The sequence below is a fragment of the Pholcus phalangioides genome, unplaced genomic scaffold (assembly GCF_987345545.1).
Source record: "Pholcus phalangioides strain wild (caught in Gottingen) unplaced genomic scaffold, Ppha-v1.0 ptg000007l_1, whole genome shotgun sequence".
Lineage (NCBI taxonomy): Eukaryota > Metazoa > Arthropoda > Arachnida > Araneae > Pholcidae > Pholcus > Pholcus phalangioides.
The window spans coordinates 23,035,711-23,324,068 of record NW_028301600.1 but is presented as its reverse complement, the minus strand read 5'-3'; the positions used below and the strand labels follow the sequence as shown (position 1 = coordinate 23,324,068).

The 288,358-nt window shown below is 35.8% G+C and overlaps 5 protein-coding genes across 8 annotated transcripts in view; 3 read left to right on the top strand and 2 right to left on the bottom strand.

Annotated features, from left to right (window-relative positions):
* Positions 1–640, top strand: part of Arl6IP1 (ADP-ribosylation factor-like 6 interacting protein 1) — a 19,068-nt gene extending 18,428 nt beyond the window's left edge. The window contains exons 5-6 of the mRNA XM_089232864.1: positions 176–260; positions 530–640. Coding sequence (XP_089088990.1) covers positions 176–260; positions 530–633 — 189 coding nt within the window. The 3' untranslated portion in view covers positions 634–640. The remainder of the gene's footprint in view (positions 1–175; positions 261–529) is intronic.
* Positions 641–18,687: 18,047 nt separating this feature from the next.
* On the top strand, positions 18,688–43,490 carry LOC149085078 (ubiquitin-conjugating enzyme E2 S). The gene is made up of 4 exons (XM_089232863.1): positions 18,688–18,957; positions 33,199–33,346; positions 41,034–41,224; positions 42,356–43,490. Exons 1-4 carry the CDS (start codon positions 18,949–18,951, stop codon positions 42,683–42,685), a joined length of 678 nt encoding a protein of 225 aa, XP_089088989.1. The 5' UTR covers positions 18,688–18,948; the 3' UTR covers positions 42,686–43,490.
* Positions 43,491–58,511: 15,021 nt separating this feature from the next.
* LOC149085077 (paired mesoderm homeobox protein 2-like) lies at positions 58,512–84,496 on the bottom strand. 2 transcript variants are annotated; one of them, XM_089232861.1, is made up of 3 exons: positions 83,897–84,496; positions 71,273–71,448; positions 58,512–59,218 (listed from the first exon to the last, which is right to left on the bottom strand). In XM_089232861.1, exons 1-3 carry the CDS (start codon positions 84,057–84,059, stop codon positions 58,826–58,828), a joined length of 732 nt encoding a protein of 243 aa, XP_089088987.1. In that variant the 5' UTR covers positions 84,060–84,496; the 3' UTR covers positions 58,512–58,825. The 2 variants fall into 2 exon arrangements, with proteins under 2 accessions (XP_089088987.1, XP_089088988.1); XM_089232862.1 differs by having other exon boundaries at positions 58,576–59,218; positions 71,273–71,445; positions 83,897–84,477.
* A 26,406-nt stretch (positions 84,497–110,902) lies between these two features.
* Positions 110,903–133,912, top strand: LOC149085076 (uncharacterized). The gene is made up of 3 exons (XM_089232860.1): positions 110,903–111,041; positions 127,262–128,095; positions 133,543–133,912. The coding sequence occupies exons 2-3, from the start codon at positions 127,315–127,317 to the stop codon at positions 133,812–133,814; spliced, it is 1,053 nt and encodes a 350-aa protein (XP_089088986.1). The 5' UTR covers positions 110,903–111,041; positions 127,262–127,314; the 3' UTR covers positions 133,815–133,912.
* A 10,624-nt stretch (positions 133,913–144,536) lies between these two features.
* On the bottom strand, positions 144,537–281,996 carry LOC149085075 (uncharacterized). Of its 3 annotated transcripts, none has more exons than XM_089232858.1 (41): positions 281,535–281,996; positions 230,025–230,098; positions 213,882–213,947; positions 213,611–213,746; positions 210,494–210,710; positions 208,062–208,232; positions 206,891–206,962; positions 206,545–206,613; positions 206,318–206,416; positions 202,185–202,238; positions 200,242–200,295; positions 199,773–199,817; positions 199,648–199,686; positions 197,908–197,967; positions 196,859–196,903; positions 196,005–196,049; positions 192,898–192,951; positions 188,452–188,508; positions 188,115–188,156; positions 187,929–187,982; positions 187,748–187,801; positions 187,597–187,650; positions 186,641–186,694; positions 167,725–167,778; positions 165,991–166,044; positions 165,776–165,829; positions 164,470–164,523; positions 164,104–164,148; positions 163,782–163,835; positions 159,726–159,779; positions 159,321–159,383; positions 156,022–156,093; positions 155,888–155,923; positions 155,493–155,555; positions 154,527–154,559; positions 153,597–153,743; positions 152,536–152,590; positions 151,167–151,268; positions 148,179–148,268; positions 147,582–147,659; positions 144,537–147,003 (listed from the first exon to the last, which is right to left on the bottom strand). In XM_089232858.1, the coding sequence occupies exons 1-41, from the start codon at positions 281,537–281,539 to the stop codon at positions 146,789–146,791; spliced, it is 2,943 nt and encodes a 980-aa protein (XP_089088984.1). In that variant the 5' UTR covers positions 281,540–281,996; the 3' UTR covers positions 144,537–146,788. The 3 variants fall into 3 exon arrangements, with proteins under 3 accessions (XP_089088984.1, XP_089088983.1, XP_089088985.1); XM_089232857.1 differs by lacking the exon at positions 151,167–151,268 and adding an exon at positions 149,734–149,835 and having other exon boundaries at positions 144,538–147,003; XM_089232859.1 differs by lacking the exon at positions 151,167–151,268 and adding an exon at positions 149,734–149,835 and having other exon boundaries at positions 144,538–147,003; positions 281,849–281,996.
* Between the last annotated feature and the right edge of the window lie 6,362 nt (positions 281,997–288,358).

Below are 288,358 nucleotides of genomic sequence, written 5' to 3'. Positions count from 1 at the left end.
CTCTATTTGAAAAAGAGAGGTTTGACTGTATATCCATGTAAAATACTAAGTATTTTGTGTTATAAAATGAAAGTTATTGCTTTGATGTAATTCAGACAAATTTTATTCAGTAAATAGGCCTATTTTTAACTGATATAGTAGCAATTTTTTTCACTGACTTTCTTGCATTTTTCAGTATTTTTCATCTGTGGTGATTTCTTTGCTTTTTGTTGCTTGGATTGGAAATATAGTTGATAATTTATTTTTGATGTACTTGATTGGTAAGTATTGTATTATTTCCCATGCTTATGTATCAGTTTGATTTGAACTGGTTGCGATATAGTACCTTTTTTCAGTTTCACACAATTAAGTTTTTATGTCCCTCCAATATTTTTATTCTGAAGAAATTTAAACGCAAGGAAAAGAAATTCCTGAAGATTTTGATTGTTTTAGTTTATGAACTAAATCCAAATAAAGTGTTTCTTTTGTTTAAAGCGTTTGGTTTTTTCAGCTGCTATGTTTTCATTAAAACTGTCTATATTTTTTACAGTTATTATTGGATCGTTGTCACCTGGCATCATACACCATGGCATTTTCCAAGAGCAAATTGCATCAATTAAATGTATATTTGCACAAAAATTAAAGCATTTGTGAAGACTTATTTTTCTTCTATTTCAATGCTGATGTGTTTAAATGTTTTTCATCTCATGAATTGTGTAGTTAATATTTATTTCAATACTTTTCTTCTCATTTGCACAGTGAGTGTAAAATAAGGATAGTGCATAATTTCTCAACCGTCCACATGTATATTTAATCTTTACCTAAATTTTTGTCATAGGTAAAATCGTAACAATTCCTCTCAATTTCTTTTTAGCAATTAGGTGATTGGGTTGCTTCATATACATTGCTTCATTTTCTATGACTGGGTTTGAAGTTCTATTACTTAATATCTTCTATTGCTTTTTTGTTGATTCATTTATTGTGTGCTAGTTTTTTGTAAAATTTGATTATGGTAGTTGTCATAATAAAAGTGCTGAATATGTAGCATTTTAAATTACAAGAATTCTTAAGTTTTCAAATGTGTCTAGCTGTACTTATTTAAAGCAGAATTATAAGTAAAATCTTACATTGCATAGAACCAAAAGATCCTTCTAACAGTAAACATTCCTTTTTGTTTGTTTTGACTGTGAGATTTTTAATTAGTTGAAACTGAACATATCTTGGCAGGGGGAAAAAAGGAAATAAAAATCAAAGCCATTCAGTAAATTATAAAACAAAAGAGTAATTCAGTAATTTTTGGAAAATTTACCTTAATACATTTAAGTGTGACTGGCATTTGACTCCTAGATAAATTAGGCTACTGTTTTAGATTAAATAACATTTAGTAAAATGATTAATAATTGGCATAGATGTGTCTCTTTAGAAAGCTCTACTGGTCATTTTCCACACACATGGCCCTTTTCAAGGGTTTTGGTCCCTTCAAAGGGGCATCCAGTCAGATGATCATCTTGCATTTCAGTACATCCATAGTGGTTCAGTGGTAAGATGCTCATTTGCCACCATGAAGTTTGCCGTCAAGGTCCACGGGTTCGAATCAAGGAAAGAGCATCGAAAATAAGTTCACCTATCGAGCCTGTGGCAACCACCGATAGATGGTGACGTCATTCAGGGGCGTAGCCAGAAATTTCGTTCGGGGGGGGGACCAAGGTGACAGAACAATGGATTTGGCCATCTTTTCCCCTTTTTTTCGGTCATTTTCTCCCATTTCGGGGGGGGGGGGCCAGACCCCCAAGTCCCCCTCGCTACGCCCTTGATGTCATTTCCCTCCTAACTCCACTGGTTGGAGCTTGCCATATGGCAATATGACCGGAGTTGGTATGCGGTAAAGTAGTACATTTATAGTTTAAAATTTACAAGTGACACATTTTTACAATTTTTTCTGCAATTATTTGTTTTATTTACCTTCGATCTGGTTCCCTCCTAGTTCCTCTGGTTCCCTCCGCTGGGGTTGGGATGCAGAATAATATGCTGTATATAAAATGAACGATAAATTTCAATTGTTTTCTCAAAACTCGTGGCCCCCCTCCTCGAAATCTTGCCAAGGGGTTCGTGGACCCCTAATTTAGAAGCAGAAAACCCCAACATCTCTCTTAGAATACAATCATTCGCTTTGCAACAGCTAATGCTGTGTACCTGGGAGCGGGGGGCACGATTGCCAGCTTCTAGAGTCAAATAATATGGAAAAATTAGTCTGTCACTTGAAATATAGGATAATCCAATGTGCCTACACCAAGGTTTCTCAAACTGCTCCTAGAAAACTGATGGCGCTCCAGCCCGGGACAATTCTTTTCCACAATATCAATTCAGACACATACAAAGCCCACAATGGACAAATTGCCCAACAAGATGGCTGATAAAAGATGCCCATAAAAAATATGGATGTCGATTATATAACCAAATAACAGCAACCCAATATAAAAGCGCATATCGCGAAGAAAAACACTAATACTATATAATACCCTACCCATACAAAAGTCCATCTGGGCCAGTGTGTTAAAGATTATCCTAGGTTACTACTTCTGCCATTCACAGAAATAAACAAAATGGGGGAAACATAGGCTGACCATATTTACTCGAGAAAAATACGTGGAATTGGTGTTAGAAATGTGGGACGTTGGACGTTAGAAATGTGGACCAATTATCACCAAAAGTAAGCAAAGTTGCCAATTCATACTAAAATTACAGAAAAGTCGATCACGGGAAATGAAGAGCACTTCAAACGCAGTGAATTTAAATTTAAAAAAAAGGAATAATGTGTGAAGTATTTTTATTTTTTTAGTCGTAATTATCGCAATGTAATTCTTGAGTTCAATGCCAGATTGCTTAATTAAAAAAATACGAAAATTCTTCTCATTAAAAACGTTGCTGTTTCAGATTTTAATTGGAAAGGAAAGTGGTTTTTTTTTATTGGTGTAGTAGCCCAATCTGTTGCAAATACACGTAAATGACGTTCCCAAGGGTGCACGCACTTGCATCATAATTTCCTAGTTTCGGAACTGGCATAACAAAGAAATTTTGCGCATCGTGATTGGTGGAAGTTAGTGATGATGAATGAATACTTGGTGAAATTCAAATTTGGCGAAGTTGAGCAATGTTATTTTTCTCTCTAACGTTTTATTTTCTCACGTGGTTTCAGGCGGTTTTTCGATTCCCTAAATTTTATTGTTTTATTTTATTAATTTCAAAAAGGCTTTAATTATAGTATTTAATATTAATTACATTTAGAGGTACGTAAATTTCGCAACAAAAATGTTTTAAAATCAGAAATTTCACATTAAAAAAAACCCGGCCATATTACTGGAAAGTTCTTGATTGAAATCGACATTGTAGTACAGTCGAATCCTGTTATAACGAACTTCAAGAGACCCGAGAAATTTCTTCGCAATAACGAAATTTCATTATAAAGGAATTCCAGGTTTTAGCATTGTTCCTATGTAAAGTTGTCTGGGGGATTAGAAAAGTGTTCGTCAAAATGAGATTTTCGCTGTAACAGTATTCGTTAAAACGGGATTCGACTGTAATATCTCTACTTTACCCCTAATTTAACCTTATTATTCAAAAGTTTTTATACTTTTTTCGAAATTCCAAAAAGTTGCATATACTGTCCAGTACACTTATAACATAACCTGCATATAGCATAAACCGTGGATATAACATAGGTAGTAAAATCCTTAGAATTTGGCCCCATTCATACCGGACCAGAATTGAACATTTTCGTCGATTCCTAGCCTTTACAGGCTGTCTTCCAACCTACGAATTGCCTGGGATTGGCATATGAAGGAAAAGACAAGTTGTTCTTGCGTGGTGGTGTAGTGAGTGTATGTGTAGAGAGAAATAGATTTTAATGTCAATCCAAGTGGGTAATTTACAGATCTTTGAATTCAGAGCACTCATCACGAGAAATATTTACTACATTCTGAAGCAACATTTGTCATTAAGGGGGTGAAAATGGTAGCTGATGTGTTACCCAAAAACCCCCACGGATTATGTGACATAATTGAGAGATGCTAATCAGAGATTTATGTTTACAGAGCATGAGTAATTTTTTTTTAAAGTATCGTTCATTCATTCATTAAATAGTACAATAATTATACACTTTTCATGGTTGCACTATATGTGAACACCCCTCAGTAGTCAACCCTCTTATATGGGTTACTAAATTGCACAGACCTTGTAATACTTTACGTATACATTCATAACTATACAAGCAAGACTAATGCTGTTAACATAATTATCAAAAATTGAGTGTAATTTCCAAAAATAACAAAGTTATAATTGCAATATACAACTTTGACTACAATCTACAAATGTCCACAAAATGAAAATAAGTGTATCTTATAAGTTTGCGAAAAGGAATAAATGAGAATATATGCGAATATATAGGATTAATGCTAGATAACCTAGAATTCCTTTAAAACGAAATTTCGTTTTAACGAAGTGATTCCTCCGGTCTCTTGGCATTCGTTATAACGGGGCTCGACTGTATGACATACTGCAAAAACCCTAGAAAAATAGTCAGAAAACAGACACTTTTGTACATTTATTTGGGTGATATTTTGACCGTCTCCTCACAAAAAGACTTTCCAATAATTTAACACATTGCCAGAATACATTTCTGATAGAAATGTAACAGAATACATTGCCAGTTACAGTTCTGATCAACAGATGGCAATAAATAACTTTAACTTCATCGCCATCTTTCGAGGAAAAATGTAACTATTTTAGCAATAAAAGTTTTGACAAATAGGGGCTGTTCAAGTATTACGTCATCATCGGGGGGGGGGTTTCCAATTTGCTGACTTTTGATGACAAGGGGGAGGGGGGGCTTTGGATAATGCTTACGTCATCAACCACCCTTTATGAAAGTATGAGTTAGGATTCAGAGGGGAAGAGCTGATGACGAAATTTTGCTGACAAGGGGGGGGGAAGGGGGTCAGCGTTTTGCTGACAAAGGGGGGGGGGGGTCAAAAATGACTAAACATTTGCTTACGTAATACTTGAACGGCCCCATAATAAAATCCTGTCTTTCTGTGTAAAACTATATCGTCTATGCTTTTTGAATTTTTACTTCTATTATTACATTGTGGTCTTTTTATTGGTGACGATGATGGCAACAATTGTTGCAAATCAACTCGGTCACTTGAAAAGCTATGCTAATGCAAGTGTGTTGGTGACGTATATATCATTATTCATAAACATCAGTGGAGGGTTTTTTGTCTGAATTTTTAAATTGTACACTGCTGTCAACTTCAAAGGGCAAAAACCGTTAACACATAAAACTCAAAAAAATCATTAACATTTGCAAAAATGTCTGCATGTTATTCTATATACACTGAAGAGCCAAAAAAAACTGGTAGACCTGCCTAATATCGTGTAGGGCCCCGGCGAGCACGCAGAAGTGCCGCAACACGACGTGGCGTGGACTCGACTAATGTCTGAAGTAGTGCTGGAGGTAATTGACACCATGAATCCGTAGGAGTGAGAGGGGGTGGAGATCTCTTCTGAACAGCACGTTGCAAGGCATCCCAGACATGTTCAATAATATTCATGTCTGGGGATTTAGGTGGCCAGCGGAAGTGTCTAAAGTCAGAAGAGTGTTCCTGGAGCCACTTTGTAGCAATTCTGGACGTGTGGGGTGTCGCATTGTCCTGCTGAAATTGTCCAAGTCCGTCGGAATGCACAATGGACATGAATGGGTGCAGGTGATCAGACTGGAGGCTTACGTACCTGTCAGAGTCGTATCTAGACGTATCAGGGGTCCCATATCACGCCAACTGCACACGCCCCATACCATCACAGAGCCTCCACCAGCTTGAACAGTCCCCTGTTGACATGTAGGGTCCATGTATTCATTAGGTTGTCTCCATACCCGTACACGTCCATCAGCTCGAAGCAATTGGAACCGAGACTCGTCAGACCAGGCAACGTGTTTCCAGTCCTCAACAGTCCAATGTCGGGCAGTCATCAAGGGTACACGAGTGGGCCTTCGGCTCCGAAAGCCCATATCCATGATGTTTCGTTGAATGGTTCGCACGCTGACACTGGTTGATGGCCCAGCATTGAAGTCTGCAGCAATTTGCGGAAGGGTTGCACGTCTGTCACGTTTAATGATTCTCGTCAGTCGTCGTTGGTCCCGTTCTTGCATGATCTTTTTCCGGCCGCAGCGATGTCGTAGATTTAATTTTTTTACCGGATTCCCGATATTCACGGTACACTCGTGAAATGGTCGTACGTGAAAATCCAAATTTCATCGCTACCGCGGAGATGCTATGTCCCATCTCTAGTGCTCCGACTATAACACCACGTTCAAACTCACTTAAATCTCGATAACCTGCCATTGTAGCAGCAGTAACCGATCTAACAACTACGCCAGACACTTGTGTTATATAGGCGTTGCCGACCGTAGCGCCGTACTCTGATTGGTTCCATATCTCTTTATTTGCATACGCATGCCTGTACCAGTTTTTTTGGCTCTTCAGTTTAGTTATTCATTTTCTAGCACATTTCCCAAACTTTTCAAGAACATCAATCAAAAACTCTATTCATACTATATTATATTTCAATTGCTGCATAAGCTTATTTTGCCCACGACTATATTAATATAATGCATATATGCTATTGCTACGTAAGCTAATTTCAACTCCTCGCTTATAACATACACGTCGGTTGTTACATACATTTCTCGAATCACCTAGGTGCTATGTTATAACCGAACTCGACTGTATTTACATCTAAACACAATGTCAGAGAGGAAAGAAGTGATGCTTGTGGTTCCCCCTTTTAAGCACACACACACGTACTGAGCAAAATTACGAGTTTCCACTTCAAAAAGTGCAAATTGCCAAGATTTCGTGAAAAAGTTGTTCAAAATAAAATTTTAGCATTTATTCATCAAAATTGGCAAATTTCGCATTTATCGTGGTCACTTCGTAAATACGAAATTTACGTATCCCTAATTATATATTGATTATATTATTTTCATAACTAATTTTTGTAGCGTCAACTAAAACCCGCTTAGCGAGTTTCGCCAAAAGCTCCGCCCCTCGTGACGTCTTGCTATCTTTCTTGCTCGTATAACCAATCACCTGCGTGCTAACGCTTCCTGTGTTACTAAGAGAGTAGGGATTGTAATTACGCGACCCGGGTTCGAACCTCACCGTCGCCACAGTGGTAGTCGGCTGAAGTTGGTTTTCTGTGATTCCCAACTTCCAGACACAAATGTGAGTCGATCTCCCCGTTAAAAAGTCTCGCAGCAGACAGCAACAGGCCTACAACGGTATACTATTCAATCATTACACTTTATGCATAGTTAGAAAAATTGATGGCAGTACTACGCATAACAAACATCACGGAAGGTTCACTACACGCGCGCACACATTCCAATATGTACCAATTCGTTCTGCAGAAGAGGTGGTGAATGTCTGGTTTAGTAGTAGCTTTGAGGTATGATTCTAGTGCATGCGTGTTTCCGAGTCAGAGAGTGGGCGTGGTTTACTTTCGCCGGGAGGGTGCTGTACTTTAGTCACAGATGCAGTACTTTCGATCCAGGCTCACGCGCATACGCAATATGAGAGGGGTTACTTTTCTTAAAGGGTGCCTGCGACTGTTACGTGTGGCAACTTATCGCCAAACAACAAGGTTCATTAATGATTTCACTTTTATTTTGTCATGCATGCACACGTGATAATATTACCATGATATATTATTATTTAATATAAATAATAATAAATAATTAATATAAATAATAAATTATATTATATTATTTAATAGTAATATAATATAACATGACATAATAATACACTGCTCAAAACAATTAGGGGAGCAAGCAAAAAAGTGAAGAAAACCGTGCGAAACAGCCACGTATTGGCATACGATAGTCACGCGTATCAGTGTGCAATACAGAAAAAAGACGTAAAAAAATTTGGAATTAAGCTTTAATTCTTTGAAAATATGGAAAAAACATGAAAAGATGATTTAGGGCAACAATTTGGTTACATGTAAACGATAAAAAAAAAGTACTGTTTAGACATGATGCATGAGTTTTAATAGGGCGTGTGGTCTCCTCGAACAGCTAAGACTGCTGTTTGCCATGGATGCGATGAGGATATCGATCAGACTTTGGGGAATACTGTTCCACTCCTCAAGAAGTGCAATCTGCAAGTCTCGGACAGTAACAGGCGGCCTTGGTCGCGCAGCAATGCGTCGTCCGCAAACATGCTCGATTGGATTCAGGTCAGGAGAGCACGCTGGCCATTCCATACACTGTATTGTTTCAGCTTTAAGCAAAATATGCACGTGCTTAGAGCATCAAGAGAAAAGGGGCACCACAAAAAGTTATCGAATTGTTTTTTTGTTTTTTTTTTTGTTAATGTACAATTTTTTTCCCAGCATTATCAACCATTCGGTAGAAAATCCTCATAAGCAGGGCCGTCTTAAGAGCATCATGGGCCCCCGGGCCAAATGATTTTTCTGAGGCCCTACTAGGCACATTTTCGAAAATCTGAACAAGATCTCATTTTTGTGAGGCCCCTTTTCCTCTTGAGGCCCCGGGCCGTGCCCGGGTGGGTCCATGCCTTAAGACGCCACTGCTCATAAGATCATATTGGAAATTAGAGTATCTTAATTCCTCTTTGACAAAAGATGAGAGGCATATGCTATGGCCGCAGCAACAATATTGAAATCAAATTCAGAGAAACTAATAATATTGCAAACAAGAGCCCAAGTAGTAGCCTGACGTCAAATGGGCATTTTCGCGGAATGACGTCAGTTAAAAAAAATCACGTCATTTCAAAGTCATTTAATGACCATGAACAATAAAGGTCAGGAAATAACGTGATTCTTGATGACCTTAATGAAATATCAGGTCATTTCATGACCTTATTAGCCATGAAGGTCATGAAATGACGTGATTTTTTTATGGCGTAAATAGGGTGATCATGCGTCCCGTATTTCCCGAGACAGTCCCGGTATTTTCTGTTTTTTTTGGCCGTCCCGACTTTTTGGCAAAAGTGTCCCCGTTTTTCCCGTATTTTACGTGAAGCCTACTTGAATTTTTATTCTTTATTGAAGTCAAAGATTGACATTATTTTTCAACTCATAAATTATTTTATGATAATTACAACTATATATGAGAATATTAATCTCCCACATTTGCCTTGGTGAACTTTTTTTTTTCGTGGAATACATTTTAATCCACTGCAATTTGCAGTAATGCATCATTTCCCGCCATTGTGATTTTTCCGTGATTTCAACAATATTTGGCAACTTTGTTTAGTTTTGGCGCCATTTTTGGCGATAATTGGCCATGTCCCGTATTTAGAATCCCAATGTCCCGTATTTATCTCAAAGAAATATGGTCAGTCTAGGCGTAAATGATTTTGCGTCATAAAAATCACGAATTTCTTTCGAACTGAAAAATTCTGTTCCGGATGAAAATATCAAAATTATCCAAAATGTTTGTTAAGGAACCTTCAGAGGGTGTTTCAAAATTAGCCTAGGCTTATTCATTACTGGTTGTCACAAGATAAATGAAGTACTTTAATTGCGATTTTATTTGAATGGATATGTAAAACTTTTCAATGAGTAATTGTTCATATAAATTTACACAAATTATAATTGCATCCATATCATGTTTTTTACGGAAGATCAGAGGATCTGTGAAATCTGTCAACAATTGAAAGAGATGCAACGAATTCTTTGACGTGTGCATTGAACTAAAAAAATTAATTTTTTTAAATTTTTTTTTTCGATAATTATAAATAACGCAAATAATTATATTTATAATTATATTACTATAATTTTTCAAGGATAAAGAAATAAAAGAAAACGAAAAAATAACTGCTATCGGCTAAACTCCGCAAGAGATTACTTAACGGCAATTGTAATATAACTAATTAATACTTTTAAAGTCTTCATTAAATAACACCGGTTGGTTACGGCTACGATAGCGCGATCGGTAGAGGCATAGCGTGACATACATAGGGACAATCCGACACTGAGCTATAAGTAAATAGTTTACTTATAGCTCAGTGGAATCCGACCCATGCCAGAAAGTAATATTTCCCCCGTCTCTTCGAATAGCGCTGTCTATCTTCTGAAAGTCGAACTGTTTACAGATAGTCATTTTTGACGTTTCCAAAATGGACATAATGACCATTTTATCACGTCATGTTTGAGACATTTTATGACTTCCAAAAAACGTTTTTATTGACGTCAGGTGACAACTTGGGAGTTCACACGCGTTAAAGCAGAGTTTTTGAAAGATGTCGCAAAAATTCCATAAAGTAAAAAAAAAAAAAAAAAAAGCTAGAGTATTTTTATCACCATCATAGACTCCAGAGGCTTACGCAGGTAAAGGCTTAGAAGGTGTCCCCCCCCAAAAAAAGATGATAGAAAAATTCAAAATATTTTTGTACAAAAAATTTGAATGTCGGAAGAAAATACCTTTGTGTGTTTTTAAATCAATTTCTGTTATTTGAAGGTTAATTACTCAAAATTCCTCTGGAAAGATTCCTTGTGATCCCTCGAAAGGTCAATCCTGGGAGGCAAAGTGATTTTTGCGAATCCCCTCTAGCTAAAAAATACTTATCTTTTAATTTTCTGCTTATTCTCGAAAATTGTACCCAGATCTAATTGTCATGAATAATGTCTCTGCAGCTAAGGCCTCGAGTAGTGCCCGGTTGATCATATGCGTTGAGAAGACACCGAGTAAGCCAAGTTTTAGCACAGTGTTTCCCAAAGTGGGCAATATCGCCCCCTGGTGGGATTGTTCAAGGGGCGATAGTAGCAATGGGTATAACATAGGAACCTATGGGTTCGATTGAGGTGGGGGGGGGGCGATGAGACTAAAACATTTCTGAAGAAGGGGCGAAATAATAAGTTTGGAAAACTATGTTTTAACAGAATAAGGGCGAACCTATATATATAGAACGTGTGGATCTTTATGGATAATAAGATCGTCTGTGTATCATTTGATCCACTGTAGAAGCAAAAAAGAAATGCTACCAGATCTAGATTGCAAACGAACTCGAAAATGTATCAGAAGAAAAAGGTACCGAATGATGGTGATTAACCAAAAATAAGGTACCTGTAGATAATATTATGGCTATGCCAGTTCAGTGGTTCCTTCTGAAGCCGGTTCGGGAAATTCTATTAAGCAGTTAACGGGAGAAAATATCTTGGAATGCTTTACAACATAGTTTCTAAACTTTTCATTTCATCGTCCCCTTCTTCAGAAATTTTTTTCTCTCATCGCCCGTAAATCAAGTGAACCCATGTGTTATGTATCTGGCAACACCAGAAAATAAGCAGTATTATGTTGTACGAAGGTGGCAACACTTCAAAAGAATGACAACATGCCGGGAACATCGAGCTTATATTACGGGAGGGAGCATCCAGCCGCCGCGACGTCGTCTACATCTAATGCAAGGATACCACGTGATCCGATGAAAACAAACACGATCTCCCATAGAGATCAATGTTAAAATTGCCGATTTTAACATAGAATTGCGGAAATTTAGTAAGGTTTTCCGCCGCATCAATAATTTTAAAAATTGAATTGAATCCTCGATTTTCGAAATATTGAATTCGCTTAGAGATACGAAGCCCAGAAAATTAAATATAAGTTAATTAGCCAGACCCACTTTTGAGGTTGATATCCATGCAATGACATTAATTTCAGCTTTTTATTTATATCTCAAGCACGAAAATGAAAATTAATGTCTCCGTATTGTCTTATATTATCCAATTGCATCAATCCATATAGTTTAGGATGTTTTGAAATCAATTATGGAATTATTTCTTTATTAATTATTATTTCTTTCCTTACTTCTGGAGTAATTGCTTTAATCAATTCTGGATTTGTTTCTTTCATTATTGCTGAAATTATTTTTCATCAACGCTGATATTATTTCTTTTACTAATGTTGTAATTATTTCTTTCACTGATTCTGAAATTATATCTCATTAATTCTGGCATTATCTCTTTCATTAATTTTGAATTATATTAATTTTGGAATTTTATCTCATAATTTTTGGAATTATATCTCATTAATTTTGGAAGTATCACTTTTTCATTAATGCTGGAATTATTTCTTTCATTAATTCTAAAATTTTCTTTCATTAATTTTAGAACTATCTTTCACTTTAATTCTGGAATTACCGCTTTTATTAATATTGGAATTATCACTTCATTAATGCTGAAATTACTTCTTTCATGGATTTTGGAATTATCTCTTCCATTAATTCTATAATTTTTCTTTCATTAATTCTATAATTTTTCTTTCATTAATTCTATAATTTTTCTTTCATTAATTCTATAATTTTTCTTTCATTAATTCTATAATTTTTCTTTCATTAATTCTATAATTTTTCTTTCATTAATTTTGGAATTATCCCTTTTTCTTGATTCTGAAATTATTTCTTTCATTATTAATACTGAAATTATCGCTTTCATTTATTTTGGAATTGAAATTATCTGTGTCATTAAAACGAATTTTTCTTTCATTTATTCTGGACTCATCTTTCATTAATTCCGAATTATCTTTCATTTATTCTGGACTCATCTTTCATTAATTCCGAATTATCTTTCATTTATTCTGGACTCATCTTTCATTAATTCCGAATTATCTTTCATTAATGCTGGAACTATCACTTTCATTTATTTGGAGCTGAAATTATCTCTTTCATTAATTTGGAACTGAAATTATCACTTTCATTAATTCTGGAATTATCACTTTCATTAATTCTGGAATTATCACTTCTATTTATTTTCGAACTGAAATTATCACTTTCATTAATTCTGGAATTATCACTTCTATTTATTTTGGAACTAAAATTATCTCTCATTAATTCTGGAATTATCACTTCTATTTATTTTGGAACTAAAATTATCTCTCATTAATTCTGGAATTATCACTTCTATTTATTTTGGAACTAAAATTATCTCTCATTAATTCTGGAATTATCACTTCTATTTATTTTGGAACTAAAATTATCTCTCATTAATTCTGGAATTATCACTTCTATTTATTTTGGAACTAAAATTATCTCTCATTAATTCTGGAATTATCACTTCTATTTATTTTGGAACTAAAATTATCTCTCATTAATTCTGGAATTATCAATTTCATCGATGCTGAAAGCATCTTTCATTAATCTTGGAATTATCTTTCATTAATGCTAAAATTATGTTTGGTTAAAGTTATTAACCTGCCTGTTTTTGCTTCAAAAATGCTTGATTAAAGCTGCGGAATTTAATTTATATGGGCCCATAATTAATTTCAAAACATCCTAAACTATATGGATTGATGCAATTGGATAATATAAGACAATACGGAGACATTAATTCGAAGAGACAGTTACGAGGATCTAGTAACTGTTTTAAATAATTTCGTCTCGAAACTAAACGAAACTCATCCAGCACCTTCAACCCGCGTCAATGTGAAAACGCTTCTCCAGTCACAATCGATCTCGTTTGAATGCTACGACGAAGCTAACGAAAGTTTCGGTGAATATGTACAAAGACTCGAAAACTACTTCCAGCTCAAAGGACTCACGGATACAAATACAATGCACAAATTCAACAGCACACGTCGCCGAAGCCAAGAAAATGGTGCTAATCAACTGTCTCGGATCTAAGTACTATCACCTGCTTTCCAGTCTAACTTCACCGGATCTCCCTTCATCGAAGACGTGCGACGACCTGCTGAAAATCTTGAAAGATAATCTCTGCAAAAGGGTAAACATCCTGACGGAACAACACAAGTTTCTTTGCCGCACACAACACCCAGGTGAGCCGATTTCGAATTATATCGCTACATTAAAAGAACTTTCGAAAACAGTCGAATTCAAATCTAGTTGTGAAAATGCTGAATGCTCAAAATCTGTCATCAACCTCATGTTACGTGCTCAATTTATACGAGGATGACAGGATGCCAAAATCCGCGAAAGGATTCTACAACAAGCTGAACGGACGTTTGACGAAACACTCGAAGTCGCATTAGCGATTGAAGCTTCGAAAATCGAAAATAAAGAACTCTACAAGAGTAATTACGGTTCCAGCGTGAATAAAATTGCGCAATGTAATAACAGCGGGAGTTCGCGACGGAAATCGACTCCGCATCGACGCGACAGATCGGCAAGTCGAAAGCGAAACCACAACTTGAGAGATATGGGGTTAGAAAACGTGTGTCTCCATTGCGGAAAAAGCAACCACCAGACTCAAAACTGTCGAGTAAAACACAAGCTCTCATGCCAGATTTGCTTCAAAAAAGGTCATATCAGTAGAGTATGCATTACAGAGCTTCTGAAACGGAAAAATAAAAGCGGATCTGAAGGAAATACTGTTCAATATGTGGAAAATCCAGATCACTTTCAAGTGAGCCAAATTGTTGATATATGCGCTAACACTGCTGAAAAAGACGATAGTATATTTGCAGTCATTCAATTAAATGGGAAAAATTGTCGTTTCGAATGTGACTCTGGTAGTCGTGTGAGCATCGTGAACATAAGTGACTACAGGCGCTTAAACCTAAATCTTCCAATCCTGAGAACAAATATATTTTTCCGAAGTTATACAGGTGAAATTTTCAAACCTATCGGATACGTCAAAGTGACTGTATGCTACAATGCTAAATCCAGTGAAGAAGAATTATACCTTGTCAATTTGAAGAGAGAACCTATCCTTGGTCGAAATTGGATGCGTAAATTGGATATCAACATAAATGACATTCATGATTCCTCAAGTGTTGCACCTTGGACATCCACAAAGCATATTTACATTTAGCAGTCGATGAAGACAGTGCAAAAGTTCAAACGATCTCTACACATCGAGGTACCTATTTGGCAAAAAGATTGTTTTTTGGTATTAAAACAGCACCGAACGAATTTCATTCTTTCATGGATCAGTTTGTTCAAGATTTAGATGGAGTAACTGCATATTTTGATGATTTAATTATACAAGGCAAGACTTATGAGGAATGCACAACACACTTGCTGAATGTTCTAAATAAGTTACGAAAATATAATTTGCATGTAAATATCAACAAATCTAAATTTTTTGGAAAAAAGTGTAGAATACCTTGGACATGTTATAACTTCCAAAGGACTAAACAAATCTCCAGCTAAGATTCAAGCTATTCAAGAAGCACCCAGACCAAAAAATGTTGACGAATTGAGACAATTTTTGGGCTTAGTTATGTATTACTCGAAATTCATCAAGAGTGCATCAAGGTTACTTCACCCACTAAATAATCTTCTCAGGAAAAGTATTCCGTTCAACTGGACAGCTGATTGTGAAGCAGCATGGATAAAAATCAAGTCTGAAATTGCTAGTGACCAAGTCCTCACACCATTTACTCCAGAACTTCCAGTGACTTTGGCTACTGATGCTAGTCCACGTGGTCTATCTGGAATATTATCGCATATTATGCCTGATGGAAGTGAACGTCCAATTGCATTCGCTTCAAGATCACTAACAGCTGCCGAGAAAAATTACAGCCAACTTGATTGAGAAGCTACAGCTGTATATTGGGCATGCAGAAAGTTCTATGATTACATCTGCGGTCGAAAATTCACATTGGTAGTGGACAATAAACCAATGATGACTCTCTTGCATCCAGAAAAAAAACTTCCAGCATTGTCAGCTACAAGAATGTTGCGGTATGCACATTTCCTTTCCAACTTCGACTATGACATCAAACATAGAAAATCATCTGAACATGCAAATGTAGACTATTTGTGGAGAAGTCCCTTACCACTGACAGATGTACAAGTCAATACTGTTGATGATGAATACATCCTGCAAGCATCAGTGATTAGACGCATATCCACAGACACAATTACTTCTGAAATCCGAAAAGAAACAGAATTGGATGATGATCTTCGTGAACTAAAGAAAAATGTGATGGAAGGAACTTTATATGACCCAGAAATAACATTACAAGAAGGAATTCTACTTCGTGGACAGCGTGTAATAATACCTAAGACACTTCAACCAACCATCCTGCAAGAACTACACTCAACTCATTGCGGAATTGTGAAGATGAAAGCACTTGCTCGAAATTACTGCTATTGGAAGAATATTGACTCTGACATAGAAAGTCTAGTGAAAAGTTGCAAGAACTGTTGTGACGTCAAGAAAAACCCCCAGAAAGCTCCAGTGCACAATTGGGAAAGTCCAACAAGAAATTGGCGACGTGTTCACATGGACTATGCGGGACTCTTCATGGGATATTTTTTCTTACTTGTCATCGATGCAAAGTCTAAATGGCCAGAAATCTACTACATGAAGAAAGCTCCAGATTCTGCTATTACAATTCATTTCCTGCGAGAAATATTCAGTCGACATGGACTGCCAGAAATTCTCGTTAGTGATAATGCTTCAATTTTCAAATCACAAGAATTCATGAGCTTCTGCAAACGAAATGGTATTCGACAACGAATGGCTCCTGGTCATCCCTCAACAAATGGACAAGCAGAACGTTAGTGCCAAACCCTGAAGACAAAACTGAAATGCATGGAATTCGAACGAGGAACACTTCACGAAAAATTATGTAAACTACTGTTTCGGTACAGAGCTACACCTCTTTCATGTGGAAAGACTGCAGCAGAATTATTGTTGGGAGAGAATCTCAGAACAAAGCTAGATCTCCTCAAACCTACAACTCCTGAGTCATACAAGAACAATGCAACACAGCCAGTCTTTGACAAATTTTTCAAGGAAGGAGATAGAGTACAGTCAAGAAATTACACTCATTCAAGCCTATGGAAGTATGGAACTGTTGTTCAACGATTGGGTCGTGTTCATTACCTAGTTGAACTAGATGATGGATACATTATCAAGAGACATTTTGAACAGCTTCGACGGTGTGAAGTCAATCGACAGTCTTCTCCAACTCCTATTCGACTATCTGTTCCTATGAGGCACTTCTCTCAAAAGAAATCTGTCACTTTTAATATTAGTGATCATGTTAGTCAACGAGAGATTCCTGCAATTTGCCAACACAAGACTTCATCTATGGTAGATGCTTCTACTGAAACAGAGCAAACTTCAAATGCAACTCCTCGATCAACAAGAACTATTTTTCATCCAGCTCAGACTACTCAACTGAGACGCTCAACTCGCTCCAGAAAACCAGTTCAAAGATTGAACTTGTGACTGTTCAAATGTTGATTCTTGTGTATAACTTTTGATTGTATCGTTGTATCATCAATCATCTCTTAATTTAGTGTGGGAGAATTGTTATGTATCTGCAGGGGCGTCGGAAGTGTTTCGAACCTGTGGGTGCCCGTCTTGAGATTCATGTAGGAAATTTCGATTTTGAATCAATTCTGTGGGTGCTCGAACCCGCTCTACAAACTTCCGTGGGTGCTCGAGCACCCACAGCACCCCCGGCTCCGACGCCACTGTGTATCTGGCAACACCAGAAAATAAGCAGCATTATGTTGTACGAAGGTGGCAACACTTCAAGGGAATGACAACATGCCGGGAATCAGTTGTAAATATTGTTCCGTAGTAAATTAGTTAAGAATTATCGTGCAGCTCATGATTCACTACCGAAACGGCACATAAAATCCCGTGTTAAATTCGTAGCTTCTATCGCCCCCCTGGACCATTCCATCACCTACTTTGGGAAACACTGGACAAGAACAAAAGATAAAAATCTGATGTCTATTTTTTTCAAAACATGAAATAAAAATTTGGGACCTTTCAAATAAATGAAGTGGTGCGTAGAAATATTCACATTATATTCTGCCTTAGATATTATTTACTACTTTAATATAAAATTTCATCCAACATGTTTTTTTAGGTGAATACGTCTTTTAAATCATTTGACGATACTGGGTGCATTCGAAAAAAGTTGCGAAACTTTTCGAAAACGAAATAATTTAAACGCTCATATGTCAATAAGTATTCAGTATATATCAGTGATTTTGAAGTGTGCGAGTAGATCTTGTTAAAGAAAATCCAATGAGATACCCTTCTGATTTTAATACCTCTTCTCTTGACATAGTAATGACATAATTAAATTATGTCATTACTTACCATGCGATTCAAATTACAAAGAATGTATTCACGTCAAAACCCCCAAATTGGCTACCTCAATTTTTTTAAATTGATAGATTCAATAAAGCGCTGGGGGGGGGGGCACAGAATTACTTGAGTGCTTAGGGCCTTCAAGCGCCTTAATTGCGTGCACCTGTAGGCCGAACTTCGTTCGGCGCGGGCCTATGGCCCACAAACGGCTTCGCTCCTCCGATCGTTAAAGGGGACCCCTGCTCCCGGACTGAAAATATCGACTCTGTTTTCACCACAACCAGAAACATGGCAAAACGGATAAGTTCAAACAGAATGATCCAAAAACCAGCCCCCCCGAAATGTGAGAAAATGACCGAAAAAAGAGAAAAAGATGGCCAAATCTATTGTTCTATCACATTGGTCTCCCCGAACGAAATTTCTGGCTACGCCCCTGTTTGGTAGTAGCTGAAAAATTCGTTAAGTCGAGGCGTTCGTTAGCAGAGGTATCACCAAAGCGTATTAAATTATTGATACGCTTTGGGTATCACTGTACTGGCTAATACTGGCAATGACAGCAAAAGCTCTCGTGATCCGTATGAATTTCAACCCAGAATCTGGCAACACGAAACAACTCAAGCTTGTTTAGGCACAAATTGTTCGATGGGGACGAAGCAGTATAAATTTTTGAATCTGTGCGGGCCGTTGGTAAAATAACGGACAAACGAAAGTTGTGATGTTATTTTCCAGAAAAAACGAACATAATTTATTTAATCCTATATACAAGTTATGCAAATTATTGCAATATAATTACTAATTTCATCCTTTAATGTGTAGTATTTTTTTTCATATTTTTGTTGTGTATTCTTTCGTGTAAAGCACACGTGCATCATCATGTCTTCGGTAAGTACTGCTTTCGAACATCATGCACGAGTTGAGAAGTTTTTGATGTTCTTCTCATGCGTTGCATTTAAGAATTTTCAGTATTAGTAAATAAATGCAGCTTATTAATGGTGAGAAATTAGTTGTGGTTTTTTAGTTTTTAAAAGTTCATGATATGTTGTAAACGAGTGTATCAATTTTTCGCGCCTGTATTTCCGAATTAGTTTATTTGTATTTAATGACATCTACGAAATGAGGTGAAAATCAAAATCCTTAGGAATAACCTCAGTAGCATGAAGTAAAAATTCACAGGCGAAACTTTAAAGGGTGTTTTTAAATAAATTAAAATATTATATTAATTAAAAATGGCGTGAAAGTAACTCGAGTGTAACAGTTAAACCTCCATACAACGACAAATCTCCCCTAACGATAATTTTTCGTTGTCCACACATCGCTGTATCGAGGTTTCATTGTATATTTGTGCTGATTAAAATCTAGCCATACTGAAATATATTAGTTTAATTCTCATTTTTTACCGAATTAGACCTGTGCAGCCAAAATTTGGGTCCGTTTTCTGGACACTTCACAAAATTCCGGATCTGAAAAACGAACCCTTCACAAAATAAAGAATAATGAAACCATGAAGTTGACATTTCATTTCTTTTGTGATAGATCAACTAGATCATTTCGCTTCTCACAAAATTAATGACCCTTTTCACAAAAAACAGGACCCTACAAAAAAGTCTGGACAGACCCTTGCTGTGGTTAATTTTTATGAGGATGTTTTGTTTCAGTTAGACTGGGTTTCACTTCCAAAATTCAGTAAAACTTCAGATTACAAGTAACTCAGTTTAGAAGTGTTTCTCAAGACGAGCAAAAATTTTAAATTTTGACGTAATATATGAGCAAGCATCTCCAAATTTTTTGGAGATTTTCACTTGATAAATATAGATTTCTTTGCCGGTTTTTGACGTCTGGTTTTGACATGACAAGTGTCAAGAACTGGTTTAAACCGTCGAAAACCTTAATGAATGCTTTTAAATAATGTTTTGGACACAGTGGGTATCTATAAAATAAGGATCTTACTTTTTTGCCTATTAAAATGTTTTACTTTTAACTAGTCAACTGTCCAATTAATTTCCCGAGCGTTACCCACAGTGTCCACTTTTTTTTGAAGATGCGCGCACTTTCCTCCTTTTTTCCCCTTTTCTTGGAAGTTTGAAATATTGAAATATTTTTTTACAGCATGTTTTTTTATAGCTTGAATGTGTCGAGACATAATATGACACCCCAAAAGAGGGGAGGGGCAGTCATAATGTCCTGTGACTAAAAGAAATACTGTTGATGGATTTATGTGGAACCATAGTAGTTGAACCTTTGCTAAAAGATATATGAGTAATAAAACAGACGCATCTTCGCGAGGGAGTTGGAAATTAAAACAAAAGTGATGGGGATGCAGCTTTGCAAAACATGACAAAGATAATAGTAATAATAATAATCTCAGACCTTGAAATATAATTGTCAACTCCATCTAGTGATGAGATAATAAAGTAGAAGGATGGCAGCACATGTATGACAAATTATTTTGTCATATCTATGTGAAAAAGGCCGAAAAGTCTGCGTGACTGCAAATGCCGTCGTAGGTACCAACATTACGTATGGCAGCGACGGCAAACGGCGTCGTAACCACTTGACTGGTGAAAAAGACCGGAGATAGTCTGCGCGTCGGCAAATGGCGTCGTAGGCACCAACATTACGTATGGCCTTCGTAACCACTTGACTGGTTAAACGCTAATTTATTACAATAATTAAAACAAAATATTGTAATTTAGGATTTTTTGACACATGATGAGTCTAGAACAGGCAACGTATAATTTTATCATTCATTTTATCCAGACTACTGATCACCTGCGTTCAATTTGTTCAGCGAAATAGACCTGTTTATTGAAAATATAGAGGGGACAAATACGTGGCTGCTATTCAACATTGTCTTTTTTGCTGAATATTTGGTTTGGTTGAATGATGCTTAGGTATTCGGCCGAATATTTGTGTAAATCTAAGTAAATCAAATTTTAAAAAATTATATTAATTGGAATTTTCTCCATATGAAAAAATTTACTGATTATATTTTATTGTGTGGTGTGTATCCCTTTCTGTTAAAGAGGTTATATCAGAGTGAATTTCTAGAATAAATAAAACATGAAACTGCAAATAGAATCGCACTGCAATAAGGTGGAAGTGAGTATGAATTACACAAGTACACTAACTGAATTATGTACCTAGACAAGACACGTATAGAGCTACTGAAAGAATCAAAAAGGGGAAAGAACATTTAAAGAGGGAAAAATAAGAAAAGTTGAGATGGGACGAATATTCGGCTGCTATTCGGTATTTGGCCATTTGGTTCGGCTGAATATCTGTAAATCTAAGCACAATAAACTAATTTAAAATTATATTAATTGGAAATTCACATCAATTAAAAATTTACTGATTATATTTCTGTGTTGTGTGTATCCCTCTGTGCAAGAGGTTATATCAGGGTTAATTTCTAGAATAAGTAAAACATAAAACTGAAAATAGAATCCTACTGTAATAATGTGGAAGTGAGCAGGAGTTACACAAATTCACTAACTGAAGGAACTACAGTAAAATCTCTCAATAACGGCCCCTGAACATGTGTATGCTATTGGGAATAGTCATTTTATTTCTGAAAAAAACCTACAATTTGCTATCTATGTGACATGTAAAATGATAATCCGTTCTTTAATTGATTATGATAATTATATAATTTATTATATTTGAAAGTATGATTATATTGACACTAATATTCTGTCTCAACGACAGGGCCGCAACTAGAGGGGACCAAAGTGGGCAGTAAATTTCATTCTTTAAACTCTCCTATGCTCATGACGTGTGGACCAAATGTGACCCTTGATTTAAGTGACCCACGGCAAGACTAGATCACTTCAGTGACTCTCCTTCCCCATTGCCTTCAATGTATATACTCGATGCATTTATACTCAGAAAAAGAAAGCATACATAATTTTTTCTCCCATAGAGTTTGGGGGAAAAAACTCCCTTGAAAAGCAGCTTGAACATTATTTTTCTCAGTGATATGTATTTTTTCTTTTGACTCCATGGCCAAAGTGGCTGTTGTTTGGAGGCCCCAAAGCAGAATATGTTAAAATCTGCGGCATGTGTCACAGAACAATCAGTGCTACTGCAGAACAACTATCTAGTAGAATTTTAAGAAAAATGTAGAAAACACTACACAATTATGAATTTTTACTGCAGAACATTTTCCGTCAGCCGAGGGCTCACTGTAGAACAATGCAAAACATTCTGCTTTGGGGTTTGGAGGTTACCTATAATGTAAGTCTGTGGGAAGTGTGTTCGGTTTCAACAAAATGTGGCTGTTCAGAGGTGGTCGTCAAAGGAGGTTTTACTGTACCTAGACAAAAAATGTATTGAGCTACTGAAAAGGGCAAAGAACATCTAGAGAGAAAAAAATGAGTCATAAGTTTTATGATGCATGAATACTTGAGTGTAAATAATGGTTGACATGTTTTTAATTAGATGTATAATTGTAACAAGCGTTGGAAAAAAATGATTCTGTAAGCACAGTGATACTTCGGCTTACGAAATTTTCTGCCTCAGCTAACAAACATTTTTGATATTAATGCACCATTTGATCATTTTTGTCGCACCACTGTCATTTTCTGTACACGAGGGCTAATTAGACAGAGACCTACAATTTATTGGCGATTCCGAATGGCAGGCTTGTTTTTTATATTCATCGAGGGGTTGGTGCGCTAACCCCTTGATGGGGGACTCCCTGCGGTAGCAGTTTTTTCTTTGGTCATGTCACTGTTTCTGTTGTACGCCTGTATCAGGAAAGTTTTCTGACAAGGACGAACCGGGTATCGAACTTGCGACACCTCTGCACATCTTTTGGTACTTTAGGCGAGTACCTTATCGACCTGGGCTACCGCCCCCCCCCCCCGATATTAACGCACTCACCAAATTAAAATTGCCCATCGTGAGCTGAATTTTTTCACCAGCCCCGATCGCATCATCAGAATTATGGCCACTAGAGCCCGATTAACCCATTTGTCCACCTCTGAATCTTTTTCCAGATCTGCATCTGAAATTCTTTCAGTCATTTCATATAAAATGATGATCCAGCCAAAATATAAAATGCGTTGGAGGTAAGAAAAGAGAACTTATGTTTCAGAGCACACGTTCTTTCGCACACATCGTTCTGCAAGGCCAGGATTACACTATAAACGTTTTTCTTTTATAAAACTTGGAAAATTCAACTAATGGGCGTATCGGTTACATTTGAGCAGATGTAACTAATAGGGTCAGAGATGTCACTGTAATTTACCTAGGTCCCGGGATGAACACCTGAATATGGGAGCTATGTCAGATTTGTGTTGGTGAAACTCAAGTGTGTTTGTATGTGTGTGCCCAGCATTCAGCGTGTTTTGTAGGTTCAGTAGGTTGTGCCATCTATATAGGGCTGCAACTAGGTACTTTTTAAAACAGGGCAAGCAAACATTTTGGCACCCCATGTAATGTAGAAGAAGCAGTTATAAAGGGTGAATTCGACACCCCCCCCTCTAGTCCAGATCTCCCCCCCCCCATAGTTGCGGCCCTGAATTTATCCTCTAAATTGGTTTTTCATGGATTTGAAATTTAATATATGATAATACATATTTGTGTTGTAGGTCTGTGTGATTTTCGTGTCGACCAGAGCTTTTTTCAAAGGAATAGCCAATTCAAAATTGGAATTTCAGGTTTCACTAACTTTTCCTTGGATAAGGTTGATAACAAAAGACTGGTTCCTTGTTTTCGGAGAACTAACTTTGATGTTTTGAGAGGAAGGTTAGCGGAAGTTTTCAAAGACCAGTTGGAATCAGTGGGGGTGGTAAGTCAATGGGAAGAATTTAGTACGAAGCTGTCCTCTGTTTTTCACGACGTTGTACCCTTTGTTCGAAAAAAGCGTGTTTGTACATTGCACCCTCTATGGTTCACGGATAGTGTGCGTAACCTTTATCTTGAAAAGAAAAGAGCATTCAGAGAGTATAAAAGTGGAAGAAAGCGATAAGGGATAGTAAAAAGGAAGTTGAATCTAGGTTGGCAGATAACATTGGCTTTGACCCAAAATCATTTTTTCAATACGTCGATAATGGATGTAAGGGGACAGTTGCCCCCTCTCGGTAGGAGGGTCTAGGTTAGAGAGCAATGTAGACATGTAGTGTTCCATGGGGTAATAAAATCCTCAACGATATTCAAGTGGAAGATGTGGAGGTCCTGAATCTTCTAAAAAATGTATGTGCAAGCAAGGCACCAGGACCAGATGATATCTATCCCAGGGTCCTCAGGGAATGTACTAATGAATTTTTAGGGCCAGTCGCACAGATATACAGGAGTAGTATTGCTGAGGGTATCGTCCAATGGATTGGAAACTTGCTAATGTTATTCCGATATTTAAGAAGGGTAGTAGAGAAGCTGTGTCCAATTATCATCCAGTGAGTTTGACGTGCTCCATCTCGAAAATTGTGTAGATAAGCATTTAGCGTTAAGCTGATAAGTGCATGGCCGCTCATTTTGGTTCGAACAACCCACGGTTCTCTTACGAGATGAATGGTGTTACTATCCTTGATGCAACTAGGGTCACAGATTTGGAAATTCTCATTGACAAGCGTCTTAGGTTTTCTGAACATTGTTCAGCGGTGGTCAAAAAAAGCGAATAAAATTTTGGTCTCATTTTCAAAAAGGTCTCTTCGCATTCTCCTAAAGTCATTCTTCCCCTTTTTCGAGGCTTAGTTCGTCCGGGACTGGAGTATGCTGTAAGGTTTTGGAGACCATACCTACAGAGGGACATAGACTTGGTTGAAGGGGTGCAGAGAACAGCTATGCTTGTCCTTATTGGCACACAGGGCTTGAGTTATGAAGAGGACTTCATTTTTTTGAATGTTTACATTGGATAAACGCAGGTGTCAAGGAGATATGCTCAAAGTGTTCAAAATTTTCGACAGGATGGATAGGATAGACCATGGACATTTTGTAGGTAGTAAATTGTAACACAATTGGCACGTTTAAAAAATACGATAAACATGTTGGTAAATCGAGAAGCTATCCATACTTAGAGTAAGACAATCATAATATTCTTTATGGGCATTGTATAATATTTTATCATATGTATATATTGTTTATAATTTTTGTGATTGTGTTTTTAGTTAGGTTGCTGTATTTTTGAAATATGACATCCATATTTGTTATGGGCATCTTTTTCTCAGCCACCTTGTTGAGCCTTTTACCTGTTGTGGCATTGTATTTGTATAAAACCTTAGAAAATCGTATTTTTAGCCGATTACCACTACACAATCGCGGGTTTCAACCCTGGATTTTCACCAAAGGCAAAATCGGGGGTACGGAGGTCCCCGCCCCAAAAAAATGAAAAATTTAAAATATTTTTGTAGAAAATTAAAATATTGGAGAAAATTGTCTTTTATACTATGTTAATTTAAAATTATTTCTGTGTAAGAAATCCTTCTGCCCCTCCTAAAGCTGATTCTGCGTACACTCCAGTGATTTTTGCGATGCGAAACTGTGACTACCACATAGCAGCTAGATGACAAAACTATGAATATTCAAGGTAGAGTTTTTACAGATTATTATTTTTTTGAACGATCTTGGAAAATGTTTCACTCTTCGAACGGGCGTTCCAAATCATTTGATTTTTCAAAAATGCGTATTTGCAATCTTGTAAAAACAAGGAGAATTTCCGCAGTATAGACTGCTGTCTTTGAATGCCGGCAGATTGCTGCAAAAGTACCATAATTTCTGATATGTAACCAGAGGGGAGAAAATCTGTAGGGGAGTAAAAACTCCAAAATTCTCTTTGAAAATTATGTACACTGCCCGTCATTAAGGGAAACAAAATATCTTCTACTGCGTGTATATCAATACAGTACAGTATACGAAGTAGTAAAACAACTTTTTCAAGGTCGTGAGCGATCGTGATAATTAGAGCCAGGATTATATGCATTAAAAAGTGGCAATATATGCTGTAAAAATATGCAAATATGCACTTAAAAATGCAAAAATATGCACTTGAAATACTAAAATGTGCACTTAAAATGCCGAAATATGCACAGAAAATCCCCAAAATATATATTAAACACCCTAGAATATGCACTAAAAATCTTGAAAAGTCAAAATTTCTGAAATATGTACAACAAATGAGAAATTATGCATTAAAAAATTACCATACAAAAAATAAACAGACGTTTTTAAAATGCATTTTTTATATTTCTTATACTATTTTATATTTCTTGCATATGCATTTCATTTACCAGAAAAATATCCCCTCATATATGTACACTATCTACCAATAAGTATTTGGACACCTATGCAAATGACGTTATCTGCGATCCTGAGATACGTCACTCCCTCCGCTGGTATATATCGTGTAGGAAACAACATCGGCATTAGTCGCATGCAAGATGCCGCGCAGTTCGGAGCTCTCTGATTTCGAGAAAGGTATAATTATCGGGTATCACAAAAATGACCGATCTTTAAGGGACATATGTAGCGAGCTGAAGTACCCAAAATCGACAGTGGCCTATGTGATTAAGAAGTGGAAGGTGAGCTGTGATTGTCGGAATTTGCCCCGAGTCGGCAGACCAACGAAACTGGGAGATAGAGACCGACGGGTGCTGTCCAGAGAAATTCGGAAGAACCGCACACAACCGATGGCCCTCGTCCGCGAGGAGTTTCAACAGGCATCCGGGAGTATTGTTTCAATGAATGCCATCCCTAAGGAAGCACATCTGATTGGTTTTCATGGTTGTGCTGCTGCCCATAAGCCTTTGATCACAAAGTCCAACCGCATTGCTCGGTTAATGTGGTGCAAAGCACATCGAAATTGGACCGTAGATCAGTGGAAACGGGTTCTTTGGAGCGACGAATCAAGGTTCACCCTCTACCGTTCGGATGGCAGGGTCTGGGTCTGGCGTCTGCCTGGAGAACGTCTCCTGCCAGAATGCATTGTGCCAACAGTCAAGTTCGGCAGAGGTGGAATTATGGTCTGGGGGTGTTTCTCCTGGTATGGACTGGGACCCTTGGTCCCCATTCATGGTAAGCTCAACGCCGATGCCTACTGCACTATTTTGGATGACAATGTGCTTCCTACGTTGTGGCAGTTTTACGGGGTGGACCCCTGTTACTTCCAGGACGACAATGCCAGCTGTCATACTGCGAGGTTAACCAAGGCTTGGTATGGTGTCAATGGGGTTCATCGAATGGACTGGCCTGCCCAGAGCCCAGACCTGAACCCGATCGAGAACCTCTGGGACGAGTTGGATCGCCGAATTAAGGGGTGCCCTACCCGTCCAAAATCAGTGAAGGAACTGACATGTCTTCTCCAAGCCGAGTGGAAGAAAATACCACTAGCCGTCACACAAGGACTTGTGGAAAGTATGCCCCGGAGGGTTCACGCTGTAATTGCCTCTTGTGGAGGCTCTACCAACTATTGATTTTGAATAAAGTCAGTTTTTCTTTTCTATCACAGGTGTCCAAATACTTATTGGTAGATAGTGTATATATATATACCGCATATGCAAATAACTTCTAGATATTTTTTAATTTCTAGTTTGTTGTAGCTGCTCAACAACGAAAATAGCAGTAGCAAAATAATTTCGACACTATTTGTAAAAAAAATTGAACACTTTGACATATCTCTAGAAATAGCCTTACACTAAAACGGTTAATATTCGTAAAATACTTCATAAATATATATTAATTCACTAAATTTCACCTGCGGGAAAAACACAGATACTTTGAAAATACACTGCTCAAAACAATTAGGGGAGCACATGGTTTTAACAAAATTACGCAAAGATGTATACCGATAAGTAACATAAAATGAATCATCCATAATTTAAAGCCTAGCAGGAAACGGAAGAAGAAAACTTCATATGCAAATCAAAGTTCATGATGTCAAAAACCAGAAAAAGGAGATAAGGGCAGAAATCGGGATGTTGCAGAAACGTCTGTTTTACTGCCGTAACTGTGAAATTCGATTGTGCAGTATTTTTTTTTGAGACAAGGTGACTTGAGGATGTCTCAACAACGTGATTTACCGGAATCCATGGCGTGGCGTGTTATAGGCAGACTGGAATCCAGGCAAACACAACGCAGTGTCGCGGACGCTGTTGGAGTCGCCAGAAGTGTTGTTGCAAGGCTGTGGAATCGATTCCAAGAAACAGGAAATGTTAGACGTCGACCAGGGCAAGGTCGGCCACGCGCCACTACAGCAACTGAGGACCGGTACATGCGGTTAACAGCCCGTCGAAACAGAACAGAGAATGCTATGCAGCTGCAAAGACGGTTGCTCTTGGCAACAGGACGAAGGGTGTCCAGCCAAACAGTTCGTAATCGGCTTCATGTGGGAGGGCTCTATGCGCGTAGGCCAATGGTCTGCATGACGTTGACCCCACGCCACTGTGCGGCCCAAAGAAGATGGGCTGCTGAACATCGATATTGGAGCAACATGATTGGAGCCAAGTGCTGTTTACAGACGAGTCCCGATTCAGTCTGGAGGGTGACATCCGACGTGTTCTGGTATGGAGGGACAGGGGCACTCGAAATAACCCCACATTCGTTCGTGAAAGGTCACAATACAGACGAGCTGGTTGGATGGTATGGGGTGGAATCAGCATAGGCGGACGTACGGACCTGCATATCATTCGGAATGACACTTTGACGGCCCGAAGGTATGCAGACGAGATACTACGACCTCATGTCATCCCTTATGCTAGAGCCATTGGAGATTCCTTTGTTTTCCAGGATGATAATGCCCGACCGCATAGAGGTCGTCTGGTGGAGAACATGCTTGAAGCTGAAACAATACAGCGTATGGAATGGCCAGCGTGCTCTCCTGACCTGAATCCAATCGAGCATGTTTGTTGACGACGCATTGCTGCGCGACCAAGGCCGCCTGTTACTGTCCGAGACTTGCAGATTGCACTTCTTGAGGAGTGGAACAGTATTCCCCAAAGTCTGATCGATAACCTCATCGCATCCATGGCAAACAGCAGTCTTAGCTGTTCGAGGAGACCACACGCCCTATTAAAACTCATGCATCATGTCTAAACAGTACTTTTTTTTATCGTTTACATGTAACCAAATTGTTGCCCTAAATCATCTTTTCATGTTTTTTCCATATTTTCAAAGAATTAAAGCTTAATTCCAAATTTTTTTACGTCTTTTTTCTGTATTGCGCATTGATACGCGTGTACTATCCATTGTATGCCAATACGTGGCTGTCTCGCACGGTTTTCTTCACTTTTTTGCTTGCTCCCCTATTTGTTTTGAGCAGTGTATTATGAACAATATTTATTTGAAAAATTATAAAAAAAAATTGAGTGGGCTTAAATAAACCTTCAAAAATATGCACTTATACTGAAAATTCTTTAATTTTATGCATTTATATGCATTAATGCTAAAAAAGGCCAAAATATGCAAATGCATATGCACATCCGGGCTCTAGTGATAATACTGTGAAAAGGGGGAAGTCGAGGAGTTTCTTCTACTTTTTCTTCTTGGAGCCAGGAAAGAACGCGTAAACCAAATTTTTATGCGTCTTTTTCCACAATTTCGGGTATTTGGCACGTTATAGCGCATCAATGGCATCTCTGAGGGTTATTGGTCTTTTTTTCAAGTTTTGTGAAAGATCTTTTACCAAAGTTTTATAGTGTAATACCTAAAGTCTTTTTCCTGTTTTCTCTCTGTTATCTACTTTTCATTACACGTATTGGCACTCATCGGCACTACAGTGAAAATATCTTGAAGGGAACTCGGAACCAGAAAGACCCAATGGCCAGTGTGTGCGGCAGATGAAAGTGTCCAAGTCACATTTTTTTTTAACATAGTCTGAAATTTTCCAACATTCGATGACAGCAGGGTTTATAGCCAGTCATAAAAATCACAGCGAAACAGGATATCGTTTAGCATGCCATCTGTACTGGAGCTATTGATGAGATGGGTGCTTTTCCTACCGTCAACATTAGTCATAAATCACAAAAGCTAGGAACCACTGGTGCTTGAAACATATAGGGATCCTCATCATTTTTTTTTAAAAACCAGTTTTGTTTATTTTTGTGAAACATTTAGCAAAGAGTGACCATTATCTCTTTTTCCTCCCCACCATTTTTTTTGGTCATCTTTGCTGTTCTATTAAAAAAAATTTTTTTTATTCGTCTTATGAAGAAAGACATTGGCAAGTTTTTAATACAGATTGAAGTCCTGTTTCCCAATGTGTACATCACTTGTATGGGGAGACTAACCGACAGTTTATCAGATGAAATGAGAACTTGTCGTCCCTGTCCAGTCTTTTTCATTTGGTTTTTGGCGTTAGTTCTTGGTCGACGTAGCTTAGATAAACCATGGATAGATTTATTATCAGAAAATCAGTCACTGAGAATGAGCTGCCTGATCCAGCAACATCATCTAAAAATATTCGTCAGGATTCCAGTAAGTCACCTGTGTTCAAAAAACGGAAATGTTTGTCTTCTTCCCAATCTCTTTAAAAACTATTTCCTTGGCCAAAATGTGGATGCTACAGGAGTTCAGTGCCTTATAGACTATGCTTCGCTGGCTGATTTTCTTAGAGCAAATTGTAAAAGACACTATGAGACTCGCCATAGGACATTTGTAATGTAATATCCAGAAAAATCGGAAGCAAGATTCCTGAAACTTCAAGAATTGAAATCAAATTTTTCACGACAACAAAAATGCTTCAGTGAAGTTGATGTTATTGACACCAACAAATTATGAACTGAGATTTCGATCAAAGTTGCCAAGACAATTGCCCAACTTGGTTTACCTTTTATGAAAGGAAAAGTGATAAAAAATTGCATAGTTTTTGCAGTTGACACCCTTACAGAACTTATACCAGAAAAATATCGGAAAACGATGGTTAATGCTGCTAAGAATATCACTCTTAGTGATACTACTGTTGCAAGATGATTTGATGCCATTGTGTCGTAAAAAATGCTGGATGATCGTAAAAAATGCTTAGCAATGTTTGGCACAACTTATTCCTGCGAATGTGCTTTTTCTGTGATGAACAATTTGAATAACAAGACAAGATCAAGACTGAGTAGTGAAAATTTAGAAGCATGTATGAGAATTGCTACCAGCAATATTGAAATAGACGTCAATGACATTCTGAGATAAATTCAAAGTCAAGGTTCTCACTGAAAATTAACTCTTTGGAAATGAAAGGTATTTTTAGTATTTTTATTTTAAGATCCTTCAATCGGGCTGAGAAAAAATTGTATTCATTATGAGTTTATCCCGTCGACCAGAGGCGTACACAGGAGGCATACATAGAGGGATCATGATCTTCCCCTCAAGCTGACCAAAAACTTTTAAAGAAAGAAAATATTTTCGTTTTACAAAAATTAAAATATCCAAAGAAAATACCTTTTATATGCTATTTTATTCAATTTCTGTTACTGGCACTCGGGTTACTAGTTAATTTAAATGTTTTTTGAATGTTCTTAAAATTTCTGGAAAAATTCCCTTGTGCCCCCACTCCCAAACCTTTCGTGCTCCCTCCAAAGGCCAATCGTATGTTATTTGAATGTGAATTGTATTTAATTTTGTATCAAAAACCACCATTTTTCTCTTCATATCTGTTTTATTTCATTCATTCCAATTTCTATTAATTATATAGGCCTACCGATACATAATATTTATTTAATTTTAATGATTGTGTGATTCATTCTAAATTTTGAATTTTCGTAAATCCTGAATTTTCATTGATTTTCATAAACTATGAATTTGTATTAATTTTTATCCATCTTCAGTTTTAATTAATTTATGTAAATTGATCTTTACTTTTTTAATACAGAATAATTTTCCTCTTTTATATGAAAAAAAGCTTGGATTTTGCCTTAACAAAATTAGGCTTTCGAAATCTGCTTCTCCGTTTAAGAGAATGAGCAGCATTTAATTTTTTTTCATGTGACAATATTTTTCAGTATAACCAAATAATTCTGCATTATAGATTTCAGTTTGTTTTGCTAAATGAATTTTATTCGCATGCTTCAGAGTTAAACAAAATACCCCATGTAATATGAATTTAAAATTTTATGATTTATATACGCAACCATAAAAATAAATAAAGAAGGTAAAACTCTTTTTCCTGTTTTAATATGAAATTTTGAGTTTCAGAAATAGGTTGTTTTTTCATTTAAATTTTTGAACAGGAAATTATTTTATGGGAAGGGGGTGTAATTTCTAGGTGCTCTTCCCATGGTGCTGGACATAAATGGTGCTCTCGAGATGAAAAAGGTTGAAGACCCCTGCTCTATTGTATATTTTAGTGTGTGGTGTATATCACTTTCTGTGAAAGTGGTTATGTCAGGATAAAGAATTTCTAGGATAAGAAAAACATGAAACTGAAAATAGAATCCTACTGCAATAAGGTGGAAGTGAACATGAATTACACAAGTTCACTAGCTGAAGGATGTACCTAGACAAGAAAGAAATTTAGAATTTTTTCCAAATGTCCACAGCATTATTCCTGGAGGGCAAGAAAGTGCATTGAAAGCATTTTTTTTTTGGAGTATACAGGCCTGCTAATAAGAAAAAATGTACAGCATCAGTTCTTTCTTCTAGAAAACTTTCAAATAACTGGACTCAATGGGAAGTATATTGTCCCCAGGGACACACACACACACACACACACAGCTTGCCTTCTTGTGACCCTGGGGTAAACTTTTTCTTGGTGCCTTCTGCTTATCATTATGAAAAATAAATGAAAATTAATTTTGTGGGGGAGGGGGCAAGGAAATTTACATAATATTACATAATATTTATTTAATTACACTGTTGCCCCAGCCTAGTTACACACCTGATTGTCCTCCTCATACTAGAAGCATGAATGTGCAAATCTCCTTTTTTATCAGCTGGTTGGATACTTTATTTTGCTATCTAAGTTTTGCCTGAAACGTGAATATGTATCCCTATTGAAACACATGCTACGAAACATTTTAGGAAAATAACTTCTATAGAGTAACATGGGTAGGGTAAACAATCGAAGGTTATTTCCAGCATTCCCCCCCCCCCCCCCCAAGAACATTGCACTTTCATGCTTCTAGCATGAGGGGAGACAATATTATCTAAGTCGTCCATTATATATATACATATATGCACATTTCATGTTCTTGTTTTTTTTCATAGAGCTCAAATGTCGAGAACTTGTCTCCTCAAATTATACGACAAGTATATAAGCAATTGAGAGATTTGTGTGAGAATCCACCTGAAGGTATACATATTTGGATCAATGAAGAAGACGTGACTGATATTCAAGCTGTGATAGAAGGCCCAGGTATTATATTTGACTTTTGAATTTATAACGTACTGTAATTCCCCAAAGCCAGTGCTGTCTTAAGGCATGGGCTTTAAGAGAAAAGAGGCCTCACAAAAATGAGATCTGATTGAAATTTTCAAGAATTTGCCTGGTAGGGCCTCAGAAAAATCACTTGGCTCAGGGTGCTCTGTCCGAAGCAGAACATTTTGCATTGTTGTGCAATGATCTCTCAGCTGACTGAAAATGTTCTGCAATGAAAATTCCCATAATAGTGTTTTCTTCATTTTTTTTTTTTTTTAAATTCTTCCCTAGATTGTTCTGCAACAGCACACTGATTGTTCTTCGACATAAGTTGCTGTTTTCAGCATATTCTGCTTTGGGGCCATAATTTGATATTCATGCTGTTTCCTGCCTTGAAAACGGTAGGGAAGATGGGGAGCACAGTAGACTTACCCTTTAAAATTAATTTATTTCTATTTTTTTTAGCTTTATATTTTCTCTCACAAATTACAGTATTATGTAAAAAAGATTTCCAACTGGTAAATCACATGGTCTAAGCATAATTTAGCCATTTTGTGGAAAAGTTTGCTGATTTTGGCTGCACAAAGTAAAATTTTACTTTATTAGTGAGGGAAACTGTTGTACCTTGAGCATAGTAAATCTTGAAACACTTCAAACAGTATTGCATTCCAGATGATGTTTTGGAGTGGAGTGCAGAAGATTATAAATACATATAACCTTACAACAGGGCTGGACAGATCCCAGGCACCAGGTTGCCATGACGACTAAAAATAATTGATATTGGTGCTTAAAATTTTCTTTATGTAGTTACTAAATTGCAGACAGAGAGCAGCACAAAATGTTTGGAGTTTATAGCAGCATATCTGTCAACATGAAAGAGGGTCACCACGCCCCCTGAAAAAGTCAAAAGAAGTATTATTTCGGACCTTTTTCATCGGGTAAAATTTATTTTGGTGCCTAAAAATTTGTCACCTAGATTTTTTTTGTGATTAGTCCAGCCCTGCCTTACGACTGGATGTTTTTTATCTGTGACCTTTAGACAGAGCCGTAACTAGGATCTTTGCCCCGTCTGGGACAAACATGATTCAGCCGCCTGGGGCAAAAATTTTACTGTCCCCGCAGCTTTAAAATTTGATAATTTTGTAATGGTGTTCTTTGTTCCCACTTAAAACTGCCACCCCCCCTTAAATTTTGCTGCCCGGGACAGTTGCTCCCCTCTAGTTATGGTCCTGCCTTTAGAAATTTTGTGAATAGGTACACTTCAATTACAAAATTGTGTTCTTGTTTTTGCTATGTTTCTTTTTAACATTGCAAGTTCAATGAACTATTATTTAGTAATTATAATCTATGTAGCTACCTGATGAACCATACAGAGTGCTCAATCATACCAAGCATTGTGGGTAAAGTTATTAATATTTTCACAAATGGAGGAACATCATGTACCCTGAAACAAAAAAGATTAAGTACCTTAAAACAGTATAAAACTTGAAATTTTCCTAAATCACTTTGGAATACTTGCACTATTTTGTAACTTTTTTTTGCTTTTTAGTTATATAATTTTTACAGTTTTTATTTTAAATTTTAGCTCTATACTTCTAAACTTCAGCTATCTCCATTTCTTCTTATCCATACACATTTGGTTATATCCTGGTCAAATTTGTTGGAAAAAATAATAATTTTACAGTGTGGGATGTGCCCAACAAAATTTTTTTAAAGTGAAGTTCCTTAGGAGGAGAGGTGAGAAAATATTTCATAACTTCCCAATGCCAGGTATAGCAAATGTTGACATCATGGATGTATCTCTAATGTAATCTCTTAGCATCAAAGGAACTGACAGAACTAAAGATTAAAAACATTTAACTTTCCTCTCTACAAGTATAATTTGTGAAATAAATACCTTTCTACCTCCACTATTGTTGCTTTGTTTGTATGTATTAATCACATTAATGCCACTATTCGTATATTTTTTATTTACATATGATTTATATTAAAAAATACTCATTATGTATAAATCTTTTCCCTAATATTTGTAGTTTTTTTAAATTTTACCCTGATATATTTATATTCAGGATACAACACTACATGTTTCAAGGTACAAGACCATGTTGTACCTTGGAACATTTTTGCCTTCTCAAAAAATACATATTTCATGATTACATATATATATATATTGAAAAAAAAGCTGATTTAAATTGCATATATGTTTCATGTAGTATATAAATTTTATTGTAAAAACAGACTGAGAAAAAAAAGTTTGAAAAATAATGTTCTGAGGTATAACAGTCTCCCCTATTTTGAATTGTTTGTTAATACAGACAGGAAAAATACAAAGAAATCAGTTGAACTAAAAAGGTAAGGTATTTATTTATTAGAAAATAAAATTTACATATTTACAAAGATAATTTATCTTAGAATATTTTCTTACTCGTAGTCCACATGGGGTACTGTGCTCTTATCCTTGTTTGTTCATTCAATAGTAAAATCCTCCTATGCTTTTAACTAGAAAACCTTAAGGATTAGAGAAATGTTTATTTTTCCCATTAAAATTTATTTTGAACATAATTTTTCTTTTTTCTTATTCTATTTTTGTTAAAGAAATTGTTCTCCAAAACTTGTGGTATTTTAGAAATATGGCCCACAACAATATATTAAATAGAATTCAGATGTTTTTGGAAAGAATTACATCATTCACACACACACACTAAAAAAGCTTAACAATCAAAAGAATTTTTTGTTTTTGCTAATTACTACAGGAATTAGGCCCATATATGTTACTTGCAAAGTATGAAATATGGCATTCTGTTGAATGCCTGATAGATTTGGGCAAAATATTTATTGCTGGTTTTGAGCTCTATTATCTCATATTATCTTATCTCCTTATCTATTGTACATGTCTATTATGTACATACATTATTTTGTATGTATGTTAACCCTTACAGTGGCAATCCTGAGATATCTCGTGAAACTTCATCTGCTTTATTTCATCACCCCAAGATATCTCGGGTAACACATGTTTATTTCCAATGTGGCAGTTATGCGGATCAAGAAAAATTTAAAAACTACTTAAAAGGTTGATATTTACCCGGTTTACAGTACATATATCATATATTGTGCTTGATCTAATCACAAATACTTCAATTTCATCATTTGCCTGTAACATGTATAAGTTCTAGAGTTATTCTTAATGATTACTAAATGATAATTATAATAATAAAAATGTAAATAAGCATGTAGCACTACAGTCACTATATATTTTATGTATTTTTCATTATACAGATGCCTTGCAAAAGAGGAAGGCTGAAATTGGAACCATTTTTTCCAAAGAAATGAAAGAAGTAGTTGAAAGTAGTCCAAGAGTTCTTTCCAACAAGTTAGCAAAGAATTAAAGATTCTTAGAAGCACTTTTCTTCAGTATGTCAAATTTCAAGAAAAGGATGCAGATCATATATGCCTAAAGTATGCCCAAAATTATGCTTGCAGAAGAGTTTTTGATGATAAATTAGAAGATGCATTAGTCAACTATTTAGCAGAGGCTGCAAGAATGCATCACGACCCAACTCCACAAATGGTGTAAAAACTGGCACTTGGAGAGGCAAATTGTCTTTCTGTTCCAGATTCATGGGAAAAAATGAAATGGCAGGAGTTAATTGGGTTCTTGGATTTGGAAACAGACATGAAAGCCTTTCACTGAGGCAACCTGAAGCGATGAAGAACGACAAGTTTTAACAAATATAATATTGCCACGTTTTTTGAGAATTTAAAAAAAATGACAGTTTTTGATTTGGACCTGCCGATATCTATGTTTGGAGAGCTTTTACAATGCGGCATAAAGCTGGAAAGATTATGGCTGAAAGAGGAGAGTACAACAACTAGGTAAATTTACCTCTGAAGAAAAACACTGTGGCGGTTTGTCTAGAAGGGAATGCTCTTGGGAATTGTGTTCCTCCTTTTTTATGTATTCCAGAGTGCATTTTAAAGGCCATGGTTCAAGAGGCTCCAAACAGGCTTTGCTGAATGCACATCAGGCTGGATGACATCCAAAAATTTCTTAATTTTCATGCAACATTTTATGACACAAAGTGCACCAAATAGACTTATTTTGTTATTGCTCTCTCTCACACAACCATGACAGCCATATTTCTATTCCTGTAACTAACAGTACAAACACGCCACCCACAAAATGCAGCCTTTAGACAGGACAGTCTATGGGCCACTCAAAACTTATTACAATAAAACCTGTGGCAAGATAATGTTGAACAGGCCAGAGAGGCCCTAAACTATAATATCACCAATTTTGCTATGCTTATTATGCAATTTTGCTTTGGTACTGTGTTTTTTAAAGCAGCAGTACCTGAGAACGCCTAATCAGTATTTGAATCTACAAAAATTTGGCCATATGATGTTTTTTAAGGATTGTGAATTCGAGTCCTCATTTGTTACACATCAGCCTCTTCTTGATGATTCAGATAGTGCAACAAGCAATTATACAAATACAACGCCACAACAGGCAAAATACCCAACAAGGTGGCTGATAAAAAGATGCCCATAAAAATATGGATGTCATATATTTAAAAAATACAGCAACCCAATTAAAAATTTCTTGCAAGTAATTCTGATCTTGATATTGCAGAAAACTATTCAAATGAAAACTCAGAAGACCAACCCTAATGATTACATCTTCCTAAGGAATCCACCCACATCCTAAGGTTATTTAAAGAAAAAACACTAATAGAAGTAGGAAAGGTTTTTCAAAAGTAATTAAGATGTGCCTGTTAAACAAAAATTGGAAGATGGTGCTCTTCAAAAAGCTCTGACGATTGCAAAGAAAGGAGAAAATGATTTGAAAAGAGCATGAAAGAGGTTCCACTACTAATTCCAAAACTGTGAAAATCTAATCATTGGGAGCTACATATTAATTGAATTCATAACCAAAAAAAAATATTGTGTATTATGTAGAACACTTGTTCTGGAAAAATTTGAGTACGAAACTGTGTTCGATTTCAAAAAAAAGAATTGAATGGAAATTTTTTCGCAGAAACCATTGACGATGGACTTGTTGATTTCAAAAACATTGTAATGGTATTAGCCAAACCTGAGGTGTCAAACAATTCTCGAATGACACTCTTGTGTGTGTATTTTGATGTTCCCTTGTTTAGTTACTATGTACGATGACTAATTGTTTTGATGAGTTTTTTAAATGTAATTACATAATAAATATTTCATTGTTTGAAGCTGTAGTAATTTTGCAATTCATTTATTACTAATACTTGGTCAGGGCACAGTGGGATACTTTTTACAGCAAGAAAAAGAAACTTGAAAAATCTTTTTCTTTTCAGAAAAGGATTTTTTATATAAAAACGGGATAATGCTTCGAAAAAAATCTGATAAAGATAAATAATCACATAGCTGCCAAGTCTCCAGAATTTTAGATTCATCGCTTGACCTCCCAAATTTTTGTGAAAATCACAAAAAGTCCCTAAAAATTCTCTACTTCATTTCAAAAAATCCCCACTTATGAAAACAATTTCTTGTGGGGCATGAAGCCTCTCCCCCCCCCCCCCTTTCGAAATGACGTCACACGTCGTAAATGGGGAAATTCCCTTTTTAAGGAAGTTTTACAAACCCCCTCATGGTGGTAAGAAAGTTGTTTGTCTTATCGTGCAGGGAAATAGCTTAGCAGCCAATAGTCCTGGATAATAATTGAAGATTATAGTGACGTGCACATGGTCAAAATTTCTTCTCTGTCTGTCTGATGACTTAGTGGTTGCTCATAAGAGCTTGTGAAAATAGGAAAAAGACAAGGTTGTGTTCAAGAAAGATTGAAGTAGGTTGGTTTTTTTGTTTGTTGAAAGCCAAAATATTAATGTCCCTGCAAGTCAAATAGAATCAATCAATATGATGGTCTCTACAGCTATAGGGAGGGTGGAGCCTTCCCATTTTATGGTTCTGATATTGAAACTTCTTTTATCAGTTACTTCAGACATTTAGTTAGTCTCCCAGTCGTATTTGGGATAGGCGGAGATAGACTTCAAAATGGGGGGGGGGCAGGAGGATGTGAATTTGTATGTGTGCATATACATCAGACCAGTCTGCTCAGTCATTGATGCTGGGGGGGGGGGTCTCTCATGGATGGTTCACCTTCCAGGGTTGTAGATCACTGTCTTTCAGGTGCAGAAATGTGAAGGGGTGTAAATTTCCATATTGATTCTGAGAAAATTCTTTTTCATAGTCAATCAATAACTGAATTTCCAAGTCACTTTGCATGTGAGAGAGCCTCTTCTAAATTTAGGAGCTCAGACAAGAGAGAGACCTAAATGTCATCTTCTGTTGCAATTTAAACGTCTGCATGTTTTCTTGAATATACCCACATTTAGTAAGTCATGATTGGATGAATGAGGCGGATATGAATTAAATACTTTATTCTTCAGCGAAAGTTTTGTTTGTGATAAATTCAAAATAGCATTCCTGCCACGTGAGCTGTTTTGTTTTTGCATGGAGTGTATCTGGTTCAAAGCTTAAAGTTTTATTCAGGATACATCCTAAGTATTTGATTGCTTCAACAGGTTTCATCATAGTTTAGCAAGACTGCATTTTCATCTAGCCAATCTTTTATTTGCTCTGTGGTTTCTTGAATGTTTTCTGAACATGTTTCCTTTTCTATGGCTATAAAGGATGACGTTTCGATTGGATTTAAATCCAGCTAGTATGGGGGGAATTGTGGCTCTAAACTCTCTTCTTGAGGCTGCAATGCTCTGACTTTCCTTTCCATTGAATACACCTCTTTAATTTTTTACCTTTAATGTTCTTTCTGAGAAGTAACTTTTAAAAAAAGACAATGATCAGGAAAGTTCATGTTGATTGCTCTCACAAGCAATGAATTGTGATTCGTTCAATCACATAGCTTCACAATAACGAACAGAAGGCAATTATCATGAATTCAGTCACACACAAGAGCTGCAGATGAATGTTCTTCACACAAAACCAGTGCTCCTGAAAAAAATGTTTTGCATTGTTCTGTAACGAACTCTTGGCTGACTGGAAATGTTTTGTGGTAAAAAAATTCCCATAATAGCATTTCTTACAATGTTCTTCAAATTCTTCCACATTGTTCTGCAGTAGCACTGATTATTCTGCAACATGTCACAGATTTCAGCATTTTCTGCTTTGGAGCCAGTGCTGCCCATTCCTAAGAATATTATTAAATTAGAATTGAGAAAGTCTAGTCTGGCCAGATAGGTGCAAGTGGCACAGTGGAAAGATAATCGTCTATCACTATGAAGGCAAGCGTCAAGTCTACAGGTTTGATCTCAGGTAACAGCAATGAAAAGAAGAAAGCCTTTACATGCCACTCGTGGCACACTTGCTGCGGGCTGGTCACTTTTATGGATGGAGTGTTTTATTTTATCATAATTATATTGGTTTTTTGATATAATTGCTCTTTCATTGGGTTGCTGTATTTTGATATATTTGACATCCATATTTGTTATGGCCATCTTTTTCTCAGCCACCTCGTTGGGCATTTTGCCTGTTGTGGCATTTGTATTTACTCAACTGGCCTAGACTATTGCAAACACACTTTAAATGAAATTCAAATTCTGGAAATTCTCCAGCTGTCAAGTGAAATAATTATCATTCAATTTTTTTTTAATAGTAACATTCATCTTGCATTGCTTAATTGTTTCAGATGGCACACCATATAGTGGTGGAACATTTCATGTAAGACTCATTCTTGGCAAAGATTTCCCGTCAGTGCCACCTAAAGCATATTTTATAACAAAGATATTCCACCCAAATGTTTCAAGAAATGGGGAAATTTGTGTGAATACGCTGAAAAAAGATTGGAAACCAGACTTGGGACTCAAACATATATTATTGGTGAGCAAAACATTTTCTGGTTTATATTTTTTTCTTATTTTTGCAGGTTTATTTTGATTTTCGATACAAAAATTAGACTTTTCTGATCATATTTGTTGTGTAGAATAAATAGTGCTTCTGCATAACTCTGCACTTATGCTTTTGAATGTACAGTGGAACCGCGATAACTCAACATCCCAAGGGGATTGAAAAACATGTGGACTTAAGCAGATGTCAAGTTAGCAAGATTTTATTTCATTTCACCTTTAAAAATTTCTAAAAATTGTTTATGTATGCATATGTGTCTGTACATTATTGAACAATTCTATCATCTACAAATTCATAAAATGTTTTGATCTGTAATTTCTGTGTAAAGTTTTTATATTGAGAATAATTCTGAATTTAGGGGAAAAGCATATTTTGATTGCAGGAGATTTGTGGTTTGTGAATGAGCTCTGCAATTGCCCAAAATAACTTTCCTCCTCTCACTTGGAATATTTTTATATAGCTTTCTCGACCATCTCTCACTCAAAAATTTCAGAAATCATTCACATCTATCTGGATTTCGCAGTCCACAGGTTGAGTTTTCAGGTTCCAAACAATGGATCAATGGGAAGTAACCCTACCCAAAGGTTTGGGGAAATCTTTGACTCATATCAATCAATAAACAAATGGCAGAAACAATGGATTATAGAATTTTTGAAACATACATAGTGCAATTTTTCAAACTGATTAACACATGGGCAATTTCTGTAAATGAGTTGGGATAATGTCAATATAAATTGTAGTCAACTTAAGCAGGATTCGGTCATGTGTCGAGTTATAGAGGTTTTTTCCACATTGGATTTACCATTGGAATAATAAATGTAGAGTTACTGGGGTAGGTCGAGTTACCAAGGTTGCACTGTAGTAACATCACAAAATTGACAGGAATTTTCCCCATTCCAGTGTAAAAAAAACTGCTACAGTGATAAAAAAAAAATGTTGATTGAAGAACAGATTTTTCAATAGAGATACCTTCGTCGAAATTAAATTTATAGATCACATTGGTGTTTTTCTTTAAATGATGAATATCATTAAATTATATATTAATATGACACTGCTTATACTTTTCAATTCATTTTTTAATGTCATTCAATCCATATTTTACAGACTGTCAAATGCTTGCTGATCGTTCCAAACCCAGAGTCTGCATTAAATGAAGAAGCTGGAAAACTGCTACTTGAACAATATGATGATTACTGTGAACATGCAAGGATGATGACTGAAATTCATGCTTCTACACCAGTTCCTAAGTGCTCAAAAGAATTTCAGGTTGAAAAATGCTCATCCAGTTCTGTTGCCCTTAAACTGGAGGGCCAAAATGCGCCAAAGGTCGATGGGCCAAATGCAAAGAAACATGCAGGGGAAAAAAATAAGTCATCTGAAAGGAAAAATTCCAAGCTAATGCGAGAGAAGAAGAGAGCACTTAAGAGGTTATGATAGTGTACTATGATATTCATGTTCTTCTCAGTAAGTTGTACATTGAACATAGCTGACTTTTTTTTTCCATAACTGTGCAATTTTCTTTATTGAAGTTATGTCTGTTTCGATGTCAGTCATATTCATAAATCGACTTTTATCTGTTCTGTACACAATGTGCCTGATTTCCATGTAATTTGCAGGGCAAAGCAAAATGCCATATGCAGGAGAAATGTTTTTACATATATTGTAAATTGAACATTGTAGATGCATATTTTTTATAATTTTGCTAGTATTTGTATTGCGGTATTTTACATGAAAAACATTAGTTTCTATGGAAAAATGACAAGAGACTGAGAATTAGAAATATATATGTGTAATTTAATACACAATTAAATATATATAGTCTCGTGTTTATAGAATGTCACTTGCACTGCAAAAAAAACCTTTCTGATTATTGAAGTGGCTAAAAATATGCTTTTTCCCATTCAAATTTTCATGTAATTTTTAATGGACAATTCATTAGGTGGATTGCATATCACCTTATATACTAAGTTCTTGAATGATTTATGGTGATTTTAAATAAATAGTTCAGCTGTATGTTTTCTAAGCGAATCTTATGTTTCAAAAAGATTGATATAAAGGATCATAAATTTTTATAATGAAATTTCGGCATTTGCCTTGGTAATGCATTTAAAGATTCATTATTATATGTTGAATGTTTCATGAAATTGTGATTGTTTTGGTGGTGTAACAGAAAAGAACTGCTATAAAAGTATTCCAAATAGTATGAACTAATTGTAATAAACATTTTGTATTGTGTAAATCCTTTTATTTTGAATGGCAATCAAATATGCTGTCACATTCCGAATTTGAATCACTTGTTATATCGAGATTGTCATTATAAGCCATACTTGTTATAAGAAACTTTTACCGTATGCTCAGTATAAATAATACAAAATTATTTTTTTTCCCAAAAAAATATTTTTCTTCCTAGAAAGCCACACATTTCATGGCAAGTGTCTTTATATCATAGCGAGGGAAATGAAAGTGATGGGTCCAGTCAATTTTCTTGCTGAAAGGAGAGGGAAAGCATCAGCTTGTAATCGAAAAAATAAAAAATCTTGAGAATAAGTGGCAATTGCTAAAAAGTTTACTAATTTCCAATGTGGCAATTACAATGCTGATCAGGAAAATTTTAAAAACCGCTTAAAGGGTTAAATACATTGAAATAATTTTTTATTTTGAACGTTTATTTTGATTAGTTCGAGAGTATCATGGGGCTTCTACTGGATTTATCAGCCTACCAGTTTACATGCTGAATACTCTAAAAAAAAATCAGTACTCAGGGTGTCTACAATCACGGAAGTCCCAAAAAAGGTCACAGACTTTTTTGATTCTTCAGAGATCTTATTTTTTTCCCTAAAACTAAGTCTTTGGAGAAATCTGTGGCATTCAATATTTCTTTTCTTCTCTCAGGTTTTATTCATTCTTTTTTTAGCCCTGGAGGGATGGATGGGTGAGTAGCAACAGAAAACAACAATGCCAATATGTAGCCACCCTACATTGGGGCAGACACGGGTGCAAGAGCTGCGCTGAAACGATTCTCTTGTGACATGGTGCGACGAATCCCTGTGCATTTACGCCAATTCTTGTTTGTGTTTTGCGGAGGTACCGCTAATGCACTTGGTGAGTCAAATACCCGGAATTTAGGAAAAAGAAGCATGAAAATTTTGTTCACGGGACGCGTTCATCCAAGAAAAGAGATATGGAATTGGAAACTTCAATTTTTTCACTTCCCACCGTCTATTACAATCGCGTCATCTCGTGATCCTGGAAATTCACTTTATTTCCCACAAGATTGCATACGCGCCTTTGTGAAAAATCAAAAAGGGGGATTGGTATACTCGTTTAAATTACCGAAATTTTTCTGAGATCGTTGGGGAAAAACGATCTGTAAAAACTCCAGCTAAACTATCTATAGGTTTGTCGTGTAGCCACTATGCGGTCGTGTGGTTATCGTCGGCAGTTGCCGATCATGACAATTTCACATCGCGAAAATCCGGATTTGGCAAACACACACACAGCGGCGGTTCAAGGGAAAAAAATCTACCCATGCAGAACCTATTTTTTTGGTAGACAAAGCTTTTTTCCCCCTTTCAACTCCATTTGGTGCCGCTCAATATGGTCGCACTGTCCGCCCCTGCGTTGGTGGGGGAGGGGCATGCTCTTAATAGTCAAAGGAAGTAGTTCATACTATGAGCATGCTCATGTAACAACTTCTGTGAGATACGATACCAATTATATATAAATGTCCTACCTTTCCAAAACATGTTGGAGAGAATGAAATGTTTGCCTCTCTTGTTTTTCGCACTCCCTCTCGTGCATTGCTGGGATGGTACACATTACTCCTTCACATATTGCTAGGATATTGCTTAACATTGTATCACCCACAGAACTATCAATTATGAGTGATGGAGGGATTGCACTACTATGCAAAGAATTACAAGAAGTGAAATCAGTTCAGAGAATAGATGGATATTGAGCAGACATATTCAAACTTTGTAACCTTGAAAGCAGCCAAAGTTCAAAATTTTGACAGTTTCAGTGAAGGCTTTTTTATCTTTAGCACACGGTAATGCAGACAGTGAAAGAGAGTTCAGTGTTAACAAAAGTCTGAACAGTGAAAAAATCTGTCCATCCAATGCTTTAAAAGAATAAGACACATAAAATCTTATGTTCAAGGGCATGAAAAATTCGAAAAAGATTGGATTTCAGAAGTTCAGTATCTTAATAGCACTCTTGATTTGTATAAAAAATATTGCTTCAGGCTGAGAAAACAGCAGGAAAAAACATTTTTAATTTATTAACATGCTATTATGTTGAGAAATTGTTTAAGTAAATAAGGGGTATTTATATTTTTCTCGTTTTTTTCCCATTTCGCTTTTAAATTCTGTGAGAAGCTAACTTTTTTTCATGGAAACCCTTATTATATTCTGCATATACTTTTTTTTTGCTATATCAGGATGAATAAGATTTTGATGTTCAAGCAGCAGAAATTCTTGCTGCCTAGGTTTTCAGTATGCTTTTTATTCGTCATTTCAGTAATTCATGTTTTAGTAGTGACAGATAAGATACTTCAGAAAAAATTTAAATGGACTTTAATTTGTGAAGGAAATTTATTTAGAATTATTTATTCCAACCATTTTTGGCATTTCACAGAAAAATTACTCCTTATATTGATTGCAGGTACAGTTAGTTTTTAGTTCTGCTCCAAAAATGAAAGTTTCTGGTCTAAAATGGATGAGGGGCACTTGCACCCCTGCAGACATTATATGGGTAGGGCAAAAAAGGTATTAATACAAATACAACGCCACAGCAGGCAAAATGCCCAACAAGTACTGGTGTCCCCTTGTTAAAGCAGTCGATTGGCGGTGTACTAAAAGTTCATGATCCATCCTATCCATTCCATTGAAAATTTTGAACACTTGGATCATATCTCCTGGACATCTGCGTTCATCCAATGGAAACATATTCAAAAAATGAAGTCTCTCTTCATAACTCAAGCCCTGTGTGCCAATAAGGACACGGGTAGCTCTTCTCTGCACTCCATCAACTAAGTCTATGTCCCTCTGTAGGTATGGTCTCCAAAACCTTACAGCATACGCCAGTCCAGGGCGAACTAAGCCTCGAAAAAGCAGAAGAATGACTTTAGGAGAACATGAAGAGACCTTTTTGAAAATGAGACCAAGCATTCTATTTGCTTTTTTGACCACCGCTGAACAATGTTCAGAAAACCTAAGCCGCTCGCTTTGAACTGGATAAACAAAAACTTTACTTTCTTTGCTTGTCTGGACCTTTCAACATCTGTAATATCCTCCAAAGCAGTGTTCTCAGGATCACATTATAATTCCTAGAGGTGGGATGACTATAATAGACCACGGCAGTACTAGCCACGGTTTGGTTTTTGACATGACAAGTGTCAAACTGGTTTAAACTGTCGAAAACCGTCAAAAACCTAAATGAACGCCTTTTAATAATGTTTTGAACACAATAGGTATATAACATGATGAAAAACTTACTTTTTTGCATATTACAATGTTTTATTTTCAAACATTAATTTATTACAATAATTAAAACAATGTTAATTAATAATTTGCAATTTTGAATTTTTCAACATAAGAGTTTAGAACATATAAAATATAATTTTATGGTTTATTTTTATCTAAGCTTATCTTAACTTGTGTTCAATTTGCTAAGCAGAATAGAGCTGTTTATTCAAAATATGTATGACAGGGCATCAGGGTTAGGTTTTTGATCCCAGAAATTAACTTGGTATTAAAACTGTCAAAAACTTACTGTCAATGATGTCAAATAGTTTTTGTTAACCTGATAGATATGTTAAATAACAAAACACTTTTATGTAGATAAAAGGGTTTTATATTCAGAATTATAATTACTGAGGAAAAATACCTATTTTGATATTTTAAATTTTCTGATCTGCCCGAAATTTTATTCCATAAAAAAATTCTCATGCAGCCTGTGTTAATACATTAATTAAACTCATATATTTTCCTTTAAATATTTTCCCCTAAAAATTTCTTAGTTCAGTGTTTATAAATTCACAGTTTTAAAGAGTATTTTCAACCAAAGCGGAGCTGATGGGAGTTGATACCTGAAGCATTTTTTTTTTTGCATGTTTGAATACAGCTTCAACTGGAAAACCGTTGCATTATAAATGCTAGTAAATATGCCATATCATAGTGCAAAAGTAAGAATAACTAAGTTCGACTAAGGATAATTTACAGGAGTTTCTCAAGCATCATATACAAGCTAGCATTGTCAAATTAAATGGCATTTTAGTCCTACAATTTAGTATTTTGATCGCTAGTTATATTTCAATGTTATGCACAATAAGAGTATCATTTTAAGTATCTCTCAGTGATTATCTAGATAATTTAATAACAAATCAACATTATTACATCATATATGTAAACTGAAGAGGCAAAAGAACTGGTATACCTGCCTAATATCATGTAATGCAAATCAACTCGGTCACTTGAAAAGCTATGCTAATGCAAGTGTGTTGGTGACGTATATATCATTATTCATAAACATCAGTGGAGGGTTTTTTGTCTGAATTTTTAAATTGTACACTGCTGTCAACTTCAAAGGGGAAAAACCGTTAGCACATAAAACTCAAAAAAATCATTAACATTTGCAAAAATGTCTGCATGTTATTCTATATACACTGAAGAGCCAAAACTGGTAGACCTGCCTAATATCGTGTAGGGCCCCGGCGAGCACGCAGAAGTGCCGCAACACGACGTGGCGTGGACTCGACTAATGTCAAGTAGTGCTGGAGGTAATTGACACCATGAATCCGTAGGAGTGAGAGGGGGTGGAGATCTCTTCTGAACAGCACGTTGCAAGGCATCCCAGACATGTTCAATAATGTTCATGTCTGGGGATTTAGGTGGCCAGCGGAAGTGTCTAAAGTCAGAAGAGTGTTCCTGGAGCCACTTTGTAGCAATTCTGGACGTGTGGGGTGTCGCATTGTCCTGCTGTAATTGTCCAAGTCCGTCGGAATGCACAATGGACATGAATGGGTGCAGGTGATCAGACTGGAGGCTTACGTACCTGTCAGAGTCGTATCTAGACGTATGAGGGGGTCCCATATCACGCCAACTGCACACGCCCCATACCATCACAGAGCCTCCACAGTCCCCTGTTGACATGTAGGGTCCATGGATTCATGAGGTTGTCTCCATACCCGTACACGTCCATCAGCTCGAAGCAATTGGAACCGAGACTCGTCAGACCAGGCAACGTGTTTCCAGTCCTCAACAGTCCAATGTCGGGCAGTCATCAAGGGTACACGAGTGGGCCTTCGGCTCCGAAAGCCCATATCCATGATGTTTCGTTGAATGGTTCGCACGCTGACACTTGTTGATGGCCCAGCATTGAAGTCTGCAGCAATTTGCGGAAGGGTTGCACGTCTGTCACGTTTAATGATTCTCGTCAGTCGTCGTTGCTCCCATTCTTGCATGATCTTTTTCCGGCCGCAGCGATGTCGTAGATTTAATTTTTTACCGGATTCCCGATATTCACGGTACACTCGTGAAATGGTCGTACGTGAAAATCCAAATTTCATCGCTACCGCGGAGATGCTATGTCCCATCTCTCGTGCTCCGACTATAACACCACGTTCAAACTCACTCAAATCTCGATAACCTGCCATTGTAGCAGCAGTAACCGATCTAACAACTACGCCAGACACTCGTTCTGTTATATAGGCGTTGCCGACCGCAGCGCCGTACTCTGATTGGTTCCATATCTCTTTATTTGCATACGCATGCCTGTACCAGTTTTTTTGGCTCTTAAGTTTATATATATAAACTTTTTTAAACACTTCTCTGTTGTAAAAAGAGTACAGCAGATGGTTTATATCAATGCACTCATATATAAGCAGTTGAAGAAATTTTGAAGGTCAAGAATCATCTTGAATCAGGGAATGCCAAATCGTTCCATAGTTTCCCCATGGGCGGAGATATGGGGGGGGGGGAAGGCATCAAAAGTGGTGTAGGCAGATCTGATGTATGTATATGAATTGACATCATTGTTCCCCCAGCAATAATGACCTTGCCCTCCCCCCCAGTCTTCCAAGTCTAGCTCCGCCTATGGTTTTCCCTTCAGTTTTTATGCTAGACAAATAGTATATTTTAGAAGAAAAAAACCATACATAATTTATGCAAAATAATTCTGTATAGAGAGTAGAAAATTATTTTACAATCATATTAAATATTTATTCTTTGTATAACACAGTCACTTTCAACATTACATGCAATCAATGTGTGTATTTCCAATGGGAATTTTTATATTGAAAAGCAATATTTGAGGTTTTTGACAGTTTTTCCACAAAGGTTTTTGACGGTTTAAACTGTCAAAAACCTGCAAACTCTGGTAGTAACCAACAATATTTATTTCCCGTAGAAAGGACACAGGGGTGGGAACTCTGCGCCAATTGCGCCGCACTGCGCCAAAATTAACATCTTGCGCCATCCTGCTCCAATAGGGTATTTTCGTATTTTTCTGCGCCAAATAGCGAATTTTGCTTCAGTATGCCCGGAATTTCGGAGAGGACGTCAAAAATTTTTTGTTCCTGCTTGCCGCGAAACGATTCTTTCCGAAAAGAACGTATTTTATTCCACTGTACTTCAACTATCGCCGCATTTAAACTATCGGGCTTTCCATCGCGGAACCCCAATAATATCCGTGATCGTGCAACTCACGATGGTTTGCAATGGTCTTTCAGCTTTAAAGCGCAAATGCTAGTCAGTTTCCGTTTTCAAAAAAAAAAGTCGCCACTGGAAGCAGCAGAAATTACTGTAGTCGATCGTCATTGCGTCAAATCCCGATGTTTCGTGAAAAAAAAAAAAAATCATTCTGGGAGTAAAAAGAGTATGTCCGCCGAATTACGATTGCTAATTTAGAAACTTCGCCGAATAACGAGTAAGATCGCCGATCATCGTGCTGATTCTTCCGAAATTCTCTCCCATTTTGCAACAATTTCTTTGAGTATAAAAAAATTGAAAACTTGATATAGAAAATTTATAATATCTATAGAGACACTAGAAATTTTTTTAGCCCATTTGAAGGGCTGCTGTTCCAGACAGCAAATAGTGCCCTCAATAAGAAAAAATAATCTTAAATAGACTGGTGCGAGAAATTTTATGACAGCCGGTCTTTCAAACACGGTGTCAAAAGCCTGAAACACCAAAAACAAGCTGATGAAAATATGTTTGATAACAAAAGACAGTGCAGTTGTTTTATTTTGAAAAGGGGTGATGGTTAACGAAAATATTGTTGTTAATTTCGCTGCTCCAATTTATAAATATCTGCTCCGAATCCTATATTTTGCTGCTCTGAATCCTCAATTTGTTGCTCCAAAACTGCTCCGAATCCTGAATTTTGCTGCTCCGAAATGGACTTTGTCACTTCCCACCCCTGAGGACATGATCTTCCCCCCACATCGTGGAGCAGGGCTGTTGGATCTTTGGCGGGTCCGTAAGCCAGAGTTTTCACTGAGGGGGGAGGCTCTGTAGTAAATTTATGGCATGAAAAAACAATGATGGCGATTGTCTCGGGCCTTGTGGGGGACAGGTAAAAGGGCACCAGTTTTTTCTCCCGCGAAATAATTTTTTAAATTATCAATTTTTTTTATATTTTGATTGCGGTGATCTTTACCGACTAGCTATAGCGAACGACGAAATGTACAGTATACGCATGAGACAGAACGAGAGTTCAAGACCGACATCGGACTTATTCGCTATTAATTGTGTTGCGACATAACTTTTAGGCCGAATTTAAAGGTGTACCACAGTGCTTCCAAAAGTGAGCGTCGGGGCGAGCCCAAAACCTATGCTTTAAAGCAGCGGTTCTCAACTGGTGCCCAGCGAAGGAATATTAAATGCAACGTTAACGATGTGTTACTCTGGCATTACGGAGTCCGACGTCACACCCGAGTAGCGTGTAGCGGCCTTTAGTTTTGCGCGATTTTTTAATTTTACATCTTTCTTTTCTCATAAAGTAATTGATGTATGAAACAGAAACAAGGAAGTTTGCATGTTCAATCAATATTTGATCTATATCAAAATTCATTTTTGGAAAAAATGAAATTTTTGCATGTTTGCAAAACTTTTATGCATCTGATCTTGCAGAAACTTCATTCAATGAATTGTAGCAATTTTCATCCTTAGTTCAGGTTAACACAATGCTACAAATGTATAAGGCTTAAAGTTAAGAAGAGAAACGTTGGGGATTTTTTTACCATCACCCATATCGAACTGGAAGAAAGATCCTTCTTGATAAAATCATCGTTCGCACATGCCTTGTAGAATAAATACGGTCATCTTTAGCTTTATTGTGCATTGTGTGTGTGAAGCACAAAAATTGGATTTTGATGATACTATCAATGATTTCGCTATATAAATGAAAGAATTTTACATTAAGGTATTTAATGAAGAGTTTTTTTTTTTAATTTTTAAATTATTTTCATATCCTTCTTAAACATTTCAGACATCAAAACACACCAGACATCTTTGATCTTAGTCGAGGAAAGGCACTTCCCGGTTCCTGTTTTTCCCAGGTGCCCATCTGTATGGTGTTGCCATCTATATCAGTGGTTCCCAAACTTCTGTCCCCCGCAACTCTCTCGCCCAATTCATTGTTCATCCGTGGCTCCTAAGAATAATTTAGTAAAGGGGTTCTCAAACTGTGCACCGACAACCTTTGTCAAAGACACCGTAAAGCGGCGGCCCGATGAAGATTTTTCGAAGAGATTCTTTGTTGAACTGCTCTGGGAAGCCTTGGATAGGCGTTGATTAGGGTAAGCGGTGCCGAGGGTGGAAAAAGTTTGAGAACCCCTGGTTTAATAGATATTTTCACTTAAAAGAACCACTTTAAAGCCTAAATAGGCACACAAATGGATGTGCGCTCCAGCTCACCTCGACGTCCCTTAGGAGCCGCGACGCACACTTAGAGAAACACTGCAGTATATCTTCCAATTCGGAAACTGGCAATGGATGAATATTTTTATTGATGTAAGGTCTAATATACTCACAAAGGCGAGATTTTTCTTGAACGGGAGACGGTCTCCAAGTTGGAAAACAAATTTCAGCAGAGCACCGCTGTGCCTCCGACGTTGATTGAACCTTTCTTTCAAACCGATCACAAATCTGGTCTATCGCCGTGGGCAATTTACTACTGAATGAACTGTGCCGGAAGTGTACGTTTAGTGTTGGGTGTGAATTTGTGTATCTATTTTTCAAGTCATAAGTGAAATGATTGAATATTTATACAGTTGTAGGTTTGATGTTCTCTGTGGCGAGTATTGGTAGATATAGACTTGAAGGTCTTGAGGTGCACGATGATGATGTCAATACATACAATATATTCAGGGTGATTACTTAATTTTCCTTGCCGCAATCTACTGGCGAACTGTTGATCATAGAGACATACTTTCAATTAGAAAAAGTATTCAAATAAAGTGTAGAACTCAGTTACGTCATTCATGTTGCAAGGGGATGTATAGTGATTAAAATATAAAAATTAACATTTTATACGGACACACTGTCCTCAAAAAGCCAATTAGAAAGTTATTGCCCTGTCTCTCCTGAGGCCAACAAAAAAAATTTAATGTTTCTAAGTGACATATTCGCTGAGATATTTGAATTTATAAAGTGGAAGAAAGTTGGGGAAGAGCACTTAGTAACGTGAAAGTTTTTCTGCTGGTCTCAGAAGAGGTAATGTCAACGTTTTTCAACTTGGGGGTTTCAGCAATTTTAAGGTCTCTTCGATGATTTTTTTTATGAATGATTTTTTTTTTATGATTTTCAGAATTTAAATCATATATTTTTGTATTTTAGACATTTTGCACATTTCAGAACAATCAAAAGGGGTTTTCCCCATAAGCTTTCCTCTTCCCTAGCTTCATTTCCCTCAATTGGCCTCATTATTGGCCTTTTCCCTCATTTTTTGGTGATGTTAGCAATAATTGGCAATTTTTCTTATTTTTGGCGACGATTGCGACTTTTTTTTTTCCGTGATATAAGCAACAATTTTGAAATTTTATTTGTGTACCTTTGGTATCATTTTTGACAATGCCCGGCGATTTCTCGTAATTTCCTTGAGGGAATAATGTCATACTATAAAGACATGTTTAGGTTTTCACGGCATATTTTTAATCTTTTAGGGCAGCGGTTCTCAACCTTTTTAGACTCGCGGAAATATTTTATTGTATTATTTATTATTATCGTGTTGTATTATTTATTATATTACTATTGTGTTGTATTATTGATTGAATGCCGTTTTCATTAGTTATGTTCATGTAAATGAGTAATTGTGGAACGAATTATCTCCGAATTTCCATTATTTCTTATGACGAAGATTCCATTCGATGTACGAGTGATTCGGATGACGAGCACGTTGGCTGAATGAATTAAGCTCATTAACCGAAGTTCTACTGTATTGATTTTTAGAAAGACACTTTAACGCTCTGAGGAAGAAATATTCAAATATTCTATCTGCTTCTGTAGCGTAGTGGTGGCGTACTCTAGAGAGCATGCATTTGAGTCCCGTAGTGGTGAATTTTTCTTTCCGAAAATCAGTATTTCTATATAACATCCTGTTTTCTCTGTATGCTTTTTTTACCTGTGTACGATTTAAAAACGTTATTCAGTAATATTATCCCGTGTATTATCAAACTTTTAGCGCCTCTTAGGGCGAGTAAATACTGGCTGATGCGATAAGCAATACAACTTGCAACTCAACACGGGTTGGCCAGCCCATCACCACCTAGAGATAAAAGGCCTCTGCAGCGTTTGCCATAAACGTCATTCAGATTACCTAACAAGTTTGCCACATTTTGAAACACAGCATCCTATTTCGTTTCTCCTTATTTTGGCGTAGAATATACCTGATTGACTCACAAATACCGCATAGTGATTGGATGTGGGGCATAGAAATCGCCAATTCTGAGCCCGATCATTTCTTTTCCTCGCAACGATGATACTGGCACGAGCAGTGAATTTTTTTTCCCTGAATATTCTGAGGGAAAATGGAATACTTACTGACGTCACAAGCAGAGTGCGTAGGCCTTCTATCTCTAGGTGGTGATGGCCAGCCCCAGTCCAGTGTGTACCCGGCCTTAAAAGGTGATGCAAGAAATTCAAAATATTTAGTTAATACAGAAATGATATATATATATTTGTTATCGGCAACTTTTTCTCAGCCATCTCGTTGGGAATTATGCTTGTTGTGGTCTTGTATTTGTATTAGTACTGCCACAAACATCACGGGCGTCTCTAGGGTCGGACAACGAACGATGACTATTGACGAATACATTTCGGTGGTGCTGTAATCTTTCATACTTTTCAACAGAATACATCTCTAGAACTTGAACAAATATAAATTCTCGAGATTTTAGATCATTATCCACAGTGTGATGGAGAACCTAGGTTGCTAGTGTGAGATAGTTGAGGACTGTGAAAGAAAGGTTTACTTGATTCTCCATTCTATTTTTCCTATTCATTTTCCCACTTCATATTCTATGAATATTTTATTCATAGCAAACATGAACAGCGAAATTGTTCCGGCTCTGCAAGCACGTCACTGCCTTGCAGACACAATCTTTATGCAAGACGGAGCTCCTCCACACATTGCAGTGCGTGTTAAGAATGTTCTTAAAACACATTTTACAGAAGAACGTGTCATCAGCCGGCACTTTCCGGTCATGGTTTACTGCTATTATTTATTGTCATATATGAATTATGATCCATAGATATTTTATCGGAATGTGTAATTTGCGAGTCACATGGAATTTATATTTTTTAGTAGCACTAGATTTCTTAACCCCATCCGTACCGTATTTAAATTTTCCGAGATATCTAGAAATCGGATTTAATTTCCCTATCACTACGAAAGACATCATAGTAACACCTGAAAGATCATATAAAATACAGTGAACCCCTCGCTACAACGATACTCGATATAACGATAAATCCCTCTACAACGGTATTTTTTCAAATCTTGTTTGGAATTACCTTCATTCTAATGTATCCTCTCGATAAAACGATATTCATTACTATGATAAATCTCTCTATAGCGATATTTTCTGAGAAGATTTTCAAACTCTCTCTCTCTCTCCTATAATGATATTTTCTATGTTTCACTCAAAATCACCTTCAATATATTTTCATATTCCAATGAATTCTGTATCCCCACCAATTTCTGGTCTTTCGAGGGAGGATATTTAATAACATTGGTATATATTTCGCACTATGTACCCTACGAAAGTGTTGATGGAGTTTTCGTGAAACTACTTTCTGCGTAGTACACAAGAGTGTTGTACAGTACGACACTTTACAGTGTGAAAAAACGAAATGAATTTTGTTAATCACTTAATCAATTAGAATTTTTTTGTTGTGAATAAATACTAATGAAGGCATTTTATGGTATATATAATAACGTCAATTCAAAAGATATGCCAATAACAGCATAAATTTGACGGCGACTAATGATAATGCTACCTCCCGATATTACGATATATAACCCCTCCCCATTAAACCATTATCAAATGTTCTGGGGGGGGGGCGCCAAAACAAAATTTCATTTCAAGATACCAGTAGTTAATTTTCATAAATATGATTTTTGTAATTTATTTATTTTAATTAATTAGATAATTTCTATTGAAACTTTATTTTCAATTGGTCTGTCCAAATATAAAAAAAATTACGCTCATCCTGGCTGTAGAAGTAAGCAGTCAGTACAATTTTTTTACACAATATGCTGAATTTATACAGGGTGTCTAAGTGCCAGGTATAAAAACTGCTAGGAAGGGTAGGGTGCACACAGACGTAGGGCCGCAACTAGATACTTCGTCACAAGGGGCAAAGCAGTGAAAGATTGAATTTTGCATCCTATCTAGTCCAGCCCCCGGGGCCATAGATCCCCACCGATACGGTAACGTACACAAAAGCACACCAGTTGAATGAACATGCGTTTCAACAAATAACAGAGGTCAAAGAAGATGTTAAAAGTGTCAATCCTCGAGCTGTAATGCGGGTGTCGCATCTTCGGCGCATGAAATATTCCGAACAGCGAAATTGTTCCGGCTCTGCAAGCACGTCATTGCCTTGCAGACACAATCTTTATGCAAGACGGAGCTCCTCCACACATTGCAGTGCGTGTTAAGAATGTTCTTAAAACACATTTTACAGAAGAACGTGTCATCAGCCGGCACTTTCCTAATCTATGGCCTCCCCGATCCCCGGACGTTAATCCATGCGATTTTTGGCTTTGGGAGCATTTGAAACGTCTTGTAAGTTGTGACAATCCCAGAACTTTACCTGAATTCAAAAGCAGCATTTCACGCCATGTGCTGAACATTTCCGCGCACACACTTCGGTCAATTGTGGAACATGCCATCTTTCGATCTCACATGGTATGTGAAAATGATGGCCATCATGTGGAACATGTTTTGTTGCAGTAACAGTTGTAAAAGTGTTTAACAATTGTTAAAATTATAAACGTTTGCCTAAATGTGTAATTTCTTAATAAAACTTCCTATGGTGGCGACATGTGCAACTATTTTCTCCCTGAAACAAATTCCCATCACTTTAGAAGTCCTCTACAAAATTTCACACTTTTCTGATGAATGATGAATTTCACACGTTTCACCTGTATGCTACTTTAAAATAGGGTCTTTTAATTATGGACGCCCTGTATATTAGTTTTGAGACATTAAATTAACATTCGGGCAGGTGTTTTTAACTTTTTTCAGCCGCAACCCGAAATCAATAACATGATGAACTTAGTGACCCATCGGACTGTTTTTAATTTCAAAAATACTATTAAATATTTCTGGTTGACAAAATGTTTGTTTATTTTGAGAGACTAGTGAAACCAGTTCATGGTATCTTAACAGGAGAACCAACAGGGCTTGAGCGCATTGCCGTCAAATCAGAGGGCCTCAAATTATTCAGAGCTTTCACTGATTCTGAAATGATTTCTTTCGTAATACTGAATTTTCTTTCATTCACGAATTCTGAACTTTTGTTAATTCTGGAATTATCTCTCACATGGCTTCCAAATTCTTACTCATTCCTCAATCATTTGTCTCGTTAATTTTCCATCAATTTAAAAATTATTTTTTATCAGTTCTCAATTCTTGTTGTTCTATCAATTTTAAATTCCCAAGAGATCCAAAAAAATATCTGCCCAGCCCAAGCCCCCTAAAACGTGAAGCGTTAAAGCACCACTGAAACTAATAGCGCAACAAATGCATTTTTAACCGTATTTGTGAAAGGATTCATACGACCCATCTCAGGAGCCCCTGCGACTCAAGTTTGGATGGCGACCCCTGGTTAAGAACCTCTGACTTAGGGCATCAAACTGATGCCTTGAAATTCTCTTGGGGGGGGGGGGGGATACGCGTTTTCGCGTCTTTATGACGAGCCGTCCCTGTTGCGCTTACAAACATGGGATTTTTTTTTCTTGGCCTCAGAAGAGACAGGGTAACAACTTTCTATCTTAATAACTATACAACCCTTTGCAACATAGATGATGCATTTGAGTTTTACACGTTATTTGGATACGTTTTGTAATTGGAAGTGTATGCCTGCCTCTAGGATCTCTAACGACCATAGGTATAACATTAATCTTATGTCTATGCTAACGACCAGCGGTTCATTCATCCAAAGCACACAAAACATATCTTTTTGTGACTTTTTTTTATTCTTTGTTGAAGGAATTTGCATTGGAAATGTAGGCCCATATTTTTGATTTCATCATCATGGGAGTGCTTTGCTTAGCTGAAAATCTTTATCGAATAGTTATTACTCTGGCAACTGTATGGTCTCCAGCAGCTTCTGTTTAACGCTGTTCACGTCAGTATAGATTGCTTTCTTCTTACCTGTTATCTAATGATACATAATATAGCTAGAACAACATTTTCTCAATTGTTTCCAAACGATAGATAAATATAAGTGTTTTCAAAACTATAAAGTATAATAATACAGCATTACATTTTTTTTTATTATAAGCTGTGATAGCTAAAGAGGCGTACTTACGGCGGATGGGGGGGGGGGCCTGACCATTACTGTAGAAAATTCGAAAGGGTGACAAATTTAAGCAATTTATGTTCAGGAACATTAAATATTAGAATGGGAGAAGAGCGGCTAAATTTGAATAGCCAGCATGCGGTGGAGCCATAAATCCGTCTGTTGTTATAGCACGTAATCTCCAGATAATGACCCGGTTAAAACCACAAAAAAAAGACAAATACCATTGAAAAACAATTAATTTATTGTTTAAATTAACTTGTAGATTCATATTTTAAAGAAACCAAAATGTTATAAATATGAAAGTTTTGGCAAAACGTAATCATATTTAAGGTCAGAAATAATCTGCATTCACACTTAAATTAGAAACAATTCCAGAAAAAAAAATCACGATAATAATAGATTTTTTTCAAAAATATGTACTTGCGGGTGTGTTTTAGATGGTTTAGGACGTTTTTGAATCACCTATTTTTGTCGTGTGAGAGAGATTTGTTGTCCTTTTTTTGAGATCTACGGATGATATTTCGTTCGAAACGTGGCTTCACGGTCCCCCGTGGAACGCGTGTGTCGGTATACCGTAATCCTGACTTCGAAAACGAAAGTTTGTCATCCCATACTGAACGTGATGCGGTACGTGAGCCTGTACCGAGAAATTTGGCAGGACGGACGGCACGTTGTTGATGCTGTTAGCAGAGGATGAGACGGCACACGGTGCTGTAAAGTTCGTCGAAGACACGCTACAAGGCGAGATTGATCCGTAGATAGGATTCGTGGCTTTCCACGGCGAGAGTTGTGTATGGTGGTGCGTAACTGTTGGACGAGGAATCACTGGTTGCTCGATGTTCGTTGCCGCTGTTATGCGATGTTGATTTCTTTGAGATAAAATGGTGCGCTCATTGCGTCTGAACTTTGCTCGACGATTCTGAAACCATACCTTGAACGAAAAACAAATTATTATTGTCGTTATCACAAAAATACGCTCAAAAATCACGAGGGTCGCTCTGCAAGTTTTTAGCAGCAATCAATTAGCTGACAGCATAAGAACTATCAAGGTCAATATCCATGCAAGGATATGTTTTGTGGAAATCTGGAAACTTTCGTCTGGAAGAGTTGAAAAAAAAAATTAGATCACGTTGTGTACGAATCATAGCTTTCTATGATTTCAAGCAGGAAAAATTATGAAAAATTAGGTGAAAACTTTTTGATGACATTGTATTTTCCAGGTAACACGGATGTCAACGGGAATGATGGAGTCTGGAAGTTCAGACACATACAAGAAGATCTGCTAAAGCATCAATGTCAGCAAAACATCCAACTTTGACTACGTTCATTAATAAAAACCTAAATATGACCTAACAAGAAATTCAGCAGAGACTATGGGAATACAAAATGTGTGAAAACTATTCGGCACCAATTTCTTAGAGTAAGCAAAATTGCAAATCTTTTGGTGCCACTTTTGCTGACAGAAGAATCACAGAAAGTGGCTCACTAGGACTGTTGCTATTTAATATGGCGGGGGAAATTCGACAGGGGAGTTCAAAATCTGTTTCTAGATATATATAGCCAAAGGTGATTCAACTCACAAACTCCTAAAAAAATTACCAGATTTCAGAATGCTGTAAAATAAACGGTTGCAATTTTTTGCGGAATTCCGGAGCAATGGCTGTATATTCACTCGAGGAACAAATAATGCCAACGGAAAAAGTCAGGCTTAAGTGAACTGTTTTTTTGCATTGTGACAGCGTCAGGCATCACATTGCCAAATATCACTTGTTACCCAAGCTGCCATACATTCAAGATCTGAGCCTATGTAACCCTTTTTCTCTTTCGAGTCAAAAAGATCTTTATGGCAAGCGATTTTCAGAAGAAAAAGCAGAGGTTAATGTATAATTAATGACATTTTAACCACTTTTCAGTCGAGGAGCTTCAGAATTATTTGAGGAATCGGTATGATAGAAAGAAAAAGTGCACTGATGCTAGAGGGGGCAGCTCTGTATCTGTTAAAATCAGTTTGCTGCTAAAAACCCGTGGAATGACATAAGTACATGCTAATAATAAGACAAAAAAATTAATGTTTAAAACATTTGATCATATAGTGTTTACGCAAACATATTAACACATTAACTACAAACGATTAAGTAAAAACTGCTTTCTTCTACACTATCTTTGAGGTTAAAAAAATGTTATTCTATACATGTCACATGTTTCCATCCTATGTAAGCAGGTAATTGAAGCACTAACGGAATGTTACAGGAATGACGGTCATCGCTTTAGCCTAATGATGGGCGGACGTTTAGCAGACATTTTCTAAATGAAGCGAGTGTAAAAAAAAAGGAAAGAGGCGGGGTTTCTCATGTTTCTCCCCCAGCGTTTCCTGTTTAAAGCGAAGCAAATTTCTCGCCGCGTCAACACGTCGTTGGTAGCTGTGGTATGTTACAGTTCAAGGCAGTGTAGGGTCGTGTGTCACACCGAAACAAAACTCTGCGTGGAAGCATTGCCATCACGAAAGGCACCATATGTCACGCAATATCGTTTGTAGAACGTTACATTCTAAGTTTTCTAGAGCAGTGTTTCTCAACCCTCCAGGCCGCGGCTCGGTACCGGGACCTGATATCAGCCAAACCAGACCGTGAGTGATTCACTGTTTCATATCGCTCCCTTTGTTGCTCATTAGTCATGTGTATGACCAGGCGTTCCACTCACAAAAAAGAAATCAACCGGGCCACGATCTTCTAAAGGTTGGGAACCACTGTTATAGAGAACTATCACTCTCATGATCTTGATACCGTCAAGAGAGGTGATCCTACTAGTATTTGAAATGTGATTTGAGATCGTGATGGTGCGTACAGGCCGTCTTGTACCCGAACTCAAATGGGTAAGGCCATAACTATAAGTTTTGCCGTCCGTGGGAAACATGATTTTGCCGCCCCACAACCTTAAAATTCGATAATTTTATAGTGATGTTCTTTGTTCTCACCTAAAACTGTCACCCCCCCCCTAAATTTTTCCACCCGTGGTAATTGCCCCCCCCCCCCCAACCAAGTTTCGGCCCTGTGAATAGATATAATCGATCGAATTAGTCTGAACAAGAGATCTATGGATACTATCAATATTTCTTCGCGTAATATAATTTCAAGATGTGACATTCGACTTTTCGAAGTTTCAGCCAGTTAGATCAGGTACCTGGTTTTTAAATGTATTTTACATCAAAAATGTTTTACAAAATATAAATAAATACATTTTGCCATTCTCGGTATAAATTCTATGAATTTAATTCGATTCAGTTATACCAGCCCTTTACCGATTCTTGAAGGATACTGGGAGGTTCGTGAAAATAACCTATTTTTGCTTTCTGAAATGGACTCGTCCAAACTTTCACCTCTCACCTAATCCCCCGTCCTTCCTTCCATTCAGTTCCTATTCATGCCGGCCACAGCGTTGCTGTTCATTTTTTCGTTTCAAGGTACCCTGTGGAGACAAATTGTAAACTGAAATCACCCTTCTTTATACAGCATTTTTCTTTTATGTAAAGGAGTAGGCACCCAACTCTTTTTTTCTTCATGAAAGTCATGTATATATGCTCACGAGTTAATTTTGTCCCTGTACGCGTATACGGGTCCAGCTGAAGGTCCGGTTAGTTATTTATTCGTGAGCGGCGATATATCGCCCTTTCTCTTCAAGATATTCTCGCCAACTTTGCCAATTATTTTTTCCTTTTCTCGATTTTTTTTATTTTGTAGAAGTGAACTATTAATATATGAATTTTTAATTCAAAAGACAACTTCAAAAATTAGAAAAGACAAGTGCTTCCACGTATAAACTTTCGTGTATCTCGATATGAAAACAAATAAGCTTTACCAAAAAAAATTCAGGCCCCATTCCAATTTTACGTTAGCATCAGGAGGGGGGAGGGGGGTGTATTCGTTGATTTTTGATTACGAGAAGGGCGACAGTACGAAGCTTGTAAAAACATGAAATTGGGTTCAGGCTGGTGTCATTTTTTTGAGTGGAGTGTCTGTGCTATGCCGACTTTTGACAAAGACAGAGGAGTACAAATATTGGCAAAATTCTGCCGACAAAAGAGGAATCTAATTTATTTTTGGTTCTGTCAGAGAAATTACGAATAACTGACGTTCTCCCCAGGGCCGCAACGAGATGCTTGGTCACCTGGGGCAAGTGCGCATTTTGGCACCCCTTTGTAATGTTGAAGGTAAGGTTTGAGAATGAAATTTGCGCCCCCTCTGATCCAGCGCGCGGGGCACGAGATCCGTCTGCTCCCCCCTAGTTACGGCTCTGGTTCGCCTCCTCCATTAGAAAACAAAAAGTGAAGATGTAACGAAATATTTTCGCACACTTGTTGCTGGTGATACGTTGAAACTTACAGGCGTACTAGGAACATGATCGCAACGTATTGGAGGTGAGGGGATAAACTTAATTTTTCCGCTTTCAAAGTTGCAAAAAGTGCTTATGCACAGTATATCTCCTTGAAAAACTTCACCCTGCTACTGTGCCTCTAGTTCCAGCCATATTGAACTTCCTCCAACTCTTCTTGTGATTGGGGGGGGGGGGGTTGATATGGAAGGGCATTATGTTTACCCATGCATACAAAAGCGACATGATATTCACAAATATACGGCTAACCCTTCAATCGTAATTCAACTTCCCTCCTCCCAACTGTGACCCTCTTGCATTTTCAGTGTATCTCCGTCATAGGCGTCTGCAGAATTTTCTCGAGGGGGGTAGGGGTTCAAAATTTTTTCCTTCTGGGGGGGAGGTTTCGTTTTTTCCTGCAAAATAACACTATAATCTTGGTTTGAGGAGAGGGATTAGAACCTCAATGTCCCCCCCCCCCCCACGTACGCCAATGATCTTTGTCCACGCTTATGCTTGCGATAAAAAGTAATCAGAGAGGGAATCCCCTTGTTATTGGTTAACATAGCATATAAAAGGTATTTAGTTTCGATATAGCATTTTTTTTACCGAAATAATTTTTTTCCAATTTTTGGTTGACTTGGAGGAGGGGATACGGACCCTCTATGCACCTCCCTGCTTACGCCTCTGCTTATGACGATATATTATCCACTATCCTATCTCCTTATAGCTATGATATACGTGTACTTGTGGTCTCTTGTTCGTGACTATATACTCGATGTCGGAACTTTCAATTGGAGAATCGGAATCACCTGAATCCTCAAACAAAATACGACGAATTTCTTCATACACGAGACTTTCTTTAGGCATTTTCCAAATCGAAAGTGATGCTTCAAATCGATAATTGACAACTTAAACATAGAAATGATAAATATTTAAAATTCTCAAGAGTAAGGAAAAAGGTCAATCTATTCACGTTTGGATAGAAATGGAATGCGAGTTTTGAAGAAAAATATCTATTAGTAAAACCAACGTTGATCTTTGGATAAGATCGTATCTGTGGGGAAGAAAAGGGGCTGGCCATTTTCTGAATGCACTACCTAGAAGCGATAGAAAACTCGATTTGGGAGCCATACGAAAACTTTACAATCAATTTTGTTGTATGTATTCACGTACTAATCCGGTGCCAGTGTACTTTATTTGGAACACTCCCATAAAAACAGCCCACTTATAAGGTATTATCTGCTTCGTAAGAAAACGAGAGGTAAAATCACTATGTGGAAGTGTCCCTTTTGCGAAAATGAGTTTTTCAAACTTGACAATGAAAGGACATAAATCCCCTGAACAAATTACAGCCGTGCCTTTTTTGCTCACGTTGACTGTCTTCTTATCAATAATCCTAACCCCAGTTGGTAGTAACCGCAGATGTTTATCAAAACGCTAGATCCGTAGAAAATGAGGAAGTCTCATGGTCGGATACTACTACAATCGGGCAACAATCAGAGGCGTATTTACTGGTTTGCCTCCCTTCTTCCATTCTATTCTAATATTCTTGACCACTTATTCCTAGAATTCACCACCCTGGGAAATACCCGTCTTGGACTCCCGCTCCTGTGAAAACGCCTGTGTCTGTAAATCAGTAAATCACGCTTTGGGCCACTCGCATGCTGGCATACTGCTTCGGTCATTCACGTGCTCACACAATCTCTACGTTCCCCCCCCCTTTTGGTCACTCACATGATAGCATACGCTCTATGCCACGATTTTGATCGCTCACTGACCTGGCATAGTCGCTCTTTAGGTTACGTTTTGGTCATCCCCATGCTTGCACCCGATCAAGATCACGATTTTGATCGCTCATTAACCAGGTCCCTCGCTCTGTAGTTCTTTGCATGGTCATTAACACGCTTGCAACAATTCTAGGTCACGCTTTTGATCGCTCACCGACCTGGGGTCACTCGCTTTCTCTTTTGGTCATCCACGTACTTGCACACGCTCTAAGTCAGGGTTTCACAATTCCCAGGCACCAGGTCACTATGACGAATATAGAAATTTGGCATTGGTGCCTAAAATATTATATGTTTGATTGCTAAATTGAAGTGTTAGGATAACAAAGTTTTTGGTAGTTATGTCAGTGTGTCTACCAACATGGAGAAGGGTTGCTGAGTCCTAGATAAGCTGAAAAAAAGCATTATTTTCAAAATAAAGCCATTATTTTAAAAAAAATGCTTGGCTCCTATGAAATTTGGTTGGTGCTTAAATTATTTTTTGATTTGTCAATCCCTGCTCTAGGTCACTCACTCCCTAGGCAGAAACTGATTTATGATTTTGCCACTCTTTTCACATTCTACTAATTTTCTCGGCCACTCATTCCTCAAACCTGCCGCCCTTTGCTATAGCTCGCTAGGCTCCCCCTGTAACAATGTGTTCCCCCCCCCACATTCTTTATTTAGGTGGTTTTTTTAATCATTGCACGGCCATTTTATGCACGAAAATGGGCATAATTGAGCCTGTGCAGTCTGGTGCCAAATCCTAAAGGCAGCCGTCCCAGAAGGAAGTCAAATCGTATTGCTACAGGTTTGTGTACTAACCTCTCAACTAACAATCAAAAACCTTAGTAATACGCTAAAGAAATAAAACAACACTTGCAAAATTGTGCACAAAATGAAATATACTACTTAGTATTATACTACTATCACGGGCTCAGTTCATGTGCATGTTTATGTCCCTTTGCAACATGCCCTTATGTTTTTTTACACAAAAAAACGTACCGTAATGTTTTTGCTTTTTACAAATTTTTCTTCATTGCTTTTACAGTTCTAGTAAATAATATCGGTCGGCGATTAGTCATGTTTATCCAAACATAGAGGGGTTTCTTTGTGTGAACTGAAAATATGCGTATTGATGACCAGGGCCGCAACTAGGGGGGGGGGGGTACAGGCGGACATGGTGCCCCGGAGGAGTGGCCGTTAATTTTTGCGGCTTGATTTTCCAACTCCCAGAATCACAACAAAGTGCTTTTATACATTTTTGTCACTAAAATTGCCACCCCTTCAAATTTTCCGTCCGGGGCAGTTGTCCCTCCCTAACGCATGATCCAAATATATAACCATTAGAGAAAGTAACAGAACTTGCGAAGCATATGGCCGTTAGGAAGGTTGTGAACGTTCTCAAGGTTGTGAACGTTCTCAAGGTTGTGAACGTTCTCAAGGTTGTGAACGTTTTCAAGCAGGACCGTTCCCAGTTTCATAGTAAAAATTCATTTCAGCTTATGTAGAGAATCTTTTCATGTTTTTCACTCGATACGAGGGGCATCATCCCCATAACAATAATTGTTACAATAGTACATTAAAATTCATTTTCACTTCTAAAAATCTTACTAGGAGTAAAATACTTCTCCGAATTTTGGGTAAAGGAAAGTTCTTTTCATGAGAGTATCGCCATAATTGTAATAAAAAAGAATAAAACATTTTCTGAAAATTTCAGAAGATGGAGGCTTTCAGAAGTTCAGTACGGATAACATTACACAAATGACACCGAACTTTCGGAAATCTAGCAATGTTCCAATTAATAAATTGCCGGGATTTTGTTCAGATAGAACACCTGTTATGACAGGCTCAATAAATTGTGTTGGTATGCAACTAATAAAACAAAATTATTTGATGCTGCGTGTCCTTTTTTTTGCACATAAGCTGGCTCTAATTGTAAGTCAAGTTCCAGGAAAACGCAACAATCGCAAAAGTACAAGATACCATAAATTCTAAATATCTAAACAATATAATCTATTATAAGCAATAAAATTTAACACATCTTGATAATTTTAAAATTATTTTCCCAAAATTATTTCGCCAACGTCGTGGGTAACAACATGATAGTGTAACCTCTCGTTTTGTTGTATTGTTGCAAACAACAGTCAGCTTTATCGAAGTGGAGCTTCCGGAATCCAACTGATGGGGCGTATACGCTTGCCTTTCTCGTTCCCGCCTCTGACGACAGCTGTCAATCAACCCTCCCTGCCCTTTCACAAAAATGTCTTATATACCCATACCCCCCATCTCGGCCGGCTACGAGCGGTTTGGCTGTTTGCATGTAGAGCCGTCTACGGCCGGATTGGTTTTTATAGAGTTAAAATTCGATAATTTTATAGTGATGTTCTTTGTTCTCACCTAAAACTGTCACCCCCCCCCCTAAATTTTTCCACCCGTGGTAATTGCCCCCCCCCCCAACCAAGTTTCGGCCCTGTGAATAGATATAATCGATCGAATTAGTCTGAACAAGAGATCTATGGATACTATCAATATTTCTTCGCGTAATATAATTTCAAGATGTGACATTCGACTTTTCGAAGTTTCAGCCAGTTAGATCAGGTACCTGGTTTTTAAATGTATTTTACATCAAAAATGTTTTACAAAATATAAATAAATACATTTTGCCATTCTCGGTATAAATTCTATGAATTTAATTCGATTCAGTTATACCAGCGTTTCTCAAACTATGGTCCGCGATGATATTAAAGGTGGTCCTCAGGCAGATTTGATAATTCTTCTACAGCGATGCCTCGGTCTTCGTCGATAATTCGTCCAGAAACAATCGGCGGAATAAGAAACCGACGAAAACCGAGGCAACCATTTCCATATGAAGCAATGCAAATCCAATTAATTCATATATATTAACACATATTATAGGGTATAAATATAGTGTTTAATACTATAAACAATATAGTTAATGTAAAATAAATATAAAAGACTAATGTGAAAAATTAATGAACATTTAACATGGCATTTGCATTTTTATACCTTTCTGAAGACTCTTCTTCGCGTATGGAAGATGGCAATGAGGGGAAAGAGAGGTGCAAACATATCAGTCACCTCGTTGGGCATTTTGCCTGTTGTGGCCTTGCATTTGTATTTGTATTTATTGTTTGGGAGGGGAATCTCCCTCCATAAGGACCTTAGGTATCAAGGCAATATCTGAGATCACTTCCCTTCTTGGTCTTTTGGTACTAGGACCAGCTTCAGAGTCAGTGGACCCATGTCACACACGAAAGCTGTCCCCAGAGGTATGTTTCTGCCTACTCTTTAAGATTTGCCTAAAATGGGGCAAGACATTTATCATTAAACAAGTTGCAGACACGGCCTGCAACAGCTTTGTCTGGGTCAGACCCGTAGCCAGAAATTTCGTTCGGGTGGAACCACTTTCATTTATGGGGGGGGGGGGAACCAAAGTGATAGAATAATAGATTTGTCCATCTTTTTCCCTCTTTTCGGTCATTTTCTCACATTTCGGGGGGGGGGGGCAGACCCCCAAGTCCCCCCTCTCGCTACGGCCTTGGTCTGGGTGATTTTTCTCCATAAACCCCTGTCATGGCCCCCACAAGGGGTGGGCTGACAAGGCTCCAGTCCTGGGACCCGGGATGATTTTCATCATTTTTTTGTTTTTTTACGCTATAAATTCATCATAAAGGGGCCCGTAAAAGGTCCCAGCCTAGGGGCCCCTGCTTCAGGATGTGGGGGCCATGACCCCTGTACCTTTACTGTTCGACATCTTCAATTGCTTGCGATCTCTGTTTTGTTAGTACATTCACACCTTTCGCTACATTAGCCTTCTTTATTGCTTGCTTTTTCGCCACAATGGAACTTATCGTGGATGGCGACATCCTGCGGCCGATTTCAGCAATCTTAATGCCGCTCTCGTATTTTTCAATGATTTCCTTCTTCAACTCGATCGTGTTCCTGGCCTTCTTCATCGAAGGGTTGCTGGCCCTGGAAACTTTCTTTGGTCCCATGGAATTGTCTGGCTAGACGCGCGGGTAATCGTCACACAACGAGAAACAAGTCCGAGGTCAATCGACGAAATCTGAGGCAACCGATGAAAACCGAAATCAATTTTTTCGCGGATAAAATCGACGAAAACTGAAACCGACGATAACCGAAGTTACGAAACCCGAGGTATTACTGTAACTAAATGAAAAATGTTCTTTTTAATTTTAGCAATATTCTGTCAATAAATTTCATTTACTTTAGTAATATTCTTATGGGTTCAAATAGAAGTTACTTTCACACTGAGGGTAACCATATCTATTTCAGGAAAATACTGTTTATCGCAATAGTAAATATGTAGAGTAAATTGTGGCTAAAACAAAAATGCAATTTACGACAAATTTGCTGATTATTGATAAAATAGCCGAAGGATGGGGGAAATAAAGAGTTGCAGCGGATATTTTAGTGATCGTTGGGTTCAGAAGGGTTGAGAAACGCGGAGTTACCAATTTAAGGTGTTTTTGAGATCATGGAAGGACATGAATGGAGAAGTCTCTCTTACACATAGTATAGTGCACATGTTTACTATCCTCATGGCAATTACTTGACTCTAATTTCTTAGTATGGAAATTGAAACCATAATGCAAATAAATTCATAGTTTACATAGACCATGAACGTTTCCGCAGTTGGTATATAGAGAATGTTTCAGTCGTATAATATACTTCCGTTGAAGAAATAGCAGAAGAAAATGATGTAATTATAGTATTTAAGGTCCTACATGTTATGCGTTTATGTGCAATCACGAAACTCCTTTATCTTATCAGAGCTTTCAAGAGAAATAGAATACTAATAGTGCCTTTTTTTTCTTTGCCCGTGGTGATATATTTCTCAGAAGAAAGTTGCACTGCATCTGATTGATGTCAGTTCACTGCGTAATGAGGGAGTGTGTGGCGACATGGAGAAGACCAACCAAGGAACTCGTACCATCATCTTTTGAGGTTCCTCTTCTGCTCACATAGCAATTAGGCACTAATTGACTCCATATCAGATGTAGAACGAAGAAGCGTCAAGTCCTGCACCTGACACACTTTCAGCGGAAGACTCCGTTGCGATGTATCAGCGTCCATAGCATCAGGTGATGACAATCCGTCTTGAGCGCACCAGATGGATTCGTCACGGAACTCTACCAGACACGTTGGCAAGAGTGCCGGTGCAAATAGCTTTTCAACTGAACTTGATAGTATCTTGATGAGAGAGGAAAACCCTTCCTTAAAGTCACTGGAAACTCTCCAATTTTGAGTTGATCCCTCGGCTGATAGTTTTCTACATCCGAAAATGCATCCCTCGATATTTCTCGTTCCAAAGTTGAATTGTTCAGTTTTCAATTCGGGCCAATGATATATATATATAATGTTCATACGGTGATGGCGATGTTCAAACATTCAAAGAACGCGCTATTTTTGCATTATAAACGCGAAATTAATTACCGAGACATTTTTCTTGTCTGTAGGCTTACACGAATCACTTGATGAGCTGTTAATGTACACTTTGTGCCGTATTTTATATAGGCTATAATTCCAAAATTTACATCAGAAGTCTCTTATTTACCATCGATGTTACCTGGAAATACAGTGATACCTCGGCTTACGAATTTTTTGGCTAGCGAAAGCTTTTTTCGTGATCTTTCTGCCTCGTATAACGAATACGGATTTGGCTAACGAACATTTTTATTGATGTGAATGCACGCACTAACATAAAACAGCAGCGTCGTGAACTAAATTTTCATGCTAATCATCATCAGAATTGCTATCAATATAGAGTCCAATTAACTTATATCCACCTCGGAAGCTTTTTCTAGATGTACTTACTTTCCTTTCCTGAAATTTTTCGAACCATTTCATGTAAACTGAAAGATTCAGCAAATAGAAAATACAAATACAAACTGAACAGTCTGGACATTGGCAAAGCTTACCTTTTCCATCTGCATGTGTCATACACAGGAAGGAGCTGACCAAACCCAAATGGATGGGGGGGGGGGCACCTACGAAGTTGACTGGGTTGTGTCAGCACCATTACTAAAGCTGGTGTAGGTTGCATACATTAATGTAAAATACGTGTGCATTAGTGTAATATTGTGTATAACGAGTGTAATATATTGTGTATAACGAGTGTAATATATTGTGTATAACGAGTGTAATATATTGTGTATAACGAGTGTAATATATTGTGTATAACGAGTGTAATATATTGTGTATAATAGTGTAAAAACATGTTCAGTTTCTCTCATCTTCCTGTAGATTCTCATTTATTCAATTTTGAAGCTGTTCATTTTAGACACCAGTTCAGTGTTTGTCTTTTTTTATAGCGTTTCTTGGAATCATCTTCGTTAGCTGTGGTATCATTGTACACTGATTTAAAACCTTTAAGATACGTGGATGATATGTGGACACAGAGTTATCTAACCAATCATTACACCAGGTCCGTCTCAATGCGTTCTGGAGCACAGGGATCACAAAAAAATTTGAGCTTAAATTGTATCTACTATGGAGGTGACAAAAGGAATGGAATGTTTGCACTTGCAATGTACAGAAAACTTTAAAATACGTACACAAAAACATACAATGAATGGATAGAAATTTTTTGTTCATTTTGGCACTCTCATTCGAACCCGGCTCCTTTAACCAACACCACCTATAGAATATAAGTGGTATTCTATAGGTGATGTTACTTTAACCCACCGGTTAAGACGGCACACATAGTTTAGAAACATTCTGAAAGTATTTTGATGTATTTTAAAAACCGTTGATGAACACAAATAGTTTCTAGCACAATCGGGTTTATAATACGATAATTATACCTGAACTCTGGCTTCGCTTAAATTGACTTTGCGAGCTAATTCTTCCCGGACGAACGCATCAGGATAATGTGTCCGCTCGAAAATTTTCTCTAATGCGTTCAGTTGTTGAGCGGTAAAAGTGGTGCGATTCCTTCTGGGTTTTTTCTTCTCATTTTCTCCATCTTCTGTAACTTCTTCTGAAAAAGAAAACAAGGCCTTTTGAAGCAAAATTAGATTTTAGACTATAATCCAATTAACTTTTGAAATTATACAGAGTGCAACGCATGGGTATACTCCAAGCATCTTGGTAAACGAGGGGTTACATTGCCACCTTAAGGTTTGCCACCATCCAGTGAAGTGTTTTGCCCGGTAGTCCATGTTGTTGTCAAGATGATCCTAGTTGCCGCAGATATTTTGATGTCTACGAGGGGAAAAACTTTAATGAATTGTTTAACTTAAGAAGTAATTTCAGTTTCCTTGCACTAGTTTCACATCTCAGCCGAAACCTTTAAATTTGGTATCACAGCGGCCAGCCTTAACAAGTTCAGGGCCATATATTGAACTTCAAAAAAAGTCCGGTAAATTACAAAGGATATCAGGAATACTCTTTTCAGAAATTATGCCTACTAAATGCAATAGCGCCTACATGAATGACGTAATGAAGCCTAGATTGAATATACAGAGGAAGAGAAGCAGGCAAAGTTACTGATCAACAAAAAAAAGAATGTAACCTCAGTACGTTTATATAAAAGAATTGAAATGAATTTCCAATCAAAAAAGAACATCAAAAGCCTACATTTTTACAAAAATTACTTGATATTTAAATATCCGGATTTTTGGTGAAATATTTTTCAGCTTTGCATGTTGAAATTCAGTTTTAATATCACTACCACACATTAGACTAATAATAACTTTTTTAGAAAAGCAAAACACTGTATGCGATAAATTGATGTTAACCCTCAGTGGTCCCGTGTACGTATATTTGAATATACATGGTAAAAAAAAAACATTATACCTATTTCTTTTCTCAATTTTTTTTGGTATATTAAAAAGTAAATCTTATAATGCCATTTCAGTTCAAAATACGGCTATGTAAATACAATACTTCTTTTTACCTTAAAAGACTTGATTCCTCATTGGTGTCCTTTTTTGGGAGCTGTTCACGTGTTCAAAGACATCGCCCAAAATCACGGGATTGGAAATAAAATTCCAGGTAAAAACTATTCAACTTTGCTATATGAGCAAGATTTTATCTTAAAATCAAGGAAACTGTATATTTTATGCTTAATTAACCATTTTAGCCAATAAAAAATTCACTCTAATTAATTAAATTGGTGTGACGATGTATTGTTTCAATTAAAAACTTGCCAACAGCACCCATTTACATTTTATTTTCTAAAAAAAAATCAATACGTTTCTGTAGGGGTGAACTATAAATTGTTAATAATTGTCAATTTTTTGAAAATAATGGAGTATAATATCGCGAACAGATTATGAACAGGCTATTTATTATAAATTTCATAATAGAAGTCAATAAGATATTGGATTTTCATTGGAAACTTCAGGTCCTCTTAAAATAAAAATCGGTTAGTCACAGTGAATAATGAAAAATGAGTTTTCCTCTTATAAACAAATTTGATTTATGTAAAAAATTGCTTTACTCATAAACGGAATTTTTCCACTATCAGCTCAAACAAAACAATTTATTACCACGATAAGACGAAACCGGCATCAACCAAAGTGAGTTACTTTGTGAAATTCACGCCATAAAAGTGACTCTCTCTAGTGGTATATCTTATTATTAAGGTAAAAGAGAACACTATCGAAATGGGCTTTAAAATTGCCATTTTTGATTCGAGTTTAGACGAGAGAGCAAAAAAAAAAGTTTTTTTTTGTTGTTTTTTCTCTTTTTTTTGCGGATTCTGTGGAAGCCATGATTCGGATTTATTAAAAGCGTCGGCTTCGTTTCATTTTGTGAGTCCGGGTAAAGGAATGAGGCTTTACAAGGGACGGGGCCATACGAGTCGTAAGTAAGAAAGTAAGGGTGCATCACACACGCAAAAAAAAAAAAAGAAGAAGAAAATATCAGTGCTATCTTGCGAAAATGATGCTGTGAGTGGAAACAGAAGCACTTCTCAGTGTGTATGTATACGGATGGGGCATCAGGCGTTGTCAAGTCGGCTCCTGTGAGCAGGAAAATGTTACTGGTCTTTGCCGCCGACAGTTCCAAAGACGTTACGTTAGCCAACATCAACAAAGCGGCGACAGCGTCCGTCGTTTCCGCTGTCATATTACTCTTGTCTCGACTCTATGGGCCGAGTTGTTGGCAAACAGAAAAGAAAAATTGCTCTTTTTTTTTTTTTTTTCGCCGGCACACGAACAGAATCGACTATAGATTGTCATTTCAAGTCTATGAAAGAAACTTTCGCGCACACTCTCCGTCTTAGACTTTGAGGTATCCGACTACCTTCCTTGTCACTTTTCTATAAAATGGTACTGGAGTGAACTTTAATAACATTTTTTGTGATAGAAAGTGTCTCAAAATGGTGGAAACCAGGGGAGGCTTAAGCGAGGATACCCTCGCTTCCCTGGCTACGGTAGTGATTACACTATAAAAGTTATAGAGAACTCCTTTTATAAAACTTTTATTGTGTAATACCAAGGACTGGTCCGATTAATTGATCAATTATTAATCGCAGTTTAAAATTTTAGTTGAGTTAATCGATTCGTTCAATCCAATCAAAATTCGATTAAAATTTTTTATATTGCAGGTTAAAGTACAAATTTTATTTATTTGACTAAACCGATTAAATGCTTTAATTATGTTCCTATACAAAATATTTCAGATAAGTGACCGAATTTAAAAATATTTGAATCAAAATTTTGATCAAATTTTTCGACATGACAAGTCGATTCAACGAAAACTAGTGATGATTTCTAAAATTACTGATTAAAAAAAGACAAGATATAAGTTATAAGAATGCTTGTATTGTATAAAAGAAATTCCAGGATATGACAAGCATGTTCAGCATATATATCGCTCCTTTTACTGTATGCTCCATTTTCTTCCGAAAATTTGAATTTTCTTCCTTGTAATCTTCATCTCCACAAATAACCAGTCTTTCGATGAATCTTGCATTGACAAGTGGAGAGGACGTTTCTATATGCATCTTTGTTGCTGTTCTAAATAAATTTTAAAGTTGTGTAATTATATCCATCGCATGCATGCAATGACTGCATGGCAATGGAAGGAAACATGTGAAATTAATACATCCTAAACTGACATTTGCATATTTCTTTGCATTATGCGTTAGGTAAAAGGCCATTTGCTACCAAGAAAATGACCAAGTCATATCTATGATTGGGTAGGGTACGAAATAAAGTCTCATATATTGTAATTAGTTAGCGTTCGTTCCTTTTCTTATTGTAAAGTTTCAACACAATATATTCTCGCATCACGTACACTTTGATTCGCTTGAAATATGATGTGTGCACTACTTTCTCAATATTACTGTTTCAAAAATTCGTATACTGCTATAGCGAAAAACATGCATTGGTTACTCTAGTCAGGAGTGTCTCAACTTGCGAGTAACCCAAATTACAAGCAAAATATAGGCCTACTTTCTAAAAATGTTGAATAGAAACTTGAATGCAGATACAGTGAAAACGCGATATAACGATACCCTGTGGACCAAAAAGAAATATCGTTGCAGAGGGATTATCGTTATATCGAGAGGAGACATTATCATTACGTGTCATCAAATTTATGCTGCTGTTGGCATATTTTCTAAATCGGCGTTGTTAGTACCAGCAGAAAATGCGTTTTTATGCATTTATTCGACGCGAAAAATTGTAATTGATTGGTTTATTAATTAAGTTCAGTCAGATGCATTACTCCTGTAAAGTTGCTTACCGCATTACACTTCTGTGTCTTTCAAGAGTGTGGTGGTAGTAATAACTTACTTAGCGCTTTCAGTGATCCTGTGGTGCGAATTACCGATGTTATTAGACTCTTTCAGAAGAACGAAAATAAATGACGGAAGTTAAAATTCAAAACGAATTTGAGAAAAATATCGTTATAGCGGTTTTTCAAAAATATCCTAAAAATATCGTAATTGAGGGATTTAAAAGATATAGATGTCGTTGCATCGAAAGGAATTTATCATTGGGATAGAGACAATTCCAAACAAGATAACAAGATTTGAAAAATATCGTTGTAGAGGGATTTATCGTTATATCGGGTATCGTTGTAGTGATGTTTCACTATATTTGCCTTACAAGCATGAAACGTATGAGGGATAGATATTCGACACACGGAAGCACGGGTATTTCGAATAAGTTGAAACCGACATCGATTATCATGACCTGCTGTATTGCAGGATTATGAGAATCGATGTCCATATTATAACATCGATTATCATATCCTATATTCATCTTATGTGGGAAACTGCTTTTTACACTGCGTGAAATACACATTGATTTTTACACGGGTATTAATATTTTGAAGATGTGGAACGGATTAAAGAAATCTCTATTATCTTTAAATGAGAAAATTGCTTCAAGGAATGGATTTTGCATTTTACGGGTAATTTTCAGGAGCAGATCAAACTCGTAATTCGAGATACAACAGTATTATAATTGGTGTGTTTTTAAAATATATTCCTCTTCTTCAGTTTTATTATTGCTCATATAGTTAATGATCAACAAAACAAACAAAATCCAACAACTTTTTATATATTCTTATCCTGAAATAAGTTTATCAGAGCTATCGAAAATTTTGTGACAAACTTAATGCGTCCCAAAATACGTCAAAAGAATTCAAGTTTCCGTAAAATGAAATCAGTTCGTTCTATCAATAAAATTGTTACAAAAGAAGTAATTTTTAACGCTCTCATCGACATTGACGAGATATCTCACCTCCTTAAAAGCCTCTTATTTCAGTAATGACAAGCCCAAAAGTTTATCTTTCAAAGAAACACTTTTCTCTACGCTCCTTACTTTGAACCTGCAGAAAATCGGAAGAAAGCCAGCTTTATTGAAAAAGATATATTTTACAGGGGATTGGGATTTCTGCTAAGCCGATGAAAGGGTTAATATATAATAAATTAAAGAAAATATGAGCGTTCCGGTAATAATGTCGCTATATACAGTATAATGCGATGTATTGAAGTCCGTTATGTAGAAACTCTACTGTATCTTAAACACGAAACAGAGGTCACTTATTCTTTAAGGTTGTACAGTCATGGGCGGAGATACGGGGGGGAGGGAGGCAGCGTCAAAGGTGGAGTCGACTGATCTAATGTATATATGTATATATGAACTGACATCATCATCATCATCATCGTGGGCCCCCCCCCCCAGAACTTTCAAGTCTATCTCCGCCTGTGTACAGTATACAAATGAGATTTGCTAAAACGAGTTGTCCTTGTCTATGTATTTTTCTGTCACTTTTTTCGGTATTTGAGTTCAACAATGCCTGGAAAGCAAAAAATTCCTCGATTTTTGAAAAAAAAAGAGAAATTTAATATTTCTGCCATGTCTACAAGAGAGAGTGCGATAGCTATGTATTCATTATAAATTTTTTCATGTTATAAAATAACCATTTATAACATCCTGATTTTATCCCAGCACGTAATGATTCTTAGTTAGAAAATGCAACTAAAATAATGTGTAACTTCAATCGATCAATTTTTTTTTGTCAACCTGAGTTTAAAAAAATCTGTTGGAATTTAAAAATTATAATTTTTTTGATTCAAAATGATTTTTTAAAGTCGATTAAACCTCAATGTGTGAAATAAGGTTTCAACTTGATTATAAAATTTTTAATCAACGCACACTGAGCTTTTGATCGCATTATATATAGGCAGGGCCGGACTTAGGCAGGTGCGAAGGGTGCTATCGCACCGGGCCGCTAAATTTTTGGGGTCGCAAAAGGGGATAAAAATGTTTTTATTACATTTTGACTTCAACTTCTTAGCAAAGCAATAGCTTAAAATTCAGTCCAAGATAGAGAACCTCTAAGGTTTTATGAGATAATCGGTTTTCTAGCCCGGACAGCCCCAAATTTTCGAGTGCCTTCACTTGCAATTTTTTCACTGGAAAGCGGACACTTTTGTCCATATTTATTGCCAAATGGAATTTTTATATGACTACGAAGGAGTTTTACTGTCATTCTCTGGCACCAGAGTATACATGGACACCCTGGGGTATTGATAAACCTCTGTTCAGAGGGGCCGCAATTTTTTTTCGCACATGGCCGCAAAATACTTAAGCCCGTCCCTGTATATAGGCCAGGGGTTCTCAAACTCTTTCCACATGCTGGGCCCTCTTTCCCTAAGCAACGTTTATCAGTGACTCCCATATAGCAGTTTAACAAAGAATTCATTACATCAACAATGCAGGATGAGCGTTTTATTTTAAGACGTAGAGATCATAAAAACTACATTCAAAGCTCGGCTTCATAACATAGCACCTTCATTACGGGAAATGCTGAGTGGAGAAGTTCACAACTCTTTCTATATAGTTGATTGGATGATGATGGGCAAACTACGGCCAGCGGGCCAGATGCGACTTTATAGAAGTTGTATCCAGCCCACCGCAGATTTCAAAATAATGGTGTAAAAATGTTTTTTTTTTAAAAATCCATCTATGGGGGGTGTTCCTGTTTTGCATATGGGAAATATAGTTATGAGAATTTGAATAGAAATTGATTTAAAAACTCTTGCATATGCAAAAAATGAAGCACATGTGCAATAAATATGGATAAAGTTATTAAAATGTGCTTATTTATTTTTTCGCAGTTGTAAAGGATAAATCATTGTCTCCCATTTTCAATAAAACCGTGGCAGTCTTCAAATTATATAACACATTCCCTACTTCATTTCTAAACATAAAAATTACAATTATGAATCACTGTCCAAATATGTCCGGCCCGCCAAAATTGTTTCTTTTTGTTTTTTGGCCCACTCCTGAAAAAGTTTGCCTATCATTGGTTCAGAAAACAACAGCTATATAGGTAGTAGTAAAACAACAATGATCATTAATTTGAATTCCAACTTTCTACCAACTTAACTCAATTTAGTGATTATGATTTCGAATAACTATATATCTTTCAGTACAGATTTTTTCTCAATCAATTGCTCGTACCACTTTTAGGACTGAGATGAGAGTTTCAAATATTTCGTGACAAGCCTGGCCTTCTCATGGTGGGAACTGCCGTAACAAACCAGTTGCCAATCGGTATCCAAATTATCGCTTAAAATGTAATTTTACACCCAAAATATCTCTCGTTATCACTGTCTGAATGAAGAATGACTGATTCGAACTTGCGAATCTCCCAATTACGGTAGATTTGATTTTATAAAGATTTTACATTTATGCTGGATGATGCTCATTACTTAGTTATAGTAGCAATGATGATTCATTCAGCATATTTCGCATTCCTTAACAGATTAATTGACGAAGTTTACTTCAAAAAAGGACTTTTGATAACCAGAGGTTGATTTATGGTTTTTTTGCCACATTTCTCCCATTCTAGTCAAATTTTCTTGACTACTCTTTCCTCGTATTCGCTACCCTGTGATATAACCCTCTTGGCTTCCCCCACTCCTGCAAGTACAGCTGTGTCTCTAAGTCACTCTTTTGATCACTCACTGATCACAAATTTTGCAACCCTTCTCCCATTCTACTAATTTTTTTGGCCACTCCATCTGATATGAAACTTTAAGAATATCTGAAATTTCCATATCAGATCTCAAAAATAATCTAATTGGTGTATAAATGCTTGATATTTTTTTAAATCTAATAAGTTATAGGCTCACTTAAGTACAGTTAACAGATGCCATAATTTCGCTTAGAGTATATAGTTTCTATCTTTTTTTCATTTTTTTCCATGAGTGTATCCTGTGAATTTCAGTGTTGAAAGTAGGAAAAACTCTTATACACAGAATTCCCAATTTATAACTGAATATTTTAATAAATAAAAAAAAAAACTAAACTGCTGAATATTTTCAACCAACATATATCGTACAGGTAAAAGCAAATCAATGTCTTCATTTGATGAGATTTGAACTCAATCAAACTTCTTACCTCTGAATTCCCAAGATATTAGATCAAAACCGTTATACATAGATAAAGAAGAAAATGCACAGAACAAGTTTTTCTTGTAAGTTTTTTATTGAATTAAAAAAAATTGAGACTTGACCTCTATTGTTTTCAAAGTATACCTAATTTCTCTTTTAATTTTAAGCTATGTTGTGGGTATTTTTGAAATTCCATCTTTGAAAAATCTGGGACGTTTGGAGGCAGAAAGTTCATCTACGTGGTTTTGACAGCTTCATAGAAAAATAATAATATTGCACACACACACACACACATAGTCAAGTGCCTATAAAAACCTTTTGATCATTTATCAAGCTCTCTGTATTCAAAATACACCAATTACGACAAAAGCAAGGCTGAGCATCTCAGTAGGAGTACACTTTCACGCAATTTTTATTTTATTTGGTAAAACACACATTATATATAACAACTTTTGATTGGTGAACTACCAATTCATAGGTATTCTGAAATTCACTTACAAAGTAAAATAAAAGTAATTGAATGATTAATAAGAATAGTGCTTTCAAAAGCAGTAATTGTTATTGCTTTGATAGATTTAACCTGATGATATGAAATTTATCCACTTAAATCTTCGATTTTTTTTACATTTTTCGGCACCAAAATATTATTTTTTCAATTAATTCAAAAGCCTGAAATTTCTATCACATGAAGAATGACTGGAGAAGAAGTTTTTTTACGATTACGATAAAATGTAGTCTGATACGGGACGAAAAAACAATGTGGCAACAGATAAAAGTATTGACTAATAAAGTTAGAAAACTAATTATTTTTTAATTTGTTGTATCCTCATTTAATGTTTAATATTAATTCCAAGTTGGCGACCGTAGAAGGTAATATACAGTCAACGCTCGTTTTCGCTCGGAACCCGTGCGGACGTGAAAAATAGTTCGTAAATGGGAAAGACATTTAAAGGAATTGTTTGGAGCCAGAAGATTATATATAGTTCGTTAAAACGTGCTGTTCGTAAATTGGAGGTTTGTAAAACCGTGCGTCAACTGTATTACATAAATTCACAACCCTAATAGAAGAGAACTCCCTGCGGCATCGTATTTATTATTTACAATCATAGTATGGTGAAACCTGCTCGAAACGGAACGTCAATAGACTGAAATAATATTCCGTCTTAGACAGATTTCCGTTTCATGAAGGTGCAAATCAAAACACTTATCATTGAATAGACTTTATTTTGATTCCGTTTAAGACAGGTTTCCGTTTCAGTCTCATACAGTGTCCGTCTTAGACAGGTTTCACTGTATATCTACAGTATTCAAATTTATCTTCTGACAAAAACTCATGCATTCATGCAATGATTCTAGAATGACTAGGACATAGAAATGTTATATCACGATACATCCGATTCAAATTTTCATTCAAAGTTTGAAATTGACTTGATTCATTCTATGAAACCGATTAGATGTTTCCTAAATCATTGATCATTTTTGTCGCACCATGGTCACATTTCTGCACACGAGAGCCAATTAGACCGGGACATAAAATTTATTGCCGAGCCGAATGGCAGCCATTTTACATAATCATCGAGAGGTTGGTGCGCTAACCACTCGGTGTGGGATTCCCTGCGGTATCAATCTTTTTCTGTGGTCATGCCATCGTTTCCGTTGTACCCTCGCGTCAAGAACGTTTCTGACAAGGAAATTGTGAAACAAATTATGTTTCTGTGCATAACGTTTTAGTTAAGCGGACATGTATAAGAATATTTGAATGAATATTTTGATCAGATTTTTCGGCATGGGGGAAAGCAAGTTGATTCAACGAAAGCCGGGGATGATTTCAATTCCAAATCGAGTCTGATGGGAGTTTTAGAAGACAAGGTCAAAATTTATTGTCTCCACTGCGAATAGCAGTTTTTGTTTTCGGGAAGCATCCATCAGCTTTCCCCCCAGTACCACCAAAGAGTAAAACTTGCGGTGCGAAAGCTAAAAAACCTGAAATTCGGGGTTTTTAACCAATCAGAGACGACGCGGGTTTCCAGAATCGGAAACACGCGTGCACTATAATCGCACCCTTAGGAAGGTCTTAATTTCTGACTCTGATTCCTACATTCGTTTACATCTAGCGAATAATACAATTGAATAGTCGACGTTAGATACACCAATAATTACGGCTAATAACGGCAATAGCCGTGTTCTTTTTGGAATTTTTGGCATATCTAACGTCGATTATTCAATTGTATTATCAAACCCAAAAGGTAATTCATTTCTATCTAGCGAGTAGGTCCGGGAAATAAATAAAATATATTTCTATATCATCAATTAATATTATATCAATGCTACGTTTGTTATAAATGGTTACCGTATGAAAATTGAAAATATTCGATTAAAATTCATCGGATTAATCGAATAAAAAATTTTGGTCGACCGTTTAGAAATTTATTCGATTTCTGGCCCTGCTTTTACGCATGGACTTCATAGTTATTCATAATTTACCGAAGCCGGGGAAAAACTGCACTTAAGGCAAGGCCGTAACTAGAGGGGGACGGGGGGAGGCAACTGCCCAGGGCGTCAACATTTAGGGGGCGGCAGTTTTAGGTAGAAGCAAAGAGAACCATTACAAAATTATCGAATTTTAAAGTTGTGGGGGCGGCAAACATCCTAATTGCGACCCTGCTTAAGGGGGGTTGATACCTTCAACATGATGAAAAACTATGCTCTAATACTAATAGAAATATCATTAAAAATACTATTTAACCATCGATTTATTTCAAAATTCGTACACATATTTTTGATTGTATGTGCTATCCTATGCTGGTATAAAGTTTTACACATCTTGGATACATAATTTTTGTAAATTTAAAAAAAAAATGCTTTAAAAACAGCTTGCGCATGATAAAATACCATGACCCATGACATAAATATAATTTAATAAAAATCGATTCAAACAACGGAAACTGTTGAGTTCCTGAAATGAAGCAAGAGGTTGAGATTTCATTTATTTAAAATTACTATCAGAAATATGGGTAAAAAATTTGATATAAATCAATGGTTATATAAATAGTATTTTTAATGATATTTCTATTGGAGCATAGTTTTTCACCATGTTAAAGGTATCAATTCCCCTTAAAATGCAGCAAATTTACAACTCATATAAAACGAAAAGCCATCAGAAGAATCGATGTATAGTGTTAAAGAAACTGCTCTCGATCAAGAAATGAAACAATTACTATATCATATAAAACCATACCTGTTTAGTAAGCCAACTGAATCAAGATGTATGAGCTATACCCAAAGAAATTCATGTAAAATCTATTGTTCTAGTACAGCATTTTAGTTTTTACACCAGTTATTATTGTTGATATTTTAAACATTATCTGTATCCTCTTTGCTCTGTATTTCTAACACATTTAAATAGTTTTAAATGGTTTTATTTTTAGGACATTTGTTTTTTCATTTCCAATTAAACAGTGGAATTTTTAGTTTTGATTGTTGTACCTAAATTTTGAACTGATTGCTATGAACGTTACAAACTGAATAAAAATATTCTAAAATTTTTAATAAATGATGATTAATTAATTAATAATTTAAATTTAATAAAACTTTTTTTCTCATCTAGTTTTCCTTTCAAATATCATTCATGTTATCATTTTTATGGAATTTTTTTTTGAAAAAGTTAAATACAGTAATAGAGTTTTGGCATATCATGGGCTAATGATTCAATTTTAAGTTAAGACCTGAGGTACACACTTGTGTACTCAACTCAAATGGTCCTAGAAAAGATATCGACTCATATCAATTAATTAATCAGTTAATTCATTAATTTTCTTTTCCTTTTATGGGACATTTTGACATACAATAAACACAAATCAATTAAAATAAATCTTTTAATCGTCAGTTTTGGCTCAGGTGTGAAAAAGATAGGAGGGAATTGAAAACAAATACAGAGAAACCTCGGTACAGCGATACTCTGTGGACCAAAAGAAAATATCATTGTAGAGGGATTATCGTTATATCTAGAGGTAGCATTATCATCAGGAGCTGCCAAATTTATGCTGTTGTTCGGATCTCCTCTGAATTGGCATTGCCAATACCACCATAATATGCATTTTTTAGCACTTATTCGGCAGCAAAAAATTCTAATTGATTAGTTGATGAATAAAATTCAGTTGGTTGTTTCACCCTGTGGAGTAGCTTCCTTCACAACCCTCTTAGGTACCACACAGAAAACAGATTCACGGTGAGTTACATTAACACTTTCAGAGGATAGATAGTGCAAAATATACCCATATTATTAATCATCCTCGAAAAAACAAAAACTGGCGAGGAATTTAAAATATATTGAAGGTGATTTTGAGTGAAATATAAAAAATATCGTTATAGGAGTTTCAAAATCTCAAAAAATATCGCTATAGAGGGATTTATCATAGTAAAGGATATCATTGCATCGGAGGAGTTAAACATTGGACTATAAACAACTCCAAACAAGATTCGAAAAAAATATCGTTGTAGAGGAATTTATCGTTATATCGAGTATCGTTGAAGTGAGGCTTCATTTTCACAAATTATGACTTACCTTCAGTCTTATCCTCCTCTTCCGGATCAATTAACTTCTCGGACGAATTCGAAAGATCCCCAACTTGTAAAACACAACAACCATTTCTCGGTAAATCCAAGAGATGACTGACTGTAAACCTTTTCGTATTTGTCCCATATCTTGTCGATCCAAAGTCCACCATGATTAAAAAAAATTATCCGACAATGCTATTTATCAAGGATGGATGATAATTGTAGGATATTGACCAATGAGGTATGAATTTTCTATTATCAGGAAGTCAGTCTCTGAATCAAATTTCATTCAATAACTACACCGGCATTTTAATAATGAGAGATAATATCGTTTAGGTCTTAAAAAATATATATATTATAAAGTTTCTTTACGTTTCCAGCTAACACGAAACAGATAACTATGTTGTAAGAGTCCCTCGAGATCTTAAAAAGATCATTCACTCAACAAGCAATCTTCTTCTTACTCCCTCATTATTGGAAGGCGCGAAACTAATTTGTGTGTTCTTCTTATCCACACCTTCTAAAAAACTCAGATGATCGTTCAAAGAAGAGAGAGAGAGGAGGTGGATTTTTCCGTCAAAACCTTGAGTTTTCTCAAGAAAGTGATGACAGGTCCGGTCATCATCAGCAGCAGCCATCCGCGGCATCCTTCGACTCCGCCTCCTCCTTCATTTGCTCGAGATGGGAGGGGCGATAGGTTCGAAGGGCCCCCTGCCAACAACCAGTAGCGAACCACCATTTCATTGCAACATTCACGCCTCATTTTTATTTTTCATCACTGCTCAACATGCTATTAATTAATTTAGTGTTTAACAATGGGAGATAAAAATAATACAACAATACCCCGAAGTTACGCGATAGGCGGGATCGGAGGTAACCGCAGAAGTCGGACTACGATTTTGCTTGCTACGTGTAAAATATTAATTAATTGGAAATAAAATTTAATGAAAAAACGTTTTTCCTTCTTAAAGGTTGTAATGACTTTTGAAGTCGAATTTTCGAAAATGACTTCAAAAAATATTTCATTCGCAAATAAAATACTAAAAAATTTTTGTGTCAATCGATTAATATGTTCTTTTTCAAAATAAAACAAAGAAGTAATGAATTATATAGTGTGAATGTATACAAGAAAAAACACTTTGAACGTTGTTTTCTCAGATTGTAGTTTTTAAGTACATCCTTGAGATTAAAAAAAGCTACTGCATCGAAAATTCTGAAATTTTGCAGAAAAATGTTTATTCGACATGTCTTAGAACCACGAACTTGGATATTTGAGTGTTATTCGTTAGAATTTTATGAATTTTTAAAGTTTGAACAAATATATGTGAATTTCAAAAATCCAAATTCAACATCTTTTTAAAAATACTTCTCATTAGTAAATCGCTAATCCGACGTCCATTTTACTAACACATGTTGAATAAACATTTCTGCGAAAATTCAGAATTTTCGGTTCGTGGTTATTTTTTTTATCTTCTTAAAAACTGCAATCTGAGAAAATAACATTCAAAGTGTTTTTTCTTGTATAAATTTACACTATAATTCATAGTTTCCGAAACTTTGTATTCCACGCATCGTCCCCTTTTTCATAATTTTCTTTCATCACCGCCCAACTCAAGTGAACCCATAGGATCCTATGTTAAATCCATATCTTCTATCACCCCCGAACCATTCCATCGCCTATCGGGGGTAATATTGCCCCACTTTGGGAAACACCACTATAATTCATTACTTTTTTCTATTATTTTGAAAGAACAAATTAACCGATTAAAACGAAATTTTAAGTGTTTTATTTGCAAGTGGATGAAAAATATTTTTTGAAGTTAATTTTTTTGAAAATTCGACTTCAAGGTTCGTGACATTCCTTAATATGGAATGATCGAGAGTTGTCGATCAAGAGCATTGACATCAGAACCGCCCTTAGGGGGGTCTACGACAGATGCGGTCACACCGGTCCCCGCGTTTTGTCGGAACCAGCACTCACGCAGTGCCGTCTTAAGGCATGGGCCAACACCCACTAGAAAACATTCTCTAGTAGGTGTTGCATGGGCCCACCCGAGCACAGCCCTGGGGAATCAAGAGAAAAGGGGCCTCACAAAAATGAGACGGTTGAAATTTTCAAGAATTTTCCAGGTAGGGCCTCAGAAATATCACTCGCCCGGGGGCCAACGATGCTCTTAAGACGGCCCTGCACTCACGGTAAATTATTAGAGTCTTTCACCAAAATTCTGAAATTATTTCTTACATTTATTTTGAATTTCCCTCAAGTCTGGAATTTTTTTTTTTTTACCGTTAATTCCGAATTTTCATTGGAGCTGGAATTATTTCTTTAAATTATTTTTGACAGAAGTCTAAAATTCTAAAATTTTCATCAGTTTCTGGAGAATTTTTCCTCTTATTAGTTTAAAATTACTTTCAATGCTGAATTTTCATCAGCTTTTGTGTTAATTTACATTTAATTGTGTGTTTAAAATTTTTTGTATGGATATTTCCCAGCATTCCAGTATATTCTGACATAATGGATGCCGATTTCCCTCCCCTACAAAATAGATTAAATCGGGACAAAAGGGATCCTAAATATTTCTGGTGCTCCAAAATTGTTGAGAAGCTCCTAGCGACACTACTATTTTCATGCTGGGTCCCGTGTCTTGTAAGGCGGCCCTGATTGTCATCAAAGAGCGTAACATTAAACACATTTTTTTAACCCTTTCAGACTTGGGTATTCATTTTTTGGAATTTCCGAAATGTTTCTGGATTTTTGATACTAAAAAAAAGCATCAAAACATAAATGTCAGCAAAAAATTTTGTGAAGAAATAATTCACTTCGTTCAAATTTTTTCAGCCAAGATGATGCAGGGTATATCACAAACAATTTTTTTTTCAGAATTTTATTGCTAAACTTTATGTAATAAATTACACTTTTCCTGGAGGCGCTAAGCCGTCTTAAAAACCCCATGAATGTTCAACTTTAAGTGCTGCTCTTCGATGAAAGCCCCTAAGTTCATATTCACCATCAGGGCCACAACTAGCGGGGAGCAGGCGGGTATTACGCCCCGGGTGCTTCACCAGAGGGGTGCAAATTTCATTCTCAAACCTCTCCTTCAACATTACAAGGGGGCGCCAAAGTTCGCACTTGCCCCGGGTGACCAAGCATCTAGTTGCGGCCCTGTTCACCAAATTTCTAACGCAAAACTTACACAATCCTGGTCCAGGCTAACTCCCTGAGGCAAAAAAAAAAAAAAAAAAAATTTACAGTAAGATAAGCAACCCACACATTTGTGGCACCAGGGTCTGAAAATTTTAAGGGCAATAATGAAAGTCTTCAGGTATGAAACTGTGACCTTCTCTGAAAAAATGGCATATACCAGCCTGGATAAATCTCTGAAAATTTACAAGCTCGAATCAATACTCATATAGCCTGCTGGCCCCAACAAAGATGAGGTTGACATGGCTCGGGCCCCGTGACGATTGTCATCATTATTTTTTCTTCCCCCTATAAATTAACTATAGAAAAGCCAGTGAAAAAGCTTGCATGACGGCCCGTCAAAGGTCCCAGCCTACAAGCCTTTACATCCCGGAAGGGACAGAGCCCGGGTCGTGTCTGGTCTGACATCCTACAAGCCGTGCTCCAGGATGTGGGGGGGCGTGACTGTATTTGCTATAGTTGGTAATGTGGTTGAAAAGATAAAATGCTCGGTCAAAAGTTTTATATGCCCGGACATGTCAGATAATAGTTTTTCCAGCCCTTGCAAATAGCATCACTAGCCATCGGCCGGGAATACACTATAAAAGTTTGATAAATGATCTTTCACATAACTTGAAAAAAAATAACCAATAAGCCTATTTTAACCAATAAGGCCTACTTTAATCCAGGAGTTCTTTCTTAACCGATAAGACGTTACTCAAACTCGGGTCGCAAGGGTTTCTGAGATGGGTCGTAAAATCCACTCACAATTCTGGTTATTAATACATTTGTTGCGCTACTGGTTTCGGGGGTGTCTGAACAATTCCGGTGGCCTGGCTCCTAGACATTTTTTGAGCCCTCTTGAGCCATGATTTTATATACAGTGTTTATTGGGGAGAAGTCAGCATCTGAAAGAGCATAACATTATTATTGAATGCACAGGAATACTGAAAAATATGTAGTATAAAAGAATATGAAAACGCACTAAACCTAAAAATTAATGGAAATTCAGAACATATTAGAATTTGAAATGAATGAAAGAAAGAAATGATTCCACAATTAATGAAAATAACTTCATGATAAATTGAAAAATAATTCCAGCATCAATGGAAGTAATATCAAAATTAGTAAAAGAGCTTTCAATAAGTTGGGGACCCTTGTTCAATTCGGGTCTCTGAGTTCAGGTTTTGCCGTCGCAACTGTAGAGACGTTACTGACTGGTTTCACTAATTTTGAAAATTAAACATTTCGTTAATCAGTAATATTCAATAAGAATATTCAAATCAAAAATTGACCGCAATAATCCCGTGTGTGTGATTACGCTTGAATTTCAAAAATAAGCATTTTACCCAGAAAACCACAAAACTCCGACACTGAAAAACTAGGAGTATTACTGTAAAGTGAAAAAAATTACTTTTAAAAAATGAAAAAATAACTGCGATATTTATAAATTTTTGTCAAAAGAAAAGAAATTTAATTAGAACGATTATATATGAATGTTTTAACACAGAAATTTCATGCTTCCTTTCAAGGGGCCTCATTTCTTAGAACATATATATTCATTATCTGTCATAGTAATTAGGCACCGGGACTTTGGAGCTTAGGCCTTAGGCTTTCTAGAAATATGAAGAGACCTAGCTCCCCACCCCCTATTTTTTATGAATGTACAATAGATGATGTGAACTGTCAAAACAGTTATTTATATTTCCACCGTATTACATTGAAACGTGTATAAGTGATTAATCCTCTGTTCTATAGGGAACCGGCCTTTCTGAGAGGTGACTACTCAATAGAGGTGAGCTGATATGAAAGGAACAATTCTGGACTACAAAAAAAAATGGCTTTAGTTGAAGGTGGCCTCATTGTAGAGGTGTTCCTGCAGAGACTCTTTCCACTATAAATTCAATTTTAAGCTTTGATGTTTTTCATAGAACGCATCACATACAAGCTGCATAGGTAACAGGGCGTATAACATTTTACTGGCGAACCGCTGATTCTAGAAGCATACCTTCAATTAGAAAAAGTATCCAAATAACGTTTAGTACTCGGATATTTCATTCAGGTTTCGAGGGGTTGCATAGTTATTCAGAAAAAAAATTAGCTTTTTATACCGTCCCCATGTGCCCAAAAACCCAATTAGGAAGTTTTTGCCCTGTCTTTTCTGATGCCGACAAAAAACATTCTACGTTTTTAAGTGCAATTATTCGCTGAGATATTCAAATACGAAAAACGGAGGAAAATTGGGGGGGGGGGGACAATGTTAAATACAGGTAAACCGTCCTACCCGCATTTAATGCTGTTTATTCCCGACTTTCCTCCGTTATTCGAATTCGAATATCTCAGCGAATATTGCACTTAAAAACGTATAATTTTTTTTGTTGACATCAGGAGAAACAGGCCAACAATTTTCTAATTGGGCTTTTGAGTACAGGGTGTTCATATAAAAAGTTAACATTTTTATTTTAATAGCTACATAAAACCCCTTGAAACATGAATGATATATCTGAGTACTACACGTTATTTGGATACTTTTTCTAACTGGAAGTATGCCTCTAGGATCAACGGTTCGCCAATAAAATTGCGTACGTTCTGTTACTTACGCACCATGTATACTGTGGAAAAAAATTCTGATGATTTTAATCTTGAATTTTTTTTAAATTTTTGATGTTTTGAGATATTCAAATATAAAATGATTTCAGCATAAGATAAACCGCTACATTTTCGATTACTAAATTTGATTCCCGGTTATAAAAATGATTTGGATCATTGAAATTTTTTAAAATGCTTAGACTATTGTATTTCTATATGATAAATTGTTATTATAAAAACATGGTAAATTTAAAATTATATTAAAAAATATTCATGCGTTGAAGAATTTTACAATCTAGAAGAGTTACGAGACATACAAAATTAATTTAAAAAATTAATTTTCTCATAACTTGGAAAATTGAAATGCGGTTGGAAGATGAATTATAACCGTAATTACGAAGTTAAAAATGATTGAGAGAAATTGTTTTTTGCGTTGTATAAATCATGCAGTTTTATTCATTTCTGTGGGCATAAATTCTGTAAAAATAAACGAAGTTGAAATTTTATTGTCGTTTTTGCCTCGAAAAACACGACTTAAAAGTCGTAAACGGAACTGTTTAAATATATTAGTGGAGTCTTAATTCATGGATACGTTTACAACTAGCGGATAAGTTTCTAGAAAAATGTACAGAAACACCTTGTTAAGTCGTCACTCCGGTTTAGTCGTCATTTCTCTTCGACCCTGTCCAGTTTTCATAGATAACAATGTTCATAAACTCTCGTTTACTCGTGGCTAATTTCGGTTAACTCGTCACTATGGTAAAGTTTGAGAGAGAGGAGATAGGAACGGGTAATTTCTATGGCTCCCTTTAAAGAAAGAGATTGATAACCGCATTGCCGTTCATATGCCGACTGAAAAAGCAAAAGTTCTCGAAATGTTAGGGACTGTTCGAGCTGGACCTGACTTCTGCATAGGCTCCCCACTAATTTGGAGCTTCAAATTTAGACAAAATATCTTTGTTGAAAAACCAAAAATTTTTTCCCGAATTGAGGCCTTCTAATATCTGCTTTTTCCTGCCCATGGCTCCCCCACCCAAAGCCAAAAATGCGCCCTGTGACGGGCCCTAGTGCGAGAGCCCTGTCAGCCCCACCCTTGTGTGGAGCCATGACCTAGGCATTAGGCCAGGGTTGCTCAACCTTTTGGAGAGTCACTTCATTGGTTTTAAAACGTGTCGCGGGTCCCTTGAGTGATCTGTAAATGTGCCGCGGGAATGCTTAGGTGATCTCGAAATGTGGCACGGATCACTCAGTTGAATTGAGAATGCGTCCCATTTAAATGTGTCGCGGATCACTTAAAAGATCTTTTAAACGTGCCACGGGTCACTTACAAATTATACATTTATTTCCAACGTGGCGCAGGGTCTTTGACCACCTCCTTATATCTCTTCCGTGAGACAGAGCGGCGGGCCATGTTCTGGTTAGGAGGAGGACACTTACAAAATCTTTTAATGTGCCGGGACCACTTAATTGAAATGATAATGTGCCCCAGGTCACGTAAGTGATTTTTAAATGTGCCGAAGTCACTTTAGTGATATGAAAATGTGCAGTAGGGCACTTAAGTGATCTAAGTATGTGCCGCGGGCCACTTGAGTGATGTGAAACAGGGGTATAGGTCAAAAAATTCTCATCATTATTAAGTCTTAGATTTTTTAAAATTTTAATTTTTAGTTTTTTGAAATATTCAAGTTTAGTATGATTTCAGAATAAGCTAAATCACAGCATTTTCGATTATTAAATTTGAGTCACGGTTATGAGAAATGAGGTTGCCATTTTTCATGGAATTTTAAGATGTCTCGTGTATGAAGTTGAAGGTGTTTGAATCATTCACGGGCTTTTGCTCTTTCCGGATTGAAACATTAATATCATTAAAACGTACTTCTACTTATTTTTTAGTGGTAATAGCCCCTTAATAGCCATAAATAACTTTCTTACGAGTGTTTTCTTTTTGAAGGATCTTTGATCTTCGCCGCTTTAAAAAAAAATATATATATATATATTTTTCCCACCCTGATCATTAATGTCTAAAAATCTGTTGGGAGGAAAAAGTGTTTTTAATGACAAAAGCTTTAGTTAGTGTTTGTTCACGAAGCGCCTTCAACTGTCCAAAGCTCTTTGCACTCAGTTTAATTAAAGAGAGGCCACCAGCGTCGAGGGACATTTATCCCAAAATTCATTTTAACAAGCCGCTCGCGGCAACTTGGAGCCGTTAGTGACAAGCTCGGATACCAAGTTCCCCAACGACGACATTCACCCTTTTGCGACGACGACGGATGTCATAGGCTTGTGGTTGGTGCTCTTTCTTTCTGGCAATGTTCCGCGTGAGCTATGATATCTTGCTACGATAACTAGACTAGAAGTTTCGTGTGCTTAAAAAGCTCCTTATACAGTATATATATTTTGTAGTATCACATGTTATTAAATAATAAGAGGAATAATGCCAGTCTGGGTTTTCTTGGAAAAAATAGATGCGGTCATGAAAAGCCCAAGATAAATAATGATGATAATGAAAGTAAAACGGTTTTTTTTTTTCTCCCACAGATTTGAGACTGTAAACTCTGTGCATCGTTTTGTGTATGTAATTCGTTGTTTCTGGATACGTCGCGTGTTGGCTTTCAAACAAACTAAAATGGAAGGACGGAAAAACATATTTGTTTATTTTAGGTACTTTATGGTAATATAGCTGTTGCGGTAAATGTGTGATGAATCGGTTTTTATACATAATAACCGGTTGTTATGCATATTTACCAATCGTCTTGGTGAGTTTGATAAATTTATAACTTTTACCGGCGAATATGCAGAATACCCAAGTGTCGTTGGTAAATTTGATAAATTATAAAAACATTATCACTTTTACTGGCAATTATGCATAATGGCCAAGTGTCGTTGATAAATTTGATAAATACTTGAAATTTATCAACTTTATCTGTGGTTATGCGTGATACCTAGTGTAGTTGGTGAATTTGATAAATATGAAAAAAATTCCAAATGTCTAGTATATGTAGTATATATGATGAATAAATAGCGTCGGACCCTGATATAAGGATGCAATACATGTATGAATTATCATGTATATTATATCATATAGTACGATTTATCATGTTTATCAATGACGCGGCGCTTGGATATTATGCATAAGCATCTTTAAAAGTGATAATTTTTTTTAGTACTTATTAAATTTACCAACGACGCTTGGGTACTACACATAATCACCGGTGAAAGTGATTAATTTAGGTAAATTTATCAAACTTACCAAAATGCTCGGCAACTATGCATAATAACCGGATTTATCACATTTACCGTAACATAGTCATGATTTCTCGATATTTTTCGTTAAAATAGTTTGTGAAATTAAAAAAAAAACACAATTAATGGCAAAAAATACCTTGGAATGTTGTAAAAAGACAAAAAATATAATCTAAGATTTGTTTCAACGGAAACATAAAAATAATGTGTTTTGAAAAAGGTCCATATTTTAGCTATGCAAAAAATTAGTGATAACGAGTTATTCGTTTCCTTAGCTTACTTAATTTTAGCAAATCAACTGAGATTTTTTTCAATGAAATTTGAAATTTATTTACACACACACTTATACAATATAGCATATAGGCTACAATACGTCCAAAAACAAAATATACATAAAATAGAAACACAAAATACAAGTACATATTAACAATTACGTAATAGCCCAAGGGATTACATAATCTGTCCAGGACAAAAAAGAAATACGTATTTAATTGAAAAAAAAAAACTAATAATGTTATTTTGTTTTCTCAAATGTAGATTAAAAGGATGAAATAAAAGAGTTATAAATGAGTAAAGAAGCAAAAGGCGCAGGCAATAAAGCGATTTTAGTTTTGACATGAATAAAAAAGAGCAAAAGTGAAATAGGCCGTTTACATGAAATTTTGTGTGTAAAGTCTGATTATGTGGGCATATTTTTTAATTTTTTATCGTAGTTTTTAGTTTTTCGCAAAAACTACTTTTATTTTGGGTCGCTGTATTTTTAAATATATTTGACACATCCATATTCTTATGGAAAGTTTTCTCTTAGCATTTTTTTCTTAGCATGTGCAGTGAATAAAACCAACATCGCTAAAAATACCTAACAAATATCATTAACTTATTCCAAAAACTCAATATCACATGCCGACTTTCATACCAAGTCAAATTATAAATGCCGTCGAAAAATCATAAATGACTGCACAAGCAGAGATTAAATAGCCAAATAGTAGAACCTGAAAAGAAATGAAAACAAAAAAGATGTAGAAAAACAAAGACACACACACACGTGCGTATAGAAAGATAATCTATTAGGTAAACTTTCAGGCTCTTTCAAAATCCATTCCTGCTACGAACTAGTATAATGGAAAGAAAACAAAGAAAAAAAACAGTGATTTTTTTCAGTTTCAAGTGTAACTATTCGACCATATCAGTGGCAAGGGGGTTTCTATTCATTGATTCATCAGAACCTCATGGAAACGTTTCACATCGAAATTAATGGCGAAACTGAGCCAAAATCTAGCAAAAATTTATTGGAAACCAAAACAAAGAGCAATGAAAAGTAATCAAAATGATGCGACAGAATGCATTTTACACCATTTTAGGGAATGAAATCATTTTGAGGAGCAAGAAGTTGAATTTTGCATTAGGAATAGCAGGTAATTTAGACCAGGGGGGTCCACTGACAATTTGGGGTTATTTCGAGACATTTCGGGGATGGGGGAATCCGTTTACTTCGATGAGAAAACAATTAACTTATTTTTACATTTGTTGTACTGAATATTATTCTATTAAGGGGCCCGTAACCTTCATTTTGTTGGCACAGGGGGTCTAAGGCATTTATTTTATTTTCACAAAGGATAGAGGTATAGAGGGTCTTTCAAATATTAAAATATGTGTAATACAAACAACTCTAGTTCCGTAAACATCTTTATTAATCAAACGCTCATTACAAACGGACAACACACGACATCATTTGAATTCTAATAAAATGAAATAAATTTAAAAAACGTAATATACTGTTTCGGTTAGACTCACAGTGAAAGTATTTGAAAAAAAAGAGGAAAATTTTTCATTGTGTATTTCGCATAATGGGCAGATGCCGGAACTGCACGCAGACCTTTTCATAAACAGAAAAACTACTGCTTACATTGAAATGGGTCACATTTAGTTCAGGAATTCAAACCAACTGCATTCAGTAACATCACTTTCAGTCATGCTATCAGCAGCAGCAAATTTTGACTCTTTTCTGACATTCATGAACTATATTTTATTCGCAGATGTTACCAACTGCAGGAAATACGCGAAGGTTTTCACGTAGAAGAATAAACATATTTTTTTATGATGCACGTACTTCATGAAAGAAGAATATCTTTTTGTGTCTATTACACACTTATATCGGTGACTAACAGCAGAAGTCTCAGAAGCATTTGATATGGATCAGGATAATAAGGTAATTTATTAATAGCTCTCTACAGACTCTTTAACCTCTCTATGGTTTATCCCCCATAAAAATGTATTGAAAATTATTTTTTTTACAAATGCGGATAAAAATAGATGCTGTTAGCATATTTTTAATTGAAACAATACATCAAAAGCAATTTAATTAACTAGAGTGGATTCTTTAATTAATTACAATGATCAATTAAGGGTAAAATATGCAGTTTGTCTTTATTTTGCTGTTATCTATAAGCTGATGAAATCTTTCTTAGTAAAGTTAAATAGTTGTTACATTGATTTTTATTTCGAATTCCCCCAATATTTGATGCAATTTTATAAATCTCTAAACACGTAAAATTATGGACACTGATGAGGAATCGACTTATAGATAAAAAAGTATTGTACTTATATAGCAGTATTTCTATTGAAATGACACTAAGAGGTGTACAGTAGCCTACTTTATAAAAAAAATGGTGTATAAGTTTTTTTGATTATGTATATGCCGTGTACCGCATTCCCCGCATTAGCCGGCACATTGAGAAAATCAGGTGACACCAGCTTTTTTTTTGAATGCTTGTGTCTGGTTGATTCCCGGCATGTCGGGAAAAGCGAGGTTTAATAAGGATCACAGAATACGTTCCGAAGAACGATAACAATTCATATACAGAACGGAATAGATAAACGAATAAGAATAAAAAAATAGTTTTTCATTGAAGCAAACGTGTTTCGATAACGGTAATAAAAGTTGAACATCTACTTATTGTTCTAACTCAATTAACGTCAACCTGATACAGAGAATGTATTCTGCAGTTTTTTCTGCGTGTTCAAAGATTGAAGAAATAGGCCGTTGCTTTTGAATTAAAAATTATATTTTGCAATGCAATTCTTTAATTTTTCTTGCTCTGCTCATTCCACTACCACTATTACACACATGATCAAGGAATACAAAAATGATTAGCAATCTACTCATATTTTCATTTAATGTATGTAATCTACGTTAACGAATATGCTTAGTATCCAAAATTTTTAATAAATCAAGATAGATGGTAATAATAGTGAAAATAAAGCTAAAACTAACTTAAAGCAGTTCGTAAAACAGAAAGGATCCAAACTGCAGAGAAAAGGCTGAGTTCAAATTAGCCAATTCAAACAACTACTAATTAGAGTCTAGATACAGTATTCAAGAATTTTCCAGAAATTTCTTGGCGTGCTAGTATTCCTTGCTGTTTCCCGGCATGCAGACTAATGTGGGGAATAAGTAACTAATCCTGTACTGTGCTAAATTGCACAGGACGTTAAATTTAAATTTCTTATTCGCGAGTCTAATTTTAGTCATCAGTTATCTATCCATCCTGTTAGCACGTCCGTCTAAACGGCAGTAGAGAACTGGAACTGATGTGACACTTCTCACTCGCTTGAGGTATAACTGCTGTTGCTGTTTCGATGTACAAGAGAGTGATGGTAGAGTACGTAGTATCTTTAAAAGAAGAAGAAGGAGAAGAAGCGCTGAAAAGTGAGGCAGGAAACGCAAAACCTCAAGGCACCGAACATCCAAACGATGTCAGAATTTATTGAAGCCAAGATTGCGACAGCCGCTATCTTCTCGCACTCTTTCAGAGTTGAACTTATCACAGATGCGACACTGGCATCTGTTCCACACAAGACCCAGATCGCTTCCGCCCCATAACCGCAATATTATACAGCAGTGTTTCTCAACCTTTCTGAAAACAAGGACCAGTAAAATGTCTGAAACTAATTGACGAACCGCTGGTGTCCCGTATTACGGGATATTCTTGTAATTTCCGTTGTTCCGATTTTATTCATGCAAGTCCCGTTTTTACAACGATACTTATTTAAATTTGTAATATTTATTAAAGTCGTGAATACACACATAGCGTTTTCATAATATAAATTATATTTTGATATGGAAAAAATAAAAAAACCCTTCATCTCACATATTTGTATGGTTTAACGTTTTGTCCTCAAATTTATGGAATTTTACTTACCATTAGTGATTGTGTCTATGACAATGTTTTTGATGGCAACTGTGATGTCTCGTATTTCACGGATTATTATTTAAGATCCCAGTTAGCCGAATTTTATTTTTCTTAATGAAATATGTGTGGTCATCAGATCATTTGAATATTTTTTCATGAAATAGCCTACATTTTTATTTAGTGCGATTTGCACAAGCCCTTTATTTCCACACGCTTCAGCAATTTTAGCAGTATTACCAAATTACATAAAAAGCAATAAATTGCAATTTTTGGCAAAATTTAGTGTGATGTCCCGTGTTAAGATCACAATTTACTGCATTCTCCTGATGATGTATGCTGTACCTTAGTATGACAGTATAATTTTATTTGTGAACCCTTATGAATATATTACTCTCTCTCTCTCTCTCTCTCTAATATCAATAGAACTTGTAAATATTTTCATCTATTAAATCTGCCTGCGGATCACCTATGCCATCTTCGCGGACCATAGGTTGGGAAACGCTGTTATACAGCATAGTGACAGAGACATTGTGCAATAGTCCAGATAATAAAATTTTGCTACGATATGATCATCTTCAGTTGTAAACTTAAAGCTATAGCCCACTAGGTATAGCCTTATTCCAGACGCTGTTAAGCGGTGCGTTTAGACCAGTGCTTCCCAAAGTGGGCAATATCGTCCCCTGGTGGGCGATAGAACGGTCTAAGGGGGGGCTATAGAAGCTACGAGTATAACATAGGATCCTATGGGTTGAGTCGGGAGGCGATGGAAGAAAAAAAAAATTCTGAAGAAGCGGGCTATGGAACAAAAAGTTTGGGGGAGACCATATTATAGCATTTCGACGAGCACCATATTTATCGGTAGTAATGCCAGGTATTCGATATAGCTTTTTTTTTTTAATTGAAAAATTTCTGAAACACGTTTTCTAATAAGTTTTGCTGCAACATGCATCCTGTGCAGATAAAGATATCACAGTACTGCAAATGCTCGTTCTTGAGTGTTAGAGAGTTGAGGAGGGTTGAGTCTGAGGGAGTCAAAGGTTATCTCAAGTGAACCGAACTAAAAAAAAAACACCAAAACTTAATTCACTTTGCAAGTAAAAAAACGAGGTTTCAGTTTTCATTTTAAACGAAAATTACCCCTCAATGTTTTTTTTTCTTTTTGTTGGTTGTTTAGTTTTTACCTTATCAACAAAAAAAAAAGAAAACTCTTAACTCGTAACACTTCCGGCGCAAAATGAGCTGTTAGAAAGCTATTCGATCCCCGTCTTATATGTCTATCCAATACAGTAGCGACTTCCATCCCAACCCCAACTAAACATCGTACATTGCACGTAATAACGTGTACATTCAAGTATACAGTACTTCTGCGTTTGTTAGCCTTTCCGATCTCAAGGACCAGTAAAATGTCTGAAATGATTCGACGGACCTCTTGTGTCCCTATTACGGGGCATTTCTGTGCTTTTAGTTGTTCCGGATTGTTTTATACATTTGTTCCGTTTTTCCAACGGTAAATCTGTAATGTTTGCTAAAATCGTGAATGAACAGCGTTTTCATATTACTTATTATGATAATTATAACTATAAATACAAATATATAGTTATCTTAGGTATTAGTCAGATTCAACATTTTTCCCTCAATTTTTCAGTTATTCTGCAATTGGGGGATTTTGCCCATTTTATGACAACGTTTTTGATGACAATTGGTGACGTCCCGTATTTTACCGCGTATAAGATCTTAGTTCCCCTTATTTTTGGCAGTGATAAATATGGTCATCTACTTATTTGAATGTTTTTTTCATCAAATACAATTTGGTTTACTGCGATTTGTAGCAGGCTTTTATTTTCCCACAATTTGCCAATTTTTGCAGTAATTAGCGAATTCGCCTTAAACAGCATTTTTGGCTAAAATTAGTGATATCCCATATTTATGTGATCACAATTTCTCGCATTTTCCTTAATGAGGTATGGTGAGCCTAAGTATAAAGGTATAATTTTTATTTGAACCCATATGGATATTATTAATATCAATTGCAAAAATTGAATGATTTTTGCCCCGAATCATTGAATGATTTTTGCAGTTAGAATCGAATCATCAAGTCTGTTTGCGGACCACCTAGGCCATCGTTGCGAAGTACCTCTGGTGCGCGCACTACAGGTTGAGAAAGGCTGCAGTACTTAATAATGAGAATCGTTTTTCGTGTTGATGGATTGATATCATACAGTTTCATACAAACATAAACACACCACCCCTTTTTGTACTGTATAATAAACGGTAAAATGAGTGCAATTAACGCCATGTTGTACGTATAAGATGGTTAGTTTTCGATAATATAGAATTTATAAAGATTTTTTCTTGAAAAGAAATGTCAGTTTGTGTCGATTAAAAGTTATTTTCATACACATTTTAATCAAGAATTTTCTATTATTTTCCTTGGCCTCTTTAACTAATCAAACACATTTTTATTCGATAATTCGAGCTTTCATCACTTTGCAAATTTTACCACAAAAATAAAGCAAATAATAAATGAGTAATTCAATTTATATGTTACGGTAAATGCAATAAATCTGTTATTAATAATAATAATAATAACGTGATCCACAAGGGATCAGCATGATCCGTCCAGGGAATTTGTTAGTGTTAGTAGTGTTAGTGTTAGTTATTATTATACATAATAACCGGTTATTGTGCATACTTACCAATTGTCTTGGTAAGTTTGATAAATTTATCACTTTTACCTTTGGTTATGCATAATAACCAAGTGTCGTTGGTAAATTCGATGAATACTTGAAATGTATTGCCTTTATCTGTGATTATGCATAATACCCTAGTGTAATTGGTGAATTTGATAAGTATGAAAATAATTCCAAATGAGTCTAGTATGTTTGATGAATGTAGTCGCACCCCGATAGTATAATGATAACAAACTTTACGATCGTACCCCGATATAATGATAACAAACTTTACGATCGTACCCCGATATAATGATAACAAACTTTACGATCGTACCCCGATATAATGATAACAAACTTTACGATCGTACCCCGATATAATGATACAATACATGTATAAATTATCATGTATTGTAGTATTGTATATTATATAGTACGATTTACCATGTTTACCGACAACGCGACGCTTGGGTATTATGCATAATCGTCGGTAAAAGTGATAATTTTTTAGTACATATTAAATTTACCAACGACGCTTGGGTGCTATGCATAATCGCCGGTAAAAGTGATAAATTTAGGGAAATTTATCGAACTTGCCGAAATACTTGGTAAGTATGCATATTACCAGTTACTGTGTACAATAACCGCATTTATCACATTTACCGTAACATATAAATTAATAAGAAATTAATATAATTAATACGATAGTCTTTAGTCGCACAAGTTAAACTGTATCAACTTTAACAGAACTATTAACAGATGTAGAGTTAGCCGATAATAATGACAAGTTAATAACTGCTGTATAACACGAAATATGAGAAACTATTGCCATTACAATACAGTACTGCCAGTCATTCCTGGTGCAAAAAAAAAATGTCAACAAAAATTATAGAAGAAAATCACTCACTTAATAATCACTTAATAATCACTTGATAATAAATATAAATCATCACTATTATGCCAATTTCGGATTCAGAGTGGACTTTATTATCATCCAATGCAATTTAAATTCCCTATCAAAGTATCCGAATATAAACAATAATAATTGCTGAGAATTAATTTTAGCCTCGCGTGTCACTTCAGACAGCAGTATAAAAAAAATACATAAAAAACAAATTTAAAATTTTCTTTTTTAATTTTACCAAAACAAATTCTTGATTATTTACACGATTAGTGGATGGCCAATTATGGTAAGTTTGTTCCCCCCTTCACTGACGCATTTGCATAATCTCACGAATCCCAACGCGGCCTGGTCCACCCAACTATGGTACATTATATATGAAATAGTTCAAATAATTTGCAAATAATGCAGAAATTCAGAAAAATTTAGAAATGGAAATCAAAATTTGAAAATATATTTTTAATATGAATTTCGTTTCGTTAAAAAATATCGAATATAGAACTTTTACCTACTTTTTTGAAACATTTTTGGCAAACTTTCGCGTGTCACTCTTAACGTTGTTGTACATCAGGCATCTTCAACTCACTGCTCGCGAGCACCATGGTGCTCCCTGAAGCACCCAGAGTGCTCAATGCTCATGTCCGATTTGGTGCTCGCGAGCACTTGATCGACGTTCCAATTAAACGCCTTGTACAAATTGCATTCAAGGATAACAATCATACTGATTTCATGCATTCGTATGTTAAACATGCCGTAAGGGTGCTCTTCTTTTGATGATGGGTACAGGCAGTGCTTGCGACTAGAAAAAGACCTCTGTTGTACATCATTATATAAATCATCTTTTACTAAATACAAATTCTAAATCACTATTCATTACCAAAGTATTTCTTAGAAAGCGCTTTCGTTCTTAAAAACAAGATTTCTAAAACAAACTTCTAATACAAAAAGTTTGTTTTTTACTTTATAGCTTTTATTTTGAAAACATAAGTTCTTGAATAAATTTAACAACGAATATATATCATTCACAACTTTCAAATATAAATTAATTTAATCGAACTTTGAGTATTGTTTCTGATATTTATCAAATATTTTCTAACAAATATTGTTTCGAAAATAAAAAGTAAACAGTAATTATGTTGAAGTTGAATTTTATCTTAGAAAGGTTCGGTGCAAACGAATATCTTATGCAATCTCATGCCAAGTTGCAAAGTTTTTAGCAAAATTGATGGTTTTTAACTCAGCGGTGCTAATTCTGAGAAATATTGTAAGTAAATGTTTCGGACAGGGGCGACTCAAGCTTACTTGCCGCCCGAGTGCAAAGCCCCATGTGCCGCCCCTGAAGACATCCGTGGTGGGTAAGCTACAGGGCTTACAGCTCAGGTGATGCTCCTGGGATAAACCTGATTTATTTTTTGATACAATGATACGCACTATTGTGTACCGAACAAAATATCCGTGACCATATGTCCTACTTTTAAAGAAACTCCGCAATATATGGTTCAGGGTTATTTTACCGTTCTTAATTACGCCTGATGACTCGATCCACGTTATAGATCTTATCGATCAGCCATCATTGTTATGCCCCCCCCCAGCCGAGCCCCTAGGCAGGAGCCTTTGGCTGCCTGCTCTATAGTGAATTTATAGCATGAAAAAAAAAAATGACGAGAATCGTCCCGGGCAGGAGCCCAGTCAGCCCAACACCTTCTTTAGCAGAAAGCCTCCGCGCGAAACTTTGACGTCACTGAAGTCATCCATTTCACCTGTAGCCATTGGATAAAGCAGGTCGACGTATGCGAAATCTTTACCTTTTTTGCAATACATTCAATGACTATGAATGTATATGAAGGCGTCTTAGGTGAAATGGGCGACTTCAGTGACGTCACGCGCTTCGAGCAGAGGCTTTTCCCGCCCTGGGGGGACGACAGACAAAGATACAATCAAAAACAAGCCCATTGGTCACATTCGCTCGAATGTAACCTATACGTTTCGCTTATTGGTTTCATTTTTCAAGTTTTATAAAAGAACTTTTATCAAACTCTTTATAGTGCAATCCCGACTTTACACTTATCCCGTGCAGAAGAAGTATAATGAGGCAACTTTTATTAGGAACTTTATTTCAAAGGTGTTTCCGGTGCCGTAGAGCACGGTTTTCCAACTGGTGTTCCGTGATAGCTTTTTAGGGGGGTTCCCCATCATCAAATGCTACGGAACTCCTAAAAATCCCGGAACCCGGAGAGCGTTCAGAGAAAAAACTTTATCATTACTAATACTCGCAAAGGTATTCTTTATTTTAAATTTTAACGAGATACTCTGCCTTTTTAAAAAAAATCAGACCACTCGTACATGACCAAACAACTTACAGTAGAGTAGCATTACAACAGAGAGACAGTAACATTACATTCTTTTCGCATCGAATTTTCGAACCAGATACTCCAGAAGTTTATAAATGTCATTTTTTTCGTTTCATTAGGAAATTATAAATTGTAAAAACGATGCTTTTCTCTTCTTGGGAATTTTTTTATCCACTAGATATTCTTGAGAGTGAGAATTCTCTTGAAAAGAGCAGAATTTACGTGTACTTTGCGGAGCATCCAGGGCTATCTTATCGCATGAGTCCCACCTGGGCACAGCAATCTCATTTGCACAGGGCAGGAGTTCTTAACCTTTTCAGCCGCGACCCAAAATCAACAATAAGATCAGCTTCGCGACCCATGTGACTGTCTTTTTTTTTCAAAATTGGTGAAACCAGCGATGCAATAAGAGTGCATTTTTATAACATCACTTGTATGTGGATTTTTAAGACTCATCTAGGAAACCGCTGCGAATAAAGTTTGTGCTGTGACCCATAGCTCAAGAATTCCTGGCTGTGAGTAGGTTTGTACCACCCGTTTCTAAAACCGATGTGAATCAAGTTTAGGTCGCGAGAGACCCATATCTCAAAAATACCTCACTGTAAATTATACGATCCACCTCGGAAGCCCCTGTTAATCAAGTTCGAGTAGTGACCGGACGGGCTCCTCAGCCATGATTCCTCTCTAGTAAATTTATTGAAATTTATGAATTGTGAAAATTAAAAAAAAAAGGAAATATAAAAATCCAGGACACCGTGGCTGAAGCCAGGCCCGCTGCCAGAAATTCCGTTCGGGGGAGGCACTTTCATTTCGGGAGGGGGGGGGGGGAACCAAAGTGATAGAACAATAGGTTGGCCATCTTTTTCTCGGTCATTTTCTCACATTTCGGGGGGGGGGGGGAGACCAGGCCTCCCCCAAGCCCCCCCCCACCCGCTAAAGCCTTGGTTGAAGCTCTGTCAGTGTCACCAATTTCGACTGTACCACGTGCTGGACCAGCACGACAATATCATAAGGTCAAACATGCAGTTAAGCACGTGATAACGAATCGTATGAATTTTGGGGCCACAAACATGGGCGGAGATACGGAGGGGGGGGGACATCCCCAGCGTCAAAGGTGAAGTTGGCTGATCTAATGTATATATGCATATATGAATTGACATCATCATCATCGTGCCCCCAGCAATAATGACCGTGCCCCCCCCCCAGACTTCCAAGTCTATCTTCGCCTATGGCCACAAAACTGTAGCCCTTGGAGGAATGCCGCTTTTCCTTACATAAATTACGCTCAGATCTTTACCCAGGACCGAAACTAGAAGAGGGTAGGCGGGTCTGGCGCCCGGGCGCTGGATTTTAGCGGGTGCACTCTTCGTTCATTCAAAATCACTGAAAGTGGGGCTTAAAAATAAATGTTTGCCCCGAGCGAAAGAATACATATTTGTTTCTAGTTGCGGCCAGGCATGGCCCCCATCCTAGAGCAGGCCCCCCCCCCCTAGGCTGGGATATTTTGTGCCTCCCTTTTCCCGTCAGACGTTTCACGGGCTTTTCTATAGTTAATTTATAGCACGAAAAAGCAAAAAATTATGGGAATTGTCCCGGGCCCCTGGGCTGGATCCCTGTCAGCCACGCCCTTGTGGGGGCCATGCGGCCAGGACCGTAGCGTGCCGCAAGGCCAGTGCCGTCTTAACGCATGGGTCCATCCGGGCACGAAGAGAAGAGGGGCCTAACAAAAATGGGATCCAGTTGAAATTTTCGAGAGTAAGCATGTAAATTTGTTTGGTAGAGCCTCAAAAAATCACTTGGCCGGAGGGCTCGTGATGTTCTTAAGGCGGTCCTGCCCAGGACAGACCTTTTCTTGGGGCCCCTTGAAAGGGTTATTATTAGGCAAAATAAGTGTACATTTTATGTAGGGCCAATCATTCTGCTCAGGGCCCTGGGGCAGTGCCCCGGATGCTCCAGACTTGTTACGGGCCTAGTTGCGGCCCTGCCTTTCCCGGTAAAACCTAAAATTTAGGCATCTTTCACAGATAGTGCAAATATATGTTCTAGAAATATATATTTTAGAAACCTTGGGTGTGCAGATATTCCAAAAAGCGAAAAAATTCATCGGAAAAGTTGTGCTGCCATCTATTGAACCGAAGGTAAAAGTAACTTTTTACCTCAGAATTATTTCGTTTTGCTGTATACAGTATATCTCTGCATTTATATACACAGTAGAGCCATATTTTTATAACCATCTGCTAATATTTAGAACACATATATTAAAACACGGAACAGCAGCTACATGGTAAGTACCACAACAAGATGCCGAACGATAAAGATCTATAGCCTGGTGGCATATGCGGAGATAGACTTGTAAGTATGGGGGGCGGGCACGATGATGATGTCAATTCATATATACATACAGTATATACATTAGATCAGTCGACTCCACCTTTGACGCTAGGGGCGTTGCCTCCCCACGCCCCCCGTATCTTCGCCCATGCCTGGGGGAAACATCAACTATAGGAGGGGTGGCAGGTGAGTATGGTGTCCTGGGCTCCGAACCAGGTCAGCACCGAATACACTTAAACCGCTCATTCAACACTATAGTGGAATAAAATGCATGCTTGCCTCCGCTGAGAGACCGAGTATCTAGTTACTGCCCTGAGCCCTGACAGCCTGATTCCAATTGCATACATTTCTGATCCAGAGGCGCCGACAAGAAAACTTTGAGGTGGTTGAAAATCGTCATTCGTCCCATATATACGGGACTCAAACACGTCCGCAGTAAGCGGAATGGTGCGTTGCATTTTTTTTATTGAATGGGGGAGCTCAAATAGCCTCGTCTCCAAGTTTCCGGCGCCTATGTTCTGCCTATGTTCTGTTTTGCAGGGTAGTCCACGACATTGGGACAAGTGGTCCGCAGGGCGACAGAATAATTTAATTATAATCAAATGAAAAATTATCCAATTGTTGCAATTCATATTAGTAGTACATATCCTTATGGCTTCAAATAAAAAGTCAGACTTTCTTATTTAGGTTGACCATACGCTATCGAGAAAAATATGAGATATCACAAACTGTTGCCAAAAATGAAATTTCCCACAAATTTTCGAAAAGTGCTAAAATTTCTGAATGACTTAGGAATAAAGGGCTGATGCAGTGAACAAAAATATATTTCGCGAAAAAAAATTTCATCATGACCAGTTGACCATATTTCATTGATAAAAATACGGGAAATTGAAATCTTGAATTTAGCATAATATGGATCATCGCCAATTGTCACCAAAAACGCTGCCGTACGTTGACAAAATCGCCAATTGTTGCTGAAATTGCTGGAGAATCACAAATTTGCAGAAAATGGAGGGCTACTGGAGCTCGCAATAAATTGAACTGTAGTTCACGGGAAAAAAATGTTGAATATGACAAATATGTGAGAGAATATTTATATTTATAGCCATAATTATATATAATAAAATTTATGAGTTACGATACCCAAATAACTTGAAAGCTTTCTTGAAAAAACGGGACAATCGTGTAAAAAAGTCGGAATGGTCAGAATTACAGCAATGTCCCGTAAAATACGGGCACATCACTCATAGTGTTAGTAAGCGGTCCATCGAATCGTTTCAAATATTTTACTGGTCTTTCTGTTCAGAAAATTTTAGAAACGCTGACACAAGAGGTCATAATAATGTGACTCGACCGTGTATGAAATACCGTGTTATAATAATCCTGAACTCTTTATCGTTAAAAACTTGCAACATAGAGCTGCTCAATTCAAAAGCTTATTCTCAAAAGGGAACATTTCCACTTTTTTCCGAAATGCACTTTTTAACGGTTTATGAATCTTTGGGATAACAATTCTGTCAGATTATGGAATAAGTATAAATATGTAAATAAGTATATGGAATAAGTGTATAAATTACAATGTAAAGTTAGTCGTTTCTATCAAAAGGGAACATATCAATGTTTTTCATACACTTCGGTATTTTTTATTTCTTGATAACGAACACCCATGGGACCGAAAATTTTACCCGCTAACGAAGAGTGTCCATTAATGTATAGTAAGATACATTGAATCCTGTCGATGTAATTCAGAATTGTGTCTATCAGTGGAGGTGCCCGCTAACGGGGGTACCCGTTATGGGAGGTTCCACTGTAGGATGATTGTGTATTTCATGTTAGTGACGAGAGAGCAGTAAGGGTACCTTCCTGGGCTAGTTAAAACCTTCTGGAGTCAACAGGTGACGTTGAAATTTCCAATTTTTCAGACTTTACCAGCTCGAATTTTAATCAAAAGATTACATTTCCACTAATTTCCTTTCAAAACGGATAATTTCCAAAATTCAAATGTGGACAATTCTCTTGAATGCTGATCGAGAAACATAATATTTAAATATTCTTCTACCATTCCTATATGTTACCTGTTATGCTATTTTCTACTTTCGTAAAGCAAAAGTATTCCAGAAGAATCCGTTTCTTTACTTCTACTGTGAATTTGGCAAAAGTGCAAATGTTCCCCTTTTTTGATTTTCCCTCAATTCAGAATATTTCATACATTGACATTGGCATACGCGAGTATTTTTTTGCTGAAATCCGGATACTAAAGTAGAGTCCCATTGGTATTCTTGACGATTGAAACTAAATCTTTACTTGAAAAATAAATTCAATGTATTTTCCTGACAGAAGAAGAAAACGTGAGACTCGTGCAAGAAAATTGAGGTAATTCATCATATAAGAAAAGATTTTTTTTTCACGTCCATCATCGAATGGGTCACGAACAAATTATTTACCTCTTATAATGCTTGTTTTTTTAGCCATTCTCTGGGTATTTCCAGACATACACTATATCCTCACCAAAATAACGTCCCCATACACTCAACGAAAATTCTCTCTTCGTTTCTGACAATAGCCTGTGAAACATATTCCCCATGAATCTAAAAACTTCCAATGAAACTTATTTAATCACGTTTGTCACGGAGATTTATTATTTAATCAACCTAAACAAGGTAAGCCTAAATCGGTAACGAAACTTCGGCTATAACGTCAGTAACTGGCGGTCTGAATTGATTCTCGTGGAGAATAATGTTAATGAACATTGCCTATAACGTCGATGAAAAGCGACTAGCTCGGATATAACGACAAATTTTCCGTCACTTTTGTTTGTTTTTCAATGACGTTTTGCTCAAGAAATTCCTAAGATTAGAGCTGGACGCGTGCAGGGAATGTTCTTCTGTTCTTTTTGTACCAACGTAGAAAATAAAGATTTATTGCGTGTTCGACGTTCCAACTTAGTAGTATGACCACTAGATGAAACATTTCCGTGTAGTTTGCTCTTTCCCAACAATTTTTTTATAAAATGTCCCGGTTTTTTCCACAAAGCTTGCTTTAATTTCGAATCTTTACCAGAAACAGGAATAAAGGTAACTTGAATAATTTATAAATAGTGTTATAATCAATATAAATATTCATTTATTCATTCAAACTGAGCGCAACTACGGTCTGTCACTATAGGCAATTTACTATCGATTCAGTTGCGCCGAAAGTGTGAGTAGTGTCTCCCCCCCCCCGAATCCCCCTGGGTCACCCGGATCTCTTGGAAATCGAAACCCCCTTTGCGCGGCCGCGAAATCGATTACTTACAAAGTATACAAATAACACAGTACAAACAGCTACCTCGTGGGCGCCCGAGTGAAGGTTGCTGTCAAGGTCCATGGGTTCGAATCCAGCCAAAAGAACATCAGAAAAAGTTCTTTACCTATCGAGCCTAGGGCGACACCGATAGATGGCGCCTTCATTTCCTACTCAACTCCACTAGTTAAAAATAGACATATGGCGATGTATGAATGGAGTTAGTGTGCGGTAAGGTAGCTGCCTTGCGACATTTGACAGGTCGTAGTCCAGGATTCAAAGTTTAGCCGCTTCGCGAGCATTTGTCTCATTGGCGCGATTTTCAGGGCGTTGCCTACAAGGGGCAGCTCTTACCCTCCAACGAGTAAGGTTCTTGAAGTGTAGCCAGTGGGCCTTTGGGTGATGGGCTCCCAAGTGATCCCCAGTGCTCAGGTGAGCCCTTGCTGCCTTACCATTGTTGGCAGGCCCTTTTGCTAGCCAATGGGTCTTTGGGTGGCGGGCTACCAGATGAGCCACTCCTAGATGCGCCTCTAGGAGGTAATGGGTGAGCCCACATGTATCGGTTGAGCCCTTGCTGCCAATTCGTAGTTGCCGGTCGTCTGATATGTCGGCCAATAGGAATATAAATATTCATCTCACGTATTTGCCAAGTTCGTTTTTTCCCGTGAAATGCATTTTAGCAGACTTGCGCTGTAACATTTTTTTTCCCGCAAAAAGTTATTTATAAACTATATTTGGCAATTTCATTGAGAGACATTTGACATGTTTGGTAATGTCCCATAAATTCCAATTTCCATTATTTTTCTCAATCAAATTGGTCATCCTATTCAAAAAGAAATTAAAACTTCGCGAAAATAATTTGATTGCCTCTGATTATATTTTTCATCATAAAAGGTCTTAAAAACGTCAACCATGGTTAACGACAAAATTTCGTGGAATCTTTGATTTCGTTATAACCGAGTTTGACTGCATGTATCGACGTTTCACAAGCATAGTTATCAGAAAAAAAATCAATTAATCTGAATTTCATCTCGTTAATCTTCAATCCATCCTGAAAATTTTTGGAAAAACTTCACATAAAATGAAAAAAAAATTAAATTAAGAGAGAGACAGAAACCGAAGATAAATTTTCTCTCTCTCGGATAAAAAAATGAAGTAAATTGAAAAAGAGCAAAGAAATCAGATAAAAAAAATTCAGAAAAATTGAGAAAATTCAGTTAAAAGTTATAAAAGTTCTGTTGGAAAATGAATAAAAATTCAGTTGAAAATGAACGAAAATTCAAACAGAAAAATTGATAAAAATCCAGATAGAATATGAAGTAAAATACAGAGGGGGGAAAAATAAATGAGATAAAAAAAAAAAACGGAGAAAAATTCCGAAAAAATTAGCAAATTCAGATAAGAATAAATAAGAATTCAAAATAAAAATTCAGATTTAAAAAAAGAGACAATTCAAATAAAATGAATAAAAATTCAAATAAAATGAATAAAAATTCAAATAAAATGAATAAAAATTCAAATAAAATGAATAAAAATTCAAATAAAATGAATAAAAATTCAAATAAGAAATGTATAAAATTCAAATAAAAAAAATTCAGATAAAAAATGAAGTAAAATAAGAAAAAAAAAATCAGATTGAAAAAATTCAGAAAAAAAATTAATATTTGAAAATAAAAAACAATAAAAATCAGCAGTGCGTAATTAAAAATTTAAAAACAACACTTTTTTAATTTTTTGACTCAAATTTTGAGACCGGAGGGGAAAAACGGATCCTCAAATCAGCTGATTTATTTTTTGATTAATATTATCCTTTTATAATTTTCTTTGATCACTAAAAATTTAAAGAAAATAACAAATTAATTATGAAAAATATTTTACATGATTTTATACCAATATATTTTTTATTATACTTCGACAGAAATATTTTCTCGATAACGCAGTCACATTACATTAGCGATTCCCGTTCAACCTTCAATTAATAAAATGGATAAATTACTAATTTTTTTTAAGTTAAAATAGCGAGTAAAAAAAGAAATGGTTTTGGCTAAGAGATGTGATAGCCTTTGTTGAGTCTTGGTATAATAAAGTAAAAGAAAATTTTGCCGTTTCGATTGTTTTATCCAGTATTGAGGATCTGGACTAGTGACCCATTTGTGAATAACCTGTTGCTGTTCAGACTAGATGGATGATTGTTTTGGCCGAACGAATGAATACTCGTTTCTCCTTACCTCTTTCTTCTCTTTTTTTCCTCTCTCTTCGTTTCTTTTTGAATAATTTCGGAACAACTCTGGCAGCAACAACAACAACATCATGCTTTGCTAGTCAGTTGTCGAGCTGAGCAAACGAGGAAGAGGTCGCTCAATACCAGAACCACTTCTGGCGCAAAATATGAACTTTTGCTCTCTTCAAAAGGTAAAAATATTTCCAAATTTAGTTTCGAACTTATTTTAAATATCATATTTTTTATGCCGTTTGGTCATAATTTTATATGTATATGTTAATTTTTTCCATAGAAAATTACAATTTTAAAAAGAAACTCGGAAAATATTAACCCCCTATGATATTTGAATATACTGTACATAATAAATACATGGTTATTAAAAACCCATTACACCAGTACTGTATACCGATTTCTTTTCCCAATTTTTCGGTATTTTAGAAAGTGCATCTTTTAGCGTCATTTCAGTACAAAATACGGCTATATAAGTAATAAATTTTTTTTACTAGAAAGAGTTGATTCCATGTCGATGTCATTTTTTGCAGACTGCTGAAAATTTTACATGTTCAGGGATTTATAAAATCCCCCCAAATTGACGGGATTGGAAACAAAATTCAAAATAAAACTATTAAACTTTGATAAGCAAGATTTCATCTATTTATAAATAGCATTAAAATCAAGGCGAACTGGACATATAATTAACTATTTTAGCAAATTGAAAAATAATTTATAATTAATTAACTTAATGTGCTGATGTATTGTTTCAATTAAAAATATACTAACGGCGCACCTTTACATCCGTATCGTCTAAAAAATAATTCAATACGCTTTTATGGGGATGAACCCCATAGAGGAATAATAATTGTCAATTTTGAAAGTAATAGAATAATATCGTGAGACAGAGCACAGGTGTTTAATTATAAATTTTATAATAGAAATCGATAAGGTTTTCATTGAAAATTTCAGGTCCTCTTAAAATAAAAATATATTAGCCACAGTGAATAATTAAGATTGAGTTTCCCTCTAGAAAACAAATTCAATTTATGTGAAAAATACAAAATGGGAAGAGTATGCTTTACTCATAAATGGAATTTTTTTTTCCCTATCAGCTTCAAAAAAAATTTTTCACCACAATAAAACGAGCCTGGTATCAATTAAAGTGAGCTATTTTGTGAAATTCACGCCATAAAAGTGACTATACGTATAATAAAGTGGTATATCTTATTATTAAGTTGAAATAAAAAACTCGAGATCGTCTTAAAATTGCGAATTTTAATTCCAGTTAAGACGAGGGAGAAAAAATTCTATTAACAGAGATTTATATATAAAATCGCACAAAATTGAGGGAATCGGAAACAAATTTCAAGGATATATATAAATAATATTATTTTACTTCGAAATAATATTCAAATCTGCTGATTAAGACTTTATTTGTTTATAGATGACATTAAAATAAAGGCAGGTCCGTCTTAACGCGTGGGTCCATCCGGGCCCGGCCCGGGGGCCTCAAGAGAAGAGGGTCCTCAGAAAAACGGGAAGTAGTTGAATTTCGTCAAGAATTGGCCAGGTAGGGCTTCAGAAAAATCACTTTGCCCGACGGCCCATGATACTCTTAATGCCCTGAGTAAAGGCAAACATTATATTTTACCCTGAATTAACCATTTTAGCTAATTAAAAAATCCACTCTAATTAATTAAATTGCTGTGTTGATGTATTGTTTCAGTTAAGAATATGCTTAAAAGTACCCATTTACATCCGTTTTTGCAAAAAAAAAAAATAATATTAAATACGCTTTTATGTGTGTGAACCATAGCGGGTTATATCCACTATTATCGTTGTCTAATAACGGTTTCCTGAACCGTTGGTTTAGAGACAACTTTCAATTGGAAAAAATGTTTCAAATGATGTTCCGCATCATGCCGTTTAAATGAAAAAAATTATTAATAAAAAAGTTGCAAAATTTAAAATTTTATACGGTCCCCCGTCCTCTAACTTCCAATTAGAAAATTGTAGCCCTGTCTCTCCTGAGGCCAACAAAAAAAACTTCAATGTTTCCAAGTGCAATATTCGCTGAGATATTTGAATTCAAAAATCGGAGAAAAAGAGGGAAAGGGCAGCATAAATGAGGGAAAGGAGCGTTACCTGTTAATTTATGCTGTTGTTTCCCCTTTCTACTGAGAATTTTAAATTCGAATATTTCCCCTTTGTGAACTCGAATTTCTCAGTGAATATTGCACTTAGAAACATAGAAATTTTTTGTGGGCTTCAGAAGAGACAGGACAACAATTTTCTAACTGGGAGTTAGAGGACAGGGGAGCCGTATAAAAACTTAAATTTTGTAACTTTTTTGTTAATATATTTTTTTGATTTAAATGGCATTTAAGGTGATGGGCGACTACATTTGAAACATTTTTTTTTCGAATTGAAAGTTGCCTCTGAAACCAACGGTTCAGGTAATAGCCATTAGACAACGATAAGAGTCGAGGACAGCCTGTATAATATAAGACGATATTGCTTTATTATTTTCGTATGTTTAATTTTAATCATCTGGGATAATTTATATGCCTATTTATTATTTACAGTCACATATACTTTGTTGTAAAGAGCGTATGCTGTTTGCGCAGCAAAAGAAAGTATAAAATCATGAAAGTTTATCATGAAAAAATCAGAAGCATACATTAATTCCGAAAAATTCAATATTTTTTTAAGAAATACCGTATTTCCCTGCACTGACCGGAATGCCGTCAAACTTGAGGGACTTGAGATTTTATAATGTTGTGGTCTGGGTCGTTCTCAGCATGCCGAGAAAAGCGAGGTTTAATAAGTCTGCATTCAGCCAATTCAATGAATTTGTATAACAAAGATATTGAAGAATTTTCCAGAATCTGTGATTCGAATTTTCCGGTTCTCTAGCGTGCTAGTCTCCCTCGATGTTTCCCAGCATGTCGGCTAATGCGGAGGAATATGGTGAATTCAAAATTTATTTTAAAATGTAATATAATTTTTTACACTGGAATTGTGTGTATGTGTTTAGAATGATGAATTCGGTTGGTAATTTTGGTTGCGTTTGTACATGTTGATGTCTGTAAAGAAAGTCTACATTACAAGAGTGGGAATAACTTCTATGTTTTGGTTTTTCTACACTTATTTTCTCTTTATTAAATTTTTATGGAAAAATACGTATCAAAGACACGCAAAACTGAAAAATTGATTAAATGACGAGGAGTGTGATATAAATTTTTTAATGTTTATCAAACTTACCAAAATTTCATTTAGGAACCATGCATAAACGCTTGTAAAATCGATAAATGTCGCGAAATTTAAAACATAAAGAGATGATTGGTGATTCTGCATAATAACCTGTGATTGTCCATAGTAACCTGTGATTGTCCATAGTAACCTGTGATTGTCCATAGTAACCTGTGAGTGTCCATAGTAACCTCTGATTCTCTACGGCATAGTTTCCCAAACTTTTTGTTCCCCATCGCCCCCTTCTTCAGAATTTTTTTTCTCTCATCGCCCCCCGACTCAAGTGAACCTATAAGATCCTATGTTATACTCGTAGCTTTTATCGCCCCCCTGAGCCAATCCATCGCCCACCAGGGGGTGATATTGCCCACTTTGGGAAACAGTGGTCTCTATGGTAACCGCTGATTATCCATAATAACAAGAGATTACACATAATTACCGATTTATCACATTTAACACAGCACATGCATTTTTATAAGGCGTTAACGTTCTTTGTTGTAGCAATGCATTTTCAATATTTTGTTTCATTGACTCGAAGTATTTCATAGAGCAAACTGACTTTTGCTTTACGATAGCATTCATTTTGATACTTTTTAGCTTAATAACTTACTACGTATATTCTCAGAGTTAGCTTATTACAATACTCGAAACACATACTCGTGTCTCTTGACATTAAAGAATACGAAATTTGCTGATTTGGAAAGTATTTCAGTACATTGTACTTCAGTATATAATGTACGAGTTTTTGCAGGAGAAATTTCACTATCACGAAAACTGCTTAAATAAAGTTTTAAGAATCATATAATGTGACACTCTGCTGTCAACTATTATTTGCAGCTTATGCATTTTGTAGCCCGGTAAGAAAATATTTTCTGCAGCTCTCTATACATTATCTGTGTGCCTGGGCCCACCACAATGGAGAGGCTTACGGTGCTGTATCCTAAAGGGGGAAATCGGCCTTATTATTGTATATATTTGTTTTGATTTTTCCACAAAAATTTTACAAATACAAATGCAAATATGCAAATACAAAGGCCACATAAAAAATATGGATGCCAAATATAACCAACATACAGCATCCCAATATGAAAGCATATTATCACAAAAGAAAAAACTAATAATTAGTAATATATAATACACTGTCCATAAAAAATAATATGTTTGTCTTATTCTAAGTATGGATAGCTTCTCAATTTATCCCATTATGTTTATCGTACTTCTTTTGAAAAGTGTATTGTGCTAGAATTCACTACCCCGGATGCAAGCTATTACATTTATTATCAATCCTATTGGAGATAAACTCACTGCTACACCACAACCTGGAATCATCCCTTACTAAACGATACTGGTGTCCCCTTGTCGAAGCAGTTGATTGACGGTGTATTAATAACTCATGATCCATCCTATCCAGTTGAAAACTTTGAACACTCCGATCATATCTCCCCGACACCTGCGTTCCTCTAATGTAAACACATTCAATAAATCAAGTCTTTCTTCATAGCTTAAGCCTTGTATGCCAACAAGAGCATGCGTAGCTCTTCTCTGCATAACCCCTCAACCTAGTCTATGTCAGTGTGTAGGTATGGTCTCCAAAACCTTAAGACATACTCCAATTCAGGACGAACTAAGCCTTGGAAAAGCAAAAGAATGACTTTAGGAGAACCGGTTCACTATAAAACTGATTTAGGCCCACTTGAATTAAAATTAAGTTTGATTTTTAATAATTATTTTGACCATTTTGCACTTTAATTCCGATGTTACAGTCCTAGTTGGGGAGCCCCGTAAAAACCTTGGCCCTGGGAAGACTCCATCTTTTTGTATGTGTGTGTGTGTGTGTGTGTGTGTGTGTTAGTAAAGCATGACTCATTTTCTCTCATTTTCATTTTTTTAATATGACATATCTATGAATCGAAAGAATTTTAAGCTAAAACTTTTAAAGCAGTTGAGGTCCAGATAAAATATGACACAAGTAATTTTTTTATCCATTTTTAAAGACCCCCTGATATTTTACGCGACAGCTGCTCTCTCACTTCGTTCCTTCCTGATACCGGCTAAATTGAATAAAAATTTAATAAATTAAGTGGTATATATATTAACCCAGAAATCGTTAGAAAAATCACATTCATATTACTTTCAAGTAATTAAATTAATAATTTCAAAATTATCAAACTCCTGTACTAGAAGTGGCAACGTTCAGCCGTATAACTGGCATGATATCTAAATTCTTATAACATGTGTATAATCCTGCAGCCTGATGATACAAAAAATTTCGTTCAATAACTCCCCAAATGCGAACTTTAAAAAAAAAAATCCAATAATATTTTTTCGAATTTCAGTCATTAGGTTACAATAACTAGATTTTTCAGGCATTGATGCACGCAAAATATGTAAATTATTGAACTTTTAACTTTATGGAATTGTAACAATCTTGTTTGCGGTACCACTGGTGCTGGTAGAAACGTCACGAATTACGGTCACGGTTTGTAAGCCTAAGAATCCAGTCATGCTCATGCATTAGTATCTTTTCTTGGGATAAGCGAGATTTATTTTCTGGTAAGCCCCGTACAAGAGCAGATGTATGCGCTTAATGATGTCAACATAACTAAAATAATCATCTTCATACAGGGAGGGTAAAAAAAAAATAATAATTTATCTTGATTAATTCAGTAGTATCCTTACAAGATCTCAGAATTTAAACACGCACGCGAATAATTGGGAAACCGTCACGGTCTTTAATGAATAAAAACCTACGCAAAGAGGAATTCTCAAAATACACATCAACGCGAGTTTTCTGTTTTCCTAGTATGTTTTTCGGTATTTATAAAGGGTGAAGAAACAAAAACCAACGATGAGACGAGTTAAAAACAAAAGAAAAAAGAACATTCGCGATGTCTAATTTCAGCGGTGACTGATCATTTTGTGATTTTCTTCATCATCAAAACTAATGAAACTTGTGTAACGCGGCGTATAGGTAAAGAGTTTATTTACGTGGATGTTTCACGGAAGTTTTCCCAAAATTATCGACGCGATGTTAAAAAGAGTCCAAAAAATCTCTTCAAAAACTGAAACCGGTTGGAAATTGTTATTAACCTCAGTGAAAAGTCTCTTTCAATAACATAACAGATCTTACTGAATAAAGCATGTAAGGGTGAAGGATAACGGGTTTATTTCTAAGTTTTTCCTTTTTACCTATAGGCATTTATTAAGTGTTGGATATCAACGTTTAAATTGAGGACTCCATAAAAGGGCCCCACACTTTTACCCCCTCCTACGCTATATTGAAAGCTTATTAGACTTGTTTATCTTGTGAGCTTTTCCTGTAGTTTTTCATCAATCTTTTTCTACATGCAAAAATAGTTTAAAGCTTGAAATTGAATACTCATAAATTTTATTATTGAGTCTTATAATTAATGGCTATTACCATTAGTAGTCATAATAGTAATTATTATAATAGTCATAATTAATGGGTATTGCCATTTGCGTTACATAAAACTTCCACATTTCAATATGAGCACCCTTTTTATAACTAGGGCTACATTTAAACGATACGTAATTCCAAAATTAAGTAACTTTTATATTTTAATTGCAAAACATAATTTTAAGATCCCGATAAATAAGGTTAGTAAATGTCATTGATATGATGCACGATCTACAATATTTATGTCGCTTTTTACGTGTTACGCCGAGTTTTTGTAATACAGCGCCATTTTATGTGACTGAAACTTTTTTTTTAGCTATTTGAATTGAAACTATTTTTTTAATTTATAAAAAAAGAAAATCCACCATTAAGTATTTCAGTTCAAACCGCACTTTTTTTTATGTCAATCGGCTGATTTTCTACCGATTTTCAAAATATGTCATGAACTTTTCACCCACCCTGTATCTTTATTAATTATCTAACATCAAACTTGTAACTAAGAGTTTTAATTTAATCAAAATCATGGCATCTTTAATTTTAAACTAAATACTTTTTTTCGTCATCAGAGGAGGAGGAATATCATGAAATAAACCTCAAAACCTCACGGTTTGAAGCCTTCATCTTCTGGTGTTGTTATACTTCATTTCAAAGTTCCACTTTGAAATGACCATAAAAGAAAAACTACTGGACAAAAAATGTTATCAAACTTGGTAATAGTTTACAGGAGGTCATGGGATTCAATTTTCCGCAATAAAAGTTCAAAAACTCACCACCAGCGGGGAATGGCACCGTATGCAATATTGTTAAACGAAATAATACACGAAGACATCGGTTTAAGATGTTTTTAATCGTTTCTAAAACGTGTTACAAAGCTTGTTCAATGTGGCGTCCACTATTTTCTGAAAGCAAGCTAAATCGCATTATTGCGTACTCAACAGCAGCTAGCACATCAGGAGGAATGTTACGGATATGTCGGTGTATCGCATTTTTCAATTTCACCAAATTGTTTATGGTATCACCATAAATAGTGGATTTGAGCCACCAGCCTAAATTTTAAAGCTTAAAAATAATATGACGTGTATAATTGCATAATTCTGATTAGCATTCCTCCTGCCGTAAGCCATGTAGCCATCGTGATTTTGCATAACCCCACAAACAGTTTCGTTTCAGAAACAATTAAAAACATTTTAAACCGATGTCTTTATGTCTTATTTCGTTTAACAATATTGCATACAGCGCCATTCCCCGCTGGTGGTGAGTTTTTGAACTTTTTCCCCCATGACCTCCTGTAAACTATTACCAAGTTTGATAACATTTTGTCCAGTAGTTTTCCTTTTATGGACATTTCAAAGTGGAACTTTAGTTATAAAAAACTCTGTATATACTAAAATATATATATATGCGTACGCCATCTATATACATCATTTTAAGAATTTCATTTTAAAAGAAAAAATTGTAATCACCCCTGGATGATTGAGCATGCTACTACGCTGATCATTCTTAGATGATGAAAGCACGCTGAAGGTTAAAGAATGAGATGTTAGAGTCTGGAAGATTGATTCATTATTTTCTCAAAGAAATTTTTTCACTCGATCTAAGTATTCGTTTCAGACAAAGCAGAGGAAAAAAAATGTTGTCATTTATATCTATTTCGGGAATAGAGTTTATGAAGAGCTCCGGCCGTTGAAAACGACGATTCATACACTCACACGCAATTTTAAAAATTCAACTACATTAAATATTCAGGGTGGGCAAAAAATCCGTAAAAACTTTAAAAATTTATAAAAACCGGAAAAATAACCGAAATAAAAAACGGTTAGCAGGGTTAGCATCGCTAGGTGACGGGAATTTTTTTAAGACAGGAAAAAAACCTAAAAAAAATGCCGATAAGTGGCGCTGACGTACACAAGTCAAAGAAAAAATACGCAAATAACGAACAGAATGCCTCCAAATCGTTTATTACAGCAGTATGTGTTCCAAATGACCACCACCACAGGGAATACATTGCAGTCGAGTCACAAATCCAGCAACGGCAGAGTGCAGCAGGTCCGGATGCATACATGACACCTGTCGGCGGATCGGATCTTTCAGTTCCGACAGATTCGATGGACCAGATCGATACACCCGGGATTTCAAATATCCCCATAACCAGAAGTCTGCCGGTGTCAAATCTGGAGACCGAGGAGATTATGGAAACCTGCAACGCCTGCTAATGATTTTGTCTTCCCCGAACGTCTGTATCAGGAATGCCTTGACCGGAGTAGCAGTGTGACTAGACTAGTTGCTCCATCTTGCATAAACGTGACGGTAGAAAGCGTATCTCTTTTACTCAAACATGGCACGACCTTCTCGCGCAGAAGCGTTAAATTACGCTGTGCATTCACCGTAGCTGTTTTCCACCCATTTACTGGGCACTGCGTTTCAAAGGAGGGTCCTATGATGAGCGAACCTGTGAACCCACACCACACTGTCACTTTTGGAGAATACAGTGGTTTCTGCGTGTATTCACGTGGATTAGACGTCGCCCAGATGCAACAGTTATGAATATTAACGTCACCATGAAGAGAAAAATGAGCTTCATCTGCCCACAAGATGTTGAAGACCCAGGTGGGATTCTGTTCGATTTTGGAGAAAGCCCAACTCACAAATGCTTCCCTATGTACTGTATCCGCTGGTAAAAGTTCATGGCACGACTGCAATCTGTATGGGTACAGATCAAGGATTCCATGAAGAATATTGCGTGTCGAGGATGGTGGTAAGCCCAAGCATCTGGCAGCTTCACGAGCACTGCTGGTCCCTGCAGCTGATTTGGACGCTAACGCTTCCATTTCGGCTGCAACACGCGGCGAACGTGCCTTCCTTCAACATGGTCGTCCGGCTCTTACACGATCGTCCAGCGTTCCAGTTTCCTCAAACCGCTAAACAAGCTTTATGAAGCCTGTCGCTGTTATAAAGGCCTCTTTCCAGTCCTCACATTCTTCTCAACTCGGAATTTACGGAAGGCAATGGTCGCTGATTCCTGGTTCACGCAAAACAACTTCACCAACAAAGCTTTATCCTTCGCACTCAGCATCCTTGTTTACATACACGGGTTACAACGGTGAACTGGTTGTGGAGTGTGAGCGAAATTTCTTATAACCCTCTCATTTACATATTTTCACCGAAGTCGCTCGTACCAGTGCCATCTATCAGCTGTTTTAGGGTTTTTCCCTATCTTAAAAAAATTCCCGTGACCTAGCGATGCTGACCCTGCAAACCGTTTTTTATTTCGGTTATTTTTCCGGTTTTTATGAATTTTTAAAGTTCTACGGGGGGGGGGGGACGTTTTGCCCACCCTGTATAATGCCCTGTCTTTGCAGCCATCATAAATATTTGTTACGAAATCATTGCTTTTTTATATAACCGAATGATAATACAGGAGGATAAGATGCCTAATTCATACCCACAGAAAAGCACGAAAGGAGCGTGTATTATTAGGTACGAAGTGTTTACTATTTTTATATGTATTTAATATAATTCATAGTTTTGTTATTCCGATGGTCTCAATAGTGTCTGTTTTGAATGACTCGTCAGTTACAAATACTGTACACATACAAAAACAAAGGCTAGAACAGGCATAAAACTAAAGTTATCAGATTTTCAACTCACAAAGTACGGAAAAACTCCTAGCTGACTATATTAGTTTGGAAGGAAAGACAGATGCTATATAGCTAATCTCGCGAAAATTGACGTCTATAAATAGGTTAAATTAAAGCTCCTTAAAATATCTTGGTAGGTACCTATTTATTTAATTAACCAGTCAGTACCGTTATCAAAGCAAAATCGCAATAAAGTCACCGATTAGGTACCTGAAATGGAAATTTTATGGGCGTATGAATATCCTTGCAGTAATTAATATCAAAGTCTATGCTTCTTTACCTTTGGGTCGCGCAATGTTATAAATTATTTTCAATAGACATCTTTTTCCTCATTTGAAATCGATTGATGAGTGTGATATTTCAAAAATACGGACATTTTAGCTATTATGTAAACATACGGTACGAACATGGACTGATTTTTTAATATACAGACGTATGGTAACCCAACATAAAGCCCTAGTAAAGTAGCTAAAAATTTAGAAATGCCCGCATTGAAAATTGTTATTCACTAGATACCGCGTACTCTGTATTTTACAAATAAATAATATGAGTTAAGTAGCTCGGGTTCTTGGTAGATTTGTGTGGTAGACCCAGATTTGAATAGCACTTTTCAAGACTGTCTCGTAATATGATTAAACCAGGTCGAGCGTGAGCAATTTTTACGGGGGGAAAACGAGCGTGTGCATTACAGGAAAAGAAATGGCTATTGATGCATGTATTTCAGGTCATTAATTTGTTATTTAATTTATAAGTGAAACTTATATCTTTAAAAATATATTAATACTAACTGAACCTTCTATGCTTAATTAAACCGTATTAAGTATATGTATAAACACGTATGCGTTCACCGGAATGAAATATAAGTGTGTTTTTGGAGCATTCTATTTTTATTTTCCGTAATTACTGCATCTATGAGTAGAAGTCATATTCAACACTGTGAATCGTGTCCAAGAAAACAGACTTTTTTAATATGTGTGTTCAGTTTCATTTCTTACTGTATTTACGTATTACCATGTAAAACAGTCATTATTTCACGACTTCTTTAATCAACAGTTATGAATTTCCGCTACATATCTGAATATTTTCTACAGCATTTAACCACTATTTCCACCTATTAATAAGTAAGTTAATTACTAGAACTGACCCGATTAGTCGGGTCGGTTAACCGCTAATCGCGGTTAAAAATTTTAGTCAAGTTAATCGACTCGATCAATCCGATCAAAATTCGATTAAAATTTTTATTAACAGTTTATAATTTTACTTGATTTATTTGCCAAAACCGATTAAATGTCTCTTAAATTATGTTCCTATTACATAACATTTCAGATAAGTGACCGTATTTAAAAATATTTGAATCAATATTTTGATCAAATTTTCGTCATGAGGAAACACAAGTAGATTCAACGGAAACTAGTGATTGTTCCTAAAATTACTGATTTTAAAAAAAACACGATAAAAGATCCAAGTTAAGAAATTCTTGGATTTCACAAGCATGTTCAGCATATCGTCCCCCTCATTCCAAACACATGAATGTGCAAATTTTCACTTTTGAGTTTATCAGCTGGTTGGATCACTTACTTTGCTAAAAGTTTTGCCAGAAACGCGCAAATGTGTGTGCCTCCCCCTACTGAAACACATTTTACAAAAAATTTTAAGATAACAACTTCTATAGAGTATCATGGATAGGGTAAACATTCCAAAGTCGTGTTTTACAAGTTCTAGAGATTTGCACATTCATGTTTCTGGCAAAGGAAGACGATATTGAATAGCTTCAAGCGGGCGGCCTCTATTTGTTAATCTACTCATATTTCTATATTTATTTACACCCATTCAGTGGGTAGATGCGTGAAATGAATGGAATATGTTTTTATAGCATCAATTAATATTACATGGTTACGAACACACTACGTTTGCTATGAATGAATAGCATTTAAAAATATTCGATTAAAATTCGATTAATCGATTAATTTTTTTGATTAATCGATTAAAGTTTTTTTTTTTAATTAACCAGTTAAAAATTTTAATCGATTTCCAGCCCTATTAATCACCAATTTCAATATTTTAAAGTTTTAATTTTTCTTTTTATCCTCACGAGATAAATATTGTATTTTGAATAATTTCAGTATTTTTTAAGTATCAAAAAAAATCTTAATATATATATTTTTTTCTCGAAATTCCAGTGAAGTTGATTTTCTGTGTGTATGTTCTCTATACAAATCTACAACTTCGGACAGATCGTCGAAAAATTTTTCATATATACCAAACAGGACCCGACTACTACCCCCCCTGCTTCAAAAATTCATCAGAGCTGGGCAAATACCCGAAATGGGCAAAAAACTGTTTGGCAAATATGGTTTCTGAGCCTCAACAATCACGTCCGGAATGTTTACTTTGGTTACCGTGGTTCCCTAGCAATGCGTTTCAGTCATGCATATGCCTTTACAATGGTTTGCCCCTTCTTACAAACAAATACAACGCCACAACAGGCAAATTGCCCAACGAGGTGGCTGACTTAAGAACATCATGGATCCCCGAGCCATTTTTTGGAGGCCCTACCTACTACTACTACACCACACGTGCACCCCCCCCCCCCACAGTTTTGCCGAGATCGCCGCGACTCTCTTAACAAAGGTCGGTGACGCCGCTAGGAGCCGCGACTCACACTTTGAGAAACACTGGGCTAGAACGATTAAGTGTCAAGTCAATACATAAAGATGGCGTAAAAAGTGACAAAAACTGAGAATTTCAACTATCAATATCTCGACGAAGTCTCATACAAAGTCACAAATACAAAGGCCACACCAGGCAAAATCTGAACGAGTTGGCTGAAAACGTGGTGGACGATGTCTTGAACAGGGCACTCATCAGCATATTCACGTCTCCCACATCCTGTAGCAGGGCTTCTAGGCTGGGATCTTTCGCGGGCTCCCAGACCAGACTTTTCACGGGCCCCCCCCTCTATTGTGAATTTATTATGTGTAACAACAGAAAATGATGAATCGTCCCGTCCTCTTAACTGGATCCCTGACAGCCTCGCCTTCAGGGGGGGGGGGGCATATTAGTATATTCTTTACATTAAAAAGAAAATTTTTGTACTTTGTTTAACGAAAAATTACGTCTACGATGAAACTGTTGTCTATTTCATCCACGCGAATGACATGTCAACTTATGTATTTTACTTTATTTATCGTGTAGCCTATTCTTCGCACTTAATGGCCATGCGCCTGCAGTTACTTCAACGTGCCTTTTCTTCTATTCTTGCGCGTGGCAAACAAAACAAATTTTGGCTTTTCTTGAAGATGGCAAGAAAAATAAATAAATAACAAAACAATAAAAGAACGGGTCAATTTTTCAAGGAAACAATGAGATTTTTCGCTTGCGTGATGACGAATAGTTGATACCTGAATTTCTCATTCCTTTTCTCTCTCTTTTTGATGAGATTTGTCAAAAAAAAAAAAAAAATTTCTCGCGAGAAAAGCCATCTTTCTTGCAATAATGCTGCACGGCTGGGCTTTTAAGAATGTTCTCCCCATTGTTAAAGCAGTTCTTTATAAATCATGAATCACGTACTCGAAACCCGTGAAGTAACAAGACATAGAATAATGCTGGCGTCGTTGATAGTGCCATACCCTAGAAAAAAAAGGTCATACTATATTAGTCACTCTAGTACAATTCAGTTCCGATTGTTGAAGTCTGTTTGAAAAAATGGACACTGTGTACAGTTTGAAGCGTCACGGAAGGTTTACAGACGTAATTGGGGTGAATCGAAAAACAATGAACCTCAGGTATTGAAGTGTTAAAGATCACTTAACCATCGCTTTTTTTGGTTCACACATAGCTTTTTGTCTGTCTTGTATGTGTGTGTGTGTTTTCCTTAACTTCTACTAAAAAGTGAGCTATTGAATAGTGAGTCATTTCACTGAACTTTGAAATTTACGATAACATACAAATTCTTTGGTATTTTAAATTTTATTTTAACCCTCTTTGGTTCACATCACATAAAAACGCATTGAACCTTTCTTTTTTACAAAAACGGATGTAAATGGGTACCGTTATCATTTTTAATTGAAACAATTAGACTGGTCCGATTAATCGTTTAATCGGATCGGTTAATCGATCAAGTGTTAATCGCAGTTGAAAATTTTAGTTGAGGTAATGGAATCGATAAATCAGATTTAAATTCGACCAAAATTTTTATTAAAAGTTTGTGAATTAACTTGATTTGTTTGAAAAAACCGATTAGATACATAGATTGACTTACATAAATTATATTCCTATACTTAATATTTTGGTTAAGTGACCGTAGTTGAAAATATTTGGATCAATATTTTGATCAAACTTTTCGACAAGTGGATCCAACGAAAACTGATGATCTCAGTTTCATATTAAGTTCGATGGGAGTTTCAGAAAAAAAAGATAGGACCAAAATTTATTGTCTCCACTATGAACGGTAGTTTTTCGAATTCTCTGAAGCATCAGTTTCTCTCCTCGCAAGTACCATTTGGGAGGAGTTTCTAAGAAGACAAGCAACAGAGTATGATCAAAAATGGCTACGTTAAGAATTATCTAAAATCAGTGAAAAACATAAAATAATCGATTTTTAAAAAAAAAAAGACGAGTTCCAAATGAAGAAATTACAGGTTCAGACAAAATTATGATCAACATATTAAATTGTTTCAAGCGGGCAGCCTTAATTTCTAATTATTTTTATATTTGTTTGCATCTGCCAAATAGGTGTGTGAAATGAATAAAATATATTTTTATAGCATCAATTATTTTATTATATAATTACAATAAATATTCGATTAAAATTCAATTAATCAGTCGATTAATCGATTAAAATTTTTTGATTAATCAGTTAAAAATTTTAATCGATTAAAAATTTTTGATTAATCAGTTAAAAATTTTAATCGATTCCCAGTCCTAGAAACAATACATGAACAGAGCAATTCAATTAATCAGAGTGGATTTTTTAATTAGCTAAAATGGTTAATTAAAGATAAAATATACAGTTTGTGTTGATTTTAATGTTATCTATAAACAGATAAAATGTTGCTTAGCAAAGTTGAATAGTTTTTACCTTGAATTTTGTTTCCAATCTCCTTGATTTGGAGCGGTTTTGTAAATCTCTGAAAACGTAAAATTTCAGTAGATCTTAAAAAATGACACCGACAATGAATCAACTCTTTCTAGATAAAAAGGTGTTTTTATGTAACCGTATTTTGGACTAAAAAAAATGACACACTAGAAAATTTACTTTCTAAAAGTACCAAAAAAATTGAGAAAAGAAATTGGTATAAGGTTTTTTTTGTTTTTTTTATACACTGGACCATAAAGAGTTAAACTTCAAGTTGTATTTAAACTACATACTTCTTAAATACCAACAAATGAATGTGATTTTATTGTGATTCAAGTTTTGACATAAAACCAAAGGGTGAATTTATTTCATTTTATATAAATGCCCAAGTAAAATGAATTTTATCAAACTTTAGATGTTTTGTTGCAAACCGTGCTCTCGACTTTTTACGCGAAATTTTCTCTAAGCAGGTGTTCATACACGCGTTTCATGCAATTTGGATGAGCCAGATGAAAAATAAAACTGTTTTGCTAATCTATGATAAGGCTGACAGAGCGCAATTTTTGTTGGATCATCGTCATATACAGCAATTATTTTGAAATTTACATATCTACTCGTTTTTCGTTTGGCTCTAGTAGAAGTATTCTTGTCTTCTGAAGAGATGAATCCTTGAAGTTTAAAAAAAAAAATGTTATATTACTCATATTTTTATCACGAACTCAGAAAGTATGGATTTTGCTTATTTTTATGTAATTACGTGTTCGTAAAATTCACAAATGATTTTGTAGATACGCATTTAATAAAAGTTACTTACTTATATCGTCATCCCTGTCAACAGTACGACGCACGTTTTATTCGCTTGTAGTGAAATGTCTTAGAAATTTGTGTGAGCATGCAATGAGTCATCTTAATTCAACAATAGAATTTTATCATTTTTTAATTATATGGAAGAATTATTTAAGAAATCCAAAATTTGTCACTTGTTTGATATGTTTTTGAATAAACAAAAGCATTTTGTTTTACTCTTTTCAGCTAAAAACTCTCCACTAAACTGCAATCCTGGCTGTTGATCTGCGATATGCGAAATGATTTGGTTAACGATATTTGCTACAGTAATCGCAGCGGTGCGGTTTCTGTTCATAATTATTGGTCTTTGGTGGACAATCCAGTTTTTGTGTGACCGTTTCCATCAGACTTGCTGTTCTGGGGAAAGAAGAAGAAAGATTTTCCTGTTCGCAAATATCATTTATCTTCTTGGCTTACTTCCTCATGCCCTGTTACTTTTTCCTACATTCTCTACAGAATCATCACCTATATATGTGAAATCGGAATGCGTGTTTGCCATAGGTACTCGAGGATCAACAATATGTTGGGTGCAAAGGCTGTGCATTGCGATAGCTTTAGAAGCTCAAATACTGTTGTGTCTGAATCATGCATTACAACCTCTACTGACAAAATTGCAGAAAATAGAGGTCTGGAACTTCCAAAAAAAATTCTCGATTGTCCTCGCAGCATCAGTATGTACAGTAGTCTTGCTCTGGCAGGGCTTTTATCTGATGCCGAACGAAAACTATCTTCGGTGGAAGCATTTTGACGTACAGAAAACCCCCAGTCATTTTCGCACCGAATGCCATTATGATATAATCATGCAGCCTTCGTTATCAGTAGTCACACCCAAGCAAAAGATTCAGGTTCAGCTACTGCTTTGTGAAGAACATATGACTATAAGTCAAGCAGAAAACTACTTATTTTGCAGCTTTATTTGTGGCCTTCCTGCCGTAGTGTTCATATTAGCAATGAGACGACTACACAAGGATGTTGATCCAATTGACGATGAAGATCGAATTCTGTTATGGACACCACAAAGTGAGTGACTAATTTTCATTTTCTTACTAGTAATTTACGGGAGAAGGAAGTGTGGATTACGAAGCTAAAACACCTAATTTTAAAACGAAGTAATCCATCCATATTGGGACTCTGTTGATGGTCAGCGTAAATCCGTATTAAATGCACCGTATATAGTTTTAGAAATTTCCAACCGTTCCTTTTGCAGAACACAGTTCATAATAACACAAGGAAAGTTGGAAACTAGACGTAGTATGTCAAAGTGATTCAATAATATCAAGTTAGGTTATGTTTACCAAAATTTTCTCTGTTACCACTCATATGCGACCGTCGTGAGACAGTTTAGTTTTATCCTACTATTGGGTATTTTGCCCTTGCGTGTAGAGTGAGACTTCAGCTTGGTGCTGCCATTGTGTAGCACTAAGCCCTGCGGTTGAAGGCTACAGATCTGTATCTGTAGCATGAACCACACGACGGGCGTTAACAGGGGGAGGCCGAATCAGACCTCATTGTCACTCGACTCAGGGATTATTCCCGTTTTGCCCTACTGTATCATACTTCGCAGGAACTGCAGCGTCTGATTTACGAAATAATCCTGTATACCTTAGGGGATGGATCAGGGGTGCATCACTGAGATTACTATTGATATGCAGTATCGTCTTAACGGCCGTGTCGCGAATCAAACGAAATACCAAAATTATTTAAGATTTTCACTAATTTCGAAATTTTTTTCTTCCATTAAAAATTCCGAAATTATTTTTCGGAATCTCGTCTCCCATTAATTCTGAAACTAAAGAATTTTTCTCCAATTAATACTGAAATTATTTCATTCATTAACCATGAATTTTCACCATTTCTGAAATTATTTTTTCACTAATTCCGAAATTATTTTTCATCAATTCCGAAATTATTTTTCATCAATTCCGAAATTATTTTTCATCAATTCCGAAATTATTTTTCATCAATTCCGAATTTCATCTATTTTCTGTATGTATATTTTTCAGCATTGCTGTATATAGTAGAGTCTCGATAATCCGCGGTAAAGAGAACCGAGATCGCCTCGGATTAATGAAAACTCGGATAATCCGAAAAGCAGACCCGTCATTTAGGGTGGCGGGGGGGGGGACGTTGGCTTTTAAAAGTACACTAAAAATGGTATATATATATATATATATATACAAATATATATATACATACATTGAGTACATGTACTTTGCCCCCCTCCTGAAAAATGTTTGCCCCCCCCCCCCACTGGAAAAAGTTGAAATGACGGTCCTGCGCCGAAAAGTAATGGAAAACGAATTTTTAAGTGGAGGGGGGTGTTGGTTACTTTTACCTGTTTCGCCATTAATTCAAAAACAAATGCAAACACAAAACCCACAGCAGGCACATTGTCCAACGAGGTGGCTGAAAAAAGATGACAATAAGAAATATGGATGTCAAATATTACCGGGTGTTTCACGAAGGACCCCTAACTTTGAAAATAAATAACTCGGAAACGTAATAGATAGAAGCATGAAACCACAGTGGTATGTTTATTTAAAAAACCGAGATAGAAGCATGAAACCACAGTGGTATGTTTATTTAAAAAACCGTAAGAATCTGATACTGAAACCGCGACATGTTAGTTACAAATTGTGCCGATAGATGGCGCTGCAGACGGCATTACCATAGGTAGGTTGTACATAAGGGGTAATGCAAGCAGCCCTGTTGCATTCACATCAAAAGCGACTCAAAATGTTCACCTTTCAAACAACACACATGTCGCAAACGAAGAATGAAATTGTCAGTGACTCTCTGTAGTGGAAATCGACACGCAAGCTTGACAAATAGCCTCCTCTAGCTCGCCGAGTGTTAAAGGATTGTTGCGATAAACAATGTCTTTCAGTGTGCCCCATAGAAAGTAGTCGCACGGGGTGAGGTCGGGTGAATACGGAGGCCAGTCCATGCCTTTTCCCTTAACTGTCGAATAGTTCAACGCAATAACTCTATCATCGAAGTATTCGTCCAGAAAGTCAAAAACGGCTTGTGTACGGTGTGGGCGAGCCCCAACTTGCATGAACCACGCCTTCATCGAAAAATGTACGCGTGAGCGGCCATGTTTATTTACGTAACGCGAACTGAACGAGTGGTTTCTAGTCCTCATAGTTAACGCTTCGCGTAGCGATGACGATAACGAAGATTGATAGTAACGCTGTGAGAAAAATCAACCTTTAACGATGGTGACGTAAATCTATCCCACAATGCACCGCAAACCCCAAACACGTTTGAAACGCGGGTATAACGACATGAGCGTAATAGACCTCCAGGACGAACTAAGCCTCGGAGAAGCGGTAGAATTAACTTTAGGAGAGCACGAAGAGACCTTTCTAAGAATGAAACCGAGCACTCTATTCGCTTCTTCGACCAATGCTGAGCAATTTTCAGAAAAATCTAAGCCGCTCGTCAATGAAAATTTCCAAATCAGTGACCTGTTTACTTTGCCTAATCATCTTTTTTAAGCGCCCTTCTTTTTTCAGTAAATGATGACAAGTCACCTATTCCACTTTTAGAAATGCCGCCCTGAAGGCCCCCTTTCTTTTCAAGATAAGTATAACGCACCTCTTCAGTGAATCAGAGGGAGTGCGACTAACAAAAACGCACTTTTTACGAACAAACTTAATAAAATGGAAAGATCTTAATGGTTACATTTTATAAAGGTTCCTTCCACTCAACGTCTGTTGTTTTTGCCCATACATAGCGTAACATGCATCATACTTTTCGGAGATATTTTCTATTTTTTGAATATACTTATAGACTACTTCCTATAAAGAAACGATTACTATACTATATAGCGTTTCTTATTAAGACGATTCAATTTTGGGTAGCTCTATTCATGCGAAGGGTATGACGTCATGCTAAACAGAGGATAGTTTTGCCCTAAATTTTTCCCACCGATGTACCACACCAACTGATTCCAACCGGTCTTAGGAAACTATCACTAACCATTCTCTCAAAAGGTCAAAGTTGGTGTTCTTCAAATACAAGGAACCATTCTTCCATTATCAGCTTTAACGGAAGAAAAGTTACAGAGAAAACTAACGACACTAGAATGAGATGAACACACGATGATTACTAGAAGAACACTCGTTCCTCACAGAAACATGTTCATTAAGATCCTCGAACTAGTGAGAACTAAATCCAAAATAGCAGTACCTCTAGTGGCTTCTGATAACTGCAGATAAAAATAAATTATCGAGCACAAAAACTTGAGAAAGCCTTTCTCTAGCCGATAGGTTCTCCCAATCGATACCGGGTTAAATTGAAATCCCCTAATATGACAACCTTCTTATGATTACACATGTAGGAAATGTCCTCATGAAATTTGAAGATGTATAGTTCGGATACTTATTCGGTGGATTAGAACAAACTCCTACCATAAGCTTGGCACTTTTTGTTTTCTAGCTCAATTCATGTAGCTTCAATATCACAACTATGTATGTTATACTCTCGAGCCTGCAAACATGATTGTTTGCAGACATTGTCGAATCTCGATTTCACGTAAATCAAGACTCGACCCACTTCCTTGCCAGATCTATTTTTGAAAAAAAGTATCGTATTCAGAGATGTGTAAGATGAGGATGAATCCTCATCGTTTGCCGAAGATTTTTTAATGGCTACAAGGTCTAGGCCCTCCAGAGTCATCACGCTTTCTAAAAAATCTATACACAAGTGCCTAGACTCCTGTCCTCTTTATAAATGAGATTTATTTATTTATACAATATTGGTGACCCTCGGACCTATACAAGAAGATGCAATTGAAAATGACAAAGATATTGTTTGATTTTGGACAAAAACTAGTGCTAGTGGGGGATTCGACAATAGAGCTTGGGAGTTTGTTCCATTCACCAATGGTATGAGGAAAGAAGCTGTATTTAAAGCAGTCAAAAGTGGAAGCAAAAATTGGTTTTATTTTAAGGGAATGGGCGAGTCTTCGAGAGATGTAGGATGGTTTGGCTAAGATACCAGAAGTATCTATGTTGGAAATATGGAAAATTTTATATTACAATGTTAATCGAGAAATGAGACGAAGAGTAGAGAGAGGGAGGAGATGAAGTTCGTTTTTGAGTTCAGACACGGAAACGAAAGATGACCGGCAGTCGTGAGCAAATCGGATGAATTTATTTTGTATTGATTCGAGTTTGTCTATATTACTGGAGGTGTAGGGTTCCCAGACTTACAGGAGCTTGAGAGCCTGAGAAGGCCCAATATGAGAATGTTATTTTATACAAATACAAATACAGGCAAAATGCCAACGAGGTGGCTTCTTTTTGTAAGATAAATTTACTGTAGATGCAGAGGCTGATTTAAAACGGCGGGCGCACCGGGCACCCCGACTTCTAAAGGGCCCCGAAAAACCCAAACTTCACACTTCTTTCCAATTTAAGGGGCCCATTATTTTCTTTTGCGCCCGGGGCCTCGACCGTCTTTAATCCGGCACTGTATAGATTGGCCTAGGAAAAATTCTGACCCGAAAGGTCGCCGAAGAGCCAAGACCCCTTCAGACCCCCCCCCCCCCCCCCAAGACAAATAACTCGTATTTTGTAAGAAAAATGTGACAAAATGAGATAACTCGTTGTTGGCGAAAAACAGAATCGTTAATGATGAATTTCTTTGTGGATGCCTAAATTTTTACCCAACATCCAAATGAATAAGGTTAGATGTCAAAGGGCCCCAAACAGTGCCGTCCGTCTTAACGCATGGGCCCACCCTAACACGGTCCGGGGGGCCTCAAGGTAAGAGGGGCTTCACAAAAAATGAGATATAGTTGAGATTTTCGAGGAGCATACGTATTAATTTGCCTGGTAGGGCCTCAAAAATCACTTAGGCCCCATGGTGTTCTTAGGGCGGCCTTGGCCCCAAAATCCTTTTGACAGTTCAGCTCATATGCATACCGGTGCATTATATTTGCTATCTGATACATGTGTCAGGCATTAAGAACAATCCCTAAACCATCAAGGGAACGTGTTTCTTCAGATTTTTTTTAGTGCATGGTTGTGTGCAAAAAGGAAATAAACATATAATGAGTAATGTAATATGTTTGTTGTGCTGGTTATAAATTATCAGGAATTTTAATTTACCTATTCATGTTGCAATGGTTAGCTCATGATAGGAAATGGTGGCAATATCAGACTGTTACGGGAAACAGAGAATTGTGATTTAAAGGGCATTCAAGACCAACGCCCGCATTACGAAGTGGTGTGATTTCGCATGAGCGATCTCACGTGAAGTGCTTTTACAAGTATTCTAAACAAATTGCAAAAAGCTAAACCCTTTCTCAATGTTTACCATGCCGAAATCCACGGGTGTGGGTGTGAGTTCAATGGCATTACAAATAATCATGCTTTTTGTTACACTTCGAGTAAAAAAAACAGAGCATATGCAATAATATAAGTTAAATTGATATCATTTTTTTTTTTTTATTGCAGGAAAGTATCAATGTCATTGCCTAAAAGAGGATCCCATGCAAGACACGGCGTCCAATATGATGTCTCTAGTCATAAGTCTTTGGATTCTGCTACTCCGACCATTGGTTGTGGCTTTTAGCGTTTTCTTCATTGGGAATTTCGTCGACTATGGTTCGCACATACTACTAACGCTTTGCGTTATTCTTCCCATAACTTTTATTCGTCCACAAAATAGTGAAATGATGAGATCTGAACTTTTGTTAAAGAGTGATCTAAAATTTATCAACAAATAAACTAACAAATTACATCAGAAATAATATGAATATGTATTTGTGACACTGTGAAACGGGCGAGATAATTGAGTTGTGTTGTAATAAAATTCATTTATCACAAAATAATTTGAACTTGAAATAATTTACGAGGTTCTTTTTATGATTTATTCACTATGAAACTTCTTTAATCTACTCACGGCAGTCTAAAGCCATTAAGAGCCGTTAAAATGATCATGGGGGCCCCTCGGGCTAAATAATTTTTCTGAGGCCCCTGCCTGGATAGAAATGATTGCCTACCAATTTACATTTATACTCTCGAAAATTTTAACCTGATCTCATTTTCATGAAGGTTCATGAAGCTCCCCCTCTGCATTTCAGCCCCCGGGCCGTGCCCGGGTGAGCCCATGCATCACGACGATGCGTTAACTGGTGGAAATTTTGCCCCACTAGCCTTTCTATATGCCCCACCAGTGAAGATAAAAAATGTGCCACTGTTGGGCCAAAGTCTCTTCTGCAGTAGCTTCAGTTTCAAATGCTCTAAGTTATTTCTTGGAAATCATTGAAAAGAAGCAGGATAGGGAACAGCATATTGATAATACTGACGTTACACTTTCGTTCAAAAATGGCAGATGAGTCAGCGTAGTATTTCAAGGAGCTCTATAGCGAATGCTTCAAACCTCGAAAAGGTTTCATATTATTATTTATCCTCAATCTTTTTGAGTGTATCGCAACTAAATTAATCAATGATTAAATCATTTAATGTTTTCTTGAACTGCCCAACTGGGCACAAATTTAATGATTCTTTTAATTTATAGGAGTGTCCTAAAAATATATCGAGAAAAATAGTGGCTGCTTTTAACTCTCTTTTCTTTACCCATGCTGACGGGTATCTAGCTTCGAGGGTACAGAGATTCGACAAATAATGGAAATTGGTTTTTTTTTCATCAGAGTATCACACAACGATAATATGTATTTAAATACGCAAGTGCTGAAAAAAATTAATGTTAAATTCGTAAAAATTTGACATTTTGACCCGATATTCGCAGTTTTACGAACACATTAGAGTAGGCGTACGCAGGATTGGTTTTCGGAGGAGGAGGGGGGCCACAAGTAATCTCTTTCAAAGAATTTGAGAGAGTTTCTAACCTTCAGAAAGCAAAGTAATATTAAACTAACAAAAATTGGTTAAGGGGCCATTCAAGTATTATGCAGCAGATTTTTAGCTATTTTTTTTATTTACGCCCCCCCCCCTTCTGGTCAGCAAAATTTCGTCAGCTCTGCTCCCACCTCCTAACGCATATTGGGATCAAAGACGTGCGTATGGGGGAGAGCGGTACGAGTAGAGTGGGGTTTTAGCTTTTTTAGAAGATTCAGGAGACCAGCTTTACAAACAGAGATGGAACTGCAGTTGTGAAGAAAATCAGAAAAAAAGTATTGGGGGAATGGGATCGAAGGAGAAAATAGAAGAGAAGGCCAGATTAGGGGTCATTCAAGTATTACGTCAGCATCGAGGGGGCGGGGGGGAGAGGAAGTTTCGGATTTGCTGACTTTTGATGACAAGGGGGGGGGGGAGGGGGGTTTGAAGGTTTCTTACGTCATCAACCACCCTTTTTAAACATATGAAATATTCTAAGCTGCTGACGAAATTTTGCTGACAAGGAGGGGGGGAGGGGGTCAGTGTTTGGTTGACTTTTGCTGACAAGGGTGGGAAGAGGGGGTCAAAAATGGCTAAAAATCTGCTTACGTAATACTTGAATGGCCCCTTATATAAAGTCGGAGGCATTATCAAGGGGAGAAGTTAGTTCCGAGTTGGAAGTTTTAAGTGCAGAGGTGCGGCTGATTTGGGGCGGAGGAAATTCCAGAATTTTGAGGGATTTGTTTTAAGATAGGTATATATGGGCATTATAATGGACATATATATGGGCATTATAGTGGGCATATATATGGGCATAAGATAGGCTATATTAAGATAGGTATATAGTTGAATAGGTAACTGGATTTATGGTGAGAAAAATTAGGTCTTTTTTTGAGGTTACGAGTGGAGACCGAGATTTTGTTTCTGAGAGTAGGAGAGTCGTGGAATTTGAGTTTATAGACATCACGCCGAATTCTTCTTTTCAGATGGATAATGTCCAGTGGCGGATCATGATTTTGGGAGGCCCCAGGCGCAACCTAATCTGGAGGCCCCCCTATCAGGGGCGTCACCCCCCCCCCGAGAGCAGAAAAATTAAATGGAAAAAAAAAATATTTTCTACGTTTTTGACTGAATAACAAACCAAGAAAATAAATTTGCTTAAAAAAAGGGGAAAATTCAGAATTTTTTCCAAAAAAAATCAGAACCGTCCTCAAAAATTGAACACATTGTCACAACCACCGCCCCCACCCACAAATTTGCGTTTATCCACCACTGCACCCTTTTGGCCCTAATAAGAACGAGATGGTTCACTAAAATGAACAATATTATGAAAATCATAACTTTTTTTTTATTTTTGCATCACCAAAACCATAAACACAAAAATAAGATAAGGAAATATAATGATATTCTCTGGTACTAGATGAAAAATAATCACACTCCCATTAAAAAAAAAAAAAATCACAGTAAAATTCTGCATCATATTTTTAGTAATCTAAGATGTCCGTCCTGGTGCCTTCAGCCACACGGCAAAAATGGAGATCCGTCATAGTTTTAGTAATTTAATATTACTGATTAATAAAGATTTGATAATATCTCAAATATAATATATTTGATTTGATATAAAGATACTGATAATATTTAATAGAAAAACATTTCTTCAATAGAGGGAAGAAATTATATCAGAGTAAATATAAGAATTATATTTTTAATGGAAGAAATTAGGTCAGAATGAATAAAATTTAATGAAAGAAATTATTTCATAATGAATTAAAATTATTATCAATGAAAGAAATTATTTAAAAAATGTTTTTTAGAAATTATTATTTTTTATTTGTTTATTCTATTTTATTTTTACTATTATTATATGAATTATTATTATTTTTTCTTTCAGCCACCTCGTTGGGCACTCTGCCTGTTGTGGCCTTTGCCTTTGTATTATTTGTATTCAGAGTGAATAAAAATCTTCTATATTATGCCCCCCCCCCCCGTTTCGTTTAATAACGAAAAATGCCAGAGTATAACATTGTGGCCCGCGTACTTTATAAAATGTTTCAATATGGCCTGCTATGCCTCAAAGGTTGAAGACCCCTGCAGTAGACTCTCGCTAATCCGGTACGTATTAGACCACGGTGTGCCAGATTTTACCGAAATTGCTGGATTAACTTTGAAGAAACCCATTGAAATAATATATGAAATTTCGTGCAAAGACATAGTCAGGACTTGATCAGCAATTAAGAAATATTAGAACATGTTAAGGGGTTAGGGCATCAGGAGAAAAGTGACACCACACCACCTAAATATCCTGGACTACTGGACGTGCTGGATTAGAGCACGACCGAATTCTCGAGAGACTACTGTAGTTGAATTGAAATGCTCAAATAAAAATTTATCAGATAATTTATATATTTTTAGTTTTGCTTACCGTTATTTTTGGAGATTCTGCAATCTAAATCCTAAAGGAAATCTTGAGGATCGGCATGAAATTTTTTTTCATTACAATAACACACATTACAATTACATTAACAATAAACACTTTTCGGTCTGACACAAAGATGTTGTCTACCCAAGCCTCCTTGACCAATCCAAAAATGTAGCTCTTTTTTTTTAGAAAGAAGGAAAAGAAACCCCCTTGATTTTTTTCAGCCGGGGAGGGAGTGTTAAAAGAGAAACAGAAAAATCACGTGATTCAGAATGCATGTCATTCAGCATTCATTTCAAACCCCACTTTTTTTTGTCATATGGTCGTATGGTTCCAGTCATAGATTGCAAATGTATATGTTGTTTGAACCAGCTTATAGTATTTCATTCAAACAAGTGGGAGACAAAATCACAATAAGAGCTCTACTACATTCATTTTAATTAGTACGAGTGTCTCTTCCTGTCGATGTCGCCGCTTGCCGATAGCCATCTTGCCATCCATTATACTGTATACAAAAGCTTACACCAAAGCTGTCGTATTATCGGCGCCCATAAAAGCATTTAATACTGTGGAATGAGACATCTGTTTATGCCTTCACTCCAATTTTCATTTCGGACAGACATTAGGACCTGCTATTCTCACCCCTCCTCCTGCTTGTGCCCTTAGGGAAATACTGTTTGCAAATGACCCTCCCTGAATGATCGCTTTACAATGTCTCTTCTTTCTTTTTTGTCTGGGAAGAACTGGCCCTTGAGAGCTGCGTCTTGTAAATTGTTCTTTTCTTTCAGTTCCCGTTTTTCTTCCATAACTCTTATACGTACAGTATACATAAAAAAAAAAAATTGCGGTTAAACAAAAAAGGGAGAGCAGATACTGTACTTAGTTCAAGAGATTTGTTGATGCGCATGTAAATTCATATGTAGGATGAAGCACACAACTATTTGGAGGCCCCCCCGTTCTGCCGAGGCCCCAGGCGCGCGCCTCATGCGCCTGTGCGGTAATCCGCCACTGATAATGTCACGGTTGATCCAAGGGTTTAAGAGACTTTTAGATGAGGAGCATTTGGTAGGAACAGTGGCTTTGCATTTCTCGATAACAGCTTTGAATTTACTCCAGAGACGTTGAATATCGTTAGAAGAGGAGATGAAGTCAGGAAAGTGAGTACGAAGGATATTTTTCATGAGAGGGGTAGTTGCCTTATTAAAGTTGAGTTTTTTGGCGAGTTTGAAAGAAGGGATGGTATGATGACGAAAGAAATCTAAAATGGGAATTTTGTGGTCGGAACAGCCATCAAAAACAGAAAAATGAGAAACCGGGATTTTATTGGGAACCGCTATTAGGTCTAAAATAGAGATTGAGTGATTGGATATTCTAGTAGGTTCCAAGATAGTTTGGACGTGGTTAAAGTTGAAGAAAATGTCGAGAATTCTATTGTTAATATCATGGTTTCCCGAGAGGGACTGCATATTATGCCAGTCTATGCCGAGTAAATTCCAGTCGCCAGCTATAATTGAAAGGTGTAAATTATGAAATCGGTCCAGCATTGTTTCAAGTTCGATGAAGTAGAGAGGGTCCGAGGTGGGGTATGTAAAGGGAAAAAATTGTAGTGGGTGTGCAGCTGGGATGATGCCATTCGGCACCGACAATTTCAGTATTTGATTCGAGAGGAATTTCAATTTTATCCAAGCCCCCCCCCCCCGCCCTTGTCATTATTGTCATTAAAAGTCAGCATAGTCTGAATCAATGCTGACGTAATACTTGAATGGCCCCTAAGATAACAAGCATAAAAAGACATTTTCACATTCGATGTTTCTTTTTTTACTAAAATATTTAATATTTTAGTTTTTTTGATTGGGTGGGGGGGGGGGGAGAGTGAACAGAACCCTCCCCCCCCCGTACGCCTCTAATGGGGAAAAAAGGGTGCCCCCGCCAGTGAGGCTTTCTTATAAAATGCCCTGGAACATGGGTGCGTTACAAATTTTAGTGTAATCCAGTGGCTCTCAAACGTTTGTCACCCGCTGCTATTGCCCCTTTCGTAGCTCTCCACAATAGTCTAACCAAGAATCGCTTCAAAGCACGAATCGGCACATATCAATATCGACAGCTCACCGTAGTGCCCCTAGTAACCGCGACGCACACTTGGCGAACCATTGGTGTGAACAGTGAGGATGAAGTACAAGCATAATTACTCTATCAAAGATTTAGGCATTTCATATTTTGGGATTTTCCAACAGGCGAGTTCAGTAGAATAAGCTTCGTGTAATTCGTTGTTAAACCAAAGTGTTATCAGCGATATCTGTGGATTTTTCGTACAGAAACTGTTTCTGATAGGATCTTATTCCGAAACTTGACTGCAGTGTTGTTTCTCTTAATTATCGGACTTGAATCGATAGATTTACAGTTAAAACTAGTTTTTTAAAGCGTCGTGCTCGAACGTGTAAGAAAAGTTTTTCTTCGATGAAAATATATCAGGGTAAGTTTGTGTATTCTAGTTATTGTTATTAATCCTATTATTTGAAAAATAAGCAGTACACACACACACATATATATATATATATATATATATATATAGGTGAGAAAAATTATTTTTCCTTTTCCCGACGACATGAAATTTTGTGGACTTCAGAAGTGATGGGAATTTGTGTTTTAGGGGGAGTGGGAGGATAATTGCACATGTCGCCACCAGAGGACGTTTTATTAAGAAATAACACAAGATTATTATTTATTAAGAAATACACATTTAAGTCTAACGTTTATAATTTCAACAATTGTTACTGCAACAAAACATGTTCCACATGATGGCCATCATTTTCAGATACCGTGTGAAATCGCAAGATGGTATGTGCCACAACTGACCGAAGTGTGTGCGGGAAATGTTCAGCACGTGGCGTGCAATGCTGCCTTCAAAGTCAGGTAAAGTTCTTGGATTGTCACGACTTACCAGACGTTTCAAATGCCCCGAAAGCCAAAAATCGCATGGATTAACGTCCGGGGATCGGGGAGACCATAGATTAGGAAAGTGCCGGCTGATGACACGTTCTTCTGTAAAATGTGTTTTAAGAACATTCTTTACACGCACTGCAATGTGTGGAGGAGCTCCGTCTTGCATAAAGATTGTGTCTGCAAGGCAGTGACGTGCTTGCAGAGCCGGAACTATTTCGTTCTGTAACAGCAATGCATATCGCTTCCCGGTGATCGAACATGTCATTGGATCCAAGGGCGTAACGAGGGGGGGGGACTTGGGGGTCTGGTCGTCGTCCCCCGAAATGTGAGAAAATGACTGAAAAAAGGGAAAAAGATCCATTGTTCTGTCACTTTGGTCCCCCCCCCCCCGAACGAAATTTCTGGCTACGCCCCTGACTGGACCTGTAGAACGTAACTCCTCGTAGAAGTAGGGGCCGAGAATAAATGATGCAGTGAATCCACACCATGGTCACTTTTGGTGAATGCAACGGAACCTCTAAGATAGCATGCGGATTTTCTGGTTCCCAAACTCGGCAGGTGGGAGTATTGACTACACCATCCAAGTGAAAATGCACTTCGTCTGTCCAGAGGATATACCAAGGCCAATTCTGAATCGACCTCAACGCGAGATAGAAACTGCAGTGAGAACCGGAGTAGAGCGCCAATCATGTGGAAGCAGCCGCTGCACAAGTGAAAGTTTGTACGGATAATATCGGAGGATATTCCGCAAGATCTTATGGACAGTTGAACTTGGCCAATCCAACGTCTGTGCTACCACGAGAATATGAAGCTTTGTTCTCTTCCACCTGAAGCGAAACCTCCTGTACTTCATCTATAGAAACGGGTTTTTTTCCTCTTCCAGGACGAACAGCCAATGATCCTGTGGTTTTGAATTTCGTTATCATATTCCGAAGGTTTTATCATTCATTGGACCTTTTCGAATCCTCTTTCAAGTCCGATATTTCCGTACAGCAGTTACTGCGGAATTGCTGTTTTGGTAAAACAATTTGACCAAGAAAGCGCGATCTCGTAAACTTACCGTCATTGTGAGCATGGCCCCCACATGGGAGGGGCTGACAGGGCCCGAGACAATTCTAATCATTTTTTGCCTTTTTCACGCTATAAATTAACTATAGAAGGGCCCGTGAAAAGTCTGGCCGGGGGGCCCGCAAAAGATCCCAGCCTAGGGGCCCTGCTCTAAGATGTGTGAGTATCAAACACATTGAGAAACAAGATCTCCGCGAATGTTTCTAGGTTTTATAGCAGCTGCTGCGTGACATAATATAAATTTACATGTTTACTACAGGTATTCAAAGTAAAACGTCCTCTGGTGGCGACACGTGCAACTAATTTTTTCCCCCCTGAAACAAATTTCCATCACTTCATGAAGTCCTCCACAAAATTTCACACTTTTCTGATGACTGGTTTCGCCTGTAGGCTACTTTAAAATAGGGTCTTAATTATGGACGCCCTGTATACATATATACTGCGGTATAAATTTTTATGATGATAAATTGATGCTTTATTCTGTACCCAAGAGTTAGTTGTGGTCCTGAAGTTGTTGGTACACCTGACTGGCGTGTGAAAATTACTAGAACAACCAAACCACTTTTTCCTTGCACCCTTAGGAAAAATTTTCAAACTTTTTTGTAATTATTATTTTTTTAACCCTGATTTGGGGCCTCTTCTGTAGCTCCGCGAATCTGCACGAGTCGCTTCTGCCTATCGTATACTGAAAAAAAAAACCAATTTAATTGTTGTTTCCCCCTATAAAATTGTAGAAAAAATTTATAACCAGTGTTCTGGCATGACTAAATACTGATTCAATTAGTTATGATTAGTGCCACAATAAATTTGTTTGTTGCTTGCAAAATTATTTGAAATTTAATTCACTCTCGATGGCTCGACAGTCTGCTATACCTAATACCCCATTTTTAGTGTTGATATCTTCACAGTCAACACTTCCAGGTTTAATTATTGTATGCTATTTCGAAAATATCCATAATTACCTTATCCTATCATAATTACATGCACATAACCATTGAAAACATTTTATATGAAGTCAAAGATTTGCGTAATAAAATATTTTCATATATTAGGCTTGTAGCGAATATAACTATAAAGAAAAAAAAACCATGACTTGTTTATGATTCCAATAATGAATTATTAGAAATAGTATATCTTAACAGGGAAATAAAAAATCAATTTATCAAGTACTGGAACCAAAGAGTAGATAGGGCGTTGCGTGACGTATTGTGTTAAAATATCGTAACTTTCGTACATTCCATTTTTTTATTAATTTTTAGGGAATGCATCGATGATGAGAGAGATATACAGTCGTTCCCTCTTTTAATGTTTTCCCGCTTAGTACGACGTATTTTCATGGTCTCGACTGTAGGATTTTGTGGTCTCACAAAGATTTCCCGCTTACAACGTTTTTTCATTGCGGTTTTTTTGAAAAACGTTATAAGCGGGATCCACTGTATATTGTAACAGCATGTAAACATGGATGACTCTTGGACTGTGTCACCCGCACAGGGCACCGCTATAGGAAAAAGTACTAGATCAGGAGTAAAGAGAAAAAATAAATGTAGAAAAGTTTAGAAAAGTGTTTCATCTCTGTAAAAAACTCGAACTGTATTGAATTAATTACTCGGAGAAAATAAATTTTTGATGCATTTTATCTAGCTAGAAACACAGTTGCGAATTTTCGGGATCGCTCCACTGATGCAGCTTCTACACCAAAGTGACGTATAACTAATGTCTCACATGGGTGGCTCGGTATATAGAATTTCTACAAAAATATATTTGTTTTTTTTTTTTATATTTATTGCTACAAAAATACGTTTTCAATTTTTGATATCCTTCAGGGAAGGGTAGCCCGTCTTCGGCGTATGCTTGTGTGAGCCCGCACGGGTTGAAAATACTTCCGATTCCCCTGGCTTGCAATGAGATGAAAAATCCCTTGAATATATTATTATTTTCATTATTATGAAAAATTTAACCTGTTTTAGCTCCAGAGGTACACAAATGTAACTCATTTTTAATGGATTTAAATGGTTTTTAATGATTCTTTTTTCAAGTTAAGGACGAAGCACACATTATGTACTTAACTCAAACAGTCTTAGTTTATATCGACCCAATTAAATAAATTAATTTTTTTTTCTTTTTAAGGGCATTTTGACAGACAATAAACACAAAATCAAAAAAAATTTTTTTTAATACTCAGTTTTTATTTAGATGTGAAGAGGACATACACTGTATGTAGTACAGCCGAACCTCCGTGGTATACAGGTTGAAAACCACTGATTGAGAACATTGGGACTGATAAAATAACTTCAAATATGTTGTGGCACCTCTGGCTTGAACAAATTTAACATCACCCCATTTTGAAAACTTATATGGAAACAGGTTGGCCACCCTGGTCTAAAATCTATTTTGAAGAGTTGCTCCCCATTGCAAAAGGAATATCCTGTGGTTTTGATTAAGGCTGAACTATGAGCACTGAAATGAATAAATTTATGACCATATGGGAAGATATACAGGGTGTTTCAAAAAGAATCACCCGATTTGAAATGCGTATATTACGAAAAATATTGAACACATAGGCACTTAAGATTATTAATTTTATATTACACGGCTAATCAAAGTTTTTTTAAGGTGTTCAATATGTCCACCTTGGGATGCACGGCATATGTCTATACGGTAGTCAAATTCGTCTCAAACTTTTGCGAGCATGTTTGCATCCACTGCTTCCACGGCTACTGCTATGCGTATCTTTAGTTTGGCTAATGTGTAGCTGGAAGGGGAGGCACATAAACGTAGTCTTTTATAAACCCCCACAAGAAGAAATCGCACACTGTGAGGTCCGGTGTGGTGTAGCAGTAGTAGGTAGGGCCTCCAAAAAATGGCTCGGGGATCCATGGTGTTCTTAAGTCAGCCACCTCGTTGGGCAGTTTGCCTGTTGTAGCGTTGTATTTGTATTGTATTGTATTGAACTCCCCCCCCCCCTTCCACCCTCTGATGCGGTCACCCCTCTTTTACGGACGAATTTTTTTGTTCTGCGAGTGTTTGCAAAAGAGGGGTTTTACTGTAATAAAAATGGACAAAAATGTTTTCTTTCCCATTTACACATATTCAAAATTCAACATAAAGATATTTATTTTAAATTTTGTGAATTGTTAGCAGAAACATAAACATGCATAAACATTTTTTCACTTTACATGAACAGTAAGAACATAAAGATATAGAAAATAAATAAATTGCATCAGATTCACACCATTCAATCAATTATTTTTTCATGTCTTCAAAATATTTTCTACGTAAATTTTTCAAAACAATAGAAATTTATTTTGTAATCACATATTGTTGAACAATGAAAAGAAATTGCTCAAATCAGAGATAATCGCTTGAAAAAAAAATTAAACTATTTCTAAACATATGTATGTAGAATATATCATTATTAAGCATATTTGATTATGTTTAATGTAAAATATATTCTTATAAAAAAGTGAAATGTAAGAAATCGTGGGGAAATTATAAAAAAAAAATGTGGAAGAGCTATAAATAATACAATGAAATGTTTTTATAGTGAACAATAAAATTCATTGTTCAAAAATTTGCTGCATATCATCTTCAGAAAGTTTTTTTTTTGTTTGGAGAAATTGGAAGATTGTTCCCCTCCACTATCAATTCAAGTTAAAAGAAAATAAAAAGAAATCCTTGCTGCAGGCAATGAATAGAAATCTTTTTTTGTGTCTACAACATATTACTAACGATTTTTTTGACATTTTCAAAGTGCTTAAATTGAATGAACAAAACTCTATTACTGAATATATATTTAAGAAAAAAACACAATATAACTTTATTCTGTATAATTGTGATAATATTTTATACAAAGGCAACGCACACTTGTGGCTTCTAAAATATAAACTTAAAAGATACTTTTATACATTACACAAAACTTGACCTGAACCATGAAAATGTTACAAAGAGAAGCAAAATATACAAGCAGTGAACATGATCATAAAAGTGCATTGGCAGTGTTACAGCTTAATGAGAAAAAACAGTCTTCAAAATCATGAACAAAAGAGTTTTATCACATAGAATTAAACAAAAAAAATATGGCAACAATTCCAATCATAACCCATTAATTAAATTCTGTCTCATTGTCCAAATGATCACAGAAATATGTCTAAAGCTCTCCCAAGTTGCCAACTATGGGAATGAAAATAAATTCCTCATAAAATTGAGGCAATAAAAAAAATCTCAAATATATTCACGACTAGCATCTCAAAAAAGTTTTCAGTATAATGAAAAATATACAAATCTGTGTGCTAATAAAAGTAACTTAAATTGCAGGAAAAGCAGTGTGTTGAAATAATAAATAAGTGTTGTGTACACATTCGAGCTCGTCTTCATCTGAATTATTATAATCTGACTTTGTTCTCTTCATGACTGTACAAAAAAAATGATGATATGAAAAGCTTGAAAACAACTTCATAAATACACATCAATGATTGTTTTAGAATGAAAAACACAACCAACAATACTAAAATGAAACAATATCAACAAACTTTTAAAAAATATATTAGACACTTGAATTGATTAACTCTATGATCAAAGACTAGTTCGTAGTCTAGGATCACATTTTGTATTTTAGTTAAATTATGATATAAATTCTTGCAAATATAATTACATATGCTCAGTGTCATACCAGAATCTTTTCTTCTTGGTTTGGATGGCCTAAAATGTATGAATGTACCTTGAATAGCCATACCAAAACCTTTTAACAGGAAAAAAATTAATATTTTAATACTTATCATAAAAAATAGCTTTTGAATTGATCAGCTATTTAATTATTTTTCTTCATATCTTATAAATAAAATTTAAAGTTAATCATAAATACTATTAAAAATATCATTAGTTAGTAACTAAATAGGGAGCATAAACCCAATAATTGAGTTTTGAAAACAAGAACTAAATTTTAATCTATGTGTTTTAATTACTGATAATGCTTTTATGAAATTAATAGAAAAAAAAACACCCCCCCCCCCAGTTAGAAAAGCATATCTTTACAAAAAGCTAATAGTCTTATATTAGCTGTTATATAATATTTCATTATATTACATAATGTTTTATAAATAGTTTTATGCCAAACTTTTCAAAATAATTTGGTTCAAATGTTTTTCATACCCATTGTACATACCATCATTGTACATACTTATACTTTTATAAGGTGCATTTAAGTTGTAATGTACTCATGACTGTTGCTACCAAATTTTGTTTACCAAAGATTAAAATATGTATACAGTTTTATATCTTATTGTAAATATTTACCAAAATATAGCTTCAATTTTTACATAAATTCACAACCTATATTTGCTGGTACTTTCCATTGCTAAGAGAAATCAAAAAATATTGAACTTTTTATGGCAGTGATTTCTTCAAAGGTGATGTACTACACATATGACAGCATCAATTTTCATTGTCTGTATTGCCTTTAGACACCTGTCCTTGTGGAATTTGTAAAGCATTTAGAAGGTCTGCATTGCCATAGTTGCATACTTCACAATATCCTGGTGGGCCTTGTGGCCCAGGTGCACCTCTAATTCCATTAGCACCTTGCCTCCCAGGTGGACCTCTATCTCCAGCTCGGCCAGGCATTCCCACTCCAGGTGGCCCTGGAGGACCTAAAATTTTTAAAATTATAAATAGAAATTACAAACATGGAGAAAATGCAAAATTAACAAAATATTTCCATGAAAAAAGAGAGAGAAAATTTATTTTCAGTATGTAGAGCAGCTAAATTTTGTTTTGAACAAACCCAAATTAATGCAAGCTATATTGCTAAGTAATCATATGCAACTCCCTATTAATTTTCTTTGGTGTTTTAAACTAAAAAATAAGTGTAAGCTTGTAGGATTTAGATTCTCAAGCATTAAAAACAATTAATTTTTAAAAATAATTTCTAACTTGGCATATAGTTTTCAAATTTGAAATGCATCACTTCAACCAGGAGATCATGGTGCTATTAAGATGCTCTTGTTCATAACAACAACCTCCACACACAGTATAATCCAGGTGATTTCTTCTTTGGTTTAGAAAAATTAGTAAATATTATACATACAATTTAGAAAATAAGCAATGTAAAAATCAATTTTTTTTTTATTGCTTATGTTTTGAAGTGGAACACACAGGTATAAAAATATTGAGTTTCATCTTTTTTTTTTTTGAAAAGTCAAGTATAGTAAAAAAAAGTATTCAATACCTGGCAAACCTCTTGGACCCATAGGGCCTTCCATTCCAATTCCTTCGGGACCTCTGTCTCCTTTATCACCTTTATCACCTTAAATAATAAAAAGTTAAGCTAATTATAAACAAATTTTTGATGTATTATGTACTAGTTTTATAATTTCTCACTATAATAATATCTTGATCAAGCAAAGGCTAAAGATTTTCATTGAATGAGCTTCTATGAAATTTGGTTTCCAAGTCAATCTGACAAAACCAATGCCAGATTCAGAATCAGTGCCCCCAAAATCACCCTAAAATCTCTGAAAAATATTTGAGAACAAAATCAGTGTTGAGCAGTGTAATATAACAAAATATTCTTTCCCATATTCATATCTGTGTATCCATGGTTTTTGTTTGAAGTGATAATCCAATACTGATGGTTTTATTCCTTGGATGCATCAAGGTGATCTATATTTGCTGATAACTAACAGCTTCATTTTCTAGAAACCTGTCTCATTGGAATACAATCTGTTGTGTTCACTAAATCTACCTTCAAATGTAAATATTTTGTTAGCCAACAAGAAAACGACTCAGGTTTTACTGTGATTACGATTGAAAAATTAGTACATACCCTTGCTTCCTGGTGGTCCATGAGGCCCAGGCATACCCGGCATACCCATAAATCCTCTTTCTCCGGGAAGACCAGGTATTCCAGAATCCCCTATTATGTGATAATAGAAAGAATATTGTTTCATAAAAACAGTATGAGTAATGACAATCTTATGTTAATTATTTATTAATATTTTTCCACATCAAAACCGACTTCTGGTAGTAAAAAACTTTTAACTTTAAAATAAAAATGAAAATTTCATTTGCTCATGTAAATCGAGAAGCATTTTTGTCATTAGTGATTTGATGTATATATTTTTTACTTGGTGATGAATATCTCAAAATAGTAACTATGGAAAGTTTAAAATATTTGCTAAAATACAAGGAAAATACTCCTCAAAATAAGTATTTATGAATGTAACATAGAGTATCAGGTAAATAAAGATAATAAATCTAGTAGGAAGTTATTAGTGTTATGACATCATTTTGGTAGCTTAATTTGTAAAATTTGAAAAGTTCTGTTAACATACATTCATATATTTATATAGATACATTTTTCTTTGAAGCCTCAAAAATATTTACAGCAGCCATATAAAAGATGATGGAAATTATCCATTTTGATACTAGATCTTATAGTTTATCCCATTTTTTAAAAAGCATTAGGCACATCTGATGTTTCTTTAAAATGCTTTATCTAGTTTATACATGTTGCATTAATTATTTTCTGAAGTTCTTTTTTTCTTGTCGAATTTATAATCTGTTTGAAAGATCTCATGATATAAATCCTTTTAAAAGTTATATTTATTTTGAAACTATATGTAAAAAAAATAAAAATAATAATTTTTGAGTTATATTGATTATTATATATACAGGGTGATTTAAAACTCAACTTACAAACTTTTAGGGAGGTAGAAAACACAAAAACAAAACAGTCATACATAGGAATGTATGATTATGGTAGTACATTCCTATGTGTGACTGGAAACCCCAACCTGATAAGCTGGAAAATAAATGAAGATACAGAAATGACAAGCTAATAATGGGTGGAAAACTCTTTATTTTATGAGGACAGTATGTGTACATGTTAAGTTTCACAACAAGTGCTTGAAGTTCTTACCATCCACAGATATGCACGCTTCACAATGGTGATGCATTGATTGTCGAACCATTTCAAAAATAATAGTGGATAACAGCGCCCTCGAGTGTGCATAACTCTGTGGATAGTAAGAACTTTGAGCACTTGTTGTGAAGTACACGTACTGTCCTAATGTAAAGTATCACTAAATAAAGAGTTTTTCACCCATTATTGGCTTGTCATTTCTGCATCTACGTTTATCCTCCAGCTGACAGGTTGGGGTTTCCGGTCATACATTCCTATGTGATTCTGTTTTGTTTTTGTGTTTTCTACCTCCTCTAAAAGTTTGTAAGTTGCATTTTGAATCACCTTGTATATTGTTTTAATGATGAAATATTCTCTAAAAACAAAAGAGTTCAACATAAGATGAACTGGATTTGAATATGAAAGGCATGAGTTTTTTTAATGAGTCATGCATAAAAGCTTGGAAGTCAGAGGCTACCTGGAATTCCGGGTTTTCCAGCTGGACCAGGTTTTCCAGGAAGACCATGACCAGGTGGTCCTGGCGGACCTCTTAAGCCACGTACAAGTTCATCCATCTGATCTGCAGGGGAAAAATAAAACCAAACAGTCAATAGCACAAGCTACTGGCTGCAAAATTTTCTGGTTTTTTGGGTCTTTAAGAACCGAAGACTTCAACAAACATCAGTTCTACTATGCTTTACATCAAATTAGCATAATGACTTCAATCCACATAATTCTTGATTAACACAAGGAACTCCAGATAGCCTCTGTGTAGTTTTTTTTAAATTTAAATATGACTTAGACCTATATCTAATTTTTCATTAAAAAAATAATAACCTAATTACAAGGGTATATTTAAAGAAAAATGGCTATGCATAAAAGTTTTGAAATGTAAAAACAAAGTTGGAGCTCATGTCGGGTGGATCTGACCAATCAACTAACTATAAAGCAATCAGGTAGTTTTAAAATTTTTGTTAATGATGGTGGACAAAAAGTGTTATTTGCCCTTTTGATATGCCAATTTTAAAGAAAAATTTAATGTTCAAAATATTTTGTGACATTACTCAGTAAAAATAGAAAGAAGCTAGCTAGTCATGAATAAAGTGGTTCTGATACCTATCAAGAAGAGGTGCAGACATAAAGACAGTATTGGGGGGGGGCCTTAAAATTGAAAGTCGTCCTGTACAAACAAGACTCAAATGCATATGCAGGAGAAAAAGGGGTGCATTGCATTGTATATTCATAAATTATTGGGGGCTCAGCTCCCTCAAAAAATTTATTCGGGTTCTCAAATAACCTGAGCTGGCAGGTTTCATCCCCTACGCCAACAAGATATTTATAATAATGTATATGATTACCATATGATAGCCAATATTTTTGAGATATTAATCCTCATTATTGTTCTATTAAGTTTTAACTTAATTCTGAAGCTTATTGTATAGAGCAGGGCTTGACAAATCGAAAAAATATTTAGGCACCAGCTAAATTTCATAGGAGCCAAGCATGTTATTTTGCTCTAGAAATATCCTAAATAATGTTTTCTTTTACTTTTCCCATGTTAAAAGACATAGCATAATGAAATCAGGAGATTTTGTTACCCTCAGAAGCCAATTTAGAAATTTACTCCAATTTAGCTACCACATTTAGAAAATTTTTGGCACCAATACTGATTTTCTAGTAGCCATGGCGACCTGGCACCTGGGATTTGTCCAGCCCTGGTATAAAGTATACGCATATATGATATATACGGTTTATTTTAGCTAAAGAGATGTGATAGATGCCTTAAAGTATAGTTCTCATTCATTTTAATCTTTCTACAGTGAAAATATTGAAAATTATCAAAATAATTTCAAAATTCATTGTTATAAAATAAATATGTCAGAATATTTTGTGACTTCCACATCAATCTACCTGGAGTTCCTTGTGGACCCGGAGGGCCAAGGCGACCAGTTTTACCTCTGCCTGGAAGCCCAGGAGGGCCTCGAAGTTTGGCACTCAGCTCTACCAAATTTTCTATTCAGATACAGAATAAGAAACACATTAAAGTCACAATTATACTAGCTAATTGATGTGGGAAAGATAGTAGTGGTTGAGTACTGCACTAAGAATGGAAACACACAAAATCATTTAGAATTTTTTCTTGTGCAGGTAGATAGGATGGAAAATTAACATATATAAAACCATTTGTAATGATGACAATATTTGTAAATGAAAAATAGGACTACAAAATTTCACTGCATAAATAAATCTTCACCAAAATACTACCATTATAAATCATGCTGGAAAATACAGTCGAACCACCATTTTAAGTAATTTAACGCCACCATTTATTTTGAAGAATTCTGGTGCTATAACAAGTTTGTTGTTATATCAAATTATGGTTTAACATGTGTAAAGCCTAGAAATGAAAGATTTATTCACTGAAAATTTCTGACACTAAGTGGGTTTGACATGACATCGGGGCAATATGACAGGGTTTGACTGTAGATCCTTTTTAAGCTCTTTTCATAAGTTTCTCTAGGTGACTCAGTTAGTTTTAAATTCTCATTAGTTTAAAAGAAATTACATGTACAAATGCCTCAGAGAGAGGGAAAATGAAAAAAAATGGCAATTATATATATATATATATATATAGAAAATAGTTGATGATGATGTATATTATGAAAGTTATTCAAGAAAAAAATCTACATTTTTTTTGCAAACAATAAAATAACTTTGTTCATTGGGAGAAAAAAAAACAATTACATATATAAATGTGCAAACACAGAAACATAAAAAAAACATATCTTTTAATAAAAATTTATATACAGAAAAATAAAAAAAAATCCAGTCCATACATTCTACAAACATTTCCTTGGAAAAATATTTTTAATGTAGGGAGAAAAATAATAAATGATAACACCACACATTAATCATTATATCAAAATATTCACTCATATATATAGTCAATTTCACAGAACACCAACTCTGGCTATATCGTTTTATTGCAATTTACTGCCATTAATAAGTTGGGTTGGAAATGAAGGTGCCATCTATCGGTGGTCACCTCAAGCTCACTAGGGAAAATATCTTATCTATACTTTCCCCTGGGTTTGAACCTGGGACCGTGACGACAACCTTCATGGCGCATAGATAAGCATCTTACCACCACTCAGGCGGTCTCGTATATATGGTCTAGCAACCAAATTTTTTCAGAAGAAATGACATGATAAAAAGATAAAACCTTTTATCAAAACAAACACAGAGAATGATTTTACAGAAAAATGACAAAAAAACTTACCTCTCAAAACTGATGCACAAATTTCTCTCATTTCTTCCTCAGTAAAACTTCGGCCCTAGAATAGTTTTTAAAATATGCTGTATAAATTGTTGTTGCCACTAATTTAAAGAGAACTTAATAGCTAGCTCGATATGACAGAGTCAAACATAAGGAATTAGTAAGACAAATATTTTACGTCATGCAATTATACACATAAAAGAGTTTCAAGTAAATTGTATCAAGTATATTCAATTATTGTAACATATGTTAGGTCTTTAGAGGAAGTATTCCTGAACTCATCTATGATTTTAATCACCTTAATCACTGAAAGATAAAGTCAAAAATAAAAATGAATAGCTGTGTAATTGCTATTTGTATTTTACTGCTCAATCCTCTATGAGTAATCAACATGATATTTAAAAAAATTGAATTTTAATAAAACAAATCATGTGACTTCTTAAAAATTATAACAATTCACAGAGAGATAATGATTTCTCAATAAATAAGTTTTGAACTAATTTTTTCTTAATGAAAAAACATAATGAGACTGAAAAACAAGGATGGGATTTTTTACACAGTCAAAGGGTTAAGGAAGAATATGTGAAACGAAACCTAAGAGAAAAAAAGGTTTATTCTGGTTGTCAAAAAAATGGGCATTTTTTTTTAATTTTCAAATACCATTGATTCAAAAACATTTTCCTTTATAACTCAGTTTTGTTCATACACAGTTGTTTTTTCTTCAGTGTCAATACCCAATATCTTAGTGATACATGCATAGGGATGTATAGGAATTGACATATAGGGGCCGGTGAAAGCCCAAATTTCAGGCATTGGCTGGGTCAACAAGGCTGGCCACTTCGCGAAGTGGCCAACTTTAGGCTTTGGCAGTAACATATATACAGCACATAAAAAATTGTCAGAAACATGAAAATTGAAAAAACTGCATTTAAATGAAAAGCAAACTCCAACATTTTTTATACATTTTATATGATCAAAAAAAAACAACAATTCTCCGAAGAAAGAAAGGCTGTTTTTAATTCATAATTCATGCTTTCAATAACCTGTTAGAATTATCTACGTACTGGTGGCCCAGGCAAGCCAGGCATTCCTGGTTGACCTCTATTTCCTGGTGTCCCAGATACTCCTGGTACACCTGGGGGACCTGGCATACCTCTTGAACCTGGCAAACCAGAGGATCCTCTCTCACCAGGAGGACCTCTTTCCCCTGGCTAAATAGTGAAAACAATATAAAATGAATGATCATGATTTTTTTTAATATTATATTGTTATAATAGAAAGAATACTCCAAATTTGATATCAATACAAAATAGATATGTTCTCTTATAACATTAAGAATAGAAATAACAATTGAGAGGCATCTCCAATCATACTTACTTCTGTAGGATTTATTGGACTATAAAATGCAACCATTACACATGGCTTATTTTCGAAATGAAATTTAACTTTATTAAATAACTATTTTTTGTTTTTCTCACTGCTTCTTGTTAACCTTCCTCTCATACTTTAATTACAACTTTTCCTTGGAAAAAGGAAGGGGGAAAAACATGAGATTTTCAATACTTATATTGTTCAATTCAATTTCATTTTCAATACTTTGATACTCAACAAGAACAAAAAACCAGTAATACCGTGTTTAAAGAATGTTATTTGTAAATGTAACTTTGTAAATTTTTTTCTGTGTCTGAATTTCTGTAATATTTCTCTGTTAGAAATCCTTTTTTAATGATTTGATTATTTGATCTTATTTTGTAATAATTATAATTTTTAAATTTTTTTAAAGCTAAAAAAGTTTTGAAAAAAACTTGTAAAGTTTTTTGAAAGATAGGATTGGTAGAGACTAGAAACTGCATTTCACATTATCTTATAAAAGATAAAACTTGTGGTGATTACAAAATAAAAATTCCGGAAAGAATCTGCTTTGCATTTCACATATTGAATTTTTCACAATTTTGATGATGTATATGTAAAATATGGAACAGAAAAATACTTACAACTCCCGGTGGACCAGCAACTCCATCATATCCCTAATGGTTGGACAAACAACATAACAATTGATGAATTTCTTAGCCAAATTAATCAAAAAACTTTTTGTAGTCAAAATAACATAAACACAGCTGAGATTACTGTAAAAATGATTACTGTAAAAAAATTAGTCATTTATAACCATATTATCCGTGTTTTGCAAAACCAGTTTTATTAGTCTTTTGACAAAATTTATTAAAAAAGTATTGCAGAAATACCTGATGCTATTAATATACCATTGGAGCATTGAGAGAGAATGATTAAATACTAACAATCCATTTAAAGTAGGGAAAAATGTCTCTCTACATACTTAAAAAATGCATTGTATGGGAACTATATTTACAAAAATAAGCATTTCAAGCACATCTGTTGTGTTCCAAAGTCTGTATATAAACTGTTCTGTTTTTAATGTGTTCTAAGCATAATTTTTTAAAAGTTTGAAGTAGCTTTGTATCATGAAAAATTTAAAGAATGTTCAAAACATGTATAATTAGTATCAGTGTAAAACACATAAGAAGACACAAGGGTGAAAATCTTCATTAATAATTTTGTATATATAGGAAAAAGCATGTGAGGCAAAAAAAACCCACATTAATATTTATTGACATATACAATATTTAAAACACATTAAGATTTTCATAAAACCCTAGTGGTACAGGATAGAGTATCTGAATTTAGTAAGACTCTGAATTTAGTTTTGAGCTATTGGCATAAGCGGAGATAAATTTGAAGTTCTGGGGGGGGGGACATGATGATTATGTTGGTATCTAATATCATGTATTAGATGAATTGGCCCAATCACTGATGCTCAGGGGGGGGGGGGGATTGGCCCCATAAACCCAGTATCTCCACCCATGGATATGGAGAACATATGAAATGCAAAATTAAATTACTACAATCAATAAGTCCAGTTTTAATGCATTATTATAACTTACACGTGGTCCTGGAACTTCTTGTACACTTTCAGCAATACGATATTCACTTGCAGTGCCACTCCACTAAGAAGATATTAAAAACAACATTACTAGACATTGAAAAAAATGTACCTGTTTTTTATTTCACAATTAATGACAGAAATCTTGTTTGTGAAATCTTTCTTGATCTTCAACGATTAAACCCAATGTTTAAATAGCTTAATTGATTGACAAAGTTGAATTAAGATCATAATTTCATACATTAGTTATAAGTTCATTGAAAATAGATGAAGTTATCTCAAACATTAAATAATGTTGAATTGATTTTTGACGAAAAGGCCATGAAAAAGGATAAAGATGAAGGATATTGTGAAAATGATATCTATTCAGAAACTTCACAGTAAATATGTACTCACAGCTGGGCCAGGAGGACCAGGTGGACCTGGAGGTCCCTGAAAAATAAAATGTACATTAATGTTACGTATAATTTAAATCATATTTTAAAAGCAGGATCAGGAGAGCACATGATAAAGAACAAAAAATAACATACAGCAGGTCCTGGAGAGCCTAAAAATCCTGGTAAACCTGGAGGTCCTGGTGGTCCTATTTGTCCAGGTGGTCCCTGAACAAAAAATATAAGAAAAAATGATAGACCATTAAGCACTTAATTTTTTTTTTTTTTCATGCTTTGTGCTTCAGATAAAGCATATGTAATACAAATAAGTTTAAGTTTATAAAATGTGTAGTAAATATATATGATTTGGAATGTGAATAAGTCATGTAGAACATATATTTCATGAATTATCTTATTGTGTTTGCATTACTTATATTTATAAATAATAGCACCATAGCTATGGATATATAAATAAAATATTATTCTCCTAAATTGTCATATTTTAGATCAGTGTTTCCCAATCATAGTGATATTGTTATGATTTGACAAATTGTTCTAGTAGTGCCTCTCTTGATAGCAGTATGATACATTGTTTAACGTGTTTTTTTTGCAGTTCAGTATATGGCATTGCTATCACATCACATTTACTATTACTGGATAGAATGTTCTCCATTGTTTGCGAGAACATTTTCAATGACAGATGACTGTTATTTCTGCTGCTATAAATGGGGGGGGGGGGGAAAAAGGTTTTTGGAGGGTTCACAACTAAATGTATTTGGGAACTGCTGTTTTAGATTGAACAGTTAAAAATCCCATACAAACTGTATATAAAACACCAAATTTAGCATTTAAACAGAAATTTCTGTGCAATGTGTATGGATATGAAAAAAATCCATGATGGTATAATACATGATATAATTTGTGAAAGATCGATTATATTAGAAAAACAGTTTTAGTTCAATTTTTAGTATTCAGGTTTTAGCTGAACTGCTAGACTATTGAATATATTGAGTTTATACTGAAAACTGTGTTTGTAAACTAAGTTCAATAATCTATCCAATAATTTATTACAAAATACACAACAAATAGAATTTTTTTTGGCAAATAGAGTCAAACTTCCTCAAAATCAAAATTACTCACATTTTTCATATCTCAAAGTAATTTTTATCTCTTGTGTCTAATTCTCACAAATCAAAGCTCTATAACTTGAAGCAATATCAATTGCCAGAAGCACTTTGAGATACTGAAGTTTGATTGTATATATCACGAGCGCACAAACTTTTCCGCTTGCAGGCTGTACAAAACCTAAATTATTTATTGGAGGACCAAATATGGATATCAAAATACTAAGTCATTGTTTTGATAAGATGAATAGGTCTTTGAGCGTTAATTGATATTGATATTTTATTATATAATTAATTGATATATATTATACTTCATATAAGTCTATTTCTTAGGCAGAGACTGAAAACTAAAGTAAGCTATAAAAGTTTGATAAAAGAACTTTTACAAAACTTGAAAAACAACTAATACAAATAAACAGCCACAACAGGCAAAATACCCAACGAGGTGGCTGAGAAAAAGACGTCCATAATAAATATGGATGGCATATATTTCTAAAATACAGCAACCCCTTTCCCCCCCTCATTGAAAATGTAATTATAAAAGCTAAAACTATATATATACATGATAAAATATTATACAATGTCCATAAAAAATATTTATACAAATAGAAAGCCACAACAGGCAAAATGCCCAATAAGGTGGCTGAGAAAATGATGTCTATAGCAAATATAGATGTCATAATGTTTCTAAAATACAGCATCTCTCTCTTCCTCTCATATGTTTCTAAAATACACCTAATAAAAAATTATGGTTGGTAATAAAACAAATGATTATGGTTGTCTTATTCTAAGTATGAATAGCTTCTCTATTTGATCATTTTTGTCGCACCACGGTCATTTTCTGCACACGAGGGCTAATTAGACCGGGACCTACAATTTATAGCTTCTCTATTTACCCCAACATTTTTATCACATTCTTTTTAAACATGTCAATTGTGTTTAATTTATTACCCCTGGGGGTAGTCCATTTATTAGCAACCCTATTAGGGAAAAACTCTCTGCCACACCACAATCTAGAATTGTCCCTTACCAATCGATACTGGCGTCTCTTTGTTAAAGCAGTCGATTGATGGTGTATTGGTTTCATCCTATTGGTTGCGTTTATCCTATTGGTTACATGAAATGTAACTCATATGCTTATTGGTTGCATTTCTCAAGTTTTATAAAACTTTTACAGTGTAATGCCAGCCATATGAACATTAAACTTCACGTTCTGTATAATATTTGAGAATGTAACAAAATATTTTTTGATGATATGCAGGATGGAAAAAAATCTTGAATGGGCTAGTTTGTGCACCCATGGTATATACACGCTTTGAAAAATTTTTATTTAGGGCATATCAAAATCTTTTGTAGTAGAAAAATGAGCAACTTGCTTTTAGAAAAAATCAGATAATGAAGAATGGCCTGTTAAAAAAAATAAAAGAAAAAAGTGCAGTGAGGTCATAAAAGGTAGAATAAAACTAATTTTTAGTTTCACTCTATTAGAAACTATCAACAAAATATGGCATTATTTGAAAAGTAAACAAGTGACAAATTAATGCAGAAATTTCTGCACAGAAAAAAAGCATAGAGTTATATCACATGAACTTCCACAGACACACTCATGAGCACACTATTTCTAATATTATCTTATTCATATAAATCCTATTCTTGGCGAAGTAATATCAGAAGTACTATAGCATATGAGGATGCTTCCAAGTAAAACAATAACCACCCAAAAGTATAGATTTGAGTTGCTAAGTATTCATATACATATAATATAATTTAGAGGCCTATATCTGTAACATATACAGCAAAAATCCTATAATGATACTCTCTATAGCGATAATCACCTCAACACCTTAAGTAACAGCAATAGCCAGAGAGTAATAACGATATTACTATCTGGATCAATATGCTTTTCATATTGTTCATATATTCCATCTATAAAGATAACTCCTTTATAACGATACATTTATGTAGTCTCTTGAGCATTGTTATATAGGTGTTTTTCTCTCTCGCACTATATATATTTTCTCTACTAGAATATGTGACACAATATGAAGAAGTAAAATATTTTCTTCTTATTCAAACTAAACATAACTAACATGGGTGCCGAGTTAGCACCTGCAATTATTATAAGGCCTGTATGCTGTGCTTTCTTGATGGCTTAAAGTTAGCCAAATATCTTATAGCAATCCTGAGATACAGCACTGCTGTCTGCATACCATGCCAGACAAAGTGGGAACTTTCCCCAATCATCTTTCAAACTTATCTTCAAGTCAGAACATCACAAAAAATTTAATTGCGACTTGCAGAAAAAAATTACAGTAGTTTATTCTCACATACAGAAGGTCCTACTGGCCCTCTCACTCCTTCGGGTCCTCTTTGTCCAGTATCTCCAGCATCTCCCTAGAGAAAAAAAGTCAAGTATAAATAATAGCAATAAATATATATGGTAAATTCTTTATCATGTTAATGTAAATGTTTACAGTTTAAACTTTTATTCATCTGCAACACCACAGTTAGTTGGAAAATAAATTAAAACATTAGGTGAAAATATAAATACATGGTGTGGTAATATAAATACAATATAGTTTCATTATAGATGGAAAAACACTTGAAATAAAGCATTAGATGATGTTAATATGCATTATATTTTTGATATTCAGCAATAAGTCCAACTATTTTATCAGTATTTCAGAATATTAGACTAGAATCAAGACAACAAAATATGGGAAAAATATTACTTACCTTAGGACCAGCTGGTCCGATTGGCCCACGTTGTCCTCGTAGACCAGGAGGGCCCTATAATTGCAAGGATTGTCTGATACATACACATATTAAAAAAGAATATGCGCAAACACACACAAAAATTGAGCATTTAACAGCAATAAGAAATCATAAATATCATGGGAAGTAAAAATTTGACTTTTACCAGAATTATTCGAAACTTGGTGATTGTAACAGTACAGGTGTATTGATTTTCACAATATCACTATAATAATTTATAATGTATCAAATTAATTTAATATGAGATATATGCAAGATCAAAATAATAAAAATATGTATCGCTTACTGATACAAGACAATATTCTCCTTTAAAGTATGCTACTTATGAAAAGTGTGCTCTTCAATACGTCTCAACATTTTAATAATTGCTGGAAACATCTCTGGTAGTCTGAACTAACATGTAGCTGCTCCAACACATTTCATTCCACTTTTATTTACCTAAATGACTAGTCCAGTGCATTAGATCAAAGATATGCCACTTTTTTTTCTTTTTTGCCCACACATGACAAAACACAATAGTCCAACATTACACAGAAACAAACTTCACTATACGTACACACACACATTCCAACATGTACCAATTCATTAGAAGTTCCACAGAGGAATATGGACAAGGTGCATGTCTGGTTTAGTAGTAGTAGTAGTCCAACAATTCTCTATTTACTTGATGTAATTTTATGGGGTTTTTTTCTTTAAGATGATAAAGAAACTCAACGGTCAACGTTTTCAAAATGTGGAAGAAATAAAATGTATAAAAAGAATAGACATTCTTCAAAACAAGATTTTAAAAATGTTTTCTATAATTATTGTAATGCTGGAGATGCTGTGTGGATTAAGAAGGTTTTCTGAATACGAGGGGGAAAAAAATATCTTCTAATTTTAACGATGCCTGCTATATGAGAAAGAATCTTCTGCAACAATGATGCTTTTACTGGTGCCAGTTGGGGCTTTGGTGAGAGTCTTTGGGCTATGGTTGACCATCTGTGGGGGATAGAGACAGTGTTAAGTGGATATAAATAGAAGGGATTCGATTACAATACGGTTTTTTAAAACTTGTTTGGGAACAGAGATGGGATGAAGCTGGTCAATCCAGAACAACATCCATTTGCAGTCATTAATTGGAATATAAAGAAATCATGGTACAGAATGGTAGGCGGGGTCACGTGATTTCGTTTACTGGTTCTATATGGACAGCTCTCCTCTTGTGACGTTTTCCTGAAAAAAAGGGGGGGGGGTACAAATGTGGAGCTTGGCAGAATCCACATTTTTATTTTTATGAATTGTATGCAGTATTACAAAACTACAATTGATTATAAACGCAAGATTACTAACAAAACGGAAAAAAACTCCTTCATTCTATACTTTCCTGACGAAAACAAAGTAAGTGAATATCAAATATCACTTACTTTTTACTCATTTCTGATAATACGTTTTGTATTTTGTGAGAGTTTTCTTTAATGATAATTTATGAACAATCACAACAATTCAATCTTAGGTAATTTGGAATCCCATATAACACTTGTATTCAATAAGGCGTAAGACCCATATTTTTTATACGATACATTGATAAATTGAAAAAAGTTTGAGCTAGTGCTCATTTAAGAGATTAAAGTAAAAAAGGAATATTTATTGTATTTCAGTTTCATTTTGGATGCAAAACCATATGAAGTTGACTCACACATCCTGGTTTTAATACAGTTAAATCGTGTTTTCTCCGCAATCTTTATATTGTCCTGTTTTACTTGCTTTTCAGATGAGTAACAAACATGACAGGTGAACAGTTTACATTTTGCATTTGCAGTTTGAATTATTTCTGTATATCGGAGATAATTGGCACCATGTGCCAAGAGGGGAATTTTACAAGAGAGCCGTTTAAGTGTTTTTAAAGTGAATATCTCTGTTATTTATTCAAATAGGACTTGGATGTTCTTATGTGTAATGAAAATACAGCAAATTAATAGCATCATTGCAATATTGGCGAAAATGGACATAGTGTCTTTTACATATACACAGTATTTTAATTGTTATGTTATATTAATCCCCATATTTCATGGAACAAGCATAGCGTTGTCTCTGTTTTGAAAACACAATTTTAGAGACTGGTGGTGCTTACACTGAGAGAGATGCAATGCATATGTTCATTTTTGTTTCAAAAAACACAATTTCAAAGAGATTGGCCTACTGCATCACATGATATTCAACTCTCAGTTAACAGAGTAACATTTTTAATTTTGGCAAGAATTTGACAAGCATTATTAAGCATTTAGCAAGTATTTCCGAAATTAAAAATAAGAATTTAATAAATTCTATATCAGAAATGTGAGGCGGATGTGGGCCTTATGTTAAGTTAATAAACAAAATGTCATATATTGATGGTTCTTTTTTTCCAATACAGCGACGCATGCGTGATGTGGTGATTATTCTAAGAAATAGGGTACTGTATTGAACTATATGTACCACAAAAAAAAAATATACGCAATGAAATATAGAAACAAAAGGCCACAATAAAATATATATTAGTTATTTCTCATTTTGTTTTTAATTTTAATAAAAAAAATTAATTACCCCTCAGTAAATCCCATATTAATTTGTATTTAGAATCAATTTAATATAATAAATTTGATTATTCAGACCAGTAGAATTGAAATTTTGGAAAATTACCTGGAAACTAATGAACATGCAGAGTTTTGGAAACCATGGAGTTTCATGATATATTTTTGATCACTGATTTTAAATGTGACTCATTTTTGACTATCATGCAAAACATTTTCACAAAAATTGATTTTGGCATAACATGAGAAAATCTATAAAATATGTATTATTCTAACCTTTTAAATACTAAATTAACTTTTCAAAGAATTTTTTACATAATCTTTGTATTATTATATTTTTTTATTATGTAGCTTTCAATATAAAAGTAGCATAGGGAAAAGAACAAAAATGGAAGGAACAAAAACAGTTTGATTAATAAGAATTTCCTTGTTTCTAAGTATTCACTGAGATATTTGGATTCCAAAATCTGAGGAAAGTTTGGAAAAAAGCAGCAAAAACTAACAGACAACACTTCTTTCAAAACTTTTCTCTGATTTTTGAATTCAGATACTGTACCTCTGTGAATATTGTACTTAGAAACGTGGAAATTTCTTCGTTGGCTTCAGAAGCGACAGGGAAACAACTTTCTAACTGGGTTTTTGGGCACAGAGTGTCTATATAAAAAGTTAATTTTTTTATTTAATAAAACTTTTATTTTAATATAACTACACAACACTTTGAAAAATGAATGACGTAGCTGAAATTCCTGACTTTGCACATTTACATTCAGCAAGAATGAATTTAATATCTGTCACCGTTTTCTTGCTATTTCCATTTTGAAAACCATCAGGTGATTGTGGGACACTCTGTATATTCACACAAGTAATGCAAGCACTTAAATCAATGAGTGCACAAACCACTGACGAGCCCCATCTAGAATTTTAATTGGTTCATGAAACAATTTTGAAAATGTATTTCATTATTTCAAAATACACTTTAGGATGTGCGGTTAAAGATAATATGTATAGATATATTATGTAATGTGTGCATTATTGATTTTGTTGCTAGACTATAACCAAGTACGCAAGAAAGTATCTCGGTACCATTGATTTGGTGCTGAGATATTTTCATATTCAAATGTATGCACCATACATTGCAATTAAATTTATCAGTGTTTTTCATCAATGTGTAGATGCCTATGTACTGGAGGTTGAGCACCCCACCCGTTATACGGCAATCATTATGGATCGGAATAGGATAGAATGCAGGACAGAAAAGTAGAATTTAGGCTTAACTATAAAGTACCATTTTTTCGTCTTTTGTTTGTTTATGATTTATTAGTAATGGCTTGGGAAGGGTGGAGGGGGGGGGGGTAAAAAAGTTAGACTGAAATGGGGACTGAAATGGGAGGGGGGGGCGGTAAAATTTGTACAGCCCACAGGCAGCAAAAACATAAGTGAAACTTTGATTATGAGAGTAAAATACCTGCAATCCATCTGGCCCTGTTGGTCCAATGTCACCTTTTTCACCTTGTAGTCCCTATGAGCAGATAGAGAAAAAGGAAAAACATCAATTATTTTTGTAATAACCTAATATACGAGTATGAATGCATGTCTTTAGTTAAGAAGTAACATTAAAATATAAATTGTGTCAAATGAATAAAATCTTTCATATTACTTTAGATTCAAAATTTTATTAAATTAAGACTAAACTGATACTGGATTGCATTTTCTATGTACTTTTTTCTAATAAAAAATTTAATCTGCATATGCGTATTTTCAGTCCTATGTTAGAAATCATAATGTACCATTTCTCCTTCAATTCCTTGTAAACCTGGAGGACCAATTGGACCCTAGAAAACAAGAAAACTTATAAATGAAAAGCAAAAGTAACAAAATCTAAGAATAAGCAAAAAATATATATGTTAGTTGTTATAAAAATTCATCCAAATATAAAAAAAAATTCTGAAACATAAAAAAACAAAATAAACACTCTAAAATATAACGATTGTCTAAAATGCAGCATCACAAAAGTAATAAGCCACTTTGTAGTAATTAAAGGCTGTTAATAAAAAGAAAACTTTTTTTATACTTTAGGCATAAAAGATTTTTTTGTTTTTGTAAGTTTCAAATAAAGCAAAACTTAAATTAGGTAAAACAAAACTATAAATTACCGGAAGTCCTGAAGGGCCTATAGGTCCCATTGGACCAGGAGGACCAGGAACACCCTACAACATATAATAAATATCAATGAAACTAAATGATGCAAACTTACAAATTGTTTGTTGAAATATGAAGTTTAATCTTTACTAAACACAGAAATAAAAAAACACTGAATATTCAACTCAGGGGAAAAAATATTGAAAGAATTTTCCACACACAAAAAGAAAAGGTATGAATTTTTTTAAAATTTAAAATTCAATTTGTCAATCAACCAAACAATAAGTTTAAAAAAAGTAAAGATTGAGAAAAAAAAGAAAGACATATTGAATGTTTCGCTAAAAAAATAATTTTACCGTAAAGATAGTCATCGAAATCTAATTGGGACTGAGCCATTATACTGCTTAAGGATAATCTAGTGCAATAAAGAAGAAACCAATGATAAAGGTTGATGCAGGGGAGAAACTACTAATTTCATTCACAATTTTCACTGCAGACATTTTTTTTTGTTCACATCTCATTTATTGATGTTATTTTGCACCGCTTTGATAAAGGAGTTAATGCCTTTATACTCAGAATAATATTTGCTGAGTTTCAAGAAACTGTTAATCAGTATGTTAGACCTATTCTTTCTAATTTTATATGGAGTTAATCTGCACTTTTTCAGCAATTATTCTTATTTGTTCTAGCCAAGATAGCTTTTTTGCCATCTTTAAAAATTGAGCTTGTTGGAACATCACCAAATGTTTCAGAGAATTTTTTTAAAATATGATGCCTAGCCATGAGGATATGCATACAAGGTAAGTGACACAAGAAAAAGAAAATGGAATGAATGTTTTTTTTTCATAGTACATTTTTTGATTATCAGTGTAACTGAATTACACTGGTAATCAAAAAAGGTACTTTTACTGAAAAAGTATTGAGAATTTTCAAATGATTCTCTCACCATATTTATCATATCTGAAAGAAAAAAAAGTAGAAATTTTAAGCTTTTTTAAATTTTCATTTCTGGCATACATAGACCTCATTGAAGACTCATATGTTTGATCTTTCAAAAATGTATTAATCAATGTTAAAAAAAACCAATGCCATCAATTGCATCACCACAGTTTAGGCTCATTTCAGAGAGCAAATTTCGAGAGAATTTGGATAAATTAATATCAGGTAACTTAATTTGGAATGCAACCAATTAGAATGTTGCTTAGGACTTACATGCAGGCACTCAGCTTCATTCTGAACACCCTTCAGAGATTGAGTCCAAAGTAGTCATATTTTTGGTCTGGTTTAAAAAAATTGAGACGGAGCATAAATTTTTATTACCTTTTGACCATCTTGTCCTGCCTCCCCTGGTGGTCCTGGAGGGCCTGGCAATCCCTGTAAGCAATAAGGTTCCCATTAGAAATACACAATGCAAACTAATGATACAATTACTTGACAAACTAATGAAAAAATAATGTTGAAACATGGTGCAAGAAAATAAAATTTAAATATTTGTTGGAAACCAATACTCCCAAAGTAAATATATATTCACGTACAGGATCACCAGCTTGAGCTACAGCTCCTGGTAGACCTGGTTCTCCTTGGGAACCCTGTAAAAGTTTAAAACATGCTCAGGAACAAGAATTGGTCAAAAAACTTACTATAATATTTGAGAGAAAAACATGAGAATTAATTATCTGACAAAGTGAGACATGAAAAAAACATTGAGGAGGCTGAAAATTGCTATTTGTCCTGGGGGATTGGACTCAATTCCATACGCAGGAGGTGGAATGATGCATTGCATTGTATCATACATTCATGATTTATTTGGGGAGGGGATCAAATAACCTCGGCTTCCAGGTTCCGGCACCTATGTGGCTAAGTATATCAAGATATAAAAAGTTTATAGAAAATTATTATTATTGAAAAAAAAATTTCACTGTATTTTCTTGAAGAAAATTTTCAGTATTTGTTTCCCCTCTCTTCTGTATTAGACTTCTGAAAAGTGAATGGATACTTACATATTGTCCAAAATTTAAAGAAAAATATTTTTATGCCAATTATATTTCTTTATTATTTTTCAAAATTAATTTAATAACAATTATAATTAGAATAATAATTTATTTTGAAGAAAGAAAGAAAAGAAAAATAGATGGCTTGATTGCTCCAGAGTATACAACATAAACTTTTCAGTAGTGGCAAACACTTTCATAATATCAAGTGTTTTTTGATATCATCAAGATCATCTTTCATCTTTACTAAACAAAATATACAAATAGACACGCATATTATAGAGGCCTTGGTGTGATAACACTGCATACTGGGGGCTGAGAAGAAATTTATTATCGTAATAAAAGATTAATATACTTAATAATTCGTTTTTTGAAAGCTCTTAATTCATTTTCATATTTTATTTCATTTGGAAGGTTATTAAAATATAATGGAGCCAAATCTATGTAATATATGAATTGCTTTTGGGTTAATGCTTTTTTAGGTTGTATAATATCATGTTGAAAACCTTGATATAGGGCATTGCCTGATTTCAAACCAAGTAGGATTTTTATAAATAAACATTAGACTTCAGTATATATATATATAGTTTTTCAATATCAAATCTATAATCTGATTTATAATTATAGGCAGATGGTGTGGAGTTATGGGAGGAAATAATATTTATAGTTTTAATCTAACTATTTTATTTTCATATAGGCTAACTCTTGAAACATTGAAGGGGAAATGATTATATTTTCCTCAGCACTCCCTAGAAAAATATATCTAACTGAACAGAGTCAATGGAATGGTTTTATTTATTTTCTATGTTAGAAGATGTGTGTTTGACATTAAAGATATAAATAAAATTATAGACTGCAGACAGCTGCCAGAATGCCAAGCTATAGCAGTCATTTCTTATCAAAATTGAGTTGCTTTGCGCTCTGCTGAAGTGCTAGCATTTTTTAACTTCATTCACATAATTTTTTTCATTAGACAGAACACATGACAAAGAACACATCTGACATAAGACAGATAACAAAGCTACAATAATGCACAGAAATATGCAAAAAGGAATAAATACATAAGTCCACTGTGTGACCGTGAAGGTACTTTTTTCAGAAGGTCAATAATAACTGAGATAAGATTTTGTGTGGTTCAGGTCTACAGATTTTAATGCTTGTTTTGCCTCACTGTTTGTATATAGTTACAATGACTATTCTATGTTGTAAAGAACTACCAAGTTCTTTTTTTTAATATGAAAACACAGAACAGCCTTCTTTAATACATATCATACTCACTTTATCACCTTTGAGACCTGCTTGACCAGCTGCACCTGGAGCTCCAGTTGGTCCCTAAAGATAAAAAAAGTAGAAATTATTACCCACATTACCTGTGAGGAAACTAATCCACGAAACAATATGAAAATAATGTAGAAACCACATGCTCCAAATTTCAATGTCTTAATCGCCTTTTTAATAATTTTAATCTCCTTTCTATAATTTACTGAAATCATGCTAATTTTTCACTTTTTAATCAGACAATTTAGGTTGTGATTCCATATTTTTATTTGTAAAATGTTTTTTAAGAATCTGTATAAAATGGAATTGGTACATTGAATCTCAATATTGAATTTTAATAATAATAGGCCTATATTAAACTGAAGAGCCAAAAAAACTGGTACAAGCATGCGTATGCAAATAAAGAGATATGGAACCAATCAGAGTACGGCGCTGCGGTCGGCAACGCCTATATAACACAACAAGTGTCTGGCATAGTCGTTAGATCGGTTACTGCTGCTACAATTGCAGGTTATCGAGATTTAAGTGAGTTTGAACGCGGTGTTATAGTCGGCGCACGAGAGATGGGACATGGCATCTCCGAGGTAGCGATGAAATTTGGATTTTCACGTACGACCATTTCACGAATGTACCGTGGATATCGGAAATCCGGTAAAAAATTAAATCTACGACATCGCTGCGGCCGGAAAAAGATCTTGCAAGAACGGGACCAACGACGACTGACGAGAATCATTAAACGTGACAGACGTGCAACCCTTCCGCAAATTGCTGCAGATTTCAATGCTGGGCCATCAACAAGTGTCAGCGTGCGAACCATTCAACAAGACATCATCGATATGGCCTTTCGGAGGCGGAAGCCCACTCGTGTACCCTTGATGACTGCACGACACAAAGCTTTACGCCTCGCCTGGGCCCGACAACACCGACATTGGACTGTTGAGGACTGGAAACACGTTGCCTGGTCTGACGAGCATCGGTTCCAATTGCTTCGAGCTGATGGACGTGTACGGGTATGGAGACAACCTCATGAATCCATGGACCCTACATGTCAACAGGGGACTGTTCAAGCTGGTGGAGGCTCTGTGATGGTATGGGGCGTGCGCAGTTGGCGTGATATGGGACCCCTGATACGTCTAGATACGACTCTGACAGGTGACAGGTACGTAAGCATCCTGTCTGAACACCTGCACCTGCATCCTGTCTGATTTCTGGCGTAGGGGGGACCACTTTCATTTCGGGGGGGGGGACCAGACCCCCAAGTCCCCCCCCCCCCTCGCTACGCCCTTGCCTGCACCCATTCATGTCCATTGTGCATTCCGACGGACTTGGACAATTTCAGCAGGACAATGCGACACCCCACACGTCCACAATTGCTACAAAGTGGCTCCAGGAACACTCTTCTGACTTTAGACACTTCCGCTGGCCACCAAAATCCCCAGACATGAACATTATAATCGTCTTCGCCGTCGTTGGGAACGGACGTGCTATTATCGCGCTCCGCTCACCGACACGCCAGTGCGCCATTTTGTGTCTTTCTTTGTGTTTTTCTTCGTTCTCGTGAGTTTTACTTAGCGTGTTGTTTATTTTTGGGTCATATTCTGCGGTGATTTTCTTTTTTTTTTAGCGCACGTTGGATTGTGAGATAAGTGGTTTTTTTTTTTTTATATTGCTCTCGTTTTTTTTTAAATTTTCGTTGTGTATTTTCGATCGACTTATATTTATTTTTCTCGTTCGCATTTCATTTTCGTTGTTTTTTCGCCAGGTTCGCTCGCTTCTTTGATATAAGTTCGTAGGTTTTGGACGTTAGTGTTAGCAAACAGTGTATACTTTTTCCCGGGTACTCTCAATAACGTTGTTTTCCTTCCATTTGGGCCTATTGTTGTAGTGTTAGTGTTTTGAGATAGTTAGCTAAGTTGTTAGTTAGTTAGAGTCGATAGTTAGTTAGAGTTGTAATTCTAATAAGTATAAATTGTACTTCGTAGCTTAATACTTTTTTTAGAGGGTGTTGTATTCTTTATATACATATTTATTTTATTCTTCGTGATTTAGTGCTGAGCATTCTACTTTACGTAATTTTTTCGTATAATCTCTTACGTATATTTTGCATAGTAATGTATTTTACATTATTTTAATTTCCAGTTAACGTTTCTCATTTTCGTATTGTAAAGTATTATTATTATTATCTAGCTTTAGCAATAGTGTTAGTATGCCTCGACCTCGACTAGTGTTGTGTAGAGCTTGCGACGGGAGGTTTCCCTGGTCTAGGGGTATAGTAGCTGATAGTTTCAATTGTAAGGGGTGCTTGGATAGAAAAAGGCTGGAACACGAGGTCGAAGCTTTACGGGAAAAAGTTAGGGTGCTAGAGGGTCCGGTTATAACGGACCCTCTGGTCGTCGAGCCACCTGTTGATGAAGAAGCAATCTCCACGAACAACGACATTTTAGAGGGCGAATGGGTGGTCGTGGATGAGGTAGAGGGGGATAGTGATAGGGGTTTAATCATCGGCGATTCTATGGTTAGGGAACTTGGGAACCGAGTGTGTAGGGATTTTCGGGGTTTCGAGCGCTGTTGTCTTCCTGGGGGGAAGATTGGCAACGTTCGAGACGTTTTTCATCGCCGAAAGTTGCCCTTGCGGGTGATTCTGTGGGTGGGAACAAATCAGGTAGGAGCGAATATTAGTGAGTCTCTGTCAGAGTACCGGGATTTACTATTATCCGCTAGGGAGGGGGGTTCAGATGTGGCAGTGATTCCAGTGCTGCCAAGGGGTAGTAGGGGATATAGGAGTAGGATCCACCAATTCAATATAGGCCTGAAGGACATTTGCTCCTCACTTGGGGTCACGTTCTTGGAGCTTCCCGCATTTACCGATAGGTGGCTTCGTTCGGATGGGATCCATCTAAATAAGAGAGGGGTCTGGGAGGTTTACGATAGTCTTAGGTCAGGTTTTTTACTCCCAGACCACGTAGTCGGGAATGCGGGTTAGTTAATGATAATCACAACAGTACTGACGGGGAATTACCCACCTCTGACTTGGATGGCTTCTCGATTGACAACAAACCACCGGGCAAATTAAAATGTGTGTTAATAAATGCCAGGAGCTTGGGTAACAAGAAAGATTTTTTAGAAACTATGATAGTTGTGGAGGACTTGGATCTTATAGCCATTACAGAATCTTGGGCAAACGATGGGGATGAATCTTTCTTACACATCTCCGGATACGATACTTTTTTGAGAAATAGATCTGATAGGAAAGGGGGTGGAGTGTTGATATACGTGAAATCATGTTTGAAGGCTAGAGAGTGTAACGTACAGAGAAGTGATATTGAAACCATATGGGTTGAACTTGAGAACAAAAGACGTCATAAGCTTATTGTTGGGGTTTGTTACAATCCACCGAATAGGGATCAAAATTATATCGCCAAAATGCACGATGAAATTTCCTACATGTGTAAGCGAAAGAGGGTTCTCATACTAGGGGATTTCAATTACCCGGGTATTGATTGGGAGAACCTTTCATCTGGAAATCAGTATGAAAGAGACTTTCTTAAGTTGGTGCTCGAAAATTTTTTGTATCAGCATGTATCAGAAGCCACTAGGGGTACTGCTATTTTGGATTTAGTTCTTACTAGTTCTGAGGATCTAGTTGAACATGTTTCGGTGGGGGAAGAGTTTTCTTCCAGTGATCATCGTATCGTCAGATTTCACTGTAACTTTTCCTCGGGTAAGGTTGATAACAAAAGATTGGTTCCTTGTTTTCGGAGAACTAACTTTGATGTTTTGCGAAGAAGGTTAGCGGAAGTTTTCAAAGACCGGTTGGAATCAGTAGGGGTGGTAAGTCAATGGGAAGAATTTAGTACGAAGCTGTCCTCTGTTTTGCACGACGTCATACATTTTGTTCGAAAAAAGCGTGTTTGTACATCACACCCTCTATGGTTCACGGATAGCGTGCGGAACCTTTATCTTGAAAAGAAAAGAGCATTCAGAGAGTATAAAAGTGGACGAGGTGACCTATCATTGTTTACTGATAAAAGAAGACTGTTGAAGAAAGCGATAAGGGATAGTAAAAAGCAAGTTGAATCTAGGTTGGCAGATAACATTGGCTCTGACCCAAAATCATTTTTTCGATACGTCAATAATGGATGTAAGGGGACAGTTGGCCCCCTCTCGATAGGAGGCTCAAAAGTAGAGAGCAATGTAGGCATGTGTAGTGCTTTCAATGACTTTTTCGCGTCGGTTTTTAATGGAGATAATGATATTCGATATACGGGTGTTGCATGGGGTAATAAAACGCTCAACGATATTCAAGTGGAAGACGTGGAGGTCCTAAATCTTCTAAGAAATGTATGTGCAAGCAAAGCACCAGGACCAGATGATATCTATCCCAGGGTTCTCAGGGAAGGTGCTAATGAATTGTTGGGGCCAGTCGCACAGATATACAGGAGTAGTGTTGCTGAGGGTATCGTCCCGAGAGATTGGAAACTGGCTAACGTTGTTCCGATATTTAAGAAGGGTAGTAGAGAAGTGGTGTCTAATTATCGTCCAGTGAGTTTGACGAGCTCCCTCTCGAAAATTTTGGAAATTATCATCAAAAGGCAGTTTGTGAAGTGGATAGACGAGAATAATGTATTGTCGGATAATCAGCATGGGTTCAGGAAGGGGAAGTCATGTGTAACTAACCTCCTTTGCTTCTATGATTACGTGACTAAGGCTTTGGGTAAGAGCAAAAATGTCGACGTTGTTTACCTTGATTTCCAGAAGGCATTCGATCGGGTCCAACATGGCAAACTCTTGAAGCGTTTACACGAGATTGGAATAGGGGGCAACTTGCTGAATTGGATAGAATCGTGGTTAAGAGATAGGTCGCAACGAGTTATGGTGAACGGGGAATTCTCTGGTTGGACAGACGTCACAAGTGGAGTTCCTCAGGGAAGTGTCCTTGGCCCCATACTTTTTTCACTTTTTATCGATAAACTCGATCAGGGTATCGATGGAATTACTAGCAAATTCGCAGATGATGTGAAGCTAATGGGGGTAATCGGGAATGAAAGCGATAGGGAGTTGCTCCAGACCAACTTAAACAAGATTGCAGCATGGGCAAATGAATGGAGCATGACGTTTAGCGTAGATAAGTGCATGGTCGCTCATTTTGGTTCGAACAACCAACGGTTCTCTTACGAGTTGAATGGTGTCACTATCCCGGATGCAACTAGAGTCACCGATTTGGGAATTCTCATTGACGAGCGACTTAAGTTTTCTGAACATTGTTCAGCGGTTGTCAAAAAATCGAATAGAATGCTTGGTCTCATTTTCAAAAAGGTCTCTTCGCGTTCTCCTAAAGTCATTCTTCCTCTTTTTCGAGGCTTAGTTCGTCCTGGACTGGAGTATGCTGTAAGGTTTTGGAGACCATACCTACAGAGGGACATAGACTTGGTTGAAGGGGTACAGAGAAGAGCTACGCGTGTCCTTATTGGCACACAGGGCTTGAGTTATGAAGAAAGACTTCATTTTTTGAATATGTTTACATTGGATGAACGCAGGTGTCGAGGAGATATGATCGAAGTGTTCAAAATTTTCAATGGGATGGATAGGATGGACCATGAACTTTTAGTACACCGCCAATCGACTGCTTTTACAAGAGGACACCAGTATCGATTGGTGAGGGACAATGCAAGGTTATGGTGTCGCAGGGAATTTTTCTCCAATAGGGTTGTTAATAAATGGAATAGCTTACCCCCGGAGGTAGTAAATTGTAACACAATTGACACGTTTAAAAAGAAATACGATAAACATGTTGGGGTAAATCGAGAAGCTATCCATTCTTAGAATAAGACAACCATAAGTAATCTTTATGGGCATCGTATAATATTTTATCATGTGTATATGTTACCGGCAAAGTATGAAATGCAGGCATTCTATAGAATGCCTAGGCATTGTATAGAATGCCTGGTCGTTTCAGGCAAAGTATGAAATACCGGTTTTATTCTATACTTTGCCTAGGCATTCTATAGAATGACTAGTCATTCTATAGAATGCCTAAACACAATCCAGGCAAAGTATGAAATATCTTCTTCCAACAAATCTCTTTAGGGGCGGTATAAAATATTACATAAAATTAAAATTTCACAGAATTTTCGTCATTTTTTCCCGAAAACGTTTCCCTTTCGCTCTCGTGAAAAAGGATCTGTTGAGGGGCGGTATAAAATATTACAATTTCTTCGAATTAAAATTTCGCAGAATTTTCGTCATTTTTTCCCGGAAACGTTTCTCTTTCGCTCTCGTGAAAAAGGATCTGTTGAGGGGCGGTATAAAATATTACAATTTCTTCGAATTAAAATTTCGCAGAATTTTCGTCATTTTTTCCCGGAAACGTTTCCCTTTCGCTCTCGTGAAAAAGGATCTGTTGAAGGGCGGTATAAAATATTACAATTTCTTCGAATTAAAATTTCGCAGAATTTTCGTCATTTTTTCCCGGAAACGTTTCTCTTTCGCTCTCGTGAAAAAGGATCTGTTGAGGGGCGGTATAAAATATTGCAATTTCTTCGAATTAAAATTTCGCAGAATTTTCGTCATTTTTTCCCGGAAACGTTTCCCTTTCGCTCTCGTGAAAAAGGATCTGTTGAGGAGCGGTATAAAATATTACAATTTCTTCGAATTAAAATTTCGCAGAATTTTCGTAATTTTTTCCCGGAAACGTTTCTCTTTCGCTCTCGTGAAAAAGGATCTGTTGAGGGGCGGTATAAAATATTACAATTTCTTCGAATTAAAATTTCGCAGAATTTTCGTAATTTTTTCCCGGAAACGTTTCTCTTTCGCTCTCGTGAAAAAGGATCTGTTGAGGGGCGGTATAAAATATTACAATTTCTTCAAATTAAAATTTCGCAGAATTTTCGTAATTTTTTCCCGGAAACATTTCCCTTTCGCTCTCGTGAAAAAGGATCTGTTGAAGGGCGGTATAAAATATTACAATTTCTTCGAATTAAAATTTCGCAGAATTTTCGTCATTTTTTCCCGGAAACGTTTCTCTTTCGCTCTCGTGAAAAAGGATCTGTTGAGGGGCGGTATAAAATATTGCAATTTCTTCGAATTAAAATTTCGCAGAATTTTCGTCATTTTTTCCCGGAAACGTTTCCCTTTCGCTCTCGTGAAAAAGGATCTGTTGAGGAGCGGTATAAAATATTACAATTTCTTCAAATTAAAATTTCGCAGAATTTTCGTAATTTTTTCCCGGAAACGTTTCTCTTTCGCTCTCGTGAAAAAGGATCTGTTGAGGGGCGGTATAAAATATTACAATTTCTTCAAATTAAAATTTCGCAGAATTTTCGTAATTTTTTCCCGGAAACATTTCCCTTTTGCTCTCGTAAAAAAGGATCAGTTGAGGGGCGGTATAAAATATTACAATTTCTTCGAATTAAAATTTCGCAGAATTTTCGTCATTTTTTCCCGGAAACGTTTCCCTTTCGCTCTCGTGAAAAAGGATCTGTTGAGGGGCGGTATAAAATATTACAATTTCTTCAAATTAAAATTTCGCAGAATTTTCGTAATTTTTTCCCGGAAACATTTCCCTTTTGCTCTCGTAAAAAAGGATCAGTTGAGGGGCGGTATAAAATATTACAATTTCTTCGAATTAAAATTTCGCAGAATTTTCGTCATTTTTTCCCGGAAACGTTTCCCTTTCGCTCTCGTGAAAAAGGATCTGTTGAGGGGCGGTATAAGATATTACAATTTCTTCGAACTAAAATTTCGCAGAATTTTCGTCATTTTTCCCCGAAAACGTTTCCCTTTCGCTCTCGTGAAAAAGGATCTGTTGAGGGACGGTATAAAATATTACAATTTCATCGAATTAGAATGTCGCAGAATTTTCGCCATTTTTTTCCGGAAACGTTTCCCCTTTCGCTCTCGTGAAAAAGGATCTGTTCAGGGGCGGTATAAAATATTACAATTTCTTCGAATTAAAATTTCTCAGAATTGTCGCCATTTTTTTCCGGAAACGTTTCCCTTTCGCTCTCGTGAAAAAGGATCTGTTGAGGGGCGGTATAAGATATTACAATTTCTTCGAACTAAAATTTCGCAGAATTTTCGTCATTTTTTCCCGAAAACGTTTCCCTTTCGCTCTCGTGAAAAAGGATCTGTTGAGGGACGGTATAAAATATTACAATTTCATCGAATTAGAATGTCGCAGAATTTTCGCCATTTTTTTCCGGAAACGTTTCCCCTTTCGCTCTCGTGAAAAAGGATCTGTTGAGGTTCGTAATTTTTTCCGAAAACATGCATTGACCAGCGACGACTTCCATTCTTATTAATGTATAATCGCACCATTTGATCCACGATGTCGACTCCATATTTAATTTCGTTATTGTAGGCAACTGTTTCTGGGGTCTTTTTCACGTTTTCGTTCACGAATTCACTCAGAAACTAGTTCTGAAGTGAACTCAGAACTAGAACATTTTTAATTTTTTTTTTCTCTGATAAGATGTCAGCGTGATATCAGTTCCAGTTTTGAATACTATCGCGAGTATAGATCCTGTGTTCCTGTTTTTGCAGTTGGAGGTACCTCACGACGGTCTTTTTGAATGGTCCCAACCAAGCTTGTCCTTTTCAAAAATGCACATAATCTCAGTGATGTAAAATAATCATCTGTTGTTTTGTTTCGACGTTCTCCTAGATAAGGTTTGACTGATCGAATTATATGTTCATAGACAAGTTGATTTGCTGGTCTGGTGTTATCTGTCCCAGTGTAATCGAAACTGATTTTCTGTCCATTCAGAATATATTTGGAATCAACGCAGGCAAGAAGCCAGAATTTTATCCCAAATTTGTCTGGCTTACTTGGGATATAATGTGTAAATGGACAACTTGTTTTTGAGGGTAGAAGTTGTTCGTCCACAGTTAGATTGGGCCCTGATTTGTAGCAAGTCGCACTGTATTCTATGAATGAAATCCATAGTGAACATGCAAGAGAAAATTGGTCAGATCGAATCACATGAATTTCAAAATTTCTTTGAAACGATATCTTGTCATTGTTTGGGGAAAAAATAGAGGACCCCCAAATCTCGACGACCACAATGAATTCAGTAGGAAGTTTTTTGCACCTCTTGCATACATAATGGATATCGTTGCATCCAGTTCAAGCAAAGAAACTGACAAAGAAGTTTCATTTAGACGACGATGGGCTTCAGCTTCTGTATATGTCGAATCATTTTGTCGCAGAAAATAAGGCGTCACGAACCCAGAACACTTTCATTTATGTTTTTTGAGCGCATAAAATGTGGGGCCTTGATTTTCTCTCAATATATTTTGCGATCCTCGACATCCTAAAGTTGAGGAAGGTTCTATGATTTTCCATATGCTCCCATCTGCTGCAGTTTCTTACATCGTTTCTGTGGCTTCAACGAGTTATAATGAGTCACACCACGGTCATTTTCTGCACACGAGAGCTAATTAGACCGGGACCTACAATTTATTGCCGATTCCGAACGGCAAGCTTGTTTCTAAGCTCATCGAGAGGTTGGTGCACTAACTCCTCAATGGGGGACTTCATGCGGTCAAAATGCCGTGTCTGTTGTACCCCTGTGCCAGGAAAGTTTTCTGACAAAGACGAACCGGGTATCAAACTCGCGACACCTCTAAACATCATTTGGTACTTTAGGCGAGTATCTTATCGACCTGGGGGTCTATTACGCTCATGTCGTTATGCCCGCGTTTCAAACGTGTTTGGGGTTTGCGATGCATTGTGGGATAGATTTACGTCACCATCGCTAAAGGTTGATTTTTCTCACATCGTTACTAGCGATTTTCGTTATCGACATCGCTACGTGAAACGTTAACTAACGAGAACCGGAGACCACTCGTTATGTTCGCGTTACGGAAATAAACATGGCCGCTCGCGCGTACATTTTTCGATGAAGGTGAGAGCAACGGAGACAAATTAGTTAGAATTGGAAATTATTCATTCATTATTAATTTATCAAATTGTTCATTATAATGAATAATAATTCTCTGAATTACGTTCCTTAATTTAGTAACATGATTTAGAGACAGCATTATCGTTTAAAATGTTATCTGTACACATACTGATTGGAAAAAATTATTCATAGTGGTAAATCGTTATAAATTATTATACTCGGTACAAACATAAATCACTCTACAAAACGGTTTTTTTTTTAAATCTTGCATGTAAATGCCTTTATTCTAATCTTAAACTCATCTCAATATAAGAATATTATTTAACTGGTAAATCTCTCTACCGCGATGTTTTCAAGAAATTCACTATAATATTTTTTTTACATCTCGTTCAAAATCGACGTTAATATATATTTAAACGTCTCCAGATTTTCCCCTTCTTAATTCGTTTAATAACATTGATATTTTGTGATATCAATTAAGTATTGCTACTTTCTGTGCAGTACACAGAAGCGTAATGCAGTAAACACCATTACACACACACTATACTCTGCGCACTAAGTACACTATAAAAAATCAAAGTAAATTTTATTAATCAACAAATAAATTTTTTCTAATCCTTGAGTGCATTTTCTGATCGGAGTATAAAAAAGATGTCAACAACAGTGTAAATTTGGTGGTACTTCATTTTCATGTGTGAAACAAGAAAACCAATTTTCTAATTAATGATGTAAATAAAAGGTTACTTGTTCTTGATTTTGACTTAATATCAAGACAGTAGATAAATGTGTTAAAAACATGGTAAGATATGATATTTTTGATAGTCGTTTTGGAAATTCATCACATCATTGAACTTCAATAGAAAATCATTTTTTAAACGTAATAATTTAGAAAATTTCCCCGCGCCAGTATCATGTGCGTGCATAGCCTACCTTTTTCTCAAATGTTTGATGAAAATAAAAATAATCCGGATGAATTAAAAAAAATGCAGCTTAGAAAATTAGGGACAACCAACACACACTAACGCGTACAAATAAATAAAATAATAATAACGCACGTGCTGCAGCACTCGTTGATAGTGATGATGATTATCAGCAGCGGATCAAATTATCCGATTGGTCCATCCCTTTCGGAGCTAACGCAACTCTCGGACCAGGGAGTTTTTCGTAAAATAGATAACGACATACCGCTGGTTGCTGAGAAACCAGCTGCCCACATACATTCACTACATAAAAACACAAACATTACTCTCTTGTCTTTCCCTTCATCAGGGGGACGCGACGAGCCCCCAGCCTGTATGGGGAATATATGACCCGCATAAGGGCCAGGCATCCCCTTAAAATTTTTATTCTGGTTCTGATTCTGGTTCTGCTGAGAAAAATCAAGTTTTTGACGATGGTCGCTGAGATTTGCGTTATGAGGCTCGTTGAGAATTTGCGTTAAGGGCGTGACGTCACTAACGACCTCGCTGTATAACGACGTGAGCGTAATAGACCCCCTGGGCTACCGCGCCCGAGAAATAATTTTATATTGATTTAAATCTTCGTCATCAGAACCGCTACTTTCTTCACTACAGTTCGACATGGGGTAGATCTATGCTCTTCTGCACTTTCATCATAACTGCTTCCAGAGTTTCTCTCATCTAATCTTTGCATCTCCTGGAGTATTTCTTCAGTAAATATACGTTTTCTCGTCATTCTAAACCAATGTTTCCCAAAGTGGGCAATATCGCCTCCTGGTGGGCGATAGAAAGGGCTAAGGGGGTGATGGAAGCCACGGGTATAACATAGGATCCTATGGGTTCGCTTGAGTTGGGGGGTGATGAGGGAAAAATTTATCTGAAGAAGGGGGCGATGGAACAAAAAGTTTGGGAAACTATGTTCTAAACTAACTGTTTGAAAAGATCACATGCACTCAAATTTTCTACGTCCCAGAATAAACAATTTAACGGATAATATGGCAAGAATGCTTGACAAAAACCAAAAATGACACACCTGCTGACGACACTTGCAGATAAGAATGAGAGGAAAAGAAAGGTCACACACAAGGTCAAATGCAAAAAAGACTTTCAGAATGATTATAACCTACTTAGAAATCAATTGTGAAGACGATAGTAGTATTTACCGCATAATGTGCTAGAATATAAGGAAGGGTCACTATGACCCCCTTCGGTCTTTCTAGGTATATTATCCGCTCGTAGCTTCGTTGTTCAAAAAGGTAACGAAAGGAAGCTTTGGTATACAATAAGAACATGCTAATTCAGGAAAAGTCCAGAAATTCCAAATGGTTCGGTTTATTCTTAGCAGAGATATGTAAGCTTAAACAGCGTGCAGGGTCAAAAAGACCCCCGTTCCGTCTTTCTACTGTTAATATTTCATCATTGATAAATGGAACTTGCAAATGCGGATTATGCGATATCATTTTGTCTTGAAGTAACCGAAATTTGCATCTACGGATTTATGAACAAAAAATATAATGTATAAAGCGCCGGTTAACTCATCTATTCGAGGGAAAGTGACCGTGGTATGTCGGTCACGGAAAAAAAATTGGTATACGTAGGTTTACCATATTTTATCGGTGGAAATACGGGAGATAGAGATCCTATAGTCTGTTTCAGGTTAACTTTGCAGTGAAGAGAAAGGTAGAGAGTGTATTCCTTCGCCGCAAAATATAGTTCTCATATATCGGAGGTTTAAGATGAACCTTTATACAGAATATTTCAATTTTTTCTATGATTTTGAAAAAAATACTGAAAAAAAATCATTTTGAACCGATGTTTACTTGTTTAAAATCTTTAAATTATAAAAAAATATTGGTTACCATTATTAAAAATCCATAGCAACGGCAACGACACTCTGGCGCGATATCCTAGAAATTTTCCCCGCCAATATCACTGTCGTGTTTTTTTTCGTTACACAATTATATACTGTACATATACATTTTTTTTTTTTTCGTTATTTGGTTGAATTTTCCATAACGATACAATTTTTCATTCAGTTTTACATGCAGTTATAGGCTTACATAAAAACGAATATTCAGTCAGTTTTATTTTCTCCCAAAAATAGGCTTCAGTGAGCTCAGATATTCACTCATAGATTACAAGAAGTGTTTCTCTTCCACGAGAGTGCCGATACTATTGTGACGTGAGAGGCCCTCTATGAGTGCAGAAGTTTTGGTTACAGGTCCTCTCCTTTTTTTAATTATTTATTTTTTGCCATGTTTATGGGATAGTTTTAGTTTCCGATCACGGAGAGTGTTGACAGAGTCGCGACTTCCACTCGCACGAACGAACGTCATCTTCCACCCACCTGTTTCTCCTCATGCCCCTTGCCTTTAGCGTCTCTTGAGATACAATAAATGAGTGGGGGGGGGGGTCCACAGTGGTTTGGGCTTTCATCTGTTATGTGACAGTTGTGTCTTAATTTTCACCAGAGATAGCCACGCTAAAGTTCTCTGCTCTTCCATTCCTGAATACTATATTTTTGGTTTTTGAATATTCGTTGTAAACAAAACTCCATAAGAATAATCCGTAATAACCATGAGCAGCACATCAACCGTAACAAAAGACTAAAGCTGTCGGGAAAACAAGTGGCATCGACGTATACCGTTCGGGGAAGGGGGAGGTCGAGTGACGGAAATTTCGGCAAGAAAAGTGAGTAAAAAAATTCTAAACTTTTCCGTATCATTATTATTATTTGGTGCTATTCCTGCATTTACACGTGAAAACAGAGTTAACCTGCTTCTTCTTAATTTATTTAACATTAATTTTTTCCATATAAATTGAAGAAAAAATTAAAAATCCCCAAGTTTTTGAGAGCCATGGTTAATATACAGTATTTTAAAATTACACGTTGCTTTCATAATATTGTTTAGATTTTTTTTTTGTAAATAAATTTCAGCTGAGGGAAGGGAAATATTGCAGAAAAATATATGACTTTTTTGAAATTTTTAATGTTACTTACGGCACATCAATGAAGAGTAAGTGACACGCTGATAGAAGATAATTATTTTTTTCTAAATTTTAAAACATTTTATAATCAAAAAACAAAACAAATGATTTCAAAAACCTCACTTTAATTTCTGAAAGTATCGGCAGTGGTTTTCTTTTAATTCTATAATTATTACTAATTTAACTGTGCAATTACGTTACACGTAAAAAATATTTTTCTCAGTGAGATTGGCGAGAATCGGCCCTAGCTTACCGAGGCCGCGCATCGATACATTGGTTAAGAGGCTTTCGTTCCCATAGCAACGAGTGATGCGGTTCCCTCGTAGCTTCCCCTTCACTGCAAAGTTAACCTGAAACGGACTATAAGTAAAGAATTGCTTATTGTTAGGCCGACCATATTTGCTCGAGAAAAATACGTGAAATTGGGATTCGAAATACGGGAAAATGCGGGACAATGTCAATTATCGCTAAATGATGCCAAAAGTAAGCGAAGTCGTTAACTCGTGCTAAAATCACTGAAAATTTGCCAATCGCGAGAAATAAAGCGCCACTTCAAATTGCAGTGAATTTAAAAAAACATGACAAATGTGTGAGATGAATATTCTTGTTTTTAGTCTCTTATGAGGCTTTTTGAATCACGTGATATTTCCCTTTTTCTGGAGAGACATACATGGTAACCAATATGGCGACTTCCTGCGCAACTCATGAAAGACATAAATCAAAATTAAAGAAACGTAGAAATGAATTGGTTTTTTTTTCTTTTTGATGGGTGCTAGATATTTCGAAAATTTTCTTGAAGCTCAAGTTATCGATTTGCCTGCTTTTGCTTAAAAAAATGCTTGATTAAAGCTGCGGAATTTCTTCAGTGTAATTTATGGGCCCATAATTAACTTCAAAACATCCTAAACTATATAGATTGATGATATTGGATATTATAAAACAATACAGAAGTATTAATTCTCATTTTTGTGCTTGAGAAGATATAAATCAATGTTATTGCATGAATATCTAACTCAAAAGTAGGTCCGGCTAATTATTTTATATTTAATTTTCTGTGCTTCATATTTCTAAGCGAACTCAATTTTTCGAAAATCAAGAATTCAGTTCAATTTTTAAAATTATTGATGAGGCGGAAAACCCTACTAAATTTCCACATTTCTACGGTAAATTCGGCAATTTTAACATTGATTTCCATGGGAAAAACATGCTGTGCTTATCCCTCCAAGTGATACTGATGATCATAGGCGTACGCAGAATTTTCTTGAGGGGGAATTGAGATTTTTCTACCTTCTGAGGGGATTTTACCTTTTTTCCTGTAAAATAACACTATAATCTTGGCTCGGGGACGGGGGTGGTTCCCTTTGAGTACGCCAATGCTGATGATGATTATGATGTCTATTCCAAAAGCCTCATTATCGTGATGTAATTTCTAAGCTGGAAAGATAATTTTAATCGTTGATTTGAAGAATAAAAAGTCAAATTGACTTCGTTGAAAATATTTGAAAACTCGGGACATTTCTGCAAAAAAGTCGGGACAGCAAAAAAAACAGAAAAAAACCGGGACTGTCCCGAGAAATACGGGATGTATGGTCACCCTGCTTATTGCTATTCTATCGCTCAAAAAATTGTCAAATGTTGAAAAATTGATAATTATGGTTAAAATTGATGGGAAAGAAATGCTTATGGGTATGTACGAAGAAGGACTACAATAAATTGCTGTAAATAAAAATGTATCTCACGAAATAAAAGTTATGTTATTGATATTTTTTTAAAAATGTCTTGTTTTTGTTATGTAAAAAAGAAATACGTCACAAATATATATACGACATGAACGTTTATGTTTACAATCATAATTAATCGTACCGTGATTTGTAAGAAATTAAAATTATCTTCCTCCACGTTTTCAGTCAAGATTGAGCGAATTTCAGTCAAGTGAGTTTAGTCGAAAATACGGGACATTTTGAAAAACAAATTCGGGACAGTGAAAATAAAAGATAAATAGCAAAATATAGGCCTACTTAGCAAACGTTTTGTGTGGTGACCTTATGCATATGACACATATGTCACGCATTTCCCGGGACATTCCCGTATTTTCACTTTATTTTGGCTGTCCCGACATTTTTTGCAAGAATGCCGTGGTTTGTCGCGAATGTTCTACATTGTAGAATCTACAAAGCCTACTTTTAGATGCTTATAGTTTTATACTTTATTAAAATCAACTATTGAAATTATTTTTCGACGCATAAATTATATCACTATAATTACAACTATGAATAAGAATATTCACCTCACATACATCATGGTTTTTTTACTTACTTGATAAAGTGATCCTCAAATATGTTCAAGAGATCCTGTATGATCTGTTCAGGGAATTTGTTAATGTTAATAAACATCCATGCCCGAGAGAATCGGGGTTCGAACCAACACTTCCACAGTAAAACGCTAGCTCCCAAACTACTCCACTGCAAGACGGCAAATACTAAACGTTGATTTAATTGTTTGCCCCTTCAAACGTTTTATTTCGTTATTTTACAATGTACTTCGCGGAATCCAGTTTTGTTCACTGCAATTCTCTCAGAGTAATGCTTTGTTTCCTGCCATTGGTGTTTTTTAAGGGATTTCTGCAAAAGTTTTCAACTTTGCTTACATTCGGCGTCATTTATGGCGATGATTGGCGATGTTCCGTATTTTACCCGTATTTGAAATCCTCAGTTCCGGTATTTTTCTCGAAGAAATTTGGTTAGCCTAAATGTGCAATAAAACTTAGTGACACGATTTTTACAATCTACCAAAATTACGAGAATTCTTTGGATAGCAATTTACTTCAGCTTTGGGAGCTTAGGTCAGTGGTGAAATAATTGACGTTATGTGTCTCATCAGGCCCCTAGCCAGAAATTTCATTCCAAGGGGGATCACTTTCATTTCGTGAGGAGGGACCAAAGTGATAGAAAACTGGTTCCAAAATTTTTTACGTCGCGGGGCACTTTTCAGAATTGTTATCATTGAGCACTAAATTTGACAACATTTACAGGTTGGTGCAATGTATAAAATACAGTAATTGTGATAAATTTGGTGATTATGCATAATCGCCGGTTATTATGCACAATAATTTCATCCGTTTTGATCAGTGATTATGCATAGTAATCGATATAAATCCGGTGATTATGCGTAAATACAGATTTATGCCGTTTTGTTTACGGTAACATATAAAAGGTATTCCACGAAAAACGTCCGAAAGCGATAAAATGTTGTTGTCCGTATCCGATTTGAAATTCCAAAAAAAAATTACCCGCTTAAATTCAGTTGTGATTTATTTTGACGAATGAATTTTAATTTCACGAAAATGTGACATTTCATATCGTCCATCCACAGATCCCTTGTCAAGAAAGCCAAAGGAAAAGTTTACAGAAAAAAATTAGGAAAAATTATATTAAATTGTAATCGTATAAATGGAATATTTTATACCGCCCCTATAAACAGATCCCTTCTCCAGAGAGATAGACGTTAAGGTTTCCCGGAAAAATCGAAGAAAACTGTGTGAAAATTTAATTTGACGACACCACCCCTCAAGGGATTCCTTCTCAAGAGAGTTAAAGGAAAACGTTTCAAATTGAAAACTGTGTGAAATTTAATTTGACGACACCGCCCCTCAAGGGATCCCTTCTCAAGAGAGCGAAAGGGAAACGTTTCCGGGAAAAAATGACGAAAATTCTGCGAAATTTTAATGCGACGAAATTGTAATATTTTATACCGCCCCTCAACAGATCCTTTTGCACGAGAGCGAAAGGGAAACTTTTCCGGGTAAAATATGACGAAAATTCTGCGAAATTTTAATTCGAAGAAATTGTAATATTTTATACCGCCCCTCAACAGATCCACGAAAATTCTGCGAAATTTTAATTCGAAGAAATTGTAATATTTTATACCGCCCCTCAACAGATCCTTTTTCACGAGAGCGAAAGAGAAACGTTTCCGTGAAAAAATGACGAAAATTCTGCGAAATTTTAATTCGAAGAAATTGTAATATTTTATACCGCCCCTCAACTGATCCTTTTTCACGAGAGCAAAAGGGAAACGCTTCCTGGAAAAAATGACGAAAATTCTGCGAAATTTTAATTCGAAGAAATTGTAATATTTTATACCGCCCCTCCACAGATCCTTTTTCACGAGAGCGAAAGGGAAGCGTTTCCGGGAAAAAATGACGAAAATTCTGCGAAATTTTAATTTTATGTAATATTTTATACCGCCCCTAAAGAGATTTGTTGGAAGAAGATATTTCATACTTTGCCTGGATTGTGTTTAGGCATTCTATAGAATGACTAGTCATTCTATAGAATGCCTAGGCAAAGTATAGAATAAAACCGGTATTTCATACTTTGCCTGAAACGACCAGGCATTCTATACAATGCCTAGGCATTCTATAGAATGCCTGGATTTCATACTTTGCCGGTAACATATATATTGTTTGTAATTTGTGTTAATTGCATTTTTAATTGGGTTGCTGTATTTTTGAAACATATGACATCCATATTTTTATGGGCATCTTTTTATCAGCCACCTCGTTGGGCATTTTGCCTGTTGTGGCGTTGTATTTGTATTTGTATTTGTATTTGTATTATTGAACATATCTGGGATGCCTTGCAACGTGCTGTTCAGAAGAGATCTCCACCCCCTCTTACTCCTACGGATTTATGGACAGCCCTGCAGGATTCATGGTGTCAGTTATCTCCAGCACTACTTCAGACATTAGTCGAGTCCATGCCACGTCGTGTTGCGGCACTTCTGCGTGCTCGCGGGGGCCCTACACGATATTAGGCAGGTGAACCAGTTTTTTTGGCTCTTCAGTGTATATTCAATATTATAAAAAAATGCGCACCAACCTCTGTGCGTAAAAAAAAGGCAAAATGTGTCGAACGCTGCCATTCGGAATCAGCAATAAATTGTTTTAGTCCCGGTATAATTGGGCACTTCTGCGGGCTCGCGGGGGCCCTACACGATATTAGGCAGGTTTACCAGTTTTTTTGGCTGTTCAGTGTAAAATTAAATGTGTTAAAAAACAATACTCACAGGAAAGCCAACTAAACCTGGCTCCCCTCGTAAGCCAGGAACACCAGGAAACCCCTATGGTGGAGAAGAATAAATAAAAATTTAAGTAAAACCACTCTTTGGAATAAATAAAAAAATCATAAATTCACAAAAAGAAATTTGAAAGATAAGTTCAGAGTGACATCATCATCATTCAAAAGTTTTGGTTTGAATTTCCATAAAAAATACTACAAATGTGGTAAGCAATGTTCTTACAAGGAAAGGGTCCCAAGGTGACATGTTCAAAAAGTTTTGAAAAAATGACCACTGGTTCTACTCATTTAAATATGTACAAAATGAAAAAAAATTTGGCACAATTATTATGGATCACTCAAAAAAAAGTAAATATTAATATTTTAAATGCCAATGGAAATGAAGAGTGAATTTAAAATTTCGGCAATTCTAGAAAATTAAAGTAACGTCATTCAAACAATACATGATCAGATACATCACAGACAAAGAAAGAGAGAAAAAAAGAAATAACCAAGTTTTTTTCTAGAGCAGAGAAGTTTGAGAAAAGAAAGTGAAAAGTTTTTTTTATCAATATCCATAAGAAGCTCGAGAGGCGAGTAGTCAACTGTCGTCATTTTTAATGATTTTTTGGCTTTAATAATTGCATTCCGCTGCTAATTTTTTTGTATTTATGTGCCATAATTGTTTGAGGACGACACCTTGGGGCCTTTTCCTTGTTAATAACAAGTGAATAAACAAATAAAAGCTCTTCCTTTGAATAAAATTATAGGTTGGCAGAATTTTGTAAAACAAATCCAAGGGGTTATCACATTCTACCTTATCACGGGGGCAAGATTCTAGTTTAGTTTCACCAAACTGATGTCACATTAAAATGCAATGAAAATGTTTGTGCGAGCTATAAATTAGCTCTAATCAGAAATTTAAAATAATGCTTCAAGTGATGATGAAAAAAAACAAAAACATACTCTTTCTCCTTGTGAACCAGCATCTCCTGTTTGTCCAGGATCACCTTTTTCTCCCTTGAAAATTAAAAGTAATGCAAAAGTAAAATTCTGATCTTTAAATGATTTGACAAGAAAAACTACTCTAGGTTCAGAAATGAAGAAGTCATCTAACCTTTTCACCATCTAAACCTGGGGTTCCTTGCTCTCCTCTTTCACCTTTTTCACCCTATCAAAAGCGTATGTTGCATTAGAATGTTGTAGGGGAAAAAAGAAAAACTTTTCTTTTTGTAATGTGTGTGTGAAAACTGATAAATCACATAAATATCATATTTGAACTACAGGTACTAAAATACCTTCGATCCAATGGGTCCAGGTGCACCAAGTGGCCCTTCATCTCCTTTTTCACCCTACATTTTTTTCAGTGAAAAAGGAAAAAAAAGAAAGATAAATTCTCTTTTATCTTCCACAAAATAATAAGATTGGAGAGTTTTTCTTTTAGTTTTCAAGATTTTTTCTTCTAGAACAAAAGTCGCAATTACCCTTTCACCTTTCTCACCAGGTTGGAAGAAATCTGGCACATTCTGAAAATAAATTGAAAATCAGTGTGTTAATTTTTCATGGAACTTGAAGAGTATATCATGAAACAGAAATATTTTTATCATGGAGAAATGATTATTATGAAATTTCCAATTGATGTTACTAAAATTCTGATTATAAAGACTTTTCAATTCATCAAGATCATGTTTCCATTCCATCAAGATAAAGTTTTATCTTTTCTTGAAAAAAACAATATATATATATATATATATATATATATATATATATATATATATATATATATATATATATATGTACTTATAAAAACTATTTACTTACAGAAACTGTTGGAACATCTGATGATATACCAGGGATTCCATCTTTACCAGGTGGACCCTAAAAAAATAGAATAATGCTATATAATTTTTTTTAAATGTGCAAATTCTTAATAATAAAAAAATTGAAAATACTCTTATATTTATTTTTTTAAAAAGGAATTTTTCAAGCTTTTCACTCATTTATACTGTAATTTATTATTTTATGTATATATTATTTATAAGTTTTATGTATTTACTCATTTGATACATAATTTACTGTAAGTCCATTAGTACTGTGATTAAAATAAAAATAATTGACACAATTTCAAGATTTCTATCAACCTAATCAATGCTGACTTAAATACCCTATGAGTAAACACTGCACTTGGATTTTACACAATCAATTTATATAGCATGACATTCACGTTACTTCGTTACTGGACCTTTAATTCTGTTGACGTGAATGTCACACGCCATGTATAAAGTTGTATATCTTCAGGCAATTTCCAAAGTAGCTAACAGAGGGCACGTAAATGTCTCAACATATAAGTTCATTGGGTTTTAAGTTTTTGTGGTCTCTCAAGCCAAACAAAATTTTAAAATATCTACAGTATAGTGTAAATAATAAATAAATTAAATTCTCTCTCTCTCTCTTTATTTTCAGTACTAATTAAGCATAAGAATATAAAATATTTATGTCCTAAAATGCATTAGAACAACAGTTCCCCATTGGGGGTTCCTGACCCCCCCATAGGGTCAATGGCTTTTTTTCCTGAGAGTCCATGGCTCAATTGTCGAATTACAGATTAATGCTATGTTAAAAAAAATATACATAAATAAATTTCTTAAAAAGAAAAGTTTTAATTAAATTAACGTGCGAAAGCACTGCTATAACATTGGTACCAGCGCCGTCTAAACGCATGGGCCCTCAAGAGAAGAGGGCCTCACAAAAACGAGATCCAGTTGAAAATTTCTAGAATTCACCAGGTAGGGCCTCAGAAAAACCACTTGGCCCGGGGGCCCATGATGCTCTTAAGACGGCCTTGATTGGTACACTACAGCAGTAATATTGTTGATTTCACAAAAATTTTATTTGTGGCAAAACGATAGATAGGTCTTGAAACATTTTAGTTATTTTGCAGTCCAGTAGGCATTGCTATCAGGGACGTCTCAAGAGCATCATGGGGCCCCCGGGCCGAGTGATATTTCTGAGGCCCTACCTGGCAAGTTCTTGAAAATTTCAGCCAAGTCTCATTTTTGTGAGACCCCTTTTCTTTTGAGGCCCCTGGGTGGGCTCATGCCTTTAAGACGGCGATGATTGCTATTACATTACATTTGCTATACTGGATAAAATGCCGCCCATTGTTCGAGAATATTATTCTCTCTCGCTGATAGATAACTGTAGGGGTAATTTCCGAGGGGGGTCCCCAAAACCACTAAAAGTGTGTGGGAACTGCTATATTGGAAGAAACGTTCACGAAAGGAGAAACTGCTCAATTCGGTATAAGATTTAGATTTTCATGTATGATTTCAGTTTTATAGAAATTTCATTTGATGTAAGAAATAAATTGCATTAAATGCTATTTAGGCTGAAAGAAAGAAAAAAAAACGTACTCTTCATAACGTTCGTAAAGTTAGTTGAATGCAGCAATTGAAGCATAATTATTCAAAATTGGCGGGAAAATCTCAGGGCAAAAATAAACAGAATATTTCTCATGTTTTCATTATTTTTGGCTGGCTGATCGTTTTTATCGGGATGACCGTATTTGCTCGAGAAAAATACGTGAAATTGGGCTTCGAAATACGGGACATTGCTAATTATTGTCAAAAATAATGGCAAAAGTGAGCAAAGTTGCCAACACGTGCTAAAATCACAGTGAAGTCGCCAATCGAGGGATATGAAACATCACTTCAAATTGCAGTGAATTAAAAAGAAACATTATTTGTAGTCGTAATTATCGCAATGTAATTTATGAGTTGTTGAAGAATGAAAGCGAAGTTTTTGCAAAAAGTCGGAACAGACAAACAGAAAAAACCAGGACTGTCCGGAAATACGGGATGTATGGTCGAGACGAAAACAGGACATAGGCATGCCATCTGTCACTAAAAATTACCAAAATGTTCATTCAAAAAACACCAAATGGCGCAAAAAAAAAAAAAAAAAAAAATGGTGAAAGTTCTTTTTTTTTCTTTCAGCCTACTGCAGCTAATCGCAGAGAAAGTCTGTAGTGAAGTAAAATGAAGGTGATCATACGTCCCGTATTTCCCAGGACATTCTGTATTTTTACAGAATATTGGCTGTACAAAGCTGACCATATTTGCGTGAGAAAAATACGGCCTCCTCAATTACGGAAAATACGGGACAGGGCCAAAAAGAGGCAAAATTGCCAATTACTGCTAAAATCACAGAAAAGTTGCAATCAGAGAAAATGAAGCGCTGCTGCAAATTGACGTTAATTTGAAAAAAAAAACACGACAAATAAATATGTTAGCTAATATTCTTATTAATAGTCGTAATTGCTGACACTAAAAACCTTCGTATGGATAGCGGAGAGTGACATCCTCCTCGAATAAGTCGCCATCTGGTGGCAGTGTCAGGAATTGTGAGCTTTGGCCTGAATGAGGTCCGACTGTCCATGTACGGTCGCCTTTAGTGCACACGAGCTCCAAGGAAAGATTGCGATATCCGTTACAGGGCCGTCTTAAGAGCATCATGGGCCCCCGGGCCAAGTGATTTTTCTGAGGCTCCACCTGGTTAATTCTAGAAAATTTCAACCAGATATAATTTTTGTGGGCCCCCTCTTCTCTTGAAGCCCCCGGGCCGTGCCCAGGTGGGCCCACGCGTTAAGACGGCACTGATCCGTTACCTTTGTAGTCTAGTAGTCTAGGGCGCTCTCCCGGCGAGAGAGAAGGCGTAGGTTCGATTTCCTGCAAGGACAAGAGAATTTTCTCTGAGGCATTGAGAGGAATGGTGACCCTCACAAAAATGCACACTTATTTTGCATAATAATAACCTTCCAAGGGGCCCCAAGAAAGTCTGCCCCGAGACCCCGAGAAGGCACACTACGGCCTTGGAGACAATTACTTCTCACCCCTACGAAACTTAGGGGAGGGGTGAGAACATATTTAATAAAATAGAAGTTATTTCCTTCAATGGTATTCTGAAACAATAATGAATCACCAAAAGAATCCAGAAATTCGAAAGAGAAAAATTGCCCTTTAAAGAGTCAATCAAATTGCGCAAATCGCAGTGGATTTAAACGAAGTTTATACGAAAAAAACCTTTAACATGACAAATCTGTGGTGTTTGGGCAGAACATGATAACTCCAAAATCATATTTTTGAGATATAAGCATTTTCATTGTCATTTAAAAAAAAAATAAAGCATACACACAAATGCAAACGAAAATATAATACATCAGCATGTTCTTTAGCCTACGCACGTATTCGTGTACATTTATCTCACTTCTAATTAGTTATAATTAGCAAGACACTACTAGATCAAAAAGCCATTTTTTGGAGATATCATGTTCTGACCAAACACCACAGATAATATGCGAGATGAAAAATTATATTTAAGTTAAAGACGCAATCACATCATAATACACCTTAATATATGATGTAATTTATAAGTTGGGAAATTAATTTTAATACTTGCTTTGAATATGAAGAATAAAAATTTAAAAGACTTTATTGAAAATACTGGAAAAAACGGGACATTTTCTAAAAGTTGGGACGGTCAAAATTACGTGTCAAACTACAGGTGATGTCGAGGGAAATACGGGTCACATCACAAGCAGATACAGGGTTCCTCCCTGTATTCCGTCAGCCTCCCCCGTTCAGTGAAAAAAAATTGTATTATTGGCGCAGGTTGGGGTGCTAAGGTGAACATCCGCTCCCTCCTTTGTTCACAATAGACACCCTTGGTGATTCACCCCATCCCCCGGTACGAGGAGTCTGTATCCACTCATGCGGGTTGTATGGTCACAACAAATGTGGCGAATAATTAGACCATTCTAATTATTGAAGTCTTCAACCTTTTTCGTGTTGCGAGCACTGCCTGTACCCATAATCAAAAGAAGAGTACACTTACGGCAAATTTGACTATACGAATACATTACAATTTATACTTGAATGCAATTTGTACAAGGTGGTTTAATTAGAACGTTGACCAATTGGTCACCAATTGGTTGCACTCTGCAAGTGCTCGCGAGCACAAATTCGCACACGAGCATTGAGCGCTCTAGATGCTTCGGAGAGCACCGCGGTGCTTGCGAGTAACGAGCTGAAGATGCCTGAGTTAGACGTTAGATTTTTCAGTTATATCTAACGATCTAGATGAGCGTAGATCATATGCATAACGATCATACCCGTGTTTATCGGAATAAAATGTGAATATTATGAATTTTTTAACTAATCAAATTCATTTTAATACGTCAAATTCAAAAAATTATCATGCGATGCTCACCGGTGGGCCAGGAGGACCAGGCTTTCCAGATATACCAGGTTCACCAATTGCTCCCTAATTAATAAAAAATGAAACACCGTATAAAAAATAAATAAAATTACTTACGGAACATAATAATGGATGATACGAACATAATTGTTAATACTATGAGACGAATAGACGTCATAATAATCATCATCATCATCACTCTGAGGGACAGGCACAGGGTGATCCCCATAGAAATCCATGTTGAAATTATCGATTTTACTGTAGTAATGCGGAAATTTAGTGAGGCTATCTAATATCTTCAATAATTTCAAAAATTGAATTGAATTCTTGGTTTCCGAGATATTGAGTTTCTTGGGGGCAAAAAGCTTAGAAAATTGAATATAAAATAATTAACCGGACCTACTTTTGAGTTGAATATCCAAGAAATAACATTTTGATTTCAACTTTTTATTTATATCTCCTCAAGTATGAAAATCAACGTCTCCGTATTGTCTTTGTATATCCGACTGCATCAATTCATGTTTTAAGATTTTTTGATAATTAATAATGTAAAATTACATTGAAGAAAATCCGTAGATTTTTAATTGAAGCATGTTTTTTTTAAATAAAAAAACAGAGATCGATAACTGGAACTTCTAAAATTTTTTTGTAAAGGTGTCAAGTGCCCATCACAAAGAAAAAATGCATTTCTTTAATTTAGATCTGTTTCTCTCATGAGCCGCTGAGGAAGTCGCCATGTTGGTTACCTTGGGTACGTTTGTATGTCCCTCAAAGCCTCCATAGAAAGAGAGAAAGGGGGGGAAATAGGAAATATCACGTGATCCCCCCCAAAATAATAATAAATAAATGTAATAATAATAAAATAATAGTTTAAGATCATCAGTGTTTTTTGATAGAGATAAAAATTGAATTTTTTAGACCAGGGATGATTACAAGTGCGATTTTTCGTAACCACTATTCAAGTTTGTCGTATGAATGAGACTAAAACTAAAAAAAAAAATAATGTTTAATTTTATAACAGCATTACAAGGTTATAAAATATCGGGACTGGCAAAGTCCAGCAGTGCGAATGCATGAAAATAAAAATTGGAAGTTTCTGTCACATCTTAACGCTGCCCGGGGCCCGAGATTTTCGAGAATTTGCGATTTAGGGCCTCAATGAAATCACTTGGCCCGGGAGCCCATGATGCTCTCAAGACGGCTCTGTCCACGGTCTGCTTTATAGCCTCTGGTCGCGGGCCATAGGTTGAGAAACGCTGATTTACACGTTTACACATGCTCTAGGTCATTTTTGGCCATTCACATGCTCGCAGACATTCTAGGTCTCTCACTGACCTGGTACCTCACTCTGTAAGTCACTCTTTTTGGTGATTGCTTGCTCGCGCTCTAATTCGCTCTGTTGCTCAATCACGTGTTTGCACTCTCTAGGTTACTCGCTGACCTAGCCCTTTTTCTGTCTGGGCAGAGGCTGATTTATTGAGGTTTATAAAAATTTTGCCGTCCTTCTCCCATTATACTAACTTTCTTGTTCACTTCCTCTTGTTCATTCCTCAAATTTGCTGCCCCTCTGAACTTGCAACCCTGAGCTAAAAAAGCCCGCTCTAAGCCTCTCTGTAAATACGCGACTGATCGTTAAGCCAGGTTTTCCTAGGAGCAGGTTTCTACAGCGCGCAGCGTGAAAACTCTGATTGGTCAAAAAAACCAGAATTTCCGGTTTTTAACCAATCGGCATTTTTACGCTGCACACGGCGCAAAAGTTCTACTCCTAGAAAAACCTTTAGGCAGAGGGCAGCAACAAGAAACAAATTCATTGAACAGTTCTTCACTTATTGATTCCAGCAACAACTATAAAAATTAATGTTTCTTTGACACTTCACTAAATTTTTTGATGTTTTCCCAGAGTCATGTTCACGACAGTATCAATATCTAAGCACCACATGCTAATAACACGAGGTGCCAATGCAAACAAACCGCGAAATAGTTTAGGTAAGTAATGTTATTTTTTCTCAACCGAAATAGAAAACAAGTACGATCGCTAATCGAAAGAGAAACTTTTATAACGCAAATTTCGCGTGATATACAGCATTTCCGCAAGCGAAAGCCAAGAAATGAGGAGTAGAAATATTGGTAGGATTCATATTTTTTTAAGAAAAATTAAATTCTTATCATCATTTCGATTTTCCTGAATATATAATCAGTCAACATTTTATAATTTTTCTTTACATCTCGCACCTTTAAAAATATTCTTCCGCACCCAGTGGCGGATTAAAGTCGGTCGAGGCCCCGGGCGCAGAAGTAGTATTGGGTCCCTTAAATTATAAAAAAGTGTGAAGTTTGGGTTTTTCGGGGCCTTTTAGAAGTCGGGGCCCCGGGAGCGCCGGGTGCGCCCGCCGTTAAATCCGCTTCTGTCCTGTCCGCACCCCCGGTCAAGAACCACTGCTGTAGATGCTCATCCGAAGTGCTCACGAACCTTAGTGTCAAATATCCAAAGTTCTATTGTGTCTCCCCAATGACTAGTCTTTTTGCTACAGTTGACTCAAAATCACACTCTGCAGGACAACAGGCTACTCTTACACACTATAAGTCCCGCATGACGATGACAATGACGAATTGAATTCAGCATGAGAATCATCTGCCATCTAGGCTCTACAGTAACTCCTCGAGGTCAATTCATGGGCGCAGATACGGGGGGGGGGAGATAATGACCGTGCCCCCCCCAGACTTCCAAGTGTATCTCCGCCTATGGGTCAACTATGGAGCCGTCATCACATGAAAAAATCCGAGAAGAGGAACTGTTTCTTCGTTCCTGAACCCTGATCTACCTTGTCTTTAACCCGGACCAAGACTTTTGCAAAAAGATGAATCTGTATATATGTTACATTTTAGTTTTAATTTAATATTAGTACAATAGAGGCGCATGCAAGAGTTTTCATTTTCTGAATTAATTCTGGGGGTTTAATTCTCAGCCACGTGTCAAAAAATCCGATGCCACATAAAAAATACGGTAGACAATATATTCATGCTGGGATTAATTTAATTGCGGTTAAAATTCCTTAAATTATTTAAGGAAGTTTTCTTCGTTTTTGAAATAAGAAATTTTTGGAAAAAAAAGAACTTACGGGTGGACCACGTCTTCCTGGCAGACCACGATCACCTCGCGCACCCTGTTTGAAGGGGGAAAGAAAAGCATTCAATATTATTGCACTCCCTATTTTGTGACTTTTTTTTTAAGTTATGAATCATAATATAGGGTGCCCTGTAAGTCCTAATGCGGCCTTTATCTCATCTACCGTTCCTCGTAGAGGCATGGTTCCAGTTAGAAAAATGCTTAAAATGTGTTCAGAAATCACCCTGTACCAGTTTTAGTGTGGAAATACAGTGTGTCACAAAATAAAAATTTAGGATAGGGACACCCTATCCTAAAAAATTCCAATCAGAAAGTTGCTACCCCGTCTCTTCTGAGGCCAAGAAAAAAAAAATCGTTATGTCCAAGTGAATATTCGATGAAATATTTTAATTCCAAAATCGAAGAAAGTTTATGCCGTTCTTTCCCAACTTTTCTCAGATTTTTTGAATTCAAATATCTCAACAAATACAGCATTTAGAAACTTGGATTTTTTTTGTTGGCCTCAGGAGATACTGGACAACAACTTTTTGATTGGGTTTTTTAGGACAGGGTGTCCGTATAGAAATTTAGATTTTTATTTTGTGGCGCACTGTATTTTCACTCTCAAAACTGGCACAGAGCGGTTTTTGTAACACATTTTGAACATTTTTTAAATTGAAACCATACCTCTACGACGGACGGTTAATGACATAAAGACCGCATTAGGACTTACAGGACACCCTGTATATAATATGAATGCAGCATATCATGATAATCTAAGTGTACAAAAACATCGAATTTTCATCGATTTCCTTTCGTTGTGAGGATTTATTTCGAGATGAAGGAATAACATGTTTGAGCTCTCACCTTTCTTCCATTTACACCAGGAGCACCGGGATTTCCGTCAATACCCTATTATGAGAATTAAAAAAAACATTTAATGGATTATAAAGTAATAATCATAAGATTAAAAAATAACAGCACTTGCTGAATAATTTCATATAACTACAATTCAGCTTGTATACTGAAAAACAATAAAAGAACTTTTATGACATTTTTCAAACTTCTCAGACTAATCCTCATATTATGATATTGAAGTTCTTTCTTTCAAACCGAGCACAGCTCTCTCTGCTCTATTGCCAAGACCGATTTACTACCGAATGAATTTTGCACCGGAAGTGAGCACGAGGCCTACCTAACTGTCTGAAAGCGCATCTAGTGTTGGGCGTAAAGTTTGAGTGCTGCCATCTATTTTTCAAACTATGAGTGAAGTGTAATGATTGAATATTTGTGGGCCTGTAGCTCTCTGTGGCGAGACTTTTTAACGGGGAGATCGGCTCGCATTCACGATATTAAAGTCCGATAATCGAACTTATACACACAGAGTTTAATATGGTCAATAGTTCAGTGTTGGCCTATGGTCGCCGGACAATATCTCGACAGTGCTTTGAGTCATGGTCCCACATACTGCATCAGGGTCCCTCGGCTAAGATCTTAAGCGGGCCCCATGATCAGATTCTCCACGGGCCTCACTATGGTGAATTTGTAGTGTGAAAAAAACAAGAAAATGATAAGAATTTTCCCAGACGCCTGTAACCCCCACCCATCGATGCTTTGAGAATGTTATTGTCGGCTGTGTAGGCACAAAATATGTGACTATATATATACGCAGAACTGCCTCCTTTTCAGTTTTCCCCGCACCTATGGAAACAAGTATATTCTAACAAAAGTTCGAGGAGTTCAAAAGTTCTAACAAATTATAAAGGAGATTCAAGTCAACATAGTGTGTGGTCAAAATATTATTCAAAAATAGTGGAATGATAAAAAAAATATTCACAGTATATACGAAATACAAATGCCTCAGATGGAGTTTAACCTAACTCGTAATAAAGATATCAAAAATATATTTCACTTACAGGGATTCCTTGAAGCCCTGGAAGACCAGGAAGTCCTGGAGGCCCTTGAATTGGTTCACCCTGTGAATTGAATTCAAGAAATTATTAGAATATATGTTTGATATTTGAGTTAAAGTGAGACATCGTCAGCAAGATTAATGATGCATTCATATAGCAGCATTAGAGGACACAAACATTTGGTTACTCGCTTTAACTTATCTACGTTCGGAATTTAAATAGAATTCCACATAAAACCAAGTTTTTCACCAAATGTGTCCGAAAATAATAAAAATTATGTTTCATTTTAAATTTTAAGTACCTAGTGGTGTCGGAGCTGGGGGTGCAGTAGGTGCTCCAGCACTCACGGTAATTTGTGACATGGGTCTCGGCACCCCCAAAAAAGATTCAGAAGTAAAAATTTTGTAGGTAAAGGCTCTACCCACGTATATGTTCCGATACCCTTGCATATGAATGACCAAAAGAAGTAACCTGGGCACAGTGGCTTCGAGGCCGGGGGTACTGGAGCATCCATGGTAGTTTATGGCATTTGTCTGAGCATCCTGAATTGATTCGGACGTCAAAACTTCCTATTTAAAGATCGAGACATGCACCCACAAGTTCCAAACACTTCCGACGCCCCTGCCTATTTCAATCAATCATTTCTGTTAATTTAAATGCTTTTTGAAAGGTGGTAACTCCAAATTTCTGGGGAAGAAAATTTTTGTGCCCTCGATCCTGCGTACGTCCTTGTGTACGTGTACCGTCAAAGCCTCCTAGATGTAGTATCTAGGAGGCTTTCGTTCCGTATGTCTGTTATTGGCGGACCTCTACCCTCTAAATGCTTACAATGAACTTTCTCCCCCTTGGGGGATCAGGCTGAAAACATTGCGAGAAAAAATTCTGATAGAACATATCGTCACACCTTATAATGTAAACATCGTACATTAATTTTTTTCGGAAATGACTTTTTGACTGTTTTAGAGAACATCATATCTCACCTATTTCTGCTCTGCTCTCTATAGAAAAAAAAAATGAGTCCCCTTCTGTGTGTTATTCAATGGGATGTCCCATCCTGTTTTTGCTCTGCCTGTGAAGTTGGGAATTTTTGATGTACAATGTTTTCATTAGAAGGTGACGAAATGGATCTCTTTCAAACAATTAAAACGCATTTATTTGAAGTTCACTGCATCTGCGTATTCTCAGAAACAAGCAGTAAACAAATTACTTAAGTGTACTTCTAATTGCGCATAAGTCAGCTCAATGGCTACTTTTGTACAATTAACAATCATCCTAAAATTTATGGCTTTCGCGGTGACAATATATGTAAGAACTCTGTTTCAGCAACGCGTTTTCACTCTCTACAGAAATTGCTCGCAATTGATGGATATAAATGACGTATTTTTTAAAAAACAGACTTATGGCCGTATTCACCGACAGAGTTTAAACTACAATCGCAGGTTAAAGGATTAGCGATCGACACAAGGATTGGTTAAAATCCTCAATTTAACCAATCCGTTTCGATCTTCAATCCTTTCACCTGCGATTGCAGGTGAAGTCGGTGAGTACGGCCGTTAGAGTTCAAGTCGAAGTGAAAACGTCGAATAAATCAATTATTTTAACATTGTACAGGAACCAATTGCGATAGAAGCCAAACGCCGTATAAATAAAATTCGTAACTGAGCGAAAAAAAAGTATAAACGAGGCTCCACTTTTTATTAATAGAATGAACTGATTAACAGAAAAAACAATAATAAATCTTACTCTAGAATCCGCTGTTTGACCAGGGGCTCCTGGTGGGCCCTGGAAAAAAAATAATGGAATGATTATGATGCTGAAAACGTATGTTATCAAAACACATCAGTTATTGATTATATATTATTTATTACCTGTGGTCCAGGAGTTCCGACGTCTCCCTTTTCACCCTTTGGACCCTGAAATATCGGGTAATAAGCAACTAAATTTTAGGAATGAACTTTATGAAAATTTACTACTCGTTAAATCGAAGTATTCCGATAGAATTGAAGTGTTACACTATCAATCTCCTAGAATAGACTACGATGAATCTTAAATTTGATTGTTGTAGACTCCTTAAAATCCGATCTAAGACAATTGATGGAATCGTTATATAGAAACCCGAATGAATGTAGCTGTGAACTTACGATGCTTTTTAAAAACAAGTAGGTTCAAATTAGATTCCAGAATACTTCAGTACCTACTTAAGAATTCGCATTTATGTATACTTCTTCCTTTGCAAATTTGAGAGAGTATCATAATTAAATTCTTTATGTATACTCTATTAAAATGTTAAATATTTTCATTTCTTTTTCTGAAAAAATATGCTTACTGAAAACTCACAGGATTTCCATCGTCACCAGGCGAACCAGGATCACCTTTGGGACCGGGAGGACCCTTGAAAAATATAAACAATGGCATTTATATTTGCTCCATTATGCAACAAAAAACAAACTAAATTTTTACATTAATTTTTAACCCCTTAACCGTATAATATGTTTCGGAAAAATGCATTAAAAATTAGTCTTTTTTTTTCCTGTTTAATTTCGTGCAATGCATCAATATAAAAGATAATCTAATCACAAACATTGTACTTTTCAGTTACCCGAACCCAGAGCGGGTGACACAGGTAAAGGGTTAAAGAAAAAGAATTCAACTTAAAATTAGACCCTTGATATACTATGAGAGATTTACATCAAAATAATGAACGGAAGTCATTTTTCTTGAAGTGGCAATTATAGAAATAGTAACAATTCATACTGAAAATAGCATTTTTCTATTCTTTGGCAACCGTTGGTATACCGTTGAGCAGGGCTGGAACTAGAGGGAGCAGGGGGCAACTGCCCCGGGCGACAAAATTTAGGGGGGGGGAGTTTTAGATGGGAACAAAGAAAACCGTTATAGAATTATCGAATTTTAAAGTTGTGGGAAGGGGGGGGGGGTGGAAAAATAATGTGCCTCCCGGGCGGCAAAAATCCTAATTACGGCCTTGAGTTGAGAGCATCTTTTTGCAATAACGTGTGACGAAAGGGGTGCTGGGGAAGTTACGGAAAAGTTTTTCTGTATTAATATTTCTAAGTTATTATCATCAAGCCCTTACCCTTAAATCACACATTAGCCCCTTTTAAAATTAATCCCATTCCTTCAGATTTGTATATGCTTATCAGTATATAGAAGTGTCGTGAACGCCATTTTCTCCATCAAAATATTTAAACTTGTGAAATCACATCGGCAGAATTATTCTTATTTTAATCTCAGAGAGAAACACATATATACTTTACTTTTTTATCCATTCATTTATTACGTCTTAGTATTATCTCACTTTGCTTCCACTCTTGGTTCATGCTGAATGGCGCCCAAACACTAAAAAATAATGAGAATTCAATAACATTCCCACGCTTCAATTAACCAATCAGATTAGAGCTTTTTTATAACGTAGAAGTATCTCTTTAGTTACACTCAATCTTTTTGCAGCTTTTCGAGGGTTAAGTAGCCTGGGTTTTGGGTACTCATGATTCTCTTGAGCAGAGCCGCATATTAACTTTTAATCAAATTTTAAGCATTTCAAAATTTATTAAAAATCATTAACCAAACACAATTAACAAACATTTTATACAAGTAATCAATCGCGTTTGAGCCATATTTGAATTGAATCAATCAAATCAATTAAAAAAAATTCTTTTCACAAATATAAAAGAATACATTGTTGGTATATGAACTGTTGCAATGCCACACACACACACACACACAAATAAATGGATTTACCAAACGCTGGACATTACCATCCTCCTTGCGGCCAGAAGCGACCAACAGGCACTAAATATTACATTTTAAACATTTTAAAGAGGTCCCCTGCTCAAGAATTATGAACACCCCAGGGAACTACTTAATACGCAAACCTTACACACAAAAAGAAATGAGAGTAACTAAGAGATACTTCTACGTTATAAAAAAAGCTCTAATCTGATTGGTTAATTGAAACGTGTGAATGTTATTGAATTCTCATTATGTTTTAGTGTCTGGGCGCCATTCAGTATATACCAAGAGTGGGAGCCAAGTGCAATAATGTAAGATGTATTATAAATGAGTGGAAAAAAGTAGGCCTATATGTGTTTCTCTCTGATTAAAATAAGTATAATTCGGCCTATGTAATTTCAGAACTTTAAATATTTTGATGGGAAAAATGGCGTTCACAACAAGAGCATTTAAAAATTAATACTCTATGTGATTCCATCCCAAGTAATAGAAAAAAAAGTTCTTTCAAATGATGCTATTGAAATACTTACTATTCTACCAGCTGGTCCGCTTGGTCCAGGCAACCCAACAGGGCCGACTCTACCCTTGAAAAAGAAAACATCATTAGCATATTGAATTCCACATGTAACTCAAGCACCTTAAGAAACATACATGAATTTAAACGCAAAAAAAAAGAAATGTTTGTGAATTAGGTCGGGATTACAGTAGAAAACTATGATGAAAGATCTTTCACAGAACTTGAAAAAAACATCTAATAAGCCAATTGATTACATTCGCTTGAATGCAACCAATTGCGGAGCTTTAGGTGAGAGATTCTAATTTTAGAATCAATTCTTCGGGTGCTCTCGAGCATCCGCTGCACCCCCTTCCCCCCGGCTCCGATTGCCACTGTATAGAACTACAGTACTAAAATGTGTATTACAAGCATATGCATACCCCTATATCTACAGCAATGAGCATGTATGAAAGCAAGCTGTGATAAATGCTAGTTTGATTTGTTGTGATTTCTCAGAAATTAATCGAGACTTGTTTGCGCTGTATGTAATATCACATGCAGTGATTGATCTTTATTATTGTTTTACGTTGCTGATTTTCCTCATAACTGCAGATACTGCATCTTGTCATGTGCGAGGGATAGAAGCAGAACTTCACCAATCAGAATGGCTTTGCCGTAAGAGTTATAGTATACCATACAGTGACAGTGTGTGTGTGTTACAGTAAGAAAAAAAGTGTGCGTATGAATGTCGAAAAGAAGGGAAGAATAGTTCATCAAATCAGTAACTTCCTCGTACTCAACAAATGATTTCGATTAGCTAACAAGTCTTGTTCTTCCATCTCGTTCTTCACGGCCATGAATTCATCTAAATTTAATAAAGGGACATAGAAAAACACATAGTGTGTCCATCGCGAAATACAACGAATTAAATCTCCTTTTATCCAAGTAAATCGTAAAAACTTAATTCCAGTAAGTTAACACATGATTACAGCCCGGGCTCAAAACATTTATAAGTTGTCCAGATGAGTTTTTGTCAGCGTTTCCTTATTAAAAGAAGGCTTTTTTTACTTTTCACTTCTATTAACACAATTGTCAACAAAAATATCAAAGTAATCGCGATGAACATGAAGCAAAAAAATATATACGTTATTTTATAGTATAGTGACGTACAATGTAAAAAGAATTAAGACGGTCTTCATTGGAAATGGTTCAAGAAACTTTATCGGTTTAAATTCTCTTCAAGTCGCTTGTCTACTTGTTGTTTGGTACAGTAGGACCTCTCAAACCCGGACTCCTCGGGAGCTAGGTGATTCCGGATCAGGAAATCTTCCGGATTATGGATCAACTTTTGTTTATTTCTCAAGTTTTTTCATACTTGAAGCAGTAATATACCTCTTTAAGCGCTTTGAGATTCATATTTCCCTTTGAAATAAAATTAATAAAGCAATATACTGTGTACAGTATACGTAAGTAAGTAACAGAGATAATTTAATTAAAAAAACCCATAATTTTTAATTTACATGCCATTACTAGTTATCCATAGAAAAAAAAATCCTTATTCTTTAAACATTTTTTGGTAGTCATTGTTCGAATCCGAAAACAGACTGAAAAAAATATTTTTTTTTGTTTCTGAAGATCGTACACACGGTACATTTTCTGATTCCATGTTCTCCACACAATATTCGTACTAGTGTTTAGCGTTTCAAAGTTTAGCGTTTTCAAAAGTTCAAATTTCCCACTTATATATAAACCATCTTTTATGAAAGAGAAGTTCTTTAAAGGAAGAATATTTCTTTTGATCAAATCTGACTTTTTCTGACCATTCACATTCATTGAGACACAGAGTTGCCATCATTGTTTCCCAGAATCAAGAAAATTGCAGTGCAGTGGACACCAACAATAAGTGGTACAAAAAAGAAATAAAATGGTTGATGTATTAGGAAAGGCGCGAAGCGCAGAGTTTGGGTAAAGAAGTAAACATCAAAAGTCCCCGGTTGGGAAAAATAATTCGGCCGACAGTGTGTGTCCGGATAATGGGTGTCCGGATTCGGGAGGTCCTACTGTTATTTGTGCGAATTGTAGTTTTAAAAACCATTCCGAGTAGAACCGCGTTTCATGTGAATCGTATTGAAGCCGTATGGAGTTGTAGTGATCCTCGCATGATGGCGCTAGGCATCGCGCTGCTCTCCCGGTGATCAGCCAAGAACATCTGTGATTTCAGCAGGTGGGGCTTGGAAAGCTTCCGGGAAGCTAAGGCAGAACGCATAGTGAGACGACCACGAGGTACGGGAGTGCATAATAGAGACTAGTGACGAAAACAATTGTAATGTTTTATTCTACACCGCACCAATTCGAAGAGCGAGACAAAGAAGAGAAAGAGGCCACTCAGTGAGGTGCGCGACTTGAGCAATTCTGTTTGTTTTTACCTCGATCTATTGATTTTCGCTATCTGCTGATTGGTCTGTTTCTCCCCTTTTTCCCCTTTCCCTCTTTTGAGGAGGCATCATCATCATCATATCCTTTGCATTTCAGAATCCCTCCGGCCATTTTCCCTAACCCCCTCTTCTTTTAATATGAGTGGACATCTCTTCCTTCACACCCCTACGCATTTTTTCTTCCTAGTCGCTATTCTTGGAACTCTTATCTCTTCGTTCCACTATGACCGCAGCCTTAGAGACGATGCGCGCAATCTTTAGTAAATTTCTCGCTGTCGTCCGCGCACGTGCTTTATTTTTCGGTTTCAGCATGTCATACAGTTTCTATAGTATAAATACACTGAAGAGCCAAAAAAACTGGTTCACCTGCCTAGTATCGTGTAGGGTCCCCGCGAGCCCGCAGAAGTGCCGCTACACGACGTGGCATGGACTCGACTAATGTCTGAAGTAGTGCCGGAGGTAACTGACACCATGAATCCTGCAGGGCTGTCCATAAATCCGTAGGAGTAAGAGGGGGTGGAGATCTCTTCTGAACAGCATGTTGCAAGGCATCCCAGATATGTTCAATAATGTTCATGTCTGGGGATTTAGGTGGCCAGCGGAAGTGTCTAAAGTTAGAAGAGTGTTTCTGGAGCCACTTTGTAGCAATTCTGGACGTGTGGGGTGTCGCATTGCCCTGCTGAAATTGTCCAAGTCCGTCGGAATGCACAATGGACATGAATGGGTGCAGGTGATCAGACAGGATGCTTACGTACCTGTCACCTGTCAGAGTCATATCTAGACGTATCAGGGGTCCCATATCACGCCAACTGCACACGCCCCATACCATCACAGAGCCTCCACCAGCTTGAACAGTCCCCTGTTGACATGTAGGGTCCATGGATTCATGAGGTTGTCTCCATACCCGTACACGTCCATCAGCTCGAAGCAATTGGAACCGAGACTCGTCAGACCAGGCAACGTGTTTCCAGTCCTCAACAGTCCAATGTCGGTGTTGTCGGCGAGGCGTAAAGCTTTGTGTCGTGCAGTCATCAAGGGTACAGGAGTGGGCCTTCGGCTCCGAAAGCCCATATCGATGATGTTTCGTTGAATGGTTCGCACGCTGACACGTGTTGATGTCCCAACATTGAAATCTGCAGCAATTTGCGGAAGGGTTGCACGTCTGTCACGTTTAATGATTCTCGTCAGTCGTCGTTGGTCCCGTTCTTGCATGATCTTTTTCCGGCCGCAGCGATGTCGTAGATTTAATTTTTTACCGGATTCCCGATACACTCGTGAAATGGTCGTACGTGAAAATCCAAATTTCATCGCTACCTCGGAGATGCCATGTCCCATCTCTCGAGCGCCGACTATAACACCGCGTTCAAACTCACTTAAATCTCGATAACCTGCCATTGTAGCAGCAGTAACCGATCTAACAACTATGCCAGACACTTGTTGTGTTATATAGGCGTTGCCGACCGCAGCGCCGTACTCAGATTGGTTCCATATCTCTTTATTTGCATACGCATGCCTGTACCAGTTTTTTTGGCTCTGCAGTTTATAGTCTAATGTAAATATCGTGTGGTGTAAATAAATAAATCATTTGTATATATACGCAATCGTCTCATCGAACAACTGAAAAGAGTCTTAGCTCTTTTCCAACCTCTACAAGTAAAATAATTACAGTATTCGATTTGTTAAATTTGCCCCCCCCCCCTCATAAATAGTCTACAATAAAAAAATTTCTTACTGGTAACCCTGCAGGTCCTGTCTCTCCACGCGGTCCTGGTATTCCGGGCCATCCTTGGATCCCTCTTTCACCCTGAGGCCCGGGAGGCCCAGGAGGACCCTATAGAACAAAATACATTTATAAATTCGTCTTGAAAGAAAAATATTAATGCTTGAGGAAAGAAATGAAAATTTTTTGAAGGGGCGGATAAATATGAAAAACAAAAAAAAAAGAACAAAAAAACTTACATCTGTGCCGTTGATTCCTGGTGGTCCTTCTGGACAAATTGGGCAGCCGGAACTGCTCTTTTTTTTAACCTAAAATTGGAAACAATTTATTCAAGATGTCTTATTTACCATAGATTACAAGTAGAAATGCAATCCCCTCAACAATGCAGTTATTTTCACAGAATCTCATGGTAAATCGAACAATATTTTATGATTATATTTTTCTGAACAAGTTTGATCTCATTGAAATGAATAAGATACGATTAAGCCCTTGCAGTTGCAATAGGTCATTCGTTAATTGAACATCCATTGAATATTATTAACACATTTTTTAATATGTTTTATTTTTATAAACATGAAAACATACAGGCAATTCGTCGCAAGTTTCTCGCTCAGATCGTGTCGGATCGCACGTCATTATCATCCACTGCAGATCCATCTATAGTAACAAACAAAAGACATTAGATATCAAACAGAAATTTGAGAGATTCCAAATCATTCACCGTCTTTTGAAATTCCGTTATTGGATACTTAAATAGTATATTAGTGGTGAAATATGCACTTGAAAACACCAAAATATGCACTTAAAAATGTCAAAACATAAGATAAAGTTAAAAATTCCGAAATATGCACCAAAAATGAGAAAATATGCATGAAAAAAATCACCATGCAAAAAAAGAAGCAGATATGTTTTTAAAGTGCATATTCATTTCAAAAAATATCCCCATATATGTAAAATACAAATACAAAGGCCACAACAGACAGAATGTCCAACGAGGTGGCTGAAAAAAGATGGTCACAAAGAATATCGATGTCGAATTGCATATCTAAACTATATCAAAAATACAGCAACCCAATAGAGAAATAAAAAACCAATAATTATGATAAAATATAAATATACTGCCCATAAAAAATTATGGTTGCCTCATCTAAAAATGGATAGCTTCTCGATTTATCCCAATATGTATATCGTATTTCTTTTTAAACGTATCAATTGTGTTAGAATTCACGACCCCCCCCCCTCCCCGGAGGTAAGCTAATCCATTCATTCCCGACCCTATTGGAGAAAAACTCTCTGCGATATATATATGTATATACTAGCATATGCAAATAACTTCTACATCTTTGTTATTTAGGCATTTTTAATTTCTAGTTTGCTACAGCTCCTCGGTAACGAAATACCAGTAACAAAAGAATTTCGACGCTATTTTTAAGAAACATTGAACACTTTTGACGTTATCTCTAGAAATAGATTTACGATAAAACTGGCTGATATTTGAAAATTACAGTATTACAAACGTCTCTATTAATTCACTAAATGCATGAAAAAAAACCGATGTTATGAAAATATTATGAGCAATATTTATTTGAAAAATTATTTAAAAAAAAGTGATTGAGAAAAAATATGCAGTTATTCTAAAAAATGTTTGATTTTATGCATTCATATGCTTTAATGCTAAAAAAGGCCAAAATATGCAAATGCATATGCACCATATAGTCCGGGCTCTAATGATGAATATCAAGAACTCGATTTTTACCTGCACAGGTTTGGAATCTTCTTCGTATTTCGCCACCATGATCGCTCCATTAACGTCTATAGGTCTTCTGGCTTCAAGCGGTTGTGTTCTAACAGGTTCGCAATCAATGTAGAGAGTAACTCGATCAGTTAATACACTGAGATCAATTTTATGCCATTCTTTATCATCCATCTGTGACGAAAAAAAAAATGCTGTAGTAAAAAGATAACTAACATTTCAATTTACAAAATACCAATTTAGTCGCATTTGAAGTCTAAACTTTGACGCTCTGACTCTTCACATTTAGACATAAAATATATTGTCGATATCATAATTAGAGTAGAGATAGAGACATCTAAAAAAACATGATTTCCTTCGGGGTTTATTCCACGTCTTCCTGCTTGAATATAAACCTTAAAATTATGCAAATATGATGGTTCATAAATAATATACGGTGTGTCGATGAAGATAAGCAATGTAGGGTGTAATCTTTGATACATGTTATTCTTACTAGAAGTCATGTTATAAGGTGAATGGACATTTTTTTTAACTATATGCCATCGTAAATAATTCGTTCATTGCTGAAGGCAAACTCAACTTAGGTATCATTGCTCAAGTCTTGGAATAAAAAAAAATGTTGATCTTAAACGATAAATGGTAGGGTAATTGGGCATCGTTAGATCAATAAAGAACGATTATCTAGAAGCAAGTTTGTTTTCCCACTCGTAAGTAATACTTAACGTTATTACACAGATGATTATGAAGGACAAACTCGAATACGCCATGGTCATTTTTTGTACAATTTGCAGCTCTTGTGTTCAATAACCGCATAGCATTATAACTAAATACTATTCAGTTCCTTCTCATACAGAATTTCATTGAAAAACTATCTCAAATTTTTTAACATTTTGATCGCGTCTCTTATAAACAGTCTCAGAAGTTCAAGCTTAAAATGAAAATGCCAATAAAATCAAAAACACAAATTCAAAATTATATTCACAGGTATATAATTGAAGTGCAATCCAAATCCATTAAAATAAGTGCATTTTATTGAATATAACACTCTGATGGTTAGTTAGAATGTGGCGGCCAAAGCTGTATTTAAAGATACACAAGAATAATATATATTTTTAATTTTAGTGAGAAAATCGTTGTCTCAAAAGTTTAAGCAATTTGTGCAAATTTTAAAGAAGACGTGTTGTTTCAGCTGAAGTGACGTGTTTTTAGAGCGGATTTGAAACAAAGGGAATTTTTTTGACAGTAAATCAAAACACATAAAACCACCTAATTCATCGCAGTTCACGAGGGAGGAGATGTTTAGAATCTTCAAGTGAAAATCGGAAGGTGAGACTATTGAACAAATTTCTAATGTTCTTAACCGATGAAATCGTGGTATATGTCAAGTTCTTGCCAAAGAGAACGTTTCTGATGGAAAAATCGAGATCTGGGAGACCACATACAACGTATATTCAGACAGATGACTGGTAAAGAGAATTATGTCAACTCAAAACTTGTCGTTGTTCCAAGTAAAAAACGTGAAAAATAATCTGTGGCTAAATATGTCAAAGATACAGAACATAGACGTATAAGAAACTGCCACTACATTAAACTGAAAAGAAATAGTATGCATAACATGTCATAAAACAACGTCACGAGAGATGAGAATGGTCAAGAAAGTGTATGCTTTATAAAGGAAAATGGCTGAAAGTAATATTCATTGAGGAGAACAAGTGAAATTTAGATGGCCATGATGGCTGGTACACATACTGGTATGACTTCACGAAAGAGCCAAAGACTTTCTTCGGCCGATGAAAAGTTGGCAAATTACCGATGATTTGGAGAGGATTTAGTTTGAATTTTCAGACCACTATGTCAATTTTTGACGGAAGACAAGACTTGAAGAAGAATCAGGAAACACTCGAGTAACATTTGTTACCATTTGACGAGCTTCTAAGGGATTCGAGTGGGATTTTCAGCATGGTGAAAATGCTTTCTTTCTTACTCCAACATGCACAAAAAACATTAGCTCTCACAATAAATTTTCTTTATAATCACGGAGAGCAACAAATGCCTCTAGAAGGACTCAGTATTGCTATCGTGGATGCTGGCTTTCTCTGAAGCCAGGAATACGATTCTGTCAGTGGGAACACATTTTTTTAAAGTAATACAGGGACAGAAAAACATCATTGACATGTTATTTTGGGATTGCATGTACTGTACAAGTATCTTTTTGCGTTACGCTTAAACTTTTGAGACAGATTCAAATGTTCATTTTATATTTTGTATCAAAAATGATTAAATTATTGCTTGTGAATTTTCATGTGAATGATAGACATGCTATTAAGGCACACAATTAGGAAAAATATCAAAAGTTTATTTGCTTTTAATTTCTCTTCATATTTGTCATATTCCTTTGGTGCTTAAACTTTTGATACGGACTATACAACACTTACGTCGATTTCAGAAAATCTTGCGACTTGAACACGTCCATCGAGGTTTATAGTAGACATTTCTAACGATTGTTTCCTAGGATTGAAAGATACTGAAAACTGAGGCCGACCTTGTAAATCTGATATGCGAATAAGGTTCCACGCGTCTTTACGTCCGTTTCTTCTCCGGAATGTAGATACAAAAGAGAACTGTTCTGGAAGCCCAAGAGGAAAGACAGCTCTATGAAAAGAAAGACAATACAGAAAATCAATAACAATAAACTAATAATACAATTAATGAAATTGTAAGAAATTTATGCTACAAACAAGGGGTTTTGCAATGAGGGGTCCCTAGAACAGATTCCAGGGAGCCCGATAGCTAAAGCAATTAACTTATTGTTTTTACATTAGAAATAGAAAATGGAAGGCTCAGAAGGCAATCAATGAAAGTCAATTAATATTAAAAATGATATAAAAGGATCTTTTTTAAAGCAGCGTTTCTCAACCTTTTTCTATGAAAAAACCTGTAATATGTCTGAAAAGTTTCGATGGACCACTGTGAGTAGTGCGACTACATGTCCTGTATTTTACGGGTGGTTCCTGTATTTTTGAGGTTGGACTGAATATTTTATGCAATCGTCACGTATTTAAAATTGTAAACGTAGATAATTTTCATAACTTACGTTATGATAGTTATCACTGTAATTATAAAAATTCATTTCACTGCAATGCAGCTACAGTTACTGAGATTTCCAGTAGCCCCAAATTTTTTCTGTGGTTCCCAACTTCGAGGTACGAATGCGAGCCGATCTCCCCGTTAAAAAGTCTCGTCACAGAGAGCAACCGGCCTACAACGGTACAAATATTCAATGATTACACTTCACTCCTAGTTTAAAAATAGATGGCAGATGGCAGCACTATAACAAGAATTACATAGAAACAAACTTCACGATGTATTCGCAACACGTACACGCATATTTCATGTACAGATTCGTTAAACGTTCTGGAGAGGAATATGGACGACGTGCATGTGTGGTTTAGTAGTAGTAGTAGCCCCTCATTTGCCTCATAATACTGTACGAAATGAGGAAATCCAGTGAAATTTCTGAAATATCTCTAAAACGTTTTGAGATTATGTTCTCATTTTCAGTACTTACTCATTTAATCAGATGATTTAAATCAGCCATAACTTTTTTTTTTTTTGCCCATTGCATGTATAAGAATAAAAAGTTTTATATTCTGTGTAAAAAACATTATTCCAAATAATCTTATAAAACTATTTTCGAAAAAATCGTCATTTGAACGTAGTCAGTTGCCTTAATGTCAGTTCCACAATTGAATAATTTTTCATTCCATTTGTGCCTGTCCGCGGACCACAGGTGGACCATAGGTTAGGAAACGCTGGTTTAAAGGATCTTTTTATTCCGTGGTGAGTATAAGTGGCGCTATCTGCTGTTGCAATATAAAAATAGTGACTTGAATGCTTTGCCAACTGAAAGTTTTAACAATGAAGAGACACTTGCAAAATTCTTGCAAAAAGACTTGTCATTTTCAAAAGACTTGAAAGTCATTTTCAGAACATTGACTTACACTGTGAGTGGCTTCTGAGCCCACATATACTCAATATTACTCGGTAAAGAGATCCGTGACCTTCAACTTATTGGCATGAGGATCCCTGGCCTTTGCCAGCCATTATCATCAAATTGGCACAAATTGTCCGTTAAACACAAAAAGTTAAGAACCGCTGCTTTTAATAGTTTGTTAGCAATATTAATGATTTTTTTCTTTACTTAATATTATTCGTCAATTAATTAATTCGTTAATATTCGGTAGGTCTTCGTAGAAAATTACTCGAGAATGATTGTTGCGCTTTACGCTTTACCTAAGCGGAAGTGTTTTTCTGAAGATATTCGTGCCAAAAAAGTATTCGATGTCACTTCCAATTTTTATTTTATATATATATATAGGGTGATTCAAAACTCAACATACAAACTTTTAGGGGAAGTAGAAAACACAAAAACAAAACAGAATCACATAGGAATGCATGACCGGAAACCCCAACCTGGAGGATAATCGAAGGTACAGAAATAACAAGCCAATAATGGGTGGAAAAACTCTTTATTTAGCGATACTTTACACGAGGACAGTACGTGTAAACGTTAAGTCCTCGAGTGAGGTATAGCAAAATAAAGAGTTTTTCCACTCATTATTGGTTTGTTGTTTCTGCATCTTCGTTTATCCTCCAGGTTGGGGTTTCCGGTCATACATTCCTATGCGATTCTGTTTTGTTTTTGTGTTTTCTACTTCAAGACTTGAAAGAATATCGTTGTAGAGGGATGTATCGTTATATCGAGTATCGTTGTAGTGAGGTTGCACTGTACTTGAAATTTAATGCCTTTATCTGTGAATAATAATACCATTGCGTAATTGGTGATTTTGATATATAAATATAAAAAATTGCAAATGAGTCTAGTATGAGTGATGAATATAGTCGTACCCCCCTCCCCCCCGATATAATGAACAATACATGTATGAATTATTATGTGTAGTATATATATATAGTACGATTTATATCATGTTTATCAACTACACGACGTTTGAGTATTATGCATATAATCGCCGGTAAAAGCGATTAATTTAAAGAAATGTATCAAATTTACCAACGCTGTTTGGGTACCATGCATAATCGCCGGTAAAAGCGATTAATTTAAGGATATTTATCAAACTTACCAATTGCTCGGTGATTATGCATCATCATATAACAACATGATATAACATCAACGGATAGTTTGGTTATTTAAAAATAGAACTTTAGTTTAAATATGTAACGCTCGGTTATTACAGATAATAACCGAGCGTTAAATATTTAAATCAAAGTTCCATTTTTAAGCAACCAAACTATCCGTTGATGTTAGGGACGCCGAATGAGTTTCGTGTGTTCAGTGCCGAACTGAAATAAGTAATCACCAGAAGTGACGTCACGAAAAGTTTTCGACGCGAGAAAAACACGATCAACTGAAAATTGACATTTTCCCATAGGTTATTTTTTTTTTTCCATCGAATCCGTAAATGCGAATAAAACGTCAATTGGCGTAAAAACTGGCATAATTCAAAAATCATAACTCATTATTTAGTAAATACCTGGTAGGAAGTGTCATATCAGCTCTTTTGGATAACCTGTAGGCGGTTTGCATTTTATTAGATCCTCTTACTTTTTTGACTCCCGGGAAGGCGAATTCACTAGAATCTAACCTAAATTTTCTTATGAGATCAAAACCTGAATAAAGAAATGAAATTAACTTACATGATCAGGATAGCTAAAGGAAATACACGTTGACCATTTACTTCGTGGAATTGGCAAAGAATTGGATAAATTCGAAATTCAATTTGTTACTCTTATTTGTTATCTTACCTGGTAAATCATCTTCTCCTATCCGAATATCAGGACATATCCTGCTGATATCGGTTTCTCTTTCTTCTGTAAAGTAAAAAAAAAAAAAAAAATGTATATATCGGTTACTTTATGAATATTATTGCAATTCTACTATAAGCTCATATACAGCAGTGTTTTTCTCAACTTTTCTGAACCCAAGGACCAGTAAAATGTCTGAAACAATTTTACGGAAGACTGGTGTCCCGTATTACGGGACATTCCTGTAGTTTCGGTTGCTCCGATTTTTTTTTATAGATCTGTAATTTTTTTCAATGATGCTTAGTTGAATTTTTCTAAAGTCATGAACACACAGTGTTTTTATAATACAGTATATAAATTATATTATGATAATTATGGCAAAAATATAGATATTCATCTCGCATGTTTGTCAGGTTCAACGTTTTTTTCTACATTTCTTCAGAAATTTTTATAAAAATTGGTGAGATTGTACCGACTTCCGGCAACGTTTTTAATGACAATTGGTTATGTCCCGTATTTTTCCCTATTTAAGATCTCAGTTTACCGTATTTTTTTCAATGAAATATGGTCATCTGATCATTTGAATATTTTTCCCGTGAAATAAATTTTTATTCACTACGATTTGTTGCAGAGCCTTTTATTCCCTTCCCCCCTCTTCAGCAATTTCGGAATTAATTAACAAATTACATTTAAAGGCAATAAATTGCATTTTTTTGGCAAAATTTAGTGTTATCATGTATTTACGATCACAATTTCTGGCATTTTCCTCGATGATATATGATAGTATAATTTTTATTTGAACACATATGGATATTACTAATATCAATTACAACGATATATTAATTTTTCATTCAGTGAGAATTAAATTATCGAGTCTGCCTGCGGACCACATGCCATCTTCACAGTGGTCTGCGGACCATAGGTTGAGTTGAGAAACGGTGATGAACATCGAAGTTTCGAGGTATGTGGAACTGACAATAAGTCGGGGAGACGGGGATGCCGGAAACTATGTACAAATTGGTTACTCAACTCAAGAAGTACCAATCATTTGTTGCTGAGCAATAACACTCAAATTTGACTGACATACACTGAAATTGCTCTTTAGAATATGATAAATTTTGAATTATAAGTCATTAATTTATTTACAGATATTTTTTGCACCTGACCATTCCTGAAGCCACCAGGTTTGTTCTCAAAGTGTTCCGTGCTTTAAAATGGCCCTGGTTCTATGGAAAGTCTTGCTGGATTCTAAAATTAATTACACTTTTCATTATGATACTTTACTTAAAAGCTTCATTTCTTCCGAGTTTCCTTTTTTTTTAACCTCTTCGCGACCCTTAAACCGCCTGTCATGGCTTGCCTTAAACTTAATTTTCACCCGTGGCAGCCAAAGAATATCACAGGACCTCACAGCAACCGCTCCTTAAGCGGAACCCCTCAAGGAATTTTGGTGAGAATTGACCTTTTTTGTTAAAAATGTATATTGCAAATAAAAAAAATATTAAGAAAAATTAAGTTTATATTGACAAAATTGAAAAAAATTAAGACGCTGATTTTTTCCTTGCTTTCTATCCAAGTAGAACTAATTTTATAAAAAAAATTCAAGTTTCCAAGGCTACTAGAAATGCTTAAATTTCACATATCTGCGATGGAAAAACTTTCTTGAAAATAATTAGTGTTTTTTCATAGTTTTATGAATGCTAATTAATTGCACAATTCTGACACACAAGAACAAAAATTATGGCCCAAGAAAAAACACAAAAACAATGAAAATTGTTTAAGACAACGAGAATCACGAAAATAATTTTCAAGGGACACCTATAGAATCGCGAAAAATCGTTAAAATCGTGTTCAACAGAGACCACGTGGTTATAGTGTAACAAAAAATTGTCGAAAATCATATTCTAGTAAGACCACGAGAATAACGAAAACTGTTCTAGGAAGGCCAAGCAAATATCTAATTAAAATGATGTTCGATGGAGACCACTGGAATCGCGAAAATATTCTCGTATGACTACGAGATTCACAAAACCATAATACAGGAAGAACACGAGAAAAGAAAAATACGTTTTAGGCAGACCACGAGAATCACGAAATTTATGTTATAAATGCCGAAACGATGACGAAAATCATGTTCTAGGAATCAATTTATCTCTAAAAAGACCACGAGAACCACGACATTCCGATTCTACAAGGACCAAGAAATGAAGAAAATCATGTTTTGAGAGTCCATGAGATTTATTCTCTACGAACAGAAGAGGAAATGGTGCTAATGGCAAAAATTATATTCTAGGAAGAATAATCGGAAGGGAATCGTTACATTCCATTGGGAATCACGAAGATACTTAGGAAGATTACAAGAATAAGAAAAATTATTTTCTGGGAAGACCACGGGAATCACTAAATTTGTATTCTAGTGAGACTTGGAACGAAATTTAGTCCATGAGGATCATGAAAATAATGTATTCTAGGAAGGCCAGAAGAACCGCAAAAATTGCTTTATGATGACCACTTGGATTGCAGAAATCATGCGCGAGAATGGCAAAAATCTTGTCTTAGAAAGGCCGTGAGAATTTTCAAAATAATATTCGATGGGGAGATCGGAAATAACTAAAATAATTTTAGAATAGCTAAAATATAATTCATAATTATATCGGGAATCACTAAATTTGTATTTTAGTAAGATCGCGAGAGTCGCGATAATTGTTTCATGAAAATAACGAAAATGGTTAATGAAAACGAAGAGTAGCGAAATTAGTTCTCGGAAGACCACAAGAATTGCGAATTTTCTGTAATGGGAATACGAAAAATTGACAAAACTTTTGTTCTAAGAAGGTCACGAGAGTTTCAGACATCATATCCTATATATCCTATATATCACTTGGAATCGCAAAATTTATTTCAGGCAGTTGGAAGTCAATTCTATTTTAAGCAAACCATGAAAATGATGGAAGACAGGCGATTCGAGAAAATTATACTCCAGCAAGAACACGTGAATGAAGAACAGTGTTTTTGAAAGACCCGAGAATAGTTAAAATCATATGCGAGGAAGACCGTGGGAATCACGAAAGTTTTTTTAGAATGCCAAAAATGAAAACTATGACAATTACAAAAATCGTATTTTGGGAAAGCCACAAAAATCGCAGAAATAATATTTGAGCAGAACCAGAGGAATCATGAAAATGATATTCTGGGAAGACAACGAAAATAGCAGAGAAATAATGTTTGAGCAGGACCACTTGAATCACGAAATGATACTCTAAGAAGACCACGAGAACCACAATTTTTTCTTCAAGGAAGACCACGAGAGCAGCGAAATTTGTTCTAGTGTGACAACGGTAACCACGAATACATTTCTGGGAAGACCACAAGAATCGCAAAATTTCTGCACTTAGAATACGTACAAAGAAATCGGCAAAAATCATGCTCTAGACCATGAGAATGATGAGAATCTTCCTAGAAGGCCACGAAGTCGTTAATGTTCGAGAAATACCACGGGAATCACGAAAAGTTTTTTAGAATCACGAAAATTAGAAAAATCATTTTTCAGGAAAACCACAAGAATCAGCGAAATAATTTTTGAGAAAAACCACGAGAATCATGAAATATTCTAGGAAGATCACGGATATCACAGAAATAATGTTTGAGCAGAACCACGTGAATCGTAAACATGTTTGAGGAGGACCACGGGAATCACGAAATGATACTCTAACGGCCGTATTCACCGACACAGTTTAAACTACAATCGTAAGTGAAAGGAGGTGAGATGAAAACGGATTGGTTAAATTCAGTATTTTAACCAATCTATGTCTATTTCTGATCCTTTAACCTGCGATTGTAGTTTAAACCGTGTCTGTGAATACGGCCGTTAGACGACGACGACAACCATAACTTTTTTTTTCAAGGAAAGACCATGAGAGCAACAGAATTTGTTCTAGTGAGACAACGGTAACCACGAATATTTTTAAGGAAAAACCACAAGCATCGAAAATTTCTGCACTTAGAGAATACAAGGAAATCGACAAAAAAATCTTACTCTAGTTCTAGTTAGACCACGAGAATGATGAAAATCTTCCTAGGAAGGCCACGAAATCATTAAAATAATATTCGAGAAATATTACGGAAATACGGACATCTTTTTCAGAATTGCAAAAGTGAAGATCATGACAATATCGTATTCTAATAAAACCACGAGAATCGAAAAAATGATGCTCGAGTCGAACCACGATTATCATGAAAATGATATTCTAGGAAGACGAAGAGAATAGAAGATATGTTAGAACACAGGACCACGGGATCACGAAAGTAACATTCTAGGAAGACCACGTGAATCGCAGAAATAATGTTTAAGCAGAACCTGGGAATGACGAAATGATACTCTAAAAGACAGTGTTTCTCAACCGCCGGGCCCTGATATCATTCATACCGGGGCGCGAGTGATTAGTCGTTTCATTTTTCCTCATTCATTTTCCTTCGACTCACAAAAATGAATGAAACAGGGCCGTGGGCTTCAAATGCTGAGAACCACTGCCTTATAGACTTGCAACCAATTTTCCCTGTCACAGCCTTGTTAATTTTTTAACTAGGCTGCTTCTCGATTTTAGTAGTCGTAATATTTTAAATAATACCACGTAATATATTTTCGTATCCTCGCTTGTGCGATCGAACCCACGGTACGGATATCCAAATTATATTTTTGAATCGTTTTGGAAAGCTTTCATGCTCCATATTTTGTTAATAGATGGCGCGCTAGTAAAAGCTTCTCAACATTGTACGCGAATTTTTCTACACACGAGAACATAGTTACCATTGCCTCAATGGGAGAAGCTATTGAGCAAGGTACGCGAAAGTTAGCAAAATAAAGTTCCAAAAAGTTGAATACTATTCCAAGATAAAAAAGGTTTTCATGTGCCCTTGTGTATCATTACTATGAGACAGAAATATTTTTGGTTATGCTGGAGACACCTTGTATGATGCCAGACCAGTGCATACTTCTAATAGCATGCGGTAAGATATACCGGGTACTCTATACTAGTGTTTCTCATCAGCCGGGCCGCGGCCTATTACAGGGCCCTGACATCATTTATACCGGGACGCAAGTGACTGGCCGTTTCTTTTCCTCCTTTTTTCTATTTTCCTTTATTCGTGTGTTTGACCAGGTCTCCTCTCACTTAGAAAAATAAATTTAACCGGGCCGCGGACCTTCTCTCAAAGGTTGAGAACCACTGCCCTATACCATTTCGACAATTTTGAAAAATGAGTGGCCCGTGCAAAACATTTTAAGGTAGGTGAGTGGCACGAGAAAAATTTCTGGTTTCGAGAGTGGCACGCGTTAAGAAAACATTGGCCATCGCTAGTTTATGGTAAAGGGCATCAATAATTAAAACAGGCGAGTCCTGAGTTACCAACAGAAACGGTAGGTGAACCCATCAGAAAATTATGAAGCTTTAGAAACGTCCTGATGAAGTGATGGAAAGAATTTTAGAATCCTTTTTAAAAATTTAAAATCTCTGCATGGCTTTTGGTCCGGAATCACAGCGTATGTAAAAGAGTTCCACTAGCAAAACTCGTTCTTATATACTCACCATCGTACTCTTTAGTGAATAAAATAAGAATGGGGCTAGAGAAATGTTTATATACCCTGCCATGAAACTTGAGCAGTTCAGTCCAGTATGCAAAAAGATTGGCACCTGCGATCAAAGCAAAATATGCCGAAAACTGTGACGTACGTCGCCAAACAATCAGCATTGCTGATGAACAATTTCGGAAAGAATTTGAAGTAAGGTGTAGAAAAACTATTATGGGAACTTTTACCGCGGAAAAACATTTCCAGTTATCTGAGGGCTTGTTGCAAAGTAAAATATTCTGTTTTAAGGTGTACAATACAAATTTGCACAGAAAACACCCCCGAATGTCGATGAATGTGGGAACAGCTGACTTTTTTTTACTATAAATTTCTTTCTCATTTTTTCATTAACACGTTCACAAGCTCTCATAGCTTTTGGATGAGTAGTTAATCCTCTATGGTCCCGTATATATTTCAATATACGTGGCAAATACATGGTCACAAAACCCATTATATAGTATGCGACATATTGAAAATATATTTCTTGCTGTACCTATTTTGTTTTTGGTATTTTAGAAAGTATATCTTTTATAGTGTCATTTCACTACCAAATACGGCATGTAAAAATAGAATACTTTCTAATCTAGAAAGAGTTGATTCCTTATTGGCATCATTTCTTGGTAGCTGTTGAAATTTTATGTGTTCAGAAATTTATAAAATCGCTCCAAATGGAGGGGATTGGAAATAAAATTCAAGGTAAAAACTATTCAACTTTGCTAAGCAAGATTTTATCTGTTTATAAATAACCTTAAAACCAAGGAAAACTGTATATTTTACCCTTAATTAATGTTTAATTTCCCATTTCGGAAATTAAAAGACCCACTCTAATTAAATAAATTGCTGTGCTGATGTATTGTTTCAATTTAAAATATGCTAATAGCACCCAATTGCCACACCAGTCTTTTTGCCTTATTGTCTATTTTTGAGAACGAAGCCGTGAACAAAATAATTCAATTTTTTGACAGGCGAGCATGTCTTTTTTTTAGTCTTTCTTCCCGCGTTTGTGTTTTACTTCTATTAGAGTTATTCCTGAAACGTTGGAAAACTCAGACGTTTGGTAGATATAGGTCTACCAATAAGAAAACATGCACAATTTCAGTTGGTTTTTTTTCCATTTCAATATTAGTCCGGGTGCTATGCTAGCTGGCTGTATCAAATCTTCTGTTCGTAATATCGCAAAAACTAAGGAAAAAAACTCCGTATGAAACTCAAAATTGAAAATTTCGGGAAAATTCTGAATTAAAGTAGAAACTAAAATTCACGAAAAAAAATTAAATATCTTGAGTTCACTTTGAAGACGTTTGCACACTAGTCAAACATATAAGTAGAGAGTAAAAGTGCAAAAAAAACTGTTGCTTTTGATAATGTCAAAAATGTTTGAAATTGAACTGTTATCTTAAAAAAAAATATCACCAAAGTCCTCAAAATTGAAATAAAGGTAATGCTATCTTTATTATGATTTTTTTGAAAAATTTAGTTCAAAATTTCATGAAACTTTTCAAGCACAACCAAAAATGAAATAAAATCATGGAATTTTTGCGAATTTGGAGGTGCGTTTACCCTAATACAAAATAAAGTTTCAGTTGCACGACTTTCGCATTTAAACGACGTTTTCACGAGGGCTTTTCAACTCCTATAAACGAATTCCACGCTATTACTAGCAAATCTCCAGTTAAAGGAAAGATTCAGAGAGATTAATCAAAATTTTGGTTCGTTTCTATTTCGTTTTGAAAGTCATTAAAAATGAGAATGTGACAGTTTACACGTAAATAATTTGCATATGATATGGGAAAAAACAGTAATAAAATAGCTAAAAAAACACGTAAAATATTCTATTTCAGTTTTTGAAATGGCAATTCCAAGCTGGCAGTTCAATAGACACATTTCTAGCTATGCAAGGATGACATTTGACCTAATCTCTCGTCTTATGCAGCAACAATTTTATAGCTTTTGGTTGCATTCGTTCCTTAAGAGCTCTACATGAACAGAAAAGAAAAAGTCTTTTAACAGTTTTTCTTGGCTATTGTTCTTTAGTAGAAGCGCAAGATTCTAAAGCAATACGGACCAACATGAAGATATGGGGAAAAAAAAGGCAAACTAGAATTAATGGCCATACTGCTGATGGCCTTCGTTCATTGCCGACGGAGCTTTGAGCTCCTCTTAAATGACAAAAGGATTAAAATCAGCGAATGGCTGTCTTTTTTTTTATTATTATTTCAGGAAGCCGGCCATTGTTGGTCGTTGACGCTCGCCCAGAAAGTCTCGCTGTCAAGTCGTAAACAGACAATGAAGATGAACGACACATGCTGCTGATGTCGAAGGTTAAAAAACACGTGGATTACTACAAAGTACCAATCTCGGAGAATTAGACAATTGCTCATAAGAGAACTGCAATAGACATTCAGCTTGCCGGTTGAGTACCGCTCTTCAAGTTGTGATGCCTGTAATCTACGTATTTGGCAGAAGAAGCGTGCCACTGATCACCGATTCTAAATAACCAATAAGTGTTGAGTGTAAGCGTTATGTATAACACTCTAATACACACGTTTCGTTCTTTCTGGTGGGTTTTTTTTTTTTCGGTTGACTGAAAGAAATTTCCCAGCTTCTTGCTTCGGAAATGAAATCTTAACCCCTAAATGTGTAGCTTTGCATACGCGCACGTGTGGAGGGTTCTTTAAACATTCATTACTGCAGCTATATAGTTCGAAGATAAAGATTCAGATACAATATGATATGTCGCTCTCCACTTGTTTATGTAAGATGTACAGGAAACTGGATTTTGTGGGAAAATGCTGATTTTTTTTTTGGAAATATGTTGATTTTTTTGGAAAGAACAACATCCAGTTTTCTGTGTATACCTAGCATAAAAATTCAGAACCAATTTTGCACATAAGTTGAGGTCATATTCGGACGCGGAAGCCCAGGTCGATAATATACTCGCCTAATGCACCAAAGGATGTTTAGAAATGTCGCGAGTTCGATACCTGATTCCTTGTCAGGAACTTTCCTGGCACAGGGGTACAACCTAAACGGTGATATGACCACAGAAAAAGATTGCTACCGCAGGGAGTTCCACACCGAGGGGTTAGTGCACCAACCTCTCAGTGAGTATAAAAAAAGTTGCCGTTCGGTATTGGTAATAAATTGAAGGTCCCGGTCTAATGAGCCCTCGTGTGCAGAAAATGACTGGTGCGACAAAAGTGATCAAAGTGAGGTCCTATTCTTTTTGTCTTATATTGAATTTGCTGGTAGACGTCCCAATTAACGACAACAACTTTTTGTTTGTTGCAGAGCATATGTGGCTATGATTTCACTGATTTGTTAAAGTGTTTTGCTTGCATTTGTTTGTTTTTTTTACTTTGAAATTTGCAATCCTCCGAATTTTTTTTCTAACTATAGTTTGAATTACAAAGTTATATAGAAAGTAATATTAGTACAAAATATTTATTTTATGTGCAATTTTTGAGGCTTTGCAAGTCTTCAAAAAAGCCCTCTACAAGCAGTAAAATTCGAAATAAATTTTTTTAATGATTTTTCTGGCTTTCAACACGTGTTAGTAACTATGAAAAAATTATCAGCACGAACAAAAAATTGTGGAAAATTTTTTAAACAAGTTGTCCAGAGACCCCTTACTTGTCAACCAAGGGTTGCCACCCCCTTTGATGAACGGTATATTGCTATAATAGCCAAGCGGAATCGACCAGCGACCTCCACAACTGTTAAATCCATGGTTGCCGCGTCACTTGGTAAGACAATATCTGCCAGTACTGCCAGCCGAATACCCCACACGAAAGGACTGTACGCACGAGTGTCATTTGGTTGTGTTCTACTAACCGTCCAATCCAGAAGGGCCGTGATGATTAAAGTGCTGCCGTTATGTTCATGGCCCCCGCAAGGGCGCTACTGACAGGGCCGCAGCCCTGGGGCTCGGAACGAGAGAGAGAGAGAGATTCTCTCTCATCATTTTTTGTTTTTCACGCAATAAATTGCTCATGAAGGGGCTCGTGAAAGTTTGGTCTGGTGGCCCCACAAGATCCCAGCGTTGGACATTGCTTCAGGATGTGGGGGCCATGGTTATGTTATATGGGCCATCGCGTGCTAAAATTTTGGAAGCCAGTATAAATTTCCAAATTCCCATTACAAGTCGTTAAATAGCTGTATATCACAGATGTGCAAAGCAGTAGGGTAATGCTTTTGAGGTATACAATGAAGTAATAGCCATCAGGGGCATAGATACATTCCTCTTGTGTTTGCAGAATAAACGTCGAGTAAAGTCATTCAATGTCTGGCACAAAATCACGTCGATTCCGGGTTTATGACTTGCTTTTTTGGTCCAAACGGTGCATTTCGGGATTTTATGAAACATTTTTTCCATATTGTTTTTGCATTTGACTAGATAGTCTCTCGTTAACTGTAAATGACAATGCAATGACGTTCAATGTTAGACACTAGTAAAATGGTTTATGTTCACTTCTTACATTATAGTTTACTGGAGTATGGAGAATAACTAAAGTGTTAACGAGGTGATTAGCTAAATTAGAAGCCAAGGAGCATCAGAGTAGCGGAAGACGAAGCGAGTGGGCGGTGATGAAGTTGACACCAAAATCTAATGCATCACATCTAGGCGTCTCTGCGGCTAAGTGACTGACTGACTTCCATATTAAAGTTGCGGCATAGAAAACTGTCGAACATGGACATTTTATTTAGTTATTGCACATGGATATCAGAGAGCAAGTGCGCCGGGAGGTCTGTCTCGATGATAATGTAGGCGAAGATGAAGAGAGTTGTCTTCGCGAATGCTCATTGACAGAATACGTGGGTGGCTAAAAACGTATATTTCTTCTATTAACCTATCCTTGAATACGAGCTTTTGATTCTTTCCTGCCGCATCATAAGTGGCTATTGTTCTTTTTCTCCCGCATACATTTTTCCATTATTTTTGAAGATAAAGTCATAACATTTGTCAATTCGTGCCCTGCTTCATCCCCGAGCCCTAGGATTAGCACATTCATTCCGCGCGTTCCCAAGCTTCCTAACCATCCTATACTCTCCTTCCAACCACGTGCATTAAAAAAAAAAACGCATGTTATTACTTAAAGAATCTGCATCTTGGTGCTGTTCTATTTGAATGCCGCCGGTACACTAATCGTTACTCAGTAAGCAAAATAGAAGGCAAGGTCGCGCTTTCGTAAATTGCAACGGCGAGATCTAAGACATCCGACGGTGCATTCTGTAAAGTTAGTGGAAAATTAATGGCAATTTTAGTTCCTTTACTGTAAGTAGGAAGCACGACCTTCCAAGGCACGCACAGAAAAACTATGAAATTGGAGCAGTAAAATGGCTCTAATCACGCGTATATATAACTATACGAATGATACACATTTTGATGTCTTATATTTTATTTTGTTGAACATACTGCTAGAGTTTCATATAATCACGAAACAATGGATATAATCGAACCGATAATCAAGTGCGTAAGAACTGTACATAAATGAATATATTAAAGTAACATTTTGTTGAAAAGCGGTTATTTTATCCACTCGGATGAGTCCTAAATAGACACGGACCGAAAGTTATAAACGTATTTCTAACGTCTTCTCTCAAAGGCATTTATGCACTTCGCGAGATTCGAGCGTAGACTTGTAAGGTACATTCCGTACACCGGTGCGTAACTACAAGCAAAGATGCAGCCTGCCCAAGAGCAGCATTTTATGTGGTAAAAGTGGTAACTGCTGAAAGTAATCGCACCTACAACCAGCACTTCCTAGAGTTAGAAGGCCTCCGCAGTCTGCTTGTGACGTCAGTAAGTAGTCCATTTTCCCTCAAAACATTCAGGGGAAAAAATTCCCTGCACGTGCCGGTATCATCGTTGCGAGGAAAAAAAATGACGGGCTCAGAATTGGCGATTTCTATGTCCCACATCCAATCACTATGCGGTATTGGTAAGCCAATCAGGAAGATTCTACGCCAAAATAAGGAGAAACGCAAAAGGATGCTGTGTTTTAAAATGCAGCAAACTTACTAGGTAGTCTGAATGACGTTTAAGGCAAACATAAAAGGACTTCTATCTCTAGGAGGTGCTGCTACAACCCGGTGCAAAAACTTAGCCATTATGAAATTGTCCTGTTTTTTCAGAAACATGGCAAGGATTGTTACAAATGTATAACTGTCCCTCCCACCGTGTTCCCTCACTTAACACTTAATGTTCGACAAAAAAAAAATTATATACACTGGAGTGCAACACTGAAGTGCCAGAGAAACTGGTACAGACGAGCGTTTGCAAATAAAGGAGAAATGAAACCAATCAACGTAACACGATGCTGTCAGCAGCGCCTATATAAGACAACAGGTACTACTACTTCACCACACACCAACTCCGGCCATATCGCTATATTGCAATTTACTGCCGCTAACGAGTTGAGTTGGAATGAAGGTGCCATCTATCGGTGGGTCGCCTCAAGCACGTTAGTAAAAATATTCTGCTATCTATATTCTTCCCCCTGGTTCGAACCTGAGACCTGACGGCAATCTTCACGGTGGTAGACGAGCATCTTACCACCACGCCACTCGGACGCAAGGTAACAGGTAGCTAGGGAAACTGTTAGATCGGTTTCTGCTTCTAAAATGGCACCACGATTTAGCCCTTAAGCGGCAATTAGAAATACTTCACTACCCTTAAAAGTGTCATATCTTTTTTAATGAAGTAGGCTTTTTCCGATTTTCAGCAGGCGCAAACTAAGGGATATAGGGAAAAGTTTCCCATTGAGAAATCGTTTTTACAAAATATTTGGTCAATGCTAAAATAAGAGGCTCTTATCGAGGCGAGATATCTCGTCATTGCTGCTTAAAGATTAAGTGACTTTGAATGTGGCTCAGTAGTTGGTTCTTATGAGATGAGTCAGCATTTCCGAAGGAGAGATAAAATTTGGATTTTTGCGCACAACCATCGCAAGAGCATACCGTGAATATAAAGGATCCGGTGAAAGAAAAATCAAATCTCCGACAAAGGTGCGGATGGAAAAAGAGCCTGAAGAAACGGGGCCTCCGACGGCTGACAAGAATTTTTTCATGAGATAGACGTGTAACACTGCCTCAAAAAAAATCACTACAGATTTCAATGTTGAGGCATGAACAAGTGTCAACATGCTAACTCTACAACGGTCTTTTTTTGATACAGGCTTTAGGAGCCAAAGGCCCAGTATGCATTCCGGCAAGCGAAAGAACACTAAGAGCAAACGACACTGCAAAGCCAGCGGCTCCACCCCCGTTATGGTGGAACCAAGACCTCATTATTGAGCGAAAAAAAGTAAGGGCTTTGAAGCGACGCTGGAAGAAAGCCCCGAGAACTTGTGGTAAAGGTGGTCATAAAGAACGGCTTTTCATAAACAAAGGACCGTCTACTTCAAAATGATCAATTCCGCCAAGTTGTCAGATTGGAAGAAAAAGTGCCAGGAAACCTGCGACGCATATGGAACATACAATGCCACCTTGAAATCAAAGGCGTTACCACTACAGGTGACAATTTGAAACGAGGACAACGGGACAATCCTGGAGACATCTCACGGACAGATCGAGAGAATCTTCCCGGACATTGAACCTGCGGAAAAGCTGGCTGAAGAAGAGCGCCGAGATGCAATCTGGCTGCCCTGAAGTTGATAGGATCATCAAGAATCTTAACGAAAAAAAACCCGACTGACCGCATAAACAACCGCATGCTGAAGGTACTGCAAAGAGTAAAGCCTGATCTATTCACCACTTGGTCTAACAAGTGGAAACTTTCGGCCTTCCCGAACACTTTCAAAACTGCTAAGCTGCTACTCTTCATAAAGAAGGGGAGGGACTACTGTGACCTAGGACCATACCGCCCGGTATCCCTTTTATCCTGTATCGGCACCTGCTCGGGATATTGCTCATGCAGAGAATAACGTTCTTCACCGAAAAAGCCAACTGGTAGCACAGTAGCCAGCACGGCTTCAGAAAGGGCCAGTCTACGGTTTTTGCCATTGAGGTCATGATGACAGAAGTCAACAGACAGCAAAGCAACGGGAACGACATTGTCATAATTTCGGTCGATGTCTGAGGAGCATTTGACCATGTAAGATATGGAACAGTTTGAAAGAGACTTCGGGCCCTACCGATACCAAATAACCAATTATCTACAACAGCGGATCTGCTGACGAAGAGAACTGTCATCTTAGAATCCGACGAAGACATGGCTACGAAGTCTTTTTTCAGGGGAGCTTCCCCAGGGCTCCTACTCTGGGCCGTTCTCATGGAACAACTAAGTTCCATAGTTGGTTATCGATGAGGTCATGAAGGATGACTGGCCAACCGATGTGCTGGTCCAAGCATATGCAGATGATTTTATCATAATCGGGTCCCACAATCAAAGGAACAGCCAAACTCGCCAAGAAAGCTCTAGTCAAGCTGAATACTTGGCTACAGAGACTTCAGCTAATACTACCGCATCAGAAAATAAGGTTTTTATTGATCTCCTCGAAGAGACCACCAAACATCAAAATGGTAGGGTCCCCATAAAATAAGCAAAGGTACTGCATTATGTAGGAATCTATATTGACGACAGAATCTGGATTGGGAGGCTCACGTCAAGGAGAAGAAAGACAAGATGGCCGAAGCTCTCCAAAAATTCAGGAAGATAGCCGGCAGAAAATGGGGACTACTTCAAGACCTTTGGAGAAAATTACACATAACCGTGGCCGCATCATAGCTTACGGAGCATCAGCTTGGTATGTCCGACCTACCTACAGTGGCGCTAATAAAAACTCAACTCGATTCAAAAGAGCTATCTCCTCCTCATCACCGGTGCCTATATCACCACACCGACGAATGCTCTACAGGTGATTCTGGGCAAGAGAGAGAGAGAGAGAGAGAGGCATCTCTCTCCCTCCCTCTTCTCTCTCTCTCTCTCTCTCTCTCTCTCCCTCCCCCCTCTCTCTAAAGGGGATTTTTTTCCATTTTTTAATGTCAAAAATACAATAATCTCGGCTCGGATGGGAGGGGGGGGGGGTGTTTCAATACTTGCATGTAGTATGTTATATTCTTTGACACTCTTGAGAAACTGCACACATTGACTTCCGCGCTGATGCCAAACTCGGTCTGAATCATATAAGTAAGTTAGCCATTGGCTTATATTCGACTAAAAAAATTCTTAAACTATTATAAAAATGATGCCACTGTAATCAATTTTACTTCTTTTCATATCCATAACTGGGGGGGGGGGAGACGGGTTCGGTGCCCCGGGCGCCAGACCAGATGGGGGCACAAATTTAGCCCCTCAATCTCTTCTTCAACATCACAAAGGAGCGTCAAAATGCGTGGTTGCCCTGGCTGACCAACCATCTAATTAAGGCCTAGCTTCTTTCAGTTGCTGAATTGAACTACTCATTTGACTAGTCACGGTAATTTCTAGTTATATCAAATTTTTGCTACGTGTAAATTTTGGGATTTCTGCTACGAAAAATACTAAAATACTAATACTACTGCCGCTGTGGTGGTCGAGTGGTTATAGTGACGGACTCGCGATGCGAGGATCCGTGTTCGAACCCCACAGTGGTGGTCGGCTGAAGTTGGTTTTCTGCGGTTCCCAACTTCAAGGCGAAAATGCGAGCCGATCTCCCCGTTAAAAAGTCTCGCCACAGAGCGCAACAGTCCTACAACGATAAATCATTCAATCATAACACTTCACTCATAGTTAGAAAAACTAGTGGCAGATGGCAGCACTACACATAACAAGCATTACAGAGAAATAACAAAACTTCCCGTCAGGTTTCACTACACGTACACGCACATTCCCGCATGTACCGATTCGTTGGGGGGGTTCTGCGGGGGGGGGGTGTGCATGTGTGATGTAGTAGTAGTAGGTAGGGCCTCCAAAAAAAATGGCTCGGGGATCCATGATGTTCTTAAGTCAGCCACCTCGTTGGGCAATTTGCCTGTTGTGGCGTTGTATTTGTATGAAAACGATATTTTTGATCCAAAATGATAAAAAGGTATTTTCAAGTATGTATAATGTGTTTCATAATTCAATTGTTTGCTATTTTAATTTGAGATACTAAACGCATCAGCGTTTAAATCAATGGTTCCAAAACTTTTTTTTTTTGGTGTTTCCCAAGCCAACCACGGCTTCCCTACGTTAGTCATAGTTTATCCGCGACTCCCCAGAATAGTCTGGAAGAAAAACCAGATGCAATGGATAGGCACACTTCAACATCAATAGGTCACCACGATGCCCCCAAGAGCCACGACAGACATTTTGAGAACCAGTGGTCTAAACTGTTGCATTACGGTGTAATTTTGCGATCAAACCAATTTTGTTACATTTTTAGTCCATTTCCCACCGAAACATTTCATAACAATAATTTTCCGAGCAACCTCTAAAAAAGGATGTATGGTAACAGTGTGTTTATAGATTTCACTTCTGATGTACTCAGAATAATAATCAAGTACATTTTACATAGAATATTTCTTATTATATTAATTGAAAAAGCCGTACTTACGTGCATGTAAAACCGCTGCAAAGCACAAGAAACTAAAGCTCAAAACAGGAAGCATCGGCATTCTAATGAGAAGCCTGAGGGAGAAAAAAACCACAAAATAAGTCATAAATTAAAAAAAGAATAAAATAAATTTATAAATCTCATGCTAGAGAAAAAAAAAATTCAATGATTATATTAGATTGACATCGAAGAAAAACTAGGAATGTCTGAAACTAAATTCCAATATAGATTTGGTGCCGTAAAAATGCATTGTGATATCACAAAATTAAACAAATTTGGAAAATTGCATTTAAATACCTTTAAGAAAGTGCTGCTCGTCAGATATATACAACGCTATAGGAATTGTGAAGATAGCTAATTAAAAAATGGATTAGTTGCAGAAGGATTACATAAATGACACATACTAGAATGTCGTTGCCAGTCTTTTATGCATATTAATACCGATATTTATAGCCCATGCCCGATTAATGATGGAGGGAAAGAAACAAAGGTTGAAAATACTTTTCATGCCTCCAAATCTTTTGGTATTGTTTAATTTGCTAATTGTTTGACGCAGCAACTTTTTTTCCGGCGCCATTGTTTAATCTCCTGGAAACCGACTACACTGTATGAATGACTGTTTCCAGGGAAAACAGTTTTACAGAAACGTGGGTGGATGAAGAAGCAAATGCAAGATGACGAGCCAAGTGACTGTTAACTGCAAGCATTAAACTGAAACAAGGCTGTCATTTAACCTAACGCAAGAACATATGAAGTATGTACTTATTAACCTTGAATAAGATAAAAACCTACCGCCCATATCAAATATGGTTGTCGTGTAGGAGTGGATAATTTTTTGGTTCATCCTCCTGTGAATATTTCCTTTTTTAAAATACTGTATATATCAATGGAAGTAGAATTCACGAATTGGGAAGGTAAGCTATTCCATATGATAATCCTACCAACATAAAATTATCCTTAAATAGCCAAAACCCTATGATCCTTCAAAAACAAACCTTAAATTCTTCAATCATTCAGAGTGGTTATAAATAAACTTACACTCTTCACACACATGTAGCGCCCATTCTGATGGAGGTATTTTAATGAATAATTGGTATATATAGGATGTATGGACCACAGGAAAAAGAAAGACTCAATAAGAAATTGTTCAAGTTTTGACCACCAGTTGAAAAGCGGCGCTTTTTATCAGTTATCTTCTTTCCATGATCCAAATAACGTACATACCAAGTTTCAATGAAATATGCCCACCACAACGGGCGCTACATAGCTCGGAGAGAGTAAAGTAAGTATAATTCAATGACACTACTCAGCTTAACTATACTGACACTATGCCGACCTATGTAGTGCCCGTTCTGGTGGGCGTATTTAATTGAAACATAGTATATAGGTTATGTGGACCATGGGAAAAAGTTAACTGCGTTAAAAAGCGCCACTTTTCACCTGGTGGTCAAAAATTGAACTATTTTTGTATTGATTCTTTCTTTTTCCCATGGTCCATGTATCCTCTATGCCAATTTTCATTAAATACCTCCATCAGAATGGGCACTGCATACGTCTGAGCAGTGTCAGTTTATTTATAACCACCCTGTATCTTCACTACGAATGCGGTCTTTCAATATTAACATAATCAATAAATTGTTAGTCCCTCTTAATAGCTCAAGCCATCCATACCCTTAAGAGTGTCTTAATAGAAATTTTATGCACGTTTTAAACCAAGTCTATATTTTTTGAAGATATGGCTCCCAAAACTGCACACATACTCTAGATCAGCATTTCTCTATCTTTTTGACTAAAAGAGCCAATTTTAGTATGCAATTTCTATGGAGGAGCCCCGCGCAGGCTCTTTTCTATTATTTATTTATCAAGTTTACCAATTTATTTTATTGTTTTAGAGTTGGTGCGGATATTCTGAGAAAAAAAAATGCACACAGAGCCCTAAGGGCTCCATGGAGCACAAGTTGGGAGCCCCTGCTATAAATCAAAACAAACTAAGCCATGGGAATGCATAAGCATACTCTCAGATATAAAATATATAGACCTTTCTTAGTTTCATGTCCCGTATTTTATGGAATTTTTGTGAGTCCATGAATGTCCATGGGATTCCCAAATTTGTCCATCATTTTTACGTTGTTTGAAAAACTATTGACAGGCCTGAGAGAAAGAAAGGCCTGATATTTAGACCTGAAGGACATTTGTTCCTCACTTAGGATCACGCGTTCTTGGAGCTTTCTACATTCTCTGATAGGTGGCTTCGTTTGCATGGAATTCACCTAAATAGGCGGAGGATCTGGGAGGCTTACGATAAGCTTAGATCAGGTTTTTTACTCCAAGACCAGATAACCGGGAAGGGGGGGGGGTTATTTAATGTTGTTTATAACAGTGTAGACAGGAAAGATCCTGTCAACTCCGACTTGGATAGCTTCTCTATTGACCCTAAAACACAGGGCGAATCAAAATGTGTTCAGATAAACGCCAGATGGGTAATAAGAAAGACTTTTTAAAAACTATTAAAAACTATTTTAAAAACTGTGGAAGGCCTTGATCTAATAGTCAGTTTCAAAGAACAGAATCTTGGGCAAACGATGGGGATGAATCCTTCTTACATATCTCTCTGAATAAGATATTTTTTTTCAGAAATAGATCTAGTGCAAAAGTGGATGGAGTCCTGATTTATGTGAAATCATGTTTGTAAGCCACAGAGTGTAACGTCTAGATTAGTGGTATTGAAACTACATGGGTTTAGCTTGAAATTGAAAACAAAAAAGCGCCATGAGGTTATTGTAGGAGTTTCTTATAATCCACTGAATAGGGATCCGAACCACATCTCCAAGCTTCATGATGAAACTTCCTACGTGTTTAAACATAAGAGGGTAGTTATATGAGGGAATTTCAACTACTCGAGTATAAATTGGGAGAGTTTCTTAAGTTGGTGCTCGATAATTTTTTGAATCAGCAGGTAGCTACCAGGGGTACTTCTATTTTGGATTTGATTCTCGCAAGTTTCGAGGATCTTGATCAACATGTTTCGGTTAGAGACAAATTTTGTTCTAGTGGCCATCGGGTAGTTAGCTTTCTTTGTAGCTTTATCGTGGGCAAACCTGTTTCTAAAAGAATGGCTCCTTGTTTTCGAAGAACCAACTTAAAGCTTTTGAGGGAACGGTTAGGGGTAATTTTCAAAGACCGGTTGGAATCGGGGGTTATGGTAAGGCAATGGGAAGTATTTAGGACAAAACTTTCCCCTGTTTTGCATGGCATCATGCCCTTTGTTCGAGAAAAGCGCATTTGTTCATCAACTCCGACTGGTTCACAGATAACTTGTGTAATCTTTACCTAGAAAGGGAATTCAGGGAGTATAAAAATAGAAGCGGGAGCTGTCATCATTTACTGAAACAAGGACATTGAAGAAAGTGATTAGGGTAGAAAATAAAAAAGAAGTTGAATCTGGGTTGACAGATAACATTGGCACTGACCCAAAATCATTTTTCAGGTACGTCAACAATGGATGTAAGGAAACAGTTGGACCACTCTCGATAGACGTGTCTGGGGTAGAACGCAGTGTAAGCATGAGTAGAGTAGCGCGTTCAGTGACTTTTTCAAAGTACGGGTAGGTCATGGGGTGATAAAGGGCTCAATGATATTCAAGTGGAAGATGTGGAGAAGCCCTTAAGCTTCTTAAAAATGTATGTGTTAACAAAAAGCACAAGGAACAGATGATAGTTATCTTATGGTCCTTAGAGAATGCACTAATGAATTTTTGGTGGCAGTTGCACAAATTTACACGAGTAGTGTTGCTGGGGTATCGTTCCAGGGGATTGAAAGCTTGCTAATGCGCTTTCGATATCTAAAAAGGGTAGTAGAACAACCGCGTCGAATTATCGTCCAGTGAGTTTGACGAGCTCTCACCCGAAAATTTTGGAAATTGTCATGAAAAAGGCAATTGGTGAAGTGGATAGACGAGAATAATGTATTGTCGGATAATCAGCATGGGTTCAGAAAACGTAAGTCATGTGTAACCAACCTCATTTGCTTCTATGATCACGTGACTAAGGCTTTAGGAAAAGACAAAAACGTAGATGTTGTTTATTTTGATGTTCAACAAGCATTCGATCGAGTCCAACATGGTAAACTCTTGAAGCGTTTACATCAGATTGGCAATGGGGAAACTTGTTGAATCGAGAAGAATCGTGGTTGCGTGATAGGTCACAGCGATTATGGAGAACGGGAATTTTCTGATTGGACAAATGTCGCAAGGGAAGTCCCTTAAAAGTTTCCTTGGTTCCATTCTTTCTTCATTTTATCAATAAGCACGATGAGGGTATCGGTGGGATTGTGAACAAATTCGCAGATGACGCAAAGCTTATGGGGGTAGTGGGAAATCAAAGCGAGAGACAGGGAGAGGCGAACATAAATATGATTGCAGCATAGGGACTAACAACAATTTAAGCATATTTTTTTCAGTGTTGGCAAGTCCATGGTTGCTCATATTGGTTCGAACAACCCACGTTTCACTTACGAGTTGAATGATGGTGTCATTCCGGATGCAACTAGGATCACGGATTTGGGAATTTTTATTGACGAGCAGCTTAGGTTTTCTGAACATTGTTCCGCGGTGATCAAAAAAGCGAAGAATGCTTGGTTGCATATGTCTCGCGTTGCCGTAAAGTCATTCTTCCGCTTTTTCAGGGCTTAGTTGGCCCTGGTCCGGAGTATGTCGTACGGTTTCGGAGACCATACCTACAAAGGGACATAGAATTGGTTGAAGTGATGCAGAGACGTGCGCTCTTGTTGGTACACTGGGCTTGAGCTACGAAGAAAGGCATGGTTTTTGAATATGTTTACATTGGAAGAGTGCAGGTGCCGGATCGATGAGATTGAAGTGCTTAAAATTTTCAACTGGATGGATAAGATGGAACATGAGTTATTGAAACACCGTTTATCAACTGCTATGTGTAAATAAAATACTTTTTTATATTTAGAAAAAGTTGATTCCTATTGGCGTCATTTTTTCAGAGTCGCTTGAATTTTACATATTCAGAAAGAAATTTAAAAAATTGCACAAAATTGAGAAGATTGAAAATAAAATTGAACGTAAAAACCACTCAACTTTGCTAAGCAAGATTTTATTTGTTTATAAATAACATTAAAATCAAGGCAAACTGTATATCTTATTCTTAATTAACTATTTTATGTAATTGAAAAAAATCCACTTCTAATTACTGTAAACCGTTAAACTTTAGGACAAGAATAGCACATTTCTTAATATGGTATCCGTACTGTGAGTGATAACAACATGATTTCTGGAGGAAAATATAGCTATAACCCTGAGCTTGCTTACCATGTCCGATTATTTAAAACTATTTGTAAAATAAATATTAAGAGACGTAATTTTCTGTTGTAAGGAAGCCATTTTTCCTACTCTGAAAGGAATTTTAGTACTCTTGTCTGATTGTTAGCCCAATACTAGCCTGTAGAAATTCTATAGGAGTTTTACAATGGAAAAAATTGTCATTTTTTTTTAGTTTTTCTACCAGTTAAGTTCTTTTTGTTCGTTTAAAGTTTAAGAAGGACTAGAAATTTTATTTTTATACAGCTTTCAACAAATAAGTGAAAAAATTAAGTGAACCTGAATAAAAAAATAAATAATAACAAGTCAAGTTTTAAGCTACTTTTTTTAAATACAGGTGATGAGAAGTCGTGTAAGATTGAAAGTTCTTCACTTATTTATACAACGTTTTATTGAAACAAAAAAACTTGAAAACTGTACAAATATTTATTAATTAAGATTAAATTAAACCTATTTCTTCATGTCAACTAGAATAAAATCACCTTTAGTATTTTTGGGAACAGGAATTTCTTTTATCAAATTCGTAGCAGGGTTCTACAGTTTGTCCTCTTTGTTTGGTCACTTCCAATATTATCTTGCCATCTGCATACAATTAACATCGGATTCAAAGGTTACACAAAACAAAAAAAGTTCAGAAAAAACGAAAAAAAACCCCGTTCTAAAATTACCAAAATTTGGAGAGCTACGTCCTAATGTTGCTCAATCAAATGTAATATGTTTACATTACGTAAAAACTACCTAAGTAACGTACAGAAAAGATTAAAACAGCAAATTGATCATCATAAAATTATAAATTGAATAATTACATACTTTTGGTTTTCATTTGATGTGCTATTTTGTCTAATCAAAGGCTTAAGAGGTTTCACAAAGTTATAATAATCACTAAATAGAAGAAACAATGCTCCAACAATCCGAAGCATCACTCAGAATCCATATTTAAGCACCAGCGCATCCTACTGATTTTTGTGAATAATTCTAGATCAAGAACGTGGCGACAGCACGAAAACTCAGCCCGTCACATGTATTCAAATATGAAAATAATGCTTGTCCTAAAGTTATCTCGGGTTTACGGTAATTAAATTGCTGTGCTGATATACTGTTTCAATTGAAAATATGCCAACAATACCCCTCCGTACACACATTTGTATTTACTCATTTCAATCCATTAAGGGGTGTCACGTGATGCCCCTGAAGTCGAATTTTCAAAAATAACCAAAAAATATTTCATTCAAACGCAAATAAAATAATAAAAATTTAGTGTCAATTGGGTTAATTCGTTCTTTCAAAATAAGACAAAGATGTAATAAATTAAAGTGTAAATGTATAACAAGAAAAAACACTGTACGTGGTTTTTTGTCAGATTGCAGTTTTTAAGTTTATACGTGAGCGTGTAAGATTTTTTTTTTAGAAAAAAAACGACTACACCAAAAATTCTGAAATTTTGCAGAAATGTTTATTCAAAATTTGTTAGTAAAACGGACATCGGATTTAGCAATTGATTTAGCACTGTTTAGTAAATGTTTATTCGACATGTGTTAGTAAACACATCGGACCTTGAACGTGGATATCTGACCATTCATTAGAATTTTATGAATTTTTAAAGCTTGAAAAAAAAATATAAATTTCAAAAATCTAAATTCTACATTTTTTTATACAGTGCTAAATCAATTGCTAAATCCGATGTCCATTTTATTAACAAATTTTGAATAAACATTTCTGCAAAATTTCAGAATTTTTGGTGTAGCACTTTTTTTTTATAATCTTACGGATGAACTTAACTGCAATCTGAGAAAACTACGTTCGAAGTGTTTTTTCTTGTATGCATTGACACTATAATTCATTACTTCTTTGTTTTATTTTGAAAGAACGAACTAACCGATTGACACGAAATTTTTAGTATTTTATTTCCAATGGAATGAAATATTTTTAAAAGTCATTTTTGAAAATTCGACTCCAATGGTCGTGACACCGAGGGCTGGAAAGAGAGCAGGGTGCGGGGGCAACTGTCCATTGAGGCAAATTTGTGGGCTGGCAGTATTAGGTGGGGACAAAGAACACCGTTCTAAAACTATTGAATCTTACGAGTTGAATGGTGTTATTATTCCAGATGCAACTAGGATCCCCGATCTAAGAATTCTTATTGAAGAGCGGCTTAGGTTTTCTGAACATTGTTCAGGGGTGGTCAAAAAAGCGAATAGAATGCTCGGTTTCATTTTCAAAAAGGTTTCTCCTAAAGTCATTCTTCCGCTTTTCCGAGGTTTTGGTCGTCCCTGTATGCTGTAAGGTTTGGGGAACCATACCTACAGAAGGACATAGACTTGGTTAAAGGGGTGCAGAGAAGAGCTGCGCGTGTCATTGTTGACACACGGAGCTTGAGTTATGAAGAAAGACTTGATTTTTTTGAAAATGTTTACATTGGAAGAGCGCTGGTGTTGTGGGGGATATGATTGAAGTGTTTAAAATTTTTAACGGGATGCATAAAATGCACCATGAGTTATCAATACATCGTCAATCAACTGCTTCGACAAGGTATATTGGTATCGATTGGTAAGAGGCAATTCTAGGCTGTGGTGTCGCAGGGAGTTCTCTAACAGGGTTGTGAATAAATGCTTACCTTCGGAGGGCCGTGAATTCTAACACAATTGACACGTTTAAAAAGAAATACGATAAACATATTGGGATAAATCGAGAAGCCATTCATACTTAGAATTAGACAACCATGATTTTTTAAGGGCTGAAGTATATTTATATTTTATCACAATTATTAGTTTTTTTATTGCTGTTATTGGGTTGCTGTATGTTTGATGTAGTGTAGATATATTTCCGACATCCAAATATTTTTTATGGGAATCTTTTTCAACCACCTCGTTGGGCATTTTGCCTCTTGTGGCCTTTCTATTTGTATTTGTATAAAGTTGTCGGGGTGGCAAAATCGTGTTTGCCTCGGACGGCAAAAATTCTATTTACGACCCTGGTGACATCCCCTAAAAAAATTCAATACGTTTTTTTGGGGTGAACCATAGAGGGTTTGGGGCTGATTTTCATCACGCTTCACAACCATATAATATGAAAAGTTAAAATTGTACAGATCTCTCTGAGTCGTACCCTTGCTACGAAAGAAACATTCGACGATATGATATCGTGTGAAAAAAAAAGAAAGTTGGGCATCGTGTTCTCAAAATCCACTTGTAAGGGAGAAACGTCGGCAATGTTACTTATTTTTAGAGACAAAAAGGGGAGCAACGCCAGTTCTTATTTAAGGCTACCATATTGTTTGATTTAGGAAAAGGAATACGTATATGCAGGTATGCATAAAAGTAAACATCTTATACGAGAGCTGGAAAAGGTGAAGAAAAAATGAAAAAAGGGTTGTATCGTTGCCAATTTTAAAACCACCTAATGTTCTTAATGTCGATTGTTGGCGTTCCAGACGTTCCATTTCGCACGAAAGAAAGGTAATCTCATCCAGGTGTGTTAAGATCAAGTGGAATCCTAAAGATTTCAGGCATCTTGCCAAAGGTGAGAAAATATTCAGTAACACAAAGAGTTTTATTTACAAAGAGTAAATTGACGCGGAGAAACAATACTCGCATATTTCTTTTACTGTCTTCGGAATCAACGCAAATCGCTCGTTTTCTCTGTAACTATGAAATACGTCATTGTTTTCTTTCGGATTGTTTATTTTCAAACAATCGACACAATAACTGAAATTCGTCCTTCAGTCAAAGATGACATATTACGTGTCCCGATTCTTTTCAAGGTATAGTTTTATAAGAAAAACGTGACTGAGAACTGATTCTACACTGATAGTGGGAACTATATACCTTTTACGTAACAAAATGAAACTGTAAAGTGAATTGAAATTGAATCTAAAAAAACTAAAAACTATATACTCGTACAAGGGGAGCCATATTCAAACTGACTCTACTTAAGAGTAGAGTCAGTTTGAATATGGCTAGCTCGATCTAACAGCAGGCGCGGATCCAGGACGATGTGACGGGAGAGAGTAGCGAATTGTACAAGTTCGTCCCGTATTTTAAGGGGAGGACAAATTTTCCCACATTGTTTGACTCGTGAGAGGAGCGGTTGTTCCCTTCAACCGCCTCTAAATTTGCGCCTGAGCGAAGACAGACATCTTCAGCTTCTAATGGAGCGAAGATAGGTGGGTCCAGGGGCATGTGTCGGAGGACGGACATGAGCCAGACAACTCAGGAAACTACTAGAAGCGAAAACAAGTCACAAAACAAGTCACGTGTATAGTAGACAAGACCGCTGTAGAAGTTTTGCACATATATATACACGCGACTTGTTTTCGCTCCTAGTAGCTTCCAGTGGACGACCGACCTTAGGCTGTGCTAATAGTGGAGCGAAGAGGTAAGAGCTACAAGAATTGCGACTACGTTTCATCTGCTAGATAAGCGCAGATCCAGGACGGGGGGGGGGGGAAGCGATAAGCGCGAACCATGACAAGAAAGACACTAAAATGAAGTAGAAAGTTCAGGAAAGCATTCGGAGTTCTGCTGAACATAGTCTTACTGTCTCACGTTATCTCTCTCAGCGTGCGTTAGGGGCCGTTCAAGTATTATGTAAGCAAAGTTTTAGCCATTTTTTGAAACCCCCCTCCCCCGTCAGCAAAATTTCGTCATCAGCTCTGCCCCTCTGAATCCTAACGCATATTGGTGGGATCAGAGACGTACACAGGGGGGGGGGTAGGGCATAGAGGGGCTCGTGCCCCCCCCCCCACCCGACGACTAAAATTTATTTTTTTAATGCAAAAAAATATTTTTTTTAATTGAAATTTCAGAAGAAAATACCTTTATATATTATAGTAATCAATTTTTCTGTTAATTTCCAATGTTATTTAAAGGCTATGAACTCAAAATTTATCTTTAATAAATTCTTTGCGACCCACCCGCGAAGCTATGTAATGATAAATCGCATAAAGGCCCTTGGCCTGCTGGCCAAATATGATCCTGGGGGTTATCTGATGCGGCCTGCCCTCCTCAAACTTAATTTTGTAAAAATGAATTAAGCGGCACATTTACAGATCGCTTAAGTGTCCCGTGGTACAATGACCCGGGACATGGTTCCAGAACACTTAAGCGATCCGTGGCACATTTAGAGATCCCTTGAGTGACATGTGACGTAGTTTTAGAGCACTTAAGTGGCCCCCACAGTGCGGTTCTACATCATTTAAGTTACCCGTTCATTAATTCCTCAGATTATTTAAGTGATCCGTGACATGTAATTACGGATCACTTGAGTGATGCGTGGCACAGTTCCAGAGCACTGTGGAACATTTAGAGATCGCTAAAGTGACTCTGTAGGGCACTTATCAATAGGAGGAAATCTTACTTCAAGAGGGGGGGGTGCCCACAAACTATCGAAAGGTTTTTTGACGCACCGAGTGAGAAAATATTTCATATTTTCATAAAGGGTGGTTGATGACGTAAGGATTACCCAAACCCCCCCTCCCCCTTGTTATCAAAAGTCAGCAAATCGGAACCCCCCCCCCCATCGATGCTGACGTAATACTTGAATGGCCCCTTATTTGTGAAATAAATTTCAACTTCAGCTACTCTTTGTCGATTTAGAACTCGTGAAAAGTTGGACATGGGTATGCATACAGCGAACGCATAGAAATAGATGATTCAAAAGGTTGAAGAAACAGGATCTCTATCAGTTCTCGGCCTGATACAGAACGGAAAAAATGTGAGAATAGACAATTACTGAACATACAGAGTTTTTCAATAGCTGCCTGATCGAAGATAAATTTAGGACAGAGAAAATTCAACTGCCCTTGCGGGGAATCGAAACCACTCCCTCTCATTTACCGGGTGAGTTCCCTAGACAACTAGACTACAAAGGAAACGGTTCTCAATTTTTCCTTAGAGCACGTGTGCGCTGAACGGGACCGTTCATGGACGGTCGGACCTAACTCTGGGCAAAGCTCATAATTATTGGCACTGCCACCAGATGGCGGCAAATTTATCTTCGATCACCCAGCTGAAAACCTTCATATGGATAGTGAAGAGTGGCATCATCCTTGAATAACTGTACAACTGAGATTCATAAGTGGACACAGGCTCCTCAAATAGGTGTGGGGACGAATCAAAATTCACTATGTAAAGTGAACAGATGGAGGTAGTGAATGTGTCCACCTTCGCCCCCCACCCCCCGCCGATGCCAATAATACAACTGTTTACAGAATGGAGGACGGGACGGTGATCGCCATTCCATGTATCCGAGACCTATGATAGCACTTGAGTCACTTGCACGTAATAGCAGTTCCTATGGAATTATGCAAAACTGGAAAATGATATAGTCGACGCTGCTAAATGTGATCACATCGGGATTCAAGATTTTTGATAACAATAACCAATTGATAACTATATCTTAAATAAATCCCGGTCGCAAATACGATTACCATCGGTCCCATTCGACGAGACGGAGGTATGGTCATCCTACTTGAGGTCGGAAAATATGACAAACTTGTTACAAAATGTTTAATCGTTTCCCCCCTTCCTCCCTTTAAATCTTGCATTTTTTTTTTTATCCAGCCACTGTGGGGAGTTGAAATGGAACCGTCTAGTGTGTATCACGAATCACGATACCTTTTTCTTGAATGTGTGGTACGTTCCATAGATCTCCAGAAAGTCTTTCAGGTGAAAACTGTGAATCTGAACAACTGAAAGAAACTGACCAAGAACTGAAGAGAAAGGGGCATTTTTCTTTTTAATCATACATTTTCTTAATTATAGGAACGCTTTGCAAAAGCAACTTTATGCGTATATGGATCATATCGAATACCACGGCCCGATTACGACATCAAGTACGGAAATGTTTATCAACAAAGGAGGGGAGAGAACACTTTCTTACCTCCCAGAAGTTTTGGAGGACGGACTCCCAGACACAGTTTTGCGGGCTGATAATAACTTTCAGGAAAAAAATAAGTTTGGTAAACCTTAATTTCAAAAGGCGAAAAAATATTATTCAACTAGACTACAAAAATTGATAACATAAAATCAAGTTCCGATAACTATGAACGAATTTTTTCCCATGTTATGGTATTGGTTCGTTCCGTTTTTTACGAAAGTGATAACAATACCCGAACAATAACATTATTCGTGATTATAATAAATGATGCGTCGACTGTACTTGAAAATGCTGAAGTCAAGATGGATGTCACAGTTCAGTTGCGTCATTCATTTATCTATTCACTGTACGTCTTTCAAGCATCACACAATATGTTCTCCTATGGCAAATTTTGCAGTGTTTCACGAAATCCTTGTTTTTCATATCTGTATTAGGCCGGGATTACATTGTAAAAGTTTTATTAAAGTTCTTTTATAAAATTTGAAAAATGCAACCAACAAGTGCATCAGTAACATTCTAAACCAAGAGGCTTATTGGTTGTTTTTTTTCGGGTTTTTTGAAAGCTCTTTCATCAAACTTTTATAGTGCAATTCCGGGCTCAGACCAGATATCAAATTTTTCGCTCGTTAGATCCAGCGATAGATGGTATGGAATAACATCAGTTCAATTTTGTCCACCATGTACTTAGCAAAGCAACAACTGAATTCAAAAGTGGACCAATGGTTCTTTGGTATTCAATGATAAATGTGTAAATTTTAGGTATCCGACTACGTTGAAGAAAAAAAAAACAAGTCACTTTGGAAGAAAATTCTACTTTTTGATGATTTTAAAACATGTCTTGTTTAAATGACGTTTAGAATCGAAGTTACGTCCACTTTAGAGTGTTGCATTTTTAGGTGCAAGTAAAATACGTGAATAAAAACTTTAAACACGTTTCACGGAGAATGCTATTTTTGACATTCTATTTGAGTTTGAAACATGATCTTTATAAAAATCCTTTCATAATACAAATACAACGCCACAACAGGCAAATTGCCCAACGAGGTGGCTGACTTAAGAACATCATGGATCCCCGAGCCATTTTTTGGAGGCCCTACCTACTACACCCCCTTCCCGCCCCCCCCCCCCCGCGGAATATTACATGAATTTTGCTTATAAAATTTGACATAAAAATGACTTTTTCAAAGAGAAAATGGCGTAAATAATCCAAAATTTATTATTGTTTTCACCATTTCGGGATACTTTTAATCAAAAACTATTGTTAAAGTCCACTCCAGCACCATTTTAAAGAAAAGTGACAAAAAAAGGGTAGTCGGATACCTTAACATGTTCTTGTATCCGATTAATCCCGTATAAAAAAAAACCCAATAAATCCTATATAAAGAACTACAGTGACCTTCGACTAAAAAAGCACCGGAAATTATCCCATTAACTGTAGCAATGTAGTTTATCGGCTAAAAAAAAGAAAATATACTCCAACAATTACATGACCGATGGTATGCGGCGTTCTAGATGATAGAAACTTGTCGTTCGTACTTCAACGGTATCCGTACAAGCGATCAACAGCTGCTGCAGAGAACGTATTAATGAACTTTTTTACTCAAGGTAATTCAATGCTTTCAAACAATGGACTCGAAAGTAGTTAATCTCTCTTTTTTTTCTTTCTTTCCCCTCCAATTATAAAGAAGCGAAGATTTGTTCTCGTTGCCAACATTTCGACGGAAATTATTGATGAATTTCGCGGTTTTTTGTGGGTGGAAACGAAAAGGCGGGACCCTAACGTTGCTTCGGAAACGTTTAAAAAATTACTCAAGAAACGATGAATTATTAATACTGAATAATAGTGGAGTAGGAGGAGCCGTGGATTTGTTCTGCCACCCACATTGCCCTACAGCAGTAAATACATACACAACAGAGATGGACAGATACAGTAAAATAAATTGTATTGATGGAGGAAAAAAAAAATTGGATGGAGTAGAGAGAAAAATTGTTAGAGATGTGACCTCGTAACTTGGAGCACGATAAGAACGGGTTGAAAAAGTAATCGGAAGCGAGGGCCTATAGGCCTGGCCCGATTACGAGGACCACACCGTTAGTTTTGGAAGATAGAGAAAAGCATATTTTTTTTTATAAAAGATACTCTGAAATCTCACCTTGACCTCAAGGATCTTGCAGATTCGGCTCGCAGCATTCTCTGTTCATCAAGTCGACATTTAATGACTAGCCGGGCAACTAATAATCACTTTTTTTCCCCTTATTCATTTTAAAGGTAGGCCAGACTTATCTGTTGATCAAAGGCAAGAAAGGGCTTTACATATCGTTCTAAATGTATACTAAAATATCACGACATGGGATATCAAAAACGAAACATTGACGTAGCAGTGTAAAATAATCGAATAAAGTGAAGCAGTCAGCCTCGATTATAACGTCGTCGAAGATTCTGCGAAATTTTGTCATTGTAACCGAGATGTCATTACAACCGAGGTTGGCGTTTTGAAAACATCTTTTTGATGAAAAGTTTCTATCACTGAGAGGTAATCAGATACAGTGCATAACGTTCTTATTTTATTATGATGAGGTAGACCATATTTGAGCAATAATATGTACGGGAAATTTGTATCATAAATATGGGACATCAATTCTGGCTAAAAATGTTGCCAACTGTCGGCGAAATTGCCGATTATTCCTTGTAAATACTGTAGCTCTTGGCGAGACATGCAGTGATACCGCAAATATATATAGTGATTTAAACTGTATTTCACAGAAAAAATCTGAAAACATAGCAAATATATGAGATTGATATTCTTATTAATATTCCTATTGATTTTTTTGATTTTTTAAACAAAAAGATTGTTGTCAAAATCACAAAATGTCCCGTATACTTGTCATATCATCGCGCTAATTATTATGAATAATGTGAAATGACGACAAAAAATGTGTCGTTATATCTGAGTCGTTGAGTATTTATTGATGTTATAAGCAAGGTTTATTAGCATTATTCTTCATTGGAATCAGTAGGAACCTTCAATTAATGACGTTATAACCGAGTTCAGCTGTGTTTGGGAAGCATTCGAGAAACAACTATTTAATAAAGTACACGAAAATATTGCAACAGGAAAATTAATCAGAAAAATTTGGTTCTCTTGCCAATTTTTAGATTTTTGTGTCGAAAGATTTTGCCAAGATTTTTTGTGTTGAAAATAAAATGGTAGTATCATATTTTAAAATATATCCCTGAAAATTCTCATAAAACTGTCGTTATAGAAAATTCTGTTATATAATCGCTGAAAAATACAGCGAAACCTCGCTACAACGATAAATCCCTCTACAACAATATTTTTTCAAATCTTGTTTATAATTTCCCGTAGTCTAATGTTAAACACCTCTCGATACAACGATAAATCCCTCTATAACGATATTTTTCAAAACGATATTTTTTAATAATTTGCTGAAAATCATTTTCAGTTTGATTTTAACTTCATCACTTGTTTTCGTTCTTCTGAATGAGTCTTATTACATCGGTATTTTGCACCACAGAATCACTGAAAGCACTAAGAAAATACATAATTAGTGTTACTACTTTCTGTGTACGACACGAAAGTGCAATGCCGCAAAAACTTTACGGGGGTAATGCATCTGACTGAATTTTATTAACAACTAATCAATTACAATTTTTTTTGTGACGAATAAAGACACAAAAACACATTTTCTGTTGGTACTAATAACGCCGATATAGAAGCAGCCAACAGCAGCATAAATTTGATGGCACGTGATGATAATACCTCCTCTGGGTATACCGGTATCTTTTCTTGGTCCGCAGAGTATCGTTATATCGGGGTTTCACTGCACTCGAATATAAAAAACAAAATAAATACGGAACACAATCGATGTGCAAAAACGACCAACCATTATATTTGATTCAAAAAAAGGTGATATATCAAACGTATCTATACGCGGCATATTATGTAAATTAGAACCTGTTTCCCACCTGAAGATGGTGATGATATTACTTAGGGTCCATCTACATTGATAATCATGTAAATTTCGCACGTTTTTAAGGAGTGGTGACAAATTTCTGCTTAGAACTTGCTTTTCTGGAGAGAGAGAGAAAGAAAAAAAAAACTGCCCATAAAACAATCCCGAGAAGTCATTTATAGTTTATTTGTATGTTTACGCTGAATGCACTTTGTTACATGACAGGTAAAATAATGTTTTTACATTGAATAAAAATGGCAAAAATAAGAAATAAAATAAAGAACGGAAATGATCTTTTCTTCTTCTTTTTTTTTTTTTTTGCATTGAATTCTCTGACTCGTAATTGATGTCGTTATAAGCAGTTATTCTGTTAAAAGGAGAAGAAACATCCAACTGAAGGCTTGGCGACTGGGCTATTAAGTGGAAAGATGGATGATGCATTCGACGTGACCCCATACGAAAACGAGAAACAGCATATGCACTCGAATGCATGACGAACTTTGCTCCGAAACATTGAAGCCAACGTACTTTAAGGCATATTTTCTGTTAATTTTTTTTTTTTTTTCGTTTCTTCCATTTGTTCTATGAAATCTGCAGAAACATGAATGAAACCAATATCGCGGTGAATCACGAAAAATTTTAGGGTGTGCTTTGCTCTCTTTGTAGCTTTTTTTGCGTAGCAATATTTACATTTTAATGTAAATACTCCAACTAAACTTGGCTAATTCGAATTTTGTGGATGATTCCAACTTTCACGAAGTTCCCTAGAGTTTTCTACCAAATTTAATATCAAAATTTCTTCGAACTTTTTCGAATTTTTCGAATACAGTGAAATTTTGATATAACGCGATATTTTGCGGACCAAGAAAAAATATCGCTGTAGAGGGATTATCGTAATCGGCAACATTATAAATATTGTGTGATCAAATTTATGCTGTGTTGTCATCTTTTCTACATCGACATTGTTAATATCACCAGAGAATATGCACTTTTATGTATTTATTTGCAGCAAAAAAATGTAATTGATTAGTTTATTAATAAAATTCACTTAGAGATGCAATGCCTCTGTAAAGAAGTTTACCGCGTTGCACTTTTGTGTCTTACATGGAAAGCAGAAAAACCAAAATAACTTCCTTTAGATTTCGGTGATCCTTTAGCGAAAAGTATTGATGCTATTATAGACGCCTTCAGAAGAATGAAAGCAAGTTACGAAGTTAAAATATTAAATTCAAAACGATTTTGAGCAAAATATAAAAAAAATATCGTCATAGAGGGATTTATCGTAGTATCGAGAGAAGTCTAACATTAGACTATAGGCAATTTCAAACAAGATTTGGAAAGGTATCGTGGTAGGTATCGTTATATCGAGTATCGTTGTAGTGGGGCTTCACTGCAACCCGAAGTTGGAGGAAAACAATCATGATTTTTGTATGAGGAAATAAATTTTGGAAAAATTCCACAAGAAGACAGACTTTCTTTGATCAAGTTGATAAATAACAAATTTTTAAAGACTAATGAAAATTTGAAAATTCTGTTTTTCTCTTTTTTTGATATTTTAATGTCCGTTTTAACATTGTTCAGCTAGAGTGCATCGAGACTGTGTACCACTTAATATCTATTATGCTTTTCAATGTATAACATTCAAAATCTGAATATTTTTGTCGTCATTAAAAGTATGGAAAGTATCAAAGTAGAAATTGCAATACGGGTTAATGAAAGTATATTTCTTTGATAATAAGAATGATAAGCAAAATTTAGGAAACAGTTTCATAACGGATGATCATGAATTACTTCCGTACATCAGGATTTGATCATGGTCAAGAAATTCTGCAGTGATGCTGATTCCAGAGCAGTGGAATTATGTAGCAGATCTAAGATCAATTATTATAATTATAAATTATTAAAATTTGGGAAACAGTTTCGTAACTGATGATTATCCTATGATGATTAAGTTGCAATTTGTAGTCATTTCACAGATCCAAGATATATTAATTGGATAATTCTTAACTTTTTTCCAGTGACTTTGGACTTCGAATTAACCAAGTTCGACTGTAAATGACTCACATGGATTAAATAACTAGAAATTTTTTTTGCGTCCCGCCAAAATATAGTTAAAGAGAATAATTATGGATCGAACACAGAATCTGAACTTGAGATATTCCCGAGGTTATTTTGCTGTTAACGTATCCGACTAGTGTTTTCCGAAAAAATATAATTTCATTCCCGTCCAAAATTTTAAGGGGTAGTCTTGTAAAAAGAGGATTTTTTTTAATGAGAAACAGAAATAACTCAATTAAAAGAATAATTAAAAATTTTAAGAAGTATTCTCACTCCTCAACGAAATCTAGAGGAGTGAAATTGAATATTTTGATGCGTGAATCACGCATCTAGATTTGTATTGGCAAACACTATCCGACTACCTTCCTTAGCACTTTTCTATTAAATTATACTGAAGTAAATTTTAATGACTTTTTTGATAGAAAGTGTATCGAAATGATGAAAATAACAAATAACAAATTTTGGATTACCCTTGTCATTTTCTACGAAAAGTCTTTTTTATGTCTAATTTTAAGAAAAATTCATGTAATATTCGAAACACGATTGCAAAAATTTCTTATGAATAAAATGTTCTGTTCTTTTCACAGTGCATTTAGCCAGTAATGATGCAATACGGCACATATGAGCATCGAAATAATTTAAGTTTCGAAAACTACATATAATGTTTGCTCACACAATTTGCTCTTTTTTCTCTATATTTTCATTAGACAAATAATAAAATTGGAAGAACAGCGATCATCTCTTGATAGTCACGAAGACTCGAAACTAATTGAGTTATTGTTTAAAATTATTACTGGAAATTAATCATTCCACGCAAAGTAATCAAGTGAAGTATCACGAGTAAAATAAATTGAAACTCAGAGATGGCGAATAAACTAGTTATTTTTTGTGGCATAGGCTCTTATTAGATAAATAGATAATTACAGTAATTCACTTTTTTTCGCAGTAATTAGCGTTGGACGATACAACGTCGATTAAGGGGAAAAAAACGCTTGATTAATAATAGTAAAGGAAACTTTCATCTACATTGATCCGTGATTTTTTTTTTTTTTTAGCAAATATCAGCAGTCAAACTAGTATAGGTTTTATTCCGTGCACATCGTTGAAGATATTGATATTTAATTATGATTGAAATTAATTTTTTCTTCAAGGGCGTATAGGGAACATATTTAGCTGCATCTGAAATTTTAAAAAATACATATTCAGAAGACTGTGATAAAAGTTTCTAGGGAGATCATTATATAATATAAAACCGATGGGATTTGATGAAATCTTAAATTCCACAACAGTAATTTGTTTTCAAGTACTTTAGAAGTTATCATCTCGTTTTTCCACGGCCTAGTCTCATATCGGTCTAAAATATCAGACGATATTCACAGAAATATATACATTTTGATCAAGAATGTAAAAAAAAAGGCACTAAGGCCGGGATTACACTATAAAAGTTTCATTAAAGTTCATTTATAAAACTTGAAAAATGTAACCAATAAGATAATGAGTTACAATTGAGCGAATATAACCAATATTATTATTGGTTGTTGTTTTCAAGTTTTGCAAAAGATCTTTCATAAAACTTTTATAGTATAATCCCGACATAAGAGAGGACTTGGAATTCCACGATATCCGAGAAGTTCTCCGAGGTTCCGCAAAGTATTTCATGGGTGTAGCAATAAGATGTCTAAATTAGCGCCGTACCATTTCTTTGGGTTCCATGGAGCAGACTCGTAGCGTTCAATTTTTTAGCAATGAATGAATCAACGCCAGAACTTTGCCACTGGACTTATCCCGTTGCCGAGATCTCTTCCAGCCCAGCTTCGTGACAGAGTCTGGAACACTTTATTTAGTGTCAAAAAAAAAACATACAAACTTTTTTACAACATATTTTCCCCGGACAATTGGGTACTGTCGCGATTAACAAATTTTGTGGTGATTACAGACGAGATGGGATTAGGAGTTGGAGAAGTTTCAGGGTTTAGTTAAGATGAATGTACACATATTAGGATGGAGGTATGTTTTAAAAGCAATTGAGCGCCCCCCCCCCCCACATGCCATCTCATCTGTTATCTTAGACTTGCCATATTATATACACAGGATACAAAAAGAAAAAGAAATGAGAATCTTATTGTGAAATAATATATATATAAATATATATATATATATCCATCGTAGCGAGTCATCTCTCTCGCTTAACACCTTATTGGTGAGCAAATGGGTTTGATAACTTGCGACTAGAAGCCAGCATCAGTTTTATTGGGTTGAGTTCACTCGCTCCGGTGGATTTAATGAAAATATACAAAATAGAAGTATTGTGTGGGAGGGAATATATAAAATTTCAATTTTGTAGCAGTAAATTCTACCGTATTCGACATGCTTCAAAAGATGTACGAAATCAAAATCAATATATAATCCATTCATAAATGACACTCACATTTATTTTACGGGCAGTAATTTTTATTTTCTCACATTGTTATCGGTTTATTTATATATTTCCACTGATTATATGATGTTTAAGGTAGGCTGACAATCCTTTTCAATGTAGTATTTCTCTCCCCCCCCCCCCCAGTATAGTATTTCTAGTGTTATAAGCCACCTCAGTATTCTACTTTTGTATCAGCAAAATATCTATATTCAACAAAGCTTTTTCGACACTCTCACGTGATGAACTCACTCTATTGGCCATCCCTAAAAAGCAAATTTTAATGACTTGTCACGTATACGTGCTTCTAACAAAGAAATGCATATTTTTCTACGTTCACGAAAACAAATTTACCTTTCTTCAAGGATAAGCATTTTCTCGGAAAAAGACACAAAATCAACCAAACTAAATATTTATGTAACGCCTAACGGCAGCTAAAACTGTAATAATCCGTCACAAGCTATTTCGGATTCAATGGAAATTTATGTGTCTCGGTAAGGATAGAATCAGCCGTGAAGGTTATGCAAATAGATTGTTTTGTTGAAATTTAAATCAAACAAAACGTTGTTTGATCGATGCCGCATGTTTCTTTTCTACTGTGTAAACATTTTTAGAGTTTTCTAAAAAAATTAGGGTAGGCTATGTCACAGAACGCGGCCGAAAATTTTGACGTGGATACGTTCTTTGTGCCTACCTTTCCCTGGTAGATACCGACATAACAAAATCGGTATCGTCGGATTTGTCCTTGGGAAAGCTAACAGACAATACCAATGCTACCTTTGGTTGCAAACTTCTCGAGATATAGCGTAAAACAATTTTGTTACGAATGCGGGCCGCGTGCCTGGTATCCAGACCGGAAGAGGTGGTAAAACCAGAATAGCATCATTGGGTTTGTCTTAATATGTATCAGACAACACCTTTAGCTTCCGTTTACGTTGTGAACCACTCGAGATATAGCGTAAAGCAATTTCGTTACGAAGCGGGCCGCAAGCCTGGTGCCCAGACCGGAAAAGGCATTAAGACCAGAGTGATATCATTGGAGATTTGTCTTAACAAGATCTACCCGCAGATATGTAAAACACTATTCTGAATACTTCCTGAGATATGAGCGTTTTATTATTTCGTTATACCACTTTTTCCGAACGTGCCCAGTATCGTCAGACGATATAAAAGACGTATTCACATGAAAAAGAAGAAAACTGCGCCTACACAAAAAGATCAATCCCAAATTGAACAATTCATTGGTTCAATTATTTGAAGAGTCAAAAGAAGGTTGTCTCCACTTTTTCCATCGTTTATCTTTCGCATGTAAAAGCTGGATGATGTGCTTATTATTAGCGCTTTGCGGAGGATCAACTTTTCTTTTAGTTTAATATTTCAATGATGAGTTTCTCCTCCTCTTTATCTTACCACGGAAATGCGTGTGGTATTTCCTGCTTAATGATACAAAAAATAAAAGGAATTAGCTTTCGGAAAGAGAGAGTAGTATTTTTTTCCCTAAAATTACATTAATTACGTAACTGTTAATTTAAGCGGCTATCAGTTATTCTACTAAAACGTAATGACTGTCGTTACGAGCCGAAGACAATTGGCGTTAGCCCTCGACGCCTACTTATGCTAGAAAACAGTATTTGACGCTGGAAAAAATATATCTCGCATTCACTTTTTTTTTTACCCGAAGATTATTTTTTTGACGCCAGCTTTTGTTTTCACCTGATACTGAGATCCAACGTATTAACCATGATCATTATATACGGGGTGATACAAATTGTGCAAATAAAATGTCCACCAGAGCAAGTCGTCTCGTTTAACACCTTGTAGGAATACACCCTTTTTATACAGAACATGGGGACTGTATAAAAAGTGAATTTCTTTATTTTTTGTGTATACGATCCCTCAAATAAATGACGACATTCTAAGAAACATGCCATTTGAAAACTTTTTGTTACTTGAAGTATACCTCTAAAGTCAACGGTTGCAGATATAGTTCTAAGGACAAACAATTTGAATCCCCCTGTGCAGCAGGCATCTTCAACATGCTGCTCGCGGGCACCACGGTGTTCCCTGAGGTACCCATAGTACTCTATTCACGTGTCCGATTTCGTGCTCGCGAGCGCTGAATCAACGTACTGATTAAATACCTTCTATTTATAACATTCATGGATTAAAATCCTTCTGATTTTCAAAAATTCTGAATTCGTATGCCAAAGTTGTCGTAAGGGTGCTCTTCTCTTGATGATGGATACAAACAATGATCGCGACTAGAAAAAGGTTGAAGACCTCAATAATTAGAACCTCTGCTGTACAGTGAACGTCCGATACAACTAGTACGGATTATAACAAGGATCTCGTTATAACAAGTGATTTGCCGGTGATTGTCAGCTGATGTTAAAGATACAAAAAAAATCGTTTATAAAGCGAGTTAAAAATTCGAGCGGCAACAAAATTCTTGAAAACGCTGTCTTTTGTTTTTCTATCTCTTCAGGAATCAAACTAAGGATGGATTAATACTATTTATCCATCTTGCATATGATTTTCTAATCATTATTCTTAGGTACTTCTAACAACGGATGGAATCAGAAAAGTCACATTTTTGACTCTCCCTCTTCCTATTCTCAGGCTTTACTAACATACATAACGACTTCATTCGACTTTTTCATTTTCAGTGACTCGCAGAATATGATTATCTTTCACTGACAGAGCTTATTCGACAGGAACTTACTGTTTAAAGTTATTTACAAGCGGCTGGACAAATCATGCTAAAAAACCCCTTTCATAAGTGTAAAGGAATTAAAGAGTCCACGAAGCAATTAAATTGAAAAATGAGAATTTTAATTGTTTGGTACGTTCGATAAAAATTATTTTAAGAATAAAAAATTCTACGCAAAAAACATCTTTGAAAATCAACTACTGTGAGCCAATAAACCAATTTTACGACTGGATCCCCATTCATTCGCTAATATTAAAACATGATTGATCTGAAAGATAATTATAATGCAAGTACATCAGGAATGTTCGACAACCTGATAGCGAAAAGAAATTAATTTCGCTTATAACGAGAAATCGGTTATTACGACAGTTTTTTCTGTGATTGTGTGTGTTCGTTTTGTGTGTCCCTCGTTTTTAAGGATTTCTATTGTATTTATTTGAACTATCCGTTGAAAAGTAATATCAGTCATGCTTAGAAACCAAAAGGCTGCAACGTCGTAAGTAAATTTTGAGGGGTTTTACAGTAAAACTCCTCTTTTGTGGACACCTGCGGAATAAAAAAAATTCGTTCATGAAAGGGGGTTGACATTTAATCATGGGTTTGAAATGCTTACTTTTATTAAACAAGGGAAATTATTATATGACCGTAAAAGGGGGGGGGGGTGACCGTTAAGGAAACTGTTCAAATGACGAATTTTCTGAAAATTGCCGAAAATTGTTTAATAAATTTATTTTTGAAAGAATGTTTTATACAGAATACAATTTGTTTTTATACACGCAATAAGTAAAAACAAAATTATGGCTGATTTAAACTATTCGCCACAATGGCTTCAAAAGCAACAAACAATTTTCAAATGCGTTTTTGAAGATTCATTTTTCTGTTACGCGTTTTATTTCACACGAAACGAAATTTCTCAAAAACTGTGCAAAATATTTTCATGAAATTTTTCAACAGAGTTCCAGATAACATTAGCTGTGCAATGATCTAGGATCTTGGCTATATGTTCAAAATTCAATATTTTGCAGCTGATTGAATTAAACAAAATTGAATTTTTTGTGAAAACTCACGTATTGTTTCACGAAAACAGTCATATCTCAGAGAATATTTTGTGTACCTGAAAACTTCTATTTCATTGCACAGCTAACAATCATAATACCCCCAATAGCACAGTACCAAAACTATTCGAATATAGCCTGTAGTTTTCAGTGTACAATGTCTGGCGTAAGTGCTGAAAATAAGCTAATTTTGATAACATAACAATTTAAAATATCTCAAAAAAGTAATAGAAATATTTTATGCAAATTTAACTGGATTACTTTGTTTTATACAGTATTATGATTAAAATCCCACTGTTTTGAAAAAAGTTCCTGCACGTAGTCAGTTGCCTTAAGAGGGGTTTTACTGTATATAAATGGTCAGAGAGTAATCAGACTTTTTAGACTAGTTTAGATTATGTGTAAGAATGATGAACACAAGCTCTTCAAAAATGACTGAAACGTGTTTCATTGTTTTAAGAGACCGAGACGTTTATGAAAGAATTATGTCAACATAAACATATTTGAGATTCCGAAATCTAGATTCCAAGAAGCCATCAAGGTCAAGGGATAGATGCATGGCCAGCGAATTTGGTAGAAAAATCTTACGAAAGTATCAGACACACAAACGCGGAAAGAAAGAGAAGTGGCGAGTCGGAAGCACACATTTGACTGGTGGCTGCTGTAAAAGGCACGAGTTGTTCCTTTTCCAACTTGTCATTCATTTTGACTCACTTGAGTGGATGCTTTGTATTCAAATGACTGAGCGTGAAACGGAATCTTAACGATCGTCGAAAAAGTTTGCTCAGAGCTTTCAAGTGCTTGTGTGTGAGAAGAATACATGTTATGAATGAAAGACGAACAAACAAGACGATGTTTGTGTACGTACGATTTCATCTTCAATTCATTCATAAATCCCCAATCAACTGCATTTGAAACTGATTGCTCCAAGATAGAAATTGAGAAAGAGAATATCTTATTCGGCGGGACTTGATCGTTTCTCGGACCCCAGCATTCATTTTTTGGAATTTTCAAAGTGTTTTTGCCTTTTTTGAGTATCAAAAAATCAAAAATGCAAAAACATTTTGCATTTAAAACATAAATGTCAGAAAATCGTTATTTTTTCAAATTGTTTTTTTTTTTTTTGTTAAAAATACTTCACTTCATTCAAATTTGTTTCATCCAAGATGATGCAGGGTATATTCATCTTCACATACAATTTTTTTTCCAGAATTTTATTGCTAAGTTTTATGAAATAAATCACACTTTTGCTGGAGGCAATATATTAAAATCCCTGAAAGTTCAACATTAAGAGCGCTGCCATCTGAGATGAAAGCCTCCAAAATTCATATTACCATATTTTTAACTCACAACTTACACAATCTTCTAAGTCAGGGCTTAACTTCTTGAAAATTTATATGTTTTGATGTATTTCCTACTTTCTTCGTTGTTGCCTTTTTCTTTGTCTTCAATGTTGTACATTTTGAACTGTCGTAATTTTTCTATGTATATACATTTGCAGTCTTTTTGTGAACACGTGGTATGCTTGGTACGGAACGGGTGATTGTCTCGTTTGTGTGTCCGAGTGGTGCAGTAGTAAGATGCTCGTCTTCCACCATGAAGGTTACCGTCAAGGTCCACGGGTTCGAATCCGGGGAAGAACATCAGAAACAAGTTATTACCCTGCCGAACCTGGGGTGGCAGCTGACGCCTTCATCTCACACCAATGGTTGGAAGTTACGTATATCGATATATGACCAGAGTTGGTGTGCGCTAAAGTAGTCTTGTTTGCGTACGTCCTTCTCTATTTGATATTATTACGTTGTCAATATATTGATTTGGTATTATTACTGTACAACGAGTTGGGACAATTTCTGTCTATATACATTTGCAACTCATCTGTGAACACAGTACGTTATCCTCCAGTTTTGATGCTGATTGTTTAACACTGTTTTTGAAGCTTATTTTACTGTTTAATTATGTAATGAGAACATATTATTATTGACTTCTTTACCACGCACCAACTCCGGTCATGTTACCATACAGCAATTTAATACCGATAGAGTTAGGTCGGAAATGATGGTACTACCTATCGGTTGTCACCTAAGGTTCACCGGAAAATAACTTGTTATCTATGTTCTTTCCCCAGGATCGAACCTGTGGCACTGATGAAAACCTACCGTGGCGCCATTTGGACGGAATATTATTATTGCACATCTCTTTCTTTTGGGAGCAACGGTATTATGAAATCATTGTCTTGTATGTCTCGGGTATGGTTGCCACATTGTGTATTTTGTATTTGAGTCATGCTATTCGAAATGACAAAATATACGTCTCAATAATTATCGAGTTAAAAATAGTATTTAAAAGTAATTATTGATTAACCCCATTTAAAAACTTTAAAAAAACTATCCGCTCTACTTATATATTTCTCTTGTGATGAGACGTAAGTCTAGTTCAAACAGGTAGAAAAAAAAAAGTAAATGCTACCGAAACTACACACCCGTGTAATCAAGAAACGTAATTCATGGCGATCGGGGGATTGGTGAAACTTCTCACGTGTTCAATAACTACTACGCACCATCTATGCCAGTTATAAGCTTGTCTTATAACCCTTCTACTAATGATATCTAATGGTCCTCAAGAGCGTAGGGCAAACTGTCATTTGCAAGAGGCCCCACATAAACATTTCAACACTTGCATGTAAATCATCCACATGAATAAGATCGTAAAATGGAGAGGCTGAGAGAAGAAACAACACAACATAGCATAGAGTCAGAGGCAAACAAATCCGAACAAAAAAAAAAACAAAAAAACTAGGCAGAAATAAATGGATTGTTCGGTAAAAGATCGCAAAGGCGGTGTTGAGGCTGTTACGAATAAGCCGGTTAGCAAATCATTTTCAATATATCATTCTTTAAACCAGAAAGCTACAAAGAATAATCCATATAATACTGACGATTCTCTCTTCCGACTAATAAATTGCATGAGCTTTAGAAGGATTGTAGCAACAACCAGACTCTGATTCGAAGAAAAATGACGTATGAAATACGCATATTACATGCATGAAAATATATAAAAATTTGACAGCTTTTACACTTAATAAAAGTTTATTTTTCTCTATTTGATAGAGATTATCAGATTTATAATTTCTAAACGTCGTAAGTGATACGTGTTCGACCAATATATAGTTTTTGAGACCAGTTAAGTACTCAAAGATTCTTTTAATGTGGGTTTAAGCTTATAACAGAGTTTCTCAACCTTCTGAACCCAAGCATTAGTAAAATATCTGAAAAAAATTCGGTGGACTTCCATCTTACAGCATGAGTGACGTGATCACGTGTCCTGCATTTTACGAGAAGCATTGCTGTATTTTTGTCCGTTCCGACTTTCTTACACAATTGCTTCGTTTTTTTTTCTAACGAAGCTTAATTGAATTAGTAATCTTTACTACTATCATGAATGAAGAAAGCTTTCGTAACTTTATAAATTATATCATGATAATTATGGCTATGAATATAAATATTAATCTGGCACATTTATCATGTTCAACTTTTTTTCCGTGGACTACTTTTCAATTCACTGCGAGTTCCAGTAACCTTTCATTTCCCGCTTTGTCATTTAAAATTTTCAGCCATTTCAACAACAATTTGTGATTTTTCCGACTTATAGCAACGTCTTTGATGACAATGGGCTATGTCCCGTATTTTGCCGTACTTCAGATCCCAGTTTCCCGTATCTTTCTCAATGTATGGTCCCTTCAGTCATTATAAATGTTTATATCGACGAAATACATTTTTCTTTACTGCACTACCAACTTTTATTTCCCTCATCCTTCAACAATTTAGCAATAATTAGCAAATTTACCGTGAATTGAATTTTGTGGGTTTTTTTTTAAATTTTACAATTAGTGATACTCCTTAATTAAAATCACAACTTACCGTATTTTCTTCGATTAGATATAGTTACCCTAAGTATGAAGGTCTAATATTTATTTGAACCCATACGAAGAAAAATTACTAATATCAAAAATTCAATAGTTTTTCATTCAGTTAGAACTAAAATGATCAAGTCTGCCTGTGGATCACCTTTGGCTTACGGGTCATAGGTTGGGAAACGCCGGCTTATAATATTCGTATCAATCCATACAAAAAGAAATGTTCGTAGCACATGTTTACACCCATATATCATTCACGATAGTTCAATGGCTACAGATTTTTTAAACTGAAGTTGTCTGTCATAGAGAACGTTTGATATAGTCCAGACCGACGTGACAAGCTGCAGACTAGTTTTAGACTTTTCTTTCTATTTTATGGCTTCGATTCTTTAGAAAAATATTGGCTTTGATCTCCAGCGGCGCATCTCCTTGATAGATACGAAAGATAAGACGGCATCAAATAGAGATAAGCCGCAATTACATCTTATTAACAGACTCATTTATATAAACGTATTAAATTTGTCTTCCTTACTTCATTACAAGCAACTGCACCGAAAATAAACTAAAGGATATGAGAGAGAAAAATGCATACCTTATAAAAACGTCAATAGGAATCATATGCTTTGATTATTAAACTATACAGGGTGTTCCGTAAGTCCTAATTCGGTCTTTATCTCGTCAACTGTTCGTCGTAGAGGTATAGTTCCAATTTAAAAAAGTACTCTAAATGTGTTCAGAATCACCCTGAACGAGATAATACAATGTATCACAAAATAAAAGATCTAAATTCTTATACAGTCTCAATGTCCTCTAACTTCCAATTAGAAAGTTGTTGGTTGCCCTGTCTCTTCTGAGACCCACAAAAAGTTAGAAACATGGGGTTTCTTTTGTTGGGCTCATAACAAACAGGGCAAAAAATTTTCAATTTAAAGTTAAAGGACAGTGGAACCATATAAAAACTAATTTTTTTTCTTGTGACGCACTGTATTTGCACTCTCAAAACTGGTACTGGGTGATTTCGGAACACATTTTTTGAGAACCTTTTAAATTGAAACCATACCTCTTCGACAAACAGTTGATGAGATAAAGACCGAACTAGCACTAACAGGATACCCTCTATACTAACAGTGAAAGTATACTATACAGTAAAAGTCTGATATAACGAGTACGGCTTATATCAAATTAACGCCAGGACTCTGCAGCCAGACGTATCCCGTTGCCGCGATCTCTTCCAGCCCAGCTTTGTGGCAGAGTCCTACTGCTTACAACTAGAATATAGCTATAACGTGGGATTTACAAATCATTGTCAAATAGCTAATTAGGAAGCATGCGCTATAACGTGAAAAGATCTGCAAAAAACATCAGTTTTTCCTTCTCTCTTTCTTCAAGAATTATGCACGATGACGCTTATCATGTCACATGCTCCTCCTAAAAATTACTCTGAGGTTCTTCCAGAACAAAGGATGGACACAGAAAAGTCAAATTTTTCAACCCTCGTTCTACTTTTGGGCTTCCCCACTATGCACCCGGGACAAATAATGATATTATTCGAATTTAGTCTCTCCCGGTGACCCATAGACCATTTGACTAGAACTTACAGTTTGAAGTCATTTTCGAATGATTGAACAAATTGTACCGGAAAAATTTTTCGATTAGTCGAAACAAGTAACGAGTCCATACAGACATAGAAGTGTGAAATGCTATAATAATTGAGAATTTTAACTGTTTGGTTGGTCAGCCAAATCAGTTTTAGAATCAGAAATTCGATGCAAAAATGAGTTAGAAATCAATCATCAAATCAATCAATCAAAGACCAAATATCAATTCCATGACTAGAGAGCTTTGTTCATTTATTAACATTATAACGGAACGATCTAAAAGACGTTTTAATGCAGATAAAGCAGGAATTTTCTACAATTTTATTACCTGACTAAGCAAAAATTGGAATGGCGCTTATAACGAGAAGTCCGTTATAATAACAATTTTCCTCCTGATTGTGAACTGTCGTTGTTACGGACTTTTACTGTACTATGTATTTTTTTTTTAAATGAATTTATTGTGAAACGGTAAAGAAAAAGCGTCAGAGTTATAGTTAAAAAGGCATAATTTTCTTTATGATTAGAGAAACAGTGCGTGTAGTTATCCCATCAAGTTGGAACAAATAACTTAGATGCGGTTTTATTTGATTTATGGGCGATTATACCCGTGTACTATTAGTGGGCCACGCTCAACACTTTAACAGATCCAACAATGCGATAATTCTTTGAGATAAGAGCCGCAACAATAATAGATTGCCTTTACTCGGCCCTCTCCTTTTTTTAGCCCCTGTACCTCCCAGTTTGGCGAGGAATTCCTAAACTGTTTTTGTTATTATTATTATTATTTTCTTTTGCTATGGTTGTATATAGTTTTGACCATTGCAATCTCATTGTTCCATCATCGCTTCCAGTCATCGATGAGTAATTACGCTTTTGTTAATGTCGCAAACAACAATTCTCCTCTTTGGAGATTGAAAGCACTATTAAATATCATTTTTATTTATTAAGAACAGCTGATTATTGTTGAACTGCACCTTTATCCTCCAACCTATAGAAATATTATATACTGGATAATAATGGCAAAAACCTGCATTGCAGGCTGAGAGAAAAAGAAAATAATAATAAAAAAATATATATATAATGTATTGCTGGTATTTTCTAAGAGGTTACTTGCCTCTTTCTTGTGTAGGAACGTCTATGAAATTTCGTGATTGCTGTGAGAAAAGTGTTTCGTGAAAAAAATAACTCTTGATACCATAAAGTAGAATAAAACCGATAGAAAGTGGAAGGCACATCTTTCATATTTCTAGTCACACGTCCATTTTGTGCTCTTGAATGAACCAAATAAACCTAAATATCAGTTTAGATGTTAATCGAAACAGCTGTACATTCCATGTCTGAACTGAAAATCGGACGTAGCCCAATGTAGGTCGCTTAAGTTAGAGATTTTCAACGTTTTTGTTCACTCGGAACCATTCAAGGTTACGAAACTGTTAAGGCCGAAACACACTACACTGACGTGACGGGATTATAACTTCACGTCAGTGTAATGTGTTTCGGCCTTTACACGGAACCCAAACAATAAGAATAATTCTTCAAAAATGTTATTCTTTTTGGAATGCCAATGAAAAATTCCACAGTTTTTGATACCTCGGATTCCCAGAAAAAAACTTTCAACGGACTCCTAAGATTGAGAATCTATGGTTTAAATATACGTACGGGTTGAATGCTTCCGTAATATTTTACGGTTAACCATTGAAAAGACGATTCTCAACTAAAGATGAAAAAAATCATTACATTTTTACACATAAAAATTTTATATCATATACTTAAGTGCTACCGGATTAGTGAAACTTACTAACAACAAGTTGGGATGATATGGCCTCGGTAACGGTAGCTACTCGATGAGGAGGTATGTATTCAATGTGCTGAATCTACCAATGTGCCGGTGGTATTTCTTGCCAAACAATCAGCTGCAGCTATCTATAATTCAGTCAAGTTCAGAAGCGTTAATGACGTGTGTGTACTAAATTCTTAACAGTGTCTCAAACCTGCTCAATAAGATTCAAGTCCGTGCTTCTATGTGGCCAATTTATTCTCACTGCTCGCACCAGGCAGTAGCAAACCGGAACACGTGAGAGGAGCACTTGTCCTGATGGTACACTACACGTTGATCGGGATTGATAGTAATAGATGCAGATAATCAGTCGGCAGCTCGTACCAAGATGCATTGATACTGTGGTTGGTACAAGTATCAAAGGATCCACGCCCATTGTCAAGAGAAAACGCTCCAAGCCAATACTGAGCCACTCTGACTCTACGGTCGCAACCTGGTATGCAGGATCCATGGCCTTCATGAACGTGATGTACTGTAGTTAGAGACTAATTGTGGAGTCACCGTTTCTTACTAATTGCTTCCAATTCATCGCTAGCACATTCTCTCTGTTCTCTGACAAAGAAACGACGTTGAACTCGGTGATGGATCTAAGCAATAATACGCACGGTCCATCTATATTGACTGTTCGAATTAATCACTTATTCAGCTTCGTAGTAATCAGAGCTAACGAGACTTCGATGGTGACGTGCGATACTGCTGAGCTCGTGTGTCCGACCACGATTGCTCATGGGTTATTTTCTTTTGCAGTTTACCGATATATTACTCGCTTTTCCGCCAACCGTATATTCTCGACACTACTGAACGCAAAAATCACAGTTCTTCAGTGATTCCGAACATTGAATGTCCCATGCAGGACACTTACTATTTACCTACAATCGAAGCTATCTAAATCACCAGCTTTATCCATGCTAGTTGGAGAAACTGATTCACGCTACTATCTATACTGTATATGGACTCCACATGCACAAACGTGAGTGAATTTTATGAATTTGCTTATCGTTGCCCATCTTCAATTTTTGTGCACCTTAATGCATGAAAAACGAACGTTCATTGGCTGATGGAATTTCAAAATGTACAATGAATATTTGGCGATTCGTTTCATCAATAGAAAGAAAAGAATAAAAAAAAAAATTATTATCATTCAACTCACGGAATGTTGCATAATTAATCATGGGCACGATGAATGTTTTATAGAAATTACCTCAGACACTTTTAGTTTCAAATGACATTACTTGCTTCATGTAAAACGCGATGCTGAAAATGTTTTTGGTGCAATTTCTCTCATAAAAATGGTATTAGTTATTTATTTATTGCTGTCTTTCCTACTGTTTTGAGACATCAAGGGCAATCAAAGTCCTCGTAGTGGATACAGTTATTTATAAAGCCATCGAGCCTCCTAATTACACGGAGGGGTTTAATGATATTTTCATTGAAATGAAGGTAATTGTTTTCTTGAAGGCATGGACACTCATGCTTTTACATGAATAATGAAAGCTTAATAATGGTAATAATAATAAAAAGCATTCCACACAATAATTAAAGATATCTGTCGATGTTTAGATGTCTTTACTACTGCTCACCAATCAGATTTCTTCACCGCGGTCTCTCTCTCTTTTCGCAACAGCCGAATCGTAGCTGAATGCAGCTATCAAATGTAATGACAACGTATCTGTTCATCGGCAAATTGGTATCTGGCGCAAAAAGCCAACTTTGTTGTGTGACTAGAATTGAAAATTTGGTCTTACGGGAAAAAAGGGTTCGCAAAATTATAAACGAGTTTTCCGTGTTTCGGAGACATTGATTTTTGAAGAAAGGTAGATAGCACCAATGGCAAGTATCAGAGATAGAAATTGTGGTCTATTACAAAAATACTATTCTATTACGGAGGTCCAGATGACATATGAACCCGAAATGAGACCATCATTGATAATTGTCTTTGATAACTACAGTAAACTGTTCTCGAGTGTATATAATATCATGAACAACGGATATAAATGTTCAGAAATCGACAAATATCATGATATACGTGCAAAATGATATCGTTAACTTGATTAGAATTCTGGTCAACACTCGTTCAAGTCATTCAGAAACGTAACCAAAAAAAGACGTTCGTAATATCTATTTATAATCATTTATTTTTTGCAAATTATTCCGCTCTCTTGACATTATAGTGAAAATGCTCATTTTGTCAAGTTTCTAAAAATATATAGTTTTAATATTTTTTAAACGGTGAATTCGTTATCTCAACATGAATTATGAATATTCCCTTTTTTTTAGAAATATAGACACTCAAAAGAGAAATAGTGTGTATAGGTATTTGCATACGTATTGTTTCACATAGAGTTTCAGAAAAGAATAAAAATTCTACAGCAGATTTGAAAATAAAAACAAATTGTAAAAAATAACATGCAAAAAGAGAAAAATTCAACCGTGATGATAACACATCTATAAAATAATCATTGGGAGAAAATAGCGAAATTAAAATTTTTACACGGCCTAAACTTAAAAAAATGTCAACCAGTAAAATTTGCATCTTTTCGAAGTCTTGAAAATTTTTGACACGTGTTTTAGCTCGTGAGAAGTCTCAAATTCGATTCACCGATATGTCGATGGAATTTTATTCAAATTTTACGGGGATAAATATCTTTTATTACAATAAAAAAGGTATTATTTCGTTAATTCGTGAATCGTACGGATTTATTCTTTTGGATAAAACTCCTCGTGACCGCAAGCGAAAAAATATGAAGTTTGACTTATGCTGTTATTTACCTTTTTGAGTAAACACGGATATATTCGAACGCCTTTTTTCCCTCTAAACAAAAACATTCATATATTTCTGAAAAAACACCTCACGGTCACTTGAAATCCGTCAAAGAAACTAAAGGGGACCCTGAAACGTCAAATAATGAATAAAATCCGAACACAGACGGCTTTCCCGAAATCACAAAAAAGGGTGTTATCACTTGAATAAAAAAAAAAGTGATTATACTAACTTCGAAAATAACATCTTGTCAAAAAAATGTTATTCAATCTTATCACTAAAAAAAAAATGACGTTCTCAATGACTGGAGGGAACTTCATCGGTTATTTTAAAATAAATGGATTGACACTGCAATTATATGACTGTATATATACAACGATTTTGTTTTGAGATCAAAAGACAGAGAGAGGAAACAAAACCGTCAGCTCTTTAGTTGTAAAAAATTTTGAATCTTTTTTTCATTATATTAAAACATAATTCGTAATTGGCAGGTTTTACTCGCCCTATTCAAATTCTCTATTCATTTATTGATGGACAACATAATAAAAATAATATTCCAAGCTTTTGATTGTTTGGTTCTTATGGGAGACAGTTCCACTGTGCCACACGCAAGTTCCAATGGAACGGGTTTAAGATCAAGGTTGTTTCGGTATGACGCTAATAACCCGTCCATATTGCAGTTGTTGGTTTGGCGGTGTCCTTTTCTTATTCTTAAGGGGGTCTCATACCTTTTAACATGGTGAAAAACCATGCTCTAGTACAGCGGTTCTCAATCGGTGCTTCGCGGAGCCCTTGGGGCTCCTTGTGCTCTCCCCATGGGTTCCGCAGCCGCTCGAGGAAAATTAAAAAAAAATAGTAAAATTTAGAAAAATAATTATAAATATTTTTAAATAGTAAAAATAAATCAGTAACTTTGATGAATGATTAAAAAATTAGCCTGTACGGGGCTCCGCCATAGAATTTTTTTACTTAAAAGGCTCATTGAGTCAAAAAAGGTTGAGAACCGCTGCTCTAGTAGAAATATCACTAAAAGTGCTACTTAACCATTGATTTATTTCAATTTTTTTTGCACATATTTTAATTGTATATGCTATCTTATGTCAGTATAAAGTTTTACATACCTCTGATACTTTATTTTTTACAAAATTTCAAAATGATGCACGCACGATAAAGTAGCATTACATCAATGTAATAGAATAAAAATTGATTCAAAATAAAGGAAATTGTTCAGTTCATGAAATGAAGCAGAAGATTGAGATTTCATTGACTCAATCTTTATTTTAATTTTGAAATTTTAAAAAAATTTAATTTTAATAATAAATTTTAAATAATATCGAGTCAATGAAATCTCAATCTTTTGTTTCACTTCAAGAACTGAACAGAGTTCTTTATTTTGAATCAATTTTTATTCAATTGCATTGATTTCATGCTATATTATTGCCCTTCGAGAATATACATAATGAGTCCGACCACCACTGTTTGGCACCCTGTAGTGAACTTGGCTATGAAATGCACAGGGTTCTTTTTTTTCACATGATAATAAACTGAAGACAGTGAACATACTAAATTTTTAATTTGTGTTTTAAGTTTTGAGCATTAATTGAGTGATACAGATTGCTGTTGCTAGTTGGTGCGAGCATTCTTCATCACAGTGCCTCTGAATTCCAGAGATGTTAATCACAGTCACGTCAAAGTAGTTGATTAAAAACAACCATTAGAGTAATTTTGGGTAATACTTTCCTATTTATCTATCGATGTGATTTTATGGAGTAATTTCGGATGTGTCTGGTCCTCATTATAGTGCAAGGTGAACCCACACCACGCGTGGGCAAGTGTTTCAGTTGAAGAGTAAATACAGTGAAACCTCACTACATCGACACTCGATATAACGATAACTTCCTCTACAACGATATTTTTTCGAATCTTGCTTTTAATTGCCTATAGTCTAATGTTAAACTTCGCTCGATACAACGATATCCTCGATACTCCGATAAATCCCTCTATAACGATATTTTTTGAGGTGGTTGTAAAACTGCTACAACGATCACATTTTTATATTTCACTCAAAAAATCACTTTCACACTATATTTTTTAAATTCCTCACCTGTTTTTGTTTTTTCGAGGATGATTAATAGCATCGGTATTTCGCACTATCTACCCTCCAAAAGTGTTGAAGTTGCCGTGAAGCTACTATGTGTAATGCAAAAAAATGTTGTGAAGAAACGTACTTCACACAGGGTGAAACACAACCAACTGAATTTTATCCATCAACTAATCAATTATAAACTTTTGCTGCTGAATAAATAGATTTGCCACCAATAAATGCTTATAAATGCATTTTATGGTTGTACTAACAACGCCAATTCAGAAGAGATGCCAACAACAGCGAAAAATTTGGCGGCGCCTGATGATAATGCTACCTTTCGATGTAACGATAATCTCTCTACAACGATATTTTTTCTTGGTCCGCAGAATATCGTTGTATCGAGGTTTCATTGTAAGCACAAAATTACACAAAGTAAATATGTTATTGAGAACATTTCATATTTTCTAAAAGGGTGATTGATGACTTAATCATCATTCAAGCCCCCCTCCCCGTCATCAAAAGTCACCAAATCCGAAACCACCTCCCCACCCCTATTCTCTATGCTGTCGTAATACTTGAATAACCCCTAAGTAACAGAATTATGATTTTACTTTACATAGTTATTTTCTCTGTTTTCTTTTCACTACGAATATCGGAAAGAAAGAAAAAGGGTACAATCAACCACCTAAAAACCATTAACAAAAATAATGTTATTATGCTCTATTATTGAATCTGTTTGACAGTATGGCATCAGGAGCGTATAGTTAGTATATTTAAAAAAGAGAGAGGGAGAGGGACGATTGAATCTGTTAATTGAAGATGTATTAAGTAGTGTTCGTTATGATAGTTTTTTTCTGTAGCAGGTTATTTAAACTACAACCAGTTTTTTGTTAATTGGGTCTATTTTGGTAAATTGCATTTTTAATTGGGTTGCTATATTTTTGAAATATATGACATCCATATTTTTATGGGCATCTTTTTCTCAGCCACCTCGTTGGGCGTTTTGCCTGTTGTGGCGTTGTATTTGTATTTTGTATTTGTATATGGGCGCTTATTCAGGAAAGGGGCTACTTACTGTGGGGTAAAGGTAATTGGGTAAACATATATCCCGTATTTTACTGAATTTTTGACCTACATTATTCGGCTGTCCCGTAATTTTATCAAAAATGATTATTTCGTGAAGTTGTTTTTTTTTTTAAAGAAAGCTATAGTACACATACAGTATTTGCAAATCCTGTATTTTAGAGTAGAAGAAAAGAAGCCTGGAGTACCAGCCCTAACGACCATATAACTTCTGTAGTTTTTAGTTGGGCTTTATTTACTATTTACCAGAAATAATAATAATTGGTGGTAGACTTTTTGTTCTGAAGTACTTGGGGCTATCACTCTGGATCCTTACACCAGGGAAAGGATACATAAAGTTTGAGGTGATTTCAAACGACTTCTCAAACGCCTGAATGTCTAATGGGTAGCTTTTTCGTATTAGGCGACTGTCTGCCTTCAAATGACGAATTTGACAAAAGTTTGCGAAATTGATTTTGTGTTCATTTAAAAATGCAGTTATTCTAGAATCCAAAACCATTTCATTTTTGTCTCTACAATAATTATAAGCGAAGTTATTACCGGTTATGTAAAACGAATATAATGATCTAAATCCGGTAATGAAATCTTTGAATGCGTTTTCTGAAGATTTGTGTTTTTTTTTTTTTGGGGGGGGGGCTTTTCAACTCCATGAAAAACTTCATTCATAGCTCAAGCATTTTTAAAATATCTCTATAAAACTTTCCCACTGTATTTTAGACAGTTATAGCCGTGCAATAAACTAAAAACTAAGCAATATGTTTGAAACTTTTAGATTTACATATGATTTTGAATTGAGAATATCAAATATTTCAAACAAAAATGTGTATTTTGTCACGTAATCGTATCTAAAAAAGTTTTTACAGTATTCTAAAACTTCAGGTTCATTACACAGAAAAATGTCAGAGAAAAATAATTTATGTGAAGAGCATGCTGATATAAGCAGTAGTTTTTAGTATACAATGTTTAGCAGAAGTACTAAAAATATGCTAATTTTACATACAATATTTGCAATAAAAATATTTCTGCCAAAATATTCATATAAAATAACATTTATTTTCTTAATTTTATACTATATCAAACCAAAACCACATTCGTTTTATCCAAAATGACTTTTTTTAAAAAAAGTACACCGAAGGCAGTCGTCTTAAGACGACTCGAGATCTTCAAACTTTTTCCAGTCGCGAGCACTCTTTGTATCCATCATCAAGAATGAGCACCTTTTTCGGCGAGTTCAACATACAGCATGAAATCTGGATGATTTCAATCCCAGAACGCAATTCGTTCATGGAATTTAATTGGAACGTTGATCAAGTGCTCGCGAGCACGAAATCTGACACGAGCATCGAGCACTCCGGGTGCTTCAGGGAGTACCGTGGTGCTCGCGAGCAACGGGTTGAAGATGCCTGCTTTTTTAACCATTATAGTCTTTCCGTGTTAAATACCGCTGCCTTTGTATAAAATATTTATTTTCTCATGAATGATTTTGTTATGTAAATATTTCACGGTAATTTTAATAATTAATTATTAAACTTATAAACACCAAATAATTTGACAGTTTGTCAGTTTCTCACTCGAAGGTATAAGATCAAACACTTGACACTGTCTCCTTAACGCACATCCAAGTAGTCTGATGTCACAAAGCTATGGAAACATTAAGCTGACTTATTGGAGAAGGCTACACACGTCTAACAACAACGGGAAAAAAAATATTTTTTTTGTAAGGTTCTTTTTATATTCTTACAAGTGCTCGAGACATTCTTCGCAGCGAAAGAAATTCATAAGAGAAATGATTCACTAATGGATACTGTTATGGTGATGATAAATTCGAAAGCAGTTGAAGCTCTGTATCGAAACAAAAGAAGCACAGCAAGATGGTTCTTCGAAGCAATTAAATCCTCAATCTAGAATCTTCTTTACATAAGATGGGGTACAAAGCTTTCCGCTTTACAATGTTTTTATTAGAGTAGAGATATAACAATCTACTTTTTTTTTTCGGAGGGTATTTTTTCTTTCTACAACAATTACATTTAATATGAGTAAAATTATCCGGTTGGAACTGCTAATGGCTTAGCTATTAGTTCAGATAGGCTTACGCAGTTTCTTAGACAGTGTGCGTCATTTGAAACTGCGAAGAGCGAGATTACTCCTTTTTGGTTAGAGCCGCCATCCGTCTTAATATTTAGCTGTTTGATTTAGCCGGTTTTTACCAATCTCTCTCAATGAGCAATTAATACGATCTTGAAACCGAATACGTCATTTGCGCGTGAGTTATATAATAGTTTTACAAAACAGGATGTGGATGTGAAATAGCTTGATATGGAAGAAGTAAACGTCAAAAGTTTCGATTAGAAACAATTTATAGGGAATCAAATACGGCAAGCATGTCGTTCATAATACGATCCACAAACGCACGTGCCGTTATGTGATATCATAAACTACAGTATTTAAATATGTTTAACCCATATTTGACCATTTGATTTTCTATAAACATTTTCATGAAAATTCTATTTCATTTAAATTGCTTCATATGACATTTATACAATAGTGTATCTTGAGTCTCAATTTTGAAATATCAAAGTAGGAGAAATAATTGCTTATAAATGTGCTGTGATCATTTGAAGCTGCTGTCCGGCATATAGGACGATGGTCAAATATGGTTTTTAAACTATTTTTTCTGAAATTTGTAGAACCTTTCGAAACTTGATGGAAATTGTTAATACTCTTTAAGTTTTCTTTGAAATTTTTAAAAATCTGAAGTTATTACCTTTTTTGACAATACGGGAATTTGAGCAGGAAGTTGCACGGTTTTCAACAATTTTGAGTCAAGAGAAAAATCTATATCTAACATCAAAATAATAGTAATCATGCTGAAATTATGAGAAATTTTCAACTTAAATCGACATGATGTTAATCTTTCAATGGTGTTTGAGTAATGTGTCCATCGTGGATGAATGAAGTACATTTGGGCTACCTCGGGTGCTTCATTGAGCACCTTGGTGATAGTGAGTAATCGTTTGAAGAGTCCAGTTTAATTACATGTTCTCTTCTACACAGTGCCGTCTTAACGCATGGGCCCTTTCGGCAGGTTGCAACGGGGCTTCAAGAGAAGAGGGCCTCACAAAAATTAGATCTGGCTGAAATTTTCTAGAATTAATCACTTAGCCCGGAGGCCCATGATGCTCTTAAGACGGCCCTGCTTCTACAATTCATACACCAGGTACTGCGGGATTTTCTCATTCTCTGATCTAATTTGTTAGTAACAGATATTAATAAATCAGTTGATACACAGGGGGCGGCTTAAATGACGATGCAAGGGATGGGTTGTATCCGTTCGGCAGGTTGCAACGGGCGGCAGCTTAGGCTTTAGTTAAACACCAAAATTTTTTAAATTTTCCAATGGTAAAAATTCACATGACACTTTTGAGCCATGCCTTGACGACGATTGTTGGAAAAACTTGAGGGAACAGAGAGCACCTGGGACCGTAATACTAGAAATCTATCCCATCAGGCAAGTGTGAATTTTGGCACCTTCATCCAGAAATTTTTCCGATATAGTCAAATAACGGCAAAGAAAGAATTCGGCTTTTCACTTGTCTGGTCCTTGAAGAAACGCCTTTCAAATGAATTTCTTAATAAAAGTCGTCTCATATAAATCTTCTTTACAAGATAAGTGTAAATAACGATGGCTCATTAATAAGTGCTGCTTTGTGCATCAAGTTTTCCGGCATAATTGAGAATAGTAAAACAATTCCGAACGAAAAAGCGGGAAGTATGGTCATGCACGTTTTTCTTGGTAAACAATCGTGTGCAGCTTTGTTTTAAAAAAAATCAGGTATATCTCAGGGTTCTCTAGGCCCTGACAGCTTTCCGTCAGACTGATCTTTAGAAGCGAGGTTTGGCACACGGGAGCAGGTAAGCTCGAGCTGCCTCTAAGTAGATAGATATTCACTCGATAAAAATCAAGCCCCGAAAAACTTCAAATATTCATACCAGAAAAATAAGAAAATACAATTTTCCTCCTCTTCGCAAACTCATAAAGGCCATTCGATATGACATTTATTGCAGTTGTTTTGAGAAGCATTAATTATACATAGACAGAAGAATTTCTAGTGTAATGACGCTTATGACTTGAAATGTTTAATTTCCCTCGAGTCCTTGTAACTCAAGTCGTTAAGACGATCTTTAACTACGTATTCTAATTAGCTAGTTTAACTTGAATGACCAGCAAGAAAAGAATGAAGACGGTCGAAAAAAAGATGACTTCTCTTCATTCACTATGGACTTTTGTTAGACAAAGAAATCTTGTCATTCATGTCCCGGAACACCTCAAGCAATCGATTTTCTCATTTTCTAAGGTTCCGTCCGAGTCTATTAATAAAGTAATAGTCATTTCGGGCAGATTAATTAATGTACTTCGAGGGTGGTTTCCGTCCCACTGGCGACTGGAAGATGTGTCGAAAAGAACCATGAAATGATGTCAGCCCTATCTACGTACACGAGAGATTCATTCGAACTAATCTCAAGACCTGCCCACACAGGGTGGCTTCATATTACGCTCTTCAATTTCTTGAAGAAAAAATAATAAAAATAAAAACAAAATATAAAATAAAGTGCTGAAAAGTGTCTCGTAAGAAATGGGTTTAGAAAACGAAAGCTCTCTAATGCATTTTTTTGGGGGAATGAATTTTCCTTTTCGCGTGATTTCAATTGAAACCCGATAGGCTCGTTCAATAAACACGCAAGTTGCAACCAACCGACTCGCTACTCGATGAACTAACTGACTAGTCTCGAGGAATCTTTCAAAAATAAGGTGATTGAAAAAAAAAAGTGAATCAGAACTAGATGGGGATGGACATGAAGAGATTTTTCATTAATTTCATGGGAAATTAAATTCATAACTAGAGCCAGAATCATATGCACTAAAAAAGTGGCGAAATATGGTTTTAAAAATTTGCAAATAAGCACTTAAAAGTCCTAAAATGTGCATTAAAAACCCCAAAATACTCATGAAAAAACTTAAAATATGCACAAAAAATCCCGAAAAGGTTAAAAATTCCGAAATATGTACCAAAATGAAAAAACAACCATTCAAAAAAACAGCAGATATATTTTTAAAATGCATATTTTCTATTTCTTAGTGCATATTCATTTACAAAAAATATTTCCACATATGTATACAGCATGCATATGTAACAGGACCTATGGCATTTTACTGGAGAACCATTCATCATACAAACATACTATCAATTAGAAAAATTGTTCAAATAACATGTAGTACTCATATGTCATTCATGTTGCAAGGGCTTTTGCATAGTTATTAAAATAAAAATGTTAACTTTTTATACGAACACCCTGTGCTCAAAAACCCAATTAGAAAGTTGTTGTCCTGTTGCCTCTGCTGATGCCAACGAAAAAAAATCCACGTTTCTAAATGCAATATTCACTGAAATATTCGAATTGGAAAAATGGAGTGAAAGTTTGGAAAAATGGAGTGAAAGTTTGGAAAAAAACATTAAGTGCGTCTAAAACGTTTTACCCGCATTTAATGCTGTTGTTTCCCAACTTTCACTCCATTTTTCCAATTCGAATATTTCAGTGAATTTTTTTTGAACATTTAAAAAAAGTGGAATTTTTTAGTAGGCATCAGGAGAGACTGGGCAAAAACATTCTAATTGGGTTTTTGGGGACTGTATAAAAAGTTAACATTTTTATTTTAATAACTATACAACCCCTTACAACATAAATGGCTATATCTGAGTACTACATGTCATTTGGATACTTTTTCTAATTAGAGGTATGCCTATAGGATCAACGGTTCACCAGTAAAATGCCATACGTCCTGTTACCTATGCACCCTCTACAGGCCTACTGCATGTATGCAAATAATTTCTACTTATTTTTTTATTAAGACATTTTTGATTTCTAGTTTGTTGCAGCTGCTCAGTAACGAAATCCGAGTAACAAAAGAATTTTGGCAATATTTCTAAAAATAAGAACACTTTTGGATTATCCCTAGAAATAGCCTTACAATAAAGCGGTTGATATTTTGAAAATGCAGTATTACCAACATCTCTACTAATTCACTAAATCCCACCTGCGGGAAAAAAAACCGATGTTATAAAAATATTACGAGCAATATTTATTTGAAAAATTATTTCAAAATAAGTGATTGAGCTTAAATAAACCTTCAAAAATATGCACTTATTCTAAAAATTCTTCGATTTTATGCATTTATATATATTAATGCTAAAAAATTACAAAATATGCAAATGCATAATATGCATATATGAATCTGCATATAATCCGGGGTGCACTCATAATGAATGGATTATTCACTTTTATAAAGCCTACTCTTCCGAAAAAACGTAAAGAGTGAAAAAATAATAATGACAAATTCATTTCACTTGAATCTGGAAGAAAAATTTCAGACATGTGTCAAAAATCTTGACAGAAAAAATTTTAAGGTTGAAAGATTTTTCACCCATTCACATGGGAAATCTCTGCTATTTAGGGTTCTCATTACTTTTAACATGGTCGAAAAAACCTCAAAAACTATGCTGTAGTAGAAATATCATTAAAAATGTTACTTAACCATTCGTTTATTTCAAATTTGGTACACATATTTTGGACTATATGCCATGCCATGATATTACAATGTTTTACATATCTTCGATATTTACCGTTTTTGCAAATTTTCAAACATTGAGAAAAAATGCATTATTAACATCTTGCGCGCATGATAAAATAGCATGGCATCAATATGATCGAATAAAAATCAATATTCAAAATAAAGAAATCTGTCCAGTTCATAAAATGAGGCAAAAATATATAAGATCCATTTATAAATATTTGATTTATGGAAAAAAATGTTATTCAATAAAAAATTATTTAATTTTTAAAAATTTAAACTTCAAATTCAATTTAAAATTTTTTTTTTGTTCCTTAATGTTTGAAAATTCGCAAAAAAATAACTATAAAAGATATGTGAAACATTGTATTGTCATAGTATAGCATATATAATAAAAATTTTATTTTAAAAAATTGAAATAAGTCAATGATTAAATAACATTATTTTTAATGCGATTTTTACTTGAGCATTGTTTTTGAGGCTAGGAGACCCCTTAAATGTAATTATAATTTATGCACATGTGTGAATTTATCATTTCCATAAGCCTAATGTAAAATTATACCGTAAATCTTTCACGGGAAACCACCAATTCATTAGACAAAAGGCAGAGATCGTGGCTTGTAAAGAATTTTGTATCAGTTTCCCCGGTAAGATGGATCATCTCGAATCAAAACACCCGAGTCTTTGTACCTCTCTGTTAAGAAATTTCGTAGCCTTACCATCGATCAAATTTTGGCTTGCCCTGTAAGAAATAACAGTGGGAAGGTATGATAAATCTCTCGTGATATGGGAATTTGCTTCATAAAAACCCGGTAGCATCATATTTCACACGAAGGCAGTCATCATCAAAGCCACTATCGTCAGACAAATGAGTGGGTATATTTAGAAGAAGTTGTTTGTTTAGCTTTTAATCTTTGATCTAAAAACGACTTATCTGTTGCACTTGTCCACGGTCGGTTGAACATTTTGCTTGGTGTTATATCGCTGTCGAGTGCCTCATTAGACGGATATGAGCAGTCGACTTCTTGATTTCAAGGGTACCTAATTGCTTTCTTTACAGAGAGAGCGGCAGCTTTTCTCTTTTAAAAAAACGCCTCCCTCTCTTCTTAAATATTATAGAGGTGACTGTTAAGTAGGATAACCTCGTCATGAGTTGTTGTCTAGCTTTCGTACAAAAAGAGAATTATTTAGATTGGTGCTTGCTGTTGACTAATTGCTTTGGCATGGCACTAAAATACATTTTTATGGAGGTGTTGAATGAATCTGTGATTATCTAGAATGTTTTCATTGCAATAAAACGACTTTATCGAACGAAAAGAGCTTATATTTTTATAATTACATTATAATAGTATATCCCTTGGATTTCCCTGTCATCAAGATTATACGTATACAGGGGGATTCTAAATTCACGGGACAAGCTTTAAGAAGTGATATAAGACACATAAAGAAGCATTTTTGGTCATGGAACGCGTGATCGAATTGCAATAGCAAAGACGTAAGAGGTGCTTTTAGAGAGTGCACAATAGCACTTTACCAGTAGCAAATGATAAAATTTTTCCAACGGATTTACTGCGATATGTGCTATCAACCATCCAAGGGTGTGCACGTGGTTATAACATAATGAAGTAGACCCATTTTTGCTAGGAAAAATTCTAAATTACTTAAACACTACATCTCTGCTTCAACGGATTGGATACGCCGAGCTCATTACATATGGCACCCATCTCCCACCATAACTCCTCTCTCTCGACATCTTTTTGTAAGTCTCCTAGGAATCGTGCACGTGATTCTTATTTGCACTTTTTAGGACCTCATCGCCAAAATTTGCGTTATTAATGTGTCTCACCAATGTGTTTTATTACAGAGTTTGTACTTTAACCTTTAATATTCGACTACACATTCCGTGACGAATAATGCTTATTTAGGTGTGTTCTATCACCCTTTAAGTTTGTCCCACGAATTCTGAATCACTGTATTTTATACAGTAGTACCTCGAAGTTACGCGGTAGGAAGGACCGATGGTTACCGTGTATGTCGGGGTTCGATTTTTCATGCAGCCACGTGAATATTAGTCAAACGAGGTCAAAATTTAGGGGAAAAGCGTATTTTTTCCTTCCTACTATGTGTGTGGATGTACAGATCACTACTTTACTACTGTTTTACCACTAAGGTACTTTCCTGTGACTTCATAAAATTTAATTTACCTTGTGACAACAACCTACTTTACCACACACCAACTCCGGTTATATATCGTCATATGGCAATTTCCAACCAGTGGAATCGGGTGGGAAATGAAGGCACCATCTATCGGTGGTAGTCCCAGGTTCGGTAAATAAAGAACATTTTTCGGTTGGTCTATGCCCGGAATCGAACCCATGGACCTCAACATCAACCTTCATATGGAAGGCGAGCATCTTACCACTGCCCCCCTCGGGCGTTGTGACCGCAATCTGGTACTTAAACAAAGCTTTCTCTAATAAAATCTATAAACGAATGAAAATCGCGTGTTAAATGCTTTATTTGTTTTGATAACACCTTGGTTCATCGAAAGAAATAAGTTGCTTGTGTTTGGAGGCAAGAAAACAACTTTCACATGAGGGTTGGAGTTGATTAAGAGTTTCAGACCAGAGGAATAATCATCAATGAATTACCATTGAATGACTTTTTTATCTTTATTTATGTCAAAAACGTTGGACTTTAGGTATGAAATTGTGACGTTAGGTGCAAAAACGGCAGATATCATACAAATCTTGAGAGTCCATTTCTAAATCAAAGCCGCTCAAAAATCAGAACAGTTTTATGACGTATGCTGTTCCGATCTAATAAAACACAATTCTTACTTCTTTATCATTTAACAATCTCTACAATAATAATAAGCAATAATCTCGTGATTATGCTTGAATTTCAGAAATGTGTGAATTTCACAGAAATTCGAGTAACTTCGAAATCAAGTGGCTTGGGGTAGCGTAAATCGGGGTATTACTGCCTCTCTAATAATGAAAGAAAATTCATTATAATCTTAATATGGTCTTACTGAAATAAAATCGGATAATGGGATATAAATTATAGTTCCCTTAGTTTTAATTTCACTTTAACTGCATGGAAATAATATAATAATAATAATAATATTACCACTAGTGAGATTGATATTTAATGATTTATTCGACCTTCACTCTAATAGGTAATCAAATTGTGTATTGATATCAAAATAGTTTTTGATTTTTAATTATTTCCGGATGATGCAACAATCCCAGTATCGGTCTAGATAACTTTAATGACCTTATTTGGAGAATGAGTTTCTGGTTGTATAAAACCGAGTTATTATTTTTCTCATGTGAGGATTTCCTATAAGTTGGTATTTTTGCTCATTCGCTGGAATTTTACTGAACATCTAAGACCAAAGTAGAGTTTGGTATCAAAGTTTACCTAAGGAGAGGTGAGACTTGTACGGATTGAAGAATGAAATAAAAAAAATATATATAAGATTCCACCCATCTCTATTCGGGCACCTGCTGATTTTCCGTGAAAAAAGCCATATATCAACATTATTTGCTATGGGTGGGTGTGAGTTGCACATAGTGTGAGAGACAATTTTTAGTAAATGAACATATTTATACGTAAACACCCTTTTCTTTAACGCTCATTATCCGCGTATTTAGTATCGATTCCATAGCAATCTCTTTACATACAGTGTTCATGATCAGACATAATATATATACGTATATATATAGCACATCATATTAAATCGGTGATTCCCAATGTGGGACTCACGCACTACAAGGGGGCAATTTGATTTGATTTGGAACTTTTCGGAACTCCTACCATTTTTATATCAATTCAAATTTATACTTTTTAAAAAAATTCCTGATGACTTTTTTTCTCAATTTTTCTTTCAGTGTTTTGTTTGGAAGTTGTTTGACCAAGGCTTTGTGCTTGTGTTCCAGGCACGTTTTGTGTGTAAGATGAAATCCATGGACCCCCTTTAAAAATAGTATTCTGTATATAGCAATGTAAAAACGATGAGTGAATTGTTATCTCAACTCACAGAACCCCCTGAAGTCTCTCCAAGCACCCCTGGTTAAGAACCATCGCGCTTTTGACTTGTTAAATGACCAAATGACCTATTTGGCTCCCTCAACGTGAATGGGACTTTGCTTTTTGAATAACTAGAATAACAAGTAATGGGAGAAAGATACAGAACTATAATCGGGGGGGGGGGCAGAGTCCAGTCTTGCAAAATTTAAGGAAGCAAAGCAAAAAAAAAAAGTTTTTTTGTTAGGCAAAAACTGCATTTTGTCATAGAACTATGAAATTTCATGGGGGGGGGGGAAAGGGGGTACCCTTCCTAACAAAAGATCTACTTATAGCCCTTACGGGGAACATCGGGATTTCAGAGATGCTTTGGTGGGACATGGCCTAAAAAAGTTGGGAGCCACTGTCCTAAACATATTGCACGTTCAAATTCTTAAAAAAAAACGTACACGTATGCTTGCTGGAAATCTCATCACGTCACTTTATTTCAGATCAGAATCTTCGTGAAATTCGTGGTATTTTCGTGGATCTCTGACAGCAATTACATGTCGGACAGAAGTAGAAGAGAAAGTATCAAAAGAAAGAAATAAGAAGATATATTTTTTTTCTCTAGGAACTTCACAGCCCGTTTTCTTATTTTTCTTTCTTGAAACATAAGAGATGTTCTCTTCTTATTTCATTATAAATGTCTCGCTTGAACGATGGCGTCAAACTATAGAGATAAGTATAGATATTCCTTTCCTGCCGTGTTATGCTTTCTCTATACTGTCATTTAAAACCTACTCAACATCTGATATTAACAGCAAAAAAAAGTAATAATAATATATTGATTTTATAGATTAGAACTTACTTCGATAAAGAAAATTTTACTTAAGATTCCTGTCTCAATTTCAAGAATAAGAGAGAACATTCTCAAAATTATAGTAAAGTAACACAAGATAGTGGAGATAGAATTTTAAGTACAAACACTGAGCTTTTTTTTTTAACATTCAAGTGCTCGTCATCTATCTCTATTATTCGTTTCAACCCTTTATGATTCACCCCCCTAAAAACGCAAAAAGAATCTTTTTACAAAAGTGGATTTAAATTGGTGTTTTTAGCAGATTTTAAATTGAAACAACACATCAACACGGCAATTTAATTAATTAGAGTGGATTTTTTTTAATTAGATAAAATGGTTGATTGCGAAAATAAAATATACAAATTTCCTTTGTTTTATTGTTATCAATAAACAGATAAAATGTTGCTTAGCGAAGTTGAACAGTTTTACCTCGAATTTTATTTCTAATACCCTTAATTTGGTGCGGATTTTATAAGTCTCTGACACGTACAATTTCAGGAGCTCTCCAAAAATGACACCTGCAAGGAATCAACTCTTTCTAGATAAAAAATTATTGTACTTATATAACCGTATTTTGTACTGAAACGGCACTAAAAGACTTACTTTCTGAAATATTAAAAAAAAATTGTATAACGGGGATTTTTTTTTTTGGCCATGTGAATTCTAATATACACTGGATCATAGAGGATTAATCATTTTATATCAATATCAGAATTTAATGCAATATTCTGGTTAATTTTTTTAGATTTTCATCGTTTTAATTACTATGGTTCTAGAAATTTGCAAAAAGTTATAGACCTTTTGCTTTGAAAAAAAACATTATTTATTTCAGCTCTTCAATTTTATTTTGTAATAAAACTGAGGTTTTATGGTTTTGTTAAAATTGAGGTTGCATTAAAAACATCATGTTTAACCATATTTTTACCACAATAATTCACCATTTTTTATTGTTTTCAATTTAGAACTTACCAATCGTTTTCGTGGACTAGAACATAGATAATTGAAACGATCTTCTGATGTCAATTAAGTGCAAAATTTATGTATCTAAATCAAGATATATAGGCTTTCCCACATGATGCATTGAAAGGTTAATAAAAACAACACTTACTAAACAAAATATCATGTATATGTTACTGTGAATGTGATAAATGCGGTTATTATACATAGTAACTGGTTATTATGCATAATCACCGAGAATTTTGGTAAGTTTGATAAATTTCCCTATATTATTAATGACACGTTTAAAAAGACATATGATAAACATATTGGGATAAATCGAGAAGCTATCCATACTTAAATGAGACAACCATAATTTTTTTTATGGGCAATATGTATATTTTTATTTTATCATAATTATTGGTTTTTATTGCTCTTATTGGATTGCTGTATTTTTTTATGTAGTTTAGATATATAAATTCGACAACCAGATTTTTATGGAAATCTTTTTTTCAGCCATCTCATTGGCCTCGGTCTGTTGGGGCCTTTGTATTTGTATTAACCGCTTTTACCGGTGATTATGCATGATACCCAAGCGTCATGTCGTTGGTAAACATGGTAAATCGTACTATACGATATACTGTACATGACAATTCGTGCATGTATTGTATCATTATATCGGGGTAGGTATCATTATATCGATAGTAGAATTTGTTATCCTTGTATCCGGTGTCCGACTATATTCATAACACGTACTAGACTCATTTGGGTTTTTTTTTTTCATATTTATCAAATTCACCAATTACACTGGGGTTTTATGCGTAATCACAGACAAAGGCGAAAATTTCAAGTATTTATCAAATTTACCAACGGCACTTGGTTATTATGCATGATTGCCGGTAAAAGTGGTAATGTTTTCAGTATTAATCAAATTCACCAACCACGCTTAGGTATCATACATAATCCAGCGTTGTTTCTAGTTTCTTGTGTTCCAGTAAAAGTGATAATTTTCAGTGCGTATTTATCAAATTTACCAACAACACTTTGGTATTATGCACATTCGCCGGTAAAAGTGATAAATTTATCAAACCAAGACGATTGGTGAATATGCATAACACCGGTTATTATGTATAATAATCTATTTATCACATTTACCGCAACATATACAAATTATATATTAGAAATTTTAAAAATAAAATACTACTCACCCTCACGCAATCTGAATCTCGTTGCAATATTAAAAAATAAAACAAAGCATGTAGCACATATTTTATAATAATCAAAAATAATCTCTCATAAAGAGATTTGAATTTCCCGCGCATCAAATCAATCAAAAAAAAACGAAACTAAAAATTTACCTCATTATTAATTCCTTTTTATTCTTCTTCTTTCCAATATTTTTATATAAACTAATAATTTCGTTTTATAGAAACGTAATCCACTTTGTTCTCATGTCAAGGTGGGGAAGAAGAAATTAAAAAAAAAATAAATTCCAAAAAAAAAGAACCAGATAATATATAATTAATTTTAAAATCGAGTCATAATTTTGGATCGGGAAAAATTCCTCACATCACAAACGAAACCAAACTTCAAGAAAAATGCATGTGGTTAAGTCAATAATAATGATCACCACGCGGTTGTCGTTGGAATGATTTGTTCGTTTTTTTCCTACCTCTTTGCACTCTTCTTGCTTCTCGATCACTGAATAAAGAAAGGCTAGTTTTGGTGCTTTTTGCCAAAAGGAAAATAAAAAAAATAATAATAATAATGAAGTATAAGAACGAATGACGGACGCCACACGGAGCGCACCGCACACCACACTCTCACAACACAACCGCTCACGAGACTTAAAACCACTTAGTAGTTGTTTCTACTACAACAGCGCCGCCGCCGCTGCCATCGAACCAAAAAAATAATAATAATAATAAAATAATAATAAATTATCATTATTATTATTATTTTTTTAAAAATGTAACTTTCTTGTGTTCCATTGCTTAATGTAATGTACATGATATTTAGCTCTTGTTATTGTTTTTTTTTTTGTTTTTTCCTCCCTTGTGTCTTGAATGCTTTGCGTCTGAGCAATTTCCTCAATTCTCAGAAAAAATATATGCTACAACCATTTACAATTATACAAGAAAATTAAGACAATTTTTTTTTTTTATTCTTGTATGAGGCTAATTCTGGAAGAATATTGAACCTAAGAAAAGTTGCTGCTGCTACTACTACTGCTGTCTGTTTTATTTAGCTGTTTTGAGGAGAGAGGACAAGTCACGGACTTTCAAATGTATATAGACTTCGTTTATTCCCTTTGATATTATAGGAATTTCTTCAAATAAAATTATGAAATTTTATTATTGAGGAATAGTTAACTTTAGCTTTTTGGTTTTACGGTGGAACCTAGTTTATACGTCGCTCAGATATATGACTTTTACGTTTTTACAACGGCGTTTAATTCTTACGTTTGACTCCGGTCACGATTGGTTTCTATCTGTACACTTTAATTTTAAAATAATTCATTTATTAGACGTAAAAGCTCAATTATTCGTCGATTCGAATTCAAAATCTTTTGAGAAAAAAAACATAATTTATATTCATCAAATGCTCACAATTTTTGTATGCGGTGAAAACGCGTTGCTGCAACAGTTCTATTGTCACCACCAAAGCCATAAATCTTCGGATGATTGCTGGCGTATACGAAAACAGCCAGTGCTAAATATATACAGAAATACTGCTATATATACAGGGTGTTCTGTTAATGAACCGACAAACTCAGAGGGTTGTTAGTAGGAATCAAGAGCAGCAGAAATTGCTATGGAACATGGTGTCGTAAACCGCGTTGAGAGGGTGAAAATCGCGAAAAACGCATGCAGGTTTCGACGTCACGCTGGAACGACAAAAAGTACAATAATAATTACAAAAAGATTAATTTGATTAATTATTACAAAAGTTGTTGGAAGTGGCGGCCACTGACGTCATTGCAGTCTAAAACGACGTATAAACGATTCCCGGACGAGCTCAAAGATATGATGTTATTGATGTCTGCCGCAGCAGCGACAATCCGCGCTATGAGATCCTCTGGTCTTTCCACAGGATATTGCCGTTGGTACATCCGTTGTGCTAAACGCCCATTGCCATCTGCTCAACCGTAAATCGGATGCATATCAGCGTATTCCTCGTTCGAGTAGTTATCCATCACGATACTCATTGAAATAGACAAGTAACTGCTACACGTGCTTACTACCGCAATAGTGCTAATTTACGTCGTCCGCAGCGCGTGAGCCTATCCCAGCGCATGCGTTTCGCGACGTTGCTCACGTCAGATATGGTGAGCGAACCCACGAACGCATTCAGCGATCAACTAACATATACCTTTCGTCTCCTCTGGACTCAGAGCCTGCATGCGTTTTTCGCGATTTTCACCCTCTCAACGTGGTTTGCGACATCATGCTCTAATGCAATTTTTGTTCCTCTTGATGCCTGCCAACAACCCTCTTCGGTCTATTGGCAGAACACCCTGTATACACACACTTACATACAAATATATGCATATTAAAAATTTGCATTATTGTGCATGAACAAACTTGAAAGTGAATTTCTTAATATATTTGTGCGATACGAAGGAACAAATAATAAGCAACGGTTTCTGAGGTTGATGTGTGAACAATAAAAAATAATTATTGACAGTATGTATGGTGAATCAAAATCATTCTTGAGTATTTAGATGAAAAACTGCGCAAAGCTTTTTGACATCGAATCTCTAGTGTATCATATTGAAATTTTTATCTAAGGATTTCAGTTGACAAGCGGACATTATAAACAACAATTTTTTCAAATAAGCAAAGCGTAAAAATTGGTTTTGGATACGTTCTATTGTTGATACGTGGAATGCGCGCAACACTGCAATATTGCAAAGTTGGTCTGACAACACAGTAATAAAGGAGGAGGATGGTGGTTTCAGTATTATGGAAGAAATGACTATTGAGAATAATAATAGTCATTTGAATGTTTTTGGTTGCTAAACTTATTAAATTTTATTTGAAACACGTGCATCTAGCTCTATATGAACGTTGCTCATGATTTAGTTTTGAAATTTATTTGACATTGAATTTTGTGTTTGTGTAGTGCCATTATGTTTTTGTGTATTATCATAATATATTTTAAATATAAATCGTATATTGTGGTAAACATTTTTATACATGATTCTTAAATTCTAAAAATATATTCACAATTTTATATAATGATATACTAAGAGGAGGCAACTATTATTTCCTCATAGGCAATGTATTATATTTTCCCATCGTTTTTAGTTTAATTTTCTCATAGTATACAGTTTGTTCATGAAATTTATCTTTTTTTGGGTTGTTGAACATTAAAATTTTTATTTGACATCCATATTTCTATGAGTATTTATTTTTCAGCTACCTCGTTGGGCATTTTGTCTGTTGCGGATATTTACATTCGTATAGCCACTGTAATATACGAAGGTCGTTTGATGAGTAAGGTATAAAAAACGGTGAATTTTTTATGAAATAAAAAGTAATTTTTTTATTTCATTATAGTCTCCTTCAAGCTTCGCACACTTTTTTTTTTCAATTATGTTCAAATTTCTTTATCCCGTCAGAAAATTACATTTTTTTCTAACTTCACAGCTGCAATGGTCTCTTCATTTGATAAAAAATGTTTTCTACCAAGTGAAATTTTTACTATTGAGAGCAAGAAAAAGCCAACTTGAGGCTAAATCCGTAGAATTTGGCGAATGCGAAATTCGTGCAAAGCCTAATATACGCAATTTGACCATTGCAATGGCATATCTGTGAGATGGGGCATTGGCTTGTTAAGATAAGTCTTTTTGTTTATGTTTCAGTCTTGGCCGTTTCATATGCAGCTGTTCTTTCAAATTTCCCAGAAGTGATGTCTGACCCCTCCGGAAGAAATCTATATGGACAACGTCTTCAGAACCCCAGAAAAATGATGCCATCACTTTTTTCGACTCTGGTGTATAGTGGGGAATCAATGTTTCACCCATGGTAAAAAATCGACGTTTAAAGTCTTCAAGGGCCATTCAAGTATTACTTCAGCGGATTTTTAGCCATTTTTGACCCCTTCCCCCCTGTTAGTGAAAGTCAGCAAACCTCTGACCCCCCCCCGTCAGAAATATTTTGTCAGCTCTGTCCCCCTCTCCTACCGCATATTGGGATCAAAGATGTACTCAGAGGGGGCATAAGGGGCTCGTGTCTCTTCCCCAATCCGATCAAAAATTTAGTTTTCGTCCAAAAAATATATATTTTCGAAAAAAAATTAAAACATCGAAAGAAAGTTGTTATAGTTAAATTTATGTTAATTTCAATGCTATTTGAAGGCTAAAAACTTAAAATTTATCTTTGAGAAATTCATCGTGCCCACCCTCCAAGCCTTTTGTCTCCCCCCCCCCCCCAAAGGTTGATGCTGCGCATGTCCCTGATTAGGATTGCCCTTCGAGAATATACATAGTGAGTCCGACCACCACTGTTTGACACTTTTTAGTGAATTTTACTATGAATGTACAGGTGTCATTTTTCACATGATAACAAACTGGACAACGAACACACTATATTTTTAACTTTTGAGCATTAATTGAATGGTATAAGATTACCGTTGCTAGTTTTGGTGTGCAAGCATTCTTCATCATAGTTTCTCTAAATTCCAGAGATGTTAATCACAGTCATTTCAAGGTAGTTGCTTAAAAACAAACATTTGAGTAATTTGGGGTTATTTCTTCCTATTTATCTATCGATGCGATTTTATGGAATTATTGTGGATATGTCTGGTCTTGACTATAGCGCAAGGTGGGCCCACATAATGCGTGGTTAGGTTGCATGAAGAATATTTAATGTGTGTGTGTGTTTTCGAAAAAGGTGATTGATGACGTAATCGTCAATTAAACTCCCCACCCCCGTCATCAAAAGTCAGCAAATCCGAACCCCCCCCCCTTCTCGATGCTGACGTAATACTTGTATAGTCCCTCAGGGTTTGAGCCAATGCCAACAAATTTTCTTCAGAAATGTCTTTTGCATTTTTCACTTTTGATTAATCGTCAGCAATTGAGGCACCCATCTTGCATGCAGAAGTTTTTTCTTCGTTTCCGATTTCTAATGGAGAATATTGTGAAATATTTATTGAAATCCCCACAACATCAGCTATCTCAAGCACCTTCAATCTGCGATCTTCCATGAAGATTCCGTGGACTTTTCCAATATTTTCCAAGGAGGTTTCCTAAACCGGAAACCCAGGACGTTCTTCGGTGGATGTACGGCTCGTTTAAATTCATTGATCCAAAAATAAATCAAGAGCTTATTTTCTAAAAGGAACATTTACACAATTACTAAGTTTACAGTAGAAATAAAAACCTTTTTTTCTTCGGAATTGGGCTGCTATACAAAAATGAAAAGTCACCCAACAAGTAGCATACGAGAGTGGTATATAAGAATATTTAAATATTATGGTTCTTGATCAACATTCAAGGGAGTTATCTACATTTAAATTTTGAAAATGAAATAATTAAATAATAAATAATAAAATAATTTTGAAGGAAAATTAAGTGGTTTAAATTTTGATTCAAATTGGAGCTAGTTAAGTGTGAAAAATCGGAAATTTCTGAGCCACCTGTTGATTTCAGAAGATTTCAACTAGCCAAGGAAGGTACCGTTTCTGTCCTTTCGTGAGTAACATAAGAAACACGATAATTCTGCAGCGGAACATTCCATAACGGACACTCCAGTTAGCAGATACTTTCACTAACGCACACCTTTTTGAATTACGTCGCAAAACTCAATGTATTTTACTATCCATTAACGGACATTCCTCGTTAGCGGACAAAATTTTTTGTCCCCTGGGTGTCCGTTATCAAGAGGTTCTACTGTATACTTTGAAAGCGCTTATGAAAAATGTGCCGTTTTGAAAAATAAAATATCCCTTAACTTCTCAGTAAGATAACTGCTTTGCTATGTTCCCTTTTGAATGAAAAATACCAAAGTAAATGAACGAGGTGGATACGTTACCTTTTAGTAGAAACGACCAACTTTATAATTTCTACCAAAAATATTCCCGTTTATATAAACCCTGTTGCATAATTTAATAGAACTCATCCCAAAGATTCATTAACCGTTAAAAAGTGCATTTAGAAGAAAAGTGGCAATGTTCTCTTTTCAAAATAAGCTCCTAAAATGGTCTTTAACGATGGTGAGTTCTTTTAATTTATTCCAATTCAGCTTTGTGATCTGGGCAGCTTTCAACTTTTCCAGATAAAAATGCTTTTTTCACTGCGAGACAGTTACAGTCATCCATTTCTAATATATTACTGCTACAAAATCCGAACTTGAAACAACGCCAAAAAAGCTCTTTGAGCTCAAACTTGTTGCTACATATTTTGAAGAGTGATACTTATAACTGTAATAAGCTGAAAGCGATCGTGCTGCTGTCTCATAGAAATTTACCTTACTTATGAAACGACCCTCATAAATGCTCTAGACCAGAGATTTCCAACGTTATAGTTCGTACGGTACAATTGATGGTAGCGAAACAATGCCACACACACACACACATAATTTAATAAACATGAATATTTCTACAATATACAATATATGGTAGATATTTTTTTATTGCACCGCAAATGAAAAATTTTACAGCTGTAAAAATATTGATCCCCCTCTCCCTTCCTGACATGCGTACAATATTAAAAGAATATATATAGCGTGATGGACAGAAATTTGGAAGAAACAAAATTATTCAAATTTGTTCATTTTGCTTGGAATTTTTTCTTTGTCTAGAATTTTCCAATTTAACTCTTCAGATTTTATTTGCCTTCATTTTTTCACTTTTTAGTTCATAAATCATTCTACAATTGTCTAACTTTACAATTTTTACAACTGTGTACTTTTAGTTTTATTAATATTGTGTTTAAAAACATGCATACGTTTATGTTTCGAAAAAAAATTATTATTATGTATATAACATAAATCTTATTTTAAATTATTGTATCGAAGTTTGAGAGAAAGTTTTATAATTTGTAGCCAGCTATCAAAGTTACCGTTATCACTATTATTATCAAAACCACCATTTAAGGAAACAGAGTTGAACCATAATATTGACATTGGAAGGTGAACTTTTAAATCAAAAGTAAATAATATTTGTTCTCCATCTT

Bases quoted from the DNA above. Each gene is read 5' to 3' on its own strand.
- LOC149085076 (XM_089232860.1), top strand. From the start codon at position 127,315: ATGATTTGGTTAACGATATTTGCTACAGTAATCGCAGCGGTGCGGTTT. The intron at 128,096-133,542 runs GTGAGTGACTAA...TTTTTATTGCAG, and splicing joins TCTGTTATGGACACCACAAA to GAAAGTATCAATGTCATTGC.
- LOC149085075 (XM_089232858.1), bottom strand. The intron at 199,818-200,241 runs GTGAGTTTTCAG...CCGATATTTCAG, and splicing joins CTGGTGACGATGGAAATCCT to GGTCCAAAGGGTGAAAAGGG. The intron at 192,952-196,004 runs GTAAGTTCTTTT...TTTATTAATTAG, and splicing joins CAGGAAGACGTGGTCCACCC to GGAGCAATTGGTGAACCTGG.
- LOC149085078 (XM_089232863.1), top strand. The intron at 33,347-41,033 runs GTATTATATTTG...TAATTGTTTCAG, and splicing joins AGCTGTGATAGAAGGCCCAG to ATGGCACACCATATAGTGGT. The intron at 41,225-42,355 runs GTGAGCAAAACA...CATATTTTACAG, and splicing joins GACTCAAACATATATTATTG to ACTGTCAAATGCTTGCTGAT.
- LOC149085077 (XM_089232861.1), bottom strand. From the start codon at position 84,059: ATGGTGGACTTTGGATCGACAAGATATGGGACAAATACGAAAAGGTTT. The intron at 71,449-83,896 runs GTAAGTCATAAT...TTTCTTTTTCAG, and splicing joins AGAGGAGGATAAGACTGAAG to AAGAAGTTACAGAAGATGGA. The intron at 59,219-71,272 runs GTATAATTATCG...TTTTCGTTCAAG, and splicing joins TAAGCGAAGCCAGAGTTCAG to GTATGGTTTCAGAATCGTCG.